This window comes from Emys orbicularis, chromosome 11 (assembly GCF_028017835.1).
Source record: "Emys orbicularis isolate rEmyOrb1 chromosome 11, rEmyOrb1.hap1, whole genome shotgun sequence".
Taxonomy (NCBI): domain Eukaryota; kingdom Metazoa; phylum Chordata; order Testudines; family Emydidae; genus Emys; species Emys orbicularis.
The window spans coordinates 31023459-31267251 of NC_088693.1; the positions used below are offsets into that span (position 1 = coordinate 31023459).

At 42.4% G+C, this 243793-nt stretch overlaps 2 protein-coding genes across 2 annotated transcripts; one reads left to right on the forward strand and one right to left on the reverse strand.

The window, feature by feature from the left end:
• The first annotated feature begins 87053 nt into the window (after positions 1–87053).
• Positions 87054–107496, forward strand: UPP2 (uridine phosphorylase 2). Its single transcript, XM_065413696.1, is given in 7 exon segments — positions 87054–87079; positions 88913–89030; positions 95148–95306; positions 101067–101181; positions 102515–102724; positions 106462–106608; positions 107315–107496. Coding segments are annotated over 7 exon segments (957 nt in total).
• Positions 107497–122445: 14949 nt separating this feature from the next.
• CCDC148 (coiled-coil domain containing 148) lies at positions 122446–228912 on the reverse strand. The gene is made up of 15 exons (XM_065413685.1): positions 228819–228912; positions 215985–216050; positions 213297–213418; positions 204869–204972; positions 202402–202484; positions 202098–202261; positions 201639–201734; positions 201363–201544; positions 177385–177523; positions 174083–174289; positions 147368–147508; positions 140418–140536; positions 134184–134301; positions 127829–127972; positions 122446–122592 (listed from the first exon to the last, which is right to left on the reverse strand). The coding sequence occupies exons 1-15, from the start codon at positions 228910–228912 to the stop codon at positions 122446–122448; spliced, it is 1926 nt and encodes a 641-aa protein (XP_065269757.1).
• Positions 228913–243793: the final 14881 nt, after the last annotated feature.

Genomic DNA, 243793 nt, shown 5'->3' on the forward strand with positions numbered 1-243793 from the left:
AAGAGTTGGCAGAAGTGGTTATTTCTGATTAGTGTCATTCACGAGTAAATCACCCCATTCAATGGGTGCTGAAACCTAGGACACTTTCAAGGCACTCATCAGAAACTACTGGACTAGATCTACAAAGAAAACTTAGACTCAGTGTTGCACAACACCTAACTTTTAGGTGCTCTGCTGCCTAGTGGAATCCATATCTGTGGTTTAGGTGCCTAGATTCCCTATAAAATGCATAGACACGTAAGAATGAGATTCACAAAAGCCAACAATCTGTGTGGGGAACTACCTAAACTAGCCAATGGGAAAAGCCCCATCCCTCAAAACGAGTTAGGTACCTAATAGGAGGTGCTCCCCTCTGCTTGGGATTCACAGTCATGAACCCTCTCCTGGAGTTAGGTGCCCAAGCCAAGTCATTCCTTTATCACAGTGATGGGAGGATAATGGAGCACTTTACCCAATAGCCCAGTGGTCAGAGCACTCACCAAGGATGTGGGTGACCCAAGTTTAAGTCACCTGATATGGAAAAGGGACTTGAACCCAGACCACCTACTTTGCAGGTGAGTCTCCTAATCACTGGAGTATAGGCTATTTTGGGGGGCTGGACTCTCTCCATAACTCCTATTGAAGCTGTTCCACTTTGTATGAAACACTTAAATAACCATTGGGCCAGAGAATGAGGGAGAATGACTGCCTAGCCCGCTCACTTGGGAGACCCAGGTTCCTGTCCCTGCTCCAATGTCTGTCAAGATGAGTGCCCTAACCAATGAGCTATTTGGTAATCAACCAAACAACACAGTAATAATATATATGATGGCAAGACAGGTGGTATATAAAACAGTTAAACAGAAGTAACAAATTACCCATAGAAAACACCAGGAGGCCCACAACGGCAAGCCAGGTTTTCTGTGGTTTTGTTTGAGTATCTCTTGAGCATGGATTGCCCTTATCCTGCTTTATAAACCAACTGCCAAGTTTGCTGATACAACTTTATCTAGACCAACAGTCTGAAGAGGTTATCGAGATGATTATGTCATTCCCAAACTGCTTTGATAATGTTTATGAAAGCCTCTCTTATCATAGGTCGTAGGAGTAGTAGTGGCAACTAACTAGTTGGTGACCTGGTCTACACTTAAAAATTAGATCAACCTAGCTAAGTCACTCAGGGCTGTGAAAAATTTCACACGCCGAGCACCATAGTTAGGTCAACCTAGCCCCTAGTGTAGATGTGGCTAATTAACTAAAGAATTCTTTCATTGACCTAGCTGACACTTCTCACAGAGAGGTAGATTAACTATATTGACAGAACAACCATTCTGAACGTCCGTTGATGTAAGAAGTATTGACGCTAGGCCATCTACTGCAGTGCCGTAGCTGTGCTGCTGAAGCGTACGCAAATCCTTACTCCGTGTGATTCATGATCTAGGATCTGATCCTGCATTCCTGGTGCACCAGAGCACAAGACATGTAGGGTTTATTCCTTAAAAGTGGAGACAGACTCAGTGCTGTGGAAGAAACAGAGAGTTTGTTCATTTTAGACAGCTTAGGAAGCAATCTCCCAACAAAGAGTTAAAATCTTAAAGGACAATCCACAGTGAAGGACAGGCCAGTTCACTTAAGAAGCAATTAAGATAATCAACAGTGAATAAGGAGATGCTGCTTTCTGCAGTTTCATAAATGCCATCAAACCAGGGACCGGGCTCCCCTGTTGTAGCACAGTCTGACACTAATCAAGACACAGCAGGGAAGCACTGAATAGATGAAAAGTGAGTTCCAAGTTGTCAAATGGCTTCCTTTAGGAGAGGCAAGGCAACCTTAGGCAAACCAAGTTCACAGTCAGAGAAATTGGAGCTGGAAAAGATTTACGGTCATCTTATCTATGCAGGGTTGTTGGAGAAAAATAGTGACGGTGCAGATTTAAAAAAAAAGATAAAAACACCCATCACAAATAACACTGCTCTACAGCCAAAATGCTTCTGAAATAAATGTAGTCAAACTTTACTAATTCTGGGTCACTGAGAACGAAAATGATGCTTAAAATTGTTGATTGGCTCTAGTTTTCAAGATATGCTATTGGGTCCGTATATACAACCCTTGACTTGGGAATGGCGGAGGATAAGTGAGTTATAAAGGGAAGGGATCTCAATTTAAACCAGAAATGACTAAAATACAGCTTTGACTGGATCTATGAATAAATCTATGACTGGGTTTGGACAGTACTTGCTTTTTAGGCAAAACAATGAATGAATGATGCAATCTGAAGCTGGTATTGCGTCATACATGATATGAATTGCATCATGTTATTCCTAGAAGTCATGGATGATGCAATCATAACGAAGCTTACATCACTCTGCTGAACAAATTGCCCTATATCAGCTCTAGAAATCATACAGTGTCGTGCTCTCTTATTTGTAAGTGTTTGATTTTGCAAAGGGACACATTTCTGTTTAGCCAAAGTGAGCAGAGATGCCTCGTACTTGTGTGAACAGTGCACGACCCAGATGAGTGGAGACTGTTCATTGATTCATCGAAGACGAGTCTTAAAGCTGTTTTACTGCATAATGGCAATGTTTTGCCATCAATTCCAGTTGGTCATGCAGTCCATATGAAGGAAACCTATGACAACATGAAACAACTTTTGAGGTGCATAAACTATGACCAACATCAGTGGCAGCTTTGTGGCGATTTGAAGGTTGTTGCTCTCTTGCTTGGTCTGCAGACTGGATACACAAAGTACTGCTGTTTTCTCTGCGAATGGGATAGTCGTGCAAGAGATTCCCACTACATCAAGAAAGATTGGCCACTCCGACAGTCATTGGAGCCTGGGAGGAAAAGTGTTCAGCATCCACCACTTGTTGAATCAAGGAAGATTTTGTTACCACCCTTACACATCAAGCTGGGTCTGATGAAGAACTTTGTCAAGGCCATTGACAAAACACAAGCAGCTTTCAAGTACCTCCGTGGAAAATTTCCAAGGTTAAGTGAAGCTAAGATAAAGGAAGGTGTCTTTGTTGGTCCTCAGATTCGTGAACTTCTTCGAGATGATGCATTTGACCATGCACTGCGTGGCAAGGAAAAGACAGCATGGAAAGCCTTCCAGTTAGTGGCAATAAATTTTCTCGGAAACAAGGCAGACAACTACAGGTTGTTGGTGGAAAACCTCCTCAAGGCATACAAAAGCCTTGGTTGCAACATGTCACTAAAGATACATTTTTTGCACTCTCATCTAGATTTTTTTCCACCGAACTGCGGAGCAGTGAGCGATGAGCACGGCGAGTGATTTCACCAGGACATTGCAACAATGGAGAAACGCTATCAGGGCAAATGGAGCCCATCAATGCTTGCAGACTATTGCTGGACAGTGACAAGAGATGCTCCATTTAATGAATACAAGAGACAAGCCAAGAAGCGCCGAGTAGACAGTGAATAGGACTAAACTATGTACAGAATAGTTTTTTGCCTTTTGTTTCATAATAAATTTTATTTATATAACCCTTTTGCTGATTTTTAAAGTGTTACATAAACAGGACAGGTGAAATATTATCATGGAAAGCAACCATAAACACATGAAAAGACCTAGGTTTACAATTTATGATTAAAACTCTACTATCTACACAATATAGATTCATAGATTCTAGGACTGGAAGGGACCTCGAGAGGTCATCGAGTCCAGTCCCCTGCCCGCATGGCAGGACCAAATACTGTCTAGACCATCCCTGATAGACATTTATCTAACCTACTCTTAAATATCTCCAGAGATGGAGATTCCATAACCTCCCTAGGCAATTTATTCCAGTGTTTAACCACCCTGACAGTTAGGAACTTTTTCCTAATGTCCAACCTAGACCTCCCTTGCTGCAGTTTAAGCCCATTGCTTCTTGTTCTATCCTTAGAGGCTAAGGTGAACAAGTTTTCTCCCTCCTCCTTATGACACCCTTTTAGATACCTGAAAACTGCTATCATGTCCCCTCTCAGTCTTCTCTTTTCCAAACTAAACAAACCCAATTCTTTCAGTCTTCCTTCATAGGTCATGTTCTCAAGACCTTTAATCATTCTTGTTGCTCTTCTCTGGACCCTTTCCAATTTCTCCACATCTTTCTTGAAATGCGGTGCCCAGAACTGGACACAATACTCCAGCTGAGGCCTAACCAGAGCAGAGTAGAGCGGATGAATGACTTCTCGTGTCTTGCTCACAACACACCTGTTAATACATCCCAGAATCATGTTTGCTTTTTTTTGCAACAGCATCACACTGTTGACTCATATTTAGCTTGTGGTCCACTATAACCCCTAGATCCCTTTCTGCCGTACTCCTTCCTAGACAGTCTCTTCCCATTCTCTACGTGTGAAACTGATTTTTTCTTCCTAAGTGGAGCACTTTGCATTTGTCTTTGTTAAACTTCATCCTGTTTAACTCAGACCATTTCTCCAATTTGTCCAGATCATTTTGAATTATGACCCTGTCCTCCAAAGCAGTTGCAATCCCTCCCAGTTTGGTATCATCCGCAAACTTAATAAGCGTACTTTCTATGCCAATATCTAAGTCGTTAATGAAGATATTGAACAGAGCCGGTCCCAAAACAGACCCCTGCGGAACCCCACTCGTTATGCCTTTCCAGCAGGATTGGGAACCATTAATAACAACTCTCTGAGTACGGTTATCCAGCCAGTTATGCGCCCACCTTATAGTAGCCCCATCTAAATTGTATTTGCCTAGTTTATCGATAAGAATATCATGCGAGACCGTATCAAATGCCTTACTAAAGTCTAGGTATACCACATCCACAGCTTCTCCCTTATCCACAAGACTCGTTATCCTATCGAAGAAAGCTATCAGATTGGTTTGACATGATTTGTTCTTTACAAATCCATGCTGGCTGTTCCCTATCACCTTACCACCTTCCAAGTGTTTGCAGATGATTTCCTTAATTACTTGCTCCATTATCTTCCCTGGCACAGAAGTTAAACTAACTGGTCTGTAGTTTCCTGGGTTGTTTTTATTTCCCTTTTTATAGATGGGCACTATATTTGCCCTTTTCCAGTCTTCTGGAATCTCTCCCATCTCCCATGATTTTCCAAAGATAATAGCTAGAGGCTCAGATACCTCCTCTATTAGCTCCTTGAGTATTCTAGCATGCATTTCATCAGGCCCTGGTGACTTGCAGGCATCTAACTTTTCTAAGTGATTTTTAACTTGTTCTTTTTTTATTTTATCTGCTAAACCTACCCCCTTCCCATTAGCATTCACTATGTTAGGCATTCCTTCAGACTTCTCTGTGAAGACCGAAACAAAGAAGTCATTAAGCATCTCTGCCATTTCCAAGTTTCCTGTTACTGTTTCTCCCTCTTCACTAAGCAGTGGGCCTACCCTGTCTTTGGTCTTCCTCTTGCTTCTAATGTATTGATAAAAAGTCTTCTTGTTTCCCTTTATTCCCGTAGCTAGTTTGAGCTCATTTTGTGCCTTTGCCTTTCTAATCTTGCCCCTGCATTCCTGTGTTGTTTGCCTATATTCATCCTTTGTAATCTGTCCTAGTTTCCATTTTTTATATGACTCCTTTTTATTTTTTAGATCATGCAAGATCTCGTGGTTAAGCCAAGGTGGTCTTTTGCCACATTTTCTATCTTTCCTAACCAGCGGAATAGCTTGCTTTTGGGCCCTTAATAGTGTCCCTTTGAAAAACTGCCAACTCTCCTCAGTTGTTTTTCCCCTCAGTCTTGATTCCCATGGGACCTTACCTATCAGCTCTCTGAGCTTACCAAAATCCGCCTTCCTGAAATCCATTGTCTCTATTTTGCTGTTCTCCCTTCTACCCTTCCTTAGAATTGCAAACTCTATGATTTCATGATCACTTTCACCCAAGCTGCCTTCTACTTTCAAATTCTCAACGAGTTCCTCCCTATTTGTTAAAATCAAGTCTAGAACAGCTTCCCCCCTAGTAGCTTTTTCAACCTTCTGAAATAAAAAGTTGTCTGCAATGCAGTCCAAGAATTTGTTGGATAGTCTGTGCCCCGCTGTGTTATTTTCCCAACATATATCCGGATAGTTGAAGTCCCCCATCACCACCAAATCTTGGGCTTTGGATGATTTTGTTAGTTGTTTAAAAAAAGCCTCATCTACCTCTTCCACCTGGTTAGGTGGCCTGTAGTAGACTCCTAGCATGACATCACCCTTGTTTTTTACCCCTTTTAGCCTAACCCAGAGACTCTCAACACTTCCATCTCCTATGTCCATCTCTACCTCAGTCCAAGTGTGTACATTTTTAATATATAAGGCAACACCTCCTCCCTTTTTCCCCTGTCTATCCTTCCTGAGCAAGCTGTACCCATCCACACCAACATTCCAATCATGTGTATTATCCCACCAAGTTTCAGTGATGCCAACAATGTCATAGTTGTATTTATTTATTAGCACTTCCAGTTCTTCCTGCTTATTACCCATACTTCTCGCATTTGTATATAGGCATCTAAGATACTGGTTTGATCTTTCCTCCCAGTTTTGTCCTGACCCTCCTTTCTCTCTGCCAATATAGCCCACACTCCCTCTCGTTTCCGACCCATCTCCCAGGTCTCCATGTTCCCCACTTACCTGCGGGCTTTGCTCACCTGTCCCCGTTGAACCTAGTTTAAAGCCCTCCTCACTAGGTTAGCCAGTCTGTGTCCAAATAGGGTCTTTCCCCTCCTCGAAAGGTGAACGCCATCTCTGCCTAGCAGTCCTTCCTCAAATAGCATCCCGTGGTCTAGGAAGCCAAAGCCCTCCTGGCGACACCATCTTCGCAGCCAGGCATTCACCTCCAGGATGCATCTGTCTCTGCCCAGGCCCCTACCTTTGACAGGAAGAATCGAAGAGAATACCACCTGCGCTCCAAACTCCTTCACCCGTATTCCCAGAGCCCTGTAGTCACTCTTGATCCGCTCAGTGTCACACCACGCAGTATCATTTGTGCCCACATGGATGAGTAGCATGGGGTAGTAGTCAGAGGGCTGGATAATCCTCGACAATGCCTCCGTAACGTCTCGGATACGGGCTCCCGGCAGGCAGCATACCTCCCGAGATGAAATGTCAGGGCGACAGATGGGCGCCTCCGTCCCCCTCAGCAGAGAGTCTCCGACCACCACTACCCTACGTTTCCTATTCGCAGTGGTGGCAGCAGACCTCCCAGCCTTAGGGGTATGAGGCTTCTCCTCCTTTACTGTAGGGGGTGATGCCTTCTTTCCTGTATCAAGAAGAGCATAACGGTTACCTATTACCACAGCGGGAGGGTTCGGAGCAGGGGTGGAGCACTGCCTGCTGCCAGAAGAAACCAGCTGCCAGTGTCCACCCTGAGCCATCTCCTCCTCCACCAGTGGTGTGACAGCTACCTCAGCTGTCTCCACATGGACACTGTCCAGGAATTGCTCGTGGATTCGGATGCTTCTCAACCTAGCCACCTCCTCCTGTAGCTCTCCCACCTGCTGCCTGAGAGTTTCCACCAGCAGGCACCTTTCACATTGGATGGTCCCCCCAGCCTGGATATCAGTAAGTGGAAATTGCAAGCTACAGTCTCTGCAAAACCACACCAGGATCTGGGTAGAAGCATCCATGCTCAGGTGCTCTCTCTGGCTACAGGCGCAGGTGGAGGAGACAGAAGCAGTGCTGGCACAGGTGTTGCGGGTCTTCCTAACCATCGTAAGCCTCCCTCTGTCAAACTCCCGTCTGCAGCCCCCTGTCCACTGAAAGGGTTGTTTAAACAAGAAGTTTAAAGTTTTAAGGGGAATAAAGGGAAAACAGATAGAACCGGCAAGGGACCCTCGCCCCTTCCCACTCCCCTTCCAAACTCCCTTGCGAAACTCCCTGTTAGCAGCCCCTGGTCGCTTGTGCGCTGCTTTATAAAGCCCTGGCCTGTATGAATGCCCCGCCCACTGATTAAGGCTCAGCCAATTACCAGAGGCTTCTAGGTTTCAAACCTTCCTTTGAAGCTCACAGCTTCCAACTGCCAGCCACAGCACACGGTCCTTCAAACAAACAAACAAACAAACAAACAAACAAACAAACAAACAAACAAACAAACAGACAAACACAAGCTCAGCACACAGCAAGTAACCCCCAAACACAAACAAACACACACTACAGACAGTCACTTACCCCAAAAGAGTGCTGTATTGCTCCTCCTTCACCTGGAGAACTCCCTTGCGAAACTCCCTGTTAGCAAGGGAGAACTCCCTTGCGAAACTCCCTGTTAGCAGTCTATATACATAGACATAAAATGTAAAAACTTAAATATCTTAGAAACAGTAGCCAATCAGTTGTTTTAATTGTCATATTTGAATTCAGCACATCAAAATACATAATAAATAGCACATTTTATCTCTGAAGCAGACGACTTCTCAAAAATTGTAGACCAGTGTAATTAGTAACAAATGGACAAGGGCACTTATTTAAAAAAGAAAGAAGTATTGTATCTAAATTATACCATGTTAGTCACCCCGGTGTGTGAATATCGGACTTCCAGCCAGCACATGCGTACACACACATATATACACAAACTATGTCTAGACTAGAAAAACAGGTCATATTTACCAACCCACTAACACACACATTTTTAAGCAGAGTTTAATACCTTTTAAAACATTTTAACTGGCCGTCAACCATAGAAGGGAGCAGTAATTGCTTTGATCTGGAGCAGGGCTGCAATGCATCCCTGTGCTGCGTATGAGATCTTTTGGCTTCACCACTGGAGCTTGTAAATTCTTTGAACCAAGCTTACACACCCATCTGTGTATGTATCTATGATCAATTCCAAAGCCTGCAGTCGGCACAGTACTCTTCAGAAGTGATGCACACCGCACAAGTTTGCACAAGTTAAGCATACAAAAATCGGTTCAAAGAACTTACTGGTTCCAATGGTGTTGCTAACAGAGCTCACACACACTGCAGGACTGCAGACTTGTTCTGGTGGATAGCACTGACCGGCTCTGGCAATGAAGCCAGCAGAACTTGTAAGTTCCAAATAGCTCTAGAATTATTATTTTCTTTTTAAAAAATTAAAACAAAAAACAAGCAAGGAAATTAAAAGCAAAACAAAAAACAAAAACAACACTGAAGTGGTGAAGTCAAGATTACAAAAATGTTGCAGGAGAACTGCTTTGTTTTGTTATTATTTCTGTTCTTCCTGTTAAAGGTGTAACTCATTGTTGCATTGTAAGGTCCCAGTCCATCTCCTATTAAATTCAAGGGAAAGTCTTCCATTGACTTCTGTGGGAGCGGGATTATGTCCTTAGTCCAGAATTTGTGCCTGCACAAGCTTTTACAAGTAGCTCCAGCTGCAGCTCTGTGTATGTTTGGGGGCTGTGGGGATTTTCAGAACAGAGTGCTAGTAGCACCCAAGTCCCCCGTGTGCTCTAGGGGCAGAGTTTTCCCAGACAGCGGGTCAAGGACATGGTTAAGAGACTCATCTGAGATTTTCCAAAGTGCTCTCAGCCATGTGCCGCTGGTCTTGACGTATCAGGGGGCTTGGCCCAGAGCAGACTTTACAGAAGACAGACTCTGGGCCAAAGTACTTAAGTAACAAACAAAAATCACAAGCTCAGTCACAATTTATTTACTGCTTCCCTATTCTTCATGGCCACATGACCTTTCTTAGCAGCAGTTCTGAAGTGGAACCTCTGATCCAAATACCCCATGATTTGGAGAAAGTCTAGAACCAAATCCGAATTTTACTGCCCAGTTCACTATATTTCTTCTTCGCTTTAGGTTAAAAATAAAATCTGTTGCAGATGTTGTTGCTTGTGATATGTGGTAAGTTTAAAATGATGCCATCACTAGGAAGCAGTATTGGTGTCAACAGCCATAGCCTTACTCTGTGAAAGTTTGAATAGAAATAATCAAATTATGATCTTTAAAAAATTCCTCAGGGAGAAGTGGAACCCAATGTCCAGCTTCCTTCCCCTGCTGGACCATGCCTCCAGAGGAATGTCAGTACTGCACACAGCTTGCTCCCCTCTGACAGCCCATGAAACAAGATGAACAATGGGAGCTATCATACTTAGCAATTTTCTTAAAGTCCCAGCTCCTGGAGTCATTTGATTAGGTGACAACCACAGCCTTCATTTAAAAAAAAAAAAAAAAGGTTCTGGCCCTCAGGCTGTGTCTACGCTAGCACTTTTGTCAGTATAACTTATGTCACTCAGGGGTGTGAAAAAACACACCCTGAGCGACACAAGTTACACCAACAGAAGCACTGGTGTCAACAGTGCTATGTCAGCAGGAGAGCGTCTCCCGCTGACATAGCTACCGCCGCTCATTTGGGGGTGGCTTAATTACGTCAACAGGAAACCTCTCTCCCATTAGCTTAAAGTGGCTACACGAGAGATCTTACAGCAGCACAGCTGCATTGGTCCAGCTGTGCTGCTGTAAGCTCTCTAGGGTATACCTGGATGTGTTATTCCTTGACTTTAGCAACGCTTTTGATACGGTCTCCCACAGTATTCTTGCCGGCAAGTTAAAGAAGTATGGGCTGGAAGAATGGACTGTAAGGTGGATAGAAAGCTGGCTAGATCGTCGGGCTCAACGGGTAGTGATCAATGGCTCCATGTCTAGTTGGCAGCCGGTTTCAAGCGGAGTGCCCCAAGGGTCGGTCCTGGGGCCGGTTTTGTTTAATATCTTTATTAATGATCTGGAGGATGGTGTGGACTGCACTCTCAGCAAGTTTGCAGATGACACTAAACTGGGAGGCGTGGTAGATACACTAGAGGGTAGGGATCGGATACAGAGGGACCTAGACAAATTAGAGGATTGGGCCAAAAAAAACCTGATGAGGTTCAACAAGGACAAGTGCAGAGTCCTGCACTTAGGACGGAAGAATCCCATGCACAGCTACAGACTAGGGACCGAATGGCTAGGTAGCAGTTCTGCAGAAAAGGACCTAGGGGTCACAGTGGACGAGAAGCTGGATATGAGTCAACAGTGTGCCCTTGTTGCCAAGAAGGCTAATGGCATTTTGGGCTGTATAAGTAGGGGCATTGCCAGCAGATCAAAGAACGTGATTGTTCCCCTTTATTCGACATTGGTGAGGCCCCATCTGGAGTACTGTGTCCAGTTTTGGGCCCCACACTACAAGAAGGATGTGGAAAAATTGGAAAGAGTCCAGCGGAGGGCAACAAAAATGATTAGGGGTCTGGAGCACATGACTTATGAGGAGAGGCTGAGGGAACTGGGATTGTTTAGTCTCCAGAAGAGAAGAATGAGGGGGGAGTTGATAGCTGCTTTCAACTACCTGAGGGGGGGTTCCAAAGAGGATGGAGCTCGGCTGTTCTCAGTGGTGGCAGATGACAGAACAAGGAGCAATGGTCTCAAGTTGCAGTGGGGGAGGTCTAGGTTGGATATTAGGAAACACTATTTCACTAGGAGGGTGGTGAAGCACTGGAATGCGTTACCTAGGGAGGTGGTGGAGTCTCCTTCCTTGGAGGTTTTTAAGGCCCGGCTTGACAAAGCCCTGGCTGGGATGATTTAGTTGGGAATTGGTCCTGCTTTGAGCAGGGGGTTGGACTAGATGACCTCCTGAGGTCCCTTCCAACCCTGATATTCTATGATTCTATGATTCTATGGTCTCAGTTGCAGAGAAAAAACTTGAAAAACTTGAATACTAAAGACTCAAAACCCAGAATGCAACTGTTTAAAAATCTCATATTTTTTAAGCCAATCTCTTGATTTCAGGGGCCTGACTCATGATCTCTGAGCACTTGAAGTTGGTGTTACTGAAACCACTCCCACTGAAGCAGCAGGAATCACTAGGGATCCTGGCTGCTAAAACCCTTTTTCCATTGATTCATCCATCCTAGAAATTCTTGGGGGTAGAAGGAGCCATTAATGGCCTGCTGTCTCATTGTCACAGGACAGATCTTCAGAGAGTGACAAACTCCTCCAGCTGGCTCACGATTCCTTCTGCTATAAGGCACTGACCTTATTCCACTATGCACAAGATGAGCACAACCCACACTGCGTGTTCTGAAAGCAACCTCAGCGTGCTTGGAAACAGTTCTTGACACAGTCTCTTCATTTTGAAAAAGGAAGCATTAAAAAGAGATATGGACCAAAGCTGTTAAGTTTGGACCCAGGAGGTGCAGGGGGGGAAGGAAATCAGATACAGAGGTTTGGTGCATCCCATTATAATGACATGAGCGTTCTGTCAAATTTTGATTCAGGTTCAAATATCTCCAAAGTGCAGGGTTCAGGCAAGTAGAGTAAAACTCCCCAACGTCTCTGGCTGAAGTAAAGATTACGAAGAGAATGAACTCCACTGAGAAGAGTCATTATCACTCAGACGCCATTTTTATTTTCTTCTCTCCTGTAGCTGATTAAGTAGCTGGCAAAAGGAAGAAGTGTAATTTGTCATCTGACTAGGGACAAGGAACTGAAGTCTGCTTGCCGTGATGTTTCTGAACAGCTGGAAAAGAAAAGAGATAAAATCTCTGTTACTAATTTAATATTGGACATGACAAAAATAACCCAGCAGTATATCAGAAGGCAGACAGAGTAAACCAGCTAAGGGGGTAGAGTCTGCTGTGAGATACTATTATACTTTATTTAAAGTGAGATGGAAGGTCCAAGATTCCTGTAAATCTCCTGTGACTGGCACATACCTGGTTATAGCCTTGATTAAGTCGCTCTCTCGGAGTAGCCCAAAATGATCTAGCAGGCAGCTATCTTTATATAATCCAATAGGATCCTTTTTTGGTAGTGTAATTGTTGCATGCCTGGTAGAGTGCAGTTTAAATATACTGCGGTCTATACCAAACTATCACTGCTACAACTCAGCTGTGAATGGTATTTGTGTGAGCTGAACAGAGAGGATGGGGGGAGTGGTTATAAACAGCTATATAGCATCTCCTCAGCAGGCAGCTGTTTGAAGCAGATAGGAATGTCATCGTGAAAGAAGAAATGGATCCAGATCATCCCTGTCAAACGGGATGTTTTGCTCCACTAGTTTTACAGAGATTTATTTGCCTTAGGCATTTTCTTATAAAGTAATCAGAAACCTTATGCATTTTGGTTTAAACATGGGACGCATCTGGGTGCCAAAACCACAGTACTAAATGAGAAGCCACTTCCAATTTTAGTCAACCAAGAGGTGTATGAGAACAGCTGCAGAAAAAATATACGACATATACTCTTAACACCATTACCACATTGCAACCCTAAGCGGTTGAATATTTGGGAATCAGAGGAGTTAGCAGCTCATATAGAAGTTGTCCAGATATTCTGTCTAATATGAGTTATGTTATATTGCAAGTGTTGGGATCAGTGTGGCTTAATCTGTGGATTAATTTGTAGGATATCAGTTTTGGTGCTGACACACATAATGAAATTACCTTTGATTCATTACATAAAATGAGATACGGGTCCTGAGACATTGGAGCCAATGTAGTTGTACCAGAGTAAAACAGGGGTATCAGATGCATAATTCCGACTACTCTCCAAAGTTCAGAGGGCCGACTCAACATGAATCTTGTTCAATGGTGATGAGTGGATATGCAAAAGAAGGAGCTTCTTCCTACCCTTTTCTTACTAGCTTTGCATTGTGATGCATCTCCTCCACAAATACGATAGTGGAGACTGCATTCCTGTACCAAACTACAGTACTGCCCACCCCAAGCATTCAAAAACCACAAGTCAGGACTCTGAAAATCTTGGGATTGGTTTAAGAATAAAAAAATAAAAAAATCCACAATACATTTTGGTCTCTTTTCATTTACCTTCATTTTTAAAAAAAAACATTTTTAGCTAGAAATGTACTTTAAAAAAAGAGCTGACATTCTCATTTATTGGCATGAGTCCAGGAGATGGGGTTTAAAGGAATATACCAAATATTACAAGACTTGTTGTGATAACATTGTAAGAGTTGGCAACACTGATTCTGGAGTAAGTCTATACTGCAGAGATAGTCTGGGCTCTTACCCTGGGTTTAGCCCTAACCCCGTCTACCATGCACATAGTCAGACAGAATTTGTTTAACCTTCCAGGTTAAAAGGAAGGTTCATTTTGACTTGACTGTTTGTGCAGGAGAAACTTTATTAAAAAGGATTGGTGGTTTGACCACAGCAGCACCAACCTTTCCTAAGTATAGCCGAAATGGAGGTATTCATCTGCCCACTGAAATCCCTATTGTACCTTTGGAAGTGAGTGAAGGTGCTTGTTTAATTCCATGCTCATTTTACCTTCTGCAAGATTCCTTCAGCTCCAAGACAAAAGAGGAAAGAAAATAGTACAGCCCACACAAATTAGGATGGGAGTTAAAAGGAATCCTCCACAACAGACCATGCAATCAAAAGTGCAGTGCTGGGAACATTAGCTGAATAAATAATGAATAGATTGTATGAGCCACCTTGATTAACTGATCATTTACCCAATCAGCTAAAATGGAGCAAGAGTACTCAGAAAAACCCAGGCAAGGGTTTAAATTAATGATAGTGGGGAGCAAGGAGCCAATCTGAATCCCACCTTCTTCTGGCTGGCCAGTGGGTGGCAAAGCACCCACTAGTAGGCCCTGCATACACTCTCCCCCTCCCCTTTCAGTGTGAGACTTTCCTGAACCCTGCAGATCCAATCAAGTCTCCCATCTCCCATCCATTAAGCTAGGAGGGTGGCATTCACTACAGAGCAATTCATTGGTAGTCTCCCCCTCATAATCATGTCGGTGAGTGATGCTAGCCATTGCTGCAGCCTAAGCAGGGTGCAGCAAAGGCCACTTTTTAAAAATTATTATGACTTTTAAATTATTTTTTATTACTTGCTTGTTCATCAGGATGGGATGCAGCATTTGTTGGTTTATTCTTGTCTCCCTACATCCTTATCTCCCCATAGTTCTCCTCATATATACAATACAGTAATACACAGTATTCGTAGCTTTTGAATGTAAGAAAAAGGCCAGTGGTGGACATCTCTCAACATCACAGCACACTGCACAATTATGTGAATTTAAAAAGAGCACCATGTTCACATGAAGACTGACAGTTTAATAGGCAGAAAGGCTGCACTGGAATTTAGCTGGGACACTAGGAAGTTTATTAATATTGGAATATTAAATGACCACAGATGGCTAGAAGCTCAGTTTTGTGTCTCATCTAAAACATACCACCTCCAACGCAACTCCTCTCCTGTGCTGACTCAGAAGGAGGAGTGTCATTTTTTTTGACTCACCCACTATACTTCATCTAGCCCCTAAATTTTCCTTGGAATTCTCCCACTCAAGGCCAAATTCTGCTTCACTTTTGGGATCTGACAAAAAAATATAGCACTAGGCAAGCTGAGCATACGTGGAAGAGCTCTCCCATCTCCCTCCTGAGCTGGCCTTCCTGGTAGATAGGGCCTGCCCAGTAGGAATAATCCTCTTTTCTACCTAAGGAAATCATGTTTAAATTCCATCACAGTTTGTCGGTCTGGTCTGGTTTCTGCCAGCAAACACTTTTCTTTCCTCATTTTCTGATGATAATTATTGATATTTTTGAATGGATAGATACTTAAAACCCCAGTCAGTCATGACCCCTGCCCTGGTATTTGGGTGCTAGCAGTTCTGAAATTAGCTATTACAAAGAAATAATATTGAATAGGGACAGCAGAACTGAAATCTAAGCTAATGTTGCTATGGTAGCCAGCGGCAACTACATTTGCTTAGAGCTGAAGGGTAAACAATTGGTTGTAGCTGGAGAAGGCTGGATGCTGACTAATATACACTAAAATAGAGGAGCGGGGAGAGAATAAAAGCCAAGAGCTTTCCTGGATGAATCTCTTCTGTAACTTTGAACCATTTAATTAGAATCCTAATAGAACTTCAGCACAGTTTTTTTGTGTTTCAATTTGATAGAAGCAGTACAGTAATTTCAGTCCACAATCCAGGTCATCAGCAACAATGACATGTCATAATAGGGCTTACTTTAAGTATTTTTTTCCACTGCCACTAACATAGGTGGCGGAAAGGCAGAAGTTTGCAGGTTGTAAAGCTCTAGAATGTAAGAGCAGGCTTTTAATCAGCTGCAATTTTTAATTAAAAAAAAACAAACCATTGGTGATAGACATAGCTTTCCAGTTAACCTTTTATTGGTTCTTAAGGAGATCTGCAGAGGGAGAAAGAGGCTTGTGCCATTTGTGCCTTGATGTATGAAGACCTGAGAGGTTTGTTTAAAGATGTTGGGAGCCAAGGGGAAGGGTGGGGAAGGGTTCTGCCTTTTAAAAAAAAATACAGGTCTTGTTTGCACAATTTTTCTGCAGGGAGAGAACTAGCAACATTATTAAATCATTAAAAATGAAACCTGATGAATTGTGAGGGGAAACAACTTTCATTCAGACTTTGTGAAACTCATGTTTTTTCTTTACTTTTGTTAACATATTTAACTCAGATGCTTGGGAAACACTTAGGAGAAAAGATGTCTTTGTTAAAGATTCAACATTTCCACTCCATCAAAAAGCCCGAGAAAGCTCATATCAACAATAAAAACAAGAAAGGGGGAAATCATATTTGACTTCCCTAATATTCTTAAGGTAAAAAACAAGCAGAAAAATGAATGCTTCCTCAAAATTAATAATTACTAGAGCTGTCAATTAATCACAGTTAACTCACGCAATTAATTTAAAAAAATTAATTCAAATTAAAAAAATTAATTGCGATTAATCACATTGTTAAACAATAGAATACCAATGGAAATTTATTCAATATTTTTGGATTTTTTCTACATTTTCAAATATATTGATTTCTATCACACCACAGAATACAAAGTGTACAGTGCTCACTTTATATTATTTTTTATTACAAATATTTGCACTGTAAAAATGATAAACAAAAGTAATAGTATTTTTAATTCACCTCTTACAAGTACTGTAGTGCAATCTCTATCATGAAAGTTGAACTTACAAATGCAGATTTTTTTTTGTTACATAACTGCTCTGAAAAACAAAACAATGTAAAACTTTAGAGCCTACAAGTCCACTCAGTCCTACTTCTTGTTCAGCCAATCGCTAAGACAAACAAGTTTGTTTACATTTACAGGAGATGCTGCTGCCTGCTTCCTATTTAAAATGTCACCTGAAAGTGAGAACAGGCGTTCGCATAGCACTTTTGTAGCCGGTGTTGCATGGTATTTACGTGCCAGATATGCTAAACATTCGTATGTCCCTTCATGCTTCAGCCACCATTCCAGAGGACATGCGTCCATGCTGATGATGCTCATTAAAAAATAATGTGTTAATTAAATTTATGACTGAACTCTTTGGGCGAGAACTATAGGTCTTTGGCTCTGTTTTACCTACATTCTGCCATATATTTTATGTTATTGCAGTCTCGGATGATGAACCAGCACATGTTGGTTTTAAGAACACTTTCACAGCAGATTTGACAAAACGCAAAGAAGATACCAATGTGAGATTTCTAAAAATAGCTACAGCGCTTGACCCAAGGTTCAAGAATCAGAAGTGCCTTCCAAAATCTGAGAGGGACGAGGTGTAGAGCATGCTTTCAGAAGTCTTAAAAGAGCAACTCTGATGCGGAAACTATAGAACCCAAACCACCCAAAAAAAACCAAACCAACCTTCTGCTGGTGGCATCTGACTCAGATGATGAAAATGAATATGCATCGGTCTGCTCTGCTTTGGATCGTTATTGAGCAGAACCCATCATCTGCATGAACGCATGTCCTCTGGAATGGTGGTTGAAGCATGAAGGGACATATGAATCTGTAGCACATCTGGCATGTAAATATCTTGCAACGCCGGCTACAACAGTGCCATGCGAATGCCTATTCTCACTTTCAGGTGACATTGTAAACAAGAAGTGGGCAGCATTATCTCCTGTAAACTGTAACCAAATTTGGTTGTCTGAGCAATTGGCTGAACAAGAAGTAGGACTGAGTAGGATCTAAAGTTTTACATTGAAAAATAAAACAATGCAGTTATTTTTTGTACATAATTCTACATTTGTAAGTTCAACTTTCATGAAAAAGAGATTGCACTACGGTACTTGTGTGAGGTGAATTGAAAACTACTATTTCTTTTATTATTTACAGTGCAAATATTTGTAATAAAAAAAAATATAAAGTGAGCACTATGCACTTTGTATTCTGTGTTGTAAGTGAAATCAATATATTTGAAAATGTAGAAAACATCCAAAAATATTTAAATAAATGGTATTCCATTATTGTTTAACAGTGCAATTAATCACAATTAATTTTTTAATCACTTGACAGCCCTAATAATTAAAATTATTTAAATTAGACATTTCCTAGGTAGACTATTTAGAGAGACAATGCCCTTTGCTGTGCTGTGATTTATGTATTGAAACTGAAGTGAAATATCATTGCTTTACAATAACTGAGATACAGATTCAATACACACATGATAGGTGAACAAACATGAACTTTGCTCTCAGTTTCACAAATGGCTTCATGAGAGTCTCATGTGCAAAACCTGCCTTGAGCCACTCTTGATCTTTTCCCTTGCTAACAAGATAGATCTGCTGTGTTGTTGGTTTGTTTATTAATCCATGTTATTGTGTTCAGATTAGGAAAATCCCTCATTTCTTATTTCAGTTATGACATGTCCTTCTCCCTAGACCACTTTCGGTTTTTAGTTTCAGCAGGGCTAGTAAGCTAGTTTTCCAGATAAGGACACTTCAGACTCTCGGGTCACAGAGTCCGCCTATGTTGCTGTGCTGTTCACTACTCCCACTTCAATAGGTGCTGCATGAGTTTATTTAATGCTGAGAGCTGTGACTCCCTTAGGAATCAACATATCTGGGACACATCAGTGGTAGTTACCCTCTTCTGTTTAACAGGGAAGCGAAATATAGCCCTTATTCTCTTGCTCCACACTCCCTCCCCTCCCCTCCATTTTGAGCATATTTTCTATCCCCTCCCCCTCAACTCCATAGATCCACCCAGTGATGTCTCCCCCTGCAGTCATCCGGCATGGAATGGCTGCTGGGCCTGGTCTGGATCATAACCCTTGCAGCTGCAGGTCTGAATCGACTAGCTTTGCAGGGGGATCCAAATTTGCTTGAAATGTTCCTTTTCCCAGGACCACATTATCCAAGGACTGTATCCCACCCTCCTCCAGGAAAATACATGGAAAGGGATTGAGGGCTTGAGAAACTCTGCACGGTTCCCCTTGTGACACTGGGTAGGGATTTCAATGTTGAGGAAGGTGCTGGGAGCACTTGCCCTCAAACTCCTGCTACCTGGCCATCCCCAGGGAACTTCACTCCATCCTCACGGACCCCAGGCAGTCTACACCAAGGTATATGCAGTATCTAAGATTCCTGGTCAGTCTGAGCCAATCCTCCTCTTATTGATTTAAACAGGAGCAAGATTATTCCCCTTCACACCAATCTGGACCTCAGCCTCAGAGCAGCCATCCAACCACCACACTGCCACCTGGGTGCTGAATTAAGGCTATTACAGTGAGGCAATTCCCACACAGAACCAGCCTGACATCTGAAAACCTTGCAGCACTAGAGAGTTGGAACATACCTTTCCCATGCATAGCCTTTCATAGATGCTCATGATGGCTGCAGCCAATGCTTTGTGGATAACCAATAGGAGTATTTGAGTGGGGCAAATTATATTTCTTGGCCTTTTCATGTATAATTCTTACACATCCTGAGTCCGTTCCCCAATCTCTAAACCCCACTTGTAAGACAAGGATTTGTCTGCTTTACCCCACTCTATAAGCAAGACCCCATGTTCTCTCTACCAAACTGGATTTAAATCCTGCAGCAAATGTAACCCTCACTTGGAGTTTGCCAGCTCCTGGAACTCTGGACTGAGCCTCTAAGGCAGTGGTCCCCAAACTTTTCAGGGTCACGCCCTGCCCTTATCCCTGTTCACGCCCCCACCCCCCAGAGCCGGGGCCAGGAGCAGGGCCGCAGTACCAGGGAGGGGGGCGGGGGACGGAACATGGAGAGGGGTAAGGGGGCCAAGGCTGGGGCCGCAGCTGGGGGTGGGTCTGGGAGTAGGGCCAGGGCTGGGAACGGAGCTGTGGCCAGGGGCTGGGGGTGGGGCCACAGCAGAGCTGGGTGGTGCTCCCTTCCCACCCTCTATGGGGGCTGGCCTGGGGGGCATGCCCCACAGTTTGGGGACCTCTGCTCTAAGGGGTATTAACTTATGGACTACAACAAGCACGGCTACCAGAGCTCTCTGAAACCATTTCTCAGCATGCTTGGAGTCAGGGGAGGGCATGAATGATGTATTTCATAAAGCATTATATACAAATAACAAGAATGACACAAATCTACCTCCCACACGTAACACAGTGTTCTGCCTAAACAAGGGCATGATCCTGAGGGGTACTAAACACCTGTAGTGAACAGGAGTTTGAGGGTGCTCAGCTTCCCTCAACAATCAAGGCTAGGGTGCAGTTGTGCCACTGCAGTGCTTCAGTATAGACAATACCTATGCTGATGGGAGGGATTCTCCCACCGGCGTAGGTAATCTCCTCCCCGAGAGGCGATAACTAGATTGATGGAAGAATTTTTCTGTTGACTTAGAGCTGTCTACACCGGGAGTTAGGTCAGTGCAGGTACATCTCTCAGGGGTGTGGATTTTTCACCACAGAGAACCCCAGAGCAGCCATCCTTATAGCCAGGACCCTGCATAGTTCACATCAGTAATAGAACCCATCCCCACTGTGGAACTGTACTTCAGAATCAAATCTTTCATTAATATAGGTGTATGTACATTTCTAGCCCAGTTAGTAACAAATATAACCTTGAAAACGTGTACTAACAAACTGTGGTGACTGCCAGAGTCTACAGGCAGCTTGAAACAACAGCTATGACAAGTCTCAACTACCTCATTCATTTCAATAGACTGAAATAATTAACAATGTTGACATTTAAATTGTCATCTTTAGGTTTCAGAGTTAACAATGCTGATCTTTTAAATGGATATATTAATTGCATTTACTTATACCCTAATTCCAGTCTGCCCCCTAATCCACCCCAGGGGTCAAAAGCCCCAAATGCCTGCTACTCAGCTGGAAAAACGTAAAGTTTTGCTCATGTGCTTTGCTGGAGTGTGACCAGAGAGCAAAGAATTTTGAAGACTCAAGCCTCAACTGAGCATCTGGCCCTTAACCTCAGAAAAACATCGGAGCTCAGTCTAGCAATACTGTATTATACCGGATATTAGACTAAGCTAATATTTAGGAAGCAGATCTTTTATTTTATTTATTTAACATAGGTAACATCTACTGATTCCTTTAAATTGGCATTGACCATCTGAGACTCACTGCTCTTGCTAGCTGTTTTAATTTTAACTCAAGCTATGAATATCTTTTCTTGCCCCCTTATGAAAACAATGTGATTTGGTAACTTGTATATATTTCTTTTAATATACTGTAATGAAAGGAATGTCTATTCCATAGTGATTGGCACAGGATAGATGCCTGAATGGATAGAATGATCTATATCAGTGATTTTCAACCTGTGGTCCGTGGACCTCAGGGGTCCGCAGACAGAGGGCACGTCTTCACTACCCGCCGGATCGGCGGGTAGCAATCGGTCTATCGGGGATCGACTTATCGCGTCTAGTGAAGACGCGGTAAAATCGATCCCCGATGGCTCTGCCGTCGACTCCGGAAATCCACCGCGGCAAGAGGCGGTAGCGGAGTCGACGGCGGCGCGGCAGCGGTCGACTTGCCACCGTCCTCACAGCCAGGTAAGTCGACCTAAAATACGCCACTTCAGCTACGCTATTCACGTAGCTGAAGTTGCGTATGTTAGGTCGACCCCCCGCTGTAGTGTAGACCTAGCCTGTATCTAAGGGGTCTGCGAAAGGTGACTATGAAAATAACTTTTCAAGTCACAGAAAAGGCACTCAGTTTTTCTGATCAAAAGTATGTGAATACCCCCACCTACAGGTCAAAACCCAGAAGTGTTGTCATTACCATAGAAGCCCACAGTGTAACGCCCTCTGAAAATTTCCATTACATGCATCCGAAGAAGTGGGCATTCACCCACGAAAGCTTATGCTCCAATACATCTGTTAGTCTTAAAGGTGCCACAGGACTCTCTGTTGCTTTCTCACACTGCGTCAAATGCCATGCCGAGCACGTGCAACAACATTTATAGTTTAATTCTGTTCAGTCCGTTTTCAGTCTAAGACTTCTATGGAAGGGGTTCCGCACCTCCATTTGAAATTTTGTAGGGGTCCACAAATGAAAAAAGTTTAAAAACCACTGATCTATATATTGAACTTGTGCATTATTTTTAAATTAATTTTTATATCTGCTTGTAATATACACTTCAGTGTACCATCTTTTTCTAAAGGATGTTCTTTTTTATCATCTAGATAAAATAGTTACAGTTAGGGCTGTGGAGTGAATGTAAATATATATCAATTAAACTGTTTGTAGATTTACAGATACACCACAAGTTTGGTATGGACCAAAGTCTGATTAGCATTCTTACTTTGTTTGCCACTTTGTAATCTATGTATGATTATTTACAAAGAATTACATGGGATGGGGTTGGTTTTGCTTTTAAAAAAGAGCTATACTCTTGTTTCAAAAGAAAAACCATAGTAAGTTCTTCAGTGCCGAGATTGTCTCTTACTGTGTGTATGTACAACACTTAGCACAGAGGCTCTGATCTCAGATGGGCCTCTAGGCACCACTGTAATACAAATATAATACAAACACCAAGAGCTCAGAATTCGTGAGCAATCTGCCAGTGTCAAAGCTGTGTATTGTTGGAGAAAAGGAGATTGCAGTTTTGGGGGCACCATGCTAACCATATGAAAACTTTTATTCTAGAAGGTATGAAAATTACTTTGACTGTACCCCTTTAATTTGATGTAGCAGGCCTATATTTTATTCTGTGTTGCCCAAAGATTGCACCTGTGATCTGTCAGTATTCTTCTTTGCTACTTTTTTATATTAAGTAATAATATAATAACTAATAAATTTACAAACAATCTGAATAAAATTTGAGATGAACTGAGATGATTATAGTTGTGAGGAAATAATTTAAACAATTCATTTGTGTGATCCAAACTAGCTAATAAAGCACCTTCTTTTTTTCAGAAAAATCTTTTTTGGTCAAGTGATCAAGAAGCCCAAAAGCTTATCTTAAGAGATGTAAACTATGTGTATTGATTGGCATTCCAGATGAGACATCACCCCCATTGTGGGAGGCAGCATGATCTGAAGGAGCGCAAACAGGGTTGAGAAGTCACGTTTCATGTACAGATTGATACATGCACTCAGATACCTTGCTGGTGGTGGGTGCATTGAAAATACATTGCTAGAGAGGCAGAAATCCTGGATTTTGTTAATACAAGTGGCAGCACCATAGCAGCAGTTTGGTTAGTTCTCAGCTTGCTTCCTGTTTCAGAGATATCCAGCCTAGATGATTTTTCTTTCCCCCAGAGATGAGGGAATTTCTGGTCAATCTCGATTTATTATTTAAATTAATCTATTTAGCACAGTAAATGTTCAAGGTGCTTGGCACATCCCCTGCCCAAAGGAATTTACAAACCAAGATAAATACAACAAACAAGTACAAGACTAGACAAGGGAGAACAGCCCAAATGAGGAGAGCTTATAGGTGAAGAGAAGAAAGGCTACTTGGCAAAGGTGGATTTTAATAGAAATAAATAAATAAATTCCTCCACCTAGCTCTTACAGAGCACTTTTCATATGCAGTTCTTAAAGTATTTTACAGAGGTGGTCTGTATCATTATCCCCATTTTTTACAGGAGGGGACACGCAGACAGTGGCAGAGCCAGAACTAGAACCCAGGATCTGAAGGAAGAGAAAGAAATGGATTGGGAGGGAAAAGACAGAGACAGGAATTGGGTGATTGCTCCATGCAAAAGCAAGAAAGAAAGAAGTGCAAGAAAGAATCAAGAGGTGGTGACATGTATAGGAGGAGTAAGTAGTGAGCAAGAGAGCAGAAGGAAATGACATCAGGGAGGGAGGTGTGTGGGGGGGTGAAGCTTGAAGGTGCTGACAAGGACCTCAGATTTAATGTAGTATGAGACCGGAAGGGATTTGAGGCGGCTGGTGATGTGGAGTGAGTGATAGGAGAAAGATGGCTTTAGCAGCTGTGTTTTGACTAGACTGGAATGGGGAAAAGGAGCTGGAAAGAAGCTTTTGCTAACCAAAGCAAGGACAAGGGACTTAACAGTAGGAGTGGTCAGGAAAGGGCATATTTGTTGATGTTCAAGAAGAAGATAAGAAGTTACAAGCCTTAATCAAACAGACTGAATATAAGGAGGGAAGGAGAAAGATGAGCCAAAGATTACACTGAGGTTGAAAGCTTGGGAGATGGGAATGGTGACATTTTTATTTTACCCGTGTCCCTCTCTTTCTTCCTCTGTCTTTCACTTTGTCTTTTCTTTCTAGAGCATCCACCCATACATGTAATAAGCCTCTAATAAGATCTGATCTCCTGGCAGCATCTCCACACTACAGTAAGAGTAGCTTCAGAAAGCTGGGTTGCCTACATGATCCATGACACTCTGCATTGCCATAGAGACTGAAAGAGTTGCAGAAGGAGGTAGGATTTCCCCAATACTAACTTCTCCCTACTATTACTCACACCTTCTTGTCAACTGTCTAATGGGCCACTCTCTTACAATTTCAAAAGTTATTTTTCCTCCTTTGGTATCCTGCTGTTAATTGATTTCTCTTGTTAGACTGACCTAACACATGGGAAAGCACCCCCATCCTTTCATGTATTTATACCTGCTCCTGTATTTTTTACTTCATACATCTGATGAAGTGGGTTCTAGCCCACGAAAGCTTATGCCCAAATAAATTTGTTAGTCTCTAAGGTGCCACAAGGACTCCTCATTTTAGAAGGAGGCAGGGTCATTTTCCAAGTGCCAGATCTGATTTGTCAAGACCTTACAGGCTGCAGTGTGCCACACGCAGCCCATGGTTCTATTTCACTGGTCTACAATTTTTGAGAAGTCGTCTGCTTCAGAGATAAAATGTGCTATTTATTATGTATTTTGATTTGCTGGAGTCAAATATGACAATTAAAACAACTGGTTGGCTACTGTTGCTAAGATATTTAAGTTTTTACATTTTATGTCTATCTATATTGTGTAGATAGAGTTTTAATCATAAATTGTAAAGCTAGGTCTTTTCATGTGTTTATGGTTGCTTTACATGATAATATTTCACCTGCCCTGTTTATGTAACACTTTAAAAATCAGCAAAAGGGTTATATAAATAAAATTTATTATGAAACAAAAGGCAAAAAACTATTCTGTACATAGTTTAGTCCTAGTCAGTGTCTACTCGGCGCTTCTTGGCTTGTCTCTTGTATTCATTAAATGGAGCATCTCTTGTCACTGTCCAGCAATAGTCTGCAAGCATTGATGGGCTCCATTTGCCCTGATAGCGTTTCTCCATTGTTGCAATGTCCTGGTGAAATCGCTCGCCGTGCTCGTCGCTCACTGCTCCGCAGTTCGGTGGGGAAAAAAAATATAGATTAGATTGCAAAAAAATGTATCTTTAGTGACATATTGCAACCAAGGCTTTTGTATGCCTTGAGGTTTTCCACCAACAACCTGTAGTTGTCTGCCTTGTTGTTTCCGAGAAAATTTATTGCCACTAACTGGAAGGCTTTCCAGGCCGTCTTTTCCTTGCCACGCAGTGCATGGTCAAATGCATCATCTCGAAGAAGTTCACGAATCTGAGGACCAACAAAGACACCTACTTTATCTTAGCTTCACTTAACCTTGGAAATTTTCCACGGAGATACTTGAAAGCTGCTTGTGTTTTGTCAATGGCCTTGACAAAGTTCTTCATCAGACCCAGCTTGATGTGTAAGGGTGGTAACAAAATCTTCCTTGATTCAACAAGTGGTGGATGCTGAACACTTTTCCTCCCAGGCTCCAATGACTGTCGGAGTGGCCAATCTTTCTTGATGTAGTGGGAATCTCTTGCACGACTATCCCATTCGCAGAGAAAACAGCAGTACTTTGTGTATCCAGTCTGCAGACCAAGCAAGAGAGCAACAACCTTCAAATCGCCACAAAGCTGCCACTGATGTTGGTCATAGTTTATGCACCTCAAAAGTTGTTTCATGTTGTCATAGGTTTCCTTCATATGGACTGCATGACCAACTAGAATTGATGGCAAAACATTGCCATTATGCAGTAAAACAGCTTTAAGACTCGTCTTCGATGAATCAATGAACAGTCTCCACTCATCTGGATCGTGAACGATGTTGAGGGCTGCCATCACACCATCGATGTTGTTGCAGGCTACAAGATCACCTTCCATGAAGAAGAATGGGACAAGATCCTTTTGACGGTCACGGAACATGGAAACCCTAACATCACCTGCCAGGAGATTCCACTGCTGTAGTCTGGAGCCCAACAGCTCTGCCTTACTCTTGGGTAATTCCAAATCCCTGACAAGGTCATTCAGTTCACCTTGTGTTATGAGGTGTGGTTCAGAGGAGGAGGATGGGAGAAAATGTGGGTCCTGTGACATTGATGGTTCAGGACCAGAAGTTTCATCCTCTTCCTCGTCTGACTCAAGTGAGAATGATTCTGGTGCATCAGGAACCGGCAGTCCTTCTCCGTGGGGTACTGGGCGCATAGCTGATGGAATGTTTGGATAATGCACAGTCCACTTTTTCTTCTTTGACACACCTTTCCCAACTGGAGGCACCATGCAGAAGTAACAATTGCTGGTATGATCTGTTGGCTCTCTCCAAATCATTGGCACTGCAAAAGGCATAGATTTCCTTTTCCTGTTCAACCACTGGCGAAGATTTGTTGCACAAGTGTTGCAGCACATGTGTGGGGCCCACCTCTTGTCCTGATCTCCAAATTTGCAGCCAAAATAAAGGTGATAGGCTTTCTTAACCATAGTGGTTATACTGCGCTTTTGTGATGCAAAAGTCACTTCACCACAAACATAGCAGAAGTTATCTGCACTGTTCACACAAGTACGAGGCATCTCTGCTCACTTTGGCTAAACAGAAATGTGTCCCTTTGCAAAATCAAACACTTACAAATAAGAGAGCACGACACTGTATGATTTCTAGAGCTGATATAGGGCAATTTGTTCAGCAGAGTGATGTAAGCTTCGTTATGATTGCATCATCCATGACTTCTAGGAATAACATGATGCAATTCATATCATGTATGACGCAATACCAGCTTCAGATTGCATCATTCATTGTTTTGCCTAAAAAGCAAGTACTGTCCAAACCCAGTCATAGATTTATTCATAGATCCAGTCAAAGATGTATTTTAGTCATTTCTGGTTTAAATTGAGATCCCTTCCCTTTATAACTCACTTATCCTCCGCCATTCCCAAGTCAAGGGTCATATATACTGACCCAATAGCATATCTTGAAAACTAGAGCCAATCAACAATTTTAAGCATCATTTTCGTTCTCAGTGACCCAGAATTAGTAAAGTTTGACTACATTTATTTCAGAAGCATTTTGGCTGTAGAGCAGTGTTTTGTGCACAAAGACATATCTTTACTTGTTGATCCATTATGACTTGCCCCATTTTTTCCAATCTGCCTAACTAAAGATCCCGTGATTGAAGGGAAGGTGACCTGCAAGCCCACAACCTTGTCTTTGACCCAAGTAAAAAAAAAAAAAAAATCCTTATGATTTTTCTTACATGTATTGTAATGTTTGGCCCCTAGGGTCTTTAATATATATTTTAATTTAGTTCATTAATTTGCTACTGCAGCTTATTTTCCTACCTTTCAAAAAGGGTTTCCAACTTTGAGAGACAAACACTCCACTCCCCTCCCTTCCCACCTCACAGTGCTACATCCTCAGTTTCAGAACACCCTCCGGATGCAGAGAAAAAGCATTACAGGCATATTCAGGGCGGGGACGGACATAATAGATGTATTTGAGAGTTAAACTACATCTTAAAAAACATATGTATGTCTCTCTTTCTCCAGAAAATTAGAGAAGAAGATTTTTGATAAGCAGTGCGAATGTGCTTAGTTTTGATGCACTAGGTAGTAGCATCCAGTGCAATAGGTTATCATACTTGCTTCGCACTTATGGTGACCTGGGATCTGCTTCTTCACTGCTTTACATTTTGTGTAGTCATCTGCATCTGGGCAGAGTCAGTGTAAAATGCACAAGGAAAGCAGCAGTGCAGAAGGGAGGCACCTGGTGTCCAATCCTTATTCCAGGTCACAAGAAAATGTGTATTGAAGATAAGATTACCATCAAATACTGCTACACATTTTAGTACAATAGGTGACAAGGTAGGACCAGGCCTGTAACAGCAGGGGACAGGATACAGAAGGACTGGCATAGCTGCATGGAGAAAACTTGCACAATATTTTCCTGCCGGTCCTAGTTCAAGACATCAGTATTAGTTCCTTACATTGGTGAGTAAAAATGTAAATACATATTCAAAACACAGAAAACCTGAAAGTGATAGCAGTTATCATATAGACCACAAGATGGCAAGCTTTAGCATCCGTTTAAAGGAGGCTGCATTGCAAACACCCTGTACAGAGTATAATGTTAAACGACCATATCTTGGTTTTTAAAATGCTTTGGGTCTTAAAAAGAAGAGTGGCCCCAAAAAGTAGGGCATGAAAAAAAGAGTGGAGCTGGCTTGTCATACAAAAATAATTGCAACCCCTATCAAATTAAGCAATACTAAAAGTTTCCTTACAATCCAATTACGTAAAATCTTTAGTTTACAAAAGCAACTAGGTTTTTTTTAATAGTAACACCTGATGTAAAATTGTCAAACAAGCAAAAGCCCAGTGACAGAACTGTGTATCCAAAGAGCTAACAGCCATGAATTATTATATCAGGTGGTTGACTTGAAAGGGGTGTTACTAAAATTACAGTAATGTCTCTGCACCAGACTATGGCTCCCTGTTCAAATCTGGGAGTACACATTATTCTGACAGTAATCCCATTGAAATCAATGGGACTAGAGCAAGGGATTACTTAACATAAGTACGGGTGGCAGAATCTGGCCCTCTGCAAAAGGGATTTCAGAGCAGTTTTCATAATACATTAGCAGATCCTGGCAAAGAGAATGATAGTAATCAGCCCAGAAGGGCATTTTGCTCATGGAGATGATTTATTTACTCAGTGCAGAAATCTCTGCTGAAAACTGTGTGGTGCCTGTAGTAAACCCAGCGGATCCCCCCCATCTCTCATATCTCTAGTCATTTGATTTTCAGATTGCTTTAATTGAACATACACCACCATGGGCTTTGAACAAAAATGAAAGGGACAAGTACATGATGTTTCAATAAATACACTAGTGAAGGAGTCAGTAGAAACACTGAAGAGATAAGAGTCCATGTCAACTCAATCTGCACATCTTAAACATATGCCACTACATTATCAAAGCAGCATGCAGGGATTTGGCTGTGCAGTTCCTATTAACTTTAATGGGGAGTCATGTGGCTAAAACCCTATGCTCCACTTTGAAAATACACTTGACGTGTGGATGTGACTGCTTCATCTGTGTGCTCCATAAACCACCCAGCGTTTAGGTTTTCATTAATCTAACTGCGGTTAGATTCTGTTTTTAAAGGAAATGCTTTCTGATTTGCCCATGGAAACATTTCTAACACTGGTTCCTGACTAAGAATCCAAGGAAGAAGGAAAGAAAGAAGAAATCCATCACCCACAATGTTAGCATAAGCTCCACTTAGAATTTGGACATCCAGCCCCACCACTGTGGCAGATAAAGAAAAAATACGTGATGGAGGAGGGAACTGCATGAGGAAGGAAAAGATTTAAGATTCCTTTATGGAAGAGAAACTCTCCAATTTCCAAAGTAGTTTTCCAGTACAGAAACCCTCCCATGTCTCAGCTACAGATGGTCTGGGTAGGTTTGGTGCTAGCCCAAATCTAATCCAGAGCCTATCATTTGGGTTGAAGGCCAGATCAGGGCTTCAGAATCAGTATAGATCTCATGACAGTGAGATCTTACAAGTTGCTCCTGCTAGACTGCAGCCACATAAAAAACTGGGACCAGAAGAGAGACCTCATCCAGTTTGGGATCTGACCCAGAGCCAAAACAGGAAGGGAATCAAATCTGAACACCCAGCCCCCCCCCCCCCCCCCCATATGAATGGGTTTGGATTCAAGTGTCTGATTTAGCCCATCTCTAATTTGGAGGGAGGACAGTCTTCCAACACCCCATGGTTACACACTTACCCTCCCCAGGAACAGTGGTGTTTATCAAGATGCAGACTACTTAGAAAGCAGAGGGTGTGATAGGAGAACCCTTAATCTGAAAGGCTAGACATGTTCTAGGGCTCAGAGGCTTATTGCTTAGTTAATTATGTTAGATCCCTGGCTGTAAGGCAGAATTCATGTACTGGAGCCAAGCTGGGAAAATGAAACATGTACAAAACAAAACCGTGGGCGATATTTTTCTAGTTTTCAGCTCCTTCCTCAGCAGTATGAAGGGCCCCTGCACTGCTGAGCCAGTGTGGGTTCTACTGTATAGAGGCAAGGCTAGGATTTTGGGAAGGGTACACAGCAGATACTCATGGTTTGTGTGGTAAAGCCTTATTCCATTAGAGTGCCCCCATTGTCTGTATGTCATGGGATCGGGGGTACAGCAGGGGTGAGGCCAGTGGATCTGCTGCTACATGGATCAATCCACAACATCTCTGCCTTCCTCTTTGTGGGTCAGGGGCTCATACTGCACCACCACTGCTAGTCCAGAGCTGATGGCAAGTTCTTCTCCCATTAGGCGCCTTGTGAAGATCACCAGCACACACAGCACACTTCCTGAGAAAAGTCTTGATCCTGCTCCTATTCAAGTCCTTCAAATGCATCAGTGGTGCAGGGTTATGCCTAAAAGGTGGATCCAGAGTCCTAGGCTAAAGTCCATTATCTTTTGACAATACATGGCTATAAAAAGGATTGTGACAGTGACAGGCTCTGTCTTTTTGTGAAGGAGCGCTGGCTGGAAATCGCTTTCCTTCCAGAGACATATCAACTCTACCATTAAGATTTCATTGCAGGATCAAATCAGACAAGGAAATGAACCTTGAGTGCACAAAATTGGTTGAAACGCAAATCTCCATTTGTCATTGGTAATTAACGACAAACATAGCAAAGAAAGCTATGAAATCCATTACAAATGTGACAAGTTGTTCTTTATCAGAATTGTTGGGTGCCAACTATCTATCACGAGCGCTTGACAGAGACTTAGTGGCAATCCAGATATTGAGCACTGCTATGGAGGAGAGAAGGCCAAGGGAGAAAGCTAGACAAGATGGAAAAGAGAGTCAGGGCATCAGGGTAAGGATGAAGTAAAGGAGGCTCCTCCTCTTCCCTTTTGCTCAATAGTTAGGGACAAATGGGGAGGAAGTAGCTTGGCACTGGAAGGGCACAGGCAGGAAAGGTTGGGGGGGAAATGGGAACATTCTTCCTCAACGTTTTTTTGTTTTTTCCCTTCCACCACACATTTTTGAATTTCAAAGTTTTTCAACCAATTCTAGTCTACCTCCAGTTAAAAGGGCAGGAGGGAGTGGGTCAACATGGCTCCTGAACATGAATGGGGGCAGCCATTTTAAGCATTTGATATTAATTCAGACTGGATTTTGCAATCAAATGGGTCTGAACATAAGTCCAACCTAAGGCCTGGACTCAGGCTCATATCAGGAAAGGGGTGCAAAGAGTGCCCATAAGTGAGTGATAGGAAGATTGTGATAAGCCTAGATACTGTACATTTTTTTCCTCTTTAATCTAAGGTTTTATACTGTGAATACCCATCCCTGTGGTATTCAAGCCCTTGACTGGTAATAACATGGCTACAATAGAGGGTGGAGGCTGGGAAGAATCAGGCATAGGAATGTTGCAGCTGTGTGTTGTGTTTTTGTTTCCTTGTTCCGTTTGATAAAGAGTTTGTGTAATGAATAGTGTGTCTTCAGGGTGTCCTCTGACACAACACATGCCTCTTTGGACTTCCAGTACAACTGCAAAATCCCCATGGCAATCATTGCTGGGCACGAAGGAAAAGGAGAGGGATTGTTAAGGATGCTCGTGTTTGTAGATAGCTGGATATTTTTTTTATGAAGATGAAAGAGGCTGTTAATATTTATAGGTAGAAGGTCCAAAGATTGCACTATGCTCAAAAACATTACAGGGGGGGGGTGTCTCTTGAACAAAAAATAGCTGGAAATGATTCTTTCAAAAGACACCTTTGTAACACTGAATATTTAAGATTACTTCCCATTCAGCTCCATACAGGGCTAAGCAGCTTGTCAGAGTTCAGCAAGTAAATAGGTATTATAATGGAACTGAAGAGGCTGAGTTTATCTGACTCATTTTCCTCACACATTCCAGTGTGTGCGCGCACTTGTGTGCGGCTCACTGACTGAAGCAATTGATAAAGCCCCAACTGACCTCAAGAGCAGATAATTTATTGCGGCTGGATTGCTCTTGGAAAATGATTAAACTTTGTAATATTTATGTTGCCCTGGAAGCAAATATGTTAACTGAGTATTTTTTCAAATGTGCTGGATTGTCCATAGAGTAGTACAGTAATGGGAGAGTCTAATATCACTTTAGATAATTAGGCTATGTGCTCTAGAGAGTGACTGATCTGCCATACAGTACCTAAATTCACTTTCTCAAAATATTTGTGGAGTGGCACCTGATTGCCATATGGACCTTTTAAAGGCCCCAGTGAGAAAGTGAACCTATGAACCTAGTCCACCATTCACACCTGGGGCTAGGTGCTCAGGGCCTGTCTACACTTTTGGGTAAATGCACTTTGCAGGGCTGTGATTTCTAAATCACTCCAGTGGGCTGCAACTTCATTAGTCCACATAGACCCTGTGTGAACACTGAAGGTTCCCTAGCATGCATTGACATAGTAACGTTTCAAACAGCACCACATAAAAGTGCACTAGGAGGATCTATACAGACCAATTAGTGCACAACATCTTAGTTTGCTTCAGAACTCACACCTCTTAGCCTCCATTACCTCACCATGTAGACAAGCCTCCAGGTGCATCTAAGTGAGACTGATTGCTCCTGAGGAGAGGTGCAGCTATAGTCAGGGGCTGGTTCAGGTTGCCAGTGATGGGCAAATCTAAGCAGGTGAGGAGGTTCACTTAGGCTGTACATCCATAATTTCAGCATCTTATTTAGAGGCTTCTAGCCCCTTTAGGTTAAATTCATGTCAGACTCCAGGACAGAGCCATCAGGAGGGCCATTGCCCTATCCCATCTTTTGAATGCTGAATTAAGACAGACAACCAAAACTCGCCAGTTTCTTCTTTTGGTTTTCACACTCAGCCCTCAGGGTTTTTGGTTTTTTTGATTGTTTGTTTTTTGGGGTGGGAGGGTAGAGAGAGGGCTTGCTGTACAGAAGAGGGGGAGCTGAGGCAGCTAGCAAGATGGGGGAAAGTGTTTAGATTAGAGCAGCAGGGCATATGGGAAGAGAGAAGGGCTTTATATTAAAAACAGAACATGGAACTAAAACCATGGACCTGAGATCATTGCCTCAGACACTTGGCTTGCCAGTCTATCCCTTTCCCACAGCACTAGGCTGTCTTCTCTATTTAGACTGTAACCTCTTTGGAGCAGGGACTTTCTTTGTATGATTTCTGTACAGTGCCCCATGGCACTATCACAATATAAAAATAATAATACTTGGTGTCACAATATATCAGCTTCAAGCCAATATTCCCTGATTTCATCTTAGATCCAGAACAGTGGGATGACATGTCTAGTGGTACTTCCGTCCCAGATGAAACTAAGGCAACATACAAAGAATGAAAACGACAAGCAAAACAAACTAAACTCTCAGTCCTTGTACACGTTCAAGTCTGACTCATGTTCTGTGAGAATGTACCTGTTAGTTCTATTTTATTGTAACAACTCACCCATTTCTATGATAAATTTATATGCTTCTCTTAGGGGCATTTTAACATCATTTGTTTCAGATAAAAAAACCCATCAAGAACATTTAGATCTGGACAAATGAAGTTACAAAACTAGAACAATGTTAGATTATATTAAATACCTCAGATGCTCTGGAGGATTTAAGTCAAGAAAGAGAAATGAGTCGCTGCTTAATAATCCAACTAATATAAACATGGAAAAGCAAGATGGATTCATATCCTCCAGCTAACAAGGTTTGCTGTGACTTTGGTGTTAGATCTCACACAATGATCAGGTTGGAAGCTTGAATGGAGTCCTATCTAAATGCCATCATGTTGCCTGTAGGGGATAATGATTGAGTGCCTCCTATTCAATCACCACTTTCTCCTGAATCAACTACTAACTCAAAACCACTTCATAGTGTTAGGAGGCACCATGGTGGTGGAATTGTTCAGTTTTGGGTAAGACCTAAAACTACAGTCCTGAGTACTTGTGATCATTAAATGTCTTCACTTTTTTTAAAGACATTCTCTTTGATCCCACCTGTCAGCTCAGCGGTGATGATGGGGCTGAATGAAGTCTTTCCACCATTTTCTGTCTTGTACTATCTTCACAGCTTTGTTCTTCTGAGAAGTTAACATGGTCCTTGTTTTTCTGGGCAACGACTGAACCAGCATGCTTTAGTTTAGTTTTCCCAACAGTAGAGGGTTGTAATCCAGATGTCTTGGTCAAATCACAGCATGTGTAATTACTGTATTGCAGTCAACATGCCTTTCCATGACTGCTTAATCCAGGGGATGACTTCAGGAGATTCAGTATAGTGACATTAGGTAGCACAAGCTGCACTAAGTAGTCTGGGAGTTAGAGACAACTACATGCTCTTGTTGGACTCCAATGGTCTCAATAAAGAATCCCCTTTATAATGTATTATAGAAGAGTCCTGTATCCTCTCTTGTATAAGGCATGTTACAATTAAATTCTACCAACCTAAATTGCCCTGGGGTTTTCACTGGATATGGTATTCTTAATCACTGCCTGTCTTAAAGTGGTTGTGTTGCTGTGCACTGTTAAACAGCTGCCACATTCCAACCCAGAGCAGACTGCATTTCGGTGACAGGGGAAGCATTTGATTTAGGCATTACAGTAGAACCTCAGAGTTACAAACACCTCAGGAATGGAGGTTGTTCATAACTCTGAACAAAACATTATGGTTGTGCTTTCAAACGTTTACAACTGAGCATTGACTCAATACAGCTTTGAAACTTTACTATGCAGAAGAAAAATGCTGCTTTCCTTTTTTTTTTTTTTTTTGGTAGTTTATGTCTAAACACAGTACTGCACTTGCTTTTTTTAAAAATCTCTGCTGCTGCCTGATTGTGTACTTCTGGTTCCAAACAAAGTGTGTGGTTGACTAGTCAATTCGTAACTCTGGTGTTCATACTTCTGAGGTTCTACTGTATTTGTAAAGACATTTGATTGGCTTTCACTTATTGTGCTAAGAAAAGGCTTGACAAAGTTATTGTTTGATGGGATAGTTTTCTTTCCTTGAAAGCAGGAACTCAGTTCCATTTATTACATCTTCTTCACTCCCTACAGTCTCCACACTGTAAAGAAACCAGAAAGTATTCTCCATAATTGAACTCTCAAATGCAGACAAGCCAGGATGTAAGTAAGGCTCTTTATTAATTCAGACCATAGCAATCAATACTTGCAGAACTCACTAATACCTCCTAGGACTACTGATCAACAAAATAATTAAGTTGAACATTTTGATTAGAAATATTTAAATTTGAGAGAAACAGTGCACAAAGATAGAGTGTAATAGGCTCTAGGGTTGGATCTACTTCAGAGGAACAATAGGGGTGAAATCCTGGCTCCACTGACTTTACAGCCAGGATTTCACCCTAAACCTTTAACAAAAAACAGAGGAGAAGAGGACTGAAGTCTAGAAACAGAAACCTTATACAAAGTGAGGCTGTGGGACAGATCCTCTGGTCCAGCTGCGCTGTGCTCAGCACAACTAAGGGCTAGGAGAGGTGGCAAAGACTCTGTAACATACAATACTCATCACCCATAGCACCCACTGATGTAAGGGTGCAGCGCTGCAAAGGGACCTCATCTTTGGCACCTCTTGCAGGTCATCTGCCTCTCATTGGATCTCCTGTGGCTCTGTCCTCCGGCCAAGTCATGTAAAGTTCAGTTTCCTTCCAAGGTAACAAGAAGGTCCAACTGAAAGTTCACAAAATGGTTCCAACATGAAAGAGCCTCCAGCCCCTTCTCTTGGGCTATTCCTCAGCCCATCCTTTGGGGTCAGTCTTCAGGTACTCCCTGGGCTCAATATTGCTTATGTTGGACTTGCATGCCCCTGCTTTAAGGGCTGGTAGAAGAACCCAGGGTTCCAGCCCAGAGACCCTGTAGTAAGCAGCAAGGTCTGCTTCTCCAGATATGCTGCTGTTTCCCTGGGCTTCTTCCTTACCTCCAAGCCTTCTTGTGCTACTTCTCCACAGTCTGTGCTTAACACAGCCTCATTTTGGTTCTCAGGCCTTTAGCTTCTCTCTTCTCTACTGAACTCATAAGTCTTCCCCCCCTCAGGCTTTACTTTTACTGATCCTACCTCAGGGCCTCCCCTACAGGAACTTAACCTACTTCCTGTAGATCCTCCTAGTTAGGTTCTTGTCTGTTTAAACCCTGTCTCAGAGCTCTCCACTGACCTGCTCCCTGGGGGGTTCTCTCTGCAGTATGCTGTCACCTTAGCAGTCTCTCCCTGCTGAGTTCCTACCACTCCCAGTTCCTTATAAGGCCCAGGTGCCTAATTATCTTTACCTTGCTCCATCTCCTCTGTCAGGAGGCAATCAGTCACAGGGGCACTAATGGGCGCTTAACCCCTCGTCTAACAGGTGATGGGAATAACCCGTCACAGGTACTTTAAAACTACCTTTGTGGCCCCAGTACAGCAGTCCAATCTGCACTGTCCCAGAGCTTCAAGATTGTTGTCCTTTGTTCCTGAGTAGCTGTTTTGCAGCTGGGGGTCTACAGAGTGTAAGGATGCCCAGCTACATTGCCTTTTCCTCTTCATTACCTCACTACAAGAAGGTGGAGCAGGTGAGGTCAGTGTAGAAGCAAATACAGCTGCTCTATATGACTCAGAGTTTCCCATGTGCCGGGGGAATCCCCAAGGATTCACCACCTACTCAGGGGCAATTCTTAAAGGCTTTAGGACTATTTTGCACTGGAGCAATGCAAAGGACTTGGATTGGGGCCAATGGCTCTAAAACATTAATTCTTATTGGGCAACAGCTTATAAAAAGATTTCTCTTTTAGCCTCCTATAATGCTACAGATGAGCAAAGAGGTTTATTTACTCCCAAAGGATTGGTCCTGTGCTTTATTTGATGGCGCTTAAATTATTGTTTTTATAAACATAATTAAGACATTTAAAAACATATTTTCATATATACTGCAGTGCAATTAGCATTCAGGTGACAGATTATATGGTTTTACATTCAAATGCAAGACGCTTAACAATTCTGTTTCCACAGCACTTATTACAACTATCTGATCGCTCTTTCCTTTGATCTTTACCTTTCAGCATCCCAATGCTAAAAGTTATCAAGTATTGTTCACATTCTTCTATTTCAGAAATACACAGTATAGTTAGAAACAGGCTCTGCGCTGGCTATTGACTAGAGCAAGAGTGCACATGATAGTGGATCAGACAGAGGGGGACATGTAACCCATGAGACCAGTGGGTTACACATGCAAATAACAGTGCCACATACAGGACCTGATTTTCCAGTGTCTTGGCTCTTTTAGTGACATTTGCTTTTGCGCAAAGCAGGTGTAAAATGTTTCCAGATCAGAATGGATAGTGATTTATGCCAGGTAGTGATGGAGCTGAAAATCAGAGGCAGAGGCAAAATGCCTGAGCCAAAGGTCAAACAAGAGTCAGAGCCAAAATTGGAGCCAAGAGTCAGAACCGAGTCAGGGAAAGCCATAGCAGAGCTGGGTCTGGGGCAGAAGCAAGGTTGGGACAGGGTTGGAACCAAGCAAGGATGCAGGAATAAGGCAGGGTCTGTCTCCGCAGCAGGCCAGGGACCTGTGGCTTGTCACACAGACAGCTTCCTGAAACTCCCTCCATGCTTAAATTATGAAGTCCGGGGGTGGCACTTTCTGTGGTACCGAGGGTTTACTGTGCATTGATCATGGCTGTGCCGTGGCTACCAGATGGAGGTCTGGTGAAAGTGTCAGTCACCCAGAGCCTTGACTGGGTTCTAGCCCACCGGATCCTTACGTCTCCCCACCTCTTCAAGGGTGTCCCTGGAGTGTCACTGGGCCAGGTTTGTTTGTGTGATCCCTGTGAAAATTATCCACCAGTTCAGGGGCATGGACATACTTAGCAGGTTCTCAGGACCACTTTTTGGGGCCATAGCCTCCCCAATCTATGAAATACCACAGCCTGCCCCATTTCAATTTGGAGTCCAATATGGCTTGGATGTCATATTCTTTGTGATCTTGAACCGGAACCAGCAGCAGCAGTGGCTGCATCCTGTTGGGGAATGGGTTTTCCATGTGTAGCTTTAGGAGGGAAACATGAAAGACAGGATGCATCTTGAGAGACCTAGGTAAGGAGAGTTTGAGCATAATGGAATTGATTTTCTGACACATTCAATAAGGTCTGAGGAACTGATGGTCTAATTTGTGAGATGGCCTGTTCGTGTGGAGATTTTTGGCAGATAGCCAATCCTTTCTGGCCCACTGAAAAAGTTGGTCTCTCCTATCTTCTATGGTCTGTGTACAGTTTGTAAGCCTTCTTGGCATCCTTGAGGTGGACTCTTACCTCTTCCTGAATATGGTAAATCTGCTGAACCAAGTTGGCCGTTGCCAGGTTCAGGGAGGCCATCAGTAGAGCAGGGTGGAATCGCAGGTGGAACCCTTACCTGGGAAAAGTGTGCTCTGCCCATGGAAGCATGGTTGGCATTATTGTGCATAAACTCAGGGTGAGGCTGGAGGCTAGACCAGTCATGTTGGTGATAGTTGACAGACCATTCTAGATATTGCTCTAAGACTTGATTCACTCTTCCTGTCCTGCCATCCCTCTGAGGGTGATAGGTCAAGGGGGCACAGGCTTGGACATCTAGTAACCAGAGGGCCTCACACCAGAAGCATGAGATGAACTGTGGCCCTCAATCTGAACTGACACTGTCAGGAAGCCCATGGAGGCAGATGACCTGAATCATTAGGAGCTGAGCAGCCTTCTTGGTGGAAGGCAAATGGTCAGAAGGGACAAAATCTTGATCAATTGATCCATGACCATCAATACTGGCATATAACCATTGGATTCAGAGAGTTCTACAATGAAGTACATGGTGACAGTGGTGCAGAGCCTGGACGGGGTTTCTAGGGGCACAAGGGTGCTAAGCAGCTTAGTGCATGGGAACTTGGTACAGGCGCACAGCTGGCTAGTGCTAGGAACCAGCATGCAGGCAGTCTGGCCTATTGGGAGGGGCTGGGAGAAGTGGTTGGGAGTCAAGTGGGAGTTGGTAACCAGAAGATGAGTCAGGATCAGAAGGCAATGGTCAGGAGCAGAGCGGAGCGTAGGGCTGGAGCCAGAGACAAGGCAAGGATCAGGCATGCAGCAGGAGCAAGGCAGGAACTGAGAGCAAGGGCAGGAATGAGGCAGAGCAGAATCTGGAAACAGGAGTTAGATGCAGATTTCAGGATTCAGGCAAGAGTGCGGTCCGATGTGGCAAGAACAGAGTCTGCATGGTTGCTTAGACAGCCCTTCTGGGTCACATCCTGGCGTAAGTAGTGGGTGCAAGCCAATCAGGCAACTGCACACCAGTGGTGTTCTGAAAGGACTTTCTGTGGGGCCTGACCTTCCAGGATTGATGAAGTGTTGCTTCATCTAGCTCCATTAGGGATGACGAGGGAGTCAGAGACCCAGCACCCCAACAACCCTGGGTTCTCAGCCTACCAAAACCGCAAATCTCCACCCTTGGATCCTTATAACAAGTGTTAACATAAAAAAAGAAACAAGAGGCTAGAAGATGGGTTTTGCGGTTTTAAAATGGCCTACTAGGGTGTTGTCATGACACAGTTGCAGGACCTCCCACCAGGGACGCCCTGGCAAAACATACGTGACCATCGCCATATATTATTCCACCCCACTTGAAATATTGCCTCTTGGTCCTGGTTCTTGACCATTCTAGGGGGTATGTCACCTCTTTGACTAGTGGGTCATACAATAAGCTGACAGAATTGTGGTGACCAGATCTTTATGTAGTGAGGCATTAAGAAAATTGCAAGGCTCGAGGAGCTAAGGTTGTTCCTGGTTAGTTCTCTCTTCTCTTTTGTAACATTCCCCCATGCAGAACAGAGCATCGGCCTTACTGTTTTCAGTTCCCATATGGTAGGTGATCATAAAATCAAAGTAAGAGAAGAATAAGGCCCACCTGAGCTGTTGTTGGTTCCGTGCCCTGGTCTTGTGTAAATACTCTATGTTTTTGGGATCTGCGTACACTTTCACTGGGTATTAGGCCCCCTCAAGGTAATGGCACCACTCCTCAATGCAGTCTTGATCACAAGCAATTCTTTAAGGATCTCATAATTTTGCTCCACTGGGGTGAGCTTACAAGAACAGTAAGCACACAGGTGCAGCAACTTCTGGGGTCCATGTTTCTGGGAGAGCATAGCCCCAATGGCTATGTTGGATTCATCAGCCTCCATAATAAATGCTCAAACTGAGTCTGGGTGCACCAGGATGAGTGCTGTGGTTAAAGCAACTTTGAGCTGTTCAAAGGCATGCTGACTTCAAGCAACCAGACAAATGTTGTGGTTTTGTGGAGGAGGGCTGGCACAGGGGTTATTTGCCCTGAAAAATTTGGGATAAAATGCCAATAAAAAATTATAAAGTCTAGAAAGCATTGCTCCTCCTAGGTACTCCAGGTGACTGCCCAGTTGCAAATGGCTTCCACCTTTTATGGGTCAATCTTAATGCCTTCTGGGGAGAGGGTGTACCCCAAAAACTCTATGTGGTTTGGTCAAAGGTACATTTCTCTAATTTTGTGAGCAGGCCATGCTGTCAGAGCCTCTCCAGGACAGACCTAATCTTTCACTTGTGCTGCTTATGGTTTTCTGAAAAGACATGTATATAGTCGAGGTAGACAACTACATACTCCAGAGTGTCCCTGAACATATCATTAACAAAGCGTTGAAGGGTTGCAGGGACATTACTTGGTGATGCCATTCAGACTGACTATTCAGTGTCCATAATAGGTACAAAAGGTGGCCTTCTGCTCATCCCCCAACTGGATATATACTAGGTTGTAGCGTCCCCCACTCTTCCCTCAGTCCAGTTTGATGAATATCCATGTGGCTCACACGTGATCTAATAGTTCTGAGGTTAGGGACAGGGGATACCAGTTCTGAATCGTTACCTGATTCAATGCCCAATAGTCCACACAAAGGCACAACATCCCTCACAAAAAGGACTGGGCCCCCTGTGGGGGACATTAAGCAATAAAGCCTTTAGCCAGATTTTCTTGGATGTACACATGGAGGGCTGCCAGTTCCAGTTCAGACATTGTGTAAATCCAATCATAGGGGACCTTTGCTCTGGGCTGCAGGTCAATGGGGCAGTTGTAATCCCAGCCTGGAGGTAGCATGTCTGCATTTGTTTTTTTATAAAAACCATGATCTTAATCTTGGTGTTTATCAGGGATGTGGGGGGCTGAAGCTGGGGGTGGCCCCCACTCGCCAACTGCTGCGATCTGGGATTTGCTCAAGGGTGGGTTTGACACTGCCTGGAGTGGTCTCCCAGATCCAATGACTCATCAGTGATGACACGTAGGCAGACTTGTTGGCAATGCTCAGAAAGGAAGCTGACTTTCCATTCCCACCAGAGAACATGGAGGTCATGCTGTGCCAACCATCTGGCCCCAAGAATCAGGGGAAATGTGGGGAACAAATCACACTGAACTGCATCACCTCCCAGTGGCCCTGGATTACCGCATGGTCTCCTGAGTCACTGGTCCCTAGGATAAAAGGGTTCAACTATGGTTTTCACAAGATCTGGTGTAGGTTTCTGCTTGTGGGGATTCACAGGGCCCAGATAGTCTCAGAATCCATAAAGTTGTAAGTGTTGCCAGAATCGATGAGCACCCACTGCGATGGATCTGCCTGGCCTCACCTGGAATGCGTAGCCGGATCTGCATTCAAAGATGTAGCAAGGGCCCGAGTGGCTTGAACAGGTTCCTGTTAGGTCTTGGGGTCATCCTGACTGCATCCAGACTAGGCCCTTTCAGATTTTGGGCACATTTGTTTCCCGATTCTCTGCTGGCGGGGCTCTATGGCGGGCACGAAGCCAGGGCATGTGCTGGCTTACCACAGTAAGTTGTTGTGCCAAAGTCGTTCCTTTTCCTTGGCAGTCAAGCACCAGTGGGCCAGGTCATCCTGTGTGGTTTGGGAGTCAAGCTTAGGGTTATTGTCACAGGACATGGGGCAAGGCAATGGCATAACTCCCCACTTTTCCTCTCTCTCTCTCCTTGCTCAGCCAATTGCCAAAATGGATGGCTAGATCAAGCAAAGCATCCACGTTTGCAGGAGTTTCCATGCAGGCTAGCTCATCCTTGATCTCCTTGCTTAGTCCTAATTGAAATTGGTGCAGTTGGGCTGCCTCATTCCACTCAGGGTCTTCTGTAAGCCATTGAAAGTGTACAGCATATGAGTCGGATGGCCACTGTCCCTGTCAGAGCTTCTGCTGGGCAGCTTCAGCTGACCACGTGTAATAGGGATCATTGAAAATTGAGGAAAAAGCCAAAAGAAGGTGTTTGAGTCCATTAGTGTTGAACTGTTTTGCTCAAGCCAGGGAGAGGCCCAACCCAGAGTCTCACCAGTCCACAAACTGAATATCAGTCCCACATTGGCCTGATTGGTGGGGTTGGTTCCAGGGACAGAGCATAAAAAGTAGATGGCACTGGTTAAGGAATCCCCTGAATTTTTGGTGAATTTTGGTTTCCATCTAAATGTTCAGGTAGGAACTCCACAGGGCCCTGTTTGGGAGGCAGGGCCACCATGTGCACCTGGAGCGCAGTGTTCTCCTCTTGTGAGTGGGCCTCTTGTTCATGAAGGGTTTGATTTTTCTGCCAAAAGTTGCATCACTGACCCCACAGAGCATGGACCGTTGTCTGGAGATGGATGACCTGCTCCTGCGGATCCAGTGCCCCTGGGATGTCCTAGACAGTACGAGACCCTCCCCTTCCATCCTACTACTGGGGCATCATCTGCAGAGGGGCCAGAGGTACTCTGTGTAATCTGCCAGGAACTGGGCCATGGGTGGTCATGCCTAGTGGCTGGAGCAAGAGTCAAGCTTAGCAGGTGGAACAGTAATAAGAAGCCAGGAAAAGGGAACCAAGGGTCAGAACCAGAGTCAGCAACCGAATGCCCAAGCCTGGGGTCAAACCAGAGCCAGGAATCGCAGTTGAGAGTCAGAACTGGGGTACTTGGAGTCAGGGAAGGCAGGAGCAAAGCTGGGTCCAGGGCAGGAGCCAGGCTGGGACAGGGCTGGAACAGGACAAGGAAGCAGGGACCAGGAACAAGGCAAAAATGCAGGAACCAGGAACAAGGCCAGGATGGAAAAACAAGGCAGGGTCTGTCTCAGCAGCATGTCAGGAATCTGCCTTCTTGCACAGACCGCTTCCTGGATCTCCCTCCATGCTTAAATAGGTGATCTGGACCAGTCAGGGGTCATATGGAGTGCTGCCAATCGGGTCTTCCATGGGAAGCATTTCCTGTGGTGCCTTGTCTCCCAGGGTTTACAGCGCATTGATCATGGCTCTGCTGTGGCTGCCAGGTGGCAGTGTGAAAGTGTCAGTCACCCTGAGCCCTCACCCGAGTTCTAGCTCACTGGATCCATACACAGAGATTCAAATCCAGAGGTTGGTTGGTTAGTTAGTGGATGAAACTTGCATGCTAAGGAGGTGGCTGGGGCAATATCCTTGTAGGAAAAGCAATAGACAGCTGTAAAATGATATAAACTAAAGCAGATTTCCACTATTTTATCATATACTTTCCTGCCAGTTGATTTTCCTGCTTCAATTACTGCCCTCCATCCCATTGGCATGTAATTTATACATTCACTGAGTGATGTATATTATACTACCACCATGTACGGAACCACTGAATCTAGCTGACAGCTTCTGCTCTTTGTTCGGTTTCCAAGCTGGTACATAATTAAGGCTCACAACTCAGAAAAATCCCCATTTACAGCACAGAAAAGTTGTCTTAAGAAGTCACTGCTCTAAACATTGTTTTGGTTTCTTAGACGACAAATATACGTAGTCCTGGAGAAGCTGGGGCAATTTGATCTCATGTACTAGTAACCCCCCACCCCTCTCCGGGCTAATGGGAAGGCTGCTCAAAACCTTTATTTGACTAGGAGACAAAGAAGATACCTAGTATTCCCACTTCAGCTCATACTGGTGGACACTGCACAAGTCTCTAATCCAGTAGCTCTCAAACTTTTTTACTGGTGACCTGTTTCACATAGCAAGTCTCTGAGTGCGACCCCCCCCCCCCTTATAAATGAAAAAAAAAACAAAAAACAACACTTTTTTATATATTTAACACCATTATAAATGCTGGAGGTAAAGCGGGGTTTGGGGTGGAGGTTGACAGCTTGCGACCCCCCATGTAATAACCTTGCGACCCCCTGAGGGGTCCCGACCCCCAGTTTGAGAACCCCTGCTCTAATCATCTTTGATGTGTGTCCTAACAATTGTGCAAAGAAATAGGGTGCTGCATTTTCCTTTTGGCAGCCCTCCCAAAAGAACATTTGTAGTTATAGCCAAAAGGTAAATGTAACTGAGACACATAAGCGCAGAAAGCTATTTTCTTTCTGGATGTAAATCCAACATAGTTAATAGGCTTCACTGCACAGCACAGCTTTATTATTATTATTATTATTCCTGTATGGAATAACCAAGGATCTTGGTTTATGTGGCTTTGCTATGAAGGATCTATTTATACAGAGAAATGTTTCCCATTCCTAGAAAGCCACTCAGTGCTAGAGTGGAAATATAAGACTTCAGTGTTGCTATTAGGACTGGCACTGGCTTCTCAGAATGTTTAACCTGAGCTGAGCTGAGCTCTGGCCCAGGCTCCCCCCTTCTCTTCGTGCCACTTTCAGATGCACAGCTACTACAAAGTGGAACTAAAAAGCCAACTACAGAAGGATCATAGGGGGCTTTCTCCCGTGGCACAGAACTAGCGTACATAGCACAGCCAAGGGAAGGGGTGTGGCCAGGTCTCCCTTTGCCCCAGTGATTCCCCAGTTGCCCCCATTTTGCTTCCTTGGGGTCACTGACAGCCAATGTAACTGAATGCAGCCCCGAGTCTACTTTAAATTATGCCAGGAGACCAGACTGGCACACATCCAGCCCAGAACCATGGGAGTGCAAAGCCACCTTTGTGGCTGCCTCTCTGGCTGCTGAAGATCCAGGCCCCTCTATTTTGGGGTGTAGTTTCATGTTTGGATAACAATTTGACTAGCACTTTTGAGAAAGGCAAAAAGATCAGAGTGCCTGTAGCTCACAGCAATAGTGAAATTTCTACTGTACCCGAGACAGCATTCAACATCTCTTGATCCCAACATGTGTCAGGAACACAGCAGGTGGTGTCACAAGAAAACGGTTTCCTTTATCAGACAGAGCTCAAAAACTCCTGGCTATTCAAGGACAATAAGACCAACCAATAGGTATCCGCAAGTTATAACAATGTATATTAAATCTAACAGCCTCAATCAAGCATTATGGCCCAGGCTAAGTCAGGAGTGGGCTTGTGGATGGCCTGAATGGTGGGGTATTAGGGAGAAATCAGAATTGAATGTGATCCATTCCCTGCATTGGTGGGGGCCTTGTTTCTAAAACTTAAATTCCAAGAGATTTAATACAATACCTGATTACAGGAATACCAGGAAACCATTTACATAAGGCTTCTATATTCAGGGAATCTGATCCCTCCAGGAACAATAACAATGTCTTAAATTATATTGTGTATTATAATCCTAGCGAGAAAAATATTGGAAACACCCTGGAAAGTTCCAGAACCTCAGTATAAAAAGAGCACTTTCACAGATACACCAGTAGTATATCACAGCAACAAATCCATGTCTAGTGATGAGATGAGCCACATGTGAAACTAAATATTCCTTGGCAGTTAAAGAGAATAATTTAGGGCTTTTATAATCCCAGCTGATGAGGGGGGCCCAGCTACAACATAGTTATAATATCCCTTACTCAGTAACGATACAATTCTAATTTGTAGTATAGGTGGGAAATTAATATTAATTCACATCTAGGGAGGCTCCCCCTATGAAATCCCTAACAGCTTGTCTCCCCACAAAATACCCCAAAGCCACCCCCAAACAGGCTTGCTCTACCTGTAGTTTTCTCGGGAAGAAGGTCCATTGAATGTGTTTAGGGGGAGGACGGCAAGCTTGTTCCCCCTCACCTCTGGCATCTTCACTGGGCAACTTCCCATCCCATCTCCTTGTGGTGGGGCATTGTATGGGGCTGGGATGTGCCCAACTCTCCCACATAAGGGTTTGGCATGGGGGAAGCCTCATCTCAGTATTAGTGGGCATTTGTCCACATCTTTCACATTCCAGTGTGCAATCCAGACCAGTGAGGGACTGTCACCACAACCTTGGGTGCCTCACAATGCTTTGCTGTTGTAGCTCCGAACCAGGGCCACTCAAACAGCCTAATAGCATGCAGGTCACACCCTAAGGGCTGGTCTACACTGGGGGGGGGGGGGGGGAGATCGATCTAAGATACGCAACTTCAGCTACGTGAATAACGTAGCTGAAGTCGAAGTATCTTAGATCAACTTACGTGGGGTCCACACGGCGCGGGACCGACGGCCGCGGCTCCCCCGTCAACTCCGCTACCGCCGCTCGCTCCGGTGGAGTTCCGGAGTCGACAGGGAGCACATTCGGGGATCGATATATTGTGTCTTAAAGAAATGCGATATATCAATCCCTGATAAATTGATCGCTACCCGCCGATACGTCAGGTAGTGAAGCCGTACCCTGAGTGTCTGTGTATAGCTGCAGCCCTGATCCAGCAACTCTGACCCCAGCAAACACAGTGTAGTCATAATTTCAGCTTATGTTCATATCTCTTAATATGCTTTTCGTACATACATTACACAAGAATATTGATGATCATTGTGTTATTAATTTTTAAATTATACCTCACAAGCCATATTTTGCACAAAAATTATTACAATAGGGTGTGAATACAGGGAAGCTTTCAGTCACAACATCCCAAAAGTTCTTCTTTACTTTGATACAATTAGTATCTTCTTCTCAGGCGAAGCTCGGGTGTGCTGCATCTCATAACTGGAGGCAGGAGGCTAGGTCAAACTGGCCCTGTTGCACAGTACTACATGATACCAACACTAGAGCTGCATGGCATTGCAATTTTTTCTGTTCTGGAATGGGACAAACACAAAACTTTCAAAATTCCCCACAAAATGAAGTTCAAAACCATTTTAGTATCAAGGCGATTGAAATGTTTTGTTCCAACACTTTCAATTTTTTTTTAATTGAATGTTAAATGTAATAAAAAAAATTTCAAAACAAATATCTAAGCATTACATTCCAAAAATGTTGAAACAGAACATTACTGAAATGCTTCATGTCATTTTTTGTAACTGGGAATTTGTTCCTCTTCCACAAGCCTTTTCACTTTTGACAAATTGGCATTTTCCAACGAAAAAAATTCCCAACCAACTCAACCAATACATCATTGTAAAGTGCCTCTTGTCCTTTTAAATACAAACAAAACAATACAAAAGGCCTCACCCTTTGCTCACTTAAATCACTCTGACCTCTGGTGTGATTTCATTGGCTTCAGTGCAGTTACTCCTAATGTGTGCTGTCAGCCCCAAGTAGCTTGTTTTTAAAGTTTGAGTGCTGAATGTTTGAGTAGTTATCCATTAACATTAGACAACAGAGCTGTCTGTTAAAGTGTTACATTGATATACTGCAAATGCAAAAATATGCAGTTTGTTTTTGTATGGTTTGATAGGTTTTGTTCTAGTACAGACTGCCTTTGTTTAGTTTAATTTAGCTGTCCCCTGTTTCATAGCAGATCTATGAACTAAAGGTCAACCAAGTTAACTTTTAGATACCCTGGGCTCAATCCTGAGCTGTACTGAGTTCAGGCTTAGCAGAGCTCATGCTGGGAGGCAAAGGTGGCTCTGAGCTACCTTTATAGCTCCCCTGACTGGGTCCCAAAAGTTTCATAAATAGTACTGTTTTGATCTGTCATTCTAACATCTAAAGGTTAGAGACTTGTTTCTTATCTCAGACATACTGGTGTAAATCTATTTGGTATTTATGCTGATTTAAGCTAAGTTACTCCATAGACCCCACAGAGTTTTTGCCTTTCAGACTTCTGCGAGCAGTAAATACATCCTCTGAAGAGGCTTTGGATACATTATAAGGAAGAAAATATGGATAGCTGTTGTGACCTACACAGGATGTGCCATGTTTATCTTTCTCCCGGGGGGATAGAAGCTACTTCATCTGTACGAAGTGCAAGCTGGTCTCCATACTGGAAGAAAAGGTTAAAGGATTAGAGAGCCAATTATTGACCCTGCATTGCATCAGAGAAAATGAAGACTTGATGTAAAAGAAGAAAATGAAGTCAAGATTTGGTACTGCAGGCACAGCATGCCAAAGAATCAGAGAGGGCATCGCAGGGGAGACTGAAGAATAGGGAAGAAAACTGGCAGCGTCTGACCTCCAGAAGAAGGAGGAGAACCAATATACCCCCAGATATTGATAGAGGTAAACAACCACTTTCAGGCTCTCTGTACAGGTATCTCTGCTGAGAATGCCTTGGAAGAGTCATCTGGGGTAAGGGATCAGAAGGAGACCCCGTCAACCAGAAGGCATGGGATGCATTGTCCTAGGAATGGGGGTTCCATAACCTCCACTCCCAAGAGAAAGAGAAAGTTGGTGATTATAGGGGACTCCCTTCTAAGGGGGACCGTCATCCATCTGCTGTCCAGACTGGGAATCCTGAGAAATGTGCTGATTGCTTGGAGCTAGAATTCAGGATGCGACTGAGTCTGCCGAGACTCATCAAGCCCTCAGACCGCTACTCCTTCCTACTTCTCCATGTGGGCAACAACGATATTGCCAAGAATAACCTTGAGCAGATCATTGCAGACTATGTAGGATAAGAGTTTGGAGTGCAAGTGGTGTTCTCATCCATCATCCCTGTTAAAGGAAAAGGCCCAGGCAGTGACCATCAAATCATGGAAGTAAATGCGACACAGGTGGTGTCCGAGAGAGGACTTTGGCTTCTTTGACAATAAGCTGATGTTCCAGGAAAGAGGATTATTGTGCTGGGATGGGCTCCATCTACCAAATACTGGGAGGAGCATCTTTGGACATTGGCTGGCTAACCTGATAAAGAGAGCTTTAAACTAAGTCTTATGGGGGATGGTGACAAAAATCTGGCCAATGAGCATCTAGGCTCAAGTAACAAAGACAAGGGGAAGGGGTTAATTTCTGGAGAGGGGACTAGAAACCACAGCTGCATTAAAAAGGCAAGAAGAAAAGTAACAGGGCAGTCTGCAAAATATCTTTGATGCCTTTATACAAATGCAAGCAGTATAGGGAACAAGCAAGATGAACTGGAAGTCATGGTGTACGAAGAAAATTGACTTAATCTGCATTTCCGAGACTTGGTGGGACAACTCCCCTGATTGGAGCACCAGCATTGAGGGATATAAATTGTTCTAGAAGGATTGGTATGGGAAAAAAGGAGAAGGTGTTGAGCTGTCTGTCAAGAATGTATACTCTTGCTCTGAGGTCCAAGAGGAAGTGAGCAATAGACCTACTGAGAGTCTCTGGGTAAAGATAAAAAGGGAAAAGACTAGTAGTAATGTTATGGTGGAGGTCTATTGTACACCACCAAATCAGGAAGAAGAAGTGGATGAGTCATTCTACAAGCAGGTAACAAGATTAGCTAACACACTTGAGCTAGTATTAATGAGGGATTTTAACTTCCCTGATATCTGTTGGAAGACTATTACAGCAAAATATAATATGTCCTGCAAATTCTTAGCATGTGTAGGGAATAACTTTCTGATTGAGAAAGTTGAGGAAACAACTAGGGGATCATCCCTTTTGGATCTGGTTTTCACCAACAGGGATGAATTAGTTGTGAACATGGATTGCCAATACTTTTCAGGACAGAGTTAAAATTCAGAGGGATCTTGATAAACTGGAGAACTGGGCTATAGACACAAAAATGAAACTCAACAGAAGGTGGTCAGGAACTTTGGAGGAAGTGTAATCAGGCACGGACTCACCCCTGCGGCGCCTCCTGCTGGTCATCTCAGGAATTAGCTCACCAGCATCCGGAGCGCCCTCTGCAGGCCCCGTGTCCCTCCTGGACCCCAGTGCCCTTGGCTTGGGTGCTGTCCCCCTTGCAGTACCCCACTCTCTCTCTGGGTCTCTCCACCCAGGGGAACCCCCACCCCCTATCCCAATGTCGCCTCAGTTATGGCTACTGCCAGTCACCATCTAGCCCCCACGCCCTGGGGCAGACTGCAGTCTATCAGCCAATCATCACAGGCAACAAGGGGTTTGGACTGGCTGCCTTTACCCACCCTCAGGTTGCCCCTCTGCAACCCCAGTACTTATATGGGCCTAGGACCAGGCCCTGCAGCCTGGGGAGTTGCTGGCCTAGGGCTTCCCAGCCCCAAGGCCTTTCCCCCAGCCCTGCCTCACTCTAGGTCCCCGGGTGAGCTCCCTGCAGCCAAGCCTGTCTCTCTCTCTCTCCTGTCAGAGGGAGACTCCTCAGCTTCTGGCTGCCCTGGCCTTCTTATAAGGCTGAAAGCACAGGAGTACTTGTGGCACCTTAGAGTATAAGGCTGAGTTCCTCAGTTTGGGGTGTGTCCCCATCTGCAGCCACTTCCCCAATCAGCCGGGCTTTTGCTCCTTTACACAGCCCCAGCCCTCTGCAGGGCTTTTCCAACCCCTTCAGGGCTGGAGCGGGCGTTCACCCCGCTACACACACACCCCCTCACGATCCCACGCCCGGGGGTCCCCTAGCTTGTGCAGCCCGGAGGTGCACTATTACATATAGTGTAATAGGTGCACTGGCCAGCCGCGCTTACTTCTCTTTGGACTCCTTTAATTTCCGGGCCAGACCTTCCCTTTCCTGGCAGGCCTTTTGGAGCTCCGCCTCCGCCGTCCGGCGGGCCTCTTCCGCAGCCTCCAGCCGCCCCCGTAGACCCGCGTCCCCCAGGCCCTCTTCCTTCTGGGTCTGGGACCCCATGGCGACTTTCTCCACACCAGCCTGGGTCCCGGCCTCTTGCTGGGCCCCCTGTGTTCCTACTCCCTGGCTGAAGACCTGCCCAGTGACTGTCTGGGTCCCAACCTCCCGCGGGGTCCCCTCCGTCCTGGGTGTCGCCTTCACCAGCTCCTCACTCTTCAACCCTCCCGGTCTCCAGGCACCTCCATCGACCACACCTCAGCTCCCCTGAGGGGGCAGTGCCTCCTTATGTGGCCCAATTCACGGCAGCCCCAGCAGGCTCCCCGCCTCTTGGCTACCTTGGACCTTTCAGGGTCCTTCTGGGGTCCCACCCCCTCACCGGGCTGACCTGGACCCACTGCCTTGGGCCTGGGCACGCCCTCTGCAGGTGCCCTTGTTGCCCACAGGCCTAACATCTCTTCACCCAGCGGGTTAGCTGTGGGACTTGTCCCTGTCTCTCTTTGGGGCAAGGCGCCCTGCCCCCATCCCAATAGGGACAATCCCTTTTTACATGTCCCTGCCTTCTGCAGGTATAACACGTCTTCCTCCTCTGCCACTCCTGCCAGAGGATCCTTGTCAGGGCCCGCTGCTCGTCCACCAGCTGGCCCAACTGCTTGTGGAGGGCCCACTGCACCTCCCATAGTCTCTGTGGATCATCAGCCCCCTTCGTCCAGGGTGCCGACGCCTGTCCCCAACCAGAGTTAACCCCTGGGGCCTCTGCAAAATATACCCCAGTATACCGGGGTTCCGTTATCTCCTTTCCAAAGTCTCTAGGCGAAAGTCCCGCTGTCCTTGCTCTGGTCCCTTGTGTCAGGGGCGGACCGTTCCTGCCTGCATTCTCCACCATATGTGATCAGGCGTGGACTCACCCCTGCGGCGCCTCCTGCTGGTCATCTCGGGAATTAGCTCACCAGCATCCGGAGCACCCTCTGCAGGCCAGGTGTCCCGCCTGTTGTTGGCCCCCCCCCTCCTGGACCCCGGTGCCCTTGGCTTGGGTGCTGCCCCCCTGGCAGTACCCCACTCTCTCTCCCCAATCAGCCGGGGTTTTGCTTCTTTACACAGCCCCAGTCCTCTGCAGGGCTTTTCCAACCCCTTCAGGGCTGGAGCGGGCGTTCACCCCACTACAGGAAGTGATTTTGATCTGATAGAATTCAAGATCCTATGGAAAGGGGGACATGAGAACAGCAAAACAAGGATACTGGACTTCTGAAAGGCAGATTTCAGCCACCTCAGAGAAATAGTAGGCAAGGTCCCATGGAAAGACCAATTAGGAAGAAAAGGAGTCGAAGGGGGCTGGCAGTTCCTAAAAGATGTAATACTAGAGTCTCAGCATCAAGCTATTCCGATGCAGAGGAAAGATTAAAAAAAAGCCACAGGAGGCTAATGTGGCTGCACAAGGAACTTTTTAGCTATCTGAAACCCCAAAAGGGATACATATAGGGAATCAAAGGAAGGGCATGTCACCAATGAAGTATACATGGGAATCACACGAGCATGCAGGGACAAAATCAGGAAAGCCAAGGCAAAGAATGAACTGAAGCTGGCAAGGAATGTTAGAGACAACAAGAAGGGGTTCTTCAAATACGTCAGACAAAAAAGAAAGATCAGGCATGGTGTGGGTCTGCTGCTCAATGGAGAAGGTGAGCTGGTAATGGAAGATGGTAGGAAAGCAGAGCTGCTCAATGCCTAACTTTGCTTCAGTTTTCTCACAAAAAATAACATATGACCAGATGACTAGTGAAGTTACCATAGACAATAAAGGAGAAGGGATGCAGATCGGAATAAGTAAAGAACACATCAGAGATCTTCTGACCAATTTGAATGAATTCAAGTTAGCGGGGCCAGATGCTATTCACCCTAGGGTCCTAAGGAGTTAGCTAAAGAAATCTCGGAGCCACTGGCAATAATATTTGCAAACTCATGACAGGAGAGGTCCCAGAAGACTGGAGAAGGGCTAATGTAGTGCTCATCTTTAAAAAGGGGGGAAAGGAGGAGTCAGGGAACTATAGACCATTCAGTCTGACTTCACTACCTGCGAAGCTCCTAAAGCAATGTTTAAAACATTCGATTTGTGAATACCTAGAGGATGATGGGATGAACACTAGCAGCCAGCATGGATTTACTAAGAACAAATCATGCCAAACTGGCTTGATTTCCTTCTTTGACAGGGTAACTGGTTTGGTGGATAGGGGCAATACGATGGACATAATATACCTGAACTTCAGCAAGGCTTTTAACACAGTCCCACATGGCATTGTGATAAGTAAGCTGTATAAATGTGGGTTCAGTGGAACTACTATTAAGTGGATACATAATTTGTTAAACAGCTGAAAACAAAGAGTAACTATTAATGGAATGAGGTCACATTGGAGGGAGGTCTCAACTGGGGTTCCACAAGGATCTGTTCTGGGTCTGGTGTTCATCTTTATTAATGACCTGGATGTAAGAATAGAGTGCCTACTGATCAAATTTGCAGATGACACAAAGCTGGGGAGGGGGATTGCTAACACTTTGCAGGACAGAGTTAAAATTCAGAGGGATCTTGATAAACTGGAGAACTGGGCTATCAACACAAAAATGAAACTCAACAGACAAATATAAGATGCTACACTTAGGGAAGAAAAACCAAATGCACAAATACAGAATGGGGGATAGCTGGCTTGGCAGCAGCATTGCTGAAAATGATCTGGGAGTTGTGGTGGATCACATGATGTCAGCAATGCGATGATGCACACCAAAAAAAAAAAAAGGGCAAATGCAATTTTAGGTTGCATTAACAGAAGCATAGCATGCAAGTCATGGGAAATGATACTACCACTCTACTTGGCACTGGTTAGGCCTCATCTGGAGTACTTCGTCCAATTTTGGTCATCAATGTATAGAAAAGATATAGAGAAACTGGAAAGGATCCAGAGGCGAGCAACAAAGATGGTCAAAGGGATGAAATTCAAGCCATATGAGCAAAGGCTGAAAGAACTAGGTATGTTTAGTTTGGAAAAAAGGAGATTGTGGGTGGGGGGTGATATGATAAGCAGTCTTCAAATACATGAAAGGCTGCCATAAAAAAGATGGAGAAAAGTTGTTCTTTCTTGCCACAAAAGGCAGGACAAGAGGCAATGGGTTCAAACTATAGCATAGCACATTTAAAATACATCTCAGGAAAAACTTCTTAACTGTAAGAACAGTAGGACTATAGAACAGACTGCCTAGGGAGGTTGTGGAAGCTCCTTCACTAGAGGTTTTCAAAAAGAGGCTGAATAACCATCTGTCTTGGATTGTTTATACACAACAACAAATCCTGCATCTTGGCAGTGGGTTAGACAAGATGACCCTTGCTGTCCCTTCTGACCCTTTGGTACTCCGATTCTATATTTAAACTGGTTTAAGTGAGATCTGATTCTAGCTCTAAGTGTTAAGTTAGACAGACTTCCACCAATCGTTGATTGTTCCTTTTTCAAATTGAGGGACGGTTTTAGAAGCAGGTAAGCAGGGTGGACATCCTGGGCAGCAACTTACAGGGGGTGCTGAATTGCTGTGCAGCTCAGCTTTTTTTTTTTTTTTTTTTGGCTGAGCTGCTTTGGGAGGGGGCAGTGAGAGGCACCAAAAATGTTTTTCATCCTGGGCAGCAAAATGCCTTGGTTTGACCCTGTTCAAATGCTTAACAAAAATTACAGCAAAACTTACCAGGTTTAATATTTTGCATCCTTTCAGTGTGTGGATGACCAGTTCTTTGCGATTTCATGAAAAACTAAATTTCTGGATTGCAAAATAATCTGGAACAGAATGACAAATTTCCCCTGAAAAAAAAAATCACGATTTTTGGCATGGATCAACTGAACTCTGTATCTGTTTGCTAGCCCACTGCAACCTGTGAATGTAATGAGTTTCCAAAATTGTGCATGCATATTTAACTAACATGCATATTTTGCGAAAGTGTTTGTGATGACATTAAATTGATTGATTAAATTGATTCGCTAAAGTATTTGAATATTTAAATGTACATTCATGTTTTAGTTTATCTGAGAATGTTAAGTGATATTTTACCCTTTATGTTCCCCAGAAATGATGGTACAGAGCCAAATTCTGCTTGCAGTTAGATAGGAAGGAATCTCTGGAAGTTAGTCTGATTGCACACCCATTTAACAGAGCATAGAATTTGGCTCACTGACAGTCCATTGTGAAGATCACACCTGCCCTGAAGGATTGAAATATTATATCCTAAGCTGCATATTTCTCAGCACTATTGTACACAAGATACACCCCCTTTTCTTTTACTGCTCCTGAAAACATTTAAAAAGGAACAATCTCATGTCACTGAAGAGGAGCAATTAGCCACCATATTTGTAGAACCAGACTTTCAGAGACGCTTTCACTGTATTCATCTTCCAAGGCCAGAAGGTATCACTAGCAGTAAATGAAACTGTGATCTGGGAAATATTGTCAATGGAGAAAAAAATGGATCTTTTTTGCCAGATCCATCCTCTTCACTTAGTGCCTGAATAAAATCTGTGGCACAGATTCTCTGCCTTGAAGAGTTTACATTTAGCACAAGGGGAGGGAAGTGGGAGAAATGAATACATCAGGGATTTGGTTATGGCTCCCTGATTCTCAGCCTGGAGCTGCTCTGACCTAAGCTCATGGTCAATGGGTCTCACAGGGCCATACACCAGCTGGGGATAGCCTGTGTTCAGCATGATCCAGCCGCCTGCCTGACACACCACTTCCCCTGATATATGGGCATCAGTTTTGGGTGATGGTGCATGAACCAGAACATCAGCTTTGCACCAGCTGAGAGCTTCTCCCAAATATTTTCTGTTCTGTCTGCACCACTGTAGAGCCTAAAGAGCTTTTAGGCCAATATTATTGTTTTCTAGTGGCCACTGATTTTGGATGCCTGGCTTGAGACACCTTGGGCTTAAAGACTTGAGGTACTGAGCAGAGAAAACTATAACTGAAGTCAATGTGAGTTGCAGGTACTCAGCACCTCTGAAAACACACAGATTTTTAAGGCTAGAAAGGGTACTGAGATGATCTAAACGGATGTTTTTCATAGACTAGGCCACAGAATAATGTTTGGTTGAACTACAGTATTATATTTTTAAAATATCCAATTTGACTTAAAGATCTCAAGTGTGGAGAATCCATCCAGTCCCTTGGTAATTTGTTCCAGTGGTTAATTATCTTCTTAACATTTTGTATCTTATATCTAGTCTGAATTTATCCAGCTTCAACTGCCAGCCATTGAGTCTTGTTATTGCCTTTGCCTACTAGTTTAAGGTGCCCTCAGAAATCATCTCACCATGTAGATACTTATCTGGGTGGGCATGGATCAGAGTTCATGTCGCACCCAAACTGGGGAAGAAAATGATCCAACCAGCAGACCAAATTCGGTGATGTATCCTGGTCACATGCCATCTGAGGCATGTTGCGCATATGCTAAGAAGAAGAAGATACTTACATACCATTATCAAGTCACCTATTAAGCTTTCCTTCAAAACTAAGCTAAATAGACTGATCTCCTTGCATCTCTCATGGTGAGGCATCTTTTCCAGTCCTCAAAATGTTTCTTGATAGGCATTCAAAATAGGTGGCCATTTTGAAAAATGAGGTAGTCTTCAATTGTGTCTTTTCCCCCATTCCCTGGCCCATTCACTGCCTGTGTATCTTAAATCTGATCACAGCTGACATTCCAGCTGGGAACTTCATTGTCCAAAAGCAGCAGCTCCCCTGAATAAGACACCTTTGCCTGCTTATACATGTAATTATCTTTAGCAAGTTGCATTCAGACACCAATAGAATCAGCTAACCAAAACCATGCTGAATAAAACTGCTTTGTTTGTTTTTTTTTAACTTGACATTTTCCATTGACTTAACAAAACCAGGATCTGGCCTATACTTAGATATAGATAGGGGTGGCTGTATGTTTTATGATAAAAGGGGATAGAGGACTGCTATGACATTTTGTCATTAACAAAAGTCCAGATGGCTGTATTGTCAGCTGCACCATAGTAACTGCAAAACATCCATAGCTGAGACTTGAGAAACAGGTAAACAGCACTTCAATTTCCATACTTACCTTCTCCTGGGTATCTTCTAAACTGAAATTGGCAGCTACCCCAACTGTAACAAATGATGCATTGTGATGTAAATTCTCTAAACTAGGTGCTAGGTTAAGATCAAATTCATTGCACCTAGAATCAAAAGCTGGAGTCAAAACAGTGCATTCCCACGCAAGCTCTGTTCACATCAGGGGTTTGAAACTTCTCTTTTTTGGCACCATACCACTTATTTCCACCATCTGTCTTACACCTGTGCATGGAACAGACGCATTAGTGGCAGCAGAATTGCATTATCACTTTTTAAAAATGTAGATAGAGTTTGATTTCAAGTAGAGTTTTAAAAGGTTTCTATGAATTAATTGAAAGGATAAACAAATCACTACAATGTTTTAACATATATAGTAAAGTTCTTTTGGGTTGAGGTTTTGTTTGTTTTGTTTTGCTATATAAAGAATTACATCTCAGCAGCTGGTTGCACACAGTAAAGATGCCAGCAGATGCTACAAACACAATGTGTTCAACCATTTGCCAACATTCCACTGAGCCAGACACACTGAAAGAGCTGCATGCAGCTTGGGAATCCCGGGTTACAGATTTCTGTTTTATACACTGATGCAAATACCATTAACATTAGCGAGAAGATGGAATCTAAACAGCTGCTAACCTAGTACCTTTGGGTATTAAAAAAACAAAAACCCTTCACCGCTTATCTGCATATGGGCAAACCAGACTAGAAGAGTGTGGCCTTATTCCCTCTGGAAGTCAATTGCACCAAGAATGCCATTTTGGTTTTAACTAGGTTAGTGTTTCTGATATTGCAGTGCCTCATTCCTGGGAGTGCTAGTGATAGCCAGAATGTTCTGAAAAGTCATCACAGCTGACAGCAGAATTTCTACTGCACCCCCAGTCTTTAAAATGGTTTTATTTCGGTGACACTCACAGTTCATTTTAACACTTACGTTTGACCCATTCAGGGATGTCAGGTAGATGGATGAGAGAGAGACTCTAGTAGAGATAAGGTCACATTTTCAGCTGTTTGTGAAATGTATTGTCTGTCTTGTCTTATTGCTTAAATGAGGCATGAACAGTGTCTCCCAGTGCTGCAAATCTACAGTAGCCAGAGGTATTAGGACTGGACTTGGAAGGGACCTATGGGTCTTTGAGCCCTCCATTTGTAAATAGTTTGGGTCTATACTAAAGTGTGCCACTCAGATATGCAGCTTCACAACCCTACTCATTAAGTTTGTAAACAAGGCAAGAAAGAAACAGCCCTAGTCACTGGCAACTTGTGATTGTCATTAACAATATATACAGGAAGGTTGCACACACATGATTTGTCATGTCATCCTTATGAACAAATATCCGGTCAGTCATCTATGAAGTCAGCGACAGAGCTGGCCTTAATTATTAACATTTCCTTTTAAAGTAGAACTAACAGCAAACACCTCCCCACCTAGCATCTGATCCAAAGTCCATTGAACTCAATCAAAAGACTCTCACTGACTCAAATGGGCTTTGGATCAGGCCACAAGACAGAAAAATTCCAGTGTAATTGCGGCAGCAGAAACTTAAACAAGTGAAGCATGGAAGAAAATGGGTCTTGTGACCTAAATTCACACTGTTACTTTCGCTCCCTCCAAAGCATACTTTTCATCTGCATTTTGTGCAGGGTCAGATCAACCAGACCAAGAGGGAGGGGCTGAAAAGCCTTTTGATGGCCCCCCCACCCAACTCAAAGCCCAAGACTGAGTGTGTGACTTTCTAGCCCGTCCCTCTCCAAACTCAGAGTGTTGACAACTTTTGAGATTTTATCAAAAGGCTTGCAATATTTGCTGTTTTTCTTAAAGACCCAGCCCCTACAGCCCTGGGACTCTGGACGAATCTCAGCTTTCATTAAAAAAAAAAAAAAAGTTAGTTTCTCATCCTCATAGTTGCAGAGAAAAGCTAGAGAATATGACTCAAGTGTGCCCTGAAGGCTTAAAAATGGAAGGCAATGAAAAAGAATAAGACTTTGGTTTTTTTTTAAATCCCCTGACTTCTAAACTAATCACGATTCTTTTGGGCTGGACTCTGATTTTTGGATGCTTGGAATTGGCAATACTGCTCCTATGCCATGCAACCTAAGGGATAGGGGAATAAGTGATGCATCCTGAACTACAGAACTGGTGTGTACTGAGTGTTTCTGAAAGGGGTAAGAGAATAGTGAATAGAGATTCTCTGTTAAACACAAGGAATGAAACTGCAACGTACGCTAGCCAGAGCCACAGTAGAAACTGTGGCATTCTGATTCCCTAAATAGCTCAAGTTGAACATGGTGTTCAATTTGCACAAAGCAACTCCCCTCCAAATCATGTGGCATAGCTTAGGAGAGTGGGGGGCAACCTGCGGCCCGAGGGTCAGACATGGCCTGTCAGGGTAATCCGCTGTCGGGCCGCAATACAGTTTGTTTACATTGACCGTCCGCAGGCACGGCTGCCCACAGCTCCCAGTGGCTGCAGTTCACCATTCCCGGCCAATGGGAGCTGCGGGCAGCGGCACGGGTCACAGGGACGTGCTGGCTGCCACTTCCCACAGTTCCCATTGGCCGGGAACAGCAAACCGTGGCCACTGGGAGCTGTGGGCAGCCGTGCCTGCAGACGGTCAATGTAGGGTGACCAGACAGCAAGTGTGAAAAATCAGGACTGTGGGTGGGGGGGTAATAGAAGCCTATATAAGAAAAAGACGGGACTGTCCCTATAAAATCAGGACATCTCGTCACCCTAGGTCAATGTAAACAAACTGTCTCGTGGCCCGTTAAGTAAGTAAGTAAGTAAGTAAGTTAAGTAAGTCTGTTTCAATTGACGGGGACAAACAGGGAAACTCTAGAAGCAGAGACGAAAGTGTGCATGAGTAATGTAGCAGGAAATTTTTGGACCTTAAAAACATTTCTGATACATTTGAAATGTAAGAGCCCAAGATGATCTTTTGCATGCGTTACTACTCCAACTTTGCCCAGCATGTTTGTTCCAAATTTACACCCAAGTTAATTGAAATCCAAAAAAGAGAGCCAGCTGACTGCATTGCTGGGTGACATGTCCATCAATTGTAACCCAATGAAAAGTTGCTCTGGAGCTATCCAGTAAGGTCTGCAGGATTGGGCTCTGATTGCTTTGAAATTATGATACCTTCCTTCTGGTTATAATCTTGCATCTGGATAATGGAATCAGCATGTGGCTTGTTGTTGCCTGGAAATGTCTGATCCTGGACTTTGGAGACGTCCACCCACACTAATAACTTTGTGGAGATCTAAACAGGGATAAACATGCAGCTTTGGAGAGAGATGAAGTGCTGATTTTTTATGAAATTTGGAAACCACTGCTGAATTCTTTTCCAAAGGAGCTGAATCAAGGTTGGATGACCCTACTGTAGGACTCATTGAACAGACTGTAAAGCTTATTGGTATGAAATTGTACGGTAACAAAGACAGAAGAGCAGGAAGAGGTGTTCAGAGATTTTACGGGGTGGGCAGATCAGTGATACCTAAACTGAAAAGAAACTATGCTGCAGATCCTTTTGAAAGTTGATAGCTATGTCATTGTTGAATTGTAAAACCAGTTTATACCAGGTTCTCCGATCCACTCACTGTAAAGAAAAGCATGCAGCATTTTAGGATTTGCTGTTTCCATTTTAAGTAAGCCTGTTTTGCATGTCTGCTCTAGTGGCTTCCGTGAGTGGGAATTCACTGGGAGTGGGGTGGGGAGAGACTTCCATTGATCCAAGGATTTAGAAAAGGAACAATTTCCATTCATACAGAAAGTAAGCAGTTTTCAAAGGGAAGACATATGGCCACAGGAAAAGGACTCATGCCTGTTGCAAGGCATAGTAGTGCAAGCCAACAGTCTGGTGGCAATGATGCCACAATGTTTCATAAAGGACCAAAGCAAACCACTGATGGATAAGGGGGAAAATTAGTTTAATAATAAATTATAGCATAGCTTCTTGCTTCATAGATGAAGGGAGGTTTAGTCCATAGGAGAAAGATCATATAGAAGGACACACACAAACATTTTGCAAGCAGCATAAAGGCATCTATTTTTGAAAACATAGCTGATGGCACATGCATGACACCAGTTTAAAGATGAACAGTGAAATTCTGGCCCCATTGGAGTCAAAGGGAATTTTGCTGTCAACTTCAGCATGGCCAGGATTTCACTGGAAAGCTCACAAAATAACTTCCAAGTTAAAAATGACACATAAAATTGTGACAAATAAAGGCAAAGTCTTTGTTCAAATTCAAGACCGATGGAACTAAGGCTAAGGTCCTGACTGCACTACAGTCCTTAACAGCCTTTGTAAGTACATCCTGACATGGTTGCCTCTCCACACCAAGCACTGTTCGATGTTATATGGGTGCTCTGTTGCCCTACTGACATATTATGGGATAGCTGCCTGGATTTTCCCAGAAAGCACTCATCCAAATAGGATTAGGCAGCATGGCAGGTGTGGATGTATAGACGTAGCAGATACATAGTTGAGCTGGGGGGGCGGGGGGTATGCTGCTCTGTGGATACTCCTCAGCTGTGTTTGTTGTAAATGGGTCAGATGAGCACATCGTGAACTGGGTAGAAAAACACAGTGGTACTTAGCGGATTGATAGGGCCTAAAGGAACATAATGGAAAAATGCCATAACACTAGAAATCTTCAGTTACAGATGATAACTAGGTTCACCTTTTATACAGGAGCCCTCTCCAAAGGAGAGCACCGGCAGATGGGCTTTCTGAAAAGGCAACAAAATAACCCTAGCTATGTTTGTATTCAGACTGAGTACAACCAAAAAGGATATGGCAGCCTCTGGCCCCCAAGCCTCTCTAGTTAGCTCATACCTGGCCTGGAGCATTGACTCAGCCCCTTCACCAGATGCTTCCAACCAATCTTCCATCGGTCACTGAACACATCCCCTGTCCCAGATGCCTCAAACTCATTCCCTACTACTAGATTTCTTGCTGAATTAAATTATGCATCAATTCTGGCCTGAGCAGAATAATGAAAGAATAATGAAAACCTTAACAAATAATTTTTAGACCACCACAGAAATCCTCTTCCATTTGGGATCAGACTAACTATAATGTTACCCCTTTTGATTCAAGCAGTTAGCCAATGTTCAGGGGTTTGCAGGTTGTTTCTGTTAGGAGAAAAATTGATGAGGGAGCCATGTATCTTTGATGCAATCCTTTGTTATTTACAGAAAAAGAATGTACAAAGTGCCGTTTCCCTAAACACAGAAGGATTCAAACAGCAGGAGACAGTTTCCTTGCTCAAAATTCTAAGCCTTTTTTCCCAGGCAGCACTCTATCCAAGAGCGAGCGAGCTAGCTAGCTCTCTTTTATATATATATGTATATATATATGCTACAAGTGCTTCTCTTGGCTTTCTGCTGCCTTCCCTGTCTGCTTCTGTGGGATTTCTGACTGAACCTGCTCACACAGCTCCACCAAAACAATACCCAGTTCCCTGATTTTGCAATCAACCCCAATGAACCACCTCCTCCAACATAGCTCAGCTCTTGACTGGCTTTGCACATGGCCTGTGTTTTGTGTGGTTGCTCCAATTGTTTCAGCTAACTTACTGCAAAAAAGAGTTTAACTGCTCCTTACATTTATCCTGAATGAAGGGCAGCTATTACCATCTTTAACAAGGGTTCACCCAAACCTCAGCATAACTACAATTTCTTGGGGAAGTTTGAACAAGGACTTTTTAGTTAGGAAACAAAAAGCCAACTGGAGCTTATATCACTACAAGGTAACTCATGTATGTTCTCTGAAACCATTTCTTCCTACTCTTTTCATTACAGTCCAGCCTTTTATCGTCTACAAACTCTGATGTTTCAGTAAAGAAAGGAAATCATATGCCTGACCTCCACAGTGAACTCTCTGCTTGCTCGGATTAAGGAAGGCAGAATCTGGGCCTATTTTTCTACTGTATAAAAGAACCAGTTATGTCTTTTACTATTTTTTCCTCTCTCTCTTTTAAAACATTATTGAGCCAATTTGTAATTTCCAGTAGTAACGTACTTGGATCTAAGGTCACTTACTTTCTGCTATTCTCAGTTTTTTAAGAGTATGCACAATATCTACAGAAGGAAATGAAGTGACACAATTAGATCTCTGTTTGTTCAAATGCAATTTAAAGTAGGCCCTTTTGTTTGATCAAGGCTGTGCAAGTCTTTTCCATGGGTTACTGACATACTCAGTAAGGCCAGACAGCCTGCAAGAGCCTATTTTGTTTTCACTCCAATTTCTGGGCTGCAGTAATACCAAGGAGGACAGAGCAACTGTTAATGAGACTTCAGGTCTCTTCCCTGTAGATTTTTCTCTAATTTCTTGGGCTTGTGGAGTTATCAATCTATGGTAATGTTTGATGCGTTCCCATGTGCCTGTGTGGATGTGGAGAAAACAAAAGTCCAGTTGCAGCAGCTGCCCAGGTGTTGTTGTTTTTTAAACACCCACCTATCCCCCGCACCCCACCCCCTGGTGCAATCTAAAGTGTTTGGAATCCACTGCATTTTTGGAGAGTACACAGTAGATCCTAAAATATCAAAATAATTTGACATTTGAACTTCCTGTGATGAAAGAAGCTATATACATGTTCTACAAATGGCTTCACAACTATAGTTTTATTTTGAACGCAGTATATTAAACAAGCTTATTTGCTGTATTAATAAAAAGAGTAGAATTTGTAATAAAGATGTCTGGCTGTACAAGCCTGAATTTTATTCAATCATCCAACATGGGTCAGAGTTACAAAGGTTGCTATCGCTGTCATGTGACTCTGGTTCTAGTCGCTACTGTTATAGTATTAGAACAAAAGAACATTATTTATAAAGCACTTAAGAAAATTGCCTTTTTCTAACAATAGCACCTAATTGGTTAAAACAACCTTATTTTTTGAGCTACTGGCTGGAATGAAGAGAAGTTGATAAACTACCCTCAGGGTGATGGCAGAGTGTTGGCATACACAGGAAGTTCTCATTGATAGCAGAACAGAGGCTCCTCCATTCTGAAGTGCTGGCTAAGCTGAAGAATGTCATTATAAATAGCCCAAGCCCATGTATGGCATTGGGCCATTTGCTGCTTCCATGGCTGATGCTGAAGACAATTCAGTTGTGGTAACTACAGGTGTTGTGTGGCAAGAGAAAGGTGAGAGGAACAATGACACTATATCTTAATTGCCTAATTCTGTCCACTAGATCAAGAAGTTGTCAAAACAGTTTGAGAACCATATGCAGCACTCATCACTGCAGTGGAAAATCTATGTGGTTACTCACCCCATGGAATTACATATAGTCCTTGACTCACAATGAAACATAAACTCCGTAAGAATGGACATAAATACAGTAAGAATGGAGCAATGCCTAAACACCTTTCAAAATCTGGCCCTTTGAACTCTGTTTTCAAATATGGAAGTGTGTAATCATAATCATACTTATTTAGGCCACTAATCCTGGTGTCTTTTCTCTTGCTGCCACTATTTGTGAAAAATGTGTATTACTTTATATGTTTTGGCTAACTGGGCACTTCAATTCCTATCAAGTGTTTAATAAAAGACTTTTTTTAAATCCATGTCTGATTCTCTAATGATGGCAGTTAATCTATTAGAAGCAAAGAAGAGCGAAATTATCTTGCAAGTCTCATGCAGTCTTTTCATATAAATCCTTTTTGTATTCAATAAGAACAAAGCTCAAAAGCTTCTATTTGGTGTGGTGGGCAATATCAGAGCATTACAAGTTAATTAGGGTTAATCTCAGACACTGATACAGGGTGATAACTAGACTGGTGCTGCCTTGTAATAAACATTTTCTTTTTGCAGCACTGTGTTGTGATTGGTTGAATGAGCAGTGACTGGGATGTGGTAAACCTTAAAGAATACTAAAGGTTTTCCATTAGCAGATCCTCATGCTATAGATTTTCCCTTGGGAAGGAGGAATGTTTACTCTACTGGGTCCACAAACTCTTTACTTTTTTAAAAAAAAGGACTTTTAAGTGGTGTCGAGTGACAGTCTTCTAATGCGAGTAAAGAATACTCTTCCAACTAAATCAGAGAGCTGGTCTCACTGTTAAAAAATAATTATTCTGTAAGCACTGTATTGCTGTTCCCTCTTTCTAGCTACTCTTACATGAACTATTTTACAATTATGTGGTGACAGGGAATCCAATAGTTATTACAGAAACAGAGCACCGAATGGGGTGGAGGTGCAGAGGGTTTAGTTTTTATTTTAAATATTTTGACTAGGAAAACCTAACCATGTTTAGGAGTCCAAGTGGTGAGAAGGATCCTGCAGTTAGCAACTATTAATTGGTATAAGATTAGCATTGCTTCATTCAAAGAATTTGAGGAGGAAACGGATCATTTCCTCCCACTTGGATGTGAACATCAGACATGAACTAAAATACTATCAAGTGGCTGAACAACTTAGCTCGTCTGAAGAAAGAACCTGCAGGGAACTTCAGCCTGGCTGGATTAAGGGGGAAGATGTATGGAAGACAAGTTTAACTAAATAATTCTGTGATTAAGATGAATAGGCATCTCTCAATGAGAAGCTCAGTAGCAGATCAGTTTCCAGGCCTGTAAGGAATTCCTCACTGATGAAGGATCTAAGAGCCCACATTAAAAAATGGCTCCATCTGTGAACGTTTGGAAAGTGGAAATCCAGGTGTGCAAAGAAGATGGAATTGGCACTCAAATTTCATTGCCTGGAATCTGTAAGGCAGACACAGGAGTGGAACAACGTGTGGGTAGGATGCAGATTATGCTCCATTGAGTCCAAGAAGGTGCCATCCTAATCCAGAGGAACAGCTGCAGAGCTGGTAGATACACTGGAATGAAAAGAGAATTCTCAAGAGAGATTGTGGGGCAGGTGGGAGGGAGAATAAGTTCTGCAGCACTGACCAGCATTGTAGAGTCTCCATGAGGGAGCTGGCTTGCTTTAAACGTAGAATTATGATCTGAGGTATGGTGAAAGCGCAGCTGTCTGACACAGGATAAGAGAGAAGGAAATATTCCATCCCGAGAAATGCTAGGCAGGAATAAGGACTGTTCACTTGTAAGCCAGCCAAGTGCAATGGTACAGCCAAGCCTTTAGCCACTCTCATGACTCTAATCCATAGCAGATTTTTAATGCCCACTCAAGACACATTTCCCTTCCACTCCTGCCTCTTCCCTCTTTTCTGCTCAAGCTATTGCTAACTTCTTTAAAGCAGGAGCTCTCCACCCACTTCTCCTTCCCTCCCCCACCCTGCCCCTTGATTTGTCCTTTATTCATATATCTGCCACTGAGCTATTTGATCTTTTGTCTGCTTCAGACCACTTACTTTGACAACTTTACCCCATCTCATCCATCCCCTACCATCCCTTGCTCCCTCCTTGTCTTATCACATATTTTTCTGACCATCCAATATCTCCTCAAGAATGTCCTGCCCCTTCCTTGAACTAAGGGTGGCAAAATGGAATTTCTCATCTTTCCTTGTTCTGCCTCATAGAAACGTAGGGCTGAAACGGACCTTGGTCATTCTAGTCCATCCCCCCTGTGCTGAGACAGGACCAAGTAAACCTAGACCATCCCTGGCAGGTGTGTGTCTAACCTGTTCTTAAAAACCTCCAATGATGGGAATTCCACCACCTCTCTTGTAAGCCTATTCCTGTTGTGACGGGTTGGATCACAGAAACCACATTGGGAGCTGCCACCCAATGTACCAAGACTACCCCTGCTTCTGCTTTCCCTGCCAGCTCAGGACTCCAGCACCCTGTCTTGCTGAATTAGACACTCCCGTCTGCTCCAACACAGACCCAGGGTCTGAATCACTTGTCCCAAAGCTGCAAGTTTACCTGAAAACAACTCACAGAAGTGTGCTTGTCTTTAGCACTCAGATGCCCAACTCCCAATGGGGTCTAAACCCAAATAAATCCGTTTTACCCTGCATAAAGCTTATGCATAAAGCTTATGCAGGGCAAACTCATAAATTGTTCGCCCTCTATAACACTGATAGAGAGATATGCACAGTTGTTTGCTCCCCCAGGTATTAATACATACTCTGAGTAAATTACTAAATAAAAAGTGATTTTATTAAATACAGACAGTAGGATTTAAGTGGTTCCAAGTAGTAACAGACAGAACAAAGTAAGTCACCAAGCAAAATAAAATAAAATGCGCAAATCTATGTCTAATCAAGCTAAATACAGATAATCTCACCCTCAGAGATGCTTCAGTAAGTTTTTCTCAGACTGGACACCTTCCAGGCCTGGGCACAATTCTTTCCCCTGGTACAGCTCTTGTTCCAGTTTAGGTGTTAGCTAGGGGATTCTTCATGATGGCTCCTCTCCCCCCTTTGTTCTGTTCCACCCCTTTATATATTTTTTGCATAAGGCGGGAACCCTTTGTCCCTCTGGGTTTCCACCCCCCACCCCCCCACTGGAAAAGCACCAGGTTAAAGATGGATTCCAGTTCAGGTGACATGATCACATGTCACTGCAAGACTTCATTGCCCACTTGCCAGCACACACATATACAGGAAGACTCACAGATAAACACAGCCATCTGCGGATAATGGTCCTTGTTAATGGGAGTCATCAAGATTCCAAACCATCATTAATGGCCCACACTTTACATAATTACAATAGGCCCTCAAAGTTATATTTTATATTTCTAGTTTTAGATACAAGAGTGGTACATTTATACAAATCGGATGATCATACTCAGTAGATTATAAGCTTTGTAATGATACCTTACAAGAGACCTTTTGCATGAAGCATATCCCAGTTACGTTATATTTACTTATTACCATATTTTTCTAAAACTATCCCAGTTACATTATATTCACTTATTATCATGTTTTTATAAAACCATATAGACTGCACAACGTCACACCTGTGCTTACCTGTCCTTATAGTTAGAAAGGTATTCCTAATAGATAACCTAAATCTCCCTTGCTGGAGATTTAGCTCATTACTTCTTGTCCTCCCTTCAGTGGACATGGAGAACAATTGATCACTGTCCTCTTTATAACATTCCTTAAAATATCTGAAGGTCCCCCCTCTGTCTCCTTTTCTCAAGACTAAACCTGCTCTGTTTTCTTAATCTTTCCTCATAGGCTTCATAAACATTTTATCATGTATCATATCCTCCCAGACATACAATCTCACAAGTTAGGATTATTCTGGACAACTTCCTTTCTTTCTCTCCTCACCTATAAGCTCTTGATACATTTTATTACTTCTTCTTCTATAAAACATCTAAAATTCACACCTTCCTCCGCATCTCCACAGCAAAAACCTGGTTCAGGCCAGGAAACACTCCCTCTGGACTATTGTATATTTTTATCAGTTCTTCCCAATATTCAGCAGCAAAAGAAATCATTCTGTCCCACTTCTGACCACGGCACCCTTCCCTCTCCCCTGTCTCTCTACAACCTCTTCCCAGACTCCATCTCTTTCCATGTACAAATCAAATTGTCCTCATTTAAGGCTCTGTACAATTCTGCCTTGCCTACAACTTCTTTCTTCTCCTATCACTCTCTACATCACAGCCTGTGCTCTTCCCACTCTCTTCACCTTGTTCCTTTAATCTCTTCCTTCCAGTCTCGTCAACTTCCCTCTGTGGGTCTGGTCTCACTTCTGTCGAAGTCCCATGGGAGACTTTGCCCTGATTTCACTCTTCCAGTGGGCCAAGTGTCTTTCCATCATCCTATAAAACCTGCCTCAAAACAGAGTTCTGTAGCATCGCTTGCCACTGCAGAGCACCACTCCTGTGCTGACTCCTCCACTCTTCCCATATGTAGCTCTCATTTGAAAAGGTCAGACTATAAATGCACTCAATACACAACACATTTATTCTTAAGTCTCACCCTGGTCTTTCTCTGTTTCTGCTCTTTAATTTTCCTTATTCATTCTCCTCTTCTACGTTTGGCTGATATAATTTGACCCTAGCTTAAAGTTTACAGTCTTTATATGTAGAGTCCCATACAAAATCGTTATCCATATTTAATAATGGGAACTGACCACGCTGGAGGGTAAAATGTTATTGCCTGTTTGATACACGGATCTAGGGTGCATTACATGGTTACATTATGGCATTTCCCAGCAGACTCTAGCCAGAGGTGATGGAACACCTTTCCAGGAGAATCTGCTTAAAGCTGATGCTTGAAAATAGCCTTGCTATCCCACATCCCTATTATTTGTATTCTAGTAGCATCCTAAGGGTAGGCATTGTACAGACACATAAACATAATAAACGTCCCTGCCCCCGCAGGCTTATAGCCTCAGGGGTTGATCTGGTAAGGTCACTTTGCACTGCCAGAGCAAGCCCTAAAGGTATTTTAAAGTTGGGGGGGGGGTCACTAAAGATTCCCCCAGCTCTCAACCAGCCACTTCTTGATGCAGGTGTGTTGAGGCTGCTTGAGTTGTGACAGGGGCTGGAGAGGGTAGAGCTGCCATGCAAGGTGTTCTGCTGATCCCCAGCCAGCAGAACTATCCTTTTGGGACCCTTCCTGCTGACGTCCATTCTAACTTGGTCTGGGGGCCAGTTTGGCACCTGTTTGGCTCAGGAGCGAGGGATGGGTATCAAGAAGTTGCTTAGAGTCGCTTGTACTCCTCCCTCTAGCACAAGCTGCAATGATTGCAGCACATGTGGGCATACCCGGACTAGCTTTCACTAAACTAGCTTGTGATGGGGCACTTGCCCCACACTGGAATCTAAGGGGCAGCCAATCACAGAAGGGCTGAACAGCTGAACAGAGTAGCCAATCAGGACCAAGCAGTCCCATATAAAAAGGGAGCTTCAGGGCAGAGGAGGGCAGTCTCTGGAGGGCTGAGAGAACTGCCAGCACCCTGGACAGAGCAGTGCTGCAAGCAGGGACCGGAGGAGCAAGAAAGCTCCTGGCTAGCTGCTGGGGTTTGCAGGCTGAGGCCCTGAGGCAAGGGCAAAGAGGATGCTGGGGCCACAAGGAAGTGGCCAGACAATTCGCTGCAGTTGCCACTAAGGGAAGTGGCTGAACAACGGACTTCAGGTCCTCCGGAATGGGGGAGCACAGCAGGGGCATAGCCAGGGGTGGACCTGGGTGGGCTGCAGCCCACCCATTTAGCATCCAGCCCCCACTCTCAGGCCCGGCTCTGCTCTGAGTCCAGCTTGCCCCGCTCTGCCCAGCGTTCCAGCTGCAAGTGGGATCAGGGCATGGAGGCTTGCCCTGCTCCGTCTGCCCACCTGGCACTCCAGCCAGGGAGCACGGTCAGGGGCTTGCCCAGTTCCATCTGCCCGCCCAGCGCTCCAGCCGGAGAACAGGGTCAGGGCGCCCATTTTGCCGGGGTCCCCCAATTGGCTGGAGCCCCTGGGCACGCCCCTTTGGCTCAGTGGCTAATCTGCTCCTGGGAGGAGATTGAGCTTCAGGTGACCTAGTGGCAGCAGGGGAATCCTCAAAAAAGGTAGGCCTGCCGCTTTGGGAGCCAGGCCTGGCATGGGACAGTCGGATGGGAGCCATTGCCGCTGGAGAGCGGTGTCTCCTCCCAGAGCTGGGTACACACCTGAGGCCCCGGGGGGCCCTGGCCACAGCATCCATCACTCCCTGCAATGCTGGCTGGAGGGGGTGGGGCAGAGGTGGGCCCCGGCCCCTCCTTCCCCCCTTCATTGCCCACCCACCCAAAGTCGGGGCCCACCCAAATGTCCCATCCTGGCTACACCACTGGAGCACAGTGTGTGGCACGGCTGGAGGGCTGTGTCACTGAAAAGGACTCCGTGGTCCTTGGAGAGTTGTGGATCCTAGAACAGAAGTGACGGTGCTGAAGCACCACCCAAAGAGGGCGCACTAACATGCAGAGCTAATTCCCATGACAGCTGGCAGGAGGCGCCAGAGGGGTGAGTGAACCCCATTACATAGCTCACGAAAAAGAGCAGTGAAGTCACAGCAGCATGGCCTAGCCACTTGAGTACAAGTTTGCCCAATATCCTGGATACATACTCCAAGGGGCTAGCCCATGCCACTTCCAATGCTGCCGCAGCTTTGCTACTATTGTTATTCAATCTAGCTTGATCAAACTTAGCTTGGACATGTCTATATGTGCTGCAATCAAACCTCCCAGTTGCTGTGTAGACATACACACAGAGACAGCATCCCTGGCGTGAGCAGGTACAACTCATTCATTTCAATGGAGTTATGCCCACTTGTGCCAGAAGTGAACTGGACTACAGGGACTGTTCCTATTATGAAGTGATAACTGATGATCCAGAAACCACTACAGCTGGTGTTCTTTCATTTCAAGTTTGGGTTTTTTAATGCATACTCACTGCTACCAGAAACTAGAGATTATAAGGTCATACTAGAACAATGTTTCCCAAAGTATAAGGTGTACCCTTGGGGTGATGGTGAGAGGGAACTGAAGGGTACAGAGGGCATGAAGGACTAGCTGGAGGAGGGCAGACAGGCCTTTAAATTCTTCTCCTGAGTCTCAGCTTTTGAAAAAAAAGATTCTAGCTATAATGATTGGGAAGAAAAATTTCATGAAGTGAGTGTGACCTGTGCAGAGAGCCGTACCTGAGTCTGCATAGAGCCTAAAATAATAGCTCTGAGGTATGAACTGCCTTTTTCATTTAAATGCCATGAATGATAGTTAATGGTGTTGACGTATAACACTGGTCTACAATTTTTGAGAAGTCATCTGCTTCAGAGATAAAATGTGCTATTTATTATGTATTTCGATGTGCTGAATTCAAATATGACAATTAAAACAACTGATAGAAACAGTAGCCAAAGATATTTAAGTTTTTACATTTTATGTCTATGTATATTGTGTAGGTAGTAGAGTTTTAATCATAAATTGTAAACCTAGGTCATTTCATGTGTTTATGGTTGCTTTACATGATAATATTTCACCTGTCCTGTTTATGTAACACTTTAAAAATCAGCAAAAGGGTTATATAAATAAAATTTATTATGAAACAAAAGGCAAAAAACTATTCTGTACATAGTTTAGTCCTATTCAGTGTCTACTCGGCGCTTCTTGGCTTGTCTCTTGTATTCATTAAATGGAGCATCTCTTGTCACTGTCCAGCAATAGTCTGCAAGCATTGATGGGCTCCATTTGCCCTGATAGCGTTTCTCCATTGTTGCAATGTCCTGGTGAAATCGCTCGCCGTGCTCGTCGCTCACTGCTCCGCAGGTCAGTGGAAAAAAATCTAGATGAGAGTGCAAAAAATGTATCTTTAGTGACATGTTGCAACCAAGGCTTTTGTATGCCTTGAGGAGGTTTTCCACCAACAACCTGTAGTTGTCTGCCTTGTTGTTTCCGAGAAAATTTATTGCCACTAACTGGAAGGCTTTCCAGGCCGTCTTTTCCTTGCCACGCAGTGCATGGTCAAATGCATCATCGTGAAGAAGTTCACGAATCTGAGGACCAACAAAGACACCTTCCTTTATCTTAGCTTCACTTAACCTTGGAAATTTTCCACGGAGGTACTTGAAAGCTGCTTGTGTTTTGTCAATGGCCTTGACAAAGTTCTTCATCAGACCCAGCTTGATGTGTAAGGGTGGTAACAAAATCTTCCTTGATTCAACAAGTGGTGGATGCTGAACACTTTTCCTCCCAGGCTCCAATGACTGTCGGAGTGGCCAATCTTTCTTGATGTAGTGGGAATCTCTTGCACGACTATCCCATTCGCAGAGAAAACAGCAGTACTTTGTGTATCCAGTCTGCAGACCAAGCAAGAGAGCAACAACCTTCAAATCGCCACAAAGCTGCCACTGATGTTGGTCATAGTTTATGCACCTCAAAAGTTGTTTCATGTTGTCATAGGTTTCCTTCATATGGACTGCATGACCAACTGGAATTGATGGCAAAACATTGCCATTATGCAGTAAAACAGCTTTAAGACTCGTCTTCGATGAATCAATCAACAGTCTCCACTCATCTGGATCGTGAACGATGTTGAGGGCTGCCATCACACCATCGATGTTGTTGCAGGCTACAAGATCACCTTCCATGAAGAAGAATGGGACAAGATCCTTTTGACGGTCACGGAACATGGAAACCCTAACATCACCTGCCAGGAGATTCCACTGCTGTAGTCTGGAGCCCAACAGCTCTGCCTTACTCTTGGGTAGTTCCAAATCCCTGACAAGGTCATTCAGTTCACCTTGTGTTATGAGGTGTGGTTCAGAGGAGGAGGATGGGAGAAAATGTGGGTCCTGTGACATTGATGGTTCAGGACCAGAAGTTTCATCCTCTTCCTCTTCCTCGTCTGACTCAAGTGAGAATGATTCTGGTGCATCCGGAACCGGCAGTCCTTCTCCGTGGGGTACTGGACGTATAGCTGATGGAATGTTTGGATAATGCACAGTCCACTTTTTCTTCTTTGACACACCTTTCCCAACTGGAGGCACCATGCAGAAGTAACAATTGCTGGTATGATCTGTTGGCTCTCTCCAAATCATTGGCACTGCAAAAGGCATAGATTTCCTTTTCCTGTTCAACCACTGGCGAAGATTTGTTGCACAAGTGTTGAAGCATATGTGTGGGGCCCACCTCTTGTCCTGATCTCCAAATTTGCAGCCAAAATAAAGGTGATAGGCTTTCTTAACCATAGTGGTTATACTGCGCTTTTGTGATGCAAAAGTCACTTCACCACAAACATAGCAGAAGTTATCTGCACTGTTCACACAAGTACGAGGCATCTCTGCTCACTTTGGCTAAACAGAAATGTGTCCCTTTGCAAAATCAAACACTGACAAATAAGAGAGCACGACACTGTATGATTTCTAGAGCTGATATAGGGCAATTTGTTCAGCAGAGTGATGTAAGCTTCGTTATGATTGCATCATCCATGACTTCTAGGAATAACATGATGCAATTCATATCATGTATGACGCAATACCAGCTTCAGATTGCATCCTTCATTGTTTTGCCTAAAAAGCAAGTACTGTCCAAACCCAGTCATAGATTTATTCATAGATCCAGTCAAAGATGTATTTTAGTCATTTCTGGTTTAAATTGAGATCCCTTCCCTTTATAACTCACTTATCCTCCGCCATTCCCAAGTCAAGGGTCGTATATACTGACCCAATAGCATATCTTGAAAACTAGAGCCAATCAACAATTTTAAGCATCATTTTCGTTCTCAGTGACCCAGAATTAGTAAAGTTTGACTACATTTATTTCAGAAGCATTTTGGCTGTAGAGCAGTGTAACATATTTTAAAGCGTATAAGGAGAAGAAGTATATTATGAAGATCTACCCCTCCTCCCCCAACATTTCCCAATAGGGTGACCAGATGTCCCAATTTTATAGGGACAGTCCCGATTTTGGGGTCTTTTTCTTATATAGGCTCCTATTACCCACCACCCCCTGTCCCGATTTTTTACACTTGCTGTCTGGTCACCCTAGAAAAGGGTTGTGGGCTAAGGAGGAAGCACCATGGACTAGCTGAGGGGTGCAGAAAATGTAGCAATCAAAATGTGTAGGCCTTTAACAATACATAGTGGGGATGGGGTGGGGGTAGGGGAAGGGCTTTAATAATACATAGTGAGGATGCGGGGGGGGGGTGTAGATAGCAGGGATGTGGAGGGGGATTAGTCCTTTAACAGTACAAGTTAGGGATGTGGGGATGCAGAAGGGGTAAAGGGGTAGGGGATGAGGGGGTAGATTCTATTTTTGAAGATTTGAAACATTATTGAGTAGGTTTAGTGACAGTTTCACCTCAGGGAAAGACATGTCTTGACAAGCTCCTAATTCTTTGCATGTCTCTAAGGATTAGGGGCATCGCATTCCTTCCTACAGCATTTTACTTCCTTCTCACACAGCTTGGATCACATTTATGCAAACAATAAAACAAAGCAATACAGACACAAATGAAACATTTGAAAAAAATCTACATTCTGCCCATCCTCTTTGCTATTCTGTGTGTCTATTTTAAACATAAATATTTTTTTTAAAAGCAGCCGACCATTTAGCAAACAGCCTTATTTCCTCTATGTCAAAAGTATCCCGAGTGCTTTTACCCTGTTTTTGTGACTAATGCTAGAAATCGTTACTAGAAGAATATAGCAGGTATCACCTAAGAGGTGTATTAACATCAGCCTTGCACTAATGAAGCACAATTGTTAATTTAAAATCTGACAATAACTCACTCATGTGAGCATGGGCTTGTATACGCCATTGTAAATACAATGAAACAGTGTGCTCCTCCTATGAATACAAGCTCTCTGTTTCTTCACAGCAACAGGGAACTTCAGCCTCAAAGGACTCACAGTAGGCTGTCTGTCCTCATTCACTGTACCGGGACCTATTCTGCAAGTGTAATATCTCACTTAGCCGTTTCAAACAGTGCAGCAGTTTCATAATATTGCAGCAGAAGTATCACAAGATAAAAATCAGGAATAGTCTGGAGTTCAGACTTGTCCAAAACAGATCATTGCTGATTGGACAGACTACGGTGGGTGGAATCTCTTTCTTCTGTACAAAGGTTGAGTTGCAGCTAACAGTATTTTAAAATGACATTTAATATGAATTAAGGTGTTAGATGAACCCAAGGACACTAGCACTCCAGAGCCCTATATTGCTGAGTTTTTCTCTATTACACTTATACTAGAAATAGAATTACATACACATTTCTGCTTTATATTTCCATCTTGTTTTAGTTCATCTTTCCACACAGATTGTTAAAACTCTACTAACTGGAATGCAGCAGATCTGAGCTTTATTCCTGGCTCTGCTACAAATCCCATGTTTGGGCAAGGGCTCTCTGTGCCTCATTCTCTCTGTGCCTCATTTTCCTACTCCTTCCTCTCCCCCCCCCCCATGTGTAAAAAAAGGATAAAATACTGCCCTATTAGAGTCTACAAAGCACCACAGCAAAGTCTATCTGTAACTGTATTGGACAGCTGTACAATAAGCTAGTTAAGAAAATAGTGACTGGGTTTAACTTGAGGCTGCCCTTAAAGCCGGTCTAAAGAAGAATGGCCCTGACAAAAAGAATCATGATTTGTCTGTCTCTGGAACAGAACAGACATAAAGAGTCCTTATCACAGCCCAGAGTCAGGCCCAGATAGTGAAAACAGACTCCATTATTTTCCATCTAGATGCTAAAAAAAAAAGTGTGACTCTCTCTGTGGGTATTGTTGTTCCTTGGCTTGAACAGCTGGCCACTATTCAGGGCCCTGCTGGACTGTTTCAGTCAGAAGGAGAAATTGATAACAATCAGGGTTGTTGGTTTTTTTAAGTGCAATCCTGTTTATTTACAAAGAATGTACTCAAAGTCCTGTTTCCCTGAATGCAATAGGAACAAACAGCAGCAGCGAGCTTCCTTGCTCACAGTTTCCAAACTGCCTTTCCAGCCACTCCTATGCCCTAGAGCTCCCTCTCAGGACCATACTCACAGCTGCTTCTCTGGCTTTCTGCTTAATCTATTCCAGGGGTTCTCATACTGTGGGATGGGACCCCAAAGTGGGTCATGACCCCATTGTAGTGGGGTCACCAGGGCTGGTGACTAGACTAGCTGGTGTCCAGGGCTGAAGCCCGAGCCCTACCATCTGGGACTGAAGCCAAAGCCCGAGAGCTTCAGCCCTGGGTGGCGGGGCTCAGGATTGAGCTTCAGCCCTGCGTGGCGGGCAGGGCCATCCCTAGCCATTTGGGTGCCCTACGCACACACCTCCGTGGGGGGGGACTGTGTGGGGCCCGTGTGGGGCACCAGGCCTCCCCCCCAGGATCTGGGAGGCAGGAGCTGCTGTGGGGGGCCACTTTTGGGGGCCCCACAGGCCCAGGGAATTAGCGGAGGGCCAGGAGAAGCCCGCTCCGCTTCCCTTGCCCCAGCCCCAGCCCCAGCCGTGTTGCTTGGGGGAGGAGGCTTGGGGGAAGGGATTCTCCCCCCCCCCCGCCCCCACTTACTGGCAGCGGCGGGAAGCAGAGCAGCCCAGCCCCAGCCCGCTCTATTCCGCCAGCTCCCAGCTCCGACACTCCACTTCCCGCCGCCGGTGAGAGCCAGGGGCGGTCCTTTCCCCAACCCGAGTGACATGGCTGGGGACGGGGCAAGGGAAGCAGAGCAGGCTGGGGCAGCGTCTCTCCACTCACCAGCAGTGGGAAGCGCGGGAGACGATCCTTTTCCCGCACTCACCGGAGGTGGGAAGCGGAGCGCCGCGGCTGGGAGCTGGCGGAGTAGAGCAAGCTGGGGCTGGGTTGCTCCACTTCTCGCCGCTGCTGGTGAGTGCAGGGTTGCTGGGGGAAGAGGTGGAATGGGGTCGGGCCGGGGGCGGAGCAGGGGAGAAGGGTAAGAGGTGGGGCGGAGGGAATTGTCCGGGGCCCCTCTCCCCCAGGGATGGCCCTGCTCCTTGCAGGGGGGGAAGGCCGAGGGATAGGGCTGGTCGCCAGGGCTGGTGCTGCCGCGTATGTAGCATGCAGCTGCCTAGGGCACCATTTGGGGCAATTTTTGTTGTCAGAAGGGGTCACAGTGCAATGAAGTTTGAGAACCGCTGATCTATTCTAGTCTATACAGGTTCTTATACTGCACTCATCACCGTAGTATCAGACACACACACTACTCCTGGGGGAATTCTGTGCCATTGCGCAATGCAGAAATTTGCAGAAATTAATGTTTTGCATGCAGAAATTAATGTTTTGCATGCAGAATTCTCCCCCCCCCCCCCCGAAATGGGCTGCAGTGTTGCTGGCCACCATGACCCAGCAGAGCCCAGCTCACATGTAGAAGACACTGCTCAAGGAAGGGGGAGGGAGTTAGAGGGATGCCGGCAACTGCAGTTCCCTGCGCACCCTGAGGGAAGGAGACAGCAGCGTGCAGGTCGCAGGAAACTCCGTGCAAGCCTGGGACCAAGCATCAGGCTGTTTCTCCCTCTGGATCCCTGGGCTCTGAGGGCTAGGGGGGTGGGTGTCTGGGCTGGGGGGGGCCATGGCTGGGCTCTGGCAGGGGAGGGGGTGGGTGTTTGGGCAAGGGGGACCCTGCAGCTGGGTTCTGGGGGGAGAAAGGGCAGAGAAACAGGAACTGGGTTGTCATAGAGGTTTCTTTAACTTTCTGGGGGAATTTTTGTGTGTCTGTATTGTTACACACATACTTGCTGACAGGTATTTTGAAATAAATTACCAAAATAATTGAAACTGGTGTGATTATGTAGTGTTATTTTGACAACTAAAATTTGCAGAATTTTAAAATATTGTGCAGAGGATTTTTATTTTTATTTTGGAGCAGAATTTTTAATATTTTGGCACAGAATTCCCCCAGGAGTGTAACAGCTCCAATCTATCAGTGCCCCATCCACTGCACTTGCTACTAGTCCCCAGGGAAACACCTCCTATTCTCCAGAGTTCATTCTTGTTCAGGCCTTCCGTTGTGACCCAGCACCTTTTGTGGCGGTTTCTATTGTTTCAGCTATCTTACTCCATAAAGGAGCTTAACTGAGTCTTCCATTTATCCTGAATTAAGGGTGGCTAGGATGTCCATCAGCTGTGATTGCCCACAGATCAAACACATGCTTGCTTGCAGCCATTAACAACTTCCAGCATGACAATATCTATAAACTAACCTGCCCTTCCTAACTCAGGAAGTAAAAGATGCTTCCATTAATGTACATCTGATCTGTACATGCAGCTCTGCATAGGATCTGAGTTGCAGATCTTCTGAGATAAGCATTTGGGGTGGCTTCTTTAACCCCAGTCCCAGAGAAACTTTAGGAACTACTCTCTGACCAAATGCAGAAGTCAAAACCCTGTTCCTCAACATGACCTGCTTAAAGGCAAATACCCTCCAAAAGTTGCCTTGAATTTTTGGTACACACAGGCATATATGTTATGTAACTTCAATAATGGTCACATTAACTCTTTGTCTGTCTGAGCTAGGAAAGCATCTCCCTTTATAACAGGGTTTAATTGATTTCCATTATTGCTACACAGAGTCAGTGACAGAGCTAGGAACAGAACTCAGGTTCCTGATCCCTGTTTTGAGTATTAAACCATGCTTATCTTGCTAAAGCAAATATGTGTTATGGCAGAATCACCACTGCCTACCCCAACCACAGAGCTACCATGCACTGTAAGAGCTGCTGCCACTGCTGGATCTGTCTTTTTGGTAGCCCACTGCAGAGGGTATAGCAGTCAGACTTAACTGTAATAAAAAAATGATCAGCAAAAAGTTTCAATACTTGCAGGTGGACTTAAAACAAAACAAAAAAGTGTAAGAGACTGTAATCATTGCAGCTGCTTACAAAGGAGTATTGATGTAGCATCAATGAAAACAACATTTACTATGAAGCAGGAAAGTGCCATTGTGACAGCCTGAGGCTCAAGAAGCACAAACAGCTCATCAGCATACAAACCATGAGGCAAGAGACTCTGAAATTGTCCAATAAACCATCTTTTATAGACAGCACAACTGTGTTTCCATTTTTAGATAAGGCAACAGTGGTTTGAAGCAAAGAGCTCCCCTCCCAACTTCCCCATTTCCTTTCCTAAGAGGTACTATAGTGCAGTGGCTCTCAACCTTTTTAGACTACTGTACATCTTTCAGGAGTCTGATTTGTCTTGCGTACCCCCAGGTTTCACCTCACTTAAAAACTACTTGCTTACAAAATCAGGCATAAAAATATAAAAGTGTCACAGCACACTATTACTGAAAAAAATTGCTTACTTTCTCATTTTTACCATATAGTTATAAAATAAATCAGTTGGAATATAAATACTGTACTTATATTTCAGTGTAGGGTATATGGAGCAGCATAAACAAGTCATTGTCTGTATGAAATGTTACTTTGTACTGACTTTGCCAGTGCTTTTTATGTAGCCTGTTGTAAAACTAGGCAAATATCTAGATGAGTTGATGTACCCCCTGGAAGACCTCTGAGTATCCCCAGGGGTATGGGTCCCCCTGGTTGAGAACCATTGCTATAGTGCCTGTAGTTGAACTGCCCTAGACTGGGTTTGCTGTTGAAAACAGTCAGTAAAATGACACTGCTCACTAGCAGCCACAAATGGAAATGCAATGCCTCCCTCAAAGAGATCCCATCCACTTGCCTTTGGCACAAGGGGCCCCTCTTCAGGACAGTAGTCCCCAGGCTTTAAGCAGAGCGATGGGACTGCTGGAGCCATGTGGGGGCTCTCCCAGAGGATAAGTCTGTATAAAGAGGATAAAGAATGCACAGTGCTTCCCTCTGGGGAAATAGTGAGTGCAGGCTGCTGTCCCCCAGGAAGATATACAGAGAAAAGCCAGAGTAACTCACTTACATTAATGGGGGCTGTTTGTACAGTGGGAGGTCAACAAAACACAACAACAACAATCAGACACAGCTGTTATACAGATGGCACTTTTCATCCCTAGATCCCCAAATGCTTTACAAAGGAGCTCAGTATCATTATCCCAGTTTTACAGATGAGGAAACCAAAGTTCAGAGAGGGAAAGTGACTTGTCCAAGGTCACCCAGCAAACCAGTGGCAGAACTAGGAATTGAACCTCGCTCTTATGAGTCCAAGGCCAGTACACTAACTAGAATACACTGCCTCCTGTTAAGCGGATAATAAGGCTGAGCAGCCCAAGGGAGTTAGGCACCCAACATCCACTAAATGTCAATGGGAGCTGGGCATCTAATTTTCTTAGTCTCCCAGGAAAATCCCAGCATAAAACCACAGGAGGCAAGTGATCCACCCTAATTAGCTTTATCTAAGCTAACTCTTAAAACAAACAACAACACTAGAAAGCAGAATAATATAAAAACCCACCCACATCCCACCTCTTCCCTCCCACTGAATGGATCGCCCTGATATGAAGGCAAACTCCCATTACATTGTCTTCACTAAAACTGCAGTGTTCACCTCCAAATAGCTCAGTTTTAAGTGCTTAGGTGTTGGCTGACTTTGCAACTTGGCAGCCCATTGCTACACGGAAGGGACTTAAGTGATGGGGTAGGAGAGAAGGTGCACAAAGCAGCAAGAGTGGACATCTCTCAGGAACCACTGTATCTTCAGGTAAATGTGAGACCATACATACAGCCTTCTCTGAACTGTCAGACACCCCAAGGGAAGACTGCAAACTTTTTCACTGGTACCAGGTTGCAATTTTTTGAATTGCAGTGCTAGTTGGAAAAGGTAAAAAAAATGTGCAGTGGGGTTTCCTCTCTGCTATCTCTCAATGATTTCTGTATCAAATGTGTTACATTTGCAAGCAGAGATTGCTTTTTCTACTTGCTAGTCCTGCTAACTCACCTGGGTTCTGGCACCCAAACTGCATTCTTTCCAGTTGATGCATCATCACTGGTAATAAGGTTTCTGCAGACCAAATTATTCCCCTAGCAATAGCTGTGTAACCCCATTGACTTCATTTGCACACATGTAACCAATTGCAACACAGTAAACAATTATGTTTGACACACAAGAAGGCATAGAATCCAGCTCACTCCCCCACAGCTATGTTTCCTCTGCAGGACTAAAAAGCAAGAAAAAAAATTGTTAGTCACTGAACAGAAGACTCTGAATAACACACCAGGAACAGGTCTGTGAAGTAAGATGAACCCCACTTCAGTTTGACAAAAACACTCCAAAGGAAGAGAGCAACCCCATTTGGCAAGCTTATACTGTGATCTCATCTCCATTAAAATCTTTACAACTGCTATTTGCAAGTAACATTACTATTGAATTCCCTCTATCAAGTAATGTTAATTAAGCAAAACTGTAAAGATTTTAATGGCAATCACTGTATTAAGTGGAAAGTGCCTGAAACATTTATAGCTTTGTTCTGAGAAGTGTACTGATTATGTTGATTGACTTCTGCAATTTAAGACTGGGGGGAGAAAGATGCACATAGACTCCTCAGGGAATGTTTTTTAAATACCCGTCAGTGAAAACTGCTGCATTCCAAAGACAAAAATCTTGCTCTTCATGAGTATTTGAGAGGCTCAGAAGTAAGTCATCTGAGGCAGGAATATTTTAGTAGTATCCAGAGAGGGAAGAGCTCCATCACATGAGAAATCTCCCAAGCCCCGCCATGATATAGCTATCTTGATCATTTGGGGACTGGAACTTTAACAAGAAGTTAGGACAAGCTCCATCCAGTGCATCACTGGTTCCATTCCCAGTGTTGCCAGCTTACCGAGGGTAAGTCACATAACGTATGAGTTTCTGTAATATTGGCTCATAATGCTTACTCACCTTTGTATAATGCTTTGCTGGGACTGCAGACAGGGCAGGCTCCAGGCACCAGAGCAGGAAGCAGGTGCTTGGGATGGCCAATGGAAAGGGGCGGCATGTCCACGTCTTTGGTGGCAATTCAGCGGCGGGTCCCTCTCAGAGGGAAGGACCAGCCACCAAATTGCCAAAGAATTTTTTTTTTCTTCGCCGCTTGGAGCAGCAAAAAAGCTGGAGCCAGCCCTGACTGCAGAGAGGGAGTATCCCTGAACACATCGCAGTTTGTGACTTTCATTTTGATCCCCCAGCCAAAGAGACTTAAGGAGGCCCACAAAGGGTAGAACCCCTCTGCAAATAGTGAGTAACTGGGACACTATTGTGACCACCCAATGTAGCTAACTGGGCATGGTCAGTTTCCCCCAACCCTGACAGAGGAACCACCAAGGACTCTGTTACACCAGGATTTAAAAAACCAAAGATCTGAACATAGACTCTTTCTGTTTTAGCTGCCGCACTACAGATGTGCTTTACTTATCATCTGAAAAAGGGACAGTCAAGTCAAAGGTCACCAAACACACATCCAAGAGCAGAATTCTGCTCTAGGACTTTTTCCCCTTGTCTTTTCAATCTTCTTTCTTACAACCCAGTTCAGTCCAAACTGTGCCTTGTCTCGACATCCTGGAAGTGCACCTCAGGCTAGAGCAGCTTCAGTAGCATATGTTCTCCACTCCAAGGCAAGACTTTATATGAAGCATATGCCCTGGAGATCAATATTCTCAAGCTTCCATGGGATTCTTAATAGATGATCTGAACTCAGTCTACTAGGTTAATATGTTATTAGGTTACTTCTCTTCATACACATTGTTCCATAATTACTCCAGCTATTTAGTGTTTTTTTACTTCTTATAAGCTAGGAAAATAAAACATCTGAGCCGTGTATGAGAACTAGCCTTGGAATAATGAGTGAGTGATATATGAAACTGTAGCTTAGATTTTATTACTTACAAAAATCATGCCACCCATAATGTATTTTTAACAGGGAATGATGGTTCATCTGAATGGCCAGATGCTTACATAATACTTCGATTTTTTTTTTAAAGTGCAAGTTAACTGACTATTGTACAAGAATAAAACCACCATATACATGAAAAAGCCTTTAAACCCATTTTAAAAGAGACCAATGTCTTGGTTAATTATAGCTCAAAAGAAAGGCAGGGGCATTTCACAGCACTGGGAGGAGAGAAAGGTAGGCATATAGTAGCCCTCCTGGCTGTACCAATCGCAGGGGCCAAAAGCTCTATTCCCTGTGGCCACAACCAGAGTGATAACACAGAATGAAGCAGAAGCTCAGAAAGAACCATGGGACCCAGCCCAGCTAACTGAGGACCTTAATAGTTAGGCAAAATATTCAACTAATACTGAAGTTGTGGCCACACAGTCAAAGCGCAGAAGTAAACCCAGTGGTAGGAAGACAAAATCCCCACTGCCTACAACAGCAGAACAGCTACTATGTGCTGTCAGAGCTGCTGGTGATGGATCTGCTTTTTTGGTGATCCACCATAGAATATATTGCAGTTAATCTTGCCATAGTATAACAGAGGAATTATCATGAGTGCCAGGTCTGCCTGTGAACGAGATGGCTGCAGCTTGCACATATTCTTATAGTAGTTAAAAAGCAGCCCTGGTAACACCTACTGCTTTACCAGTCATCTCTGATCAACAGCTATGATCAGTCTCTGGAGGGCGTAGGCAAAAGCTGCTGTGCTCAGATTTTCTACCCAGCCTTATGGGGATCTTTCAATAAGATAACAAGCACTTGCCATAATAACCAGGAGAGCTGTTACCTAGGGCATATAACTCTCACACTGAGTTATTTCTGTGACTGCTGCAGATCAAAAGTGTTGGCTAACAAAATCTGCACCAGAATCAGACATGTTAATTAGTTACTCCAGTTTAATTCACTGGAGTAATTAATTACCTAACACTTATCTAATTAGCCAATACTTTCATCTGCCACAGCTAGATGTAAATGCCAAATGGGAGCTTTGGGCCCCTCCAATCAATACTTAAAACCACTTTAAAAATTATTGCATGTAACAACAGACTCTGAGGAGCTCGTTCTAGGCAGCAGCCCTAGCACCCTCCGTTTATTTTTGTCATGTTCCTAAAAGACAGTACACGTGTTGGGAAAGTCAGTGCACAGCCACCTCAAATAGATTCAAGTGCTTTTTTTTAATTTTTGTCAGAAAATCTTTTAAACCATAAATAGCTAAAATCAGCTGCAGATTGGTATGGAAAGTGTTTCTGTGTTAACCTCAATGCACCAATGGATTAATCTCTCCTAAACCAGCATAGTTTGGGAATAATTTCTCCTATTACTCCTTTCTGAATGATTTGAGATGTTCAGTTCACTTCCTCCTCTCCTGGGAGAATTATATCATTATGGAAACAGGCGGTAGTAGATACTTTGTAACAGAGCCTGGTTTTGTGAGACTCACTCAGCTGGCTCTAATGTGGATGAGATGAGGATCTGCAATTTTAGGAATTTATTGGAACCAAGCCTCAAACTGCCCTAGGGACTCTGTCTTGCAATACTCACTCCCATGAGACATTTCAGTGAAGGAACGGAACTTGAGTACGGGTGGCAGAATCAGCCCTAGACTGTAAGCTCTTTGAAGCAGGAACTATCTTTTTGTTGTGTTTGTACAGCACCTAGCACAGTGGGGATGTGGTCCATGACTAGGGCTGTTAGGTGCTAGCACAATACAAATAAATAATAATAAAGATGCTTTCTAGTCACTAAATTCAACCAGGTGAATCTGGCCAGTTCCACAGCCAGAGGGCCGAATAACAGAAAATTCTTGTTCCCATTGCCCCAGAAATGCTCATTTCATACCAGACTTCTATTTTACATCTGCATGAACAAAATTCAGAACACAGCCCAGATATTAAAATACTCACTTGAACACTGTTGCATCCCAAGCAACAAAGCTCCTTAAATCAAAGCAGTGAGACACATAATTAGGCTTTATCAAACACGTCCGCACTGCATGAGTATTCACACACCACTCCCACTGTCCTTCCCCAGCATGCACTGGCTCAGCGTAAAACCTAGGGTAGATTCTCTGTGAGCAAGCTCTTCTTTTGTTGTGCCAAAGCCCTGGTCAAGAATCCAAAGAGGAAATGCCCAGATAATACGAAATAGGTTTCTATCTCTATGAATGATTTAGATGACCAAAACAAAACAAAAACAAAAATGGGGGAAGAGTTTTGGAGGCGTATAAAAAGAGTTGTGCCATGGGAGCTGTTTGAAATGTTCAGAGTCCAGTCTGAAATCTCTGTTTTGCTTCAGGCTTCTGTTATAAATTTGAAATCCAGAGCAGATTTATCAAAAGGTTTACTCTCTGTCCACGAACCATTTGAGAAAACATGGAGTGATTTATTATTGTGCTGAATGGAATAATGGTTTCATAATACAACTCAAAACCAATTTTGAGAAATTGGGGTGTTTTGCACATGGAAGCAAAGCTCAGGAGATGAGAGCCATCATCAGTTAAAATCAGATCTAATGCTTTGCATTAGACAATGGCAGGGACCAGATTTTTCGTTTCACGGGGAGTGCTGGGAATTGAATTTCTTTTTCCACTTCCAAAACCGAACAAAAGAAAAAAATTCAAAATTTTCCATGAAACAAAATTCTGAAAACAGTTTCATTTTGGGGTGATCAAAACCTTTTGTTCTGTTTTCAACTTTTATTTTGTGTTATATTATAGAAAATTAAGCAATTGAAACAAAAAGTAATTTTGAAACAGAAAATCACAATGTCCCATTTCAGAAGAATTGAAACATTCCATTTCAACCTTATCAAAGTGCTGTTCTTCAATTTTTTCTTTCCAAACAAACTTTCTTCAAATAGATGCATTTCTTATAAATGTTTTGCCACACAAACATTTCTGACCAGCTCTAGTTTGCACAAATTCTTGTGATCCAAAAACATCTAGGTTCTCCTGGCTCTGGCTGTCACATGTACCTTACATGCATTTTCAACAGAACCCTATGGAATTATGAAAATAGGCAGACAATTTGTATTCTCCACCCCTTTTGTTTTCAGAAGGTACATGTGCCACTTGAGCCTCATGCTGGGATGACTGCCAAGTGTGAGAACCAGGGCCTCTGATCAAAGAGTAAGTATATCAACAGCAGGAGGTTAGCTAGCCCTGGCCCTTCGGTTACCTCAGCATAATGATGGGAGGTAACTTAAAGTTAGAAATGACACTCCTTCAAAAATAGCCAATCTGAGGCCTTACCATAAGAATGGGAGGTGAGTTAAAGTGAGAAGTGACAGTCCTTCAGAAATAGCCAATCTGAATCCTGGAATACTGATCTGATGATGATCTACTGAAACAAATAGCAATGCATCTCCAGGAAGAGGAATATTTTGCATCTGACTGGTTGACTAGAAAACATAAAAGAAAAAGTTCCATTGTTGTTCTTAGAATAACACTAAGTGAAAAGAGGGTATTTAACTCACTGCCAAGCTTCTTCAAATATTCATATTAGATCCTATAAATTAGCAGCTGTAGCAACAGAAGAGTGTTGTCCTTACCTGGTGTCAACCAAGGAGTGTTTTTCTGAAAGGGGGAAGTCATAACATCCCTTTTAGCGGACTCCAGTAAGCCCATTATGACTGAAAGGTAAGGTTATGCTGGGTAAGTAATTGAGTGAGTTTTGAATTTGTTTTGATAAGATAGCTGTTTTCTAGGCTTTGTTTTAGCTTTTATTTTGAACACTGAACTACACTGCTATTTAATCCTCTTGCATTTATTATACAATTGGAAAAGGAATGCAAACTGAAACCCCATTGTCTTATGAATCTCACTTTACTTTAAATGCAGATTATTGCCCAGTGATTTATCAAGATGTTGGGACAATATGAAAATCACAACTTTTGTTAAAATTTCAGCAAACTCCTGTATGTAAGATAATATAGAGTCAGTGTTTAAGTACATTATTTATCCATCAATTCTGGGAGAACTGTATTAAAGAAAGAGTTACGGTTCTTTCCATTGCTAAGGTTAGAGGAAAATATTGACTTTTTTGCTGAACTTTGTGTAGATAACAGTTACAAAGTAGTTAAGGTTTCTAACGATTGTGTAATAGCTGCAAAAATGGTTAATATTACATTAAACATTTCCAGAGACATGCCTTTGGCAAGACATAGAACAGTAAGACTTTCCCTAGACATTAACAGCCAGTGACTGCAGTGGTAATACTGGAAGTGTGGGAATGCTGGGTCCACCTACTGAAATGGTTTCTAACAGGAGTCTGAGCTGGCCAGCTGCTTAGAACCCATGAAGGGACCTAGCATCAAAGCCTTGGCAGCAAACTATAGGCAGATGCTGGCACTGCAGCCAATTCAGAATTAAATAAAAGGGCTAGTGGAGTTAGTGGGGAAGAAGTTGGCTATGAATCCCAAATCCAGCTGGCTGTCTGGAAGGACCAACCCAGGAAACAATTTATTTGGAACAGATGCAGTATGCAAGCACTTTAATGCTGAATGCAATGGGGCAGCCTTGCCTCCCATCCTCCCTTTGTTTTCCTACCTAAATTGAGCCATTAGATCTTTCCTCGTTGCTCCTGTATTTCCTGATGTTTGCATTGGTTCTTCCTGAGGAGCTTTTCTCAGTTCTGACAGAATGGATTTTTCCAGATCTTCCTCTCCTCTTGTTTCTCCCCTCCCTCCCTCTTTTGTGTCCTCAGGTTTTCTTTCTTGTTCTTTCTCCTCTGTAGTCTGTCTGTCTGACACTCACACCTCTCCACTCACTGTATGGTCTGTCCCCTTTTCCTTTAATTCCACCACCAGTGATATCCTACTCTCCCTATTCCTTATTTACTTCTTCACTCCAATCCCCCCCAAAACCTCCCCACACTCTCTCCTCCTACCCCATCTGTCCCTTCCCCTGCACTTATGCTTCCCCTGCAGATCCTATTCTCTTCCTTCTCCTCTCGCTTTGCATTATTTTGGGAAGGAGCCTACACAGCTCACTCCATTCCTACAGGGGTAATGGTTTGCTCGTGAGACACAATAATCTCTCTGATGGACTCCTCTGCAGTCACCCCACTCTACACCTCACAGGTGGTGGTACCAGACCCCATGCTCCATGTTTTATATCAGTGGCAGAAATCAGAGGCTCTCTAGTACAACCCCCCCTTCACACTTGCCAGTTTCAGTCACATGACCAATAGCAGAGATGCAATTACATAAAAAATGTTGAGGAAAGTAGTGAGTGTGAAGGTGCTCGAGTCCTGCAGCTGCATCAAGGGGGCATCTACAGAATAGTAAAAACTGACTGGGAAGAGGACAAGCTGTCGCCATCCCTAGTGGTTGGGTCTATGACATGTAGCCCTGATGTCATGAGCATAACATTCTAACAATGAATCTAAGTTACCAACCGAACATTCAGATACTGTCTCTTGTGTCATGAATTCCCTTCTTTGTTTGATCTGACTTGTCCATAAAACTTCTCAAAACTTTTTTTCAGAAATGGGCTTGTTCATGTTAAAAACCCTCATTTGGATTCAATGGACGAAGATGTTCTTTATCACTTAAATTTAGGAACTAAAACACACAACCTACCAGTGATGTTTGGTGATGTAAAGGTAAACAAAAATGCAAAGGTTACAATAGCTCTAAATACAAATAATTTCCTTCATACTCGCCTTTCTTCAAACATCTCTTACTGTTACCTTTATCTAGTGTCTTCTTAGGTCTCACTAGGAAGATGAGTTAAACTTCCCATAGGCCAATGCCATTCTGTGAAGCAACTTACTAAAACTGTGCTGCAGATACAGCAGTGGAAATTACCCTTCTTTTCTCAATAAAATATGTAGACTCAAAAACTAAACCTATCACAGACATAATGAGGTAAAATCCTCCGTGGTGGAGTTCTACTGACTTCAGAACTGAGAGAGTACATTGACTTCAAAGGATGAATTTGGCCCATCGTATCGGTGATAGCTGTCATTTCCAAGTCTACGTATTTTATTATTGGGGAAAGAAGGATGTGCTCCATTTCTGCACCAGCAGCACGGATTCTAAATTACTTCAGAGAATGGCTTTCACCTCAATTTCTCAAGGAATTTCTACTCATCCTCGTAGCCAAAGGTAAGATGTTATACAGAAATGTATATATGCAAAGATTCTTTTTGCCCCAAATCTACAAAGTTCTGTAGTTCATCATATGGTCAGAAACCCAAACAAAAAGTTTTCTTTAATAAAACCCACCTAGGTAAAACCTAGTTTCCAATCTGCCATGACATCAGTGGAGTTACACAGGGGAGGAATATTTGTCTTGAAGTATTTGGCCATCATCTACTTGAGGCAAGTGACATAAGACTTCATGTTTCCAATTGAGATCTGAGGTCAAAATGCATCTTATGATTACAAATCTTTTCGATTTATTGACTAAGGGCTTGTCTACATGATGGGGAAGGGGGGTTAATGCGCAACTTTTTGCTGAGCATCAGGTAACACACCATACCCATGCCGCATAATAGGATGCACACGGGATGATGTATCCTCTGTTGATGCACATCAGTGTGTACATACGGCGACAGTTTGCTGTAAACTGAGGGTGTGGCATTCCCATGCTTCGTTGCCGAGCGGTGTTTATTCTGGGACTTTTCTTGCTGTCTTGTGGGATGCAGAGCGGAAGCCAAGCTACTTCAACATTTTTTTAAAATCCCATGATTCATCTGTCTTTGCCCCGTACTTCCTTTATGGGTAGGCTTGTGCCACTTTTGAACTGCTGCTAGTCAACCTGGACCCAACAATGCCCTGCACCGCTATGCTGGCAACCTCAAATGTGCAGAGGCTGCTTGGGCAGTGTTTCAGGATTCAAAGCTGGATGAATTCGACTTGGGACTTTGCCTACCACACCACTGAGCAGATGATGTGGCAGCAGCAGCAGCTCCTCCAGCAACAGGAGCGTCCTCGGCGATGGTGGAACTGGGACGCAGATGAGGATGAAGAAGAAGACACTGACCAACTGGCAGTGGAGGATTTGTTCCTTAAGCAACTTCACAGTGTGCAACATGGTTTCTGGGCTCAGGAAACCAGCAGAGATTGGTGGGAACGGCTTGATCTGCAAACCTAGGACAGCCAGCAGTGATGAGAGAATTTCAGGATGGGGAACGCAACCTTTCGTGAGATACATGCTGAACTAATTCCAGCACTACAGTGGTAGCATGCCAATATGCAGTGCCCCATACCTGTGAACAGGCAGATTGCGGGTCCCCATTGCTCTCTGGAAGCTGGCCACCCCTGAATGCTCCTGCTCTGTTGTGAACCAATTCAGCATGGGGAGATCAGATGTTGGGGCCATTGTGTGTGATGCATGGAAAAGGTACTATTGTACCAGGTTATAAAGCTTGGTAACGCTCAGGAGGCTATTGATGGTTTTACATGCAAGGGATTCCCAAACTATATTGGGCAACTTATGGGACTCATGTGCCTGTTATTTGCCCCCAATCAGGGCTCAGAGGTATTTCTCCATGGTGCTCCCAAGGGCTTGTCAACCATTTTGGCAGGGTTACAGACATAAATGCAGGATGGTTTAGAAGGGTCCAAAATTCTAGGATCTTTTGCCCCTGGGAACACTACGGACATTAATGGTGTGGATATTGCTCCTGGGAGACCTGCTTACCCTCTGCTCCCCTGGTTAATGAAGCCATTCCTAGGCCACTTGGACAGAACTGTTTACCCACTACCTTAGTAGCCTCTGAATGACAGCGAAGGGTGCATTTGGTTGTTTGAAAGGGAGATGGCGCTGTTTGCAGAATAGGTTGGAAGCAGCAGAAAGAAAACATTGCCTGCTGCCCTAAGAGCAATATGACAGGTTTCAGAGTAGCAGCCGTGTTAGTCTGTATCCGCAAAAAGAACAGGAGTACTTGTGGCACCTTAGAGACTAACAAATTTATTAGAGCATAAGCTTTCGTGGGCTACAGCCGAAGAAGTGGGCTGTAGCCCACGAAAGCTTATGCTCTAATAAATTTGTTAGTCTCTAAGGTGCCACAAGTACTCCTGTTCTTTTTAAGAGCAATATGCGCTGCAACAGGGCATTTTGGCTTTATATTGCCTCCAGGAGTTGCCTCTACATCTCCCTGTCTCTTTCCATACTGTCTTTGACTAATGCAGTGCTTTCCCTGGCAATTGCCACACTGTCCTTTGCTACTGTAACCATCTCCCAGAAAGCTCCTTGTCAGTTTCATTCTCAGTTCTCAGATACTGCCTCCCCCCTCTGCATTTTTCGAGGGTTTTGGAGGACTTTGTATTGATGTCCATGAACATTTCCACAGGACTTTTCCCTTGTCTCCCTCTCAGATTTATTCTGCTGTTGATAAAGGCCCTGTCCTTGAGGGTCTGACCAGAGCAGGTGCACAGCAGTTGGGGGTATTAAAGAAATGACAAGCAGTTATTGTTCACATTCTAGGAAGGCTGTGATAGCGATTTTTTTTAACATGTGTTTCTGCCTTTACCTCTCTGCATTTCTTCCCAGTCTTGGGGGGACCTGGAAGATGGTACGTGGTGTTTGTGTTGGGATTTTTGTCTATGTGGCTTTGCCATTGTTCCTTGGAGGGTGGGGTTGGGTGGGGCGGGTTTGGGAATTAAGTCCCCTGCCTCATTTTACTGTGCATTTTAGGTGCCTATATGGTATCAAAGGAGTTAGCAGGGTGAATCTGGGGGTGAGCTGTATAGTAATCCCTTCTCCATCTCTTTTAGGCTGTCCTGACTCTGAATGAGGTTATACTGAGGTGGGTGACTAGGAGCCAGAGAATGCCCCCACTTATTCAAAAAGGCAAAAGGCAGACCAGTGAGATACGCTGTGAAGTTAATCATCAAGATGGTCCCTCCAGAAGTGCTGCAGGAGTGGAAGGGAGTCACTAGCTATACCAGGGAGGATGGCCGTGCAGCTATTCCTCATAATCTCAGAACAAAAATTGAGCTGTTTCTCTTAGATTGTGCTTAGATATCTCCCCTGCAGGCATATAGAAAGCAAAAAGAAAAAATAGACAGGGTTCTGCAATGATTGCCTGAAGCATTCACTGTTACCAGCCGAGGGAAGGGGAAAAGGAGATCGGAGGCCACGCGCATGTGTCTTCCATGGCATAGGCCTGAAATTGGTCAGTAGTTGGGGCTTTAGCATGAGACAGAGGCCTGGCCAGGGTAGGTACCATTTTGGAAAGGTTTACAGGGCTAGGAGGGCAATGGACAATGTTTGTCTAGGGAGGCTGGCAGGCAGGGACCATGGGGTTATCAATGGCCGTGGCCATGGGGCGCCCAGAACAGAAGCCAGTACAACAGTACAGCAGCAGCATCAATTAAAAGTTAAATAGTAAATCGTTAAAAAATAATTTAAAAAAACGTACATGCTGAGTTTCCCTCCATCGGATCAGCCTCAGTCCTGATCTGGATGGCTGCCTGGGGATTGAGGTTGGTTGCTACAGTGCAGGAATTGGGCTCATGTTCTACATAGCCAGCATCAGGGTCCTGGGTCCTGAACCGATCCTGGCTTTATGGGGAGATCCCTTTACTGGCCTCTTTATGTTCATACCCCAATGTATCTTGCATGTCATCCTCTGGGAGTGGGGGATGGAGGGGAAGAGAGAAGGTGGCCAGCAGGCTCCACAAGCTGCCTGGGTTGGGTGGTCATGCAGCTATGCAAAATCCTTTCAGTTCCTCATAAAAATTGACAGGTTACATGTCCCCAGAAGGATTTTTCCTGTTGTCCCTCCATGTAATGTAGGTGCTCATGAGCTGTTTGCTCTTTATCTGGCACTGTTCAGTATGTTGGTCATGGCCCCTCAGAGAAATCTGCCGAGCAATGTCCACAAAAAGGTCTTTATTCTCATGGCTGGCCACAAGAGCTTCCTGCATTGATGTTTCTCTCCAGATAATGGTTAGATTCGGGGTCTCGATGCAGCCAGGTGGCTGCCTGAGGCATGTAATGGGGCTTCTGGAGTATTATCACAGGTATTGTGATAAACTGGAATCTAGGAGCGAATGGACAAAATCTGGCACTGTGCCAGCTTATAAGTGGGGGAGGGGACACCTGGTCAATTTGACCGAGGGCACACAGGTAAACAGACAGGTCAGTAACGGTCACTCACAAAGCGGAGTGAGACAGCTGTTGAAGGACTGCCAAAGTAATTTGCAGCATTATTGCTTACACACGAACACTAGACTGGACTAACTCCTTCACAGAAAAGTTAGTTCATTTTGAAAGAGGACTGCAGAGTTCACAGTACATGAGGAGTCAGTGCACTACATGATGCAGTTGTGTGTACACAAACGTTTTCAAAGTGGATTAACTTCAAAAGCTGTGGATCCCCCCATGTAGACAAGCCCTACAATCTCCTAAAACATATTTTTGGGGGACAAATGTGGTACACCTGAAAGTGAGGACCTGGCATTAACACTGGCAGTTAAGCTCTCCCCACAGCTCTGCCAAACACCTCATTTCAACCTGCAACTGTCCCAGACCTCTCTTTTTCCTGAGCACTGTGTGGGAAATTGTGCAATAGTTTTACAATGTAAACAAGTATCCACTAGAGACTGTGTTCGTGGTCTGAAACCTCATGTTACTTCTGACCTCAGCAGCCAGATTTGAAATCAGGTTGGCAGAGGGGAACATTTAGTTGCATTTTAAATGTAGAATTAGATTTTTGAAAATAATGTCATTTGTGAAATGTTGTCTCCCCCCCATTGTTTTTATGTCTCCAGCAATGCTCAATAATTCTCGTTGACACTGTTGATAGAACAAATTAGACCATTAGCTACTCTAACATCTGTTTCTGCTTTGCTGTCTGTAGCAATAGTAACAACTTAAATTCAGTGCATATATTACACTGATGTTATTTTGCATTTACTTGGCCAGGAATTAATATCCAAGTATTTGCAGCTGTACAGTAGTGAAATCCTATAGTAACACCATATGTAATTTTTAATGTTATTTACTATTTTTTTAGATCCTTGAACTAATCTGATCCTCTATAGTCCTCACTAAAAGAAAGAGAGAGCCTAGTTTGTTCATTCCCATGAGTGATAGTCAGAAACCTAACAAATAACAATAATATTTTCCATTTATGTACTCTCACTGCACCTTCCATCTGAGGATTTCAATGCACTTTTACAAACATAAGCTTCACAGTAGTTCTGTGATGGAAGTAAGAATTCTTATTCCCATTTTAGAGGGATAATCTGAGGCACAAAAAGATTAAGTAACTTGCCTAGGAAGTCGGGAAGGAAGCCTGTGGCAATACCAGGACATGTAGACAATATATTTTAGGAATAGAATCTGAGTTCCATCCTCTAACCACAAAGCCATCCAAATAAACACTTGATACTTAGTATCAGCACAAGTCCAGATCCATTAACAAGGTTACAACATGAACAATGGTTATCTAGCTAGGATATGGGTCTAATAAATCAGACTGTTTGTCCTCCTAAAACACGGTGTTGGCATATTTTTAAAAAATATATACAGTAGATTTGTGATGGGGCTGGAATTATAAAATGTCACATGTTTCTAAAAAGAATTTCCATATAAGAATTGCAAAACTAGATAATTGTGTCTTGCGGTTGCTTTACTTTCACATCTGCTCCCTTTGGATATATGATTCCACTAGAGCAATTGAGTGTAACATTAGAAGTGCAGACTGAGTCTTGATCCCTGCTTTAGCTAGAATGGTACAGATAATCTTACATTTTATTTCTAGTTTGTCTGCGTTGGTGGCAGCCCTAACAGAATGAAAGCTTTTGCTCAGTTCATGCACAAAGAACTTGGACTTGAAGGAGATGGGAAAGACTTGAAAGATATTTGTGCTGGGACAGATCGGTATTCTATGTACAAGGCTGGACCAGTGCTCTCCATCAGTGTAAGTACTTTATAGCATACCTAAAATACTTCCATTTTCAGGCCAACAATAGCTGAAGAATTTAGCACATTGTTTGTATTTCTTTTTTAAATGTTCCATGTGGACTTAGAGCTTCTGAAAGCTGCTGGATTGAGAGCCCTGGACACTGAATAGGGAACATACTATGGGGAGCAGCATTACAAGAACAGCCTCAGCATGTTGACCTAGAGCAGGGGTCGGCAACCTTTCAGAAGTGGTGTGCCGAGTCTTCATTTATTCACTCTAATTTAAAGTCTTGCATGCCAGTAATACATTTTAACCTTTTTAGAAGTTCTCTTTCTGTAAGTCTATAATATATAACTAAACTATTGTTGTATGTAAAGTAAATAAGGTTTCAAAATGTTTAAGAAGCTTCATTTAAAATTAAATTAAAATGCAGAGCCCCCCGGACCGGTGGCCAGGACCCAGGCAGTGAGAGTGCCACTGAAAATCAGCTCACGTGCCGCCTTCGGCACGCGTGCCATAGGTTGCCTATCCCTGACCTAGAGGAACTGCCTCTTGGAGTGAGAGGCTAGTTAAGTCTTCATGCCCTTCAGTTCTTGGCCTCTGTGTTGAGACTGCCAAGAAAGATGTCAGTTATGGTGGTAATCCACTGATTATTGGATGATCTATCACATTAATTTCATGTTGCTGTCAAGAAGCCATCATATCATAATAACTTCCATGCACCACTGACCTGAGCTGGATTCAAATCTGTGACCTAGAGATAAAAGGCTCCTATCTCCCAAGCCATAAAGACCCCACTTTTAACTGATGGAAAAAGTTTTGGATTCTTCCAAAAAAGCCTAACAGCTAACACTGTTACATTGTTCTCTATTTGCTATTTCCTAGAGGTAGTGCATATAGAAATAACAGCATAGTTCAACAAGCCAGCAGGTTGGCCAATGGTTTAAACATAGTGATTACCACAGCAGGTAATTTTCTTCCATCACATCTCTTAGGCCTGATCTATGCTTAAAACTTAGGTTGGCATAGTCTTAGGTTGAAAAATCCACCAACGTCCCCCCTCCCCTCCCCCCCCTTCCCCCCGAGCACCGTGGTTATGCCGACCTAAACCCTGGTGTAGACACAGCTTCTATTGACTAAGCTATCTTCGCTTGGGGAGATGGAGTTCCTACAGCAATGGAAAAACCCCTTCTGTATGATAGTGTGTTTACGGGGTTATAGTGGCATAGCTACAGCCTTATTGTCTCAGAGGTTGACAAGCTGGAAATATCAACAATTCCATTCCCAGTCTCTGCATTTCTGTTGTGTCTGCCATCAGAGGATCCAAAAGTGCTAATTGATTAAACTTCTCAATATTCTAAGTGGTAGGAAAGGGTAATTATCCTCATTTTACGGTGAGACCAAGGCACAGAGATTAAGTGACTTGCACAAGGTTACATCTCCTGCTCTCTAGAGATGCCCTGATTCCCATGCCTGTGCTTCTCATTCATAATGGACTAAGCCAGTAGCAAATTTTCCCTTTACGCTCAAAAGATTTTCACCAGTAAAATCTTTCAGTCACTCATAAAGCTATATTTAAAACTTCAATAAGCCTAGTGAAAATCTGCTGTTGCTTGATCTTTTGGTTTCTATAAATTATTTCCCCTTACTTTCAATACTTGGACTAGAGCAGGGGTTCTCAAACTTCATTGCACCGCAACCCACTTCTGACAACAAAAATTACTGCATGACCCCAGGAGGGGGGACCAAAGCCCCTGCCCAAGCCCCCCCCTGCCCTGGGTGGGAGGGCCAAAGTCTGAGCCCCGCCGCCTCATGGTGGGGGTGGAGGGACCAAAACCCGGGGCTTCAGCTTACAGGCAGGGGGCCTGTAACCTAAGCCCCCGCCACCCAGGGCTGAAGCCCTCAGTCTTCAGCTTTGGCCCCAGATGCTGGGGCTTGGGCTTTGGCCCCAGACCCCAGCAAGTCTAACACCAGCCCTGACGACCCCATTAAAATGGGGTCCTGACCCACTTTGGGGATGCGACCAAACAGCTTGAGAACCGCTGGACTAGAGCACATGCTCACGCCTGCTCATGAATTTCCCTTTTCCACACTTCTACTACATGTGTAGACAAAAGCTTAATAGGCACGGAGCCTGCTCCTGCTCCCAAGGATGCCAATGGGAGTTTTGCCATGGATTTCAATAGGAGCCGGATCAGGACTGAGAATGATGATTTATAAAAAAAGATTCTTATGTTTGAGTCATGTCATATTTCTTGGCATCCTGTATATTCAGTTTGCAAGGTCCCTGTCTTACAACAGAAAGAGGGCACATTTTGCTCAGTTTAGCAATCTGAAAGTTCAAGAGGTAAGATCACTTCACACCATGCCCAAACTATGAAATATAGTTGAAAATATTACAACCATTCCCTAAAAGCCTTATGGTAGCAATCTTATTTTGTTATTATTCTTTAAATGTCAACAATACTTTTGGCATGGTATAAAATCTTAATCCTGCAATCACCTACATATGTCATTTTACTCATCTGAGTAGTCCTAACTTTACTCATATGAGAAGTCAAGGAGACCACTCACCTGAGTGAAGTTACACACTTGTGTTTGCAGGACTGGAGCCTAAAAAGCAGACACAGAAAAGACTCATAGACTTTAAGGTCAGAAGGGACCATTATGATCATCTAGTCTGACCTCCCGCATGATGCAGGCCACAAAAGCTGACCCACCCACTCCTGGAATAATTCTGTCCCTTGACTCAGCTGTTGAAGTCCCCAAATCATGATTTAAAGACTTCAAGTCACAGAGAATCCTCCAGCAAGTGACCCCTGCCCCATGGCTCTTGGAAAAACAAAAGAGGAAATAATGACATTTTTATTATTGCTCAATCAGTCTAAAATTCAGTGACAACTGTGACACTGTCAGGATACAATCCTAATATAAGGCTTTGTCTACACACAAACTTGTACTATTTTAGCTAAATTAGTTTTAAAACACACTGTTCGTTAAACCAATGGAAGTCTGTGTGGACAAGGCCTAAGACACGATGTAGCACATGACTAAGCCAAACAATAGGAAGTAAAGAGAAGAGAAGACAAAAGAACAGTAATAACTTCACAGTTTCAGAGGCTACCTGTGTGCACAACTTGTCAATTCTAAATTATTTGTTTTTGTTTTATATCTCCTGACCTAGACATCATTAGTTGACTGATATCTTTCAGGCATCAAGAAACCAGCCAATTAATGATGGCTAGGTCAGGAGCAACTTTCCACTGTACGTTGAACACTGTATGATTCTGATGGTAAGTAGGATAAAATTTCTGGCCAATGCCCCATTAGATGATTTGTTATGAGTTGTTGCTGATGTCATGTTTTAGCAAGATGCAAACAGGCTCAGAAATACTAGGGGTATTTATGTTCCATTCTATATGCATCCGAAGAAGTGGGCTGTAGCCCACGAAAGCTTATGCTCTAATAAATTTGTTAGTCTCTAAGGTGCCACAAGTACTCCTGTTCTTTTTAGGGGTATTTATGAGATTTCTGCCTTGGCTATTCTTATAAAAATATTTTTTTTAACGCACTGTCAAGGAACTCAGGCAGCTGTACAAGAATAATAAGAACACAAAAATATGTTAACACATAAAATGCAATAAAACTTAATAAAACCATCTTCCTATAACAGAGAGAGAGATGGGACACACTGCAAATGGAAAAAAGAAATGATAGAACCAACGATGTTCCCATTGGGCCAAAATAAATCCTACCCATTTGAAAACACCTGCCTCTGGGTTTTTGAAAGCAGAACTGATTTACTGACAAGACAGATTTAGGGAAAGGACATTCTCACTGTACTGACTTTAGGCAAAGGGGATGAAAGTAGTAGGAAACTGCAAAAAAGACCCATGGCAGCACATCTCAGAGCCCAGGTCAATTGACTGGACTAAAAATAGCAATGTAGACATTCAGGCTCAGGCTGAAGCCCAGGCTCTGAAATCCAGAGAGCGGGGAGGTTTTTGGAGCTGCTATTTTTATCCCCCCAACTCAGAGAACCCAGGCTCTGAGACTTGCCGCTGCACGGTTTGGGGTTGGGGGGGGGGGCGGGAGGGGGTTGTTTGTTTGGCTTTTTTTTAGTGTAGACGTACCCAGAGAGGCAAGGTGAGCCAAAGCAGCAGACTCTTTCCCACAATACAGACACCTCTCCTGTGTGCCCCGTGACCTACGTCCTTGGCTGCAGTGGAAGAATGCACAGTGCAGCTCAGGATAGCTATTCCAGGAGAGCTGTAGGGTGATCTTGTTCCCATGGTGTAACTTAGAGCAGCCTAAATCATGCTCTAAATTATAATGGTTGCCAATGGCTCCAGGAACTGTGTGATGGGGAGTACAAACACCACACTGGACCCAAAGGGTTTAAAAGGCAATACTGGACCCAGTTAGCCCCGCCCCTCCAGACCTGCTGAGCATGCACTGACTGAAGGACTGGGTTAAAAAGAGCTCAGAAACTCAGGCAAAGGGTGGTAGACAAGCTGCAGGAGAAATGAACTCTTTCCCAGGAAGTCAGGCAGAAGAATGAGCCAGAAAAGAGACCACAGAGCAGGTAAGGCCCTCAGGCAGAGCCTTCTCCAACCACCACCCCGTTTGAGAACCTGCAGGGCCTTGCTCCTTTGGACTCTTGTGTTGTAAAGTGATTGACTGTTTGGGTGTGGCATAGGGCCTGCAACACTGCGCCTACACCCAAGGTGATCTTGCCATTGCCAGCTATGTTGGCTGCAGGGATACTTTGTATTGCCAGTGCAGTATAAAGCAGCTACAGGATATATAAGAAACTGGACCTGTGATGTGTTTGGGGCTCCATGGGGTGAGAGCAATTCCAGGTGAGTCGTAGCCTCTCCATTATTACAATAATCATTCTTATTATTTGCATTATAATAGCACCTAGGGACCCCTACTGATATTGGGGCCCTGTTGTGCCTGGCACTTCACAAACATATTATTATATTTACTACTGATTTTTTGTCTTGCTATAGCACCTAGGAGCTCTAGTCATGGACCAGGACCCCACTGTGCTAGATACAAACACAGCACAGGAAGACGGTCCCTGCCGCAACCAGCTTACAATCTCAGAATAAGACAAGAGACAACAGATGGACACAGACAGGGGAGTGAAAGGAAACAACGAGACAATGTTGGTCACCATACTAGGCAGTGGTCTCAGCACACCAGCAGCCTAACCATTGTCATGTTTTTGTAGGAGAGTTTTGAGGAGGGGTCTGAAGGTGGATAATGAGGTAGCTTTGCAGATGTGTACAGGGAGCTCCTCCCAAGCATGACAGAACAAGAGACAGTCCCTGCTCCAAAGAGCTTTCTATATGTCATCATTCCCTAATATACCTGGAGAAAAACACCTGTGGGAACTAATGCTTAACCTGACACCATTCATTCCTCTGGGCTCCATCTCTGTGCTGCCAACTCCGTAAGAGGTATGTGGATAGGGAGCACAGTAGGTGCACACAGAGAACCATCATCAGTACAACTTCACCTGGTGCCACGCTGTCAGGTGGGATCAGAGAGAGTAGTTCAGAGAAGCTGGCCCCTCACATGGATGCCCCAATCCATGAAGGTGTGATTCAGAGTCCGATGCTTCTCCCACAGAAATATCCCATTGACATCAATGGGAACAGGATAGCTCTGGCTATATAGTAATATTCTGAAGTAATTTTATAAATATGTATCAGCTTGAACAAAAATGATGATTAATGATGCTTTCATTTTCTTTTCTCTCAATAGCACGGGATGGGTGTTCCTTCCATTTCTATTATGCTTCATGAACTAATCAAATTACTACACCATGCAAAATGCCGTGATGTTACTATTATACGCATCGGTACTTCTGGGGGCTTAGGTAAGCTACCAGCTTTACTACTGCCAGATGGAAAGGACGTTTAATAAAATACAGCTAAGTAATAGATCAAGTTATTAGGAGCTTTTCATATTTTTTATTTTTTTCAGGTCTTCAAACATCAAACAAAACATGAGATTTTATTTCAAGTCAACAAATATCAAACTTCTAATGGCTGGTTTAGCAGAAACATACATTTTCATAATACATGATATCTTGAAATCTAATACATCTGAATAATACTCTTTCCAGACCCAAACCAGCTGACAGAAGTTTACTCTTATTTCCCAAAATACTCACCCATAAGCTGATACCATGCACGGAAAGTTTCAGACCTAATAGAACATCTTTCACTCAGTTAATAATAATAAGTATAATCAATTGGTTTTGTACGGCAAGCCCATAAGTCCTAATCAGGATTGGGGCCCCATTGTGCGGGGTGCTATACAAACATGAATGGAGAGACAGTTCCCAGAGAAGTTACAGTCTAAGAATGAATGGAAAAGATAGGCAAGGAATGGGGACTAAGAAATCTCTCTCTTATAATGGAAGTGTTCAGTCAATATTAATGACCACATTAACTTGAAGTTCAGAAAATATAAATTTAGATTAACTCTCTGAGGAATTGGAATAACTATGTAATGGAAATAAAGCAGGCCTGATCATTCAGTCTGGATGCAGGCAAAACTCCCATTTCCTCCAATGAGAGCTTTGACTGCATAAACCCTTCAGGATTAAACCCAAATTGAGGAGCACAATAAAGTATTTTAACCACTCCATGGACACTTTAGGACTTCACATTTGTCGCTCTGCTGCACCTGCATAGAAGGTCATTTGGAACATCATGGCAGTAGTGGGACAGAAAGCTAATCTTCTGCTCAAAACGCCCACAGCCCCTAATGAATTAGCTAACTGAGAATCTCCTTTACCTTTTAGGAGTACAGGATCTAAGATGCACAGTTTTTTGGGGGGGGAGGGCAGGGGAGGCTTAGAAATCAAAATAAATATGCCTATCTTTTCACCTTAAGCAAATATTCATTAAAACATAGACAAATCATACATACAAACCAATAGCTACACATGAACTTTCCTTGCCCCACCTACGTGTCAGAAGAAATAAATACCCTTTAGCCAACATATTCCCTTTGCAACCCTTCATATCCATACATGTGCACTTACTGAGTTTTACTTTGTATGTATTTGAATGGTTCTCTCATATATATAGTTTGCTGATAAATATTCATATTAATTAAGATATTACTGTAATAAATTAGGTTATAATCTAAATTATAAATATTACGTAGCACTAACCTATCCCCAATCCCCACTTCTGCAGGCATTGACCCTGGAACTGTTGTAATCACAGATATCGCAGTGGATTCATTTTTTAAGGCTCGGTTTGAGCAGGTGATACTGGATAATATAGTTGTACGAAGCACTGAACTTGATAAGGACCTTGTTGAGGAGCTACTGAACTGCAGCAAAGAGATTCATTACTTTCCAACACTTATTGGCCATACTATGTGCACCTATGATTTTTATGAAGGTGAGGGGTATCTCTAATTTTCTATTCATTTTCTTTTTCAAACGTAAGACCAGATCCTGAAACCCTTGCTCAGGCAAAATGACCAGTGCAGTCAGCAGGAGGGTTGCCTGAGTAAGTGCTGAGTAAAACGCAAGGAAGGACTATAGGATTTGATCCACCATATATTTTAGAGACTTGTTTACAGGTCAGAAATGGAACTACTTTCATAATATGTCATACCAATTAGCACAACCATTAACCATAGTGTAATTGGCCTCTATTTGCATCTGCCACTTAGTCAAATTTTGTAACAACATCACATCTGCAAAGAAAATATTATTATAACCATGGCAGTGATTCAAGCATTACAATTCATTCTGGACAGCACTCACTCCCTTAGGAAAGTATAGGATTCCCTGGATAGCACTTCCTGCTGTCCCTCAGCCCTACTGAGCCACCAAAACCAGCATATACTCAGTGAATCTTTGAAAGCAATAGGCACATAACATTAAGCAGCTAAAGTAAATAGCCCCTTGTCTATAATCTTAACATAATTTTAACAGATGGGTTACACTAAGTTACTTCCTATGACAGGATTATAGCTTCAGAATTACCTAACAGAAGAAAAATGTCAGTAAGTGTGTGGCATTTGTGTAAATAAACCTTAGATCCTCGGCAATATCTTGGAACGGTTTCCTTTACAAAATTAAATGCTGATTGCAAAGTGGATGAAACAGAATAAATGGAGAATTAATAATTGGAGGACTATTTATAAACCTTTGGATCTGCTTGCAAACGCAGCCATCTGTGTGTTTCTCAAGGCCATGTTTTACTTAAATAAAAAGCCATTTGAGAGGATTAACAGTAGGAACAACAAGGATATTAAAAGGTTTGTCCAGTGTAGTAAAGTTTTAGGTGTACATTTGCCTGAGCCGAGGACATAACATCTAAGTGAGAAACATAAGCACAAGTGAGAAGGGGTTCATTCTTTGAAGATCAAAATTAAATTCCAAAATACTAGTAAAAACAAATCAGTGATGTTAGCAAGACAGGTCACTTTCCAGGAGCTGTAGTTCTATCAGTCAATTGCCTGAATACAGCCACACTTGTAGAAATGTGCATGTGCCCTCAGTTTACAGCCAGAACCCGCTAGAGGAATTGTGTCCACTGTTGTACACATGCTTCTGCACAGATCCAGACTTTCCGACCCAAAGGCATATAAAGTGCTTCAACCCGGTCTATCCCAAATCAATTCTTTTCCTGTTTAGTCAAAAAATCATCTAAAGACTCAGAAGCAGGGAAGGTGGCTGGGCAATATGGATCCAGTAGCTAATAAGCAGCCTTTTTTTGTCCTTTGATAATTGCCCCATTTGGCGATTAGCTAATGATAACAAACCCACCCCTACCCCACTAAAGGAGTATTAACTGAGTTAATGATTACAAGACTACTCTTCCTCATTGGACATCAGACCTACAAGCTAACTCAAAGAGAATGCTGCTGGAAAGATGTGTGACTTGAGCTCCATGTAGTAACATTACACATCTCTGTTACAGAGACTTTTCTAAGCAATTGTGTAGAGGCTGTTTCAGATCTACTAGAAAGTGTTCTGAGACCTGGTCTGCAGTAGAAAATTTGCTCGTCATAACTACGTTGCTCAGGGATGTGAAAAATCTACAACCCTGAATGGTGGCGTTAGACCAACCTAAGTCCCCACGTAGAAAGTGCTAGGTCAATGGAAGAATTCTTCCTTCGACCTAGCTACTGCCTCCTGGGGAGATGGATTACCGACACTGACGGGAGAATCCATCTGATCGGTGTTGGGGGTGTCTACGCTAAAGCACTAGAGCTGCAGCGGCACAGCTGTACAGTTTTAAGTATGGATAAGCCTAAAACCTCAATTAAAGACATATGTAAAGTCACAGCAGGCTTGAACGCAATGAATGATTCACTTATTTTCTAAGCAAAATTTATCAGCCCTCTGGACTGGTCTCCATCTGCTACAAATAATCTATGGCATTTACAAAAAGGCTTTGTTCTTTCTCAACAGTAACTAAGAACATTTTTAAGATAACTATCTAGCCTCACCTGCTAAATTAGGAAGATTAGGGACCAACAGTGATAGACTGATAGATTGAGTCAAGTAAATTGAATCATCCCATAGGTCACCTATCCTTACAGCACACTGTTGAAGAAGGGCTCGGTTTTGCAGCATGGATCTCACCCGCTCTCTTTGCTAATGTTACAGCCACCAGGAATGCAGTCCTTATAGATCGCTTTGAAGGCCATTTCCTAACCTAAGTGCTGCATTATATGGGAGGACGCGACTGCCCTCGGCAGCCCCGGGGACAGAGCAGTGCAAGAGCATCTTTGCTCACTTGCCCTCAGGTCCTGCATCCAGTGAAGGGGGCAGCTTGGCCAGATCCAAGAATTGGGCCCTTAGAATATTTGAGAGTATGAGTGAGAGTTAATTGTTTTTCTAAATGGATCCTGAGTCTGAGGGCACGGCTACACTTGCAGATGTAGAGCACTAGGAGTTAAACCAGCCTTCGGAGACCGCAACAGGGAAAACGCTGCCGTGTTTACACTGTCAGCTGCAAGCGCACTGGCATGGCCACATTAGCAGCTCTTGCAACACCACAGAGAGCAGTGCATTGTGGTAGCTATCCCAGGGTGCAAGTAGCTGCAACGTGCTTTTCAAATGGGGGGGTGGAGTGTGACAGCAAGTGTGTTTTGGGGGGCTGTGAGCATGTCAGCATGCTGTCTTGTAAGTTCAGACAGCAGCAGACCACCGCTCCCCCTCCCCCCCACACACACACTCACAACAGCAGCATTCCACAGTAATGGCTTGCTTTGTCCCGGAGCAGATAAGCATGCCAGCTGTCAGAAACAGAGCTTTCAAAACAATGAGAAAAGTGGCCACTTGACTTCAGGGGATTATGGGATGTTTCTGGAGGCCAATCACAGCGCAGTAATGCAACACCTCGTTCACACTGACGCCCAGGCGTTTCAACTGGGGCACAGCAAGCTTTATGCTTCTTGTGGAGGTGGATTACCAGGAGTGCTCCAGCTGCAGAGTCCAGGCGCTCTATGTGACTTGGCAGTGTGGACACATTGGGAGTTAGGGTGCCTAGGGCTGTTTTAATGCGCTCTAACTTGCAAGTGTAGCCAAGCCCTAAGAGATTTGGAAAAGTGAGAACAGAGGTGTGAACCCCTGGTAGAAAACAAAGTTGTCAAGAAAAAATTCTCTTAAACCAGTTTGATTCCTATAATTAACCATCTCCCTTCAAAAAAAGGAGTTAAAATTAAGATTAAAAGGTCTTTTCCATCTCCATTTTCTCCACATAATGAAAGGGGCATGTGTACCTAAATTTGTTAATCGTTTTCTAAAGCAACTTGGTATGTTGTAGATTTCATCTGCCAGAGCCTCACAGAGCTATGCCAACTTACACAGCTGAGAATCTGCCACCATATCTCTATGCACCTGTGTTTTTTTGGTCTCGGTTTTGTTAAAACTTCTATAGTGAACTCAGCTGTATTTTGTCATAGCAGATTGGCTTTAAAAATACATAGCAAATGGAATAAGAAATAAATAATTTAATGAGCCCCATTAAAATAACAATTTAATGCGGTTTTAAGGAGAATTTAGACAAATTCTGCACTTTGAGAGAAACTGCCTGAGACTGCAGCCAGTTTTACTATGACTGTAAACCCCATAATGTATAGAAGGATGAGCAGTCACAGGTTTTTTTCTTTCCAGGTCAAGGACGATTAGATGGAGCATTGTGTTCTTTTTCCAATGAAAAGAAGTTGGAGTACTTAAAGAGAGCTTATGATGCTGGTGTAAGAAATATTGAAATGGAGTCAACTGTATTTGCTGCTATATGTGGACTTTGTGGTCTAAAAGGTAAGATTTCTTGTCACAGGCCATTTCCTTTTCACGTTTTTTCTCATACTCCTTCACACTTCCTAATTTTATCTACATATGGATTTGGTCAGCTCTGGGATTTATACAATGTGAAAACTAAAAATGTATTCCAAGCTTCTTTCATTAAAAAGTATATTAACACAAATCCAGTGGCTTCATAAAATGTTTACCTGAAACTCCTTGTTTGGAAGTGCAGGGCGTAGAAAAAACACTTAACTGTCTTGGCAAAACCAAAATTTCACTCAGCCCAGCTCTGAATAGTTTCCTGGCTATGCCCGTGTCTCTGGTTTTCTTTTACTGGCTGCAAAGATCACCTGTCTCTTGCTAACATATTGTGGGGCATATTTTCAGTGCATATGATGAATGAATTTTCAGGCAAGCTCTGCCAATTGAGCTCCTAAGGAGCTCTGGATAAAGCTTAAAGATTGCAGCTGCAGATCTGCAAAGGGGGGGGTAATTAAGATGACACTGCCTCTGCTTCTCCAGTACAGCTGCCCCTGTAAGTTCCAGGAAGTGCAGCTTACACCTTCCCAGGGAGGTATATTGAGCCCTTCATTTAACCCCTCCCCCGATAAACCTGCATTATCTATGTGTGCTAGGAATATAATCCTTTACTGTAGCAAATACCGTGCATATTTCGGTATATCATAAGTTACTTAAAAGGGCGGTTTTGTTTTTCTTATAGCTGCTGTTGTCTGTGTGGCACTCCTTAACCGACTCGAAGGTGACCAGATTAGGGCACCCCATGAAGTTCTAGTAGAATATCAGCAACGGCCTCAGCATCTGATCTCAATTTTTATCAAAAAGCGTCTTGGGTTATATAACCAAATGGAATTACTAGACAATGCATTTTTCCTGAATAACTAAGGGAAAATATACCCTCCCAATACACAAAATGAATGTCTTATGTATTTATCTCTGTATATTGATACGTATAGGCAGACATAAATATAATGTTGCTGTGTAGTGAATTCAAATATAAATAAAACTGTTTATAAGGAAACAGAATGATGGTTTCAATGCATAGTTAATGAAAACTCTAAAGCCAGTTATAATGTAGTTGTTTTGTCCTATAAGGGGATTTTACGGCATACACATTCACATAAAATTAACACCTACCTATAAAACACTTTCCACATCAGATCCCTCTACAGGCATAAAAAGGTGTGGAGTGTAATCACAAGTAGCCCTAGTGGGATTCAGTGAACCTGATTTATAATAGGGCCTGAGGGTGTTCAGCACCTCTGAACATCTGGCCCTGTAGTGTTCCAGGATCCAGACCTAGCTAGGACTTGGTTTTGTTTAATTTTACATATTTATATATCTGAGAAAAGGTCTGAAATGGAAAGTATGTAAGTATTACTATAACATAAAAGGGTAGGCCACAGAAATCCTTCTTATAGCAAAAATAAAATTATCATCATGGTGGAACTGCTCACTAAGTGGGTGTAAGTTTGGGCCCCAAGGTGATTGTTTAGAAAGCCAAAACTAGGCAAATCAGCATTTGTGGAATTATTGTTCTTCACTGAGTTTCAGCAAACACAGGTGATAGGCAGCTTATAAAGAGAGAATAAACATTATTGATACAAATTTAATTTTACTGTAAATTACTAACAAATCCTGTATCCTTCATATGTGTTTGCTAATCAGCACATAGAAATACAAATCATGATCTCTAACTTTGTAAATGGCTAAAAGGTTCTTTGTTGTTTGGATTTTTTACTTAACTTATGGCCTGATCCAGAGTCCACTTCTTTCACTTTCCCATGACTTCAATGGGCTCTGGCTCAGGCCCTATTTTTATGACCCGTTCAAAGTGTTGTTTGCAATGAGAATCTTACAATCTTGTAACAGTAATTTATAGAAGTGTAACTGTTATTTTAAATATTATAAACGTAATATATCACATTAAATAGAGTACAGGTCTGTCAAATGAACACGTTTTTATAATTTTAAACAGAAAATAGAATCAGAAGAAATTGTTACAAAAAGGTATTTTTCATGGGCTAGCCTAGACCCACAATTGTATGACCAATATTCATGAAATCTTCATCAAACATAGGAGAATCCCCATTTTATCAGCTATTTGGGGATCGAGTTCATTAAATAAAAAAATTCATAAAACTGAACATCTCAAAATTACAGCAGGTATAGTGCATAAATTGCAGCATGGTGCACTGCATTGATTACTTCTTGCCCTTCAAACCCCTGCAAAGCAATTCCCGATGCACTGAAGATATCAGAATGTGAAAAGATGTCAACCTATTCTTCACTGACATCACTTTAGTCATATGACTCCCCCCGCACCCCCATCAAGAAAAGTGTCCTAAGATTGATGTTCATAAAATTGAGGTTGTACTGTATCTTTATTTATTTATTTATTTATTTATTTTACTACAACAACTTTAAGTTCAGGAAATAATACTTTTAAAAATCTGTTTAAGGAATTTAAGGTCTGATGCTTCTCTCACCTATGCTATTTTACATTTGGTTCACTGTAATTACTCCTGTTTCTCACTGGTGTGAGAGGGATATCAGGTCTGTAGTGCTCACTACTCCGGCATTTGAACTGAAGTCTTTTATTTAATTATAGAACAGGTCCGGCTCAGGCTTTCTTGCCTTGCCCCATTAGTATGCCTCAGCCTGAGCTGGAGGTCTCACCTCTAGGAGTTCTGGATAGTTCACGTTTCACGTCAAATCAATCCCTAAATCTTAAAACACCTAAACACCAGTGTCCCCAAGGGATCTGTTCTGGGCCCAGTGCTGGTCAACATATTCATAAATGATCTGGAAAAAGGGATAAACAGTGAGGTGGGAAAATTTGCAGATGATACAAAATTACTCAAGATAGTAAAGTCCAAAGTAGACTGCGGTGAATTACAAATGGATCTCCAAAACTGGGCAACAAAATAGCAGATGGAATTCAATGTTGATAAATGCAAAGTAATGCACATTGGAAAACAGAATCCCATCTACGCATACAAAATGATGAGGTCTAAATTAGCCATTACCATCACAAAAGATATCTTGGAATCATTGGGATAGTTCTCTGAAAATATCCACTCAATGTGAAGCAGCAGTCAAAAAAAACTAACAATGTAGGAACAATTAGGAAAGAGATAAATAATAAGACAAAAAATATAATGCCAATATATAAATCCATGGTACGCCTACACCTTGAATACTTTGTGCAGCTCTAGTCACCCCATCTCAGAAAAGATATATTATAATTGGAAAAAGTGCAGAGAAGGGCAACAAAAGTGATTAGGCATATGGAACAACTTCCATATGAGGAAAGATTAAAAAGACAGACTATTCAGCTTGCAAAAGAGATGACTAAAGGGGGATATGATAGAAGTCTATAAAATAATGAATGGTGTGGAGAAAGCGAATAAGGAAGTGTTATTTATCCCTTCAAAAAAGAATTAGATACGTTCATGGAGGATAGGTCCATCAATGGTTATTAGTCAAGATGGTCAGAGATGCAACCTCAAGCTGTGGGTGTCTTAAGCCTTTAAATGCCAGAAGCTGGGAGTTAACAACAGAAGCTGGGATTATCACTCAATAATTGCTGTTCTGTTCTGTTAATTCCCTCTGAAGCATCTAGCATTGGCCACTGTTGGAAGACAGGATACTGGACTAGATGGACCATTGGTCTGACCCAGTATGGCTGTTTTTATGTTCTCTGCTGAGATTGTCAGCATAAATCCTATAGATGACATCATAGTTAACAGACGGCAAGTCTGAATTTCTTAATTAAGTACAGTTTTAATTAAAAGTTATGTCACTCGTGGGGATGTCTTTGTGGACAGCGACTACCAACTGATTCTATGTAGGCAACAAAAAACCCATTATTGGCTTCAAATACTAGCAACAGACTGAAATGGACCAAATGGTTTAATATTCCTTACCAATCCTCTAAACACTCCAGTCCCCACACAAATAACAGTACCAATATAGCACCATTGGCGCTTTTAGCGAACAATTCATTATAAGCCTTTTTTACAATGTTTTTAAACATTAGTTTGAATTTGCTGTTAATGCAAGTGAGATTAATAGCACTTGCTAAAGCAAGGCTTAGTGTGGACCAGTGCTGTTCAGGCTTCCGTGCATCACTCTTCCAATTGATTCACTTCTTGATCCACGATACCGTTTGGCTTGATCCTGTTGCCAGAAAGTAATATGGCAAAACACAATTTCCAGTAAGTTCATGGAATGTACTGAGGACAACTTTTTGTTCCAGAAAGTGGAGGAAATAACTAGGGTGACAGACATTTTACCCTTGATTCTGACCAACAGGGAGTAATTGGTAGCAAATCTGACGATGGAAAGCAATTTGGGGGAAGTGATCATGAAATGATAGATTTAATGATTCTAATGAGTGAGAGTAACAGAATAAGGGCAACGGACTTCAAAAAAGCAGACTTTAACAAACTTTAAGAACTGGTAGGCAAGGTCCTTTGGGAAGAAACTCTATGGGAAAAAGGAGTTCAGGAGAGCTGGCAGTTTCTCAGGGAGACAATATTAAAGGCACAACTGCAAACCATCCTGATGTGAGAGAAAGATAGGAAGAATTGTAAGAGACCAATATGGCTCCACCAGGAGCTCTATAAAGGAATCCTACAAAAAGTGGAAACATGGACAAATTGCTAAGGAGAAGTACAAAAGAATAGCACAAGCATGTAGGAGCAAAATCAGAAAGATTATGGCACAAAATGAGTTAGAGTTAGCAAGGGACATAAAAGGCAATCAGAAAAGGTTCTGAAAACACATTAGGAGCAAGAGAAAGATGAAGGAGAGTGTAGGTCCTCTATTTAGTGGGGAAGGAGAGGTAATAACTGATGACATCAAGAAAGCTGAAGTGTTTAATGCCTATTTTGCTTCAGTCTTCACTAAAAAAGTTAATGATAACCAGATACTCAACACAATTAATATTAACAACACAGGGGAAGGAATGCAAGCCAAAATAGGGAAAGAACAGGTTAAAGAATATTTAGATAAGTTAGATGTATTCAAGTTAGCAGGGGTTGGTGAAATTCATCCTAGGGTAACCAACTGAAGCAATCTTAGCAATTATTATGACCATTAGCTATTAACTCTGAGAACTCCTGGAGGACAGGGTGAGACGTTATATGATTAAAACATGACCAGGTAGATCATTGTTGCTGCCACTGTTATATAATTACAACAGATCTTGTACAAAGTATGTTAAGTAAGGTGTCAAAAATTTATGATTTGCTCAATGTGATTATCCTATTTGTATGCATGTATCATTTTTGTATCTGAAGTTATGAATATTAACTATGTACCTGTATTTCAAGTGTTTGCTCCTGTGGTAACACCAACAAGGTATTTAGTCAGAACATTGTGAAGGAACTATTCAAGTTGAATGGCCCATCAAAGAACACTTCACTTACAATGGACCATGGAAGACACCTATCTACACTTAATGGACTTTCCTGAGGACATTCTAACTAGAGTATGGTTACTGGCCTCTGCTATGATTAAGCGAAGCATGCATGGACATGTGACTTGCTTATGTGATTCCAAACTCCATCTTGTTACCTGTAATTTTTCACAAACTAGAACAATGGGTTTCTCTTCATTTGGCAGAAGCTATAAAAGGCTCTGGAAACATCTCCATTTTGCCTCTTTCCTGCTCAAACCTCTGAACTATGAACTTGTACTAATGGGAGCATTCTAACCAAGGGACTGAGGCCTTCCAATGATTTGGAAGCAACCAGAGACTTAACAAGCCAGCAGTTTATTCTATCATAGAATCATAGAATATCAGGGTTGGAAGGGACCTCAGGAGGTCATCTAGTCCAACCCCTTCCTCAAAGCAGGACCAATTGCCAACTAGCCCAGCCAGGGCTTTGTCAAGCCTGACCTTAAAAACCTCTAAGGAAGGAGATTCCACCACCTCCCTAGGTAACCCATTCCAGTGCTTCACCACCCTCCTGGTGAAAAAGTTTTTCCTACTATCCAAGCTAAACCTCCCCTACTGCAACTTGAGACCATCACACCTTGTTCTGTCATCTGGCACCACTGAGAACAGTCTAGATCCATCCTCTTTGGAACCCCCTTTCAGGTAGTTGAAAGCAGCTATCAAATCCCCCCTCATTCTTCTCTTCTGCAGACTAAACAATCCCAGTTCCCTCAGTCTCTCCTCATAAGTCATGTGCTCTAGCCCCCTAATCATTTTTGTTGCCCTCCACTGGACTCTCTTTAATTTTTCCACATCCTTCTTGTAGGGCCCAAAACTGGACACAGTACTCCAGATAAGGCCTCACCAATGTTGAATAGAGGGGAATGATCACGTCCCTCGATCTGCTGGCAATGCCCCTACTTATACAGCCCAAAATGCCGTTAGCCTTCTTGGCAACAAGGGCACACTATTGACTCATAAGGCTACAAGTCTGATCCAACAACTTTGCAATTATTGTATGTATTTGATTCCTTTAACCAATTTTAACTCTCACCTTTCTTTCCTTTTATAAATAAACTAGATATTTAGATATTAGATACTAAAGGATTGGCAACAGTGTGATTATTGGGTAAGATCTAAATTATATATTGACCTGCGTATGTGGCTGGTCCTTTGGGATCAGAAGAACCCTTTGATTGATGAAACTGGTTTTAAATAACCACTCATCATTAAGTCTAGAGTTTTTGGTGGTGATACAAGGACTAGAATACCTAAGAAAACTGCTTTTCTGACTTCTTGTTAGCCAGTGCGGTAAAACAGAAGGTTACTCTTGTTGCTGGTCTGGTATATCTTATGGGGGAATAACCACCAGTTTTGGGGTGTGTCTGCCCTATTTCTCAGCAGTTTGTCCTAAATTTGGTATTCTCAGTTGTGGCCCACTCCGGCACGGTGATACGGGGTGGTCCAAGAAGACTGGAGAAGGGCAAACATAATGTCTGTCTTTAAAAAGAGGAACAAAGAGGACCCAGGGAATTACAGACCAGTCAGCCTAACTTTGATACCTAGAAAGATACTGGAACAAATTATTAAATAATCAATTTGTAAGCACTTGGAGGATAATAGGGTGATAAAGAATAGCGAGCATGGATTTGTCAAGAACAAATCATGCCAAACCAACCTAATTTCCTTCTCTGATAGGATTACTGGCTGAGTGGATGGGGGAGAGGGAAAGAAGTAGATGTGATATAGCTTGATTTTAGTAAAGCATTTGACTCACTCCCACATGACATTCTCATAAGCAAATTTGGGAAATGTGATCTAGAGGAAATTAGTATAAGATGGGAGCACAACTAGCTGAAAGACAGTAATCAAAGAGTAGTTATCAATGGTTCACTGTCAAACTGGGAGGGCATACCTAGTGGGCTCCCATAGGGTCAATCCTGGGCCAATACTACCGTATTCAGTATTTTAATTAATGACTTGGATAAGGGAGTGGAAAGCTAAGTAAGCTGCACGGCTGTCTGGCCACGCAGCTGCCTATTAAGCCCTGCGCAGGGGCTCAGGGCTGCGGCGGGGAGAGGTGCCCCCCCTCCAACATGGACCTGCCATGGCATGGAGAGGCGCCCCTCCCCCGGCCCCAACACGGAACTGCCCTGGACTTGCCACGGCTGGGGGAGAGGAGCCCCTCCCCCAGCCTGGCCCTGCCCTGCCGGAGCTCCCACAGCCGTGGAGAGGTGCCTCTCCCCCAGCCCTGAGCTGCTGTTGTGAGAGAGGGGTGGGAGGAGTCCTCTCTCCCCACTGTAGCCCCAAGGCAGCCTGCACCCCAAACCTCTCATCCCCAGCTCCACCCCAGAGCCTTCACCCCTAGCTGTAGCCCTCACCCCTGCACCCAACCCTCTGCCCCAGCCCTGAGCCCCCTCCCATCCCCCGAACCCTTCATTCCCAGCCCCACCCCAGAGCTTGCACTCCCAGCCAGAGCCGTCACCCCTCTGCGCCCCAGCCCTGAGCCCCCTCCCACACTCCAGACCCCTGGGCCCCACCCCCACCACATTAATTTTGTTATGTGCACCAATATGAAGGGGATGTGTCATACATCACTTCCATATTGTTGCACGTAACAAAATTCATTCTGCACATGGACATAAAAAATTAGAGGGAACACCGGTGGAAAGTATATTTATAAAATCTGCAGATGACACTAAGCTGGGAGGAGTTTCAAACATTTACGAGGGTAGGATTGGAATTCAAAATGACCTTGACAAATTGGAGAATTGGTCTGAAAACAACAAGATGAAATTCAGTAAAAGACAAGTGGAATGTACTTCACTTAGCAAGGAAAAATCAAATACACACCTACAAAATGGGGAATAATTGGCGAGGTGGTAGTATTGCTGAAAAGGATCTGCAGGTTATAGTGGATGAAAAATTGAACATGCGCCAACAGATTCCAGAAGACTGGAAAAGGGCAAATATAGTGCCCATCTATAAAAAGGGAAATAAAAACAACCCAGGAAACTACAGACCAGTTAGTTTAACTTCTGTGCCAGGGAAGATAATGAAGCAAGTAATTAAGGAAATCATCTGCAAACACTTGGAAGGTGGTAAGGTGATAGGGAATAGCCAGCATGGATTTGTAAAGAACAAATCGTGTCAAACCAATCTGATAGCTTTCTTTGATAAGATAACGAGTCTTGTGGATAAGGGAGAAGCGGTGGATGTGGTATACCTAGACTTTAGTAAGGCATTTGATACGGTCTCGCATGATATTCTTATTGATAAACTAGGCAAATATAATTTAGATGGGGCTACTATAAGGTGGGTGCATAACTGGCTGGATAACCGTACTCAGAGAGTTGTTATTAATGGTTCCCAATCCTGCTGGAAAGGTATAACAAGTGGGGTTCCTCAGGGGTCTATTTTGGGACCGGCTCTGTTCAATATCTTCATCAACGACTTAGATATTGACATAGAAAGTTCGCTTATTAAGTTTGCAGATGATACCAAACTGGGAGGGATCGCAACTGCTTTGGAGGACAGGGTCATAATTCAAAATGATCTGGACAAATTGAAGAAATGGTCTGAGGTAAACAGGATGAAGTTTAACAAAGACAAATGCAAAGTGCTCCACTTAGGAAGGAAAAATCAGTTTCACACATACAGAATGGGAAGAGATTGTCTAGGAAGGAGTACGGCAGAAAGGGATCTAGGGGTTATAGTGGACCACAAGCTAAATATGAGTCAACAGTGTGATGCTGTTGCAAAAAAAGCAAACATGATTCTGGGATGTATTAACAGGTGTGTTGTGAGCAAGACACGAGAAGTCATTCTTCCGCTCTACTCTGCGCTGGTTAGGCCTCAGCTGGAGTATTGTGTCCAGTTTTGGGCACCACATTTCAAGAAAGATGTGGAGAAATTGGAGAGGGTCCAGAGAAGAGCAACAAGAATGATTAATCTTGAGAACATGACCTATGAAGGAAGACTGAAAGAATTGGGTTTGTTTAGTTTGGAAAAGAGAAGACTGAGAGGGGACATGATAGCAGTTTTCAGGTATCTAAAAGGGTGTCATAAGAAGGAGGGAGAAAACTTGTTCACCTTAGCCTCTAAGGATAGAACAAGAAGCAATGGGCTTAAACTGCAGCAAGGGAGGTTTAGGTTGGACATTAGGAAAAAGTTCCTAACTATCAGGGTGGTTAAACACTGGAATAAATTGCCTAGGGAGGTTGTGGAATCTCCATCTCTGGAGATATTTAAGAGTAGGTTAGATAAATGTCTATCAGGGATGGTCTAGACAGTATTTGGTCCTGCCATGAGGGCAGGGGACTGGACTCGATGACCTCTCGAGGTCCCTTCCAGTCCTAGAATCTATGAATCTATGAATGTGATAAAGTTGAAAAATAAAGCTAATATCATTCTGAGGTGTATTAATAAGAGAGTTCTATATAAGGAATGTGTGTTAATTGCACCAATCTACTCGGCCATGGTGAGGCCTCAGCTGGAGTACTGTGTCCAATTCTGGGTTCCACACTTCAGGAAAAATGTGAACAAATTGGAAAGAGTCCAGAGGAGAGTAATAAAAAAAAATGACAGAAGGTTTAGAAAACCTAACCTATGAGGAAAGGTTAAAAAAACTGGGCATGTTTAGTCTTGAGAAAAGAAGACTGAGACCTGATAACAGTCTTCAGATATGTTAAGGGCTGCTATAAAGAGGATGGGGATCAATTGTTGTACATGTCCACTGACGGTAGGTCAAGAAGTAGTGGGCTTAATCTGCAGCAAGGGAGATTTAGACTAAATATTAGGAAAAAATTTCTAACTATAAGGATACTTAAGCTCCGGAACAGGTTTCCAAAGGAGGTTGTGGAATCCCTAGCATTGGAGGTTTTTAAAAACAGGCTGGACAAATAACAGTCAGGGATGGTCTAGGTTTACTTGGTCCTGCCACAGCACAGAAGGCTAGACTTGATGACTTTTGAGTTCCCTTCCAGCCCTACATTTCTATGATTCCCCAAATCCCATCAACTCCAGTGGGGGCAGATTGGTCCTTAGTTTTCAGTCTTATTCATACCTTGGATTTAAGCTAATGGATAATGGAACATGGACCAATGTCCTCTAGGAATAGAAACTAGACCATTATAAACAGTTTCCCACTAGAATTTGAACTCAGTTCTGCAGAGGTTAAAGACTATTGCAATGACCACTGTACCACCTAGCAACCACAATTGTAATTTCCTTACAGGATTCATCTAAAACCACACTACCAAAATGCATGCAGTAATTTAATTTATCCCCAAAATCGTTAAGGGGAGTATGTTATAGCTTAGAAAACCATATACTTAATTATTAAGCTAAACAATTATAGTGAATTCTTCATTTTTTCAGAGTGCTTTGTGGTTAGCAAGAACATTATTTTGTCTATTTTGCCTTCAGCTTAATGATTAGAGTAAAATGATTTCTCTGTTGCAAATGTGAAGTTTGATGCTCTATAATGCTTTCAGTTAACAGTTTACAGAGTTCAGAAAACTATGTCCCTGGGAAGTTCATTTTCAAAATGTCAACCATTACTGTAAAGGCCTTTCTGGTTTTGGAAGGGATCATTACAACTCGCATCACAATCACTCACACTTTCCTTTTTGCCTGCAAATGGTAATAGACTGAGAAAGTGTACATGGGCATATGTAGAATCAGGGCCGGCTCCAGCTTTTTTGCCGCCCCAAGCGGCGAAGAAAAAAAAAGAAGCCCGATTGAGCTGCCGCCGAAGTGCCGCCGAAGAGGGAGAGAGGGACTGAAGGACCCACCGCCGAATTGCCGCCACAGACCCGGATGTGCCGCCCCAATGGATGGACGGACTGCTGCCCCTTTCTATTGGCCGCCCCAGGCACCTGCTTCTTTCGCTGGTGCCTGGAGCCGGCCCTGTGTAGAATTCTCTGCCAAAAAGATTCTGTGCCAGTTAGATACTTGACCTTTAATCACTGATTAACATTTAAGCTATTTACTGACCGGCTAATTTTTTTATTCATAGAAATATAGTATATTACAAGACTTCACTGTAACAAATAAGTTGTTCTCAGGCTAAGAAAAATTCTGTCAGCCAAATTGCAGCAAGTCAATAATGGTACAAACTATCACAAACTCAAATCTACCATCAACAAACTAAGGGCCAATCTGGGCAGTATTTACTCAGACACCTTATGCTCATAAACAGGGACCAGCTAGAATCCCACACCTTGTTCTACCCAAGTGTAAGAAGACAGAAAGTTAGCACTGTGTACAATGCTCACTTTATATTATTTTTGATTACAAACATTTGCACTGTAAAAAAGATAAAAGAAATAGTATTTCAATTCACCTCATACATAGTGCAATCTCTTTATCATGAAAGTTTAACTTACAAATGTAGAATTATTATTATTTTTACATAACTCCTTTCAGCGGAGTGAGCCCTTGTTTGCAAGGGAGGATGGGCCTTTACCTCAGGGATTCGGCATGCAGAGGCTGGTGCAGGGAGGCTGAGCTTGCCAAGCCCCTGTTCCCTATGGCAGTGTTTCTCAAACTTTTTCTGCTGGGGACCCCATTTAGACTTAAAAAAAAATTGTGACCCCCTACCTTCAGCCCTGCTTGGGGTGGGAGGCTTGGGGCATGGGGCTCTGGGCTTCAGCCCTGCTCGGGGCTCTGGGTTTCAGCCCCTCTTAGGGTGTGGGGCTTAGGGTTTTAACCCCAATCAGGGCTCCTCAGGCCACTGCCACCCGCCGAGCTCTGGGCTGGGACTTCAGCCCCATCGCCGCTGCCCACTGAGCTCTGGGCTGGGGCTTCAGCCCTGTCACTGCTGCTGTCTGCAGAGCTCCGGGCTGCAGCTTCAGCCCTGCCGCCACCGCTGCCTGCAGAGCTCTGGGCTGGGGCTTCAGCCTCTCCCCCACCACCTCTGGAGCTGTGGGCTGTGGCTTTAGCCCTCCCTGCAGAGAGGTATGTGATTAACACGTTCATTTTGTTTTCAATTAATCCCAGCCATTAACTTTGATTAATTGCCCACCCTACTTTTGGTACTATCTTGCATGACCTTCTCATAAAAACACTAGAGAAATATAGCCTAGAGGAACCTACTATAAGGTGAGTGCACAACTGATTGGAAAAGCATACTCAGAGAATAGTTATCAATGGTTCACAATCAAGCTGGAAGGGCATGTCTACTGGGGTCCCACTGGGATCTGTTATAGGTCCACTTCTATTCAATATCTTCATAAATTATTAGGATAATGGCATAGAGCATACACTTTTAAAGTTTTCAGATGATACCAAGCTGGGAGAGGTTGCAAGTGCTTTGGAGGATGGGATTAGAATTCAAAGTGACCTTGACAAACTGGAGAAATGGTCTGAAATAAATGGGATGAAATTCAATAAGGACAAATGCAGAGTACTACAGTTAGGAAGGAATAATCAGTTGCACATAAACAAATGTGAAATGATTGCCTAGGAAGGAGTACTGCAGAAAAGGATCTGTGGGTTATAGTGGATCACAAACTAAATACGAGACAACAATATAAAACAGTTGCAAAAAACACAAACATTATGCTGGGATGTATTAGTAGGAATGCTATAAGGAAGACAAGAGAAGTAATTCTATCACTGTACTCGGCTCTGATAAGGCCTCAACTGAAGTATTACGTCCAGTTCTGGGCACCATATTTCGGGAAAAATATGGACAAGTTGGAGAAAGCCCAGATGAGAGCAACAAAAATGATTAAAGATCTAGAAAACATGATTTTCAAGGAAAGACTGAAAAAATTGGGTTTGCTTAGTCTGGAGAAGAGAAGACTGAAGGGGGACATGATATCCGTCTTCAACTACATAAAAGATTGTTATAAAGAGGAGGGTGATAAATTGTTCTCATTAATCACTGAGAACAGGACAAGAAGTGATGGGTTATATTGCAGAAAGGAAGATTTAGGTAACTGCCTAACTGTAAGTGTAGTTAAGCTCAGGAACAAATTACATAGGGAGGTTGTGGAATCACCATCATTGGAGGTGTTTAAGAACAGTTTAGACAACACTTGTCAGGGATGGCCTAGATCAGCCTTTTCTCAACCTTTTTGTGAAGGTAACACCCTTGGACTTAAAAAAAAAATACTGTGAGCCCCTATACTAAGACTTGAAAAAATTGAAACCCACTACCTTAAATATTAAGTAAATTATGAATAATACTGGCCCACCAGCATTAATAAATGAATCTTTTAAATATCTACGCAAATATATTGAGTAATTTCAGTTCCTATATTCTTATATTAGCAGAGAAATTTTTTACCCAAAAATATTCTATATCATGATTGTAAGACTTGTAATTCATAAGAAGTGAATTTATAGTTTGTTTCTATATAAAAATAAACTTTGATCTGGCACACAAATGTTTTTTCTTACCTTCACTTGCGACCCCCTCTAAACTCATTCCCAACCCCCAGGTTGAAAAACACTGGTCTAGATAATACTTAGTCCTGCCTGAGGGCAGAACTCTGGACTAGATGACCTATCGAAGTTCTTCCAGTCCTACATTTCTATGATTCTAAGAGTCATCCATTGCACAAATAAACACAGAATTGTAATTTGGGCACAAACACTCAGCAGTCAAGTCCAAACATTACATGTACAACATGCTAACAATAGGAGAGCATAGATACTGGAGTAGGAAGACATGACTCACTGGACTGGGTCCCAAAGGACCAGGTTCAGCTCCTGGTTCAGACACAGACTTCCCATATGAACTTGTGCAAATCACTTAATCTGCACTGTGCCTTAGTTCCTCATCTGTAAAATGGGGAAGTGCTTCCTATATCACTGGGGCATTGTGAGTGTACAATCCATTAATGACAGAGGCATTCAGAGACTATGGTGACTAGGGACATATGTAACCAGATCGATAGGGAATTGAATACATCTTATTTTTATTCTAATATTTATTGTCCCTTAATACAGCATGATCCATACAGTGTATGTATTTTATGAAAGGTTGAATAAGAAATTTCAATGTGTATATATTATTTGACAAGTAATGTAAAATGAAATAAAAAGACCATATTCTCAGTCATATGCAAATAGTTTCTTGAATGGTGATTAGGTTGCTAGGTGCATATTTGATACTTCTTGTTTTCATACATGTTACACGCATGTTATGTAAGGTTAGAAAAAGCGAAGAGTTATACGGAATTACTTTTCAATTTCCCTTTCACATAAATGAAAAAATTCCTTTTTAAAAAAAACAAAACCAAAATACAGATCCTAGAGCTAAAATGTTATTTCTAATTTTATAATGTATTCTGAAGGACTAAATTGCAAAATGAAATTGTTTGGATGATTGGTTTGCAGTAAACATGATGCACCAAATTGGTTTCTAATTTTAGAGAAAGGTTAAGTTTCCTCTTATAATAATGAAGGAATAATAGAAGCATTTATGATAATGAGGTTTTTATAATTAAAAAATCAAATTCTCAGGTAATATAACCTGATATGAAAGTTATGTGGGATGCATCTATGTACTATATTACCATCTAAAATGACTCTTTTGTGAAGTTATGTTAGATTTGTGTTGCCAATTAACACAAAAAATATTTCTTCAAAATGCCGTTTACCAAGTGCCAGATTGTATTCTGTGTGATTTGTGTGTGAAGAGCCCTCCACATGCAGATCTCACGTCTTCTGCCGGGAAGAGGCTCAACACTATCACACACCCAGTGGAGCCCTCTCTAGGACCTTCACTGGGGGAGGCTGAAAAAGGGTAAATCTGGGGGCAGGATCCCACATTATATAACCTTTCCCACAGAGTTTCCTGGGGAATGCTCAGGTGCTACTGTGGCCAAGGGGGAGACTACCTACAAGTGTAGCTCCAAAGGAACCACGCTGCCATGGTGGGAATGGGGAGAAGGCTTCCAAGGATCAGAACCAGTGAGGGAACATGCTGATGACCCATGTCTCCCATGGATCCCCAGAGATCCATCAGGTTTGGGGTTGGGCCCCACAGTGTTTATCATGTAGGAAAACACCATCCCAAACATGATGCTGTGTGGAAATCTTAACACAGGGTTCCATGCACAGTGACTCTTCCTGAAGCTTTTCCATAAGGGGTTGATTTGGCTCCAGATAATTAGATTACTCTCTCAGTAAACTGTTCTTAAAGAACATGAGGTTCCAAAACTCTATTCAAGATTGTGGGGGGAGTATTAAATGGCCTACTGCACATTCCATAGGAAATACATTTATTTTTAAATGACTGCACTGACTGAGAACTAAATAATTCTATGAAGTATCCTCAATTCACAAAGTTATCTAAATTAAAGACGTTTCTTAAAATTTTTCCTATTATAGTCCAGAGGATAGTCAAAGAGTTCTGAAATCCATTCTGGATTCTACATTTTAAAGACTGTAGATTCCATGTCCCTTCTTGGAAGTTTCAGTGGAGGAATTTTTGGTAAAATCTCTTTAGCATAAAGAGTTTTATGAAGTCCAGCTTCTCGAAGAGCTAGCTCAACACGAACTCTAGGGTCAGAAATGATCTGTTAAAATAAAATATCATAATGATGAACAGAAACAAAATATCAGTATTAATACTTTCTCAAAAAGTAACATATATATTTGTGTGTCTCTATATATTACCGGTACATAAAAACCTATGCTAAAAGAACATTCAAGTTAGAAAATCAAGGACTCAAAAGTTAGAAAATGCCAAAATTAACATCGCCTGTGCAATTTTATTTCAGTCTCCTTGTACATATGCATAACCTTTAACTTCATGATCATATATTTTTCCCACAGGATCCCTGCTTTATGAGTTACTCAAAATTGCTTTTTATTCTCTACATTTGATGTGTGGCTGCAGGACATATTTAATGCATACCATCCTAGCCCTGCACTGAAGATAGATTTACTAATTTCTTTCTGGGATTTCTATGGTGTTCACCAGGGCCGGCTCCAAGTTTTTTGCCGCCCCAAGCAAAACATTTTTCCCGCGCCACCCCGGCCCCGCCCCAACTCCGCCCCATTCCAACCCCTTCCCCAAATCCCCGGCCCTGCCTCCTCCCCCGGGTGTGCCGCATTTCCCCTCCTACCTCTCCCTCCGAGGCTTGTCTGGGAAGGTGGGGGGAGAAGCGAAGCGGCGGTGCGCTCCGGGGAGGAGGCAGAGGTGGAGTGGAGGTGAGCTGGGGGGGGGAGGAGCGGTTCCTCTGGCCCCGCCCCCCAGGATTACTTCCTGCGGCCCTCCCCATGCCCCCCACCGCCGCAGCTCACCTCCGCTCCGCCTGCTCCTGAGCGCGCCACCACCGCTCCGCTTCTCCTCCCTCCCTCCCAGGCTTGCCGCAAAACAGCTAATTCGCGCGGCAAGCCTGGGAGGGAGGGGGGAGAAGCGGAGCAGCTGCGCGCTCGGTGAAGCAGGCGGCAGTGGAGCGAAGGTGAGCTGGGGGGGAGCAGTTCCTCTGCCCTCCCCCCCCCAGGGTTACTTCCTGCGGCCCTCCCCGCGCTCCCCACCGCCACAGCTCACCTCCGCTCAGGGCCGGCTCCCCACTTTTTGCACTCCAAGCAAAAAAAAAAAAAGGAGCCGGAGTGCCACCCCTTGGAAAGTGCCACCCCAAGCACATGCTTGGAGAGCTGGTGCCTAGAGCCGGCCCTGGTGTTCACACTGTAGTTATCTGAGTGTTTCAGAAATATTAATTAATCTTCACAACCCTTGTGAGAATAGGTGGTGGTGGTATCCCCAACTTCTGCAAAAAATGAGGCAGGGGTCCTACAGAAGACAGCCTCATTCACTTCACAATCCTGATTTATTCCCAGAGCACCAGCGATCCTGAGCACTGAATGAGACAGGGGTCCTGTGGAAAATTTGTATGTGATCATGTAGTTAAAAACTGTATCATAATGCATACACACAAGATAATCTTAATTCTGGTATTTCCTAACTTGTCAGTGCTTAACTTTGTAACCTTAACTTTTTTTAAAACGTATTTTAATGTAATTGCCTAATTAAAAAAACAAAACAGAAATTCCATCATATGGAACCATTTTGACTCCCAGCTTCTGCCATCAACAGGGTTTAGCTCTTAAAATCCACAGCACAGACCTCTTCCACTAATGAAGTAAAAGGTAGCAGTAGGAGCCTGTTAACCTATATGCGGACAGGCCACTGGGGTGGGATGGGGGGATGAGATACACACTTTGCCAGTGGGTTTCACAGCTCGTTGCTGACAGCAGAGGTGTGTGGAGATTGAGGGTACATGGGCTCAATTCCAGATGCTGCACTGGAGATTATCTGCCCTCTGTTCCAATCCACACCCTCCAGCTCCTACTCTCTCTCTACTCCTTATCCACTCCCATCCCCTGCCTCCTGCAACCCTTCCCGCCCCTCACTCCTCAGCCCATTACATTCCAGTGTGCCTTCTTCCTCCCCATTGCCTGGGGACCAGCAGGGGAGTATTGAGGGCACAGGAGAGAGAGCCACACTGTTCTCAGTTCTGAGCCCAATACCACAGTGGTCTACAGTGTCAGGGAGAAGCCATTGCAGGAAAAATCCTGCTCTGCCCCTGCAGCCCTGGGATGGAAAATGCTCAGTCACTCTGTGGGGACAAGCATAGTCCGGCTGGCATGTAGGAGCTGTGACAAGATGGAGCACACTCACGGCAGACACAATATTTGGATAATTTAGGTGCTACACTCTAACAAGTCTCTACTGGCCATGTACAAACTGAGATATTACAGAAGCTTCTAAGTTGGCCAAATGTTGGTGAATTTCCACGTGGACAGCAAAGAGAACATCCCTGACACCAAGGTTACTGCCTGAAAAATTTTGAGTCCTTTTTCCAAAATACAGAAGTACTAGAGCTTTTCGATGAGACAGTTCAATTTTTTTTTTAAAAGGGCCAAAACAATTTATTTTTCTTTTGTCTTCTTCTTGGAAGGAGCTGAACCATTGCTGCTGAAACTTAAATAAAAAAAAAAAAGCACTGCTTATGGCACACTCAACATTGAAAAATCCAGTCTGAATCCTTAAAGTTTGGCAAAGTTATAAGAAACTGAAAATAAGGTCTCATAATGAAAAGTATCTAGCAGCCTTAACTAACAGCATCATTTAATTTCAGCAGATGCAGGGCTACAAGTTATACCTCACAAGTATACCAATAGTGTATGTTTCTAAACAGACGTTCCACATCATTATTCTAGAGCGTGGATAGTGTTTTTAAACATATGGTTATTGCTTTTGGGGAAAAATAAATCAACCTATAATGCTGTTGTACTACTGTTTAATTTCTATTTCAAGCAGAACTGGGAATGTCCTCAGCAATCTGATTCAAACTGAGAGAAAGAGTATCATTATTTTAAATTGGTGTTTTCCCTTTACACCTGACTAGGCTTGTAGAGGAGCCATCCCAGACAATGGAATAATTTGCCATTTCATTGAAAGACGTCTACTACTTAAGGTTTTAAAGCTACCCACCCAACAGTGACTCTCACTTGATGTAGTTTTCTATAAGGGCAGGAGTTTACCCTACACCTGGGATCGGCAACCTTTGGCAGGCGGCACGCCAGGGCCGGGCCGGTTTGTTAACCTGCCGCGTCCGCAGGTTTGGCCGATCGCAGCTCCCACTGGCTGTGGTTCGCTGTCCCAGGCCAATGGGGGCTGTGAGAAGCAGTGGCCAGCACATCCCTCAGCCCACGCCGCTTCCCGCAGCCCCCATTGGCCTGGGACAGTGAACCACGGTCAGTAGGAGCTGCGATCGGCCAAACCTGCAGACACGGCAGGTAAACAAACCGACCCGGCCCACCAGGGGCTTACCCTGGCGGGCTGCGTGCCAAAGGTTGCCAATCCCTGCCCTAAACATTTAACATAATACTAATCAGAGAAGGGGGAAGAACAACAACAATCCTTTAGAGAAATACATTATACATGTCAAAGAGTTTACTTTTTAATTTTAAGTATATTAACTAGATATTAGGGCTGTCAAGCATTTAAAAAAATTAATCGTGATTAATTGAACGATTAAAAAAAATTAATAATGATTAATTGTGCGATTAATTGCGTTGTTAAACAATAATAGAATACCACTTATATAAATATTTTTGGATGTTTAACACATTTTCATATATATTGATTTTAATTACAACACAGAATACAAAGTGTACAGTTCTCACTTTATATTTATTTTTTATTATAAATATTTGCATTGTAAAAATAAAAGAAATAGTATTTTTCAATACACTGAATACAAATACTGTATTGCAATCTCTTTATCATGAAAGTTTAACTTACAAATGTAGAATTATGTACAAAAAATAACTGCATTCAAAAATAAAACAATGTAAAACTTTAGAGCCTACAAGTCCACTCAGACCTCCTCCTTGTTCAGCCAATCGCTCAGACAAACAGGTTTGTTTACATTTGCAGGAGATAATGCTGCCTGCTTCTTGTTTACGTCACCTGAAAGTGAGAACAGGCGTTCGCATGGCACTGTTGTAGCCGGCGTTGCAAGATATTTACATGCCAGATGTGCTAAAGATTCCTATGTCCCTTCATGCTTCAACCATCATTCCAGAGAACATGCATCCATGCTGATGACAGGTTCTGCTCGATAACGATCCAAAGCAGCGCAGACCAATGCATGTTCATTTTCATCATCTGAGTCAGATGCCACCAGCAGAAGGTTGATTTTCTTTTTTGGTGGTTTGGGTTCTGTAGTTTTCGCATCGGAGTGTTGCTCTTTTAAGACTTCTGAAAACATGCTCCACACCCCGTCCCTCTCAGATTTTGGAAGGCTCTTCAGATTCTTAAACCTTGGGTCGAGTGCTGTAGCTATCTTTAGAAATCTCACACTGGTACCTTCTTTGCATTTTGTCAAATCTGCAGTGAAAGTGTTCTTAAAACGAACAACATGCTGGGTCATCATCTGTGACTGCTATAATATGAAATATATGGCAGAATGCGGGTAAAACACAGAGCAAGAGACATTCAATTCTCCCCCAAGGAGTTCAGTCACAAGTTTAATTAACGCATTATTTTTTTAATGAGTGTCATCAGCATGGAAGCATGTCCTCTGGAATGGTGGCCAAAGCATGAAGGGGCATACGAATGTTTAGCATATCTGGCATGTAAATACCTAGCAATGCTGGCTACAAAAGTGCCATGTCAATATCTGTTCTCACTTTCAGGTGACATTGTAAATAAGAAGTGGGCAGCATTAACTCCCGTAAATGTAACAAACTTGTTTCTCTTAGCGACTGGTTGAACAAGAAGTAGGACTGAGTGGACTTGTAGGTTCTAAAGTTTTACATTGCTTTGTTTTTGAGTGCAGTTACGTAACAAAAATAATCTACATTTGTAAATTGCGCTTTCCACGATAAAGAGATTGCACTACGGTACTTGTATGAGGTGAATTGAAAAATATATTTCTTTTGTTTATAATTTTTACAGTGCAAATATTTGTAATAAAAATAATATAAAGTGAGCACTTTGTATTCTGTGTTGTAATTGAAATCAATATATTTGAAAATGTAGAAAAACATCCAAAATATTTAATAAATTTCAGTTGGTAGTCTATTGTTTAACAGGGCAATTAAACTGTGATTAATTTTTTTAATCACAATTAATTTTTTTAGAGTTATATGCATGAGTTAACTGCGATTAATCAACAGCCCTACTGGTTTCTTTCCAGTGTTTTTGGTTTCACACATGACAATAACTTTCTATTATTAATCTTTCTGTTAATGGAATATTCATTTGTACACAATCTATACAAGATAGGCAATTACCTGTTGTTCACTGTATGTATGTAATGTAAACAGTGGTCTTTGAAGAATACATTCTTCTTCTTCAGTTCCAATGCCCATTTTAGCTTTAGATGCCACTGTATCAGCCACCATTCTAGCTGGATCAATTTCAGCAACAATAGCAACCTAAATAACATTACATGAAAATACTTATTAGTCAAATAGTTGATACTATCTAACTGGAATGAAGTTGGAGTGAAATGGACTGGCGTGGAGAAAAGTTCTTACCAAGGAACAGTTGTCCTTTAAACATATTCCTTGTGCAGCTCCACATTTGTGAGATGTAAGTGTGCCCATGCCAAACTTTGAACCATTCTGAAAAGCAATGGGACCCGCTGTGGGTCTAAATGATTGGTCTCCAGGCTATAAAAAGTATGTGTGACTTCATCTGCCCTCAGTTCCTTCCACTGAATCCAACAAATCTCAGAAAACTCAGAAGAAGCAGGGAAATGGGGGGCCACAGGAGGTGAGAAATGTGGAAATGCAGGAGCAAAACAAGAGTTATTGACAAATAACTCCTCTTTCTCCAATAATTTCCTCTCAATATGACTAGTAAACTAGCTATTTAAGAGAGGAACTAGCACTACAATCCCCCAGGAGGTGGACTGAGAAGGGTTAATTAAACAATGATTGCAGAGCTGATCTCCTAGAACAGGCAGCAGGGTGAGATTCCAAATCAAAAAAGAGTGGTCCTGCAGAAAGATATGTCTAGATACCCACAAATGATAGCTTTGCTTAATCTCCACAGTGGGAACAGTACTGGCTGGAGCTTTTGGTAGAGGGTAAGAGGATTCATGAAAATTTTGCAGAAATTCAGATGTGATACATAAGACAGACAGCAGTCTGCCAGGAGTCCTGAACATGGTGCTGTCAATCTTGTAAGCACTACGTTCAAGTCAAAAGACGGAACAGTTTATGGGATTGACAGAAATACACACGTATGTCCCTTCAAGAACCATCATAAGATGACATCAGGCAGAACACAATAGAAGAATCTCACTTAGCAGAAATTGCTGCTTAGGGATAATAGCATAGATCCCCTGACTCCTCTGAACTGAATTGACTAGCCCAAAATTTCAACATAGGTTATTTCGTTTGTGAATGCCTATTGATTACAGCTTATGCAGAGATCATTGTCCACTTCAACGAATAGCAGGCTCCCATAGACTCCTTCTTGCACTGAAGTAGTTTGTTCTGCACTCCTTCACAGCACCGAGCATCTGTTCTCAGCAATCTATCACTAGCTAGGCCACTATGTGAAGTAACTACAGATCTGGGTAGCAAACCAATCTCGTTTTTAGGACAGTCTCTTCAGATCAAAACTGCTCATCCATAGAGGCCTATCCTTCGATCCATGATGCTTCTTCTGGCATTTGGATGACAGCGCCACCATCTGGTGCTGAGATGACTCATCTAAGCCATATCTTATTCTTGGGCAGCCAAGAGAAGACCTAGCACCTCAGTATTTTATTATTTTATTTCTATTTTATTTAGAATAAATAAAAAGTGCCCATTCACAAAATATGCATGTTCTGCCAATTATTTTTGTCATTTTTTAAATAAACAGCAGCACATAATCAAACACGCACAGACAACCATACCTCAGTCACCTTACCTCAAAGGGTCAAATGCTAGGTAAAATAAATGGGCCATGCAGCATGCCCTGAAAATCAGCAAATCTATGCTATGTCAAATGAGGGATGAAAGGGCATAGCAGAGCCCCAAGGCCCATATGGAGGAAGCCCTGCCAAGCCTATGGAGGGAGACCTAGCACAACTGTGGCAGTGTATCACAGAGGGACAGACAGTCTCTCAGGTAGGCAGATCCCAGGCCATTTAGGGCTTTATAGGTCAAAACCTAAACCTTAAAATTTGTCTGGAAGCTCATACGTAGCCATTGCAGATCCTGGAGCACTGATGTAATGTGCTATCTAGATGGTAGCCCGCTTACCAACTCTGACTATGCTGAGGCAAAATGAATTGAGGCAACCTCACAACCAACAACAGTCTTGGCAGCTGAATGCCTTGAAAATTCTGTTGGTTCCAAAGAAACCTTGATGAACTATGGCCTCCTTGCTGGAAGAAGATACCAAAGTCTCTGATGATGTGGAGGGCATCATCACCAATATAAGCCTTGGAACAAAAGAAACTCCTGGAGCTTACAAAGATTCAGCACTGACCAAGCATCTTCTGGAAGTCAACACATAATTAATAGACCCTGGAATCAAGATGGGACTGAAGGTAGAGCTAGAACATCCTGGAAACTAGTAGGACTCTAGTTAGAAGGAGGCTGATCCAGGATTCAAGACTTCTTGCATAAGAAAAATATTTAGAAGCGCTTCTCTGCTTTCAGGCTTTGTGTGTAAAGGCTGCACAGACAGACCATGGAGCTGAAGAATGATCCTTACCAAAACAAAAGAGGCAGAAAATGTGTTGATCAGTCACTGACACTTCATTGCTGCCTGCTGGATACTTCTTATACCCACCCTTCTGGATTATGCATGGTTCAAAGGTAAGGGAACCAGTAAAGGCAACACCTGAGAACCACAGTTCTGGAGCATGGAAGGGCCCCAAAGAGGAGTCTAAATCAAAATAAGTCAAATAAAACAACTTCAAAATTTACTACACTACATTCTAAACTAAACTAAAACTACAGGCAAATGCAGAAATTCTGCCTAAAAACAGTGAGGGCACCATAAAGATGGTCCTTACATCCACAGCCATATTCTATTGGAAGTGAATGAGTACTGTAGGGCTGGCTTATCCTTTTGAAAGCTTATGGTTTGAATAGCCAAATCCATAAAGGAGAGCTCACATAGCCCACTGTTCTTTTAGATGGCTCCAAGCTGAGTATGCATGTGTGTACATCCTATAAGCAGGAATGTGCAGAGGTAAATATTGAAGAAGAGAAATTGCTTATTTCTAACCAGACTTTCCAAGACTGGAATTATGGTGGTTGTGCAAGAGCCCTCAACTGAGTGAGGGTATTGAATATATGAGGGGAAATGATGGTGTCCTCAGGGCTCTAAGAAAGATGTAGGGATTCTTCCCAATCAAAACCAACAACCAAAAAGTGATGAACGAGATGAAAGAAGTGGACTAATAACTTAGTAGTTATATTAAGTAACAGTCCTTACTTTATTAAAGAGTCAAATCTAATTCTTCTTGCAAGAGAGTATAAATTGCAGTTTGTAGACAATTTTTATGTAGTTTCTTTGTGCTGTAGTATATACAAGTGGCCTAATACTGTTTTGTAAAAATACAGCAAACTGCATGAAGAAAAGTCAATCTGAAGTAGGATATAACTGCGGACACCTAATCAGATAACTAATGCAAGCAAAAAATATTAAAACTGTACATGACAGAAGATTCAACCTCTCTCTCTCTTTAACCAAAAGGTTATATCCATAGTTTCACCATGTCAAAAAGATAAACAACTGAATGGACTTTCTAAATATTTTTATCTGTTCCAGATAAAAACTAAGGGATTTATTTCATGGAGTAAGACCCTACCAATATCGGGTGAAGATGGAGAAAAATGATTGATTAGAGGAATAGTTAAGGTGGAACTCAGTCATCGTCATCAAAAGCCTTTTTGGAGACATTTTAACCTTGATGTACCGTCACCAGCATGGTGGCAGCTCACAGAGTTACTGCGACCAAGAAAATATACTTTCTTGTATGTAAACAATGCCAATCTGATTCAACTGATTTAATCAAGTTTGTCTGGAACATATAGTAGAAGCTCAGAGTAATGATCCCCTTAGGAACAGAGGTTGTTCCTAACTCTGAAATGTTCGTAACTCTAAACAAAATGTTATGGTGGTTCTTTCAAAAGTTTAGAACTGAACACTGACTTAATACAGCTTTGAAACTTTAGTATGCAGAAGAAAAATGCTGCTTTTAACCATCTTAATTTAAATGAAACAAGCACAAAAACAGTTTCCTTACCTTGTCAAATCTTTTTTTAAACTTTCCCTTTATTTTTTTAGTAGTTTATGTTTAACACAATACCTTACTGAATTTGCGCTTTTTTTGGGTGGGGGGGTGGGGGAGGTCTCTGCTACTGCATGATTGTGTACTTCCGGTTCCAAAGGAGGTGTGTGAGTTCATAACTCTGATGTTCGTAACTCACTGTATTGACATCGCTAAATAATGTGGTTATTCTAGCAGAATATTTTAACTCAATCATTTTACTCAATCTTAAAAAAAACTTCAATAGGTTTAAAAAAAAAAAAAAAAAAAAAGACTGAAATAGCAGCCAATTGAACTTTGAGGCTCATTTATCTGAAAACCAGCTCTGAAACATGTTAAAGGAATGTAATGAGGACATTTTGGCCAGAAGAGAACAATCTAGCCTAGGCCTGCCTTTTAAACTCAAGAAAGTAAATTCAATCTGTATCTCTGTAACAAGCTGGCATGTTCCAGAAACCTGTACAGAAAGACAGTGCTCTTCTGAGTTACCATAAACTCTAGTGCCAGAACCATGCATAAAGTGTACTCATGCTGGCAAAGGGATCTTGCTAACTTCAATCAAGACATAAGAGGATTTGGGGTGTTGCTCTGAGTAGAGACAACTAAGGACTAGGACAGGGGTCGGCAACCTTTCAGAAGTGGTGTGCCGAGTCTTCATTTATTCACTCTAATTTAAGGTTTCGCATGCCAGTAATACATTTTAACATTTTTAGAAGGTCTCTTTCTATAAGTCTATAATACATAACTAAACTATTGTTGTATGTAAAGCAAATAAGGTTTTTAAAATGTCTAAGAAGCTTCATTTAAAATTAAATTAAAATGCAGAGCCCCCCGGACTGGTGGCCAGAAACCAGCCAGTGTGAGTGCCACTGAAAATCAGCACACGTGCCACCTTTGGCACGCGTGCCATAGGCTGCCTACCCTATGGCAAAGTGTCAAGTTACTTTTGCACATAACTGTTTGCAAGATCAGTATCACAGCTTGCATCTGTGCAGACAGATTTAATTTTTCAGTAAATAACTTTTCTTATGCATTTCTCTCCCTCAGGTATGTCTACACTGCAATTAAAAACCCTCGGCTGGCCTGTGCCAGCTGACTCAGGCTCTCAGGGCTTGGGCTAAGGGGCTGTTTTATTGCAGTATAGAATTCGGGACTCAGGCTGGAACCCGGGCTTTAAGACCTGTGAGGAGGGAGGGTCCCAGAGCTTGGGCTGCAGCCCAATCCCAGAAGTCTACACTGCTATGAAACAGCCCCTCATCCCGAGCCCTGCGAGCCTGAGTCAGCTGGCTCAGGCCAGCTGTGGGTTTTTGGTTGCAGTGTAGACATACCCTCAGAGCCTCATTTATAGACTTTCAGCTCTGCAGGATCATCCTTCCTTGTAGACTTTGTAAACTCTGCAAATCCAAAGTCTTAATTCAAGGAATTTATAAGGCCATAAACAGGCCACTCAGGCCTGGCTCACACACTGTATTGGGCTGCCTATGCCCCAGTGCAGAGCGTGTGCTGGGGGTGGGAGTCATAGGGAATTCTGCTATGGTCATTCTGGCTTGCATTGCAAACCACAGGCTACCCTGTGGAGGCTGCTGTAACACTAGGGCTATCTGAGTTGGCCCCTAGAGTAGCCCACAATTGGAAAGACACAAAAAGTGGTTTAAATAAACTTTTCCCTGCTCCCCACCCACACTCTGGGTTGCACTTCCTATGCTGCACGCACCTCCATGAATACAGCATAGAATCTCAAGTACTGGATTTCCCTTTTATTCCTTGAAGACAAAAAACAACTCAGGGAAATTAAATTGAAAAAAAAATTAAAGGTAACATAAATGTTTCAAAGACATATGTTCAAAGGTTAGGGAAAAAAATAACGTTATCACAGTAAATTTTATTTGGCAACCTTGGATAAGTGCTGTCTGGAATACAGTTTTTTCATGAACTGCACAAACTTCATAGAGAGTTAAACTCTATTCTGTGCAGAGAGCCAACCCAGGGCCTATGAACCACTTACGCTCATTTTCGGGGCTGAAGTGGTTCATAAGCCTTGTGCTGGTCCTCTGCACAGGATTGAAACTAAAAGGAACAGCAACAGAAGAAAAAGAGAAAAGGGTCCCAACTCAGAGAAATTAATGACTATCCACTTCCAAATGTTAACAGATTCCACTATGTCATTTAATATATTAATGCTCATATTGTCAGAAGCACAAAACACAAAGGGTGTGTAAAGTGGCAGAGGTAATGTTACTGTGAAAACCTTAACTTTTTCATTCCTTGATTGCTGGGGGATTGCTTTTGTAATGTGTTATATTAATGTAATTTTATGTAGCTTAATTGTATATCTAAATATTATACACAGGAAACAAAATCACCTGTTGCCTGAGGGCTTCAAGACGTCTCTCTCTTTCTTCTTTCTCATGGGCTTCTTGAAGGGACAGTTCTTTTCTCTCCATCAGGCGTATTTCCAACAGTTCTTGTCTAAACTTAACCCTGTAAAACAGAGCATATATATATGATGAAAACATTGGGCAAGTTGTATCAAACTGTGGTTTTAACGTTTCTGCTTGAAAACCAGGGTGAAATTCTTTATTCCTGTCTCATGAATAATACGAGGTTTCCTCAAAACACCTGAAACTAACTTATTTAACTATTTTACCAGAGTTTAAAGAATGGATAATTATTCATGAATATTCTCACAAGTTAGCTAATTATCAGAACACATTTATGGAGCCTAATTTTTGTCCAATATTCTCTATAATTCATTATTATTATTTTTCTTCCATTTTCTTCACTATCAACCTTAAAAGCAATGCACTCTGACATCCAGATATGGCAGCAAAAACATGACTCTCCCTATCCTTCCTCTTTCCATTCAATAAATAGGCAAGACCTCTAATCTAGCTTCTTGTAGAAGTAAGTAAAGCTACTGAATTGTATTGCCCTAAAAAAGCAGAAACCTGCTTTGTCTTTTTGCATGAGGTAGCATTTGCCCTCCCCTGTATTCATGGGACAGACAGACAGACACACACCCCTCTTCCTCAAAATTTTTAACTTCCTTTGGGGATATGCACTAGGAAGCACTGCAAAAAAAGTGGGGATTTTTAATACTATTACTCTTAGAAAAAGAAAAACTTTATTAAACTCAGAGGAGAGTATAACTTGTAGTGTAAATTGCAAGGATTGGGAAAAAGCAGCCAGTTAACCACGCAGTTACGAAAGACCACGGCTGCAATGATCCAAGAGCAATTAACAGGACAAACTGGTATTCAAGGATGCACAAGACACTCTCTAAATTTGTTCCTGTTGTTCCTGTATTTTGAATAGGTTCAGACTCACAACACAGGCCTCGGCAATATTTTTGTCTCAAGGTGAAAGCCTAATCTGCTTCTTGCATGAAGTGAGATGACTTAAGAATTTTTATTTTTTCATGGAAAATGGCAAATGATAAAATTAGCATTTTATTGAAAGCCTTTCATGAAGCTTTAACTGCTTGCACTACCATACTGTTTCTAAAATTATCCAGTGCTATTAAAAATGAGGCTGGAAGTTGCTAGGAACTACTAAATAAAAAATGTAGGGACATGTATCAAGGCCTGATTTTTAAGTGACTTGTCCCTACTGCAGTCATTTATACATGTATAAAGGGAGTGTGAAACACTATCACAGCAGAATGGTAGATTCTTACATGAATTTTGCATTCACTTTGCACAGGTGTAAATGATTACGTAATGTGCAAAGCAGTGGAGAATCAGGCCCAAGGTTTCTGTTTCTTGTTTTCTGACCAAGCAAGGGCTGAAAGTGTTGAAGAAGTGGCACTCCTAGCTCATGAGAAGAAGAAAGAAGATCATCATATTTTCATGATCATTCTATCTCAGTGGTTCTCAAACATTTTTACTGGTGACCCCTTTCACATAGCAAGCCTCTGAGTGCGACCCCCCTAATAAATTAAAAATACTTTTTTATATATTTAACACCATTATAAATGCTGGAGGCAAAGCGGGGTTTGGGGTGGAGGCTGACAGCTCGCAACCCCCATGTAATAACCTCATGACCCCCTGAGGGGTCCCGACCCCCAGTTTGAGAACCCCTGTACTATCTTGAGAAGATCATCATGTTGTTCAAGCTGTCCAGTCGGGAGCAGCATTAACAAAGATCTTTAGCTTCCTGGTCAGAGGATAACAGTAGAGATATGAAAGCTACATACACAACAGGAGGAGTTTTAATTTGTAAATATATTCTCAGTTGCAAATAGTATTCCAAGTTTAAAACAGCTTAATAAATATTTTATAGTTGACTTTAAGTGTTTCACTTCTGCTGTAACTTCACAGTATCCACATGATACTGTAATAATTTTATTATACTTACTATATTATACTCAGTAACATTTTAACTACTGTTATTTCAAAGTAAACTTTAATTTTACAGCAAAACATTTTAATTTTAATGTTTTAATATTCAATTTTGACTTTAAGTATCCCAGTAAATAACAATTTTAATAAGCAACAAGCTGACAAATGAGTTTAGCTAATTAGTTTCAGCAGAGCTACCTTTTGAAGTATTGTGGGTACATACTTATGTAATTTCTGATAAGCATAATTTCATTAAAATTCTGCTTTCAGACAGTCTCATAACTATTCAAGAGGAAAAAACTAACATGCTTATTATAAAAGTTTTAACAGAACTTTTAAAAATGTTTGTAATACAAGTTTTTTTCAGACTATAATCAGTTATTGTTTGTTACTGTGATTAGAATAAATATGTCACGAATGCTGTGGGTACATATAGTTTTTATGTAGTGGTTAAACAAAAGGACGGAAGCTCAGAAGATGTTTCCATATCTGACACGCACTTGTATGATCTTGCCAAGTCATTGGATACCTGGGGCCTAAAATACATCAGATGTTGGGCCAGGTTTTCCAGAAGTAGCTCCTTGCTGGCATCCATAAAATTTATGGGTCAAATCTTCAACTGGTGTAAATTGTCAATTGAAGTCAATGGAGCTATGACAATTTACATGAGCTGAGGATACGGCCCTATGTGTATACAGGGAAATCGGTACAGTATTTGCACATACAAGTACCCATTTGCCCTTTCAATGGACCAAATGCTGATACCTTTGTTGATACTGAGTAACCCATTACTCCACAAGTGGTTCCTATTGGTTTCAATGGGACTACTTGTGGAGAATGATACTATTCAATGTCTATAAGCATAACCTGCCCCATTTATCTCACGTGTATATGCAAATGCAGGTTTTGTCTGTTCAAATGTGAGTACATATGTGTATGCAACTCAGTCTCCACTTGAACATTTTTCTTATTAGGTTTCTATTTTTATGGTGGGAGTCTCTCTCATTATGGGATAGTTACCATGCAACAGACTCTATTACTTACAAAAAAAGCTACAATCTTCCTTAAAAAATTAAATAAGACTATTAAAGTTTAGTAGTCAGTAGCTGTGCACTATTGTTCTATAATCTCTTTCACATTCCTTTACTTTCCGGTCTTTTTAGAGCATTTGTGTAGAATGAACATCAAAAGTTTAGAGCTTCAAACAATGAATGATTCAGCAGTCTGCTGCAGTGAATTACACTTTGATTTTCTATCAGAACAGAAAACTATCAAATGAGGTATGAATAATTGTCACTACCCCACAACATGGATTTTTTAAAAGTTTTAAATAGTACAGCAATAATTTTACATTTCTTCATAAAGTCAGAAATTGTAACCTCAATAAGCATCAAAAGTGAAGTACTTAGTCTTTAAGAGGAAAAAAATCTTATTTATGGTCAGATTCACTGGCACTTTCTGGTAATGCAAAGCAGCTGTAAATCTGGTTTACTCATGCTTTGCAATACAAGCAGCTACAGCACACAAGTAAACCTCTGGAATATAGTCTTAACATAGTGACAGGATCATCCATGTTTGAGATGAAAAAGACCAATCTAGCCCTTCTCCCTCTCAATGATAATTTCATAGGCCCAGTCACCCAATTTTATCTTTAATTCAGAAAACTTTAGTTAAAAAAAAAAAGCCTATTTACCTTTTTGCATCCCATTTGCCTGCTCCTATTTTTGTGTCTTCTTCTTTGCCACCCCCTGTATCTGGAATAGCCAGACAATTCACATATGCCAAACACCTTTCCTGTCCTCCTTAAAAATCTACTGAAAATCCATTAGATCAGTAAAACATGCCACCTGTAATGACCACTTGCCATGCTATGTCTGTCTAGTACTGTATTGCTTTGTATTGCCCCCATTCTTAGTTTTGTAAAGCCCAATCCTACAAAGATTCTAGGACTACTCCTGCTTATAATTAAGCACATACCTAAGTCTTCATAGCATTGTGACCTTTGACTGTAAGCTCACTGGGGCATGTGTTTCATTTTAGCTTGGCATACTTAATATACTGTAGAGTGCCAGGCAGCACACATGCGGCACTACAGTACCTAATAACAGTAACACCTCTCTTTCCTTCTTTGATTAATGTTAGTGAAGAAATCTGAAGATGAAAAGCACTACACAATTCCAAAGAATGAATATCCTCAACAAACAGTAAGTAGTTTTTCCTTTCCTTACACTGTTTTATTCTGTATAGTATGACAAGTCTGGTAAACGTAAAATTGAGCATTTACTTACTTTTGATTCATAATCTCACCTCTATTATTTCTTTACTGAATTGTGCCATTTGTTTATTTTATATAAGTTTAATCCTCTCCTACCATATGATGCTATATAACCAAATATCTATAGCTTTTAAAAACACATTAGAAAATAACTCATGCACTGCTTATGTATCTTTTGTAATGAATAGTAAATTGCTCATAAATACAAGGACCAGATTCTTGTTTGTTGTGTGGCTGTTTTATACTGCACTATCACTGGAATCAGGCTGCATTACTGACATAGCTGGCCTTGGCAGGATCACCCCATTGTACAGGGGTCCTCATATGGCACAGAGTCAACACAACAGCTTCTACACATCCACCTTGTTGACGGTTTTTTGTTTTGTTTTTTAAACTACTGCTGGAAAACAGAATACAGTCTCTCTGCCCTTGACCCTTAAATAGCCTCAGGCAATAATTTCAACTGGATCTCAATCCCAAACATTCATGGCCTTAGGTAAAGTACAAGATTAATGGCTTCAGTGCAGTGAATTAAACGAAAAGCCATTGCAGGTGTGTTAAAGAGGCGACAAATAAATATACATAAGTAAAGAACACTGAGGATGTGGAACAGAGGACAGAACAGTGCTCATACTGTGACAGACTGACAATATCCTGAATGAAATTTATTGAAATAAAACTAATTCAGTAAGGTTTAACTAACATCTTTGGAATTCATTGTATTGAAAATGCAATTGAATGTTATTGTGGAATTGTATGAATTTCCATGGGAAGGATAAATAGGAGAACAGCAGGGGGGTGATTGGGCAAATTCACTCAGGTTTTAGCATCTCCAGAGAAGCTAGAAAGGTGAGCATATACTAATTCAAATGGGATTCCCCAGGGACCAACAGACAAAGAAAGGGTTTTTTGATAAATAGCCTGGTTTTAAACTGGTTCCTGGCTTTCTTCCCGTTCCAGAAAACGGACAGAACCCTGGTCCACAGAGGGCCCCAATCCTTAGGGTAAAGTTGTCTATAATATCAAACTAATAAATTGCAATGCATGTCAGACATTTTCTTTTCTCATTTTGAACTATACTGGTTCCAAATTGTGGAGAAACTATAACCAAGATGCTCTTTTTTCTATATATTGAAAATTCTAAAACAATCCTTTTTGGATGGGGGAATCCACCCATCTACTGAAAACCTCTCTTTGGAGTGGCATAGTATCACATATGAACACAATAAATATCAAGATTCATATTGTAAATACAATGTTACGTATGTAAAGACTAAGTCTAAATTTTCAAAAGTAACTAGTAATTGAGTGTCTTAATTCTTGGGCATCCAACTTGAAACACCTTAAAAGGATGTCACCCTGACTTTCAGAGTGTTGGGGCTCAACATTTTCTGAATATCAGACACTTCCCCCTTTTTGAGTGCCTAAAAAAAATCCCCCCAAAAAATCAAAGTACACAAAATCACTAGTCACTTTTGAAAATGTAAGCCACAAGTATGTATACATTAAATAATGGATCTTTAAGGCAGGAAATCAATTCTATATAAATGTTTCCCATTATCTGTCTCTCAAATAGATTAGAAATAGTTCTATGAGATGGAGGAATGGAAGGGGTTATCTACACTAAACTATAATGGAGTCAAGGGACTCAGTTATAAATTGTTGAATCCTGTTCTAGTTGCAACAATTTGCAGTTCACACCAGTATAAAGCCTTGTTTAATATGGTTTAGTTCATATGTATACACAAATTGGTCCAGGGAACTGTGTTGCTATTGGGTTCCATAATCCAATTGTAACTGTATGGTAGGACAGAGTTTCATTGCATAATGGGAAAGAAAAAAAAAAGAACAATCAATTTATCCCAAATTTGGGGCAACTGAGCAAATCAGATCAGGAAGAGACTAGTTACTCATTCTTGCCTGTTGATCATCTATTCACTTCTCAGGGTTTTTTGTTTTGTTTTCTTTATTTGTTTTAATACCTTTCTTTATCTTTAGTTGCTTGTTCGATCATTAATTTCTTCAATTCTGCCAGACGCTGTAGATCTTTCTCTTCCATTTCTTGCCACTTGCGTTGTTTTTCAGCCCAGTATATTCTCACCTGGAGTTTGTATGCATGAAATATACAGATTAAAACAGAACACTTATAAACCAAGATACAGGCCAGCAAAGCAAGGATAATGCCAGGGAAACCCTGACATCTTGGGTTTTGTAATAATATGTATATTTTAGAATAGCATATTTGCCTATGTTAGGAAACATTAACAAGCTACACTCTAAACGTGAAGCTGCAGAAACTGCTTTTGAAATGTAGTAGGAGCAGAAGGGAGCTTGTGGAACCCCCATGCATGAATAGAAAAATTGCTAACTGGTATGTTTCCTGCAGTCTTTTCTTTTTCCATCCTATCCAACAACAGCAACTACAGACAGCATTATTGCTCCCCCTACCAGGGAGCAAGGAAACAAAATACATGGCAATCAGAGCACCTCATTTCCAGTTTGAATCAAGAGTAGCTCCAAGTGGCAGTCCTCCAGGGGAGAAGCAAGGAGAGCTACGACAAACAGAATTACCAATGAGTAATTTTTTCTTCTTACTATGGCCCTCTTCATCTGTTCTACCCAGCAATAGCAATTACAGAAAGCAGACATCCCATGAAATAACCAAAGAAGATGGATGGGCTTTCTTCAGATGCTTGGAGTGTCAGATATGTCCTCACTGACATTGCTTTTGGTCTGACTGGTAATGCCAGCTAAAGATGAAAGGAACAGACAACTGTCTTACAAATTTAGGTACAGAACTGGAATTTCAATGATGCAGAAAATTAGCATGCTCCTTACTGAATGAAGATGAGCTCTGTGTAAGCTTGAAAGCTTATCTCTTTCACCAACAGAAGTTGGTACAATAAAAGATATTACCTCATCACCTTGCCTCTCTGAACAGCATTTAGTAACTTTGGATATATTATTTTGTCCTAGTCAAAGGCTAATAAGATAATGTCTGATCCACAGAGGTTTTTGTGGTGTACACCGTTGTTGCATTAACCCTCAAAACCAGTGGTTTTCAAACTTTTTTCATTTGCAGACCCCTATAAAATTTCAAATGGAGGTGCGGACCCCTTTGGAAATCTTAGGCATAGTCTGCGGACCCCTGAAACCACTGTTCTATGGTAACAAGCTTGAAAACCACTGTTCTATAGTAACAACAACCTTTCACAGACCCCTTAGATATTAAGCTGGAATTAAAATTGTAAATATGTATCAATAATTTAATGAAGGAAAAATTAATAAATCATAGAATCTTTATATAACACACAACTGTATGAAAACAAGGAAATTCAAAGTTAAGGGTGCATTTTAAATACAATTATTTTAAAAGTATGGAAATACAGAGCTAAGGTATCCCAAATAACTGTAGCTTTGCTCTCTTGTCCACTTCACTGTGAGAACTCTCCATGTAAAGTTCATATGTATCTTATACTCTGAGGCTCCATGGGACTGAACCTCAAAAGGGCTCCCATCTGAAGATATTCTGTGCATCAGCTGTGTACCAGAGTCCTGCTTCTGCACTACCTCAAGTCAATGGGAGTTTTGCTATGGACTTCAGTGCAAGCAAGAGCCAAGTTCTGTGTAGCTTAGGACTCCACAAAACAGATACACAAAAGAGCTCCAGTCATGGATCTTAGGAGCTCCACAGAATATCCATACATCTTGGGACACAGACTTTTAGTTATTATATACATTTTTAAAGCCCTCATAACTAAAACATCTAAAATCAATTTTATTCATTTCAAAGTACATCAAGTCCCTGGTTAAAGAGAAAGAAATCTCTAAATTCACTCCTTCCCCTGCCCAATCCCCAGCGAGGAAGGTGCTTACTTAAAAAGGAAATAGTTTAAGTGACCATTCCTTGCAACAGAACCTCTATGAAATGGCAATAAAAGTAATAAATTATATGTCACAGAAATACACTAGTTTTAGGCTTTTGTAGAAGGCTCCAGTTTGCAATGGCTTTCAGGACATCGGACCCTTCAAAATGAGCTGTTCCATTTTTGCAAACAATCCTTTAGGTGCTGTGGTTCAGGAAAAAGTAGATTTTCAGAAAATGTTGATATTTCATTAACCGCAGTTTCCTGCTCCACAGGGTTAAAATTGAATAGCAAACCATAACTTTATTTAGGCCATTTTTATATGCACAATACGAAACCAAGAACAACTGTACAACTCTGGTTATTAGAATATTTTTATTACTTGACATTTATATTAAATAAAATCTCTCCTGTTGCATTAATTTCCTTGCATTCTGCAGACTTGCATAAGAGAAAAAAAATCTCATAAAATATAATTAGGGTCAATGTAATATTTTTGAAATGTAGTTTTGGAAATGAAAAAAAATCTCTGACTAGCAAATTGTAGTAGATATGACCACACTGTACAAGATAGCACTGTATGGAGTATGTCAAGTACGGTATATGTAGATTTAATAATGTTTTACCCATTCTCCACTGTGTGGGAATATTCAAGATACCAACAGTGGTACAGTCTGTGTAGTGTGCAGATATATCTTAATACCCTGTGGATCACAGACTTTTTTGCTACCATATGGAGTGTTTACCAGCAAAAACAGATGTGATCAACAATGAAGGGAGCCTCCCTCCAGGATCCAACATCCTGTACACTGAACTGCAACACAGGATATCAATGCCATCAAATTGTGGATGTGCTCTATTTGAGTATAAATGCTGAAGAGTTCTGTTTAGCTGTACTTGGAAGGGGTGAGGATTGCTCCATGATCCAGGTAGTTATATAGAGGAGTGACATTGCCAATGGCAATTAAATGCCCCCCCATGCCTTTTTTCCTGTTCCTCTGGGGTTTTATGCCCACCTGCCACTGGGCAACCCAACCTAAGAAAAGACAGATAGGCAAAACAAACTAAAACAAATAGATCAACAGCTGAAAAACTTCAAATAAAAACAAAGCAAAAGTTGTGATGCAACCTACCCCTTAACTCAACCACTCCTCCTATGACATAGGAGAAAATAAAAACTAGATGGCCAAGGCCACCAATAGAGACAACTTGTCAGACAACTCTGAAACATCAATCAAAATTTCTTCATGTTGCATCGTAAACTAGCAGTAAACCACTGATACTAAAGAGGCATTCAGGTGGCAGGGGATCAGAAAGCAAATACAATTTTTGTAATGGCTGGAGATTATACACATTTACCCCCTCGAAGGCTGTCTCTATATTAGAAGCACTTTTCCTGGCAAAGTGCTCCTCGTGTAAATGCAACTGTATCATACTGGTATAGAAAAATCACTCCCCAGGAGTGAAAGAAATCGGTATAAACACAACTTTGTGTCTATGCTAGGAACTTCTGTTGGCACATTATATGTCAGTCAGGGATCACACCTCTTCATACCCATGACCAACAGTTATGCCGGCAGAAGTCTTTAGTTTAAAAAGACTAAACCAATACCTAGAAGCAATAATAACCTAGCCTCTGGGAACAAATATCAGAAAACATCTGCCAGAGCCAATGTGAAAGAATGCAGGAATCGCACAGTATAGAGAATCTTGAAAAGTTCCTCTTGTACATTTTTGATATATTCTTAAAATGTCTACAGATAATGACCAGAACATGCCTACACAGTGTATACATAATCCTGTCTCATCGAAGTCAAAGGCAAAACTTGTATGGACTTCAACAGCACCAGGATTTGGCTCAAAGTGCATATTTTACATGCTTATAAATATGACTCATAACCACAATTGAAAATGACAAGTTCCCAGAATAAAAGAAAAAAGTTATAGGATATGACACAAGAGGGAAAACATTTTTTCAAGTGCTTTTGTCCCACTGTTACACTAACTACATGCCAGTCTCTTTAGTCATTTCATTCATTCTATTTTTTTAGTGGTAGTGTGACCGAGGGAACAGGGTCTGGCAATACTTTATATTTAATAGCAATGAAAAATCGATGAGAGAAGATACAAATCCATGCTACCTCTATAACCAGCGAAGAAGGAAACTAGATACATCCTGTACATGGGCACAACCTAACATCCATAGCAAAGAATGATGGCCATTCAAATCAAGTCCATCACCTCGACTGGTGAGGCGGGTCTAAGGAAGGGGAGAGCAAGATGGGCTTGGAGATAGGAAAGTGTGGAAATCTCTCAGAGGTAAATTCCTTATATGGGACACAAAGACCGGCACTTTCTCCAGGCAGCACTCTTGTTCAAATACTCGTTTGTGGAATGGTTGAATGGAATGGTTGATATAGCAACACAGATATGATAATGATCTGTAGGTAAGGGATAAGGGGAAATTTCTTTGGACACAGTAGGGAAATCCTATGTCAGGCCCAAAGAGGAGTTGATAAGAGGACTTTCTAAAGACCTAGGATTTTCTTTTCTTTTATCTGTAACTAAGCTAAAGGACCCCTACTTCATTCAATTTTGTAAACCTTTTTTTTTTTTTTTTTTTTTTGCTTTACTACCATATTCTCTTTAGTTGTAATAAATCTTGTTTTCAAGAACATTACTGCAATATGGATAATGTCATGCAGATGGTCTGAAAGAGACAATACTTCAAACATCAAAGTAGAGGTAACGAAGGATAAGGCATTTCTGGAGCCTAACTCTCCCATTCATGCTCTCAGTCAGATAGGGCATGAACAGAGTTTATGTTCATTCCCATTAAGGTATGCTACAAAGGGCTATTACAGGTATTTACCTGGGGAGAAGCCTAAGGACAGAGACATCGGTTGGCAGGGTACTATTTTTTCATTTTTCAACCTTAACCACTGGCTGATCAACTGTTAACTTAAATCCTCCTTGTGGGCTGGGGTCCCTGGACTTCACTAAACCCTTCAAATACACATAATGAAAATATTCTATTTTGAAACAATTCTGCTTGTCTGATTTTCTGCCCCCTCCTCCCCCCCAACTCGTTGCTTCCAACAGATGTATACATAAAAGCCTACTCGTCAGTGGCCCAATCCTGCAAGCATGTCAGCATCAATAGTCTCATAGTTAATGGGACAGCTTATGTGAGTAAAGTTACTCATGTGCTGAAGCGTTTGCAGGACCACCCTATAAACATTAAATTGCTCCTGCTGTTTATTGCTGACTTGAAATAATAATTATGCATTTTTAATATAAAAATTCTACAGAAACCAGTTGTGATGTTAATCCTTTGAGTGTAAGATTTCAATATGAGAAATAAGTAAAAAATAGGTAAATTCTCAAAATCAAAAGGTTCCTGTTTTTGTATAAATTACATTAATAATAAAAAATAGTGTAGAGAAATACAGCTAGTATGTGATACATAAGCAGATTTTTCTATAAGTAGTAAAAAACTTATTCTCCAAAGTTTTCCCACAAAGTATTGTTTAGACTTTAGTTAGAACAATGTTATTTCCCCACAGAGAGACAAGGCAGGTGAAGTAATATCTTTTATTGGACTAATTTCTGTTGGAGAGAGAAGCTTTCCAGCTTACACAAAGCTCTTCTTTACATATGGGAAATTTACTCAGAGGATATGTTTACACTGCAGTTAGACACTCATGGCTGGCCCGTGCCACCTGACTCGGACTCTGGGGTCTTTTAAGAGGCGGTTTCATTGCAGTGTAGATGTTGAGGCTCGGGCTACAACCTGGGCCCTAGGACCTTGGAAGTAGGAGGGTTCCAGAGCTTGGGCTGCAGCCCCAGCAGGAACAGCCCCTTAGCCAGAGCCCTGTGAGCTTCAGTCAGCTGGCATGGGCCAGCCATCAGTGTCTAATTGCAGTGTAAACATACCAAGAGTGTCACAGATAAATACAAGGTGGAACAGATTATTTAGCATAAGTAGTTAACATATATTTCAAGGGACTATTCAAGGTGAAGTGGCTTGTTAACGCCTCTCCAGTTATGGGGAAGGGGGAAAGCCGGGGAGTGACGGGGGGGGGGGGGGGGGGGGGGGGTGTGGGGGGGGGTGGGGGGGGGCGGGCGAGAATTAACAGGGTTACAGATTGTTGTAATGACCCATAATTCCAGTGCGCTATTCAGTCCATGATTTTTAGTGTCTAGTGAAGTTATGAATTTAAGCTCCTAGGCTCATCTCTTGAAGGTGCAAGCTCCTAGGTTCATCTCTTGAAGGTGCTGTGCCTTGACTGAGAGGTGTTAATGGGCCATTTCACATTGAAATATGTGTTAACGTATGCTAAACAATTATCTGTTCCATCTTGTATTTAGCTGTGACACTGAGTACATTTCCCAGACCTAAAGAAGAGCTCTGTGTAATCTCAAAAGCTTCTCTCTGTTGCCAATAGAAGCTGGTCCAATAAAATATAATACCTCACCCACCTTGTCACTCTAATATCCCGGGACCAATAAGGCTACAACACTGCATACATTTCCCAGTCGGTCAAACAATGCTTAGCACACTGTATACATAGATGTCTGCTGTCTTGAAAGAGGTAATGTGCATCTGTTCTTGGAAGCCTATTTGAAAGTTCCCTGTGTTGGTCTAAGTGTAGTGTGCTTAAACACTGTAGCCAATATATTCTGAGGCTCATTTGCTGCAATGCAGCATATCTTGCTGCAGCTTTGGTAGCTTCAGTGGTCTTTGCCATACTACTCGATAGCATAAATCTGTAAGACAGCTAGAAATGCAGTAGTTTCTCTGCACTGATTTTCCTTGAGACTGTGTGGCAGCCACAGAGTATATGCCTCTATTGGTGTCTTTTTAGAAAAATAAGAAAGTAGCACAATTGCTACACAAGTATATGCAGCTTCAAAGCTGGGTATTGGCAACATTCCACCAACCACTTGCTAATCTCTGAACTAATACCAAAAAGACTATTTACAATAATATAAAGTATTGAGATTACTTAAAGCTTTTAAAAGCAATTAGATAATAAATCATTCAAATACCACATTTTCCATACTTTTTCTTTTTCCTCTGCTCTTTGAATTATTTCCTTTTCTTTCTGTATCTTTTCTTTTTCATCTTCCTTTTCTTTTCTTCTGGCAGCTATAGCAGCTTCCAGTCTGGCTGTCTCCTCCTGGTCTGCTCTCCACTGTAGAACCTGACATAAAAGATTGAGAAAGTCTTCCTGTTTAGTCAATCCCTTAACAAAGTAAGTGTAACATTGTGGGCCTGAAAAATTGAATATAGTGAAGAAACACAAGTAGTCTGTTTATCAATTAGGTGTTCTGATTCAATCAGCAATGTACTATTATTTAATAAACATTACTTCCACTTAGTAATAGATCAGTCATTCTCCATTAATTGGTGAATTATTTAAGAACAAAATCCCACATGAAAAGTGAAAGACTTTCAATGATACTTGAGCTCCTAAATGCCTAAGTCACTTCTGAAAATGGCCTTGAGGCTCTTATGTTACTTAGGTGCTTTAAAAAAAAGTTACCATTTATCTTACAAGGTATGCATATTTTTATTTTCTTATTTGCCACATATTGCTTCAAATCATCATTATGATATTATATTATTAGTAATAATAATATTTATTATTATTGGCTGAGCAAAGTGAGGCCCTACGTTCAGCTTGATGGCATTTCTGTTTGTCTGTCTGTAATGTGATAACTTTGAAACAGCACATCCCATCAATTCCAAATTTTCAGGGAATGTTCTAGGCACCAATGATGTCCCATTGATTCTGTGGAAAAGTCAGAAACCTGGAAGGGGAAATCGGGGACAACACACAGAGCCCCCTCACATTTGCTTAGCAGGTTTAACCAGCTTTGTAATTACCTCTAGATCAAAGAACCTGTCTATGAAGCCAATCTCAGCTCTGCCAATATATCTCAATAGAGTTTTAAATGCTGACACACTGAATGGCCTATCTCCCAGAGAGAACATCAGGAGGAGCCAGAGGGAGAGAAAAGTGAAGGAGGCCTAATTCCTTCTTCCCTCCTAGTGCGCTGCCTCCCCAAAACTTGGTCCAAGATGGGGGAGACAGAGACAGGGAACCAGCCCCTGCAAATATTGACTCTGGAAGGAAAAGGAGCACACAAAGGGAAGTGTGTGCGCGTGTGCATTTCCCAGCCAGGGCTTGGGACTGTGGTAATGGAAGGGATGTGAACTTCTGGTGGGGAAGGGATGTGAACTTCTGAGGTCAGGTAGAAGGGATTGGTGGAGCAGGTTAACAAGTATCTAGGGGTTGGGAGTGTCTAATGCCCTCATCATCTCGTTCTTTGACCCCCCTTTCTGATCCCTGTTCCTCCTCCCTACATACTCCCTTCCTTCCCCCACCACATTGATACAGGCAGATAAATCTCTCTGATGCCTCATGATGCTTCCTGCACATATCACAAGCAGCAGCTTTATATGCTGCTCTCTCATTGTTTGTGCAGCTCAGCAAGTGTGTGACCCTCCAGTTATAAAATAATAATACCGAAAAGCACATACAAGCCATAATTGAAACCATTTATCCAAACCCACCTCCCCATTAAAGTCAGGGATCCAAAATACCCCAGTTTTTGGTTTGTAAAGCAAAAACCCAACCAATGAGATTTTGCAAATGCCTAAACCATTCCGATTTTTTCCATCTCTCAGAAAGTAAGATTAAGTGTTAAATGACTCCAGAGAAATTATACCAGGCATAACAATGTGGAACATAAAAAGCCACAATATGGGAACATTATGAAATGTAATAGTCAAAATCATTTTGGTAGATAGAGATTTATTTTGCTGCAGAAGTGCGGCCTGTGTATTTGTTTCATGTACCGTGTGCTGAGTAATAACATGAAAGGACTCCAAGCTTGTAAAACTCAACTGGGCTCATAGTAAAAAGAGCTATTTAGAAATGCTGCAACTGCAGCTAGCATTCTAGCCATGTGCACAATGTCTGATTTTCTGATGACTCCTCCAAATTCTTTCCTCCTGCAATCTGTGCTCTTCCCTTCAAGTTTCAAGCAGGTTGCTACATCTTTCCTTTTAACAGCTTTTGTTGTTGTGTTTTTTGTGCAAGTGTTTGCTGTCTTGCTGGGGCCAGAGGTTACTAGTATACAGCCCACCCTAGAGACACGGCCTTTAGCACCAGCCCAAGCGTTCAAGTGTGTTGGCCTTTGAACCAGTCTCTGACTTCTTGTTTGTGTTACCACTCTTGGTGCAGGATGGATAGGAAAGGCTATATCTGAGGCTAGGTCTCCACTACGGGGGGGGGGGGGGGGGGTCGACCTAAGATACGCAACTTCAGCTACGTGAATAGCGTAGCTGAAGTTGCGTATTTTAGGTCGACTTACCTGGCTGTGAGGACGGCGGCGAGTCGACCGCTGCTGCGCCGCTGTTGACTCCGCTTCCGCCTCTTGCCGCGGTGGATTTCCGGAGTCGACGGCAGAGCCATCAGGGATCGATTTTATCGCGTCTTCACTAGACGCGATAAGTCGATCCCCAATAGATCGATTGCTACCCGCCGATCCGGCGGGTAGTGAAGATGTGCCCTGAGAGATATTATGCAGAGAGATTTGGCAAGACTTAGAAATAGCCTGGATGGTGTACTGTCTTCCTGGAGTAATGCTGCAAGATTGAATGAGACAATAAAAAGGAGTTTTGTTAAATACATTAGGAACAAAAAGAATCCTAACAATGGTACTGGTCCATTACAAGATGGAAATGGTAGAATTATCAATAATAATGCAGAAAAATCAGAAGTGTTCAATAAATATTTCTGTACTGCATTTGAGGGAAAAACAGATGTAGTCATACCATATGATAACACTCTTTCCACCTCAAGAGGATGTTAGACAGCAGCTACTCAAGTTACATATGTTTAAATATTAGGTCCAGATAACTTGCATCCAAGAGTTTAAAAAAAGCTGTCTGAGGAGCTTGCTGGACTATTAACATTGATTTTCAAAAAATCTTGGAACACGGGGGAAGTTCCAGAAGACTGGAAGAAAGCTAATGTTGTGCCAATTTTTAAAAAGGATAAAATGGATGACCCAGGTAGGCCTGTCTGGGAAGATAATGGAGAGGCTGATATGGGACTCAATTAATAAAGAACTAAACGGAGGATAACATAATTAATGCCAATCACCATGGGTTCGTGGAAAACAGATCCTGTCAAACTAACTTTATTTTTATGTATTTATTTTTCTGAGATTACAACTTTGGTTGATAAAGGTAATTGATGTAATAGATTTCTGTAAGGCATTGAACTTGGTACTGCATGATATTTTGATTAAAAATACTAGAACAATATAAAATTAACATGACATTAAATGGTTTAAAAGCTGGCTGATATGTCTCCAAATGTAATTGTAAACAGAAATCACCACTGAGTGGGTATATTTCTAATGGGTTCCTACAGGAATCAATTCTTGGCCCTACGCTATTTAACATTTTCTATCAATGACTTGGAAGAAAACATAATCATTGATACAGTTTGCAGATGACAGAAAAGTTGGGGTAATGATAAATAATGAAGAGGATAAGTCACTAATACAGAGTGATCTGGACCACTTGGTAAGTTGGGTGCAAGCAAACAATATCAATATATCTAAATGAAAATGTATACATCTAGGAACAAAGAATGTAGATCACAAGTACATGATGGGGGATTCTAGTGTGGAAAGCAGTTACTCTGAAAAAGATCTGAGGGTTGTGGTGGAAAAATCAGCTGAACATGAGCTCCCACTGTGATGCTGTGGCTAAAGGGCTAATGAGCTTTTTGGATGCATAAAGAGGGCAACCCTCTGAATTTGGAACTGGTGTAACTGCTGCAGGAACACTGTGCCCGGTTCTGGTGTCCACAATTCAAGGAGCATGTTGACCAACTGGAGACTTTTCAGAGAAGAGCCATAAGAATGATTAGAGGATTAGAAAACATGCCCTATTAGTGACAAACTCCAGGAGCTCAATCTATTTAGTTTAACAAAGAGAAAATTAAGGGGTGATTTGATTACCATCCATAATTACCTAAATGGGGAACAAATATTTGATAATGGGCTCTTCAATCTAGCAGACAGAAAGGTATAACACAATCCAATGGCTGGAAGTTGAAGCTAGACAAATTCAGACTGAAAATAAATTAACAATTGGAACAATTTACCAAGGGTCATGGTAGATTCTCCATCACTGACAATTTTTAAATCAAGATTGGATGTTTTTCTAAAAGACATGCTCTAGAAATTATTTTGGGGAAGTTCTATGGCCTGTGATATAGAGGTCAGACTAGATAATCACCGTGGTTCCTTCTAACCTTGGAATCTGTGAACGTATGTGAAGACCTAGGGAGAGTTTACAGGCCTGAGTGACAGGCGGGATGGTGGTTTTGTCCACAGTGATCAAGAAACAAGGTAGCGGGAAGGCTTGGAGGTCAGAGATTAAGAGCTCTTTTTTTAGCTATGTTGAGCTTGAGCTGACAGCTAGACATCCATAAGGAGATATCAGAGAGACAGACTGAGGTGTTAGGTCTGGAGTACAGAAGTAGCTCTGTGAATTATCTACATAAAGATAGTAGTTCAATTTGTGTTTACTGATATTACCCAGAGATAAGGTGTGGAGGGAGAAGAGAAGGGAACCAAGTTCAGAACCCTGTGGAACCTCCCCAAAAAGCTGAAGGGCAAAAGAAAAGAATCCTCTGAAGGACACATTGAAGGAGCAATTAGAGAGGCAGAATAAGAACCAGGAGATGACAGAGTCATGGAAAACAAGGGAGGACAAGATTTCAAAAAGAGGACTATGGTTGATTGTGTCAACGGTGATTAACAGGTTGTGGTAGATGAGGACGGAGTACTAGTTTTGAGATTTGGCTAAGAAGAGGTCATTAGAACTTGAGGAAGAGTGGTTTCAGTTGAGTGCAAGGGCTGAAAGCCAGACTGGAGAAGGTCTAGGATGAACTGGTGGAGAGGAACTCCAGACAGCAATTGTAGACAGTGTGTTCAATGAGCTTAGAGATGAGAAAGGAGATTGGGCAAACGTTGGAGAAGCAGGGCAATAGGTAGAAGGGCAAGTGGGGTCAAGGGTGGATATTTTTAAGATGGGAAATTACAACAAGTTTTTATTGTGAAGGGAAAATCAGAGAAGACTGAGAGGTTAGGAGAAAGAATAAGGCAGATGATGAGGATAGGCATGAGGAAAAATCAGGAGATAGGATGAATTGGGGTCACTGGGGCAAGTGGACGGTAAGAGGGGGAGAGCAGATAAGAAATTTCTACATCTGTGTCCAGGGAGAAGAAGAAGAGAGTTGGGGGGGGGGGGGGAGGAAGTGATCTGAGGGGAATGGGAAAGTCATATTGAATTTTGTCAATAAGAACATATGAACATAAGAATGGCCCTACTGGGTCAGACCAAAGGTCCAGGCCAGTGCCAGGTGCCCCAGAGGGAATGAACAGAACAGGTAATCATCAAGTGATCCATCCCCTGTCGCTCATTCCCAGCTTCTGGCAAACAGAGGCTAGGGACACCATTCCTGCCCATCCTGTCTAATAGCCATTAATGGACCTATCCTCCATGAATTTATCTAGTTCTTTTTTTAACCCTGTTATGGTCTTGGCCTTCACAACGTCCTCTGGCAAGGAGTTCCACAGGTTGACTGTGTGCTGTGTGAAGAAATACTTCCTTTTATTTGTTTTAAATCTGCTGCCTATTAATTTCATTTGGTGACCCCTAGTTCTTGTGTTATGAGAAGTAGTAACAACACTTCCTTATCTACTTTCTCTACACCAGTCATGATTTTATAGACCTTAATCATATCCCCCCTTAGCCATCTCTTTTCCAAACTGAAAAGTCCCAGTCTTATTAATCTTTCTTCATACAGAAACTGTTCCATACTCTAATCATTTTTGTTGCCCTTTTCTGAACCTTTTCCAATTCCAATATTTATTTATTTTTTGAGATGGGACGACCACATCTGCACACAGTATTCAAGATGTGGGCATACCATGGATTCATATAGAGGCAACATGATATTTTCTGTCCTATTATCTATCCCTTTCTTAATTATTCCCAGCATTCTGTTCAGTTTTTTGACTGCCGCTGCACATGGAGTGGATGTTTTCAGAGAACTATCCACAATGACTCCAAGATCTCTTTCTCGAGTGGTAACATCTAATTTAGACCCCCATTTTATATGTATAGTTGGGATTATGCTTTCCAATGTGCATTACTTCGCATTTATCAACATTAAATTTCATCTGCCATTTTTTTGCCCAGTCACCAAGTTTTGAGAGATCTTTTTGTAGCTCTTCACAGTCTGCCTGGGTCTTAACTATCTTTATAGTAATTTTGTATCATCTGCAAATTTTGCCACCTCACTGTTTACCCCTTTTTCCAGATCATTTATGAATATGTTGAATAGGACTGGTCCCAGAACAGACCCCCGGGGGACACCACTATTTACCTCTCTCCATTCTGAAAACTGACCATTTATACCTACCCTTTGTTTCCTATGTTTTAACCAGTTACCAATCCATGAGAGCACCTTCCCTCTTATCCCGCGGCAGTTTACTTTGCGTAAGAGCCTTTGGTGAGGGACCTTGTCAAAGGCTTTCTGAAAATCTAAGTACACTATATCCACATGCTTGTTGACCCCCTCAAAGAATTCTAGTAGCATGGGGAGGCTGATTTCCCTTTACTAAAACCATGTTGACTCTTCCTCAACAAATTATGTTCATCTATATGTCTGACAATATTGTTGTCAACTGAAAGGGAGCGGGAATTAGTGAGGCTTGAGCCGCTAGTGTTTTTTGTGGAGAGAAAGGAACAGTGGGCAGCAATGGAGAAGCTAGGTCCAAGGAGCAGAGAGTTGTTGAGAAGCTGGGGCTTTGCTCTTCCTCCTTTCCCCTCCTGTAAAACATTTAGCTCCTCCTTGCTTGGTGAGAACTACCAGTTGTTTTACCAGGAAGCAGGATGGGAGCAAAGAATGAGCATATATGTGCCTCTGAGTACGAGTGTGGTTAAACATGAATGAGACTGTGGAAAGTGTGTTGTTTGTGAGGAGAGAGCATGGACAGATCTGCATGGGTGGGGACTGATGTGTGTGTGTATTTGTGGAAGAGGGGAGTTGTAAATGAGGGCATGTGATCAGACACACAGATAGCAAATAGTGTGTAGGAGGATGGCTGCACTGCAGCAGCAGGCAGGTAAGAAGCTATTTTCTTTTATTCTTACAAGGAGACATTAGCCTGAAATTCACAACTGTAAACTTTGAAAAGAAAAATATCATTGAAATATTCTCAGAGTACACTTGTTACTTTTCATGGTCTTTCTTCCCAAACCTTTGAGAATGTTCTCTTAACAGACTCTCAATTGCCATACCATCTGTTTCATGGCTGCATAATTCAAGAAGTAACCTCAATTGAAAAAGTAAACTAAATACAGTCATTCTCAAGGAAAAAAAAAAACAAAGCAAACCTAAACTGTCTGATCTGATGGTGTGCTAAGCACCTACAGTATTAGGGGGCCAGTCTTGGTACTTATGCAACTCATTAGACACCTGTTTTTGTGATTTACTGTTAATGAGAAATGACACATTAACATAAATAACTCTTATACATTAAGTACTGCACTATAAAAAACTGTGAGCATCAGTGATGAATCATTTGAATTTTTTTTATAAAAGAGAATTAAATATGATTTATTCCACTAGAATATATATTGCATAAAAATAATTCACCTGAAATTCCTAAGAAAAGGTTAGAGGAGTAACTTACACCAATCTTCCTAACAATTGCTTGTAAACAATCTGAACCAAAAGTAGAACAGAGATGTTTAACACTGGAGTACAGGATTGCCTTGGTAGGGTTGATTTTCCTCCCCCCTTTATAATATGTGCTGTATGCATGCTGAGGGGACAATGTGAACGACAGCAAGTAGCTGTGAAATTGGTGCTGAATGATCAATGATCTAGGACGTTTACTGACAAAATTATTCTTTTCTCTGGTACAATGAGAAATCTATAAAAACATGTAATAGGTGTAATCACAGCCAAACTTCATGATAAGCCAGTGAATTACCAGTGACTTGTTTGTTTGTTTTCCCCACATCCATCCTTCTATCTCTCCTTTAAGTTAAACACACTGCTTTCCCCTCCTTGCTCCCTTCCTCCATATTTCAGCCCACGCCTCTTTCTCCCACATCAATTCTCAGCTTCAATTCCAATATCCTTGTTCTTTTCCTTCCCATTTGACTTCATCCCTCCATATAAAGGAGTTTATTCACATGATAAATAAATGAAGTCAAGTAGGTGACTTATGATCTGACCCTGCTTCTATTGAAGTCAGTGGCAAAACTCCCATTGCCACCAATGGCAGAAGGAGCAGGCCCCTAAGTCAGGTAGTTTTCTTGTAGGCATCTCAGAAATACATCTTCAGGAGGGCTATAGAAGGCAGTGACTTTGTGAACCAGCCCAGGAAGGCTGTTCAACAGTCAGGGGCATTGTCAAAGCAAGATAACCAAACAAGATCCATTACAGAAAGTGTCAAAAGTGACTATTGTCTTAGTATTGTGGAAGTTCTGGAAAGAGCCATAGAAGGGAAGCAACACTCAACTGCAAATTCATTCATAAAGAAAGAGAGGTATTCAAAATGTCAAAAGCTAAAACACCTAAGTTTCACCAAGACACATTTATTTCATAGCTCACTCTAGTTGTGACATCCTGATAGTAAATTTAACACTAGAGGGAGTCTAAGTAATGTGATGCTGCCTACAAGAGCCTGCTCAGCTTGAAAAGAATTTAACATCTGAAGGCTTGAGCATAAAATGCTATTTAACATATGTTTATCAGATGATCCCACCGCGGAAGCCAAGGAGTTTGGGCATGTCTCATGCCGATAGAATGAGAATCTGACTACAGTATTTCTGAGCTGTACAAGAATAAGATAACTAATAGGTGGGCAAAGAAATCAGTAGCAGAGCAATATTCTACAGCAGATAGGCTTCCAAGTAAAATGTCATCAGAAGAAAGAATGGCCTAGAAGAACTTTATAGTATTCTTCTTAATTTAAAACAGCTAATTATAGTTTTAAACCAGTTTATCCGAATAGATGTGTGAAATGATAATGATGAAGGACAAGGATTAGGTAAAATCATTATAGTGACACTTGGTAGAATCTTATAGTAAAGGTGTCAGAATTTCCATTCTAAGACTCTATTTTCTGGAGCTTAGTTATATATAATACCTTAATGGAAATTCCCTCCCAATGTGAAACTTGTAATACAGGGTCTTTGACTAAATGGGTATTTTTAAAAGAAATTTTGGAAGTAATCTGTTCAACTGTTTTAGCAGAATATGACTATAAAATAAAAAGGTTTAGTTTCCGTTGCTTTTGTGTGCTCTTTTAATAAGCTGAAACAGAATTGTTTTTAAAATGAGACAGTGAAGGACATGGTCATATTTAAGTCACCCTGAGAAGACGGAAGGAAACAAAGAAGCACAAGGAGACCTTAAAACCTTCTAACAATAGACAGTGAATGAATGAAGCCTGTTAATGCTGACATTATCAACTTAACAATATTACTTTTATATTAGAGCTAAGGTAAACTACTGAAGCAGTCTAAGTAAATCTAAATTCTCAGAAAAATAGCGGACTGGGATTTTCTGAACTGGAATGAAAAAGTTCAGGTTTAGATCTGCAAGATTCAAACATGTAATTTAATTTGGAGGCTACTGTTGAAAAATTCAGAACATTTCTTTTTTAAGCAAATGTTTTGCTATGTCTCATTTAATTTAATTTTTTCATACTAATCGCTATATTAGAAACATATCCTTCAATAATGAATTGTTGGATTGTACAAGGATGTAGGCAGACATATACCATGTATGCAATTTTCATTTTCCTGAATACAATATTTCTTAAGAGGTATTATACTTCATTGTATCTTTATTAACACACTATTAGACTTCTATATGTATCTAATTTCACCTGTCAACTTGGATGGTGATCACACTGGATGAAATGAATCAGTGAAAGCAAGGGCTACAAAACTGAAGTGGTTTTGCTGCATGGGAGTAGGTACTGAGCACTGCAGAGGGAGAACAGTAGACTGGGAGAGGCTTGACCATTGAGTTCAAAATCACAGAGCCAATCAATTAAAAGAACAAAACAAAACATACATACATGTAGGAATCAAAGACACTATTCCAACTTAGTATCACACAAATCCTGTTTATTCAGAGTGTGCGCGGGAGAGAGAGAATTCCAGTCATTTCGTCAAATGGCAGATCTATCTCAGGAAATTGATACACTGGGAATGGAAGGTAGTGGAATGTCCACTATGTTTCAAATTTCAAACTACTTGCTAGATCTCTGACTATAGGGACCATTTCCCCCCTGGTTTCATAATATGTTCTTTATACAGTCTAGCTACTTGCTTTTAATTACATTCATACAGGTCTTCAGTTAAAGCCCTTAGATCAAAGGCAGAAACTTCAATATTTGGTCACAGCTTAAATGCCTGATTGCTTTTATATGAATAAATGAACATACCCAAGCACCAAATAATTAACAAGTTTACTCGCTTGACAAACCGGTTCCCAAACAGAAATGATATACTAATATGTATCAATAACTTACCACCAAGCTGTATATAGTACGCTACATTCAGACTTAACATAATTTTGTTGGCTTTCTTGGTGGCGATAGTTTGCTTTTTTTACATTTTTATCTAATCTATTTTGGTTGTTTAATCACCATGGTATCTGAGTAACTTCTCCATGGTGTTTGAGCACATGAATTTAATGCTCATTAAAAGGTATTAATTTGATGGCACTGAAGAAAAAGCTCCTTTCTTTATCAACAAAACAGCTACAACGCAGGCCACAGCAGGGAAAGCTTCACTATATTGTCCTACCATGTACATTTTCAGCCTGTTCTCGAGGGCGCACCTCTAGTGGTAAGAAGTTAGTTCACTCTCTGTGCCCATCCAACCCCTTGCTGCTGAGACTGCCAACAAAATGATTCTAATTAACATGTAAGATAATCAGAATAAACAGTTTTCTGAGTACAGGAAAGGCTTTACATGGCCTGATTACACACGCAGATTAAAAAAAAAAATCAGATCTCAGACACAAAATTCTGACTGGCTCAGTATTTATGATAAAGCTTAAAGAGTGTATGAAATATTTATTTTCATATTTTATTTTTAATTTTAAAGAAAACGGTAAATAGGCAATAGTGAACAAATGCATTGGAAAGAAATGGACTAGATCAGCAGTTCTCAAATGGGGGTCCGCCAGCCCCTGGGAGTCCATGAGGGTATTCCAGGGGGTCCGCAAGTCATGTCTGTCTCCTGGGGCCCTACTGATCAACTCCTCCCAACCCCCCAGTGCCTCCTGCACGCCGCGGAACAACTGTTCAGCAGCATGCAGGAGGCGCTGGGAGGGAGGGGGAGGAGCGGGGACAGGGCGTGCTCAGGGGAGGGGTGGAAAATGGTGGGGCGGGGCTGGGGCCTTGGGGGAAGGGGTGGAGTGGGCACAGGGCCTGCGGCTGAGCGGGGGCTGAGCACTCCCAGAGAAAATTAGAAGCCAGGTTGGGGGTCCGTGAAAAATTTTAAATCAAAATGGGGGTCCTCAGGTTGCTAAAGTTTGAGAACTGCTTGACTAGATGACATATTAAGTCTTCCCCCCTCCCCCATCTCTAACTTCTATGACTCATAAAGGCATTACATTTTCTTTCTCCAATTCATGACAAAAATCAAGATGGCTGCCAAGTACCTATCTTGAGAACAAATTCAATTACCGCCCCCCCCCCAAACACACACACATTCTTTTCAACAGTTTTTCTTTATTATAAGCAGTATCATGATTTTTCTACCATCCACTGCTAGTTAAGGCTAGAGATTCACAGCTCTATGGAAACTGAGTGTAATCAGAACAACTGGTGCTGATGATAGAGAAAATGTAGCTTATATTTTTAAGTCTTATTGTTTTCTGCTTGAGTCTGAATGTGCACAATTTAAAATATGGACTTACTTTTGTTGCACAACAGGGAGCTAATCAGACTAGAAAGCTATGGTAAAGTGCAGTCATATCATTTGTAAGAAGGAAAGCAGGTAGTGTCCTAGAATGGCAGAAAATAAAAGTTAAAGATTTTCTAGAGGATGAAAACCTGGACATTTTACTTGAGCACTGTCCAAAGCGAGCAGGAGCTCTCAAGAGCTAAGCAATCATACTCATCTCTCTTCCTCCGCCCACAAGTAGGAGAGGAATAACCTAAAATAGAAGAGCTTCACTGTTTCAATTTGAACAAGAAAAAAATATACAAAGGTAGAAAAAACAAATATACCACAAGACACAATTTGCAAAATAAACACAGATGCAGTTTGGTTTCAGTAAGATGGCAGTGTACTATATCCATGTGTGATCATGAGATATGGTAGTTTAATATCTAAGTCTCATGTTTTTAATGCAGATGAGCAAAATTTAGAATTGCTGTCCTTTGGGAAATTCTGAATTTCGGCATTTGTTTTTCATTCCAAAACAAGATAAAATGTTTAAATGTCAACATTTTCTACAGAATGCAAATTGGAAATATCAAAATGTTTCATTTAGACTGTATTGATCAAAACAATTCAACATTCTCAAAACAAATGTTTTGTTTTGGTTTGTTGAACCATCCACATTAAATGGTATTTCACTATTGCCATACAGGAGTTATAGTTTCTGCCTCCAGTCTCTTCTGTGGGCCTGGCTCCCTGGCCAGACTACATTTTGCATAAGATACCTAGAGTCATCTGACACCCACCATGCACCACACAGAGGAAATGCACTATCAGAGATGTATTGCATTATGCTGCAGGGATTCTCAAACTGTGGGTCAGGACCCCAAAGTGGGTCACGACCCCATTTTAATGGGGTCACCAAGACTGGCATAGACTTGCTAGGGCCCAGGGCCAAAGCCGAAGCCCGAGCCCCACTGCCTGGGGCCGAAGTCAAAGCCCTTGGACTTCAGCACTGAGCGGCAGGGCTCAGGTTACAGACCCCCTGCCTGGGGCTGAAGCCCTTGGGCTTCATCTTTGGCCCCCCTGCCAGGGATTGTGGGGCTCGGGTGGTGGGGATCGGATTTTGGCTTTGGCTCCCAACCTGGGACAGCAGGGTTCAGATGGACTCATTGGATATTGAATTTTTTTGGCAAAAATCAAAATTTTCCTGGAGAAAATTTCAATTTTGTGGAAACTGCATTTTCTGTTGGAAAACCAGCTCTAATTCTTAATTTTTGGAGTCACTCAGGTTCACTGCCTGTGTAGTCACACTGTGCAAAGTGAATACAAACTTTTACCAAATCAGTTTTACACCCATTTCATCATGGACTGAAAAATTAAGATCACATCACCTTAGACTACCTTAACTCATGATCATACAAAGATATAGTACACTGCCATCTTACTGAAACCAAACTGCATCTGTGTTTACATTGCAAACTGTGTTTTACTGTATGTTGGGACAACACCTAGCACAGGAGGGCCCCGATCCTATTTTGGAGTCTCTGGGCATTGCTACAGTACAAACAACAAGAAGGAACACAGGCAATGAGATGGAGTAAAGTCTATTTGGGGGCTCCAGGTGCATATTTCCATACTTTTTAATGTTCTGTTGTTTTAATGTGGTGCCTTGATTTTGAATTTCCAGGTTTTTGTCGTGAAGTAACTTGAGGTGATTTGATGAAAAAAGTCCTGAACTACAATCCTGAACCATTAAGGAGGCTCATCTTAGACAACAACAGAACACTGAAAAAATAAGGTGGTCTTGTCAGTGGCAGCCTGTGTATAGAGAGTGTTTGGGTGGCATCCCCTCCATCCCCCAAAGTATGCAAAAGGGCATATGTGTGTGTGAATGTGAGTGAGAGAGACTAAATATGAATCTTGAACACAGCAAATCTGATTCATATTTAGTGGCAGCCTCAGGGTGTACTTCTCCACTGCCCCTGTGGCACATGCACAGACTGCCCCGTCAAGGTCTGATACTAGGTTAAGCCAGGGGGATTTTGAGTGGGACCAGAGGCACTAGATTAACTGCCCAAGGCACAGACTATGGTGACTCTGAAGTGCTACACTCTAACTGCTCCAAGTGGAGTCTACCCAGGGCAATTTAGAGCGCCCTACTTAATGCAGCCTGTGGCTTGGGCAGTGAATCCAGTGCCCCAAACCCCACTCAAAATCCATGTGGCTTGTCTGATATTCAGACCTTGACTATTCAGTCTGCAGGGGAGGAAAAGCTGGAGGAGATATTGACAAGAAGCCAGAGGAGGCTCGAGGGAAAGCAGGAAGATGGACCGTAGAGGCAGAAGAAGAGCCACCCTGCTGAGCTGATAAATCTGTCACTCCCAGGCCCAGGACAGGGCAGGGAAAGCCGTAGAGGCTTGGGAGGTGAAGAAGCCTTGGGGCCATTGGTGGACTGAGGAAGGTGGGGGGCAGAGTGTGTGGGGAGAAAGGAGGAATTAGGGTGAAGGGAGAGGGGAGGAGGGAAATTCAGGGGCCAGGAATAAGCAGGGTGGGAATTAGGAGGATGGGGGAAGCACTTCCAGAGGTCTGGGGTTAAGGGCGGGGGAGTTACAGTGTTGGGGAGCCCCAGGGGTTTCTGCTACACCCAACTTGTCCCAAAGTTCACCAGCCGCCACACTTCTTTATTCTTACTAGTACAAAATCAGGACATGGACTTTACTGTGTGAACATTAAATGTTCAGTTTAAATATTAAACAAACCTGATTGTTTAACTTAATATTAAAATTCACTGAAAACTGGCTCCCCTACTGCCTGTTTCACAAACAAGATCACATTTAGAAGTGAAGCCACTGGCAACAGTAAGATCAAAGTTTTTAATTATAACTGGCATTTCAAATATATTTCATTGTTTATAAACAATGAGAGGAGTTTTTGCCAAGTGAGTTATTAGATCACTGTGCTGAACAGAATAGGTACATATTATATTTATTATTTAACCCCAAATTTCTGGAGACCAATAGATAATCTGTTGTTCAGAGACCTATCTGATCCTTGTTACAGCCCCCTCCACAGTAGGAGAAAAACTGAGTTAAAAAGTCATGCCTAAGCATGGTTTAAACTCACTTGTGGCCAAACTTATGTTAAAGGATTTTCATACAGGCCAGCCCAACCATATTAACATTTTGGCCACAACAGAGTTTCAATCTTTCTGAAGCATTTTTTTAAAAACTGTTTATATTTATTTTTCCTGTTACCAGACCTGCCAAGTTTCACAGATCTTATGGAATACTCATGGAATGGGAAACCCTGTCACACCTGCTTGCATCTCAGGGGCAAAGAGACACTGTGCCACAGAATACTCTTTGGCTCAGAGACCATGGGCTCTGGTCTCACCTCTTCCACTGACTGGTGTTAGTAGAGTTCACAGCCTTATTACTGACCAAAGCCTCATTCTTCTACCCAAGGAGACAGGCAGATATCATTCATCCCAGTTTACAAATAAGATAATTGAAGAGTTACACAAGGTCACTTCAGCCAGATCAGGAAATAGAACCCAGGTCTTTAACATGACATATCCAGGTCTCTAATATGACAGAGCCAAGCCTCATCCACTTTGCCAAAGCTCAGCGTGGGGCTCTGCTGTCTGCAACTATTGCTCTAACCCCTAGACACCATTCCATTCACAAAGCCAGGACTAAGACCCAGGAATCCTTATATACAGTGGAAAACTGGCATCTCACAAATAGTTGCACAAACCACTGGTTAAATAGGGGTGAGTTTACAAAGACGGTAACAGCCTACTACTGCTATACCAATCCAAGTCCCGGCTCCCAGTGTAGGAGTATTGCTGGGGCACTAATGTGCCTGGCTGATCCCTAGCTGCTGTAATGGCCCTTTGAGACTGTAAGCAGCTAGTTCTAAGTTAGTGTAATTTTTACGATACTCTAATATACATCGGGGCCAATCAAGTTCTCAGTGGCCCCAGGATCAGGGAAGCAGAAAGGTGCTTCCCCTGCTGGTTCTGCAACTGCAACAATCACATTTCAGCCAGAGCAGAGGATATAGCTAATTATTTTACCCATTTCCCTTAGTTATTTCTACTTCCTGGGTGCAGGCTCATGCTATAGGGGAAGGACCTATGGAGTAAGTAGAGAAGAGAAGGGAGGTTTGAAGGAATCGCAGCCAGAAGTCCAGAAAGCAGCATTAGGAATTAACTACACTAGGTCCTGGTAGCCAACTTTGTCCAATCTCTCTCCACTTACTAACTGCTCCTCCCCTCTCTCACATTCCTCGCTGTTTCCCCTCTCCCTGACCCAGGGTTCTACCTGAGCCCTATTCCATCGTCTGCTCTTTCTCAGCCCCGACCCACACTCTGTTCCGTCTCTCACCACGTGGGAAGCAGGAGCTCAATAGGAGTCTGGAATCTGCTTAATGGTAAATCTGAGACTCCCTTTACATTTTAACAGAAACAAATCACATAGGGTAGGGGAAGGAAGTTGCCTCTTAATTTCCAGTTTAGATCCAAAACCAGTCAATAAGTTTCCCCTTCATGTTTTTAAGATCAGGGATTCAGACTCATGACTACAGGAATTCTATTTATGGAGAAGAGGCCATTTTGGAGCCATCAAACTCTGGGGATTTCTGAAGCCGAGAATTAAGCAAAATGTATGTAAAAGGTGAAAGAAAAGTTATTAAAGTTTATGAAATAAGTGATTTATAGGATTCCAAAACGAGGTCTTCAGTGAGACTATTCTTCTCAATTCAGTTCCAATCAGACACATCACATAACACAGCTGATTTAGTGAATTTGGCAGAAGTTTTAATCTCTTTATAGAAAAGATCATTATGTCTTACCTACAATACCGTAGGCCAAAGTGTGATGTCAAACTGATATCGCTAGACGATTAACATGGAAAACCCATAAAAGGGTGACTTTCATTACCAGCAGCGCAGCCTCGTAACTTGCAATACAATTCAGTAATAAATATTTCAAATACAAGTAGCGTGTGCTGATCTATGTCTCTTGCCTGAATGACTCCCTCCAGTCCAAAGAGCGGAAAAAGAAAAAATTGAAAGAAAAAGAGGAAGGAAATGGAGAGGAAAATACAAAATTAAAGATCTAGTCTCTTATCAACATGCAGGGATTTACACAGATAATTTCCATTAAGGCTAATGGAAGTTAAGCACATAAATTGCTATTGTATTAATGGGAGAATAAATCCCTTAGTTTCAAATATTTTATAAGTACAATAGGATAACAGCACTTTGTGAGACAAAGTTTTGCAAAATTGGTTGCAAGCAGACCTACTTTAAAAATAAATATAATATATACAAATGATATTAGGGATTTGGTATTTTTCATTCCTTTTTAAAATAAGGATTTGCAAATACATGCATTTTTTCTCCTCCACCCCACTCTCTTCATAACCTTCTTTTTTTCTCCTCTTTAACTCTACATGTGTTACTTTGAAGAGCAGCTAAAAGGTTTTAACAGAAGACTGTTTATGATGAACATGAAGGAATGAAATGGATGCAAGTTATGAAAAAAGATCTCCCAAGCACCCAAATTGTAGTTCTTTTTCAAAAAATAAGAAAAATACTGAAACCTAGAGTATAATTTTTTCACCTTATTACTGTACATTAAAATCTAAAATTAGACATTGTTATTCTTGAAAGGAAACCAAGAAAGTGAAATCTATACTTGCATCTCCTGTTTGAAAGATATTCAGTTAACTATCTTTGGGTATGAGATACTAGACAAACTAGAGATTACAACAGGGACCTACTTAAAATGACAAATGAATTACAGCCTCTTAGATTTCAAAGTGTTAATGAGGATGAATTTTTAAAACAATCAATTAGTTCTGTTAATTTATCAGTACTGTCTGCAAACAATGCTGTTTTGCCTTTCCTGTTTGTATCTATAACCCCTCCCTATAGAGTGGCAGTAATCTTGAAAGCTCTGTGTATGTCTATTACTTACCATGGTGATACCGAGAGATAAGGTACCCCCCTTTATAAGTCAGGTCTTCAGTAGGGAAAATTTGCATTCAATTCCCAAAACTCATGAGGTTGGCTTAAAAGTCATGGATTTTTTTAGAAAATAAACTGTCAGATTTCTAGTGTGTTTCATTTTTTGAGACTTAAGCTGGAAACCACTTGTCCCCAATTTATGGCCATTTCAGGTTCAAAATTCAATTTTAAACAGAGCCTCCCTATTAACTGTTCAGAGGGGGTGTGGTGTGATGTAATATTCACCCCCAAGCCCCACACAAGGCAGAACAGTTTAAATTAGGTTAATTAACCTGATAGACTACACCTGGGGAAGAGCCAGGGTTTAAAGGATTGATTGATGGAGCCCAGCTGAGAAGGAATAGGTGGGGTTGGAATAAAGCCAGGAAGTTGACAGCAAAAAGGGGCTACAGAGGATGTAGTCTGCAGCTATTGCTTAGGAAAAAGGATGTGTGTTCAGTGGCTATGAGTTGAGTAGTCTAAGGTTACTTCCCTGAGGGGAAGGCATTTTAGCTGGTAAACAGAGAGAGGGAGGAGCCAAAAGACATAGGATGGAAGCCAAGGCAAGAGCAGCATCTGGGAGAAAACAGACCACAGTTGCTAGACACAGGGTCCCTAGACTAGAACCCAGAGTAGGGGGCAGGCCCAGGTTCCCCTACCAGCCACTTGGGGTAAGTGGTGCAGGCTGGGCAGTGAAATTGAGGACTGCCTGGGACAGTTTCCCAATAGTTCTTTAACACCCCAGAAGGAGAGGACTATAGTGACCTGACTGGAAGGCCAAGCTATGAAGCAAGAGCAACCTCAGTTGCAGAGAAAGAAAGTGAGGTGGCAGGGTATGTGAACAAATGGCAGAAGAGGGTGTCAGTCCTGGATGGAGCTAATCCCCCAGAACAGCTAGGAGAAGGTACCCTAGCAGTGAGTGGATGCTGTTACAGGGGGACTTATTTACCATCTCAACTGTTGAGGTGGGGAAGCTCCTATTGTCTTTTTCCATTGTGAGTTAATTCCTGTTCCACTTACATATATACTTCATGTTCCCCACATTCACCTGCCCCTGTATTTTCCTTCCTTTGTTCCTCAGTCTCCTTCCCCACACCCTCTCTTCCTCTGCTATGCCGTGACAGAGTGCTAGGTAGGAAAGCCTGAGTCAGCACTCTGTTCACAGCAGCTCCAATCAGGCAACTGCAGATTGGAGCTGATTAAGCAGAGCTGTGCCTAAATTGTGGGTGGGGCAGAGCAGAAAGGCTAATTAAGCCATTAGCTAGAGCCCACAAATAGGTACAGGAAGGAAGTGGAAAGGGAGAAAGCAGGCAGTAAGAGGAGAGAGAGATTGCTCTCCCCTGTTTGTAAAAGGCGCTATGCATGATATACTACTGGGGGAATTCTGCACCACTGCGTGTGCACAGAATTCCTGTCCCCTGTAGCTTTCTTTACTTCCCTGCAAAAAAAATGACACCACTCCCTAGCTGCACATGTACATCTTTTCAGGCACCCGGAGCAGCTGGTGGGGAGGTAAATCACCCCCAGGGCTGGGGACACCCCAGCCAGTGGCTCCTACCCTGATCCAGGATCAGCTGCTAGTCCTTGCTGGGCTGGAGGCAGGAGAGGACGGGACTTCCTCTTCACCTGCAAGGAGTGGCTGGGGCTGTGTCAGACCCACCCCCAGAAGCCTTCCCCAGCTGCAGGAAGCTCAGAATCCTGCTTCCTGCCCTGATTGCTCTTCAGCTGTGGGGAGAGGGGTCAGTGTACAGGAAGCTGCTCCCCATCCACCCAACCCCCATGCATCCAGACCTCCCATATCCAGACACCCCTACCAAGCCTCACTCCGTACACCCAGAACCTCCCTAAGCCCCTCCATACCTAAACCCTACCCCATTGAACCTCAACCCCTGCACCTGGAGTCCCCTGCATCCAGACACCCTGCCTCCAGACCCCAGCCCTGCACCCAGACCACCCCACACTGAGCTCCCTGCACTCAAACCCCACTCTGATGAGCCCCACCACTCTAAGCCCCCACATCACTGACCCCCAATTAGCTGCACCCAGACGTCCACCCCACCAAGCCCCACTCCTCCAGCATCCAGACCTTCCTGCTCAGACCCTTTCACTGAGCCCCAACCACTTCCACCTGGAAGCCTATGCAGAGTCCCATTGCCCCTGCACATGGAACCCACCCAACAAGCCTCTGTGCATCCAGATCCCCCCACACCTAGATACCCCACTGAGCTGCCTGTACACAGATTGGACCACACAGAATCCTTTCATCTCACACCTGGATCCCCCAACACTCAACCCCTCTACACTTGGATTCTGCCTGCCCCACACCTGGTGTACCTGGTGTAGAGGGGCAGGGCCTCAGGGTGTTTCTGGGGTGGGCCCAGGCCTTGTGCTGTGTCAGGGTTGGGTGCAGCCTCACCCGAGTCCATGTCCCCAGGACGGGGAGGCTGCAGAGTGATCTCCTACCTTCATGCAGCCAGTGGCCTGTGCTCCCCACTGCCATGCTGGAACCTCTGCATTTATTTATTGACAAATAAAACTTGCAGAATTTTAAAATATTGTGTGCAGAATTTTTAATTTGTTGGTGCAGAATGCCCTCAGGGGTAATGTTAGGAAGGTGGTGGGACTCCTTTATAAATAAACTGCACAAGGTGTTAGACCAGCACAAGGGTCTCTGCATAGTTTGTTGACTGAGACAGAAGCAGGACCAAGGAGGCCCTGTTACACAACCCCTAGCCTTTTTCATGTCTTTAGTCTCCCTTCTGCTTCCTCTGATTCTTTTCAGTTTTCTCATGGCTCACCACATTCGCTTATACATGTAGTTTCCCTCCTAGACCCTCTTATCTTTCCTAAGGGTAGCCTGAGTACAGTCTCATTGAAAACAATGGGAGTCAGCAGCCATTTTTACTAGAGGCAACCACTTTCATATGCAAAGGCTGTAGAGAAATCATGTCCATCTTGAAGAAGGGCAAAGTTTCACAAGTTTGATGCCAGAAATTGGGAGATCATGAGAAACTTAAACTACTAATATTTGAAGACTTATGATAAAAATGACAAGAGTTGGAAACTCTGCATTTACACTAGGGATCTTAACATTGCTATAATTTGGGGATTGACCAAATTTAGCAATGATGGGTTTTTTGTTTTTTAAACAAATTTCTCTAGTGTAAACAGTTTTTAAATATTTATTTTTTAAATAGTGTCTTGCAGGATATCTTTTTCTTTAAAACTTCTCAGTTCTGTTTTCCTAGCTTAAGAAAATTGCTCATTTCAGAGTAATGCATCAATAGTTTGTTTTTAGATACTTTTTTAGATCAGAGTATTTTTATTCTGAGCAAAGCTTCAGTATGTTTACAGTGACATTAGCAGAATATTTGCTTCAATTTTCTACACAGCAAGCTATATTAGATAGTAGTATACATACACACTTTGGGTCCATAATATGACAATCTGGGATCTGCTTACTGTTTTAATTGCTACAAACTGAAGTTTGCATGTTAAAATAGTCAGAAGATGAAGTGTGGTTATGTTCATAAAAGTAGCTATGTAAAAGTCACATCTTTATACTTCAAAGATCTGACTGCTGTTCAGCATAATATCTGTTTGCCTTAGTGACAATTTAAGGTTTTTTATTATGTTTTAGACTGAGAGCCAATACACCTGTAGATCTGGATTCTATTCTAACTCATGCATCATCAATAGAATGGTTAATTAAAGTCCAGTTTCAAGGCCAAATTCTGTCCTTAGTTTCACCTGTACAGTACAAACATTCTTTACAGACAATGGGAGTTAGAGAGAAAAGCTGGTTCAATTTTTAGGGTGACAGCCTAGGAGACCCAGATTCAGTGCCCTGCTCTGAAACAGTTTTCCTTTGTGTGACCTTGGGCAAGCCACTTAAGTCGGTACCTCCCTGGAGAGTAGTGATTATTTATTTCATCCTGTGGGACTTTCAGATAGCACCTGTAGTCAAATCCAGTTTGCCTAAAAGTTGCCATAACAAATCAGACAAGTGGTCCAGTTAGTCCAGTATCCTGTCTCTGACTGTGATCAGTACTAGAAACTTCAAAGACATTATAATCTTTGGAAACAGACAATTATGGAATAATCTGTTCATAGGGGAAGTTTCATTCTAACTCCCAACAGTTTGCAGTTAACTTATGCCCTGAAGCATGAAGATTTACATCATTTGTAGTTTTATTCTATTAATATAACTGGATGTTTTCATTATCCATATAAACATCTAATCCTTCCTTGAATTCTGCTAAACTCTTGGCTATAATATTTGGTGTCCAGGAGTTCCATTGATTAATCATGTGTTGTATACAAAATATTTCCTTACATCAGTTTTGAATGTTCTGCCTTTCAATTTCAGGTTATGTTCATATTATAGTTGCATTTAAACACGACTGTTTAACAAGTAGAGGAGAATTTTATCTTTACAAAAAGATTTAATCTTGTCTAGACCCAGAGTGTAAAGAGTCAGTGTGGGAATATTCACAATCAGATAGGAAACTCAGTCATAGACTGGTAGCTATAAAACTCTCAATCAAATATGGGACCCGTCTCAGTTCCTTGGAGCTGAAAGCTTGTCACAGCATCTTAGCTCAAGACAATGTATCAATGTATGTCAGCTTTCATGGCCTGTCCTTGTACGTCCTCCCTTTTCAGTCAGTGTTTTGTTTTTATACAGAACTTTTTTGTTCTTGATACAGGGAATGTCAACGTTTTTATTAGCATGCTTAAACATTATATAGGCTGTCTCAGATATTTGCACCTACCTATACCTAAACTGTATCTCCATTTATCACTTCTTTGATTGTTTGCTACTGCTTGAAACAGTAAAATCTTGTATATATCCTTCTATAATTGTATGAACAGTTCTTTTGATCCTTTACTACTTCTGCAAAATGCATCCCCTCCCTGTTCTGCTCTAGGTAAATATGCTTTCTTTGGGAAGAGACTTTGAATGTAAAATCTACTTTCTCTCCCTGAAGTGCCAAACTCTCTATCTGCACAAGTATTCTGATTCACCCTGTCTACAATTTTGAAGGAAAAAGTACATTAAAAGCTGTCACAAAACACCATAAAAATTTACAGTCAATTTTCAGAATAAAACCACACTTCAGCGTCTATAAACTGGGCAAATAATGTGAGGAAATTATGCTCAGTGAGGAAACTGAATCTGTAATATTGCCCATTTTCCTTTTATCTAAGTTTTCTGAACCATCATAGATGGTGGTTCAGCTCAATCAAAGGAAGAAGGGAACAGATACAGTTTAAGTGCTTACTCAGATTTTAGCAAAGTGCTTAAAAAATTAACTTACTAATATTTTCTCACCCATCTTTTTAGTCTTGTTTTGGCTCAGATTAAAAGGTATTTAGGTTCTTAATTTCCATTTAAATCAATAGGAGTTAGGGCCTTAAATACCTTTGAGGAACTAGGCCTTTGTTAATTAATCTCAATATACTTTCGCTCTGACTCCTTTAAAACACTTTCCAGACCTACCCATCACCCACTACCAAGATAGCACTGAGCTTCTCCTGTATGTAGCACCGGAAGCTCTGGCACAGGCTCACTGACACTGCCAAGGAGTCAGGGTGGGGGAAGCACATTACATCAACTTCCCCCACCTGCTACAGAGACCTATTTCCTGCTGCTTCCTTAAGTGGGTTAGGTGTGCGATGGTGATAGCTCCAACAGTGAAGTAACATCCACAGTTACACCTTCCAGAATATTTGTGAACCATTACCAGAAGCCCTCTGACAGGGACAAGCAAGCCATGGCATCAACTTTTCCACGTTCTAGAAGATGTGAATTCTCATAAGTAAACAAAAGAGGAAACTGAAATTCATTATATCGCTCTTCAGAAACAGACTAGCATTAATTTTAAGAATTGGTGGTAGTTCTGTTTACCATCAATAATACACTGTTATACTTAACACTTCTGTGAGGGACCGTTGAGGATCTCAAAGCTATTTGCAAGAACTTATGAGTAGAGCTGGGTGAAAGTTTTTGGACAAATAATTTGTCAAAAAACTGCAGTTTAGGTCAATCAACTGTTTGCAAATTTGGTACAAATTTGTCCAAAAGTTTTGGCCAAAAACATTTTCTGGGCTAGATACACAAGGGAATTTAGGCACCATTCACAAATCAGTGGAGGTGACACTTCCTTTTTACAACCTTTAGCACAGTGGCTAGAACACTCACCTGGGCTGTGGGAGACATAGGTTTGAAAGTCCACGGTGGAACCATTTAAACCTTGTCTCCCCATTACCAGGTAAGTGCCCTAACTACTATGCTATTGGCTATTCTGGTGTGGGTCTCTCCTATTGAAGCTGTTTCACTTTGAATAAAATACACTGGGCCTGGTGGTTAGGGTATTCACTTGGAAGGGACAGACCTGGCTTCAAATCCCTGTCCAAGAACAGAGATTCAAATTTAGATCTCCCATATCCAAAGTGAGTGTCCTAAGTAATGGGCTAAAAGTTATAGAGGGGAAGCGCAGATATTCTTTTCCTCTTCCTTTGTGAATCTAGCTCTTTAGAAATGCTTGGAAACAAAATGTTCATTTGATTGACCAACATACTTTTTCAATTTGCCAAAAATTCTGAAAAATGTTAGATTCAATTTGGGTCAGAACAAGCTTATTTTTTAGAACTGCCTCTGAACTGAAAAAAAAAAACCCCAGTAATTTACCCAGATCAGTTTATGAGGTAAGTCTCATAACCCCCATGTGAGGTAGGGAAGTATCATCAGATACTTTACAGAAGAGGCAACTAATGCACAAAGATGTTGTGTGGCTTGCCCTGGTAACAAATGAAGCCTGTGGCAGACCCAGAACAGACCCCTAGTGTCTTGGGTCACAATCTCACACTTTAACCTTTGAGACCATTCTTCTTCCCTTAGAATGGAGCCTCATTTTCCCCCCAACCACAGAATGCGTGAAGCCCATCAAAACCGATATGATCACATTTACAAACACTCAACTATTTTAACTAAAAAGGATAAAAATACAGCAAAGGTGACATGCTAAAGGCTGCATCTACACTCGCAAACTGTTTGATAAGTATGAATCACAGAGTAGAGAATACTCATACTTTTACTTATGACTAGTATTACACTACTGCCCAAAAATGTGCTAGGCACTGTACTGTCATGATGGAAAACTTGATCCCTTCCCCCAAGAGTATACAGTCTAAAAAGACAAAGATTCAATGAAGGGTTGGTAAGAGGGATACAAAATACAAGCAAGGAGATCAGGATGATGATTGGCACAGATCTTATTTTCATGTTTGTTGCTTTTCTTTGTCCATCTGTTCATCCTGCTCCTTTATTTGGCTTTTTGGGGCCCTTTTTTTCTAGAACTACTTGAAATTTTTTTTTTTGTGTCAATTTTTTTCAGCTTTTTTCAAAATTGGAATTTTTCTTTTTGAGAAATAGAAAAACAAAAACACTGATCTTTTCCTTTTTTCCCCCTCCCCTCCTTTCCAACCTTCCCCACCTTCAGTTGTCCAGTGACAAAATGGAAAAAAAAAATTAAAAAAAGGAAGGGGAAGATAAAAGGGCAGAAAAGGAAAACAAAATTTCAAAACCAAAAATTTTTGATCTAAAAGTTTCTAATCAACAACAAAAAATTTCATACACTGCTGATGAAATTTTTCACAAAAATGTTTTCCATTTTTTGTCCAGTTCTACTTTCTTCCATTATTTATTATTCACACTAGAAAAGAAAAAGCAGGGGAAGACAGGTGATCATACAAGAAAAGTGATGCTTAGCACGTGTCAAATTTTTATTTTGTTTCTTTTTCTACTTTTGGCCTTCCCCAATTCTCCATTTTCTTCTCTGTGCCCATCCACCTGAGTAGAGCTGACCTTAACATGTAAAAGCAGTGTGGTGGGTCCAAGGGCAAGGGCTTCCTGAATGGCCTCACCTGTCTCTGGGGTGCTTGGTCCAATGAGCATTTTGTTTCTCACTACCACTGATGTTATTCCAGGTTTTCCTTCTAACCCTAACCCCTTTGCTCTCAATTGTCCCCACTTTTAGCCTCTTATGTCTAATCACTTTATCTAACCTTCTCTCGATCTTATTAAACGACTCACATTCCTAGTGTAGATACAGCTTTAGAGAGTTATAATAATGAAGTCCAGCACCAGTGGAAAAAGGACACTTAGGAAAGTAAGGTGAAGTTCTGGCATGAAAACTTTCAGCTTTTCTCATGTCAAGGTTATTATTCATACATGCCTATTTTTGATAGGCCAGATCCATAGCTGGTATAAGTTGGCATAGCACCATTGACTTCAATGAGCTGCACTGATTTATACTAACTAAGGTGCTCAGCATGTATTTTTAAATAACCTCTATTAGCATAAGAAAATATCTTTGTAAAGCTATTCAAGCATGCATGAACTCCAAAGAAGTCAAACAGGAGCTCTGATATAAAATAGAGTAACCTCGTCATTTGCAGTTCAAGTTGCACAAGAGAATAGAGGGATAAAAACATACAGCTCTCTGCCAAAAGATCACAGTCTTCTTCACTCATGTATGGGTATATACTTTTCTTGTAATAAAAGGCTGCCCAGAAGAATTAAATCAGGCTAGTAAAAACAAGAATATGACAACCAGTCTCCATTAGGATTTTTTCTCTTAATACTATAGGTTATGCAAGATTTTTGCTTAAGTTAATTTTGAATCCACCAGGATACAACTACCAATATATTTGTGTGTGGTCTTGTAATTGAGCCTACCTTTCCTTTCAGATCAGCACAGATTTCCTGTTGCTTTCTTCTATTATTAGCCAACATCACTTCTGTCTCATGAGCAGCACAGGCTTCAGCAATAGTCATTACTGCTTTCAGTAAAAAGGCTTTTCTAGCCTGAGCCCAGTTTAGAATCAAAGCTCTACGTTGATTCCTAGCAAAATGATACTGGTCCCAAGCCTTTTCATGAGCAACCTAAAAAGTAAAATTTCAAAGATTTAAAACCATATATAAAAGAATAAACCATTCTGGACATTAATTTTAATGACTTGTAAGTTTGAAGTAAATTAACAATATTCCCATGGAACTGAAAATGTAGGTTTTGATTTTGGTAGGTGCTGAGAGTCTTCTGTGAGGTGCTCAGCCCCCTCAATTTTCCTAACTTCAACAGGATTTGAGTTCACTTCACAGGAGGTACTCAATACCTTGCAAGATCAGGCCCTTAGTGACAAATTTCTGTTCTCCTTTATGGTACTATAGCTCCACTGAAGTCAATAGAGTTGCAATAATGTAGCATAAAAGATAATTTAATTTGCCTCACTATTTTTCCTAATGTGAACTCTACTATTACCCTTTTTTGACCTCTGCAGTTGTCCAAAATTAAGGATCCTACAGATTGTTTTGGTTAGGAGGAGAAATTGATGATGTAGCCAGGTAACTTTGATGCAATCCCGTTTATTTACAAAAATGTATGAAATCCTGTTTCTCTGAACACAGAAGGAATCAAACAAATAGGAGATAGTTTCTTTGCTGCTGAAAAAGGCTTGGAATTGTGAGCATGCAGCCAAAAGGTCTCTCTTTAGGCTTTCCTCAGGGCTATGCTCCCAGCACTTGTTCAGGCTGTATCCTTGGCTTTCCCCTCCTTCTCTAGGTCTGCTTCTCTGGTCTTTATGCCCATCTTTCACAGACACACACATCTTCATAAACAATAGCAGCAAAAGCCCTCTGCTCATATGTGCCTTTGTTTGGGGTGGAAGCTGCTGTTTCAGCTATCTGGTTCCATAAAGGAGCTTAACTCATTCTTACATTTATCCCAAAGGAAGGGCGGCTGTAGGGTGACCAGACAGCAAATGTGAAAAATCGGGATGGAGGTAAGGGGGTAATAGGAGCCTATATAAGAAAAAGACCCAAAAATCGGGACGGTCCCTATAAAATCGGGACATCTGGTCACCCTAGGCGGCTGTTACAACCATTAGTTTCAACATGTTTTAGCCCAATCCATAAAATAATAGGAATACATTTTGGTTCTTTCAACAATGTAAGTCAAAAAAAGAGAGGAATCTTTAATCTCCTCAGAGTCCAGGAGCTGTACCATTACTTCCTTTCACCCACTCTTCATTTGCCTCATCTATTCAAGGCTTGAGGCTTCAATGGGAACAGGATCAGGGCCTTACTCCACAAAAATCCATTGAAATCAACAGGACTACTATCATAATAAGGCATGACAGTGTGAGGAAGACTAACAGTCAGGTGCTCAGATTGTATCGTTTTCGGGACAGGGACTGTCTCTTACTCTGTTTATGTTCCATTCCTAGCACAACAGGGCCCCAAATCTCTGTCAGGATTTCTAGACACTATTATGTAAATAATAATGCTACAATTGCCCCTTGCATTTATCCACAACATGACACAATATTTGATGAGCATGCCCATCTTAAAGTAGATGCAAAGTACCAAAACAGGCAACAACTCTTAGGAGGAAAAAGGAAAACATTCAACAATTTTTTTAAAAATGTATATGTATCTGAAATATCCCATATGTTAAAATCCGTGATTTTAGTTCATTATTCAAAGACTTTCCCAGTATGAAGCACTTTAATTTTTAAAATACTTTCCATCTAATATCCAACTGTTAGCATTTTACCTGTGTTTCATAAAGCCTAATATATGCTAATTTCACACCTGCCAAACATTAAAAAAAGAAACAAATATACAAGCTTCTAAAATATGCTGCCAATCACTAATGCAGAAAAACAAACCCAGTTTAGTTATGCTAATATTATGTAACTATTTTAAGAATTAGTTTTAGTATTATTGTAACATTTCTATATTTAGAATGCTGACATATAGTTGTTTAAGAGAATAATGGATCAAAACTGGAATATAATCCAATAGTTTTGGATTTTTAAAAATGGACCCTTTCAAGGATGGAAGGCCTAAAACTAGACCTGCACATTTTATTTTCATATATGTGACACGAGGCCCATGCTCTCTCATTGTATCTTCCAGCTCAGTTCCTGGGAGCAGGAGAAGTATTGAAATTCAGAATAAATTCTCCTAGAGGGATTGATCATCATTCCTTTTTGCTGCAAAAGAGCATGCAGAGAAAAAAAGATGCTCACTTTTTGCACATTTTTTCACTCTGCCCTGAAAAGATTTACAGGATTCCATGAATGACTATAGAGTGCAACAACCCCCCCCCCCCCCCCCCCCCAGCAATCTGTTTGTGAGGCTTTGTCTTCACTACCCGCCGATCCGGCGGGTAGCAATCGGTCTATCGGGGATCGACTTACCGCGTCTAGTGAAGACGCGGTAAAATCGATCCCTGATCGCTCTGCCGTCGACTCCGGAAATCCACCTCGGCAAGAGGCGGCAGCGGAGTCGGCGGCAGCGCGGCAGCGGTCGACTTTCCCGCGTCCTCACCGCCAGGTAAGCCGACCTAAAATACGCAACTTCAGCTACGGTATTCACGTAGCTGAAGTTGCGTATCTTAGGTCGGACCCCCGCTGTAGTGTAGACCTAGCCTAAGGCATTACGCTTACTGAAGGCACTTTTGGTAGCATCTCTTTTGGTAAAATATATTCTTTTTAAGAGTTCGGGGTAACCTTCCCCCCCTTTCCCCTCAACTGTATGCTTTGGAATCGTTAGAATGATTGATCCCAGAGTGTAACAATACTGTGTCTGCTCATAAGAAGAGAATAGGGAGGTAGAGTGCAAGGATAGTATGATATACACGTAAACACTTATAAGCACAAACTGTCCTAGCAAACTGTATTTGTTGTGGTTGGGTTGTCCAGAAGAGTAGATGCAATTAGAAAAGTGCCACAGTTCTTGTTTTGGAGAGGTGATAAATTTTCAGAATTCTCTTAAAGGTAACTGAGCAAACTAAGCATGAACTGGGATACTCAGTCTTGACTGTATTTATAAACACGAAACCTTTCTCTTAACCACTATAAGCTGAATTCATTTCAAAATATAAATTTTTTTCTCCTAAGCTTTGGTAATAAAAGTGTATTAGTCTAGTACTTTTTTTAAAAGCATATATTTCTAGCATATGAAGTGGCACTGACCAGATCATGCCTAGATTTGTGAGGCAGATGTCTCTGTAGCATATCCAAGTACAGAGTTCTTCTGCTCTGAAGGTCACTTGGATACTGATTTATAACAGTCTGATAAACCCAGTGATCTTCTTCACTCCAGCCAAAGTTCCTGTAAGCAATCAAATCCAACATAAATTTTAAATGGATTAGATATGAAAATCATAACATTTGCATTTGATTTCTTTCTCTAAGGCCTGCCCCTGCAATGGGCTCTGAGTGAGCATACCTCTGCACCTGAGTGGAGTCCTGTTAACATCAAAGGAGTTCTGAATTGATAGGGGGGGTCTTCCATCATGGAACTCATTGCAGGGTCAGGGAACAGATATATAAATTGTCTTAATTACAGTAAATGGCATTTCTAAACATGGCTGTTTATCATGTCTTTATAAAAGTGAACAGTTTTTTTCTTAACTTGGCTTTATAGTAAAAGAGTATAGAACTATATTGCTTTTCTTACAGTAATTACAATAATATAATATTTTACAAGAGATGGAAAATATGGGGTAAAGAAGGAAGGAGCTCATATCTATCTAGGTTCTTTTATGGCATTCAATAACATCGTGTCTGTGCACCAATGAGATGATTTTATAGTATCTGAGTATGGCTTCAGGCCATACTTAAATTGATTTTATAAACTTCCTTGGCCAAAATGGCATGACCAAGGTACAGAGACTCAGGGACATAGAAATTTACAACCTTTTAAATTGGATGACATAGTAATCAAGTCTGCATTCAAGGTCAGATTATCCTTAGCCCCTGTACAGGTGCACAGAGGATACAAAAATGTTGCCCATACACAGGGCAGGTATGACTAGATTTATAGAGAAAATGAAAAAGGTGTGTGTTAGGACAAACAAGACAAAAGAAATCCATGCTTGTAAATTGTTCTTGGGGAAAAGAGAAAAAAACAAAACCGCTTTTTTTTTTGTCCTGGACTTTGTCCTAGTCCTTCTTTAATGAGTTCAGCCCCTTCCCAACCTCAAGCTTATAAAAAAGAAACACACTTACATAAAGTAAAATAAAGACAGCAGAGGGTAGTTTGCCCAAACTTTGAGGAGAGCAATCAGCACTCCTATTTTCTTCCACGTCTCTCCCTATCTGCTGGAAGGCGGTTCCTGTATATCTGGAGCCATTCCTCAACAGGCTTCACCAGAACCCGGAACTACACTTCTGGCTGTCCTGGAGACCACAATTTCCAGCCTGCTGTGTTCACTTGGCCCCATGAAAGAGCAAGACACTGGCTAGAACCATAAAGAACCAGCTTACCACTACAAAGAGATGGAAGTTCCAGCCCTCCTTGCTTTAGGGTTGCCACCTCTGAGGTGCAAAAAATCCACAGGACATCTAGGATGATCCTGAGCCCATAAATCTGGACAGTTAGCAGTGTGCACTGAGCACCCTTACAGATTTCTCAGGACAGCTTTCTCAAAAAAGGGCTGATCTTGGGAAAACCTAGCCAGGAGGCAAACTTACCTTGTTTCCGGAACTCTGGCCTCAGCCCCGGAAACAGTGATAGTTGTATTGATTTTCCCAAACCCTAAACTGCTTCCCTTAAGCCTCTTTCTCGGTAAGGATATTTTTCTATTCCACAGGTATTGTTCCTGGAATAGGGTAGTGCTGACCCAAAGGGGTCCCTTCAGGCCCTAAAAGGCCATTACAGAGAGAAAGAAAATAAGATTGAGAGAGAGACAAGATACAGTGCTAACATATGTGAAAGTACTCAAGAAATGACATTGTGTAAAAGATCCCAACTGAAATATAATTGGTTTAAAAATGTCACTTTTGACCGTTATATCCTCTATAATAAGTGTTGTAACAATATTTTATTTTCATTCACTAAGTCAAGGTGGCTCAGGAAATTTCCACTGGTGAAAAATAATACAATTTTTTTTTAAAGGGCCATACATGTTTATTGCTTGATTTCCAAGGCAGTTAAGAATGCCTGAGTTCATATCTAGCCCCAGTAGGCAAAATTTAACTGAGTATGAAATGAACATATGGTGTGAAACTAGCAGACAGATTCTAATTTAAATAAAAAAAGAAAGAAGGGGGGGGAAGAGAGGTGACACATGAAAGCAATTATGCAGATACAAAGGTGTGAATTGCCAAAAAGGTGTGTGGTTTATCCAAACTCTAGATTAATATGTGCAAAATGTAGCATAAACCTATTATGACTCAACCTTTCATCATCGTTCATATAAAGTTTTCCCCCTTTTGGTGAGTAGGGGCACCAATGTGACTCAAAACATGTGGAACACGGATGCCTTGTAAGGACTGGTTTTTTGTTCTGTGTTTGTACAGTGTCTGGCACAATGGGGTTCTGGTCCATGACTAGGGCACCTGGATACTACAGTAATACAAACGATAAAAAAAATAAGTATTGATAGCAGTCTCAGCACACCAACTTAGTCACCGTTAGTCTCTTCATGCCTGTAGGCAATTTGTGGCTTGAGTCATGCTGGAACACAATTCAAACACTTTCTTTTGGGAGGCAGAATGGTGTTCCAGTACTACTGGAAGTACATTCTGGCACTTTTTTTTAAAAGGACTTGAGCACTGATTACAGGTGAACCCAGGCAGCTGAAGGGGCCTTGATCTTGCAAGATGCTAAGCAATTTGCCTCCTACTACCCAGTCTCACAGAAATTAGACCTATAAGGATAATTGGTTACTGTTTATGGAAGTTTTGCAGATCACATGGCTGAATGTGAAGCCAAATCTGTTGTCTTGCATGTTAACAGTGACTATACACACTATTGTACTGAATGGTTTAGGAGTACGTCTGTGATTTGTATAGATGGTATGCATTCATTGTCACTCCAACACAAAGAACTATGACATGATGTAAGTGCAAGGGGACCAGTTACCTCACAAATCATCTCTTTCTTCTCCTTAACATAATTGCTATGCTCATCCATAAGAACATAAGAATGGCCATACTGGGTCAGACCAAAGGTCCATCTAGCCCAGTATCCTGTCTACCGACAGTGACCAATGCCAGGTGCCCCAGAGGGAGTGAACCTAACAGATAATGATCAAGTGATCTCTCTCCTGCCGTCCATCTCCACCCTCTGACAAACAGAGGCTAGAGACACCATTCTTTACCCATCCTGGCTAATAGCCATTAATGGACTTAACCTCCATGAATTTATCTAGTTCTCTTTTAAACGCTGTTATAGTCCTAGCCTTCACAACCTCCTCAGGCAAGGAGTTCCACAGGTTGACTGTGCACTGTGTGAAGAAGAACTTCCATTTATTTGTTTTAAACCTGCTGCCCATTAATTTCATTTGGTGGCCCCTAGTTCTTGTATTATGGGAATAAGTAAATAATTTTTCCTTATCTACTTTCTCCACATCACTCATGATTTTATATACCTCTATCATATCCCTCCTTAGTCTCCTCTTTTCCAAGCTGAAAAGTCCTAGCCTCTTTAATCTCTCCTCATATGGGACCCGTTCCAAACCCCTAATCATTTAGTTGCCCAGAACATTTCAGCCCAGTTTTCATCTGAGAATAAATATTTGAATGGCAGAGGAAGTATGTGCAGTCAGAGGCCCAAAATTATGGAACAAACTTGTACAAGACATTAGGCTGCATGAGCGCTGATCTCTTTTCAGCATATGCTGCAAGACCCACCTATTTAAACAACCAAACTGTAACACCACTCATTGCAGAAGGAATCATCCATCAGCCATATTGCTATAAGGAAACGGATTAAAGGAGACAGATGGACAGCTTGGCTTTGTCGAGATTATGTGACATATTTTTAATATTATGAGGTAGTCAAACATTACAGTGGTGAGAGACCTAAAAAAACCTAAACTAGTTTAACATGAGCCTGGTACTAATTTCATTTAATCATGGAAGGGACCTCAAGAGGTCATCTAGTCCAGTCCCCTGCACTCATGGCAGGACAAGTATTATCTAGATGATCAAATCTCCAATGATGGAGATTCTACAACCTCCATAGGCAATTTATTCCAGTGCTTAACCACCCTCAGCACACCCAATTTATCGTGTGCTAAATCTACTTTCTATGAGGTGGTTCTTACTCTGTGCAATTACTTCAAAAAGAGTACAATTTTTTTTTGCCATGTAAGCCTTCACCGCATTTCCTGGTCAATGAAGCCATGACCAACTGCCTCATTCTTAGCCGGCACACAGCTTTCCCTTTGTGCATGGGTAGTGTTTGCTAGTTAGCACTCCACTGCTGTCACACATAGATTGCTGCTGTCTGCACAATGGTCAGCTATGTTTGGCACTGATGGGTAATGCAGAGATGTCACTGTGCCCTATTTATGGTGTATTATGTGCAACTGATGGAATGCGATGCTTTAAAAAAAACCACACACAATCTCTCTTCCCCCCTGACTCCCTCCCCCCCCCCCCCGATTTTAAGCTCTAGTCCATGAACCACCAATGGGCTGGGGACCTTGCTGACATCTGTAGAATGAAATATTTTGAGAATCAAGAAGTAGGAATGATGAGCCTGGAATGTAGTGGTAGTTTGAGATGATTTTCTCTTACAAAGTGATCTGCAGCATTAAAACATTTGAGAAGCACTGATCTATCGTACCTTCATTTTATACATTCACTGACTGACTATCCATGTATACTCACTCATACTTGGGTTATTTATTGTTGCTCATCATGTTTAGATATGTAGTTGTGAGAAGGTATGACAGCCGCCCTCTTGGCCAACACACTGGGGACTGAACCAGGGATCTCCAGAGCTAAAATATAAGCTACTACAGCTTGAGCTAAAGAGCCAAGGTTCTGTAGCAAGGTGCTGTAACAACTCATATCCTCTGTGGATCAGCAGACAGGGAACTCCTACCATACATTCACCACTAGGTTACAAAGACATCTTTCCTAGCCTCCTTTACGAGTATATTCCATATACACTATGTGAAGTCCAAAATAACCTCTTCCAGTGATTTGGCTTTAACAATAAAGGAAGCAATAATGTAACCAAGGTCACCTCACACCTTTCCCAAAGCTTGGCTCCTCATAGGGTTCCTCATTCAAGATTACTCAGCTTCTCCCTAGATTGACTCTCTTCAGAGTCACTCCAACACAAAGAACTGTGACATGACACAAGTGCAAGGGGACCAATCGCCTCACAAATAATCTTTCTGCTCCTTAACATAATTGCTATGCTCATCCAAAACATTTCAGCCCCGTTTTCATATGAGAATAAAGATTAGTCAGTCCCACCCTCCTTATTTCTGGGCATGATAAATGAGTAACCTGCCTCACTTAGGCAGTAGAACTGACTTAATCCTTTCCCAGAAAAATCAATACCAGCAGACAGAATGGAGCATTTCAAGCAAAATCTTACAGCCTCTTACAATAATGTTATTGTGCTATTTTTGTTCTGTTCAAAGCACTAATGATTACCACTGAATGAGAATCAACCTCTCTTTTGGGAAATAACTAAAGTACAAATGCAAAACAAGACTAAAATTGATTATTTAAATCAAGGTATCCTGTCAGCCGATTTAAATAATGAAAATCAGTGATTTAAATGGCTTTGATTTAAAATTAATCCACTCTGCATCAGACCACACTGCTGTGGTTAGTGGAGCTATGACAAGCATTCATTGCTAGTCCCTGGGTTGCCTGGCCACTTTTGGTACATGCTTTCTGGTTTCCACCATGCTTGTAGCTGTTGTTGCACAGTAGCTGCTCAACAGGCAATGTTATCCAGTCTAGCTCTACCCATATCAATTTATGCATAGGTCTTACTTCATTGGGTCTCTGATTATCTCTCAGAACACGGACCTTTGACCTATCACTCCTCTCTGAATCAGTGGTATGGAACATGAAAGATATTTCTGGTGCCTCTGTTCGTTTGCTTTTTCATGCATTTTATGTTCCACTTTTTTCCTTGCACCCAGCCTTCCTCCTGTGGCAGTGAGCAAGAAGCTAGTCATTTATAGCTTATTTTTACATTTCTCTTTATGAGGTCATCACAGCTATTTCATGCATTTAGGCAACAACTGACCCAGTATAGTGACCACCATGCACAGATGTCAGAAAATTGAAATACTAAGATTTAACAAAAGTCCAAAACAGAGTATCATAGCTTAAGAGATAAAATGTCAGTCTTAACTTTGAGTTCTTTCGTCTCTATTAGGTTGTCACCCTTTGTCATTGTCAAAATTATATTTTAAATATTTACATATTTTAAAAGTGATCAGAATGTATTTAACGGGCAAACATTTTTCATTTATTTCCTTTCTCAAAATTGTTGTAGTGTTCTGTGCTGTTAAAAGCATCTGCATGGCATTCCAGAGATATTTGGAGCAATATGCATTTGTGATTATATAGGGTTTTTTTGTTAAACAAAAAACAAACAAACAAAACCCCACTAAGTTAAAACTGCAAAATTAAAGGAGAAAAAAGCAACCCAGTTGATTTTTTCCCTGATTTTCATTTACACTAGGACCACTTTACATCAATCTGGCAATGTAAAGGGACCTTAAGGTAAGAGAGTACCTTAAAGTAAGTACCGTACTCTCACTTTAACAAGGGAAGCTTAATCTACAATTCATTGGAATGAGAAAAGGACAACATATATGCAGATCTGTTGCCCCCTGCTTATCAGAACTGTAAAATGACCCTTGAAGGCAGGATAAAGCACCCCTTGAAAATACAAATGAAAGGGCTGGTTCTTTTTTGCCTTGCACCTTGCGTAGCAATTAACACTTCTGACAAGTGAATACAAAACTGATATAAAACCACCACCATTAGGGTAAGTGAGATTTCTGCTTGGTAGCATTTTATATTCACTTTTTGAAGATGTGATTGATTACATAAGGTGCAAGGCAACAGGGAATTAAGAGCAAAATATTTTGTATATAATGTTATTTATTACTTAAGTGTCATATGGAGAGGCATTAATAAGAATAAAGATAATATTCCAAATAGAATTTTAAAAAATAGCATGCAATGTGACAGATGGCTGTTTAGTTTTCCTACACTCCATTAGAGATGAAAAACAACATTTTCATAACAAAATAAAAAGAAAAAAATAATCTGTTATGACAACTTTGATATATTTGCATTTAAAGATCACCCACACTAAATTAAGTCTAATGCTTCCCTAACAGAGGAAGTGCCAAGAGTTATAAGGGGTTTTTGAATCAAAATACTAGAAAGTAATACATCTTGCTTCACATAAAGTGCATTTAATGTAATAAAATTCTAACACTTATATATTGTGTGACAGTATTAATTAGGTGCAGATTTAGTGTCAACATTAAAATATAATTCAGATACACATGAAATGATAGTATAATGTACAAATGTGCATCTCAAAACAAGTGTGCCATGAACAGATATTACTGACCTCAAGTCCATTTTTGCCCCCTCACTGAATTTAATGGATTTATATTTCAATACACCTTTCAAACAACCCATGATTATGCAGATTGCTCCCTTCCCACCAGTACTTGGAAGATAAAACTAAAAGCTAAACAGTATGTTTACTACTAATTATGTATATACAATATTAGTATGATGCCCTCAACCGTGGCCAGTCGAGCTGGTGCAACAGTCCTCAGTAGACTAAGCATGTTTGTTGAGGAGATTAATATTATATTTAATGTTATGCAAGGACCTAAAACAAACACCAGAAATTCTAATGCACTGAAAAACATTGATTTGATTACTCCACTGTTTTCTAGAAGAAATCCCGAAAAAAGAGAGTTACCTTTTCCGTAACTGGTGTTCTTCGAGGGGCGCTTATACTTAATAAAATCACTTTTGTTTATTAACAAACCCAGAGTAAGTGATTAATACCTGGAGGAGCAAACAGCTGTGCATATCTCTCTATCAGTGTTATAGAGGGTGGACAATTTATGAGTTTACCCTATATAAGCTTTATACAGAGTAAAACGGATTTATTTGGGATTTGGATCCCACTGGGAGCTGGGTGTCTGGGTGCTGGAGACAGGTAACCTACTGAGTGGTTTTCAGTTAAAGCCTGCAGCTTTGGGGGCGTGGTTCAGACCTGGGTCTGTGTTGCAGCAGACTGGCGTGTCTGGCTCAACAAGGCAGGGTTCTGAAGTCCCAAGCCATCAGGGAAAACAGACTCAGAGGTAATTCCAGCACATCAGGTGACAGTCCCAAGGGGGTCTCTGTGACTGAACCTGTCACAGGGGCTACTTATGAGCGATTACTAACATGAACAAGGGCTTCACAATCTGGCCCAAAAGAAGGCTTACTAATGAGAACTGCCCTAATTAGTACACACAAGGCTTGTCTACACAGTGCTTTTGTCTGCACCTGAGGGGTGTACATTTTAGTCCACACAAGCACGCTAGTATTGCACGCTAATTGGCCTGTGTGGACCCTGCTGGCAGGCACTAAAAGTTCCCTAGTACACATTAATGGACTCCCATTTCAAACAATTAACATGTACTAGGGAACTTTTAGATGTGCCAGCAGGATCTGCACAGACCAGTTAGTGTGCAATGTGCTAGTATGGACTAAAATTTACATCCTTATAATACAAACTAAAGCATCACATAGACAAACCCTAATATAAACAATGATATAAAGGAGTGCTATCTTCATCCTCCTCCGGATAATATAAAAGATGAAGTACAATACAACATACTTCAAGTACATAAAAATCATGGAAATGTACGCTGAGAAGGGACCATGAAAGGTCATCTAGTCCAGCCCCCTGCACTGAGGCAGGACCAAGTATATATAGACAAGGGGCTCTAACTGGGGGTCATGACCTCTCAGGGGTCACGAGGTTATGTGGGGGTTGCGAGATGTCAGCCTCCACCACCAAGACCGGCTTCGCCTACAGCATTTAGAATACTGTTAAAAGTGTTTTTAATATATAAGGGTGGGGGTCGCACTCAGAGGCTTGCTGTGTGAAAGGGGTCACCAATACAAAAGTTTGAGAACCACTGACATAGATCATCCCTAACAGATGTTTGTCTAATCTGTTCTTATAAACCTCCAATGACAGGGATTCTAAAACCTCCCTAGATAACCTGTTCCAGTTAAACTATTCTTATAATTAGGAAGTTTTTCTTAACGTCTAACCTAAGCCCCCCTTGCTGCAAACTAAGCAAAATACTTCCCCCCCTAGCTACGCTACTGTGTCCTATCCTTTATGGCCAAGGAGAACAATTGATCACGATCCTTTTTATAACAGTGCTTAACGTATTTGAAGACTTATCAGGTTCCCCCCTAAGCCTTCTCTTCTCTAGACTAAACATGTCCAATTCTTTCAACCTTTCCTCATAGGTCAGGTTTTCTAAACCTTTTGTCATTTTTGTTCCTCTCCTCTGGACTCTCCAATTTATCCACATCTTTCTTGAAGTATGGCACCCAAAACTGGACACAGTATTCCAGATGAGGCCTTCTCAGTGCCAAATAGAATGGAATAATTACCTTCCATGTCTTACATATGATTCCTATTAATACATCCCAGAATGATATTTGTCTTTTTTGTAACTACATCAAATTGTTGGGTCATATTCAGTTTGTGATCCACAATAATTAAGGCTACAACTCTGTCACAGAGGTCATGGATTCCATGATTTTACAAAGACCTCTGTGACTTGTACAAAATTCCAATAAATTCAGCCCTGGGCAGTGGGGCTCTGGGCTTCATTCTGTGATTTATTGTTAATTACCCATGTCCTGTCTGTGACTTTTAATAAAAATGCCTGTGCCAAAATTGTAGCCTTAACTATAATCTCTAGATCCTTTTCTGCAGTGCTACCACCTAGCCAGTTATTCCCCATTTTGTATTTGTGTAGTACTTTGCACTTGTCTATTGTATTTCACGTTGATTTTAGACCAATTCTCCAATTTATCAAGGTCCTTATGAATTCTGATCTTGTCCTCCAAAGTGCACCATACTCCTCCCAGGTTGGTATCATCCGCAGATTTTATAAACACATCTTCCACTCCATTATCCAAGACATTAATGAAAATATTGTCTAGTGCCAAACCAAGAACAGACCCGAGAGACCCTACTTCATATGTCCCCCAGTTTGACAGTGAGCATCCCATTGACTTTGGATGACCATAGGATTACCCATATTCCTAAAATGCTTTGCTGGGTTGGGCCACAATTAGTTTATATAATATGCTATTTAGTACAATCTGAACAACATAAGCAAATATTCAATGTTGAGATATGTGCTCAGACTAAGTTTGTGGTTTGTTCTGTGTGGTCAGGAAAGTATAAGGCTGTAATTAGAATTTTGTATTATAGCGTTGGGATGAATTGGGGGTTATGTGTGTACCACTTCTGAATTGTGGATTATTTTATGAAATTACTGTGTTATGGAAAGCCTATATGTATGTGGATCCACCATGAGTTAGTAGGGTTGTGCCATGTCTCTTCCAGTCAGAAACAATGGTGTGTGATCACCTCTCAATGATCATTTATTCAAAGTAAAACACCTTGGGACAATGGGTTTGCTTTAGCTGGAAGAAGACACTTCCTCTTCTTGTCTGAAGGGAGCGGGGTTTGAGAGTAAAGGAAAATTACCAGGAGGAGAAAAAAGAAGCAGGTGACCCAGCAGGAGCCTATAAAGTAACTCAGAGGGGGGGAAACGGGGAGAGAAAAGACAGTTACCTTTTCCATAACTGGTGTTCTTCGAGATGTGTTGCTCATGTCTATTCCACAATAGGTGTGCGTGCTCGCCACGTGCACCGGTGCCGGAAGTTTTTCCCCTAGCAGTACCCTTAGGGGAGCGCCCTAGCGACCCCTGGAGTGGCACCTCCATGGCGCGGTTTAAGGGGCGCTGCGCGCTTCCCCCACCCTCAGTTCCTTCTTGCCAGACAACTCTGACAGAGGGGAAGGAGGGCGGGATGTGGAATAGACATGAGCAACACATCTCGAAGAACACCAGTTACGGAAAAGGTAACTGTCTTTTCTTCTTTGAGTGATTGCTCATGTGTATTCCACAATAGGTAATTCCAAGCTATATCTATTGGAGGTGGGAAGGAGTTCACAAACTCTCGGGACGGAGAACGGCCCTGCCGAACCTGGCGTCCTCCCCGTTCTGAGAGACAATCACGCCGTGAGGTTGAGTGCCGCTAGGTTGGGGTGGAGGAAGCGGCCCTGGTCCTGGGAGAGCAGGTCCGGGCGGGACGGCAATGGCCATGGCAGGGCGACCGCCAGGCCCGTGAGGGTCCTGTACCAATGCTGCCTGGGCCATGCCAGGGCAATCAGAAGAACCCGGGTCTTGTCCGTCTTTATCTTTTCCAGGACCTGGCCAATCAGCGGGAACGGGGGAAAGGCATAGAGAAACTGGCCTGACCAGGACAGGAGGAAGGCATTGGAGATAGCGCCCCGTCCCAGCCTGCCCTGGAGCAGTGCTGAGAGAAGTCCCTGCTCAAGCGATCCTCCCGCGCGTTCCGGGCGCCCGGCAGATGGAAGGCCTGTAGACAGATGTCGTGGGCTATACAAAAGTCCCACAGTCTGAGGGTTTCGCGGCACAGGATCGGGCCCCGCCTTGCCTGTTGATGTAGAACATCGAGGCTGTGTTGTCCGTGAGGACCCTGGCCACCCGGCCCTCCAGGTGCAAGCGGAAGGCCATGTACGCCAGCCATACCGCCCTGAGCTCCTTGACGTTTATGTGGAGGGTCAGATAAACCACAGACCTTGGGTCTGAACATTCCCCACATGGGCCCCCCATCCCAGGTCCGACGCATCAGACACCAGTTCCAGTGACGGGGCCCTGCCCCTGAATGGGACCCTTTGAAGCATGTTTCTCAGGGAGGACCACCACCATAGGGAGGTGATCACTGGCTCAGGCACTGTGAGGACTTTGTCCATCCTGTCCCTGACCTGGGAGAACTCCGAGGCCAACCAGAGCTGGAGGGACCTCATCCTGAGTCTGGCGTGACGGACCACATACGTCCGACATGTGACCCAAGAGCTGGAGGCACGCTCTGGCTGTTGTCACCGGAAACCTTGTGATCGTGTCGATGAGCGCCTTCAGGGTCTCGAGGCGTCCAGGACTGCCTCAATAAACTCTATGCATTGTACCGGGACTAACATGGACTCGGTGTTGTTTACCAACAGGCCCAAAGTGGTGCACGTGGACAGAAGGAGCACCACGTGATCCCGCACCTGCGACCGGGAGCTGCCTTTGACCAACCAGTCATCTAGATAGGGGAAGATCTGGACCCCCACTAGCGCCTGAGGTAGGCCGCCACCACCGACATACATTTCGTGAATACCCTGGGGGCAGTGGACAGGCCAAACAGGAGGACCGTAAATTGGTCGTGTTCCTGCCCCACCATGAAAACGGAGGAAGTGTCTGTGCCCCTCGAATATATGAATGTGGAAGTACACATCCTGCAGATCGAGGGTGGCATACCAGTCCCTGGGATCCAGGGAGGGGATGATTGAGGCTAGGGAGACTATGCGGAACTTGAGCTTCACCGTGTACTGGTTCAGGCCTTGCAGGTCCAAGATGGGCTTGAGCCCCACTTTGGCCTTCGGGATAAGGAAATGGCGGGAGTAGTACCCCTTGCCTTTGAACTACCCCGGTACCACTCCTACTGCCCTAGACCCAGGAGCTGCCCCACCTCCTGCTTGAGCAGAGCCTCGTGAGAGGGGTCCCCTAGGAGGGATGGGGGCAGGGGGTGGTTGGGCAGGGAGGAAGTAAACTGGAGGGTGTAGCCCCGGGAGTTGGTGTTGAAGACCCATTGGTCCGAGGTCAGCCGTAACCACTCCGTGAGGAAAGCACACAACCGACTGGAGAAAGGAAGCTTTATTGAGGGTGGATTCCTGATGAGAACTGGCAGGGCGCCCCTGGGCGTCCCATCAAAACCGCCTTTTCCCTGCTTGCTTGCCCTTGGAGGACCCAGGCTGCAGGGCAGGCTGAGACTGCCTCTGTGGGCGCCTCTTATAGTCCCGCAACTTCTTATAAGCAGTCTCGTATTTTGAATGGGTGGCCTGAGCGGGAGTCTGCTGCGGCTTGAACTTAGGGTTAGCCGAAGCCGGAACATAGAGACCCAGAGTCGTGCGGGAGTCTTTCAGGCCATGCAGCTTTGTATCCGTTCATTCCGCAAACAGAGCTTTGCTGTCAAAAGGAAGGTCCTTCAGGGAGGTCTGTGCCTCGCTGGACAGCCCAGATAGCAGGAGCCATGACGCCTTCTCATGGACACCGTGGCGGCCATGGACCATGCGGCCGCGTTCGCTGCATCCGAAGATGCCTGCAGGGTTGCCCTGGCAGCCGCTGTGCCCTCCTCCACCAGTGCTTTGAACTCCTTCCTGTCGCACTCCTGAAGAGAGTCCTCGAACTTGGGCAGGGAGCCCCACAGATTGAACTCATACCGGCCCAGGAGAGCCTGGTGGTTCGCCACCCGTAACTGGAAGCTCGAGGACAAATAAATTTTTCTTCCAAATGAGTCCAGTCTCCTTGAATCTTTATTTTTCAGGGTCCTGGTTGGTCCTGCCATTCCCTGTGGTTGACCGACCGACTCGACCACCAGGGAGTTAGGAGCAGGGTGGGTGTATAAGTATTCATGCCCCTTGTCGGGTACAAAATACTTGCGTTCCGCTCTCTTAGAGATGGGGGCCAATGAGGCCAGGGTTTGCCACAGGGCATTTGAAATTTTCGCCACCCCTTCGTGGAGAGGCAAGGCCATCTGGCCCGGTTTCAAGGAGGACAGTACATTAAACAGGGAGTCCGAGGGCTCCTCCATCTCCTCTGCTTGGAGGTGGAGGCTTAATGCCACCCTTTTTAAGAGTGCTTGGTGGGCCCTAAAGTCCTCCTGCGGGACAGAGGGAGGCGGGGCCGTAATCGCCTCATCCGGGGAGGGTGAGGAGGCTGGCGCGGTACTTTGTGTGTCCACCGGCACCGGAGGGTCCATCACCTGGTCGGTCTCCAGGCACGGTGCCGAGGATGTATGTCTCACCAACTCCTTCCTCGGAAGTCTAGAAAGAGAGGCCGATGGTCCTTCTGAGGCTCCGGCCACCGAGCGAGCCCCCGCCAGGGGCTGCGTTGGGGGCCACGGTGCCCACTGGTACCATTGGGCCAGCCATGGGGCCCGGTGCCACTGCACCTGCTGTGGCACCGGCGGAGCCGGCTGTTCGGCCTGGCTGGCCTGGCCCGGCCCATCGATGGACGACTACCCCTGCCATTGTCCCTGGACCGGGAGGAGTGGTGGCACCAGGAGCGATGCCGACCACAGGACCACGATCCCGAAGTGGAGGACCAGTACCGTTGGTAACAGCTGCTCCGCGATCTGCTCCGGCGAGCGGACCCGCGACAGCGAGACACTGGCGATCAACCCCTGGGGCTGCGGAGGCGGTGCTATGGTGGGGTCCTGGAGCAGGACGACGAACGGGAACGACGTCGACGTTCATGACGTGACCGGCTGCGATAGCCCCTCCGAGACGAGGACCTTTGGCGTCAGATGCCTCATCCCATTGGTGTATGCTCCTCAAGGCGGAGCGGTGCCAAGAGTCTCGGTCAGATGGAACCCAACCAGACAGATCGAGGGCGATCCATGTGGGCCTTGCCCTGAACAGTCGCTGGGCAGCGAACGGCGTCAGGAACGTTCCCTTGACCGAGACTAGTACCAAGCCGGGGGTGACTGCGGAGATCCAGCGGCGGCTTGCATCTGGAGTGTGGGGCCAATATCGGCGGTGCTCCTGGTACCGGCATGGACATAACATCCCGGGCCGCCTGCGGGGCCTCCGCTGTGGAGGGCATCCAGACATCTGGGGAGGCCTGCTCCAAATGGGCCGGGCTACTCCGCAGAGGCCTAGAGGCCGGTGGGGATCAAGGACTGCCCAACATGGGTCTAGTCTCTGTCCCAGCTTTATTCTGGTGCCGTGGCGAAGAAGGCCTCTTCCTAGCCTTCTTGGCATGCCCCATGGACGGGGAGCGGTGCCAACTAGTCGATCGCGCATCAACACCGCGGTGCCTGGTGACGACTCAGGGTGGTATGCCGGAGCCAGGGTCAGCGCCAACTCCAACAAAATAGCCCAGAGCCTAATGTCCCTTTCTCTCTTGGTCCGAGGCTTAAACGACTTGCAAATCTTGCAGCGATCGCTGAGATGAGTTCCCCCAAACAGCGTAAACAGTCTGTGTGCGGATAACTCACTGGCATAGATCGCCTACAAGTGTCGCACAACTTAAAACCCGGGGCACGGGGCATGCCCCAGCCCGGGCGCTCTAGCTAAACTAAACTAACTAAACAACTAACTAACTACAGGTACCATACACTGAACAAACAAGCAGTTTTGGGGACAAGCTCCAGCAAAGCTGGAGCAGAGCAGTTCCGAAGCACCTTCACTGGCGGCCAGAAGGAACTGAGGGTGGGGGGAGCGTGCAGCACCCCCTATACCGTGTCATGGAGGCGCCACTCCAGGAATCTCTAGGGTGCTCCCCTATGGGTACTGCTAGGAAAAACTTCTGGCACCAGTGCACGTGGCATGCATGCACACCTATTGTGGAATACACATGAACAATCACTCGAAGAAGAAGCAGTAACTCAGCTAATCTGCAACACAGAGAAGTTTATGTGTTCAAGATATACTCACCTGAATGATAAAAACAAAATTAAGCAATTTTTAGCCAGTCAGGAATGTCAGGGTAGTTTCGGCAAAACAGACAAATGGGCTTCTACGATCCACGATGCTAAAATATATCCATATTAGATTAGGTTTCCTGATAAAATCCCTTTTTATCATCTCTACCAATGAACACCCAAATGTGCTACCTATAACCATTAAAAAAACCCAACCAAAAAGCATGGTACTGTTTAATACAATAGCTTCCCTTACCATGGAAACAACTTCATTGTACAAGCAGCCCTTGAGGAGCCAATCACTGAAGTAAGGGAAGATCATTATTCCTGACTAATGTAACTGAGTGGCCACTATCTCCAGAATCTTCATAAAGACCCTGATGGTGGCAGAGATTCTGAAAGGGAGCACTCAATATTGAAAGTGCCAACCACAATATAAAGAAATCTCGTGAGATAGATGCTTTGTGATATGAATGTATACATTTTGTAGGTAGAGGGCCACGAAGTAGTGTCTTGGATCTAGAGATGGAATTATAGCTGTGATAATTACCATTCTGAACATGAGTTTTGAAGAAAGCATTCAACAATTTGAGATCCAAGATGGGCCTCCATCCACCCTTTTTGTGGGGAACCAGAAAGTACCTGGAATAGAACCTCTTCCCTCTGTGTTTGGCAGGAACTCTGTCTATGGTTCTTATGTGGAGAAAGGAGAGGACTTCTTGTCTCGATGTTCACAACATGGGTCACTGAAAAGGAATAGGGAAGAGGGGTTGGGTGGAGGAATAAAGGTGTAATGGGTGGAATAGCCTGATATTATAACCTCCAATACCCATCTGTTGGAAGTAATCTGCACCCATGAGGTTTAGAAATGGGAGAGACAATCCATAAAGGTTGGGAGGCACAGCTTTAGATCCTGAAGGTGAAAATGTTTTTGACCATCAACCAATACATCAAAATTGTCTATGCATCCATTAGGAAAGATGACTACTAGTAGTAGAAGTAGTGGATGGTTCTCTCTTCTGGAGCCTAAGTCTCTTCTTAGGCAGTTCTGAAGATCTACGCTAGACAAGGAATTGGACAGGGATCTTAGCCATCTTTGACCTTCTGAATCTTTTTATTTGCATGTGTATAGATACCAAGGGACCAGAGCGTCGTTCTTGAATCCTTGACAGTGTGCAAGATTCATCCAAGGACTCACTGAAAAGCTTGAGCCTCTCAAAAGGAAGGCCCGCAGTGTGTTCTGGACTTCCCTCAGGAATCCTAAGGACTGGGGCCAAGAGGCACTATGCATGATAATCACTGTAAAAACAGAGCGAGCTGCTCTGTTCGCTGCATCAAAGTCCTCACTAGTAAATGGCCCTCCACAATAATTGCCTGAAATTGCTTCCAAAAAGTCTGAGAGGGATATATTCAACAAAAGAGTTACATTTGCTGTAGTTTGTGCAATTATACTTGGCCACAAAAGCTTGGTAGTTGCTGATCCTAAATTGCAATGTCGTAGAAGAGTAGCTCTTGAAACCAAAGAGATCCATGTGGTTTTGGTCCTTATCATATAGGGTTGCTTTTATTGTGTGGCCTGAGAGGCTCATTCTCAGCATCAATGAACAAAAATTGTTGGGTGAACAAAAATTCAGAGTCCTTAGTTGGACCATAATACTTTTTGTCTGCTCTTCTACATGGTGGAGGTGGTCGGCATCTGCCAGATTGTTTTGGGAGGTTCAAATAGATTCTCATTCAGACAAGGTCACCTCACCAGAGGTTGCAGTGTGAAGAATGTCCAAAAGTTTATGTTAAGTCTTGCGACCCTCCTCTAAGGGAATCTGGAGCTAGTCATCCTCTTCATAAGCTCCTGGAACTGTTTAAAACAATACACATTAGAGGGCCAAGGGGGTATTACAGCTTCATCAGATGAGGAGGAGGAAGATATGCTAGTTTGTGGAGTCATGTTCTCATCAGCCCTTGTTCTTGTTCCTCAAAAAGACTCGTTGTGAGATGGAAGATGGTTGGGAGGAACAGGGGATTGCTGACTGCTGTCTCTGGCACTCCCCATGGGCGTAACCGGGTGCTCTGGAAAATTGTTGCTGATAGGCAGCCCATTTCTTGAAGCATTTCTTTCAGAAAAAAATGTCAAGAGAGGCAGCTCTGGTTTGGTAATCGAGCAAGCCTCATACTGAAATCTGAGGCCAGGTCTACACTACCGCGGTAGTTCGACAGCTGGCAATCGAACTTCCGGGTTCGATTTATCGCGTCTGGTCTGGATGCGATAAATCGATCCCGGAAGCGCTCGCCGTCGACTGCGGTACTCCAGCTCGGCGAGAGGAGTACCGCGGAGTCGACGGGGAGCCTGCCTGCCGCGTGTGGACCGCGTCTGAACCGCGGTAAGTTCGAACTAAGGTATGTCGACTTCAGCTACGTTATTCACGTAGCTGAAGTTGCGTACCTTAGTTCGAATTTGGGGGTTAGTGTAGACCAGGCCTGAGAGTCAGAAGAAGGTGTCACAGATATGGAAATTTCCTGTAATATCTTTGGGAGATCCTACTATAGTAAGTTTATGTATCATTGTGGGCCAGGGATTGTATGTAATTCCATGCAGGAGGGTGACCACAGCCCTCCAGGAACTATGAACGTTAGGGGGTGATTAGGCAGATTCACTCAGGTTGTAACACCTCTCGAGAGGTCCTGCCATCTGGAGAGGCTCACATAAACTGGTTCAAACTGGATTCTCTGGAGACCAGAAAAAGAAAGGTCTCTTGGATAAACAGACAGTCTTTAAATTGACTCATGGCCTTCTTTTTGATACAGCAAATGGATAGAACCTTATGTCCAAGAGGAAGGCCCCCATTCTTAGTCCTTCCAACCTTACCCTGACACCTGACAGAGACAGAGACTGGAGTTGGGGTGACCTTTGATAAGCTTTTTAGCATGTGTGTAGGTTCTTTAATTCTTTTGAATATGTTTTCTCTGTAATGCTTTCACCATAAGAATAAACATGCTTACTTATAAAGGACTGTGTGGTAACTTGTAACAGTGGGCAATTATGCTCTTTATAGCCCCTGAAGAGAAAGCAAAGCACAGATGTTGGTCTGTTTAGGTGGTCTGGCTTGCTGGAAATGACAGAAAAGGCAGGGAACGGAGCAGCCTGGAAAAACCTGTCAGAAAGGAGAGAGAGGTGAGAGTTGGCAGCTTAAAAGTAGGTGCCTTTTCTGGACCACAGAAGAGAAAAAAATACACATGCAGTTACCCTGAACTGTGTAAGTAAGAACATAAGAATGGCCATATTGGGTCAGACCAATGGTCCATCTAGCTCAGTATCCTGTCTTCCGACAGTGGCCCTTGCCAGATGCTTCAGAGAGAATGAACACAACAGGGCAATTATCGCATCCCAGTATCTGGCAGTCAGAGGTTTGTATCCTCTTCATGGACAGGGGTTGTGATCAGGGAAGTTGTCTGTCTCTTTTCATGAGTACCAGAGAGCTAGACGGTACTGAAGAAAGTTGTGGTATTGGTGATGTACAAGGTTCTCGTACAGAATCTTTCAGTGCTCATTAGTTGAAGGTACTCAGGTTCATCTGAGACAAACAAGTCTCTGGAGAATCTAAACTCCTGTGGTGGTGGGTGGATCTGAGCTGAAAACTAGCGAGGCTCTGTGGTGGTAGGCAGCGGCACTGAGGATGACCTTTGCTTCTCTGGTACAGGTCTATCACCTTGTAATGCAGATTGAATACCTGAGGTAACGTGGGAGGAGAACCCACAGTCAGTGCCAATCTCTTTGAAGCAGAATTCTTAGGATCACTAATACCTTGGTAGTATCAGGGAGGTACTGAAGCTGACTTTGGTACTAAGGAATACTGGGTACCATGTGGCTCAGAAGATCCTGGACTTAGCTGAAGAATCCTCAGTTCCAAGGGAGCCTGGTGGGATGCGAGGTCTCCAGAACAGTAGGTCTTTGTGGTGACCTAGGTTTCTTGGCACCAACTTTTCTTTGAGGAGACCTGGAACTCTTCTTTCCCAAAGTCGTGGTGTTGTACACTGTGGTTCTGTCCCGCAAAAATATAGCAGGTGAGCAGACTCAGGAGGTCAACAGCATACTGTGCTCACTGGAGGACAGCTTTACAGGGGTGATTGTGGGGTGTCTGGGCCCATATCGGAGGCAGGTTGAAGGGAGCGCTCCATCATCAGAAACCTAATCTTAATCTCCCTATTTTTTCTAGACCTAGTCTTAAACCCCAAACAGATTTTATGCTCATGGGACATGAGTGTCCTCTAAGCAGTGAGGATACAGTGAGAGTGATAGTAGAATCCCAGCAATGTTTAAATCTCATGCATTTAGGCATACCCTGAGGATAAAAACTCCCAAAGGGGAAGAGCTCCCTTGGGGAAGGGGGGGAGGGGGAGAAGATCTGACAAAGAAATCTCCTCAATCAAAACTAAAAGCTACTGAAAACTAAAGACAAAAAAAGCCTAACAATAAATGAAGACTAAAGCTATCCTTAAAGGGGAATCTAGCTAGAAGAAGGCACTACAATATGCTCCTCTCAGGCGGAGGCGATTGAGAAGGAACTGAGGGCATTTTGTCCAACATTCATGGGGCATGAAGGCATGAAGCTAGCTAGGGCACATGTACTATGTCAGGGGTCGGCAACGTTTGGCACGCGGCTCGCCAGGGTAAGCACAGGGAAGCGGCGTGGGCAAGGGATGTGCTGGCCGCGGCTTCCCGCCACCCCCATTGGCCCGGGACGGCGAACTGCGGCCAGTGGGGGCTGCGATCGGCTGAACCTGCCACGTCAGCAGGTAAATACACTGGCCCGGCCCGCCAGGGTGCTTACCCTGGCAAGCTGTGTGCCAAACGTTGCCGACCCCTGTACTATGTTATGACTATAGCATGGTTGCAATAGTACATTAAGGGAGAACACTAGAGCGAGACAAAACAATTGTTTGCAAACCTTCAGAATAGCCGTTTGTTCTTGATCTTTTTGTTCACTTTTTCTCAGACACTGTTTTTCATCACATGAATGTTTGAGGCTACTTTGGGTATGAATATCCATATTCATACACAAATTTGAGTATCTGCATAAGAATATTACAGGAAGTGACCTCCCCTGCTTATAATACTCTAGCCATTAAGTCTGGGAGTAGAAACAGTACCATCTGAATTTAGTGACCAATAGTTCATGTTGTAGTTGAGGTAAATACTTTGCAAAACTAGAGACTACAAGAGTTTCTATTACAGTGTTTGCAAATTATGTGCAATTCTGCAAATGTATTTGTAATTATTCAAAGAGTAAAAAGGGCTAAATTAATCAGAAAGTTTTTTGCTACAATTAGTTTGCCCAGCTCTAATGGACACGAAGTGTTCCCACCATGACAGCTGGTAATCATGTTTGGTAACAATTTGAACCCTAGCAATAAGCTATCATATGATGGAGATAAAGGAAGCTTTTTGTACCTTCCCAGAGGTACTTGTTCACATTTTCCTGCATTTGTAGGCTACTATAATTAACTAAATTGACTATTTATAGTGCTAAAGCTGACAATTTTGCATGGGATGCAAGAGGAAAAAAACCCCACAAAGATTCATCTTCATTCTTGGTAAAGAAATATTTTAAGACCTGCCAATTTTATTTATTTTAAATAAAATGACTCTCAGATTCTATGGTCAGAAGGGAACATTATCATCATCTAGTCTGACCATCTACATAGCAGGCCATAGAACCACACCCAGTAACATCTCCATCAATTTCATAACTCTAAATAAATCTCTCAGAAAAATATCCAGTCTTGATTTCAATATTTCAAGTGACTAGAATCCACCATGTCTCTAGGCAAATTGTTCCAATGACGAGTTACTCTCACTGATGGATCTCCACCTTCATGAGAAGGGAAATGGAGAAGTTCTTTAGGTCTCCAAGAAGGGATCTGGAGGACCTTCAGGAAGAAGTTCGTGGTTCATCCTGATCCACTTATGACTTTCAACTGCAGTTCTGCAGCTCCATGTCAAGGTTCATCAGCTTCGTATAGACAGTCAGAGAAAGTGTGATTCAGCCTCCTGGGGATTCATACATACTTTTCCCTTCAGATACATTAGAGGTGTTGCACATAGCCAGGCAGAATGTCCTGGAACATATAGTTTTAGTTTAGCTTTCGTGAATATCCAATATATCATCTAAAATATGTGAGAGTTTGAGTACACTACAGATAATATTTAAACAGATACCACACCTCTCTAGATGCCAAGAGATGTCAGACTTTTACCATGGTGAAAACATGGCCCAAATTTTAAATGTGCCACTTGTTTTCATACACATCTTTCTTCCACTAAAAGTGTCTATAACCATTATTTGGTTTCAGAACTGAAACATGGCAATTGTCCTATACATAATAACTCCTCTCAGGCAGCTGCTTCCTCTGAAGCAGATTTACCAAGAGTTAATCCCTAGCTTTATATCCTCTAAAGAATATAAACAACTCATAAGGGAAGTTACCCTCTTCAACTCATAATCCCCAGATATCCTTTACAATAGCCAGGACAATGTAAACTGGATGCGCTGTTGAATCTGCAGACAGACAGACTACAACAATACCACTGAATGAGATGTCAACTTCCCCAGCATGTCAACCATATGATTGCTGATTGTTGTACCAGACACATCCAACTATACAGCAGGGCTAGATTTACTTGACATACTCTGATATTTTATTCATTTGAAAGGACACTGCACAGTGCGCACATTTTGAATATACAAATAAGTAGTTTAATACTCAATTCCTCTTTCAGTTATTTAGATAATTTAGGCATTTGCCTGTATCCTTAGAACTTGAGGTAAAAAAGGTGTTTACAGACTCAGCAGTTTGATTGTGGCATATTTCAGGATTTTCTGTAACAAAATATATGTCCCAGCAGCAGTAAAAAGGGGGATTTAATTTAATAAAACTACATAATCCAGCATCTCAAATTAAAAATGCTACCTACCAATAGTAGCCTCAATTTCATAATTTGCTGTTTCCTCAACTATGCAGTTTGGTAGTTTTCATTATCTGTAATATTTACTTATTTTTTCATTTCTTAAACAAGAAATGAAACACTCACCTATTCCAACTCTACCAAGAAAAGGAATAACAGCTACCTCAGCATCTGAGCCTGACTTTTACCTCTTATAAGTCTCTTTCATCCATCCACTGACAGGGAGATTTTACCTTTTCCTTGGAGTTAGTGAATAACTAAATATAAGATGCACACACCCCCACACTTATATGAAAAAAGGGGCAACACACATAATTCTGAACTATGTTTGGAACAGCTAACTAAATTTTAAGACTTTGTAATTCTATTTCAGGGTTCTCAAATTCAGCTGAGAGTAAATTTAGGGCTTCTCTACACATCAGACGATGGCAAGCTAGGGTATGGGTGAGCACTAGCCTGCCATGCTCTAACTGTTTACGTGCACCCTGCTGAAACAGGACTAGCTCAAAGCACTCCAATGAACTGTTAATGTGCATCAGCAGAGTGCACATGAACAGTTAGAGCATGGCACGCTAGTGCAGGGTAGATTCGCACACCAGATTGCCACAGTCTAGTTCATGTAGACAAACCCTTTATAAAGTACTCTATAGTTATCAGAATTTTGAAACAAAATTATAGCCTTGTAATTAAACATTTGTTTATCCCTAAAATAAAATAATATTTCTAAAAAGAGTTATACAATACCAATGTTACCAATTCTCATCATTTTTGTTGTTACTATTTTTACTGCTGTAGCCTGTACAAGTTTTAGACATGGACCAGTACTCCACTGAGCTAGGTGCTATACAAACACAAAACAAAACAAAAAACAAACAGTCTTAAAGCCCTACCTCTTGGGGGCAGCTGATTCTCTTTTTTTAATGGTCCCTTTAAAATAGCTCCAAACTAGACCTATAAATAGCTTTTATAATATGTCTTCATGGTAATCTATTGCTGCAATGATCTGCACTTCATGAAAAGATTAGGACTCTGCTGTCACACATGAGTGTTTATATTTTAGATTTCCCCAAGGAAGGAAGTGCAAATGTTTTTTCCTAATGTGAAATAATTACCATACAAAAATAATGTTCAAAGGAATTTCTATCCATAGAAGGACAAAGCCTGTGAAGATGACATTTGCTATACGTCATACTGTTGGTTCATTAATCCATAAAGAATTTTGCTTATTATTTCAGGCAAGTTCTTTTGAAAAGAGTTGCAGTTCTCTCTGCTGTGCAAATAGTTATTGACTATTTAATCCCATAGAACTAGATAGTGAGTCAACTATGTATTCTACTCAACAAAAGAAATAATTCTCCTACAAAAAGGAACTACAGTCTCTGGAGATGACAAAACACAGAACAGTTTGTTATCCTGCCCTCAAAAAATGAATCAAAACAGATTTTATTACCTGGATATTACTTTTAACTGTTGATCAATCTCTTGAAGTTTAGACCAATATTCATCTGCAAATTTATGGAATTCATTAAGGACTGAAGACTTCAAATCGGGGTATGGACATTCCAAGGCCAGTAACTGTATAGGAACTTCATGAAAAAGGCCAGTTGTCTCTTCAAAAGAGTATATTAGTACCTGAAAGAAAAAAAAATCAGTTATCAGTGGTCGAATACATTTTTTTATGTTGTGGAGTAACTCAATTAATTTGGAAATGTGACCATTCTCTTACTTTAATCTTACAGTCTTCAAGCTCTTGTTCCAAAGCCAATTTTTCTTCATTAAGTAATTCCAAAATTGTTTTCTGTTGTTCCTTCACAAAGTCTACCTAGTTTTATGAAATATTAACAGTTAAGACTAATATTCTTCATATCAAAACTGTCATTTAGAAGCAAAGCCTAATTTTCTTCTACCATACACCAGTTTTACACAAGTGTAACTTCCCCAGAATTAATCCAGATTTACACTGGTGTAAGTGTGAGGATAATCACGTGCACTGAGGTTGTTGATCATGGCCTTAAAAATTAATAGCGACAACATTTTCCGATAGTATATGCATCTTAAGGTTACATTTCACACTTCTTTTAAAAGGCTTTGAAACTTTTTTTTCTCTCCCTCAAAAAAATAATAAGCAAAAGAAAATAGTATAAAATTCAAAACAGCAACGAACTGTAAAAGTGAAGTTACCAACCTGCTCTAACACCTTGATTGGAATGAACTCATATTCCATGCAGGATTTCTGTGAAGAGTAGCACTGCATTTCAGACAGCCTGTATTTCAAATCCTCTCTCAGTTGCCAGATGGGATCTACTGTATTTGTTTGATATGTATCCCGTTCCTTTGTTAACTTATGTGCTATAGACAGTTAAACATAAAGCTTTCTCAAAAAAGACAAATATTTACTACATTGTTCTGTAGTTTATCTAAAATGGTGAATACATTTGTTTTTAAAAACCCCACTTAAATTAATCAAGAAATCAAGTGAAAATTCTTACCCAAGTCCCACATATCCAAAAGAAATTCACATTCAAGGCTCCCTTCATCAAGGAAAGTTTGTATTTCTGCTTCCACTTTATGTCTGAAATGTATAATTGAAACTTATGCAAAAACTTTAATTTCTTACTCATATAAACAAAAATAGAAAACAACCACCGCCCTACACACAATTAATGTTATAATTGAATAGGGGGAAGACTCTGTATAGAAGGCAACTAGGTGGGCTGGGGCAGAGACTAGGCAAGTCAGCAGAATATAGGATACATATCAGGCCCTCTGGCACCATGCCTATTCCAAAGAAAAGACCACTTTCCTTTGGATTCCCCTCTGTCATGGCAATCCCTGGAGGCAGCCCCATCCAGAGGGGTCCCGGATACTGCAACTCCACTGGGGCTGCACTGTTTCTGAGTGACAGGAGCAAGGCTTGGGGACACAAAATTGGAGAGTAGGCATGATGTCTCCATAAGGATGGCATGGGGCCTCCCACTGATTCTCTATGATCCACAATAAGACCCTCTACTAGTCATTCAGTCACAAAGGTCTAGTGACCTTGCTAGGCAAAAATGAAAGTATTCTACAAAAGCAGTAGGATACTTTAACTTTAGGCTGCTCTACAAGAGAAGAGTAGAATAAGTCTCCTTTGCATTCAACAGGAGTGGGGGGAAAAAGACACCTTGAATTACACTCTCCTACAAGAGATTTGCAGGATTAAAAGCTGATCTGAGGTTGGCTATGGAAGCTACCATCCCTTGGACAAGAGTGCTGCTACTGATCAGCGGAGTGTGGTGATAAATGCAGACCCTCAAAGCATTAAGGGCCCATTTCTACTTGAGTTTTGTATACAAAGTGCTTGCAGAATCAGGCATCATGTCATCTAAACACTTTGGGGAAAAAATAAAACCTAGCAGGCAGTCAAATATATAATTTCAAGGAAAAACCTGATGGTATTTCCGTATTTTACCTCAACAAAATGAAGAAATATCTTCTGAAGTACATTAGCAGTGCAGTGGCAGCAAGAAGCTTATTCACCATTATTAATTAGGGCCAAATCATGCCTTCAGATGTAAGCAATGACCATACCACTCTTTTTGAAATAGGAGTGAGTTGCATATCATATCTGAGGACAGAATGTGACCATTTATAAAGAATTAAACATTAGAGGCTCCGAGGTGGGGAGTTGTCAATATTCCAATAGGTTCTAGGCTGCTCAGATATTGATTGATAGCCAAATAATTGGCTGTGAATATGTGACTGAGACAGAACACCCCACCCTCCCCGTCTTTACCTATCTTCTCCTTATCTGTAAACTCAGTTTAGATGTGGGTAGTTACAATCTCCCACTCTTTTCAAATACTCTACACCTACTGCTATTCGATTACAGTAACTCCTCACTTAAAGTCGTCCCGGTTAACGTTGTTTCGTTGTTACGTTGGATCAATTAGGGAACATGCTCGTTTAAAGTTGTGCAATGCTCCCTTCTAACATCGTTTGGCAGCCGCCTGCTTTGTCCACTGCTTGCAGGAAGAGCAGCCCATTGCAGCTAGCTGGTGGGGGCTTGTAACCAGGGTGGACCGGCAGCCCCCCTATCAGATCCCCGTAAGTTCCCTGTGCTGCAGCCGCCCAGCAGGCTATCAATCGGCAGCTCAGCTGTCCCTCCCCCCACTGCCATGTGCTGCTCCTGCCCTCTGCCTTGGAGCTGCTCCCAGAGACTCCTGCTTGCTGTGCAGGGGTGAAAGGGGGGGATAATGTCAGGGTGTTCCCCTCCCCCCTGCTCCTGCACCCCACTTACCCCTTCTCCATATACAGCAGGGAGGGGACACGGATGGAGAAAGACAGAGAGAGCTTGGGGCAGCAGCTACTGTCTCAACTTCCTGATCCACTTAAAAAGACAATGCACTTAAGAGTGGGTCAGCTTACTTAAAGGGGCAGTGTGCAACTCTTTCTCTCTCCCACACACAAGGTGTGTATCTGTCTCTGTCTGCTATGCTGTCTCCCCTCTCTCGTGTTCATGCTACCTTGTGTGAGAGGCTACATTAACAACACTGTGTTAACCCTTGAGGGCTCAGCCGAGTGCTAGTTCATCATTTAGCAGCAAGGCATTCCCTGGGAAATATCCCTCCCTCTTCCACCCTCTAACTTCACCACCTCAGCCAAGCTTCACAATCATCATAGCTGTGAATAGTATTAAATTGTTTGTTTAAAACGTATACTGTGTGTATATCTATATAATATATAGTTTTTTGTCTGGTGAAAAACATTTCCCTGGAACCTAACCCCCCTATTTACATTAATTCTTATGGGGAAATTGGATTCGCTTAACATCGTTTCGCTTAAAGTCGCATTTTTCAGGAACATAACTACAACGTTAAGCGAGGAGTTACTTTTTCTTTCAAACAAGCAGTCTATACCAACATTTTTGCTATCGAAGTATTTCTTTTATAATCTCTAAGATTCCCCAGTTATTACCTGTTCTCACTCAGTCGTTTATGCTCTTGCCACCAGATCTGGTGGTGCTGTTTCAGCAGCATTTGTTCTTTGTTAGTTTTTGAAACTTGTTCTACTCTTTTAACCTGTGTGAAAAAGGAAAAAGAAAAAATTCTTACTAGTATTGAAATTAGTTTGGTATATTTACAAAATGGCTTCCCCAAATAAACAGTTGATACTAGGTTGCATGAACCTATGTGCCTCCGCAAGCACATCTTTGTGAGAAACAGAGCTGATTGAAAATTTTAAACAAATTTTTCTTATAAAAAATGGCGTTGGAAATTTTCATGAAGGCTTTACTTTAGTTTTCCCATTTTTTGATGAAAATTAAACAAAGGAAAGGCAAAAAAAAGTCAGTGCTTTTTTAAAATTATCCCCCCCCCACACCTTTAAATCTTTCTGCTCCCACTCCCCTTATTCAGTGGCAAAATGGAAAAAGGGAAGGGGAGACGAAAGAGAGAGAGTGAAAAAGGGGAAGAAGGAAAGTTGACACTCCCACCCCCGGCCAATGTAAAATAATTTTTTTTAGCTGAAAATGTTCAAAGAATGTTGATGAATGAAAAATCATTTCTATTGGAAATATGTAGAACAAAAAAGTGAAGTTTTCAGATTTTTTTTCACAAAAAATTATTTCCACTTTTCAACCAACTCTAGTGAGAAACAACATTTTGATCTAAATTAAGAAATTGCTCCTATCTCCTAGGCACTTGTTCTCTTCCTCCTCCGCAGTGCACACAACTGGATCAGTGATACAAGCAGTCCACATAAGGGAGGAAGGAGACAATTTATAACTCTTCTGTCTCGACAAGGACAGATAAGGCAAGTGATAATTTTGCCCTTTGTTAACTAGCATAACTTTTTATCCATCGAGTGATAAAGTAAAAACCCTATTTTAAAACTAATATTTTTCACTTTAAAAACTAGCAAATATTTAAGTCTTTCAAACATAGCTGAGTTAAAAATATCTTTGAGCAGAGAGTCACTTTTCGTTTTCTACAAATTACTTTCACCTCATATAATGCCAGACTGTTGAGCTCTTACTTACATTTGTGAGCATTTATGTAATCTTATTGAAGTGAATGGGGCTGTGACGTTGCACTCCATATGTTTATGGAAATATGCTTATGAGTATGAATATAATGTAACTGAACTATGCTTTATGCAAAAGGTCTCTTGTAAGGTACCATTACAAAGCTTATAATCTACTGAGTGTATTAATCCTATTTGTATGAATGTATCATTCTTGTATCTGAAGCTAGAAATATGAAGTATTACTCTGAAGTCCTATTGTAATTATGCAAAGTGTGGGCCATTAATGGTGGTTTAGAATCTTGATGGCTCCCACTGACCAGGACAATTGGTTGTAAATGGCTCTGTTTACTTGTAAGCCTTCCTATATACGTGGGTGCCAGCCAGTGAGTAATGAAGTCTCACAGGACATGTGAACATGTCACATGATACTGGAATCCATCTTAAATCTGTTGGTTTTCCATTTAGAAGGAAGGGTGGAAACCCAGAGAGAGACAAATGATTGCCGCCATATGCCAAAGATATAAAAGTGGGTGGAAGAGAACAAAGGGGGCTGCAGTCATGAAAAAGCCCCTAGTTACCACCTGAGCTGGAAATAACAAGAACTGTACCGGGGAAAGGATTGGGCCCAGACTAGGAAGGAGTCTATTCTGTGAAAGAAGCTATTGGAACATCTCTGTGAGATTTACCTGTATTCAGTTTCTTAATGTATTAGGCTTAGACTTGCGTGTTTTCTTTTATTTTGCTTGGTAACTTACTTTGTTCTGTCTCTTATTACTTGAAACCACTTAAATTCTACTTTTATACTTAATAAAATCGCTTTTGTTTATTAACCAACCCAGTGTAAGTGATTAATACCTGTGGGAGCAAACAGCTGTGCATATCTCTCTATCAGTGTTATAGAGGGTGGACAATTTATAAGTTTACCCTGTATAAGCTTTATACAGAGTAAAATGGATTTATTTGGGGTTTGGATCCCACTGGGAGCTGGGTGTCTGGGTGCTGGAGCTAGGTAACCTGCTGAGTGATTTTCAGTTAAAGCCTGCAGCTTTGGGGTAGGGAGGCGGGGGGGGGGGGGGAGGGTTCAGACCTAGGTCTGTGTTGTGGCAGACTAGCGTGTCTGGCTCAACAAGGCAGGGTTCTGAAGTCCCAAACCATCAGGGAAAATGGGCTCAGAAGTAATTCCAGCACATCAGGTGACAGTGCCAAGGGGGTCTCTGTGACCGAACCTGTCACAGGGGCTACTTATGAGCGATTACTAACATGAAAAAGGGCTTCACAATCTGGCCCAAAAGAAGGCTTACTAATGAGAACTGCCCTAATTTAATACACACAAGGCTTGTCTACACAGTGCTTTTGTCTGCACCTGAAGGGTGTACATTTTAGTCCACACTAGCACACTAGTATTGCACGCTAACTGGCCTGTGTAAACCCTGCTGGCAGGCACTAAAAGTTCCCTAGTGAATGGACTCCCATTTCAAACTATTAACATGTACTAGGGAACTTTTAGATGTGCCAGCAGGATCTGCACAGACCAGTTAGTGTGCAATGTGCTAGTATGGACTAAAATTTACATCCTTATAATGCAAACTAAAGCATCACATAGACAAACCCTAATATAAACAATGATATAAAGGAGTGCTATCTTCATCCTCCTCCGGATAATATAAAAGATGAAGTACAATACAACATACTTCAAGTACATAAAAATCATGGAAATGTACGCTGAGAAGGGACCATGAAAGGTCATCTAGTCCAGCCCCCTGCACTGAGGCAGGACCAAGTATATATAGACAAGGGGCTCTAACTGGGGGTCATGAACTCTCAGGGGTCACGAGGTTATGTGGGGGTTGCGAGATGTCAGCCTCCACCACCAAGACCGGCTTCGCCTACAGCATTTAGAATAGTGTTAAAAGTGTTTTTAATATATAAGGGTGGGGGTCGCACTCAGAGGCTTGCTGTGTGAAAGGGGTCACCAATACAAAAGTTTGAGAACCACTGACATAGATCATCCCTAACAGATGTTTGTCTAATCTGTTCTTATAAACCTCCAATGACAGGGATTCTAAAACCTCCCTAGATAACCTGTTCCAGTTAAACTATTCTTATAATTAGGAAGTTTTTCTTAACGTCTAACCTAAGCCCCCCTTGCTGCAAACTAAGCAAAATACTTCCCCCCCTAGCTACGCTACTGTGTCCTATCCTTTATGGCCAAGGAGAACAATTGATCATGATCCTTTTTATAACAGTGCTTAACGTATTTGAAGACTTATCAGGTTCCCCCCTAAGCCTTCTCTTCTCTAGACTAAACATGTCCAATTCTTTCAACCTTTCCTCATAGGTCAGGTTTTCTAAACCTTTTGTCATTTTTGTTCCTCTCCTCTGGACTCTCCAATTTATCCACATCTTTCTTGAAGTATGGCACCCAAAACTGGACACAGTATTCCAGATGAGGCCTTCTCAGTGCCAAATAGAATGGAATAATTACCTTCCATGTCTTACATATGATTCCTATTAATACATCCCAGAATGATATTTGTCTTTTTTGTAACTACATCAAATTGTTGGGTCATATTCAGTTTGTGATCCACAATAATTAAGGCTACAACTCTGTCACAGAGGTCATGGATTCCATGATTTTACAAAGACCTCTGTGACTTGTACAAAATTCCAATAAATTCAGCCCTGGGCAGTGGGGCTCCGGGCTGGACCCTGAGTTTGGGGCTTGAATACAGCAAGAGTAGGGAGGTTTTGGATGGAATGGGAGACAAAATTTCCCTCAGCTTCTCTATGCTGTGGGATATGGAGGAAAGGGAAACAGCAGAGTACAGAGGACCAGGAGAAGCAAATTATAGTGGAAAGGGAGCCTCAGTGTGTCTGTTATTATCCTCCTTCACTCCAGCACAACAGTGCCCACATTCTGAGGGCCAGGGTCAGCTTGTGAAACAACAAATCTGTTCCACTGTTCCAGCCATGGCTGCTCAAAGCAAAGGCCCCTTTGTCAAAGTCAGACAACTTTGACAGTCTTGTGAGCTACCATCACTGGAGCTTGTATCTCCTTTCCTCTGGGAGCCCCAACCACTACTCCTCTGACAGACCCAAAGAGGGGAAAAAAGAGACCCCCCTATCAAGTAAGGAAAAGGTATGCTGAGCTGGGAGACCATGAGTTAAACATTCATAGCCCTTAACAAAAAAAGCAACATAGGGGAACACCTTTTTGATATTGTGCAGGTTTCAATGTACAGTTTTACCGCCTACTTGACTGGAAGAGACTTGTGAAAAATGAAATATCAAAAGACATAAGACTAAAATTTAGTTTTAAGTTTGAATGAGCTCAACAGAATTCTATGCTACCAGCTCATGAAGTAATAATATCTGCCAACTCTTTTGATAAATTATACCCGTACCATTAAAGGAAACTATACTAAAAAGGAGACAAGTATTCCTGCTCTCATTCAATGTCACCTCTTTGCTCACAACTTCGTTTTGCAAGATTCCTTTCTTTGTCCTGAGGCCCAACAGATAATACTGCATATATTCTGATTAAGGTTTAACAAATAACATCAGCAAAAGATAACTAAAATGCATAAAGCAAAAATAGAACATACCACATAAAAACCTACGGTTCAGGGCCAGCTCCAGGCACCAGCCGAGCAAGCTCGTGCTTGGGGCGGCAGATTCTAAGGGGCGGCATTCCGTCCAATCCTAGGGTGGCACGGACGCCCTTTTTTTTTCTTTCTTTTTTTTTTTTTGGTTCGCCGCTCCGGCCACCCTGTAGGGGGCGGCAGCGCAGAGGAGGGGAGCGCCCTGCTGGGAGCGGGCGGCACGTGCCGTCTGCCCCAACCAGTGCCAGGTCTTCAGCAAGCCCGGCAGGGCAGCCTGCGTCCTTCCTTCCCCGCCGACCGGAGCGGCGTGGAGTCCTCCCGGCAGGTGGTGAGGCGGGAGGGGCCAAGTGGCGAGTGCCCCGGCTGAAGGAAGCCCTGGCTGCCCCCCTTTTCTCTCTCCCCCCGCTCCCTTCCCCTTCCCCCCCGGAAGCTGGGGCACGCATTCCGCTGCCCCTGGCACCCTGGCTCCGGCCGCCCCGCAAGGGTTGTTTTGTTTTTTTTGCTTGGGGCGGCAAAAAAGCCAGAGCTGGCCCTGCTAAGGTTACTTTGCTAAGTAACGTATTACATTTATTAAGTGCTGTTCACTGAAATTCTGAATTGCAATCTACAAGAACTCCTTAATCTTCTAAACAGGACTTTGGGTCTGATCCTGCAATCCTTAGACAAAATTTCCCATTGACTTCTTTGGGAGGTTTACTCAAATAAAGACTCAGAATCAGGCCTTGCGTTTGCCAAACAAGATCCACTCACGCGGGCACATCCCTCCCACATAGAAGTTGGGAATCAGCTGCTTCTGCAGCACAGCATCTCCCCTGCCCTTCCCAAGAGCTCTATGGAAGGCCTTCCATGAGATTGGGATTTATGCAGAGTAATGGGTGAAGTTTGGGCTGACAATGATCAGGCCACATTAGGAGGGATGAAACCCAGGGACATACTGTCCTTCCACTGCACTTGCAGTTATCTGGGAAAAAACAATATAGCCACATTGGATGTTACTGTGGGAGGAGAGGGTGATCATAGTTCATAATGATTTAGTTTTCTTTTGTGCTCTATGTAACGATAGTCCTAACCCAAAAGAAACTATTACAGTAAATGATTGATGTCAGTTTCTTTTGAAATTTAATTTTATTACCTTTATTACCTACCAATAATCAGTAAAAAACTGCCATAAACCAAGAAAAGCCCTACTTTTACAAGGAATTATTACTTCTGTGTTTTTCTGTACCTGACCTTTATATTTGTGCTGAAGAATCTATTAGCAACTGCAAAGGAAAGAAGGAAGCCATATAGAAGTAGCAGCACATTCTCCTGAATGGCAGGCAGGAGTCTTCCAGAATATCCACATCCTCTCTCCAGGATTAAAAGTTATTTTCTTAAAATGTGATTTTTAAAAAACATTATGGAGTCTGGTATATTTTCTTTTCCTCAGAGAAAGCACAGTTTTTCCTTTTATGCCAAGTTCTTTGCAAGCTAAAAATCAAACCATGTATGTCTGGACACCCTTGATATCTCATGAATCCAAGAATCTCCTTAAATTACTTGAGTACAAAAATCAGAGGGGTAGCCGTGTTAGTCTAAATCTGTAAAAAGCAACAGAGAGTCCTGTGGCACCTTTAAGACTAACAGAAGTAGTCTTAAAGGTGCCACAGGAGCATAAGCTTTCGTGGATAAGAACCTCACTTCTTCAGACTTGCATCTGAAGAAGTGAGGTTCTTACCCACGAAAGCTTATGCTCCCAATACTTCTGTTAGTCTTAAAGGTGCCACAGGACTCTCTGTTGCTTTTCGAGTACAAAAAAACCATGCAAAATTAACCACAATACAGTGCAAGACAATTTCCATGTCTCAGCAACATTATGAAACCAAATATAACAATGTTTAAGATTTATTGTGGCTTTCTAGTGATATAATATGGTTTAATTGAACCTTTGTAGAAAAGACCAAACCACTTTTCAAGTAGGTTTGAAAGAAGTGCTTTATTCGAGGTAGAGGTCTAGGGACTCAGCTACATTTTTATCCTCTTTATAAGACGATTCTGACCCATCAACACAAGCCAGAACAAACCATACTGTAACTAAACAGTGGGATTAGAACTTAATTTAGCCACTATTTTTAAACTCAGCTGTTCTTGTAGTCTTTTGGGGCTAATTCACCAAAATCTCCTGAGTTTCCTCTGTAAGATTTTAAGGAATGTTGGAAGAAAGCCAAAATATAGTCTTAATATGCACCTCCAAAATGGGAGAAATGTAGAAATATATAGTGCAGGGCTTAAAGTGTGGTTCTACTCTGAAAGGTGACTGAAAAAATTGACATCTTGATCAGCAGATCTGCATCCTATGTATTCAGAGCAATAACTTATTTTTGTGAAAAGTTCATTTCCTCTCTAATACAGCTTTGGGAGAATTAAATACCATTTTTACAAAGTCATTCTTCAGAGTAGAGCTGTACATTAAATTATTGATGTTAATATATTACATTAAGGTACAGATGAGGAAAGTTTTCAGGAAAAGGAATGGGAAGGAAAAGAAAAGAAAAGAAAAGACCACACACACAAACGCAGGATACCAACACCTTCTTTAGGTTTTGGGGGGGGGATACCTGCTCTGATATTGATGTCCAGTATTTTTTGTTTAACTCTTTTTCTCTCTTTAATGGTTTTTATACTAGCCAGTTTTCCCTGTCTGTCTAGAGATGTCTTAAAGCAAGATATTGCTACTTACTTATATATGAACCTTGTTTAATTGCAGCTAATGCTGTTTTCAAATTGTTAGAAACCACTTACCCACTTACTTGATAAGTAAAGCATATATTAACATATAGTGAATGTTCAGTTTACAATATTTCTATTCAAGAAGTCCGTAAAATATTTCACTAAGACTCTGCCCCCACCCTACATTTTACCTATATTATATATCCCCCATCACCATAACATGTGTGTGCCTATTCTGGAATTAGACAGATCCAGGTCATGTCTACCTCTTGCCACTTCTTCCTACACTACAGCATCTCTCATATTTACTCTTCATCCCAAAGCTAAAACTCAGGCAGTAGTTAAGATATGAAATCACTGCCTCTTTTCTGGCCTTCCCACAAATGCCATCTTGCTCTTAAAACGATTTAAAACACTTTTGTAATTCTCATCTATTTGGTTCATCACACTGACTATGTCATCTCCATCTCTCTTTTTGCATCTCTCCATGAGCTCCTCATTTTCCACCACTAATACAGGTACTTCTCCAGGAGCTTCTCCTTTTTATGACAAACGCAGGTACTTGTCTTCACTTTTAAGACCTTTCATGATTTGAGTCTACTGAACATTTCTCATTAGATATCAAGTTGTCAGCCCTCACCTCTGCTCTGCCAAGGATACTAGCCTTTATTACCCATCAGTCCAACTTTCCTTAATACCCCTTCTTTGCATTTTCTTCCATGCAGACCTCTATGCATGGGGAAGCTCCTCATAAAAAGAAAATCAGCATATTGTCCTCCTTCAAATTCAGAGTGCTGTGACCACTGTTTATTGCACTAATCATAACAACACACTGTTACCTTCCTCCTCCTCCCATGCATTTGTTGTCCCTTGTCATATACTTAGACTGTAAGCTTCTTGGGGCAGGGACCTTCTTTTCATTATACATATGTAAGGTGCTTAACAATGGGCCCAGTCCCTGATACAGGCCTCTAAGCAGACCACAATACAAATAACAAACTGAAGCAGCTATGAGAAGATTATTATACAGAAAAAATGAATTCTACTAGGAATAAAAAACAGCTTACCTTTAATTGTATATTAGCAGATGCTTTTTTCTTTTCTTCAGTAAGTGCATGTAGTTGTTTATAGTCAACAGGTTTATACTTCTGGCTGAAAAGACCATTTTTCATACGAACAACCAGATTATCTATTTTTAACATAAAAAAGTCATTTCAAATTGTGTAGAAACATTTTTTAAATGTTGGACACAAAATTAAAGCTTAATTCACAGGATGATTGAGAGTATTGTACTTAAAACATATGATTTTGCTAAGAAAATATTAGGAAAATAGTTACACATTAAAAGTAATTTGTGTTCAGTGGATCTGATTTTCATTCCACTTTAGTGTCAAATCAGGAGTAACTACTGAAATAAACTGAGCTCTAAACTGGTAAAAATGATATCATAAACAGTTTCACAATTTGTCAATGATATTGGCAATCAACACCAAAAATTAACATAAGGAGCACAATGAGTTCTGGTTCATGACTACAGTTCCTAAGCTCTACTGGAATGCAGATAAATAAATAATATTCAATTTAAATTGGGTTTGCTGGAATTTTAGTAAATTCTAATAAAATAATAGAAAAACACAGGCTACAATGTACTTTTAATTATTCCTGGTTCATAACTACTCAGACATATTTATCATGAACTCTGAATTAAGGAATCAGTATCACTTCTAAGATGTCAGGTGAATAGTTCTATTTACATATGAATGGAATGAATTATAGAAACCGAGTTATTTCAGCTATATATCAGACTGATTTTCCAATACAAGAACAGAAAACATTTTCCACTATATTTAATTCATCATTCTGAATTATGTAGACTTGGGGAGAGGGGGGAATAAATTTACTTTCTTTGAATATCTGGGAAGCCATCAGACTTCAAGGACAACATAATTAGTTCCTACTGCATGCAACATAGGTTTTAACATCTGACTTCTGGATTCCTACAGTCACTGTTTAAAAGATCCAGACAAGCAGGTAGATACAAGACACATTGACTGGGATTTTCAAATGAGCCTATGGGAGTGGAAGCTTAAGGGAATTAGGCATCCAACTTCCTGAGGCTCCTTTGAAAATCCCAGCCACTGCCTGTTGCTTTGTGGTACTGCTAATCAGTTTTAGACACTGATGGCAAAAACACATCCTTGGTACAACTCAACTTCAATGGAATAATACCCTCCCTTCAGTCTCTCACCTCTCTCACACCTAAACAATCTAAGTGAGAGAGAGGGTATCTGGGATGAGGACAGTGTGAGAGGGCAAGTAAAAATGGAAAAAATAGCAGAGGAGGCAATAATGAATGTGGAGTATCAGATGAATAAGAACAGAAAGTGAGTCCATGGAGAGACTTAACAGACAGGCAGAAAAGGGAGAGGATAAAGAAAGGGGACAGGGGGAAATGGGAGAGACTACACTCATTTTTTTGAACTTTAACAGTCATCCATTTCACACAGAAAGATACATTAAAAGAGACCACTAAGTAAACATATAAAGGTACATATGCTTCTGTCAACCATGAAATAATTACTTAGCAGTATCTACATTAAACACCTGAAAAATATTTGTTCCATTACCAATGTTTGGTAAAGGCAGTAATACTGTATGCCATCCCCAGGTAATAAGCCTCCATCATCCTGGAAATTTTCTTTCTAAATATATTTTTTTCATGTGCTCAAGAAAGGGACCAGAGTGACAGTGGTGGAGACTGAAGTAATCTTTTCCTAGCTCTCCACAACTTATTCCCTTTTTATATTTCTACCCGCATTTCCTTTCAGTCTATACATCCTTGCTGCTCACCCTAAGAAGCTTGTTATTCATGTCCTTCTTTTACACCTTTCTTTGTGCCTTCTTTCATGTAGCCTATGCCTGGAACCCCCTTCTAAACCCAGTCTCCACCCTCTTCTTTTAATCATGCTTCAAAAATTCACTCCTTCAAGTCAATGGGATCTGCCTACACAAGATTTCAATGCAGGACGGATTGGAAAGAAAAGGCCCATCCCATTAGGTTACCTTATTTAGCAAAGCTTGCTATTATGTTTTGGTGTCAACATACCTTCTGATGGATTATTAAAAATAAAATGACATGGGGTGATGCTTCCAATATTGAGGTATGTGTTGCAAAGGAGCACCACATAAAATGCTAATGTAAACATCAGCAAAGCTACCTCGTTATCCTCTTTAATGCTCTCCTTTGCTGTGATGCCTACAAAAAACTTGACAATGGTTAGGCCAGTAGTAATCTGAGACCTCTGCCTACTACACTGACCAATATTTTCCCATTGTTTTCTAGTACTCCCCTATCAGTATCCATCTGTTGTCCCTTATACTTAGCTTTTGGGGGGCAGAGACCTTCTTTTTGTTCTGTGTTTGTACCTTAGTACCTAGCTTCTAGGTGCTAAGGTAATACAAATAATTTTATGAACAACATTTACCTAGTAACAAACCAGATCTTATGACATTTACATATTACAGTTGGCAAAGGAGCACAATAAATAAAATGCGAAAGAAAAAAACCCAGTGGCTTCAAAAATGACCCCAGATGATACCTTCTATCATAAAGGAGGTTTTTTTAATAGCAAAGATCAGAATGTTATAATGCCATTCATAATTGTATGTAATTGTACACAGTAGCTTATAAATATTGTTATATTGTAGACTGTGATAGAACAGTTAAACTGGAATAAAAACTCAAATAGATATACCTATGTCACTAGTCCTGTGAGTTGTAATGAACGTTCGAAGGTCCCTTCCATTCATGTTTCTTACATCTGTTGAGAAATAAAAGTTTTGATAGTCTAAAAACCAATTTACCTAAGAAATTGTAATGTTCTTATTTTGTTTGTACACTGGGACAGGAAAGCTAGTGTCATATTGTTGAAGCTACCTTTTAACCAGATAATAAATTATAAGGGTTCATCTTTTGTTTTAGGACAGACTTCATGTATCACTTTGTGAAACATTAGCAAAATCCCTTTTATATTATATTGATGACATTAGAAGAAATAGAAAAAGTAGCCACTCTATGGTAGATCTGTTACTCAGAAAAATGCAGTCAAACATGAAGTCATCCACTCATTATACACGTACTAATAGCTGAAAGCCAGTGCTGTTGCATAGGTGCAGTCATAGGCACCGACTCCATGAGTGCTCCAGGGCTGGAGCACCCCTGGGGAAAAAATGGTGGGTGCTGAGCACCCACCGGCAGCCAGCTCCCCTCCGCTCCCCGTCCTGCCTGCCACAATCAGCTGTTCTGCGGTGTGCCAGAGGTGCTGGGGGGGGTAGGGAGGGGAGGAGTGAGGGCCGGGCATGCACAGGAGAGGGGGCAAGAAGAGATGGGGTGGGAAGGGATGGAGTGGGGGCATGGCCTGAGGCAGAGCTGGGGGGTTGAGCACACCCCCAGCAGATTAGAAAGTCAGCGCCGCTGGGTGCAGCATTTGGGCCAAGTAATCCGCCATCTGTTCAGCCTTCCTCATACAACCAATGAAACTGTTGCATGCAAGTTAGCTGTAGAGTAGGAGTAGTGATAGGTCAGAGATAACTCAACCAATCATGGCATAGATACATGACTTGCTGTTGCTTGGATATATTTTGTAAAATCAAAATGGCTGATAAATTAAGAACTTGATGTTAATGGACTGTGAATCCCAGTGATGATTGAATTTGCTGATATTCTGAACAGAAAAAAAGCTCTCAACCATGCTCATAGATGTTTCCATTGCTTCACACTGACAGACATTCTAGGCTTCAGAGTGTCACAAAGATAAGATTCCAGGATTGTCACCTATTATGTAAATAATGCTTTTCAAAACTTATTAGCATTATTAAAATCATCCCAGGAATAGAATAGGAGTAGAAGGCTTTGTGGGAAACTTATATGCACTGTTGTTGTAGCCATGTTGGTACCAGGATATTAAGGAGACAAGGGGATGAGGTAATATCATTTATTGGACCAACTTCTGTTAGTGAGAGAGAGAAACTTTCGAGCTTACACAGAGCTCTTCTTCAGGTCTCAGAAACTAACTCCCTACTAAATACAAGGTGGAACAGATGGTTTAGCATAAGTAGTTAACACATTTGAAGGGAATATTCAAGGTGAAGAGGCCCATTAACACCCCCCAGTCACAGGGAGGAAAGGAAGGGGGAGGAGGGAGTGGGGAAAGCAGCTGAGGCGAGGTGGTTAGTGGGTTACAGATTATTGTAATAAGCCACAAATCCAGTGTCTCTATTCAGTCCATGATTTTGAGTATCTAGCAAAGTTATGAATTTAACCTCCCAGGCTCATATTTTGGAAGTGTGGTGCAGGTATCCTTAAAGGATGAGTACTGAGAGGTCAGATATAGAGTGATCACTTTGTGAAAAGTGTTCACACACAGGTGACATGGTGTTTTTGTCTTTTATCATTTTCCTGTGTGAGTTCATTTGAGAGTGTATTGATTGTATGGTTTCACCCACAGTTGCTATTGGGGCATTTAGTGCACTGGATGAGGTACACCAAATGTTATGATACGCATGTGTAGGACCCAGGGATCTTGAAACGTGTGTTGTGTGGACCATTGATCATTGTAGCAGTGAAGATATGTCTGCAGGTTTTGCATCTGTTCTGGCAGGGTCTGGTGCCACTTTGTATGGGTGTATCCTGGTCTGATGGAGGAGGTTGGAGGGTTATTTGAAGGCCAGAATAGGGGGTTCAGAAAAGATTTTTCATGATGGGGTCCCCATCGACTATGGGTTGTAGTTGTTTGATGATACCCTGTATGGGTTCGAGTGTGGATTGGTAGGTGACAACTAGGGGTGTGTGGTCGGAGGGGGTTTTATTTCTGTGTTGAAGCAAGTTCTCTCAGGGTATTTGGGTGGCCCGTTCTACTTCTTTGGTGGAGAGTCCTTGTTTGGTGAAGGTGGTTTTGAGTCTGTTAAGGTGTGTATTCTAGACATTTTCCTCACAGCATATTCTGTGGTATCTGAGTGCCTGGCTGGAGGTAACACATTTCTTGGTGTGTTTGGGGTGGTTACAGGATTTATGAAGGTAAGTGTGGTGATACGTGGGCTTCTTGTATATAGTTGTCTGTAGGGGTCCATTGGGAAACTTGACATTTAACATATAATACAAACTATAATATACTACTTGTAATTCACTTTGACCTCAGTTAAAAATTTGTAGACACTATGATAGATCTTGCACATGATGTTCTGTAGTAGAATAAATGAGGGAACCAAGATGCCTAGTTCAGTACATTTTTAAAGCATGTACTGAAATATATCTGATGTTTATAGCTATTATGTTCCTTAATGACTATACTCTGCATAGCAAAACCATCAAAAGCCATTGGGAAGTCACATCTTTGTTCTAGAAGATTAAAATTCTACAAATAAGTTCCATTATCACTGCAAACAGTCAATACTATTCAAATTTGAATTGAAATTTGAATCACAACTGTAGCATAGCACACAGACTACTAACCATATGGCTGAGAGTTAGTTTTATACCATTTTGCACAGGTATGACGACACAAGTTAAAAGACAGTGTAGATTCAGGCCCAATAGGTTTTGTACACTTGATGTTACACAGTCACACCAAACAGAAAACAGCTAAGGCCTGTTGATCAAGTTTGACCTTCCTCAGTACTCCTTGATTTATGCTCTTCAATCTTCTTTGATGTTATCATGAAATAGACACTTGCATTGAACAAAAAGAATAGAAGTATTCAAAGTCAGAAAAATATTTATTTAAATTTCTAAAAGCCTCTATAGGCTTCCATCACGTGCCTGTTCCAGAAGTAATACATCCATTTCACAGGGTTATTGTGAAGACAAATACACTGTCAGTATAGTCAGTCAAACTACAGTGATGGGTGTCATAAGAACTTAAACAGTCAAATTAAAAATACAATGTAAACAAAATTACTCATTCCACCTTGACAGCTAAATATAAAATAAACTCTCATATTCCAAACCAGATCCCACCTCCCCCACAGAAGTCTGAGCGAAAAGATGGGCTCTGCATTTTGCCTGAAAGCATAGCAAATCTAGGCTCTGAAGGACCAAGAGGAGAGCGAGCAAAAGGGAAGACCTTAATGGAGAATACTAGATCAGCAGCTCTATTTTGTCTAGTGAGGGAACTCCAGCTTGAATATTTCTGTTGATTGCAACTGTGGCAGGAAGAGACAGTCTCTCAAATAGTCCTAAATCATTTGAGATCTAGTTTTGTAGGTTAACACCTACACACTGAATTTTATACAGGAGTCTATTTGCTGCCAGGGCTCATCTGAGAACACTGGTTTAGTGTACTCCTGACCTAAAATGTGCTTAAGCAAACACAGCATTCTGTACAAGCTTCAGTTTGAGTGGCCTTAAGGTGTACTCTTATGTAGAAAGCACTACAGGAATCTAATCCTGAGATGACAAAAGCATAGATAATTGTGGCATAATATGCATCAATGACAAAAGGTCCCTTTTTATCAGATGCAGTGGGTTGTTGGCCACAGATGCTGTCTGGGCATTCAGGCAGAGCCCAGTCTAAGTTGTCCACCTATGCTAGAAATGGCAGTCAGTCTCTCAATCAAAGGTGCCAATTTTAGTTTCACAAACTCCTCTAATTGCTTCCGTCAACTTACTAACATTATCTTGGTTTTAAGATGCAGCCATCTAGCACTCATCCATGCCCATGCCCACTGAGTCAGCTCTCTACCTCTCCATTATGCAGCAGCTTTGTTCAACCTTCTAGCCACACTAAGGCTTCATCTACACACCCTTTTTGTACTAGTAAAAAAAAAATCACAGTCCTAACCAAAATATTTAAAGATTAGTTATACCTGTACAATCCTCAGTGTGGACAGAATTATTCCAGTATAAAGATGTAGTACACTGATACAGTTTATTTGCCTTCCTGTACAGGAATAAACTATACTGGAATGAGTACTTTTATACAGATGTAGTTAAAGCAGAACACCTTAGATGTGTAGACGAGCCCTAAGATGGTTATCAGGTGCTGGTGTTGCAGCAGGATGCCCAAACTAGAATTCCAGGGCAGGCAGGGCTGCCGAGAGCAGGTTCAGGCCCCGGTGAAAAAAAATTTTTGGGCCCCCCAGCAAGGCCGGACCGGCTAAACAGGGCCGACAAGAGGGGGGGAAGCCGGGCCTGGAATTTTTTCGGGCCCCCCAGCAAGGGCGGACTGGCTAAACAGGGCCGACAAGAGGGGGGGGAAGCCGGGCCCCAGGCCCCCTTCCGGACCACCGGGCCCTGGTAATTTGTACCGGCTTCCCCCCCGTCTCGTCGGCCCTGAGGGCAGGATGCAAAGTCCATACTAACCAGCTACTCCCAGCCAATCACCAAATTTCTCTGCTCGAACCTTTCCCATACCATAGAGACGAACCCATCACAGATCCCTCTCCATGAATAACGAATCAATCCACGCAAACAACCCTATGGGTATCTCACTGCTATGTTGCTTGCTCATCAGCCATGTATTTTCTTCCTCCCATAACTTAACACAGAACTCTAAATACCATCTGAAAAATGAGATCTCTGGCAAGCATCTAGGCTCCTGGCAAAACAAAACAATCCTAAAGGAGAGAGATTATTCAAAGGGCTGACAAGGTAGTGCAGTTCTTAACTAACAAAAGGGTCTAGGCCAGTGTTTCCCAAACTTGGGACGCCGCTTGTTTAGGGAAAGACCCTGGCGGGTCGGGCCGGTTTGTTTACCTGCCACGTCCGCAGGTCCGGCCGATCGCGGCTCCCACTGGCTGCGGTTCGCCGCTCCAGGCCAATGGGAGCTGCTGGAAGCGGCAGCCAGCACGTCCCTCAGCCCGCACCGCTTCCAGCAGCTCCCATTGGCCTGGAGCAGCGAACTGCGGCCAGTGGGAGCCGCGATCGGCCGGACCTGCGGACGTGGCAGGTAAACAAACCGGCCTGACCTGCCAGGGTCTTTCCCTAAACAAGCGGCATCCCAAGTTTGGGAAACACTGGTCTAGGCCAAGACATGATAGCTGGCTGATTGTAGTCTGAGCAGGACAGACTAAACACCACCATTATTAGTCCCTCAGAACTCTTCTCTACAAGTCACTTGCCCAACCATTTATATCTATCTCCCCATCAACCCAGAAGTAATCCATTCTTCTCCCAAACTACCTATCCCCTAAACAACTCCCGTTCCATCACCCACTCATCCCAATCCCCACATCCAGTACACAAGTTTCATTCAATTTACTATACTGGATCAGACAATTGCTGGTTATACATATTCTCTCTCCCTCCACCCCTCTCCTGAGATTTTCACTACTATCCCTTTCTCCTACATGAAATTTAGACAAAGAAGTGCATAAGACTGTCCCAAACATTTATCAGTGCCAATGATGGGTGAGAAGTTAAAGGTGACCTGCAAAGGGACAAAAATTGGATTTGTTTGTGTCTTTTTATTTTTGATGCATAAAGAAGCCCTGCATTTTTCAAAAACCACATACATTTTCTGCCTGTTTTTAAATTTTAGTAATATCAGGAATGCCTAGTCTTATCTTCCATGTTTTCTTGGAGGAGTTATTGGATGTTTTAAATAAGAGGTCTCTAATAGCCTATATATTGTTGAGGAAGGTCTATCTGAATAAAAATAATTATGCTTCTTGGGCTTTCATCTGGTATTTTTGATACTATATCCTACCAGATTTTCAATTACCAAGAGTCTTCTATCTCCTCCCACCTACCTACTCCCTCAAAAAGCAGTATAGACAAGACAAGACATGAATTCCTAAGACAAACAACAGAAGGGAAAAAAATAATCTAAAAAGACAAAACCTAAGGTTGCCAACTTTCATAATTTTATTACAAATCTTACAATATTTATTTTTCCTAAAAGCCCCAGTTCCTTAAGTAGTGTGGTTACATGGGAATTAAGCCTTCATTAAGTTTATAGCCATCACTGTAGTATAGGAAAGCATGAAAACATGAATCCTATTGGCCTATAAAACAGAAGACAAAAATACTGCAAATATTTTTTTTATAATTTTTATTTTTAAACCCGACTCATTTTTTAGTTATACTGAAAATCTTTTAGAACTTTTTACATCATAAAGAAGCAGAACAGAGAACAAACCCATTTTTCCTTTGCTTAGTCCTCCAAAAGAAAAAGGGGAAGTTATTAACCAGGGATCACAATTAAGAACAAAGGAAAGGTGTGGCACAAACTCAGAACCTAGCAAAAGGATTTGCACTTCTACCAAATATGGCCAGTGTTTAGCCTATACACGTATCATATTCAATTATATTCTCCCCTGTGTAGGCACCTATAATTCCTATCAATCATGCAGACTTCAAGAGAATAAACCTCTCAAACATGTGTTTCTATGTGCTTTGCTCTGAATGTCCAGTCTATAACAGGCTTTCTACTCATTCCTCAGTCAGAGTATCTTTGGTTATCACAGTTAGTTACTATCATTATGGGAATGAAAAACAATATTCAGCTGAAGTGACATATTAGCATAGTAATGGTATTCTACATAACACATCTGCACTAGCAAGAACAGACCCAATTCTCTATTTGGAAGACAAGATGCTCCCCCCAGGTAGGGTTGCCAGATGTCTGGTTTTCAACCGGAACACCTGGTCGAAAAGGGACCCTGTCAGTTCCAGTCAGCACTGCTGACCGGGCGGTTAAAGGTCCGGTTCACATGGGGCTTGCAGGCTCCCTACACAGCACCCTGGAAGCTGCCGGCATGTCCCTCCGGCTCTTAGATGTAGGGATGGCCATGGGGGCTCCATGTGCTCTGCTTCCCTCCCCCTCCCCCCCCCCCGAGTGCTGGCTCTGCAGCTGGCATTGGCCAGGGTGGGAGCAGGGCGGGCGTCGGGGTTGAGTACCTCCGGAGGAAGCCGGCGCCTGTATCTGTTCTGATCACCGATCTGCAAGCACACTATCACAGAGCCTCCTGGATTTGCAAGAGAGAGTGAACTGATCAAGCCCTTTGCAAGCCAAGCTGCTTCAAACTTCCTGTAACATGCAGGGCAGGCAGTAAAGTTTTCCCACACTACACCCTGTTCTAGGGCTAAAGCAGCCACATTTTGGGGGGGGAGGGGTGCTAGGGATTCTGGGATATCGCTTCTTTGACCTGGGTCTGCACACTGCAGTGTGGAAGCCAGAGCCTCAGGTTTGAACACAGGTTAGAAAAGTCTTAACGTAGGGTTAAAATACAATGAAGATGCTCAAGCCCAGGGTTCCCTAACATGGGTCAGCTGACTCAAGTCCCACTAACCCTGGGCTTACCTTGCAGTGTAGATGTACCCTTATAGTTTCCTATTCATGCTCCCCATTCCTGCACCTGATGACATTCCCTTTGATTTCAGTGTGGGAGAATCTGGCATGAGGGAGGTGTTCATCAGCATGCACAGAAGGCAAAACCACAGGCTAAAAATTGTAGCTTGAAACATCTCATCATGGCTTCTTAAGGTGCTCTGATGCCATAGCATTCCCCCAGAGCTCTGTACTGCTCTCCCAGCCAAAGGGAAAGTAGTGCTGTTCTTCTAAGAGCTCTGTGTAAGCTTGAAAGCTTGTCTCACCAACAGAAGTTGGTCCAATAAAGATATTACCTCACCCACCTTGTCTCTAATATCCTGAGACCAAACACAGCCACAACAACACTGCGTACAACAGTATGTATTGGTCAGTTACATTGCAGTGCAACTATTTTGTATTAGTATGGGCATTCTGCTTTCTGAAAGTGCTTTGATAGCATAGGGTTTTGAATCACTAGTATTAAGGAAATCCCCACTGTGCTGGAACAGTCTGCACAGTTGAGTCAGTGGAGGAACAGTGATTCAGCAATTTCAGAAAGCAAAAAAATCTACTTGCATTTTCATTTCCATTCTGACAAACATAACTCAAGGAATTTATAAGTGGCAGAAATATTGTTTACTTTATCTTGTGCCTCTATCCTAGTTCACAAACACTGAAGTATTTTCTTATTGTTTTTTTATTCTGAAGGTTAGCCACTGAATTTTCTATTTCAATATGTCTGATTGACAAGGTGGGTGAGTGTAGCCCATAGGGCTAGCTTGCCTTTATTATATTCTGCCTTTATTATATTTAACAGTAATGCAAGGAATCTACAGGCCTGTATCCAGTAAGACATTGGCTTGAGCAATTAGCATAAGACTTGAGGCCTATTAACTTTGGCACAGATAAATGACCTAGTGGTCACCCCTAAGTTTTGGGGAACTGGAAATAGAGTGTGAGGGGGAATTTTATCCATAATGACATCAGCCAACCACAGGAACATGAGCTAACATCTGCAGATATCTGACCACATGAGTGCGATGGCAATGAGTTGATATACATAAGTAGAAATCATTAATATACTAACATATAGGAAAATGACACCCCAACAGTAGTAGGGTGAGGAAATACAAGTAAGGAAGAGGAGAGAAGCCCCTACTGGATATGCATTAGATATAGAGGCATCAGCATAACATATAAAAGCTGTTTCCCCAACCTGTGTGTGAAGACAGCGAGATGTAGCCCTTGGGAGGTGCCAGGATGATGGCCATTGATGAGGAAGGTGAGAGTGATGAAGAAGATAATGGCTAACATTTCAGGTTGTTCTGCAAGGGATGGTGTGAGTATATAGATCAGGGGTCAGCAACGTTTGGCACGCGGCTCGCCAGGGTAAGCACCCTGGCGGGCCGGACCAGTTTATTTACCTGCTGACGCGGCAGGTTCGGCCGATCGCGGCCCCCACTGGCCGCGGTTTGCCATCCCGGGCCAATGGGGGCTGCGGGAAGCCGCGGCCAACACATCCCTCGCCCGCGCCGCTTCCCGCCGCCCCCATTGGCCCGGGATGGCAAACCGCGGCCAGTGGGGGCCGCGATCGGCCGAACCTGCCGCGTCAGCAGGTAAATAAACTGGTCCGGCCCGCCAGGGTGCTTACCTGTTTGGTGTCTAGCAGGTGGTTACAACCACCACTGCAAACAATATATCTTGAAAGCAGGGTGGAATGTTGCTGAAAACTTTCTTCTTTAACAAACAGGTATATATTTGCATTTGTATTATGCTGTGTAGGAATAGGTATTTTGTAACCTTATAAAAAGTAATTTCCATTCAATTATGCACTCTTACATAATACTTTAAAACTTGCTAATATTTGTTGGTTGCAGAACCAGTCTTCAATTACAGTTTGATGTAAGGCTTCATGTGGTTTTTAAATAACAAAATGTCACTTTTATGAAAACCAAAGATATTTGCCATCAATAGTAGTTTTAGAGATAACAATTCTAATGATTAACTGTGGGTCAAATCCTGCAGTGCTTACTCAAGAACTACCCAGGCAAAACTCCCATTAATTTCAGTGGGTACTTTGTGTGAGTACGGCCATGTCTACATTACAGAGTTAAGTCGACTTCGGTTACATTGATGATCATAGACCAGTGTAATTACATCGCTTGTGCACATTCACACAATGCTCCTTGTCAGCGGAGCATGTCCACAGTTGGAACTCTCACACCGACAGAGAGCAGTGCACTGTGGGTAGCTAGCCAGCCCACTGTGCAACATCACCACCTTCTGCTGCTAGGAGTTCTGGGAATGGATTGCAGTGCATCATGAGGCTGGGCTCACCACCCCATGAGGCAATTTTCTTCATCCCATCTTTCCATGGGCTTCAGCCTATGTTTCACTCCATTTTTCAACTGCCCCTGTAAACTTTGCCCCCGCCATCTCTGCCTGAAAGCATGGATCCCACACAGCTCTCCAGTCTTGAGATGAGTGTTATCACACAATATGGCTGATCCTGCAGTATTTCATGAGCTGTGACTCTGAACAGGAATCCGTGGTGCCTGCCCTGCTGGGTGCCATAGAAAGAAACAATTCAAGGTTGATGTTGGCATGCATGGAGCAGCTGCACATGGTGGGACTGTCACTATTGGGCTTGAGAAACAAGTACTGAGTGGTGGGATTGGATTGTGATGCAGGTATGGGACGATGAGCAGTGGCTGCAGAACTTTTGGATTCTCAAAGCCACCTTCCTGGAACTGTGTGTGGAGCTCATCCATGCCTGCAGTGCAAGGACACCAAAATGAGAGCTGCCCTCATGGTGGAAAAAGCATGTGGCAATTGCTACGTGGTAGCTAGTAACTCCAGACTGCTAGCAGTAAGTCACAAATCAGTTTGAAGTTGGGAAGTCCACCATGACGGCTGCATTAACGCAAGTGTGCGGGGCCATTAATTGCCTCCTGCTACGAAGGACTGTGACTCTGGGCAATGTGCAGGAAATAGTGGATGGCTTTGCTGCATTGGATTCCCTCAATGCAGCAGGGCAATAGGTGGCACGCACATCTCAACTTTGGCCCCAGACCACCTTATGATAGAGTAAATTAACAGAAAGGATTACTTCTTTATGGTATTGCTGGTGCTGGTGGATCACCAGGGTTGTTTGACTGTCAATGTGGGGTGGTTAGGGAAAGTGCATGATGCACGCATCTTCAGGAACACCGGCCTGTATAGAAAGCTGCATGCAGGGACTCTTTCCAGACCAGAAGATTCCAATAGGGTATGTGGAAATGACCACAGTGATCTAGGGAGACCCAGCCTACCCCTTGCTCCAGTGGCTCATGAAGCCTTACACCAGAAATCTTGACAGCAGCAAGGAGTGCTTCAACAACAGCTCAGCAGGTGCAGAATGACAGTTGAATACGCATTTGGCAGATTAAGGGGTCACTGGCACTGCCTTTTTGGCAGGTTAGACCTTAGTGAGGAAAATATTCCCATGGTCATAGAAGCCTGCTGTGCTCTGCATAACATTTGTGAAGCCAAGTGGGAAAAATTTACCCATGGGTGGAGCATTGAAGTGGATCTCCTGGCAGTTGATTTTGAGCAGTCAGACACCAGGGCTATTAGAGGGGCTCAATGGGAGCTATCCAAATCAGGGAGGCTTTGAAGCAGCATTTTGACAATGAACCCCAATAATGTGCCTTTCTGTAATACATTCAGCCAGACATTGTTTACTTGCTGCCTTGAATGACTCTTGTAATGATTGCTGCCTGAGCATAAATTGTAGTCTGCAAAAGTGCCGATTGCCATTGTGTATGAATTTCTGCTGCAAGCACCATATGTAGGACACAAATAAAAGAATCATTGTATTTGTAAGCCTAAATTTTTATTAAACAAGAAAAATATAATGATTTACATTTCGTACAAGGGACATGACACTGAGTGGCACTCTCTCAAATGAGGCTCTCTCAGCTCTGTGCAAGTTCAGCTGTCAATATGGAATATGTTTTTAGGGGTGAAGTACAAGGGTACTGCAACGCGCCAGTAATATACAAGGAGTATGTGTGTGGGGGGGAAAGTTTGGGGAGGTCATGGAATGCACTTCTATATGGGCTGCAAGGGGAGTCCAGCATGAATGTGTTCTGACTGCAGAGCAATCAGGCACCTGAGCATCTGTTTGGTCCTCCTTGAGCTTTATCATCTGCTCCTGCCGCTGTCTCCTCTCCTGGCTATCCATTTTTAGTTTTTTGTTTATTGTCTCTCCATGCTCTGTGCTCGCTATTTGCATGATCAGACGATTGCAGCACGTCTCAAAACCATGTCCTCCTTACTCCTCGTTTGCTTCCTTATCTAATGGAGGCACTCCACTGGTGTGTGTGGACTGGCTCTCAAGGGCACATCTGCAGAGGCAAAAGAAACAATTCAGAGTCAAGTATCAGGGGGTAGCCGTGTTAGTCTGTATCTACAAAAACAACAAGGAGTCTGGTGGCACCTTAAAGACTAACAGATTTATTTGGGCATAAGCTTTCGTGGGTAAGAAGTGAGGTTTTTACCCATGAAAGCTTATGCCCAAATAAATCTGTTAGTCTTTAAGGTGCCACCAGACTCCTTGTTGTAATTCAGAGTCAGTATAGTGAGTGCACTCAGTCTTGAATCATACACCTCTTTCTCACTTCCCCTTGGCAAGCATGCAGCACAGTAAGAGCACTAAAAATGATGAGTTAGGCCTGAGGCGGAAGGGCATGAGGTGCAAGATGGGAAAAGAGTCTGGGTGGTTTCATAAGGAGATCACTACAAGCGCGTAGGGATGCTATTCTGAATACTGGCACTGTTTTCCACAGGTGGGGGGTGATTGAAGCTGGTGTCTCACTACTGAGGGTAACCAAGGATGCATCTCCTGCATACATACAGCTTCAGACTGGGTCCATCTGCTGCTCCTCTGTGTGCTGCTTTGGTTCCTGCAGAAGTAATTGCCAATTGGCGCAGCAAAGTTTCCTACAGTGGGGGAAGAAACAAAACAGGCCTGCCACGGAACTGTCGGCAGAGGATTTCAGAGTACCTTCAACAAAGTTTCCTAGAGATCTCTAGGGAGGTTTCCCAGGAGATCCTGGTGTGCATTAACAAACTTTTCTGCAGGGCCCCCCCTGCGTAGTTGCACTGGGGAATGAGAAGCAGATGCAAAACAGTATCTAGTGTTAGTTTCTATCTCTTCTCCTACATGCACCTTGTAAAAAATAAAGGACACCTCTACCTCATGTAACCATGCAGTATCAAAGCAAAATGAGTACTTACTGGAGCTCCTCTCTCCTGTTTCAGGCACACCAGAGCCAGACTGCTGGGACTGGCTAGACCCCTCCAGATTCAAAAAGAGGTCCTGGCTCGTCATGGCCTGGAAACCCTGTCGCCTGCCTGTCCCACATCCTCTTCCAACTTGACCTCCTTGACCACCACTTTGACTCTGCTGGCTGCTGCCTCCAGTCTCCTTGAAGTATCCATGGGGCTCTTTGTGGTGGGACTGCTACAGAGCATGGTGTGCAGCTCCTTGTAGGAGCGGCATATTTTCCGTGCTGCACCAGAGCAATGGTTGGCCTCCCTTGCCTTCTGCTATGCCTACCTCAGCTCCTTGATCTTAGCATGGCACTGCTGTGTGTCCCTTTTGTTCCCTTCTCCTCCATGCCATGAGCAATCTGCTCGTAGGTGTCAAAGTGCCTGCAGCTGGATCGGAGCTGCGACTGCACAGCCTCCTCTCCCCACAGAGGCAACAACTGTGGTATACTCTAGGTAGGGGGTGCATTTTCTGCGGAAAGCTGGCATGATCAGCTGGGAAGATGCTATGTGAACTCTCCACACAGAACAAACAGGAAGTGGAATTTCAAAAATTCCTGGAGCTGTAAAGGGGAGCAGCTTATGCCTGTGTATCTGGCTGCAGGGCAGCAGAGTTGAAACCGCTGACCAGAGCGGTCATGATGGGCATTGTGGGACACCTCCTGAAGACCACTTTGGGTGACATAAGCAAGCGCAGCATCTACACTGACACTGCATTGTACTAACTTAGTCGCAAAAAGCTCTATGCTGCTCATCGAGGTGGTTTTGTTGTGTTGGTGTAGCACGAGAGTTACATTGGCGGGAGAAGCATTGCAGAGTGTACACCTCCACTGTTTTGTCAACAAAACTGTGTAGTGTAGACAAGGCCTCAGTATTGCATAAGAACTGCAGGGTATGACCCAGAGTTTTTACAGTTACATGCTGAAAGTTATTCATCTTTAAATTTTGAGGCTGCTTGGTCTGCTAGGCTGAGTTAGTGGTAGAACAGCACAGATTTGTAACATATAAAAAAAATACATTTAAGCATTATAGTAATTTCTTTGAGTGGGATTTTCAAGTGCATCTCAGTACTTTAAGAGCACAAGTTCCATCAACTTTCAATGGGACTCAGGTGCTTAAGTCACTTGGATGATTTTGAAAATCCTATGCTTTATTGTTTTATTGGCTTAAGGCTTTCAGGAAGTCCCACCCGTCCCCTCCCCATGCATACACACACAATTCCTAACTACATTTAGATTGTAGATTTAATTGAGGCACATTTAGAACTTAATGCAACCAGAAACTTTTGTATTAACTTATTTTTTTATTATTATTTCAGTTGGTCAAAGATAACTGTCTTCTAAATTTAAGTACCTCAGCCATTTTTAAAGTCATGTTGATTAAATCTCAGTCCTGATTTATTAATGGGCCTAATTTCTCTATTTTTCCCCAACACGTTTGTAAATACCTTTTCTTATTTTCTTTTGACTAGCATTAATTCATTTTTTTTAAACTACCCTTATCTTTGCTAGTCAGGCTTTACTTGAATCTCCATATTTGGTTCCCTCCACACTTTTCCATTTCCAGCAGTGGGTTTACTTTGTCCTCAGTTCTGCAAGCAGTCCCTTATGAAGCTATGCTGGCCACTTCTTTCTTGCATTCTTTTTCAGAGAAATTGTGATCTGAATCTTATGTTTTTTTCAAAATGCTGCAGCCTTAATATTTCCTCCCATTGTACCATCTTACCTAGATTTGAGCATATTGACATAAAAAAGTGTCAAAGTTTGATCTAAGAATGTTGAAAGCCTTGCACTGATTTCATTGAAATCAGAGGTCTAGCTCTAGATTTACAAGATTTGGTCCTAAATCTTTACATTCAATATTTTCTATAAATGAAAAAAATTCCAAAGACATAGGTAACATGAAATTCTCTCTCTTTTTTTTTTTTAATTATTTAGGTTTCAAAAGGAGCATTTATACGCATATGTTTAGTTAGGCACATAGGTGAGTTTCAACTCCCTGAGAACTTCTTCATATCATTCCACTCATCCTTGTAAAGACAGGGACAAGACTCAAACATATGGGTGTCCTAAGATATACAACATATCACTCTGCATTATGGAGAGTCCTGTAGAGATCCTGATGTCCAGCTCTCCATTACTCCCTTGCTACTCCTCCTCTGGCAACATGATTCCACATGATAGTGGAAAGCAGAAGCAAGAGAACTTGAGGTCTGGAGGTCAACAGCATAGAAAATTATTACTGATAAGGTAAGCATTATCCATAGGGAAATTTCTGAAGGTTTCAGGGGGATGTTATGGAAAATTGCCAACCTGCTTCACCCTTTCTATCTTCCCGGCCACTCTGATATATGTATCCTGATCCACTGGAAACTCCAGTCCATGGGTGTCAAAGGGAAGCAGGATGTGCCCCATGGAGCTGGTTTCTGTACAAAGATCCACCAAGTTTGCTAACATAAGGTGAGCTAAGGAAGAGCTCATAGGCCTCACTGGGTAATAGACTTTTAATTCATAAGTAGTATTTATTAAAGGAGGGCAGATATCACTCTTCCATTTTACAGAGGAGAAAATGGAGGCCCAGCAGAGATGAAGGTCAGATTTTTATTTTATTTTATTTTTTAAAAAAAAGAAGGGGCCACTGATACCTGGTGCCCAATTTGAGACATGGTGGCCCCAATCTGCTGAAGTGCAGAGCAACCAAAACTCCTCAGGATTGTCAGGTCTGAATATCAGCCCCAGAGTGTCTCAAGTTGGGCCCTCAGAACTAGAGTCCAAAATTAGTGCCCATTTTGAAAATAGTAACCTAAGGGTTATTTTCCCCATCAAGATGTGTTTTGAAATCTATGGATGAAAAGTGCAGTGAAAATTAAAAACTTTACCAAAAACCAAACACCACTGCATGAGTGTTACATTTGCACAATAAAGCTCTCAAGTAGGGAAATGAAAAAGTTTTACTTAAATGCTCAGTGTTAACTACATCCCCAATGGTCCCTAATTACATACTATTTTCAAATAATGTTATTTTTTCCTACAACCACAAACATACTTCCTCCAAGAGTCAAATAAATATTCTTGTCCTCCAACAGTGTCAGGTCAACAGATCAACAATAAACTAGTTATCAATCTTTGATGTCAAAATTAGTGCATAAATGGGGCAACCTCTTGCTTCAGGGAGAACATCCTTGTTTGGGGGGGGGGGGGGGGGGAAGTGATTGGTTGGTTCAGAGGAAAATAACCAGAGGGGGGGAAAAGTTTCTCTGGGAGCTTATGAGACACTTCCCTCTCTCTTCCAGTTGCTCCTAACTGCAATGCAAAGTGTCCTTTCTGACTGCATCTAGAGCACCAGGACCTAGCTGCCTACTCTATCCAAGCCTAGATACAAAAATTCTGTTACTCTAGTCTGGGCAGCTCAGCTTCATCCTCTCTCTTACTAGCTGTCCAACCTTATTACCCAGTATTTATAGAATAGTCTTCCTAAGCTCATCTGCAAGCCTACTCTCCTTATTCAAGTTCTACAGGAAACTAGCTGATGGAGGAAAAGTTTGAGGAATAATTGTTTTATTATAAAATTATTCCCAAACAACACACGACTGTCCTATAACCTTATATGCAACCTTATTATCCAGTTGAGGCCAACACCACCTTGGCTGTTTTATTATATATTTGTACCCCTTCCCTCTAAATGTCTGCCTGACTTTACACTGTGAGCTTCTAATGACAGGAACCAGGCCTTCTTTGTTTGGAAAGCCTACTGAGGATACTAATAAGATCTTAACCCTGTCTTCATCCTCTGATCTTTTTAATGCTACTATATCATAGCCAATGCTCATTACCCCTGTTATTAAAACACTGACAGTGTGGCAGAAGTATAAGGTTTCAACAGCCTTCATTCCTTTGAAAAAGGACTATCAGAGCAAACTTGAGGGAGAAGAATTTATATAAAAGCAATTTAGTTGGCCTGTTTTCAGTATTTTTGTTGCTATTGTTCCAGATATATGATTAGGTAAGAGCTTATTCCCTCCCAGCCTAGCTGTTCATCTATCCTACAATGAAGTTATAAGCTTCTGTTTGATCTCAATCTCTTTCGATGGAAATTATTCTAATATTACAAATTCAACATTATGACTTCTCTAAAGCATTATGGAAGAAAATATGATGGGGTTGAGAAAGAGCAAGCCCTTGTTTAAGCCTCTATTTTGTCTTCAATAACTAGAAAATGTAGCAAGACAAATGATGAAAGAAATAAAAATTAAATGGATTTCTGTTTTAAATTTGATACATCTGAAACTTTCCTCCACTATGAGAGTCCCTATAAACACAAATTCGGCTTCAAGGATCTGTTGAAACTTCAATACAGCCTCAAAGGTGGAAGCCTTGATGCATCTTAGAAACCAAAATTACAAAGGGTGAATAAAGGAAAGACATTGAACAGAAGTCTTCCATACACAGAAAATTATGTGCTCTGAAGTATTGCCAAGTCAGCCACATCTACACTTTTTAGTAAACTATAAAAATTACTAATCCTGAATTCCTGTTCATGTTGATAATTGTAATGTTTTATTACTATTACTTCATATATGACTTTTCATTCAGATTACTTATTACAGGTATTTGTTTAATTACAATACTATTCTGAGTCTTCATGTGGAAAAGGTTTCCTTGTATACAAAGTTCAGGCCTGACCCCAAATTCTTTCTTTAGATAAACTCCCAATGACTAAAATGGCCTGACTGAAAAGAGTGCAGGATTATGTCCCCTATTCAACAAAGCAATTAAGCACATGCTTAACACACACATCTATATCCCACTGAAGTCAACAGAATTTAAGCACACCTAAACATTTTCTGAACTGGGATGTATATACCCTGAAGGACCCATTCTACTCCAACTGAGATCAATGAAAGTTTTACAAGTGACTTCGATGGGAGCAAGATTGGGCCCTTAATTTGGGTAAATTGTTATAAGCACTTCTTGGGTGGCTGAAGGCTACATAACCCATGTGGGTCATTGAATGCATGAGAGTTTTGCCATTGACTTTAATGGGACTAGGATTTCACCTACTGAATTCAATGGAACAAATATTGGCAGAATCAGCCTTTAATTTGTCAGTTTCTATCTTGGTTCAAGTGTCCATCAGGAGACCAAAAATTCCTTTTTTCAAGAAAAGGAATATTAAGAGTCGTTTTCAGGACATACTGTTCAAAAAGGTGATCTCAGAAACTGAATTAAAAAAATAAAAATAAAAATAAGGTCAAATGGATAGTTTCCTTTTAATACAAAACCTGTAATGTACAGTTATATTGTAATATTGAAAGTGTTAATACAAAATACAATAAGAGTAAATTTTTAATAAAAATTAATAGCATATCAAGCAGTGGCATTGTAGTGTGTATCTGCACTGTCTGGGTGGTTAAAGGCTGTGTAATTCACATTGGCTTGTGTCACTGACGACAGTATATTATAAACTTGTCTACTCTCCACCAGTGCTACCACTATTGCAAATAGCTTACCATACAAAACTAAAAATACCAGATGTCACTAGAGGTTTGTCTACCCTTAAGGTTCCCAATGGAGCACCACTGGGAACTTATCTGATTATTTTTTGACTGTAGACACAGTCTATATGCATGTAGTGTTTTTAAAAAAGTTTCTTCCTGGTGTTCAGGAAGCCTCTTGTCTTCAGTGCTGTTTCTTTCAGAGGCTTTGAGTATGTTTAGATGGTTTACTGAACTTTTGGTCTGCTTGTTCAGGTTTAAGGACCCGTTAATTACTTTACCATTGCATGTTGCGATTCAGAAGATTAGGATATGAATGTATAATTGTGGCAGTTCTCTGATAATTATATTGAGAAAACAAATGATGGATTAAGAAGGGAAATCAGAATAAATATGAGGAAAGTGGAGAAGAACCATTTCTGGATGTAAGGCTGGGAGTAAAAAGAGAACGAAATACATATTATCCTTAATCACAGTCATTCCCGTCTGTCAATTCAACTAGCTACCTGAGAACATCCATTCACAGTATTTCTCTTCACAAGTGTTACCAACAGTCTCAGACACCTCCTCCTCTTCACAGAGAGGAACATACTATTACAAATAAATAGTTTTATGCCTAGTATTAAAACATTTATGGAAAATTCCCCTTTTCTCAATATTATGCAAATGTGCAGTCTTTAAACAAACAAACAAAAGATGTATTTGTAGAAATAGTCAGATATCAGAAATCACATCTCCCAAAACAGCAGCAGTCTTTGTTGTCTCTGATCATCTCATTATTTCTTTGTTAAATGAAATTTAATCTAAAGTAGGAAGATCAAGATAACATTTAAATATGAAGCTGGTTGGATTTATGGGATACTTTGTCCACAATACAAACAAAAATGAGCTCATATCCTTTGTTTCAGCATATTGTAATGTCAATATGGTTGCCCTTTAATTTTTTGAGCATTTTTGAAATATCACATCTGAAATAAATGAATCTAAAGTCAACACCATGAGAATTAACAAATAAGGCAAAAAACAAACAAGACTATTGGTTTAAAAAGAGCTGAAAGGGGACATGAAAAAGCAGGAACTGAAGTCACCTATGTCTGCCAAGCTATTTTGAATCACACGATTCAGCTGGTGCTTTGTTTTTCTAAAAAAAACAAATGCCCTATACAGCCAATTTCTGCTGACCAAATGCATCCATTTAGAAGTTAGCCAGCAGCAGACAGTATGCCTGTCAGTCTCAAAGGCTCAGCAGAGAGAAAGTACTGCTCTCAGTGCAGACATTTTCTGTAAGTTCCTCATACACATTTTGGGTGAAATCCTGGCCCCTTAATGTACATCTACACTGCAATAAAAGACTGCTGCTGGCCCAGGTCAGCTGACTTGGGCTCGTGAGGTTCAGGGCTAAAAATTGCAGTGTAGGCTTAGGCTGGAGCCCATGCTCTCGAGACCAACCGCCATCGCAGGGTTTCAGGGCCAGGGCTCCAGCCCAAGCCTGAACATCTACACTGCAATTTGAGCCCCACAATCCCAAGTCAATTGACCCAGGCTTTGAGACTCAGTGCCATGGGGTTTTTTATTGCAGTGTAGATGAACCCTTAGAAGTCAATGGCAAAACTCCCATTGACTTTAATAGAGTCAGGATTTCATCCCTAGATTTTAGGATTCAGCACATTAAAAAGTTGTAGTATTTTAACAATAACTTTTTAAATTAAAAAAAGAAATTTTCCTTTTCTCCTCGCCCTAAATATTTCTCTGTAAAATGTGAAAGATTAATAAGTTACAAATAGAACATACTTCAAGTTGTGCAGTTAAGGAACAGCCACATTTCAAGTGGTAAGGTGCCTTCAACCAAGAGCCTGAGTTATACGTCAGACACTTACAACTGCTTGATTAAAAAAACAACAAAAAACACCCAAACACACAAAACCCCACAACACTAAAGTTGTAGATAAACTGACCTATAGATTTACTCAGATAATAGATCTGCTTGCTCGCCAACCCACATAAAAACCAGCTTTACCATACCAGAATACTGAACAGCTATCACTCTATTGCACCAGCATCCATCCGATTAAATCTGCATCACTCATTTAGTACAATAGAAATAAAGTCATTGTAATAGGACACTGCCATAGAACCAATGCTTGATGCATTAAAAACAGACATCTTGGCTTTGCCTGGATATTTATTTTTGATAAACATAAAATAAAACCAAGGCATTTATCTACCAGCTGGAAACCACTATCTTATGCCAGTGTTCCCTTGTGTTGTTTTCAGTGTTGTTGTAGCAGTGTTGGTTCCAGGCTGTGAGAGAGACAAGGTGGACCAGGACCTGAAAAAGCGTTCTGTGTAGCTCGAAAGCTGGTCTCTTACACCAACAGAAGTTGGTCCAATATGAGCTATTACCTCACCCACCTTGTCTAATATTTTATTTTAATATTTGCTTTTAAATCCAGGGTTGCTGGAACAATTTTTATAGTGGGGATGCTGATGATGGAAACCATGTATTTAGTGTTTGTCATTACTACTTCAAGCCAGAGGGTACGGGAGCACCCCCAGCACTCCAAGTTCCAGCAGCACTGCTTAAATCTCATCTGTTGCAGCCCCACATTTTGGGTCGAAATGTCTCTGCCATCCCTTCAAAACTCATTATCTAGTCACCTCTTTTGACTATAAAGCATTCAATCCACAAGAGCAAAGAACAGAAATAACAGTGCAAATAAGCATAGAGGAAGTAATTGAAATTTGCTTGGGGTTTCCTATTTTAAGAACATTAATGAAACATGGTCAAGGTCCAAAACTTGACCTGCCTTGTAACTGTTAAGATCAAATGAGGAAATCTTCCAGTTTCCAAATATTTAGATTATTAATATCTACCTTTCTGTTAAGAAGAAATAAAACCACCATTTTGTATGACAAACAAAATGTGTTTTGTCCTCCCTTTGTATAAGTAGGCATCTTCCCAAAGCTCTGGCTGACACATAGCACAGTAAGTTTAACGTCTACGAAATCATCATACCAAGCAATTAAAGTCACTCAGAACAAAATATTAGTCAAATAGAAAAGGCCAAAATTGGTAAGGAAGAAACAGACTCCCAGAAATGTAGGGCTGTAAGGGACCTGAAGATGTCATCTGGTCATTTTAGTGCATCCTTCCATGCTGAGGCAAGACCAAGTATACCTAGACCACATGCCTGACAGGTATTGGTCTCTCTAGCCTGTTCTTAAACCTCACTGGGTTACCTAATTCCAGTGCTGAACATTCTTATAGTTAGAAAGTTTTTCCTAATACCTAACCTAAATCTCCCTTGCTGCATATTAAGCTGACTGCTAATCCGACCTTCAGTGGACATGGAGAACAACTGATCACACTCCTCTTTATAGCAGTTCTTAACACATTTGAAGACTGTTCTCAGATCCCCTAGGCTTTCTTTTCTCAAGATTAAACATGCTCAAAGTCTTCCCTCATAGATCATGTTTTCTAAATCTTTTATCATTCCTGCTGCTCTCCTCTGGTCTTTCTCCAATTTATCCACATCTTACCTAAAGTGAAACAAAATACTATAGCTAAGGCTGCAGCACTACCAAGTGTGACACCCTGGCACCACAATATTTATCACTGTCATATAATGAGGATATGTTTTGTACAAAGTATGCCTTGTGAGGTATCACTCAAAGTCTTGGTCTTCTAGACCAGGGGTGGGCAAACTTTTTGGGCCGAGGGCCACATCTGGGTGGGGAAATTGTATGCAGGGCCAGGGCAGGGGGTTGGGGTGCGGGAGGGGTGCGAGGTTCAGGCAGGGGGCTCAGGGCAGCGGTTTGGGGTGCACAGGGGTGCAGGAGGGAGCTTAGGGCAGGGGGTAGGGGGTGCAGGAGGGGTACGGGGTGTACGAGGGAGCTCAGGGCAGGGGGTTGGAGTGCAGGAGGGGTACGAGGTGCGGGCAGGGAGTTGGGGGGCGGGGTGCAGGAGGGGTTCGGGCTCCGGCCCGGTGCCGCTTACCTAAAATGGCTCCGGGGTGGCAGCGGCGCGCACCAGGGCCAGGGCAGGCTCCCTGCATGCCTGCCCTGGCCCCAGCCCCGCGCCACTCCAGGAAGCACTGCGGCCCCCTGGGGGAGGGGGGCCGGAGGGCTTCACATGCGCTGCTCTTGCCGCGCCTCCAGGTGCCTCCCCCAAAGCTCCCATTGGTCATGGTTCCCAGCCAATGGGAGCTGCGGGGGGCTGTGCCTGGAGCCAAGGGCAACACACGGAGCCCTCTGCCCCCCTGCCGGGGGCCGCAGGGAAGTGGTGTCGGCTGCTTCTGAGAGCGGCGCCGGGCCTGCAGTGCCACAGGGGAATCCCGCGGGCCGGATCCAAAGCCCTGATTGGCCGGATCTGGCCCACGGGCCATAGTTTGCCCACCCCTGTTCTAGACAGTAATATCTCATTGGATTGTATGTGCTATCGTCGTATGTGAAGTTAGGCTATGTATGTGTTGAAAACACTCACAAGCAGCCTTTTAGGTACAACAGTAAAAAGGCCAAACAATGTAAATAGCTTACTGAGGAAATGCACACAAGCACAAGGATTACCCCAGGAACTTTGTACAACAGAAACCTCTCAGATACAGCACTACACAATAGGAACTGTTTGACCCAGGTCACAGCAAAAGAGCTTTCCAGCAAGTGGGAAGTAGATATAAAAAGGGGACTATGACATCATGATGGGACCTCACTCTCCCTACAACACACCTGGCAACACCTGAGGGGCAAGGACTGAACTATGGGAAGTGATGGTCCCAGGCTAGAGGAATTTTTAACTTGTGTATGAAAACCTGGGAAAACCAAGGCAACTTGTGCCTTAAGAATCCGCCAGCCTGTTTATCACTCAGGGCGAGAATTTGCTAATTCATATCCTACATATCTAGTATGTTAAGCTCAGTTTGCAGTTTTGTTTATTTACTAAGGAATCTGCTTTAATCTGTTTGCTATCCTTAAAAATCTTTTTTATTTGGTCTAAAACTAGTGGGGCAGAAAGCTGTTGCATATCTCTCACCACACTGAGGGAGGGGACGAATTTTATAAACTTATGCTGTTCAGTTCCCTGTACAGCACAAGATGGCATAATTTTGGGTTTTCACTCTAGAGGGGAGTGTGTGCCTTAGCTGAGTCTTCCCATGCAGAGCTGAAGCTCCAGCTGGGTGTGTCCCTATCTGTGTGTATGCTGGTGAAAGAGCAAGCTTGGAGAGCTTGGCAATTTATCACAGCATGGAGCCCAGGCTCATGGGTCAGGCGGGCTCAGTGGTATCCCAGTTCCAAGTGGCACCCTGGGGGGGAACCTGTCACACCAAGTACAAAAGAATATTTACCTCCCATGTCTTATAGGATGCCCCGGTAATAAATACACCACAGAATAATATTAGCCTTTTTCTCTTAACTGCATCACATTGCTGGCTCATATTCAATTTCTGATCCACTATAACCCCCAGATCCTTTTCAGTAGTACTACCGCCTAATCAGTGAATTCCCCATTTTGTACAATATTTGTGCATTCAGTGGCGGATTACTGAATGGGCTGATGGAGCCCATGCCCAGGGTCCCAGTCAATTTGGGGGCCACACAGGAGCAGATGGAACTCTAGCCCCACCCTCTGCTCCTCCTTTCCCCCTCCTTCCCTCCCCCAGAGGCCCTGCCTCCAGCCCAACCAGAACCCTGTGGAAGGGCGGTGAGCAATATCTCCTGTCCCCAGGCAGAGCTGGCTGAGCACTGCTCGCCCAAGCCCCACACTGAGCTGGGCCAAGGCCCTCCCCGCCACGCTGGACCAAGGGGCCCCTGCCTGGCATGGCACTCGACCAAGGGCCCCCCCATCTAGCACTGGAACAAGCCCCTCTCCTATCCCACCCCCCGCAGCATGAAGCTCGCCCAAACCCCTTCTCCCTTTCCCCCTCGCCAGCCTGGGGCTGGTGTGAGCCACTCACCAAAGTCCTGATCACTCCGGCCCCAATCTAGCAAAGCACTAACCCCCATGCTTAACTTTAAGTGTATGTAGCCACAAGTTAAAGTGTTTTGCTGTGTAGGCACTAGAGTGCTCAGCACTGTCCAAGATCAAGTACGGATGATGAAGTATATTCTTAGAGTTATACTGAACATAATGAAAGAGAGACAGTTCCCTCCCCACGTACTCTAGTCTAGATAGACCAAACAATACCTTAGATACACTTAATGAAATAGATTACCAGGAATTGGATCTCTACAGTAATAGTGCTGTTATTAAAAAGTGTTTAATGCTAATCCACCATATAAGAACTTCACAGAAGAAGTGGGTTTTCAGTAGGGGTTTGCATGAAATGGTGATTGCTTGGCACACCAGGAAAAGGAGAGAGTTCTAGGTGTAAAAGCAGCATGGAAGAAAGCATCAAGATGAAAGAGAGAAGGGTACAGAGGAAGCTAATATGCAGGAGCTTCAAGTGAGAAGGAAAGAAGAGCAGAGAAGTAACCTAGAATGAGGTGACATACAGTTTGAAAGAGAGGAGAAGTGGCATTATCCTGCAAAGGTGCTTAAGTAGCTTGATCTTTTCAAGAAGGGGAAGGAACATTTAGCACTATGTGGAGCACAATTTTACTACATCTCATAGGATCAGGATTTAGTTAAGTCACCTTGCTCAGCAGCTTTGCAGAACTGCATTGTCTATGGTACACAAACTGGTCCTGTAATTCACCACTGGCATAGTGGAAGTATTAGTATAGCCAGGGCTCAGGTGTTTTTACCACCACACCAACTAACCCTGCTCAAAGGGCCAGAATAGAAAGCTACCATTGACTTCAAAGGACTTTGGATCAGACATAGAATTTGCTATCAAAAATTGGTTCTCAGTATTAAAAAAACCTAGGAGAATGCCAAAAAGATTAGTATATTTATTAATATTTACCTGCATGAAGCAATTGATTTACATGATAAAGCAGTTAACCTGCAGTAATTTAACTGCAATATTTTTAAAATAGCTATCAAAACATCCATGTATATTTTACAAATAAGCTTTTATTAAAAAAATCAAAATAATAAACAAGCATTTTTCATAAACATTTTAGGTAAGACCACGTTAACATTGCCATTGAGAAACCCTTAAACAATCCTAAAGTCTATGGCTTTTTTTTTTTTTTTTAATTAAAACCCTTTGCCACATCATAATACTCGGTGTCGTCTATGTAACATCGATAAAACATCTGAGATGGTGCATTGGTGCCACAGCTGTAAAGCCAGTGGAGACTAAAATACACAGCATTCAATAGTACATTGATATACAACAATTAAAGCAGCCCAGAATGAGTGATTCAGCATTTCCATCTGAAAATTGCCATTTCTGGACACGTTAGTTAAATCACTGTTGTGAAGCTTCACTGGGTCCTACCTAAAGGGTACTGATCTGCTTTCATTCTCAGTGCAGTAGATCACAGAGTTATCACAGTATTTTTTTCAGTGTTGTGATTGATTTGTTTTTCACTTAATTATTTTGAACCCTTGATGAAGGCACAGTGGTAACATACGAATTATTGCTTTGTATTTTGTAGAATGGAATATGCGATTCAGGAGTGATCTTTTGTGGAATGATTTGTCTTCATTCTGGTCTTCTTTATGGTGTTTAAGAGGTGAAAATTTTGTTTTTATAGTAGCTACATGGTGGCTGTTTTGAACATAGGTGTAGTTTGACTTCCATATTTTGGGAGGGCAGCTCCAGTCAGGCCAATGGGGCCACATGGGGGGGGGGGGCAAATTCCACATGTGATGGAGGCTTGCAGTTTGGGGTGGACAATGCCCCCCCCTCCCCATCTTCCCCAAATTACACCCATGGTTTTGAAGAAGGAATTCATTGCTTCTCTCTCCCTTCCTCTCTGACAGTGGAGGAGGATGTGTGATGTACATGCTGTGGCAATCATTGCAGGATGTTTAATTTGTCAGGGCTAGCATAAAGGGTAACAAGAAAACATTCTACAAATACATTAGAAGCAAGAGGAAGACCAAAGACAAGATAGGCCCATTACTCAATAAGAGGGGGAGGTGGGGAACAACAGAAAATATGGAAAGGGCAGGAGTGCTAAAGGACTTTATGTAAGTTTTCACCAAAAAGTTTAGTAGCGATTGGACATCTAACAGTGAATGCCAGAGAAAATGAGATAGGATAGAAGGCTAAAATAGGGACAGAAGAAGTTACAAATTACTTAGACAAGTTAGAGGTCTTAAAGTCACTAGGGCCTTAGAATTCTCAAGAAGCTGACTGGGGAGATATCTGAGCCATTAGTGATTATCTTTAAGGCTACGTTTAGTCATGGGTATTTTTAGTAAAAGTCATGGACAGGTCACGGGCCATAAACAAAAATTCACAGGCCCATGACCTGTCCATGACTTACTAAAAATACCCACCCTGACTAAAACTTGGGCAGGGGGCTGTGGGTGCTCAGGGGGAGGAGGGGTATAGGGGCACTGCAGGATGTGATCCAGGAACCCCATTGGTACAGGGGGGCCCAGGCTGTGGCCCAGGACCCCTGCTGGTACTGGGGGAGGCGTGTGGGGTGGCAGGGGCTTCCTACCCATCTCTGTGTCCCTGCAGCTCCTAGACAACGGAGGCAGGGGCCAGGGCAGGGGCTCCGCTGCTCCTGCCGCAAGCACTGGCTGCCGCAGCTCCCATTGGCCGGAAATCGCAGCCAATGGGAGCTGTTGGGGCAGGGTCTGTGGGCGTGGGCAGCATGTGGCGCCCCCCCCCCCTTTCCCTGGCCCCTCTGCCACCTAGAAGCTGCAGGGGGCCATGTCAATGGGAGCCAGGGAGCCCCCCACCCTGAGTTAAGTGCCTCCCCTGCACTCCTCAACCTCCTGCCCCTAGCCCTGAGCCCCCTCCCACACACCCAAACTGCTGCTGCTGGCCCAGAGGCTTCCCAGCTGGGGCAGCCCCATAGCCAGCACCAGCTGCTGCAAAAGTCAGAGGTCACGGAATCCATGACTTCCGTGACAGACTCATAGCCTTAATTATCTTTGAAAAGTCATGGAAGATGGGAGAGATTAGAGGACTGGAAAAGGGCAAATATAGTGCCAATCTATAAAAAAGGGGAATAAGGACAACCTGGGGAATTACAGACCTGTCATCTTAACTTCAGTACCAGGAAAGATGATGGAGCAATCAATTCGCAAACACCTAGAAGATAATAAGTATAGTCAGCATGGATTTGTCAAGAACAAATTGTGTCAAAGCTACCTAACAGCTTTCTTTGACAGGGTAACAAGCCTTGTAGATGGGGGGAAAGCAGATGTGATATATCTCAACTTTAGTAAGACTTTTGATATGGTCTCACATTTCCGTCTCAAACAACCTAGGAAAATAAACCTGGATGGAGCTACTATAAGGTGGATGCATAACTGGCTGGAAAACCCCAGAGAGTAGTTATCAGTGGTTCACAGTCAAGCTAGAAGGGCATATCAAGTGGG

Bases quoted from the DNA above. Each gene is read 5' to 3' on its own strand.
- CCDC148 (XM_065413685.1), bottom strand. From the start codon at position 228,912: ATGACGAGCCAGGACCTCTTTTTGAATCTGGAGGGGTCTAGCCAGTCC. The intron at 216,051-228,818 runs GTAAGTACTCAT...ATTTCTCAACAG, and splicing joins AACAGGAGAGAGGAGCTCCA to ATGTAAGAAACATGAATGGA. The intron at 202,485-204,868 runs GTAATAACTGGG...TATACATTTCAG, and splicing joins AAACGACTGAGTGAGAACAG to ACATAAAGTGGAAGCAGAAA.